Here is a 288,358-nt window from a genome sequence, read left to right as displayed (position 1 = left end):
GCGTGGTCCACCATAGGAGGGTTTTCATCAATACCTTCGAAGAGAAACTTGAAAAGGTTTCTTGGATGAGAGTCTGTTAGAATGAATAGGTCAAAAGTAAGTTTTTAAGCTTATGAATGAAAGGTATAACATTAAAAATCACCCTAACTGACCCAAATAATAATCTCAACCAGCAATCAAAGTCACTTTATAAAACATGAGTCATTAAGAGTGAATTGCTTCTGACAAGTCTTACCACAATAGTGCTTAATGATAGAAATTGCAATAGTTGTGCCTTAAGAATTGTAGTTTCATGAGTTCTACTATACATTTTTAATTCAAATGACATTTTTATTCATTGCTATTATACTACTCTACCCTAATTTAGAGGGGGGAAGATCTCCTTCAAGTGTAGGAGTACTTCCAATGTAGCCATGTGTGTAATAGAATGCTAAATATACTCACACTCAGTTTTAAAGAATAAACTTCAAGACATACCAAAGTATGAGCAACCAATTGCTTTAATTGATATGGTACCAAGATTAGTCGAATGATGAGGGAATAAGGTGTGTTGATGATTGCTTGAAACCATGCTTCAATGGGATCCACATATTTATTATTCTCCAACTTTTACAAATCTTCCACAGCTTAAGTATAACTCTCTTGGAGGCATGAAAAATATGGTGAAAGACGAAAGAAAAATCCCTCAAGTTCAGGCTCAAACATCTTCTTTTTAAATTGACAAGAATGGTTAAGGGAAATTATAGGGTTTTGAGCTTCAACAACAGTTTTAGAATAGGTTCCAATCGAATATTGCTCCTCCAATGGTATTTGAATCAAAGTTTCTTCCCAAGGTGAATGTTCTGTAGTGATAGGATATGTTTCCAAACTCACCCCTTCTGCCAGCCTCAAAGATACATCATTACACTCAGGAGGGGAATCAATGGGAAGAAAAGGTGTTTTAAATAGTTTTGCAACCTGCTCATTTGGATTAGGGTTTGGGATATGGTTTGGGTTAGGGTTTGAACTAAGATTTTTACTAGGGTTAGGTCTACGATTTGAATTAAAGTTTTGACTATGGTTAGGTCTAGGATTAAAATTAGAGTTTTGACTAAGGTTTGGGCTAGGGTTTGAATTAGGGTATGGACTAGGGTTAGAATGGGGTTTGGATAAGGATTAGGTTTAGGGTTTGGATAAGGGCTAGGGTATGGATTAGGATAAGGGATAGGATATGGTTTGGGGTAAGGGCTAGGATATGGATTAAGGTAAGGTTGCACAGGTTGTTGGGACCATGGAAGATGATAACTTGAAAGTGCATTAAGTGGAAATTGTGGTTGTTATTGTTGTTCAAGTAATTGATTTTGCATGAAATACTTACTTGGGGAAGAGGCTCCAAAAATTCCTTATGCCATGAGGATATCTAGCTCGAGGATGAGGTCTAGGGAGAGGGCCACTGCGACCATGAAGTATGGTATTCAATTGGAGGAGGACTAAAATTTTACCATGAAACTGCTGAATTATAAACATGTTGAGGAAACTGCTAAGGAGAATAAGCATTAATCCAAGTATTGAATGATGATAAGTTTCAAGTTATACATGGAAGTTGATTTGATTCCTTACTTGATTTCCTAAGTACCTTTAGTAATCCTGGCAGTGATAAGCAATGCTCTGTTGGATGAGCATCTTCACAAATTCTGCAAACTTTCAGGCTACTAAGTGGACACTTTCCAAGGAAATGTTTCTTTCTACAGTTGATGCAAAAGATCAACAATGGTTCTTCATCCTTCTTTTGTTCTTCCTGCAAAAAATCTAATTTTGAAATCAAAGAATTAATAATATTATCTTTGTGTTCAACAAAAATAATAAGTTTTTTTCTTATGAGTTCATCGTTGGATGGTTTGTGTATCTCTGAAGCAACATCAAAACTCCTCATTAGAATATTCCTTAAAATACCATTTTCATGTTCTCAACAAGCCAACTAGTATATTCTATCAGCACAAGGATAATGTATATATAGGGGGGGTTCTTATAGCACTCGAGAAATAACAAACCTTAAAATAACCAAGATATGCAGGAAATAAATAAATTCAAAGAACAAAAACTTGCAAGAGAAACTAGGTGAAAATAAAATCAAATGCAACAGGTCACCAAGGTCAATCCTCGAAGCACCTCCCTAGCAACAACGCCAAACTTTCAAGCATAATAAACAACCTAACATTTAATTGTCAATATTGGATTTCATAAACTTAGAGGCACAACACTAGAAATGCCAGAGAAGGACTTCAAGAACCTGCACTAGTTAATACAATGACACTACACCATTCTAGAAACAAGATTCACTCAAGAAAAATACTTGTTACTTATAGCCCTTTTTGGTCACAATACCATAGGTAAATTCCATGGGTGCGTAAATACCATGGATGAATAAGAGCATGGGTGGATGTCACTTACAATACCATGGGTCAATTCCATGAGTTGATAAATACCATGGGAGGATGAATACCAAGGGTCAATGCCACTTACAATACCATGGGACAATACCATGGGTGGATGAATACCATGGGGGGATGCCATTTTCCATTCAGATTATTCCTCCCTCCTTAAGAAGCAATGGTCCCCATTGCATGAATTTTCCTCCCAAGAAGCCTTTGTTGAATATGAAGAGCCATTGAAGAGAAGGGTTTTGTGTGGTTAACCCATAACCGTGATGAATGAATATCTGAGGATAAAGATACCCTGTAATTCTTGTTAGCAACTGCGATACTGACAGTGTGTGACCTAGAAAATGGATGTCGATAAAGTGTGGGTTTGTGGATGACCCATAACCATGACAAACAGATATCTGAGGATAGAGATACCCTATAATGCATGTGACCAACTATGATACTAACAATGTGCGGCCTAACAAATGGAATTCGATGAAGTGTGGGTTGTGGATGACCCATAACCATGAAAAATGAAGATCCGAGGATAGAGATACCTTGTAATGTTTGTCACCAACTGTGATACTGATAGTGTGTGGCCTAGAAAATGGACTTTAATGACAAGGATTTTGTGCGGTTGACCCATAACCGTGATGTTGACTGCTGATGAAATAGTAGGTACATACATAGCCTGGGGTGGGAGGGCACGTCTCCAAAGAACCCAAGCTAGATGCTTCTATGTTGGAACTGATGAATGTGAAGAAGGTGCCTACTAAAGCAGGGTGGGAGGACACATATTGTTATAGCTCAAAATCTCACTCTTATGGTTTGTGATGCTGCACTCATGGCCTAGGGCAACCCCTCCTTCCAGACCTGGTCCTAAAATTTAAAAAACAATGTTTTATTCCTTATACGCGACATTGCCCTGAGTTAAACGCGTGTATACGTAGGTAGGAATATACCCAACCCGCGTATATGTATTAAAAAACTTAAAAAAATATAAAACTCCGTAATTTCAGGTGGAGATCACGGGTTTTACCTGCTGATCACCTGTTAGTGCCCATGGCCCAACTATTCCCAACCAACTCCCAACTAAAAAACTACTTTGGGAGAGGTATAAAAAGACCTCAATGGGAAGGCCTAAGGGAGGAGAGAAGAGAGATAAAGGTTATTATGCTGAGATTTTTCCCCTGACCAGGTCTGAAGACCCTTGTGCCTTCTGCACTTCCCCCATTTGTATAGGAAACCCTTGTTTCCTTGTGTGTTGATGTTCATCCATTACTTGTGACATCATGGAGAAAGTCATGGAAGGAGTTTGTTAAAGGCTTGAGGCTGGACGAATCTGGAAGGAAGCTTTGCTTGGAGCCAATGAAAGGTGACTCAGGTGAAATTATTCCTTTTCTGTACTTTATTTGTCTATAATAAAAGAAACACATGTCTTGGTTCCTGATATGAATCTTGTTTATGTTTATGATATTCATGTTAGAATTCATATGTGAATGGTTGTTTATATTTCATAACTAACTACCTTTATTTATAACATGAAGATGGTTTCTTTATAAGTTTTTGTCCATATACTATTGTGTTCTTTGGAATTGGTTGTTTTGCAGGACAAAGGAGCAAGAGGAACTTGAAGAAGGGTTTGGACCCTTGAGGACCTTCTCAAACGTAGGACCTAAGGTGCATTCCCTTATCATAGAATTTGCTTATAATAGCATAATGGCTGTGTGAATGTGTGTTTCTCCGTATAGAAAACTTTTAGTCTGCTAGGGTTTCAACCCAAAAGCCCTAGGGGAACATTTCCCTCAACAGAATTGGCAACTCCACTGGGGACAACACTCTTGTTGTTCCTAGTTTGGGTGTTTTCAAGCCAATCAGGGCTCAGCTGCATATTTGCTTGCTGTTGCTGTGTGCTCTGTTTTTGAACTTTAAGTTTTGCCAGTTTCTTCAGTTTGTTTTTTTTATTTTTCTTGAAACCTTTTGTATTTTTCTTAGTTACAGAGGTGTATATACGCATGTTTCTTTAAGTGAACCCGCGTATACACAGGTTTCCTTAGTTACAGTCGCATATACACGCAATCTATACATAAGTACAGTTGCGTATATCTTGCAATTTTCAAGATTTTTAAATCTTTTTGCCTTTGAAGGTTTGTCTAGTGGTTTGATTTAGTCTGAAACAGTCACTTTCTAGTATCAGTTGTTAATTTTACAACAAGCATCTTGTTCCAAATTCTCTCTGAATTGTAAGAAGTATTGGTCTTGTTTTTGTTGTTCTAAGCGTCATTGTTTTTTGCTAAAGCACGCAAGATTTCTTGCTAGGAATATTGGCTGCCCTGATTCATCAGGGCAGGAAGATTGATCTCAATATTTGTGTTAATCTTTCTTTTTGTGACTTTTTGTTTGCTTGACAAAACCGCTTTTTGTGACCATCCACTTCTTTGTTTCATGAAAGTTGTTGATTGATGCTTTCTTGAAATTGGTCTTTTTGATTTTTTTGGTCTTTGTTGCCAAAGCTTTCATTGCTGCTTTTGATTGTTAAGAGCATCCTTAAACACATTTCTTTTTGTTGAGTTTTCATCCATTGTGTGGTGTCAACTTGCAAAAGTGTTTGTTGCCTATTCTTCAGTCACAAAGTTTCAGTCTTGTTGAGAGCATTTTTGAAAAGACTTTTTTGTTGTCGCTTTTGAAGAGAACTTTTTGAAAAAACTTAGTTTTGCTTTCTTGAACTTTGTTTTCATTTGGTTTCCTTTTAGTGAATGAAAGTGCTTTATGTTTGTCTTGAAACTTTTTTTTAGTGTGTAGACAAAATGAATGGTAACATCTCATATTCCATCTAGACATTTTAAGTGGCAAAATAAAAAGTGATAAGAAAGCAACTTTCATTTCTTGTTTTTAGAGTAGTTTTGAATCTTGCATCAGTATATATTTGTTGCATTAGGATATATTTGCATATCTTTTAGGCATCCATATATTTTTTAACTTTTGTGAGTGTGAAGTGTGAATTAACGAAAAGAAAAGGAAGATTTGTTTTATTAGAAGTTCCTCTAAACCCTGTAGAAATTTCTTTTCATTGAAAAACGAAAACAAGTGCATGTGCATGTAGTTAGGTTTTTATTAATTTCTTTTGCATCAAAAACACCACTAGTTTCACTTCCGTTATCCCGTGACTTAAATAATAGCCTATTTTAAAATCAAGCGCTAATTAAAATTCACAAAAACTGTTTTTTTAAGTTAGATACACCAACAAGTTTTAGGATTTTAGGGCCTTGGATTAGGCAGGTGGAGAGTTAACTCTCCAAGGCCATTTAAACGTCAAACGTAGGAGTCTAAATAGCGAGTGAAAATCCAATAGCATTAGGTAGACCAAGAAAGCTCCGGATCTGGGAGTTAAGCATGAGGGTCTGTGAAGACAGGGAAGAGAGATACCCCCTCTCCTACTTGTCTGAACTTACCTCACGACCGTCCCGCCTGGCTTCTGCGACGAGTTGGTATCCATAGTTGCTACTCCTAGGGATCTACACAGGTGGCTGTGGAGGGGAATCCCATGGCACCTGAGGTCGACGTTGCATCACTCTCGATAGTACTACTGGAGGGCACCCTTGCGAAGCTTGGGGGCTTGCACCGCTGCAGGCTGTTGTTAGGAGGTCAACGTAACTTCCTCTGATACCTTCGCTGATAGGACTGGGCCCTAATCATCCTAGACTATCATCGGAAGGCCCCTTAATTCAATTTCTTGTATTTTGGTGTCCAGTCCTAATCACCCGGAGCAGAAATACTTGAAAGTTGTTTGACTGGCTGTTATCTTTAGGGATTTTCTAGTGTGTGCTCTGTGCTCTTAGTTGGCCTAGCTTTCAATTTTTTGAGTCTTTAGTTAGATCTTAACAAGAAATTCAAAGTGGCTGACCGATCACCCAGACGGTCTTGAAGACTTCGTGGTCATTCACCACCAAGTTTGGAGCCTTCTCCTAGAAGGCGCAGAGGTAATACTGCTGGTGGGTTTCATCCCATGGTAGTTGACGCATCGGGGATTGATCCTCCTCTCGGGGGCATTAGCATTCAAGCAAGGCCTGACACTTCCGTAGAGCAAGAGAGGAACACTCCAGTTCTTTCTCGAGTTCTCTTTCAAGCGGAGAATAACATAGAGGTAGAAGAACTCTCAGAGTCGTTAGCAGCTCCAAATTCTCCCCTACCATCTAGTCATCCAGACGTATTACAATACGTTGGGACTCCGATGCATAGATCGTCAAGTCCAGGTTATGTTACGCGCTTACCATCGATGACCACTACTGGAAGCATGGCTTCTACTACAAGTGCTACAACTATGCACACTCCAACATCGGTATAGGGGGGAGGAATGATTTCCATCTCCTCTGCTTCTTTGTTTGGATCTTTTGCTAGCACATCTTTAGTTGGGTCTACCTCCATTCCGTCCACGAGTGGAAATTCCCAAACCAATGCTTTTGGTTCTGGATTCTTCCCATTTGGCACCCATTCACAGGGTATTCCATCAATTCCATTTAGTGCCGCCACGTCCATGATGGGCGGATCGGCTTCATTCCAGGGTTTTCCTTTCGGTAGTGGTCATATACCACATTCCAACCCAACGATAGGATCCATGCCTTTTTCTTCTATAGGACAAAGCAGCAATCCTTTCCAAGGTTGGACTAACCCTTGGTTAGTGGTGCAGGGACTAGAAATCCATTTTTCGGCCAACAAGGGAATAGGTCGTACTCCACAGTTAGTTCGTTTCAAAGTATTCCTCCCTTAGCTTCGGCTTGGAATCCGTATCAGGGGTTATCAACTCCTTATAATCCTTTAGGAGGAAACTTTGCTGGTTATGGAGGCTTTGCGGCTGGAGTTGGTCAAACTCCGAATTTTGCTGGATCAGAAGGCTTGCCTTTTGGTTCAGCTGGTTCTACTAGTTACTTCAGGCACCCTGGTGCCTTCCAAAATCCATGCCAATCTTTTCAGAACTTTGGGAGCTCCACCCAGTCTGGGTGGAATCCCCAAGGTCCTCCTAAGCTTTCGTTTCTGGCAACTTTGAACTTGCCAGATCTCACTAAGTTAACAAACGATCCAATCAAGTACAATCTGGCCTGGCCTCCGGTCCCAACCAAACTCCCTTCGGAAATACCAAAATTCGAAGGGAAGAGCGGTGAGGACCCAGGCGACCATGTAACCACATTCCATTTGTGGTGCTCATCTAACTCCCTTATCATTGACTCGATTAGGTTGAGACTGTTTCAATGCACCTTGACTGGTAATGCAGCCAAATGGTATATAGAGTTTCCAGGGTGCAGCTTTACATCTTTCGCTGACTTAGCCAATATTTTCTTAAATCATTTCCAGTTGCCTGTCCGTTATGATCTTGGAACTGAACAGGGAAAATTTTAAGAACCCCCCCTAAATTTATAAATATAATAAATGGGCGAATCTCCATGGTATATAGGAAAAATGGAAGGCGATTTTATCAATAATATAATATGTATATATAATTTTTTGTCGAATCTCTCACCAGGCATGGTGAATATTTTACTCAATTATAAAATCTTGTAAGATCTTGGCGAGTCTTTCACTAAATAATAAAACTTTGTAAAGTCCTAGTGAATCTTAGCATAGGCTACATGCTGGTTTAATTCCCCCATTTAAATAGGCTACGTTCCAGGTGAATACCATGGGTCAATACCATGTGCCATTTTGGTGAATACCATGGGTCAATACCATGTGCCATTTTTATTTTTATTAATTCTAATATTAGGGTTAATAATGGTTTTTTGCATGGTATTAATAACAATCTAGTCCATGGTATTTGTCCCATAGTATTTTGGCCATAAGTTTCACCCAAATATAACCCATTTTTTGAGTGTTCGTAAATATAAGGTGACTTATGGAGTAAATATAAAAAAATGTTTTATGTGTTTACCATACCTGTCGTTTATTTATATTTTTATTAATTTACCATACCTCTTTTACAAATATGGTATTTGGCCCATGGGATTCACTTAAATAAAACCTCTTTCTTGAGCCTTCATAAATAGAACGAGGGTTATGGACTAAATATAAAAAGAGGTTTTATTTATTTACGATACGTCTAGTTTATTTATATTTTTATTTATTTACCACACCTTTTGAGTAAGTATAAAAAGGCGTTTTATCTATTTATGATACCTCCACTTTACTTATATTTTTATTTATTTACACCCTTACATGTATATAAGGTGACTTATGGAGTAAATATAAAAAATGTTTTATTTATTTACCATGCCTCTCATTTATTTATATTTTTATTAATTTACCATACCTCTTTTATAAATATAGTATTTGGCCCATAGGATTCACTTAAATAAAACCTATTCTTGAAAATGGGCGAATGGATTCACTTCACTAAAACCTATTCTTGAAAATGGGCGAATGGAAGGTTGTAAGTCCTAATTTCAAGGGCTAAATTTACCTTCTTTACCCTCTCCCTTAAAATAAGGTGGGCTATTTGAGGTGATTTGTAAAAATGTACTATGATACAAAATATTCGCCCACTAAAAATTTAAAACCCCTTAATTTCGCCAAAGGGCGAACATTCGCCCCTAAAATTATCCTTGGAACTGAACTTCTGGCCACTTTTCGTCAGGATAAGGCAACTCACATTTCTGACCATATTCAAGAATGGAGACGGAGAAAGAGGCTCATTAAAGTCGAAATCCCTCCGGAGTACCGTCTCGAATGGTTTTTGAAATCTTTACAACCTGAGATCTCTAAGGATGTCTCCATGTCTGGAGTCTATTATGAGGAGCAAGCCATTTTTAGGGCCCAGCAATTAGAATTGATCTACTCTCAGTCTGGGATCCTATAAAAATACTTGCTAGATGCTCCTGGGTCTAAGGTTGACATAGCTAAGTCGAAGTTAGGTCCCCACGCGGATGGTATCGTTGGGTCGATAGACATGAATGCAGTGAACTTGTTGAACCAATTGCAGCAGTTGTCTTTACAAATTGCTTCTAACAACCAAGTCACATTGTCTAACCCTCCGGCTTCCCAAACCTCTTCGATTAATGTCTTCCAATCTGATAACCCCAAAGGAAATCAAAATTCCAATGGGAAAAAGAAAGGACGAGGTAAGAAAAATAATCAGGATGGGAAGGTTGATGCAAATAAATCCGACAATAATGCTGGTGGTGGTAGAAATGAGTCTAGAAAGAAAGTCAAGTTTCCATGCAAGTTGTGCAGTGGAGATCATTTAACTCATCTCTACCCCAAGATTGAAGATGCTCAGCGCTTGTTAGGGCAGCAAGGGACTTCTAGTTCTCAAGATGTGTTAACCAACCCTTTTCCCCAAGGGCAACAACTTCTTGCTCGCACGAGTTCAAACCCTGGAACCTCCATAGGGGGCAACCAGGAAGGGGAAAAATCATCAAATGTTTTCATTATGGGTTCTAACATCCATGTGGCTACTCGGTCACGTGATTACGGTGAAGCTGAAACTTCCAAGGAAAAGACTGTTCCCGGAAGTACCAACCTTCATATTGAGCGACCCCCTATCGAGACTATACCACGGATACCGAAAGTTCCGCTAAACGCGCGAATATTAATCCTAATGCTAGGGCCACCCAGAATTACTCCATTGTGGAGGATTTCGCTCAGAGTCCATGCACCATGTCCGCTTTAGAGGTTCTCCAGTCGTGTCCAGCTCAGCGAAGTGCTTTACTTTTCGTGATTGGGGCAGTTGATCCAACTAATTCTTTAGTGCTCACTTTTGACATGTTAAATGTCAAAAAGCAACTCCCTCATCATATGGCTTTCCAAATAAAGTTTATATACCAGAAAATCAATATTTTTTGTACCGTTATAGATGAAGGAGCTTCCATGTGCGTCATGTCGATGTCATGCTGGAAGGCTATTGGATCACCTTCGACTGTTCCTTCACCCACCGTCTTGACTGCATTTGATGGTCATTCTCATAAGTCGCATGGGATTATCCCAGCCTTTCCTATATGTGATGGGGGGAAGGTCATAAATATTGAAGTAGAAGTCATAGATGCTAACCTAGACTATAATCTCCTCTTAGGAAGGAACCGGGTATATGAAATGGATGCCGTTGTTTCGACTCTATTTCGTGTCATTTGCTTTCCTCATGAGGGGAAAATCGTTAAGGTTGATCAAATGGATTATTGTCCAGTCGATCCTCAAGCAAGATCTGGCTCTACTCTTCCTTTAGTAGATAACCCTCGCCCGCCTACTAAGAATTTAGGAGTGGGGATGTATTCCTCATTGATGGGTACCTTTGATCTTCCCTCTCCTTTCACTAAAATCAATGCCATTTCATCATCTGAGGAGTCTCCTCGAGAAGAGTTCTTCCGAACTCATTATTTTTCAGACCCTTGGACCTTACCTTCACCTACGACCACATTAGTTGAAGGACAAGTAAATGGAATGGCATTCCCTATATCTGCAGCTGATCTTAGATATCAGTCTATCGTCAACTCTGCAGAGGACCACTCTACTCCTTTTTCCGAAGATGAGTTAGATGGTGATGTGGCCTCGGCTTGGAGCCTTGATTCTACCTCTGCCTTGGACTGCTTAGACTCGGTTTTACCTTCTGAAGAATCAATCCTTGAAGTAATGATGGGTATAGATCGACCTTGGGAAGGCTTACACCATCGTTCATGCTTTCTTCCTCCATTGCAGGAAGTAGAATCTAGATTCTTCGAGCTCTTTACTAGTGATGTTTGTAGGGTGTCAAATTATTTGGCTCCAACACACGTTCGTGCCGAAGGTAATATGTCGGTGATTTCAAAAACGATACCTATAAACATCTCTAGGGGCCCTAACGTGATCGAGAATCTCTTCATCAGAATTGAGTGTTCCCCTGAGGAAATTCAAATTTACACTAACCTGTTCAAGGAATTTCGAGATGTATTTGCTTGGTCTTATGAAGAAATGTCGGGCATTGATCCTTCTATAGTTCAACATGAGATCAAGACGTATGAAAACGCCAAACCGGTTCATCAAAGGCGTCGGTCGGTTAATCCTAGGAAAGCAGCGGCTATCAAAGCTGAAGTTGAGAAGCTACTAAAGGCAGGTTTCATATACCCTGTTCCTCTTACTGATTGGGTTTCTAATCCAGTTCCTGTGGATAAAAAGCAAGGAACAATCCGAGTATGCATCGATTTTAGGGACCTAAACAAGGTTTGTCCAAAAGATAATTACCCCACGCCATTCATTGATCAGATTATCGATGAGTGTGCAGGTAATGAGATTTTTTCCTTCATGGATGGTTTTTCTGGTTATAATCAAATTTCTATCTGTCCTGAAGATCAACATAAGACAACCTTTATATGTCCCTGGGGTACCTTTGCATATAGAAAGATGCCTTCTGGTCTTAAAAATGCTGGAGCCACTTTTCAGCGGGCCATGTCATATGCTTTCCACGACATCAAACATGTCATTGAAGCATACTTGGACGATCTTGCTGCTCGTTCCCGAAAGAGAACTGATCACCCTAGTCATCTTCGAATGGTTTTTGAGCGATGTCGTTTTTATAAAATCCAGTTGAATCCCAACAAATGCGTTTTCGCGGTTACGTCCGGTCAGTTGTTAGGGTTCATTGTGTCAAATGAAGGGATTCGGGTTGATCCCTTCAAGGTTGAGGCAATAGTTTAGTTTCCTCCCCCGTCCTCAATTCGACAACTTCAAATTCTTCAAGGGAAGGATAATTTCTTAAGACGGTTTATAGCGAACTATGCCAAGATTACTAAAGGGTTCATGCATCTACTACGGAAAGGAGTTCCATTTGTGTGGGATGACTTTGCACAGCAGCTGTTCGATGCTTTGAAAAAGGCATTAGTCTCTGCCCCGCTTTTGAGTCCACCGGATTATGGTAGAGACTTCCTTTTATATCTCGCTGCAGCAGAATCAACCATTGGTATGGTTCTCGTTCAGGAGGATGATGCTCTCACTGAGCATGTGATTTATTATTTGAGCCAAGGCTTAATAGACTTTGCTATTCTCCGGTTGAGAAGTTGGCCTTGGCAGCTGTTCATGCTGTCCAGCGGCTCCGTCATTATATCCTGCTACGCAAAACTTTTGTCTTAGCGGCGGTCAATCCATTTCAATTTTTCCTCAGTAGGCGAGTGATTGGGGGCAAATATAACCGATGGATAGTCATTTTGCAAGAATTTGATCTTGAATTATTGTCTGCCAAGTCTAATAAATCCATGGTTTTCGCGGAGCTAATTTCTGAGCTGCCTTGTGGAGAGGATATTGTTTATGAGGAAATTTTTCCCTACGAACATTTATTCCTCATCTCTTCACTCGACCCTTGGTATGGAGATATCATCGTCTATCTCCAGACTTCGAAGTTTCCCTCTACTTTCTCCAAGGATGAATGTCGAAAATTACGTCACCTGGCTAAAAATTATGTTATCATTGGTGACACATTATACCGTCGAGGGGTTGATTCAATCCTTCAGCGTTGTTTAACCTTAGAGGAAGTAGAGTCAGTGCTCAATGACTACCATAGTGGAGCTTGTGGTGGTCATCTATCAGGGCTTGCTACAGCCCAGTGCATCTTATGTGCCGGCTATTTTTGGCCTTCACTCTTTAAAGACTATGTGAAAGCAGTCAAATGCTGTCACCCCTGTCAAATTTTTATGCGGAAGATGCGCGCGCATCCAGCTCCTCTTTTTCCTGTTGTCACCATCAGTCCCTTTACTAAGTGGGGTATTGATTTTACGACTTGTAATCTGCCTTCAGCGGCGAATCACAGGTACATTATCGTGGCCATAGACTACTTTACGAAGTGGGCCGAAGCGATGCCCACTTATGAAAATGATAGTGACATGGTAGCATTGTTCCCTTTTATTCAGGTTATCTCAAGATTCAGTATCCCGAGAGAGATTGTCACTGACCATGGCAGTCATTTCCAGAATCAACTGATGTCTGAATTGGCTCTCAAATTAGGTTTTCGGCAGGAGCATTCATCTCCTTATTATCCTGAGGATAATGGACAGGTCGAGGCAGTCAATAAAACTCTTAAGACGATCCTCCAGTGGACAATTGATAAAAATCGGTCCAATTGGCACGTTATGTTGTATTCGGCTATTTGGGCATATCGAACCTCCGTAAAGACGGCTACTAGTTTTACACCTTTTCAGTTGGTTTATGGGATGGAATCTATCTTTCTGGTTGAATGTGAAATTCCATCTCTTAAGTTAGCTGTTGAGCTCCTTCCAGAGACTTCAAGTCTCGAAGAGTGCCTACTTCACTTGGAACATCTCGATGAGCAGCGTCGAGATGCCGCCACGATGAATGAGGCTCATAAGAAAAGGGTTAAAACGCAGTATGATAAATCTGTCCGTCCTCGTGTATTTTCTGAAGGTGACCTTGTCTTGGTCTATGACCAAGATAAAGACACCTTGGGGGCAGGCAAGTTTAAGCCTATATGGTATGGTCCTTTCATTATTAAATGAGTTTTAGAAAAAGGGTCGTATGAGTTAATCGATTTTGAGGGAAACAAGCTGGCAAAGCCCCGAAACGGGCTCTACCTAAAGAGGTACTTTGCTTAGTTTTGGCCAGGCAATGGCTTCTTTGTACTTTATGTATATCTGTACATATATCGTCGAGAGTTCTTTGATATCAACACTTTTTGGTCTGCTGTGGCAGGTGTTGATGGATGACTTGGTCTATCTTGGGTTAGCCGATGGTGCTAGTCGCCACACTCGGAATCTCGTTTACACAACTTGGGTACTTTATTATCCAACTGGTCAATTGGTGGTATCAAGAGGCGTATGCATCAGTCCTTCTTCAAACAATATGGCTAAGTATACTGTCATTATTAATTTATTATCCGAGGCAATCTCTCATGGGATCGACTCGTTGGTAGTGTATCTTGATTCTCAATTGATAGTGTCACAATTAAACAACATTTATCGGGTGAGGGATCCATTTTTATATCGCCAGTATTTAAGGGTGAGGTTGTTGCAAAGATCATTTACTTATATTAATTATTTTCACATTCCAAGATCTCATAATTGTTTAGCTGATTCTATCACTAATCAAGCATTAGACTGGCACATCATTCATTCATCACAATAAAATCAAGCATCAAAAAGTCGAACTGTATATATATATATATATATATATATATATATATATATATATATATATATATATATATATATCATAAAGAGTCTCAAGTGTACACATGTTTGTCCAAAAATATACAAAATTGGGACTCAAATGCCCATAATCATGTCTGGCATATCTAATGCCCCAGCTCAGGATGAGCAGCTAAGTAGGTAACTATTGCATTGGCCACACACCGAAAAGTGTGGACCCAGTCACGTGGCATGCCAACCACATGACGTTGCATATCCTCAGGAAGGTCCCCTATGGCAGCCATTGGTACTCGGCAGCTCAGTGTCGCCAAGTGTCGTTGGACGTTTGTTATAGACCTTTTTGGGCACTACAACCCCAAGCATTAAATGTCCATAAACCAAGGGCTCCTAAGTCCCTAAAAGTGTTGTTCTAACCCCTAAAGGAATAAGGTAAACTAATTACAGCTTATCCCATAAGTTCTCCATGAAAAACTGCTCAAAATTGGTCAAAACAGGATCATTTCAGCTGCTCCATAGGCAAAGTGCGTTGCATCTCACCTAAACACACTCTTTGGGTGCGTTGCATTTCAAAAATCCCTTCTATGGGTTGCGATGGGCGAGAAGTGACAAATGGCAGTGTCATTCCGCGAGGTGGAGAGGCATGGAAACTTCCAGAAACTTCTCCTGTGACACTTGCCTCTCTGAATTCGACCAAGGATGAGTAAGAGATCATCAATCTCCAAGTGGAAGCAAGAACTATCAGAGGGAAGACACTAATCAAAACACAAGCTGACTCATCTCCCTTACAGATATCTATATATGGATCCCTCATCCCAGAGATCCGAAGGCTAGAATTTTGCATATTGTAAGGAATTGCTATTGGTTTCTTGAGACAACATCAGATTGTTGGGTGATCTAAGCTTTGTATGAGGTGAAGAGGAGCTTCCTTGCTGAGAGGATGATGCTGGGTTAGAACAAATGGTTGTAACTCCCCTTGGCTCTTTCTTGTTTATCAATAAAAGCTATTTAAGTTTTCCTCCATACTCTTGTGTCATTTATGTTTGCTGCATTTGTATGGTCAATTTACATCTGTTCCTAGATTGTTTATGATTATAGATCCATGTTCTTGTATAGTGTTATGCTACTGTGATCTTATAGGTACTCTGTGAAGCTGGGCGTGCAAGGGAACAAGTAGCGAAAGACTATCAAGAGAGAGAGGAATCAAACCAGGAGATTAGCGCAAGACAGAGGTTGGTCTTCTTTGTTCTTCTCTCATCTATACTTCATAAAGAAAAAATGAAAGTAGCTTTACTTTGTTTGTTTCTAAGGTAGCTATCACACCTTAGTGGGATAAGCAGTTCTGTGTAGACACTTTTCCCTGTAACAAAATGGCGACTCCACTGGGGACGAATTAGTTTGTTTGTTTATCTTCCTTGTTGTCTATTTTATAAACTTACAGACGAAGCCTGAAGTCGAGCTAGGTAGCTTTCGAACTGCATTTGCTATGCAAATGCAAAGTAGATAAATGCCGCTTCAGTCAATCTCTGGGATTTGTTTATAAATTAAACAACTGATTTACAAACTCTCTGATTTCCCTTTGTGATAGCTCTTAGATCCTCCTTAGATCTACCCCTGATTGTTGCATTACTGATTACCATTTGCTCGGCCAAAACCCATGAACTGAACTGCAAACTATGACCCGGAACCCAAGCAAAGTCTCGTCTCTGGCCCAGCGCAGGTACTGTTCTGAGAATCTGAAATTCAGCGCACTTCCCGAGTGTAGTAGGTGCGTTTCATTTCAAATTCTCTGTGTTACAGGTGCGCTGATCAGACTAGGCATTATGCAGTGTTGGTTTCTGTAGTTCATTCTTTCCAGTTCTATTCATGAATTTTGCTACCTGTGATTAGTATATCTCTGTTTGAAACCCCTTTTCCTTGCTGTTATTCCGCCTCCTTTGTACAAAAGAACTGTAAATGTTTTTGTGTGTTTGTTGAGTCATTTTCAGTTCTGCTTTGCAAAAAGTAACGTAATCGTACTGTCATCCTTTGATTTGAAAGCGTCGCAAGTGTCGTTTTTAGGCATAGGAAAGAGTTTGATTGCTGTAGATAGTCGATTATCCTGTTGCTACTGTATTTGGTCTGAATTTGTAATTTTCTAGTGTCGAAAACTAGTATTCATTTCCAAATCGTAAGATGTTGTGATTGCCTCCATTTTTGATTTCGAAAAGAAACTTGTTGGTAACTGTCACTTGAAAAGTAATTCGAATTTTTGCATCAACTTTCTTTTATCATTTACATACTAAGAAGGTCGAAAACAAATACATGCATGTGCATTTGCATTTAGACTGTTTGATTGGTTTGATTTAGGAAAGTGCATTTAGAGTGTGCTCTTTGCTCTTTGTGAAAGAATTCTGTCTTTCTTTCCTTAGTAGCTAGCATTTTCATTGCACAAAGAAGATAAAAGACTGTTTATCATCTTAGATTGCATTTTAGGAATTACACATCTACATCTCGTGGTGAGCCTGAAAGGCAAACTTCATAAACAAGATCAACTATAAAATAAATTCAATGAATCTAACAACGCTTTGGAACCTAACACACAACATTTAGAAGTCTATGCTAGAGACGTATTCCAACGTCGTAAAGCCTGGTAATTGTTGTTCTCACTGATGGTTGGGTGATTCCTACACTTTGAGACGATAAGTGCCAGTACAGACTTGTGCTCCCATGTACAGTCGAGTATATTTTGGGAGACCACAATAGGCTTAATCCTTTATCCATAGGAAGCCGTGTTTGCCGCCCTATCAATCGCAATGCACTGAACACAACATTCGGGAAGATTGACTGCCGTACCGTAAAAAGTATTCTGCAGTTTTGCGATTGGTTTGGTAATCCCTCTACCTAGATTTATAGAGCAGTCCCTTTCATTCCTTTTCAAACTCCTTAACGGAAAAGGTCCATCTGAGCACTTGTCACTTCAGGCTCATTAAAAATCGAAGGCGACTAGAGTCATATTTTATTTTTCCTTGACTCTTAAAAATTGAAAAAACAAGTTGTGTCAAAGCGTCTAAAATTTATTTTAAATGGAATAATCATCACCCTTTCCTACGTTGATCTTAGGTTGAGAAAATGGAACCCACCAACCAAGGAATTCCCCTTGGAGGAAATCCTAGTCCCTTCTCCTCTTGGGGAGATGTTGGTGCGCCCCATATGGCCACATTTTTGCTTCCAAGATTGACAATCGGCTTGCCTGTATGGCTCTTCTCAACCTCTGTCATTCAGAACACCGTAATTCCTGAACAATCGAGTTAGCAACTAGACGAGTCCAGAGTTACCCACCAACCTTCTACTTCCTCCAATTCTTCCTCTCGTCCTTCCTCTTCACTTGATGGGGCTGGTAAAGCCAAAAATCAAGTACATGAGAAGAAGAAGGAAAAGAAGAAGAAAGAGAAGAAGAAGAGGGAGCCAAAAGGGAAAGGGGGCAGCCAAGCATCATCTAGCAAAAATCCACACACTGCACCGACCAGGCCTAAATCACCATGTGTCATTTGCAAAGGAGACCACTATCATAGAGATTTTCCTTGCATCCCTCAGATCTTAAGGGACTGGTCTCCTCGTTTGCACAACCCGGTGTCGTCAACCTCTGATAATCATGTTGAAAAAACACCGTCAACTAGTGAAAGTGAAGCCCCAGGACAAAAAGGAAAATACAGATTTCCTTGTAAACTGTGCGAAGGCGATCATGCCGTCCACCGTTGTCCCTTCTTAGATGAGGCTAAAAGAGTTTTGGAAGATCGTCCGGTTTCACCGTTACGACTTCCTCCTGGATATAAAAAACTCTTGCCGAGTCCGTCACTAGTTGAAAAACCAGCTGACCCACCTAGATGGTCGCCTGAAGCATCTATCATTGAAGACAAACCATCTGAACCCATACTTGACGAAAGTAAAAAGGTCAAGGCGGCAGTTGACCCGATCTTGCCTTTAGAGGTTTCGTCTTCAGATGATACAATCACAGAAGATAATAAGGATGACATCGTCCAAATTCTTTTCATAAGCACAGACTTCGATGAACATGGGGGCAATTTACCCATTCCTTTACCACAGGAGGGAAGTTCGTTAGAGTCGTACCCGGCTGTCTATTCGGTTCCACCTCCAAGCAACCTAGTTATTTCCTTCGACTGGAATCAACTAGGCAAACCCCGTTTACCGACTAGTGTACCATTCCGAATTATTGCTCAAGTATATAGAATGGTTATGGCCGGTACCATCATAGATGAAGGGGCTTCTGTGAGTATCCTTTCCTCAACTGCTTAGAAAGCGCTTGGTTTGCCATCGATTTTGCCTGAGATGAGAAATCTAACAGGCTTTGACAAAGGAACCAGTCGACCATTAGGGATCCTTCCCAATGTGCCCATAACATTGAGAGGAAAAACCGTTCACATGAACGTAATGCTAGTTCAAGGACCCCTGGATTATAATCTACTCCTTGGACGAGACTATATTTATTGCATGGGAGCCATTGTCTCCTCACTCTTTAGAGTAATGTGTTTTCTGCACAAAGGAAGAGTGGTCAAGCTCGTGGACCAGCTTTCATTCCCTGGATCACGCATAGAAAATAGTCATATACCATCCCTAAATGGTCTTTTCACACAAGGAATGTCTCATCAATCCCTAGTCCGCCCACCTAATGAGCGCGAGTGATTCGGGGGACATGACTGAAACCTAGGGGGCATGCACCCTGGTCTGCTTTGGCAGGAAAACTTCGGGTATAGGGTAGGTTTCTACGAGAGATATATGACTAGCCTGTACTCCCGTCTGTTATTGGAAGAGGGAGTTATTCTGGAACAAGATTCTCTTGTCAAAGTTACGTGAGTTGAGTAGCCTCCTCCACTCACCTTTGCCTATTTCGGTAGACATCGCCGAAGAAGTGTTTTGTTTGCGTTGTGAATAGAGCAATCTTTGGGTAACCTGAAAGAGGTATACCTTTCCTGATAAAACAAACGTTTTGTTGGTTTGAACAAAAGGTGGCCTTGAAACTTTATTTTATACCTCGGGGCATGCAAACCTTTTGGCATGCAAGCGAAGAGTGACCATTTATTTTTTTAAATTTGTAGGTCCTCTAACCCTTTAAACTCGTAGGATTGGTCGTTTCCTAACTGCATAAAGAAAGGATGTGGGGAAAAACTCTAAAAATTGCCGTTTTTTAAATGGGACATTCTTATTATACGACCGGATTAATCGAGCAGTTTTAGCGCATAGTTCAAGCTCATTAAAAGATAAACATAAACCATGAACAAATGTTTCCCCCCGCGTTTAAGCTCATTAAAAAATGTTCTATTCCCTGGTAAATAACCATCGTGAATGTAATAATTCAACCTTTAAAAGCCTTGGTCGTGTTCTCACCATCACCTCCACTCTGTATTGGCCGATCATTCACCTCCATTTGATTGTTTACCCCTTTTGAGGAACAGCTGCGAAGAGTGATCTCACTAGCCATCCTTGTAACACTGCCATGATTGGAACATTCCAAACCTTACCTGGAATCAGCTGCTACCCAATTTTATCACTCGTTCCTCAAAAGACGAGTCTCCTTTAAGCTCTTTTCAACTGACTCATAAAATATGAAAAGATTGCTGAGCCATTGGCCTCTCCAGCTCATTAAAGGGACCAGAAGTGCTATCCCTCCTCTAAATTTTAATCTTTTTGGACCTGAGGGATTATTACACAAAAAGATTAAGTGCTTGTTTTGTTCGGCTCGTTAAAAGTATCGAAAATTCATCCCTTCTGTATTGTTTTATACTTTTTCGGACTTAAGGGATTAGATGACGAAAAAGGAATTTTGGAGTTTCCTTTACGTTCCTTTTCAGACTCTCTAAAATTGAAAAGGACTGAGTTATCTTTGTCGTTAAACTCGTTAAAACTTAATAGCGACAAACTTGTCTATAGACGAGAACAAGTTTCACTATCGCTAGGCTTGTTAAAACATAGCGATGGGTTTGGCCGAAGGGAAAATTTTAGAACAAGCATATGTCATCCTCCTCAAGCTTGACAAAAATAAAGAGGCACTGGTCAGCAATGACTGGGGAAAAATTGGGAAGAAAACTTGAAGAAACTTTGTTGGTAGCAAGTCGCTCTTGAACATGAAACTTTCACTCCGCATCCAAGTCGGGTTGGGTTGTTTCATTCACCGGTCACATCACCATGGTCCCATCACACCATCCACATTTGGGGTTAATGCTACCAATCCATCACGTTAGTGTCACCGATATGTTCAAGAGAAGTCATTTAGAGAATTCACCTGTGTCTCACCCACTACAATACATTTACGCTCCATTATTTCATGACCGCCACCCTGAACCTTATATCACCAGATCGTCTTCACCTCCATTAAAATCATTTGCTCCATTCTGTGTCATTGATGTGGGATTCATCAAGGCCCTCCTATGACGGATCGATTCTTGTTGACATCAGCTCATTATCCAAGAAGTCGATCTAGGAACACCCCATTCAGTACTTTGAAGCTTGCATGCCTCAATGGCAAGTTTCTCACTTTCGACGATAGGTTTACATCAATGACCTTCGACCAAAAGATTTTGTGTGGTGTTCAACGCCAAGTCCTTTATTCACACCACGTGAATTGTACTGCAGTACCTTGAGGGTCATTATCATTATCGGTGATTCCTCTCGTGCCTGTTAACAGCTTACATCATTGGCTGGTAATCCAGCGATGTCTTTCCATGTTCGACTCCAGAACATCTCTCACATGGATTGACTTGTACTTCGAGTGAAGATCGAACGAGATTGAAGACCCCGGATCTAGTTTCATCCATCCGGGCTATGATATATATTCAGGGAAATAAAGACATCAAATGTACATCATTGCTACACAGATAATCATCCAATCAAAGGGATGATGGCTCTACCAGAATCATCAGTCTACACTCAGACGATTGTCTGTCCTATGTACATGAAAATGAATTTATAAAGTTGAGCATGGGAATGCCCGCCTCAGCTAGATCATGAAAATATTATGAAGATAATGTATTGTATTGTATCCTATTACAGGTCTCCTCCTAGCTTGAAAGAACTTCGGATCCCCATAATAAAGCATTTCACCCGACATCAAAAAGATTAACGACCTCATGCTTTAGGGGGCAACTGTTATAGACATTTTTGGGCACTACAACCCCAAGCATGAAATTTCCATAAACCAAGGGCTCCTAAGTCCCTAAAAGTTTTGTTCTAACCCCTAAAGGAACAAGGTCAACTAATTACAGCTTCCCAGAAGTTCTCCATGAAAAACTGCTCAGAACTGGTCAAAATAGGGTCATTTCAGCTGCTCCATAGGCAAAGTGTGTTGCATCTCACCTAAACACACTATGTGGGTGTGTTGCATTTCAAAAAGCCCTTCTATGGGGTGCGATGGGCAAGAAGTGACAAATGGAAGTGTCATACCGCGAGGTGGAGAGGCATGGAAACTTCCAGAAACTTCTCCTGTGACACTTGCCTCTCTGAATTCGACCAAGGATGAGTAAGAGATCATCAATCTCCAAGTGGAAGAAAGAACTACCAGAGGGAAGACACTAATCAAAACACAAGCTGACTCATCTCCCTTACAGATATCTATATATGGATCCCTCATCCCGGAGATCCGGAGGCTGGAATTTTGCATATTGTAAGGAATTACTGTTGGTTTCTTGAGACAACATCAGATTGTTGGGTGATCTAAGCTTTGTATGAGGTGAAGAGGGGCTTCCTTGCTGAGAGGATGATGCTGGGTTAGAACAACTAGTTGTAACTCCCCTTGGCTCTTTCTTGTTTATCAATAAAAGCTATTTAAGTTTTCCTCCATACTCTTGTGTCATTTATGTTTGCTGCATTTGTATGGTCAATTTACATCTGATCCTAGATTGTTTATGATTATAGATCCATGTTCTTGTATAGTGCTATGCTATTGTGATCTTATAGGTACTCTGTGAAGCTGGGCATGCAAGGGAACAAGTAGCGAAAGACTATCAAGAGAGAGAGGAATCGAACTAGGAGATTAGCGCAAGACAAAGGTTGGTCTTCTTTGTTCTTCTCTCATCTATACTTCATAAAGGGAAAACAAAAGTAGCTTTACTTTGTTTGTTTCTAAGGTAGCTATCACACCTTAGTGGGATAAGCAGTTCTATGTAGACACTTTTCCCTGTAACAATGTTATGTAGAGTCCGCTCTGTATCAGCAGCCGCCTCTTCGGCTCCTCGGCCACGCCGTCCATGCCGCAGGAACCCATCTGGTCGTACCAGCCCAATGTCTGGAACATGATCATCATATCAGTCATTTGAATTTCATCAAAAATATTTTTTAAAATGCATCATTATATTTTAAAAATCCAAAAAAAATCATAAAATCAAAAATTCTTACCAATCTCGCCCCATGCTGCGTTTGGTGGTAATGCTAGATTAGGATCTCCTCGGAAATCCAGCCCAGCATAGGGGTAGTCATCTACAACGATGATCTACTGATCTCGTGGGGTGCTGATGGAAACTGCTACCCTGGGGCGGAGTGCGGGAACCTTCTCGAAAAAGAAAATACACAGGATAGTCCCATATCCAAAGTTTTTGGTCTGTCCCCTCTTGATAGAAGTGAGCTGGCTCTTCATGTTAGCCAGAAGAGGAGTACACCAGTCGAACACAGTAGTGAGACAGTCAACTGCCACGCTCATGGTTAGCTGTGATGCCTGATGTAGAGAGGATGATCTGTTCACTCGAGCTATGGTGAACAGGATTATCCTCAGTGATAAACTCGCCACATGTGTGATGGAAATCTGGCTCCCAACCTTCTTGGGATGTCTCGGGAATTATATCTGTACGTAGTCCTCTATCGTGAGACTACTTCGTGTCCTGCCTCAGGAATGTACTACCTCTCCCCTTCGGGAAAGGCCCGTGATAAAATAGATATCCTCCACTTCTACCCTGAGTGGCATCTGGTCAATCATAAAGGCTTCCTCCTCGACATCCCAATAATCAATGAGCATCTCAAGCAGGCGTGTGTTTGCTTTCATATTTGGCAGTTTAAAGAATTTAAGCAAACCACACCCCCGTAGGGCTTCCAAAGCATCAGGATCTTTCATGACTTCATTATCCACCGCTGCATGCTCCCTTTCTCGCCACGTGACCGGCATTCTAAGAAAAAAAATATTTTCAATCGTTAGTTTTTGGTTAAAAAATGTTCGCGGTGTATACGCGGGTCCCTATGCACACAGTCGCGTATAGGGCCCGCGTGTACACGGGTTTCATATTACCAACCTGCGTATACGCCGTGGTGAAATTTTTGACAAAAAATTCGACGATGAAATGTTAGTTAAAAATCTTAAAACCAGTCACAATCAATTGCAAGCTAAGTATAAGAGTTACTTGGAGGTTTTTGAAGAATTTGAATGGTTGAATCTGGCTATGGGAAGTTTTCTCCTTTTGCTCCAAATATTTTGCTCTCGAACTCAAATGGTGAAAATGGTGAGTCCAAAATCTCTTTTATAGGTTTTGAAAATGTAAAATTTTTTCAAAATTTTATTTTGTTTGGCCTCATGTGACTTTTAACTTGGGAGCTTGGAATGTCAAGAATGGTTTGATTTTCAGGACATTTTGGACATTTTTCGACAGTTTCGAGATGGTTCCATGACTGTTGACCCGTCATGGCAGGTATCATTTTCTCACTGGCATATAGGTTAGGGACACTATTTTTCCATTGCATTATGCATACTAGCCTCCATTTGCTGATACATCTGCCATAGGGTTGATCCCATCGTGTTATGGTTTGTAAGCCATCTTCACTCGCCGATTCTTTAAACCATGACACAATGGTAGAGCCATCCTTTACATGGGCATCGTAGTTAGCACCTCACTGACATTTGTTGCCCATGCTGCTCCGATTTGAGTAGGCTCGGGAGTCCTCTATAGTCCCGGCATGACTTATGCATTGAAGACTCATTCCTCTTAGCTTCTTTGCTTTGTTCTAGCCTTATACCCTAAAGGCTCCTTTGTCGAGTTGTACTACTGCATTGCATGTTGACCACTTGCACCTTTTGGCCTAGAGTCGGCTTCACTTGGACTCGTGTTTAAGCCAACTTTTGACCATGACGACTACAAAATCAACCTTGCATACCTTTGACTTCTGCAACTTGACACCCCTTGACCCATGGAAGGAACACACCTTTGAGTGTCACTGACCAGTTTTCACCTCCCTGCATTGAGCATAGGAACGTTCCATTCCCAAGAACTAGATCATCTGTTTCACCGACACTCGTTCTTTCCACTATACCATAGCATTCTTTTATTATTTTTCAAGCTTAACAGAAAAAGACAAAAAAAATAAATATTCCAAAAAACAGCAGGAACGGGACAATATTTCCATTTATTGTTGGCAGCTAGAGTCAGTCGTGTCGCCCTTGAACAAAGAACTCAAAGCAAAGTCTCCTCCATTTGGGTGGGATTTAGTTTAACTTAGGTACGCTTTAACCTTGTTATTGAGTCAGTTCTTCCCTGATTGGTTATCTCTTCCAATCATATGGAGGGTTCGTTCGTGCCTCTTGCATGATGAACTTTATAGAGTCATCATGTGCTTCCACATAGTCACATTGAGTCGTGCTTTTGTTCAAGGGAAGTTAGCCTACACCGGCCTCTCTGCGGTGTCTCTTGACTCATTTTCCAGTCGGCCATCCATGGTTGTTAGTGTCATGTCTATCATCACATCAGCTATATTGGTCCTTTACTCGTGCTGGTTTGAGAAGGTCCCCATTGACTTCTTGTTGGCGGGTCTTTTCCTTATCGATGACGACACCTTGCTCCGAGGACAGGCCTAGCGCTGCACCCTGGCCCTATTTTCATTATTGATAGATCACCTTGTGCTCAGCATCGATCAGTATCATGGGTCTTTGATTGAGTGGTTTCCCTTTTGTTCAACATCATCTTACATTATCACACATTGGGATTCATGCAGTACCATGGTTTCCATTTGACCCTATTAGTGGATACCTCGCCTCTGTGTCAGCTTCCATTATTGGTTGGTTCAGAGGGTTTCTGTCGTGCGCTAGCCACATCTTGTGTACGCCGGAAATGTACTTCGGTTGGGTTACTACATCTCTTTCATCCTATTCCTTCCACATTATTGGCCTACAGGTTACACTCAAGCTAGATTGATGAAGGATTCCTTAATGCCTTCCTTCTAGCGGATCTTTCCCTATCGACTCCGACTCATTGCTCTGGGGCAAAGATCTAGAGTCCATTTGGCAGTACCTTGGGGTTTGCAATCATTAGTGGCAGATCCTTCGCTATTGACAGTGGGAAACCATTATTGTCTCCTGATCGATAGATTCTTACAGGTGTTCAACTCTAGCTCATCTATTCACACTTGTTAGATTGTACTGGGTACCTTGACGCTCATTATCATTATCGGTGAGTGGTCTCGCATTTGTTAACGGTATACATCAATGACCAGTAATCAAACGATTTTTCACATGGTTGACTTCAGATCATTTATTCCCATGGTGTAGAAATCTGCCACGACGATCGGTGAAGACCTCAGGTTGTATCAGCATTCATTGGTTCACTTGACAGTTGCTCTTGTTGCTGCTAGTTGATACCACTCCACCTTATATGTTGCAGTCAGTCATGGCGGCATTCTATATGCTGGCACCTGAGTTTGCAGTGTAGTACCATCCTATTCCATCATGTTCATTTGGTACCTTTTGGGATCATTCTTTGATATCAGTGATCCGTTGCATCTTTCAGCATCATTGACAGTCATATATGTGATATTCAAACATGTACTTGTTCGATCATGATCAGATGATCCATTATGTATTTTCCAGTCATTTATACTTGTATACTTAATGGATCCGCTTTTACTTGATATGCAGACATGCTTTACTTTTTCTGAGCATGGGTATGCCCGCCTCAGACAATGTTTCTTTCTAATCTCCTTTTGTGGCTTGGCAAGCTGAATTCTGGTGAAGTCCTCCTCGGTTTTCGACAGATTTCCTTTCCATGTACTTGCTTAATACATTTCGGCCATCATGTACCCCTTCTAACCTCATATATTAGGGTGCATCTGTTATAGCTCCAAATCTCACTCTTATGGTTTGTGATGCTTCACTCATGGCCTAGGGAAACCCCTCCTTCCAGACCTGGTCCTAAAATTTAAAAAACAACGTTTTATCCCTTATACGTGACATTGCCCTGAGTTAAACATGTGTATACGTGGGTAGGCATATACCCAACCCATGTATATGTATTAAAACACTTAAAAAAATATAAAACTCCTTAATTTCAGGCGGAGATCACGGGTTTTACCTGGTGATCACCTGTTAGTGCCTGTGGCCCAACTGTTCCCAACCAACTCCCAACTAAAAAACTACTTTGGGAGAGGTATAAAAAGACCTCAATGGGAAGGCCTAAGGGAGGAGAGAAGAGAGAGAAAGGTTATTATGCTGAGATTTTTCCCCTGACTAGGTCTAAAGACCCTTGTGCCTTCTGCACTTCCCCAATTTGTACAGGAAACCTTTATTTCCTTGTGTGTTGATGTTCATCCATTACTTGTGACATCATGGAGAACGTCATGGAAGGAGTTTTTTAAAGGCTTGAGGCTGGACGAATCCAGAAGGAAGCTTTGCTTGGAGCCAACAAAAGGTGACTCAGGTGAAATTATTCCTTTTCTGTACTTTATTTGTCTATAATAAAAGAAACACATGCCTTGGTTCCTGATATGAATCTTCTTTATGTCTATGATATTCATGTTAGAATTCATATGTGAATGGTTGTTTATATTTCATAACTAACTACCTTTCTTTATAACATGAAGATGGTTTCTTTATAAGTTTTTGTCCATATACTGTTGTGTTTTTGGAATTGGTTGTTTTGCAGGACAAAGGAGCAAGAGCAACTTGAAGAAGGGTTTGGACCCTTGAGGATCTTCTCAAACATAGGACCTAAGGTACATTCCCTTATCATAGAATTTTCTTATAATAGCATAATGGTTGTGTGAATGTGTGTTTCTCTATATAGACAACTTTCAGTTTGCTAGGGTTTCAACCCAAAAGCCCTAGGGGAACATTTCCCTCAACACATATCCAAAGGGAACCCACTACGAATGTTGTTCTAGATTTAAAATGGGCATAACTCGATCAATATAACTCATAATATTTATTATAGCCTATTTTTGGAAAGAGAATGACCATTTTTCATCTTCCCATGGGATGAAATCCCTAACTGGAGACTCTAGAAACTCAAATTCGTGATGCAACTGTCCCGCCGTCACAAAATTTTTGAAAAAATTAACTGATTTTAAATCAACGATATTTCCCTCATCCTAACTTTGATTTGAACATTTTTTTTGAATTGGGTGGTTAATCGAGAGGAGTGCATATATACAATCATTTTTCTAAAATTCTGCACAAAAACTACAAAAAATGATAGGAGAGTTGTCATCCACGAATTGCCATCAAAAACATTTTTGCAACATAGTTGATTTTAAATCAGTGATATCTCCCTCATCCGAACTTCGATTCGGGCGATTTGTTTTTTTAGTTTGTGTATTTTTTCGCAAGGAATCCAGATCTATTATTTATTTTTATAGATTTTGCACCAAAAATTTCAAATCTGATATGTAAACTCACCACCCAAAACAAATTCCTGCAAAAAAAGAAAAAGGAAAATTCTTCCCGCTTTGCCTAAGAAAGTGCTTTATGGAGGTTGTAGCACGTGTCTGAAGTTTGTGGAATATTGATACAAAAATTTGAAACTTAAATATGCATCAAATCCTCATTCCCGTGGAATTGTAACCTGGCTCTGATACGACTAATCCAGATCTTGGGTGGAGGCCCTCAAGATCTGAAAAATTGAAATGCAAGAAGAAAAGAGGTGAACACACAATAAAAAAAACCACAAATATTTTTTTTATTAAAACAACTGATAACTGTAAAGGCTACATTGTGGTGGACAATCTCTCTTTTTACAAAATGCGACTTGTTACTTAGAGCCTTTTTTGGTCATAATACCACAGGTAAATTCCATGGGTGGGTAAATACCATGGGTGAATGAATACCATGGATGGATGTCACTTAAAATACCATGTGTAAATTCCATGAGTGGATAGATACCATGGGAGGATGAATACCAAGGGTCGATACCACTTACAATAACATGGGAAAATACCATGGGTGAATGAATACCATGAATGGATGTCACTTAAAATACCATGGGTAAATTCCATGAGTGGATAAATACCATGGGAGGATGAATACCAAGGGTCAATACCACTTACAATAACATGGGAAAATACCATGGGTGAATGAATACCATGAGTGGATGAATACCATGGGTAGATGAATACCATGGTGGGATGCCATTTTCCATTCAGATCATCTTTATGCATGGTGAAAAATATTCTATACAACGTCTGCATGGTGGTCTCCAAAGTTGATATCTATGCAAGTATTGCTTTCTTCATTTCTACCATAGTGGATCCTGCAAACTACTCTATTCTCTGCCTGGCCTCTTACAAGTCCTTCGCCATACAATCATTCTCTGCTATCAATAAATTGACCGTCAAACTTGTGGCTTCTACATAAGCTTGAGAAGCCTCAGCCATGGCAGTTGTATGTCTTCTAACATCTGAAAAAATCACCCTTTCCTATATGTGCACAGGTGATGTGTGATCATCTAGGGGATGATTTATACGTGCTTGTATAATCCTGTGCAGTGACTTGTCGAATGACAGATTGTACACATCCATATTTGTATCATCATCAAGGAGAACAACCTCCCCTTGAATGCTTGGGACCAATTATGATTCTGGAGGCAACGGACACTGTGGTGCAATCTCAGATACTCTCAGCATGATATCAGTGTGTTGGTCCTATGGCTCCTATTCCATCTCCATGTTCGTTTCCTCAATCATCTGCCTAATCTACTGAGAAAATTCTTGAACCTGCACCTGCTCACCCTCTTCCTCATCTACTATTTGCTCTGCATCTCAACCTATATAGGTGCAATTTTCAGTGTTAGTGCGCCTTGCCTTTCCTCCTGTTCATGTTTATGCTTTTATTACCTTTCTCTCCTCCTAGGCTCTTGCTTTGCTTTCAACTTCTTCTATGTCTCTCGTAACTTCCTCTCTGCATCTTCCAACCTTTGCTTATCTCTCTTCCTTTGTTCTACTCTCCTTTCACGTTGTCTCTTGTTCGGCTCTATCTCCAAAGCTACTTTCTCAACAAGAGTATCTTCTCTAAACTTGTAGCTTTCCTTAGCCTCTGCACTCTCGAAAATATTCCTCTTGCCTTTGTCTTGCACCAGTTTGCTACTCATTTCTTCTATTGTTTATGCTTCATGTGGTGTTGCTATGTGTAGTGCTGCTTTCCATTCTACAACCATGTTGATCGGTTCATTAAGTCTAGAGGAGTTGTAGCAATACCTCCAAGGATCTTCTTCTCGACAATGACATGCCCCGTGGATCCATGGGTAATACAACTTCGCACAGTGGTTCTTGCATATGTAGTGGGGATCATATGGATTGAAACTCTTGGTGCCAAACCCAAACTTCTTGAAGTGCTCAGCCTCAACATCCACATCCTTCAAGGGAAGGATCTTGTACAACCCAGTTCATAAAGGATGAGTAGGTCGTGATTCCTTCTTCCTCCCGTACAGTCCTGTTGATAACGCTGTGGAGATGTGATATGCAACCTCTTGCATGACCAACTTGTCCATGACAAACCATAGTATCTCAAGATGAGGCTTCTCCATGCCAAACATGTTGGTGAAGGTGCCACGGTGAGGCATACCAATCTGCAATGTTAAACTATGCCTGCGTCACTTCTTGGGACATACAAGGCGGATTGTGTTCGAATATCGTCCTGTACAATAGGGCGATGAAGTGGTCAGACAACCTCGCCATGACTCCTTGGTAGCTGCACTATGAGAGAAACTTGCAATAGATGTTCGCAACATCCTCTGATTGTGTCCATATCCAACCCATGCCAGGGAACTACTGTTGGGCAAAGATTGCATCAAACAGGTACACGGACAGAAAGAATCTTGCTTTCTCATCCTTAGGAAGACTCAGGGCATTAGACACATGGAATTTCAACTGAAGAGGAAACATGTTAGACCAGTTCATTGGCCTTCCTTCATTTGCCAAATGCTCCAACTTAACCACCAAACTATCCAGGAAGGTCTCCATGCTCTCTTGACCATACAAGTGGCATGCAAAGATGACTAAGAGTTGGTAAGCCTTCCTAACTGAATTTTTCTTGTGGACCTAGTTGGGTGTTGCTCTGAACTTTAATGGCTCTTTTATCCAACGCTTCATGATGTCTCTAGTTTTCACATTGCTATTGGGAGTGTATAATAATGCATCCATGTAGTTCACTGAATGCGACAAGTGATACATATTGTTATCACTCAGAATTAACCTCAAGGCTGAGAAAAGGTAATTCCGAGGTAACTACAGACCAAGCTTTAGGTCTGGCATCTAGCCCTGCCAGACCAGAGAGGGCTCTCTCTTTGCCAACAAGATGTGACTGCAATAAATGAAATTTTAGGCTAGCTGTGGAGTGTAGGGATTTGTTTGAAAGGTTTTGGGTTGAAACAACAAGAGAAAGGATGATTGGACTATGGAGTCAATACCAGTTTCTGACGACAAACTTGGGGCAAATTAAGTTCCATGTTCAACCAAATAGAAGATTGCAAATGTGAGAATAATAGAGGGGAGAAAGCCTGTTGCCCTATAGGCATCAAACAGGGGATGGATCTGTAGTACCAGCTTTAGACAAACAAGAAACACAGGATTGCTCAACAGAGCATCTAACCAAGGATGAATTCTACGAAGACAAAAACTACATCTAACAGCAAAATAATCATGAAAGGAGCATCATTACAGATAAATTCCTAACATATCTCTTAGATAATACTGTAAAAAGGCAGAAAAACATAATGTGTAAATGAATTTATGAGAAAAACATACTGGACATTTAAGCACCGTGATGAATCCTAGGTCCAAAGGGCAAAAAACTACTTTATTAAAATGATATTCAGGAAAACTTTATACAGTGCCAAGCAGACTTTCTGCTGCAAAAATCCAACCCTTACGTCTTCAAACTAATCCTATATATACTAAATTATTAATCTATTTTTATTTCCTCAACATAGGAAATAAAATATAAAATAACAAAAAAATACAATTAATAATAAAATCCTATCATAAACCAATATTAAAACTAAACAATATTCAATAAAACTCTCGTGAACTATGGCAGATAGAGTTGTTTTGAAAACCAAAATTAGTGAAGGTTTTCCAAGTGGATTAAGATTATTATATCTGCTCCTTCAGGTGTGGAACCATATTCCACAAAATCTTCCTTTGACTACCACCTTGCACCTGCTTGCATGAATTTTGGAGTTGTTTGATTGACCTGCTGTTCTTGTCCCTTCTTGCATGCCCTCTGACTGCCATTTGTACCTAGAATTATACTTAGCTATTAATTTGTGCCACAATAGCTGTAATGTCATCACTAGAAATGTCATACTCCAGCCATTCACTTTAAATTCTGCTCTTCATGTACTATGGATAAATTTATTTATGGGTTAATCACTTCAAGGATGTTGGGCATGGAATTATGAACATCTTTTTCTGGTGAAGTTTGGAAGAAAGTAGATATCGCAGGCACCCCACTTGTTTTGCACCTCGGGCAAAGCCAAGTATTTTCAATTGTACACTCTGGGTTAAATTCAACACAGATGGCATGATACTAGAGATCGCATGAGTCACATGCAATAGGAGTATCAAGAGATGAAGAGTCTTCCTCTTCTGTGGTAACTCCAACTTGTACCTTGCAGCCATCTCCATCGAAACATATGATTGCTTCTTCATCAATATAATATGACGGAAAGGAAAGTGTATTGTTCTTCCCATAGACATACCAATTTTGATCCCTCTCTGTTCCTCCAACAGCACAAGAATTGTTCTGTTTATTACTGCCACCAATCATGTCATAGATAGAGAGACAGGTAATGATCTCAAATTGAGCTTTACAAAGGGGACAAAGATTGGTAATGATTGCCCGGTTATCTATGCATGTAAAATAGAACCTTTTCATTATGATCTCTGGATATTGTCTCTGCCCACACCACTCTTGCAACTGCAATCATTGTAATTCCCATTTCTGCCCCCAAAAAAATTGTCTCCAGTGATCGCTACAGTCAAGGACCGCATGATCAATGACTTCTTCCATGCAGATCCCACATATTTCAGTTTCAGCATCAACATCATTGAGCATCGAAGTGCCTTCAGCGAGTATGTCCTCCATCACAGTGCAATGAGTATCATGCAAAATGCTTGCCCCATGAGCATGTAGAAGAACAAAGATTTTCTTTTTTTTGCAGCCATTTACCATCTCATCCTCTCCCGTCATCGATTCTCGCAAAACCCAGGAGTGCAGTACCACACCCAGGAGCGCAGTGCCACACTCAGGAGCGTAGCACCACACCTAGGGGCACAACGCCACTAACAACATACCCCACTTGTCTTGTCAAAAGCATCATCGCCAGGTAAAATCATCCGTCTATCATTATCACTAACTGGACCACCAGTGTTATGTGCTTCTGGAGTAGAGTGTTTCTCATAATGAAAATCCAAAACACACACTAGACGTGACCTTGACTGAGAAGATGAATTGAGAGCTTCAGCAGAAACTAGCGAGTCACATTGATCTGTATTTGCTGAACTGGGTACAGCAATAATATTCAAGCCCATGCTGTGATTCTCGTCCTCTGAATCTAGGCAGCTGTCAAAACACAAGGTATGGGCCACACTGAGTTTAGATTTGTGGACATTGCAGGTCCTTTTAGGCCTACTGGGGCTATCCGATGGAGCATGACCATCATTGTCATCAAATATCACCATTGCTTTATGAGACTTCTTGGGCGCAAAGATGAGTTCTTCTGGACCAGAAGCAAATGGGTCAAAAGTGCTCTACTCCAGGGTCTCGGCATCACTACGGGGCTTCTCAACAACCTTTTCATTCCACTCATTTCCCTCATCATAGCAGAAATCACCAAAATCACTCTTCCTTGTTGCATAAGAAATGCTAGTCAAGGGAGTTAGGTTCATAACCGAACTCCTCACATTCTTCCTATCAGCAAAGGGCATCACAGGTGCCTCTACCAATATGACCTTGTCCATTGAAGAGCCCACCAATGTGACCTTGTCATTAACCCTAGTCTCCTCTACAGCCATTCCCTTCTTGAAAGATGCATCAAATCCCAAACCCAGATCTATTGATCTATGTTCAGGGTTGTTGACCACTGAACTAAGTTTAGTGGGATCAGGGGTTGAGAGCACTAAAGGGTCCATAGCTAAACCTAAAACTCACCTTGGAGATCTTGGGGCTGAGCAAATTCAACCGAAAAATGCAATGAAACACCCAAAATAAAAATTCACATAATCTCTAAACCTTTTTAATCAGCACTTCAGGTCTTCAGATCATACCTCAGTCTTTCCAATTGTTGAAGCAGCAGAAATTAATATGGCAACACAGAGTTTGGGATTGCCTTTCTCACATACAGCCCACAGACATCCAATGTAGGTAGACAACCCTAACAACTGGCTTGCACTTAACCAATCACAGGTCTGTGATGAATAGTAAATGAAGCTTTTCTCCTTTTTCCTGCAACTAACTTCCGGATTTTAGCGTTTCAGCAGAAAAGGAGGAAGTTGCTGCTCATCATTGAAATTCCAGAAAAATCTGCACTTCTAACAACTTCGGCATGAATAAAATTTCCATAAGTAAGGATGATAGCAAATACTGAATGAACATCTATAAATCTTCAAGTAATTCTTCTCTAGAACCATGAGACCAACAGCTGTAAACTTTTCACTAGCAATATCCCTGTCAACAATGTACTATGCCCTCTTCACAGGATATCTCTTTCAATCAAAGTAGAGAAACGAGCTCGGAATATGTTGAGATGAAGATTAGCAGTACGGTAATAGGCCTTAAAATGCTATGTTCTCTCCTTCTCTTTCACAATCCAGCCACAAGGTCTGTTGGATGCCTATAGTAATAGGTTTCATATTTCATGATTGATTATTAAATTTCCAAATATGCTCTGCATTGTTAGCACAAAGATCACATATTTCCAGGTAATCAGAGGTGTGTGAAATTACTTCAGATATGGAGGACCTTATTTCATTTTGTGGATGATTCAACAGTCTAAACTGGATCATGCCATGTTTCAATTTTGAGTTGTAGAATAGATGAAGAAGTCTGTCCAAACAGCCTAATCTTGGCAGACAAGTAGTTCAGGTAGAGAAACAAAGGTTCCCAAAAGTCTAATCTGGGACCTTGGAGGAGATAAGGGTAGAAGTAGATAGATAAAAAAGGAAAAAGCCAAAGAAAAGAAAAGGCAATTGAGGGTTGCAAGTCTAAGTGCCCCTCCAAGAAGAAACAAAAAATGTTAGGTGAAATAGTTGGGTAGGCAGTTGTGGTTGCAGAAGGGATATGTTCACCATTACACAGTTGTCACAAGATGTTTTGCCAAGGCAATAGATATATCAGCAAACAAGGTGGTGAATTCCATGGACTCACAGCAAAGAGCATCACTAACTTCTCTTTTCCCCCTCTACTCCATCACTAACACCCCCTTTCTAAACCCCCCACCTTCACTTATACTAACTCCTAATTCTACTATTTAGCTCCCCTATTCTACCCCTACCCCTAATAATACTAACACTAAGGTGTATAAAGCCCCAAATCTTATGTATATTCCCTCCCCTAGGCATAATAGCCGAGCATTCTTCAAAAAGGGACCATAATGGCATCTGGCCACTTTGGTGAACCTATTCCACCCCTTTCCCCTTTGCTGCAAGTCAATTTACCCTCAAATCACCTCTGCATTGGTAAAACCCCTCCCAAACCCCTTTGGCCTATAAAATCCTTTGCAAACCTTACAAAAATCAAAATCCGCCTTCGGCACACTCCCAAATGCGAGCGCAGGTGATTTGAATAAAAACATTTGAAAAAACCATACAAAACCCATAAATTTTAATATTTTCCGCCCATATTATCGAACGTACACCTTCCTCCTCCGTCAGCCGTCGGATCAAGCCCATCAGATCCGACGGTCCTCATCAATATCGGAGCACATCCGATGGCCGCACGTTATGTCCCGAGAAGATGACGTTGCGCCTTGTCATGCTTCCGCCACGCGTCAAGCGCTCACCCATCTCGGAGCTCCGTCTGACACCCTCCGCGCCGTACTCAAACCGCCCCGAGAAACCGCGGCGGTTAAGGCTATAACCGTGACCGCTACGGTTTGACCACCACCGGTTCGCCGCTGACCCAGCGCCACGTCTTTCTCCACTCATACCCGCCTTTCTTATTGGTCCACCTCACTGCTGACTGGGCTGCCACCTCATCGCCCCGTTGACCAGTCGTCTGCTGCCACGTCCTCCCCGATGACGTCAGCCGACGTCACGTCACCATGACCCACCAATGACGTCATGCTGACGTCATCATAAAAAAGCGCCAAGTTGGTAAAAAACCCATATTTACCAATTTTACCCGTGTTTTTCGTCATTTTACTGTTGTGTCTGCTGAATGCTCTGCTTAACCGTTGCTGCCCGAATTTTCGCCAACCTGTGAAATTCGACCAAGGCGACCGCTCCAGTACCTGCGCCACACCTAACCACGACCTCTGCACGTCGAATTACAGGTATTTACCCTGCTCTGCCCTCCATACGACCTGCATTCTTCTCTAAGCTACTCACAGGCACAATAGGACCGTAAAACAAATTTTTCACCGCTGGAACCAAATTATACCTCCACCATTGTCCCTGTGAAGTCCCAAACTTCCCTGCAGAGTGCTAACAAACCGCAATTCAGTTGAAAACCCCTCGTCCTCCGTGTTCTCGGTCAATGCCCCTCTGAACACCTCTGAAATACTACCAGGAGCCAAAATTGAACACCAAAAAGAGCCTCTGTAACCAATTACCAGCAGTATTTCAATTTCTAGCTGGTAAATTCCCTTCTGACAGTTCAGAAAATCAAGTTTTACCACAGAGGGCAATCTGCAGTCTGTTTTGCCACTCAATTGTCCAATTGCAACTGTTTATCCTTTCACAAGCTATGGAGACTCCCATTGCTCTCAATATTAAGCCTATCAATGCCCCCCACCAAGAATTAGCATGGCAAGCCCTGGGAGACATGGATTACCAGATGTTGGACTGGTTTCCTATGGGAACTAAGTATAATATCCAAATGTTAAATGAACTGAGAGCCCAGCACATGAGTGGAGCAGATATCCTGGGAATTTGGGAATCAAATTTGCCCATATACAACCTTCCCCAAGTTAATCCCATGCCAGAGCTTATCTACAGTTGCCAAGAGCGCTATGACCCCAGCCAAAGGGCAGTCATTAGCCCCACAGGCCTAGTACTGTTTCAGATCACTCCAGAGAGTATAAATCAGATGCTGCATTTCCATACAGCCAAGAAGTTGACCCCTCTTTCCATGCAAGATTTGATAAAGAGAGGAAGCAGCCTGCCTAATGACCAGATTGTGAAGATCAACCAGCTATTTGTTGCACCTAGCTCTGAAGCAGTCAGAACCCCTCCCATTGGTTACCAATACCTGAATGAGTTGGGCAAGATGATGGTGGACTTGATTAGCTATGTCCTAGGATTCAGAGGACTAGAAGATGTAGATGAGTGCATATTGGCAATGCTGTCCATATTTGCCCCTGGTAAGCCTCCAGCTATCCACTATGATTATGCTACTTATATAGCTGAGAAGATTCATGACCAGTTCATGAACTTGAAGAGGGAGAGGCTGTTCAAATACACCTCCTACATATACCATATGTTCTTGTTCAACCAGCCAGCTACCTTCTCTGTCCCTTTGAGGCCACTCAACGCCCAAGGAACCCCAAGATCAGTTGTCTTTTGGACCCCAGTGTTCCATCGTACCTCAGTATCACCTTATACATACTGTGAGTTTATTGACTTATTTGTCCATCCAGCCCTGACAGTGCTGCAAGGTGCCCCTCCTCCTAGACTGACAGAGGAGATGAAAAGAATTCTTCATTTGAACAAGCTTTACAACATTGGCAACTGGTACTTCTACCAGAATCACACAGTCATTAGGGTGTATGGATGTGAATTAAATCCATTTAGACTGCCGAGGTACGTTCCCATGAGACTGTTTGCCTTAGAATACTTCAGGCAATTTGGGAACTCAGATTACCTACACTTTCAGAGTAAAAACAAGAAATCACAGTTGAAAGTGAGAAATCAGCTAGGTCCCTTCTTATACAACAGAAAGGAAGAAGGCTGGAAGGAGGCAGACAGGATCCTGGAAGGACTCCAATTGAAAACCAGTTTTGAGTGGATTCCATATGACCCTAACCACTCTATTTCTCTCAGGAGGATCAGGTATAAGTTAGGCAACTATGCACATGCAAGACTACCTGAAATTGAGAAATATGCAAATGCACCAGACTGGGAAGAGGGCACATTAATAGAGCAAATGACTAGTGAAGAAATATTTGAGCAAGAGACTAGAAATGTCCAAAAACAAGCTGACTTGGAAACTTGTGGATAGGTGCCTACTTCCTACAGGAGGCAAATTGGGGCAGCCACCACAACACCAGCAACACAACAGCGAACTGCCGAGCAGACAACCCAAGCAGCAAGCAAGGACAAAGGCAAACAGGTGGAACAACCACCTATATTAACAGAAGAACAGGTTGACACCTTGCTACAGCAGCAAGAAGAAATGGAAGAACGGGAGTTGGGGCAGCAACAAGATAAATCACAAACTAGTGAGCAGCAGCCATTACAGCAAAATAAAGAGACAGATTTGCCCGGATCTACAGAACAGCAGCCCCAAACAGAGTTGTCTCCAAGAACAGACATCAATGTGGACAGCTCAGTCCTCCAAACACCCCAGAAGGAGGACTTAACCAGAAAGAGAGAGAGAGAGACTCCCCAGACTTCATCCTTTATCAGAAGAGAGAAGAGACAAAGATTGAATGACTCCCAAGAGGAGGACATGGCAGTAAGGCAGGCCATGGGCATGGGCCCACCCAGTGGAGAACTCTCGGCCAGCTCATCTCAAAGAGGACCAGATATGACAATGGGAGGAGAGGTCAGCTCTTCTGGCCAGCATAGAGAGGGGCACTCAAGCATAAAGCAGCAGTTCATAGAAATCAAGAGAAGGAGTGATCCCATAAAAGTGCAACTCTATGATCACTTGTTAAAACTAGCTCCCAGCAACCAGCAGAGACTAATGTCTGCTTTTGATGTGAGTGAGGGAAAAATGATAATGAGCCATTTCATGCCCACAACTCTACATCCTCAGTCCACCTCAGACTATTTAAGAACCAACATGGAGGTTCTGGCTAAAGATATTCACCCCATGGATAAGATAGAGTTACACAAGCAAACGGGTGAAATGGTGTACGCCTCCCTGGCAGATGAGACACTGGAAAATTACAAGTTAAAGAGCAGCCTAGACAATACATCATCCCAGCTGGAATTGGAAAGAGCATCCTCACAGGCCAAGGACAACAGAATCAAATCCTTGGAGGAGGTAATCATAGAGATTGGACATGATCCCAAGGATGTCAAGGGCATCCAAGAACTGCTGAAAATAAGGGATGCTGACATGGCAGCCCTAAGAAAGAAAATCAAGCTCCCGGCCACCATCCATCCACAAACAGATGAAGTTGCCCAGCAGAGGCAAGAAAAAGATACCACAGACTTGCTGGTATCCTTATACAAGGAGCTGGTTAGGACTCAAGACCAGCTAGGGCAAACTGAAGCTGCAAAGGCAGCGCTACAAGAAGCCATAAAGCAGAAAGGGGAAGGTCAATCCTCCCAGCCTCCTCCAATAATAATAAATCTCGAGGAAACACCTCCGATCATCACTCCGCCTCCTCAGCAAACAGGAGCTACAGCATCATCCACAACCCCCACAACAACATCAGAGCAAGCTGCTACCCTAGATATGCAGAAGCTTCAAGCAGAGATCCGAGCTATGGAAGCTCAAATGAAAGAGCTGGATGAGCTCAAACAGAACTTGGCTAATGTTCATGAGAGATTTGATAAAAGCAAACAAAATGAGGCAGCCAAGGAAAGGGAGGTGAAAACCCTTAAGAGAAGGATTGCTGAGCTGGAAAAGGAGCTTGCACTGGAAAGGGTGACAGCTGACATGAAAGCAGTGTTGTGGAGCAACATTGGGAGATCCATTGCCAAACAGTGGCAATACATTGAAACCATGGATGAACAAATGGTGCTCATCACCAAAGCTAACAAAGAGATACAAAGAGCAAGGGCAAGCCTTGGGCACATGCCAGAAGCAGCTACCAGGATGATCAATATCCTGAATTACAAGACCAGCACACAATTGGCCACCATGGGAATCAACAACAGAACAGAAACAATTGCCATAGCCAAGAGAGTTGTTACTCTGAGAAACTTGATTGGAACCTTGGAAAGAAGGACACAGGACATGCAGACAGAAATTAACAGGTTCCTGGAGAAGTTTGTAACACTGCAGAACAGAGGCCTCCCCAACATTTTGAGCAGTGTGGGTAGACTGCTCACTTTGGACAACTATAATAAGAGAATTGATGCCCATGCTGTGGCAGAGATTGCAAAAGCTCCCAGCAGTTCAAAGGACACAGGGCCAGCCACGGGACAAATGATGTATGACAGAGTGGAGAACCTGTTTTTTCTCATGAATGAGATAGATCATCTGTTTGATACACCTCCCAATTTCTTTAAGTTCACAGAGGCAGATGAAACTCTAGGGGCAATTTTGGCACATCAACTGCCCACACAAGATGTCTGGAGGCATTTGACCCAGACAATTTTGACAGGCCAGAACCAATAGCGCAGAAGGAGGAAGCAGGTACATACAGTGACAATTTTGGGAATTAATACCCACAGGAAAAGGCAGAGGCTGAGCCAACTCAGCCAGACCAATGACTCACCACCAGCGGCAGTCGAAGATACAGCTGACAGGCCCGAGACACAGTGTACCAGCCTACAGCCGGGTTTTCTATGCATTAACTCCGAAAACTCAGACCGACTTAGCTATTCCTACAAAGCTAAAATATCTTCTGACAGAGCATTAAGATGCCTGTGCTGTGTATTAAATGTGTAATAAATTTTCGACATAATATCTTAGATAGTTGGTGAGAATGTAAAGACTGAGTTAACGCAGAACTCAGATATTTCTGTAGATCACCGCTAGTATATATAGACCCTTCACAGATGCTGAAGAGGTTGCTGGAATTTTCTCTTGGATAACTTCCATCTGCTGTAATATTTTCAGAGAATCAATACAAAGGAGGAATGGAACTTCCAGAAGTTTGGTGTGTTTGATATCTTGTGGTGAAGGATGCATGTTACAGGATTCCATGGGTGTTGCATAAAACTATAAGTATTCTCAAATCTCTTTGTCGTGTCTGTTTTGAGTCTTTTGTTCTCTTTACTGTTCTTATGTTTACACTTGATAGCAAGGTGAAAGGATAGTACCAGGATTTAACTATGTTTACCCTGGACTCAAACTGAGCTATTATAAATGTTTTCCTCTTATACAGTAACAGAATTGTAATTCTTAATTGCTGCAATTCAAGACTGTGTTTTTATTGTAACAGTCATTCTCAGGGATTCAACTTTGCCCCTAAGACCTCTGTTTTCTCTTCTTAAAGCTATCTGTTGGGAACATATAGATTAATAGTGAAAATTCTTAAATGCTTTCATTATTCGTGCTACCTGTTTACAGCCTTTAATCAAAAATCTGTTCTATTAAGCACCCAAATGGCCCTGTAAGTCCCATCTTTCATCTCAAAACTTCAAACGCATACAGCTACAGACTCCATTGCCCAATGGTACTCAACTTCTCAGAAAACTACTTCACTAGAACCTAAAAGGAATTTCACCAACCAAACATAAACAAAACACAGTACATAATAGCTAGCCTAAAACCCTACAACAAACAGTTACAAATCATAAAGAGAGAGCCCTCTCTGATCACTGTTAGGCTAGAAGCAGTGATCCAAAGATTGGTTAGTGGTTACCCCGGCCGTATTCCCTTGGGAGTCATAGGGAACAACCTGGGTGTTAACATAAATGGCGACTCCGCTGGGGACAACTATTCAATTACTATCTATCTTCCAAAGCTTTCATCAAGCCTGAAACTAGCCAAGACATCTTAGGACTGTTTCTCTAATACAGGGGCAGTCTTAGGGAAGAGCTAAACTAGGGAAACTTATCCTAGCCTTGAAACATATATAGTCATTCCAGAGTTCTTATTTTGCCCTTGTAAATACTAAACTTCTGTATAAAGTTCTGAAAGAACACTTAGAAGCTGGCTCCTAAAAGAAACCCAAGGCATACTAGGGCACACCCTGACCCTGATCAACCCATCATTGTTGATAACCCTAATATCATCCCAAAGAACATAAGGAAACAGCACAAGCAGGATAAACCTGCTGATTCAGATATAAGGTCAGACCAACCCATCCTCATTCCCACTCCTTGCAAAGTCCTTTTTCGTTCCACACCCAACTCCCCTAGTTCATCTTCAACCCCTCAAAGTCCTACCTTTCCATCTTCACCATCTGCACATACTCACTCAGCCAGTTCTCTACTTGTTTCCCATCCTATTAACCCCAGTACACCTGTTATCCCAGTTGTCCCATTTGTTCCTATCAACCCTATTAACCCTATAAACATGGCTAACAGATATGCACCATTGCAGATTCCAGCCAATGCGCCAGCCCTACCCCAAGATTATCAAACCAAACTCTCATTTTTTGATTCCCATGGCCCTTTGACAGCCATCCAGCATGCTAAAAAGATGCAAGACCACTTTGAGACCTATGAAATTGATGATGACAGTGTCAGGATGAGAATCTTTGTTCAAAGCTTGACTGGGGATGTCAGAACTTGGTTTAGATCCTTGAATGCAAATTCCATTGCAACCCCTGAAGTTTTATACCACGAATTTACTAACAGATGGGAGAAAAAGAGAGATCCCCACCACATACTGGGTGAATATAACACTATTAAAAGAGGTCCCCAAGAAACGGTGTTGGAATATTGTGCTAGGTTTAACAACATATACAATGCTATTCCCCAGAACTTAAGGCCCCCTCCTGATTTGGCCCTTTATAACTTCCCTGATGGTTTTGACTCGGATATGGCTTATCAGTTGAGAGAAAGAGACCCTCCAACCCTTGCAGAAGCCCAAAGAGTTGCAGTCACTGTAGAGGCCAACCTAATTGCCAAAAGAAACAGGGCAAAGCTGGAAAAGAAGGTGGGTTTCAAGGAAGAGCCCTCTGGCTTTGATCAGAAGTTGGATGCAATACTAAACAGCATGAAAAGACTAGGTGAGAGAGTGGAATCAGTAGAAAGAAAGTCATCCTGGGAAGCGCCACAAAACAATATTCCTAGAAACCCAAATTTTAGGAGAACACAAAACTCCAATGCAGGAAAAACAGGTGCTGACCAAGATATCAGACCCCCTTTTCAAGAAAATTATGCAGAGACTTCCTCAGCTAATCAGCCCAATGAAGATCCTGAGATCAATTTAATAGGGCTGGATGGTAAAAGCCATGTTTTCCTAACACAGGAAGACCATGATGAGGATGAAAACAAAACATTCCAAATACAATCAGGAGAATCTTTTGACTTCAAGCAAGGATATGATACTGCTGTATATGAAGTCCACAAGCAGTACAAACTAAGAAGTCGGACTGTGAATGCAAATCAACCAGAAAAGGTAAAGGATAAACAACAATCTAAAGAAGACTCAGTCATTGAACCTAATCACAAAACAAACTTACCTGCAAAGGAAGTAGTGGTTGAGGAGGTCACTGAACTTCTGCCTACATCACAAGAGCCCACAGCAACTTCATCCTCTCACCCAAATCCGAACATCACCCCTCAAGACATGGACATGGGGAGCAGGTTCCAAAATCAAGATGAAATCCAACCAGAAGAGTCATTGAACAAGGAAAGGACTGCTGTCCGTGACCTTAAAATTCAGATGGATAAACCCTTTGACTTAGGAGTAGAGATAGGCAAGTTAAAGGTAGCAATTCCCCTCTCAGAGTTAGCAAAGCATGACATATACAAACAACAGATCAAAAAATCCCTTCAGCTCACCAACAACAAAGATGATGTAAATGTGCTAGATGACACTCCAGAATTACTGTTTGGTCCAGAGGTAGATGGAAAAACAGTAGTCACAGGGGTCTTACCTTTTTATGTCAGTTTGCATGTTCATGATAAAATACTGCACAATGCAATGTTTGACTCAGGTGCATCTCATAACCTCATGCCAAAAGCAGTCATGGAAAGATTAAATTTGGATATAACAAGACCATACAAAGACCTGTTTTCTTTTGATTCTAGTCAAGTCAAATGCTTGGGCCTGATTAAGGATTTGTGTGTATCCTTGGTTCAATTTCCCAACAAAACCATTTTAATGGATGTTGTTGTTGCTGATATCCCACCCAAATATGGAATGCTCTTATCAAGATCATGGGGAGCCAAACTCCAAGGCTCCCTGCAATTAGACATGTCATATGCAACCATCTCTGTCTTTGGACAACCTAAAAGACTTTATAGGGAAACCCTCATGAAATACATGGTCAGCAGTGAAGAAAAACCTCAAAACTTTCCAATATATGCTGTCCATTCAGACATAGACTCCTTCATTCTATTTAATGACAGCACAAGCTCCTTGAACGATGACATTAAGACTGAAATACCCATACAAGAACAAAACATCAGTCAAATAAGTGACTCTTGCCAAGTTTCAATCAGTCCAACAGCTCCCATTCACCCTCCCCTAATTGTAAAAAATTGTCAAACAAATGATGAAACTATTCGAGGAGACAAATGGAAAAGGAAACCTCAGCTCTTGCTCACATGGCCATCCCATGAAAAGAGTTTGAGATCCCCTGACCAGCAAGATAGTCTGTGGGTCCTAGAGTTTGATGGCTCAGTCAACAAGTTAGGGGCAGGGGCTGGAGTGTGGATACATAACAAAGAGAAAGCCTGTGCACAAGGCAGGGCTTATAGATTGAACTTTAAATGCACTAACAACATGGCAGAGTATGAAGCTCTGCTACTAGGCCTCAAAATTGCAAAATCATTACAAGCGCATAGCCTCTCAATCATGGGGGACTCTGATCTAGTAATTCAACAAGTAAAAGGGGATTTTGTCACCAATGACAAAAGATTAAGGTCCTACAGGTCTGCTGTAATTGAAATACTAGAAACTTTCTCCGAGTTTGTTCTCACAAAGATTCCAAGGGGCCACAATCTCCATGCTCACAGCTTGGCAACATTTGCCAGCACCTTCAAATTCCCACTACAACCCAACAATTGTTTCACAGCAGAAGTCAAATATAGGCCTTCTATTCCAAACAATGTCAAAGAATGGCAAGTATTTGAGAATGATAGGCAAATAAACAACTTTTTAACTTTGCAACAAGAGTTTACAGGATTAAATATTGACCTTGAGACAGCAAGTCAATCTCAAATTGTTGATGGAGCAAGTCAATCACAATTACAGTTTCAACAATCTGCTCACCCAATGTCACTTAGGACAGCAAAACAATTACTCAGCCCAACCATTTTCAACAATGAAAACATTCAACAAATTAAACAAATGGACTGTGAAGAGGTGAGCAACATTGAAACTGAAATTATACAACTCAAAGACAACTTCCTCCCAGCAGGCCTTACCCCACTAGAGGACATTTTTGACTCAAATGATGTCCCCAGGAAACCAAAGATGCAGCCATTAGATGCAAGAGTTGAAGAATGTAATATTGGCACTATGGAAAAGCCTAAGATAGTCAAGCTGTCCGCCTCTTTGCCCCCCGATCAAAAGCCCAAATATGTTGATCTCTTTAAAGAATTCCAAGATGTCTTTGCCTGGGGTTATCAAGACTTGAAGTCTTATGATACCTCTGTTATACAGCACACCATTCCCCTCAAGCCTAATCAAAAACCATTCAAACAGAAATTGAGAAGAATCAATCCTGTGCTTCTTCCGTCCATTGAAAAGGAATTACAAAAAATGTTCAAAGCTGGGATCATAGCACCAATCAGGTTTTCTGACTGGATTTCAAATTTGGTCCCTACAAGAAAGAAAACTGGTGAGATTAGACTTTGTGTAGATTTAAGGAATTTGAACCTAGTATCACTCAAAGACAACTATCCCTTACCCAAAATGGACCACATCCTCCAAAGAGTAGTAGGAGCATCAAGAATATCATTGTTGGATGGCTTCTCAGGTTTCAATCAAATCCTGGTACACCCTGACGATCAAGACAAAACTGCATTTACTACCCCATGGGGAACTTTCAAGTATGTGAAAATGCCATTTGGTCTGAAAAATGCAGGAGCGACATTTCAAAGAGCAATGGACATTGCTTTTGCAAAAGAAATTCATGATTTCTTGGTCATTTACTTAGATGATCTTACACCCTTCTCAAAATCTGACCAAGAACATTTGAAACATTTAAGACAGATTTTCATAACATGCAGAAAATATGGCATTTCCTTGAACCCCAAGAAGTCTTTATTTGGTTTGGAAGAAGGGAAACTTTTAGGACACATCATTTCAAAGGATGGCATAAGAATTGATCCAGAAAGGATACAAGCGATCCTACAAATGCCTCACCCTAGGAATGTCAAAGAGTTGCAAGGATTCTTAGGAAAACTCAATTTTTTAAGAAGGTTCATCCCAAATTTAGCAGAATTGATCAGACTACTAAACAATATGCTAAAGAAAGATTCAAAGGTTAAGTGGACTGTGGAAGCAAAGCAAGCCTTTGAAAGCATAAAACTGGCTTTAACCCAAACCCCGGTACTAACTAACCCTCAGTTTGACAGAGACTTTATCATTTTCTCCTTTGCCTCCCAACATACTATCGCTGCTGTTTTATTGCAGAAAGACGATCAAGGGAATGAAAAGCCCATTGCCTTCTTCAGCAGAGCTCTTAGAGATGCTCCTTTGAAGTACCAAATAATGGAAAAACAAGCCTATGCATTAATCAAAGCTATCAAAGATTTTAGGATCTATATCCTTTACTCTCATGTTGTGGCTTATGTACCAAGTCCTATTGTCAAAGACATTCTCACCCAAGAAAACTTAGAGGGTAGAAGAGGAAAATGGATTGCAAACATACTCGAATTTGACATTGAAATAAAGCCTACAAAGTTGATAAAAGGGCAAGGTTTGGCTAAGTTAATGACAGAATCAAATTTCCAAGCCTTAGATATCAACCAACTGGACAGTGAAACAGAGCTGGCGACTCCAAAGATCAATATAGCCTTTGAACAATCTCCATGGTACTCTGATATCTGTTATGTGTTACAAAACCTGTGTGCTCCCCCAGGACTGTCCAGAACTAAGTCTAGGTTCCTAAAAATGAAAACATCTAATTTCTGTGTGTTAGATGAGAATCTGCTTTGGAAAAACCATGAAGGTATTTTGCTGCACTGTCTTCTTGAGAATGAAACTGATAAAATTATGCAAGAATTCCATGCTGGAGACTGTGGTGGACATCTGTACTGGAAATCCACTGTGGACAAGATATTAAGGGCTGGTTATTACTGGCCCACTATGTTCTCAGATATGAAGAAATTCACAACATCATGCCACAAGTGCCAACTGTTTGAAGGCAAAAGACAGCTGCTGCCACTTCCTTTGAGGCCCATTGCAACAGAGAAACCTTTTCAACAATGGGGCTTGGATTTCATTGGAGAAATTCACCCCTCATCTTCAGGACAACACAGATGGATTCTAACAGCAACAGACTACTTTACCAAGTGGATTGAAGCTGCCCCATGCAGACAAGCAAATGACTCAGTGATCATTCAATTCTTAGAGAACAATATACTGGCCAGATTTGGCTGCCCAGACAAGATAATAACAGACAATGCTGCTGCCTTCAGATCCAAGAAAATGGTAAACTTTTGCCATAAATTTCATATTACTTTGGGCCATTCTACAGCTTACTATCCTCAGGGAAATGGTCTTGCCGAATCATCAAACAAAAGCCTGATAAATATCATTAAGAAAGTGCTGGAAGAAAACAAAAAGAACTGGCATAAGAAACTAGTCAATGCTTTGTGGGCAGACAGATTAACCACCAAAAGATCAATTGGGACCAGCCCATATGAGTTAGTCTACGGATTAGAGGCCAGGTTTCCCTCATCACTAGGGGTGCCAGTTATGAAACTTCTACAAGAAAGTCAAGCAGAGCCAAATGACATGCAAAGAAGGATCAACCAGATAATCTGTTTACAGCAGACCAGAGAACAAGTCTTCAACAGAGTGCAGATACTACAAGAGAAACTGAAAAAGGCCTTTGACAGAAGAACCAAAGCAGAAGACTTCAATCTAGGAGACAAAGTTCTAAAGTGGGATGCAAGAAGAGAGGACAAAGGGAAACATGGGAAGTTTGATTCTTTATGGAAAGGACCATTTGCCATCCAAGCAGTACAAGGTAATAACACTTATTTCCTTAAAAGCTTGACTGTGACTGAACTAGATGAAGGTCCTGTCAATGGCAGGATGCTGAAGCACTATTATGATGGTTCAATATGATGAGGATTCCGAAGGTTCATTGTATATATGCAATTGTATATATTCTCTTTTGATTTACATTGTATAAAGAGGTTTTCCCAAGTGCTGCAACTAGCAGCAACAGGCAGATAATATCAGAGGTTCTCCAAAAAAAAGAAACACACCATTTTGACAGGTTACATGCATAAGATCTCAAAGATCAAGATGGACATCCAAGGAACAAGGCAATCTGACCTGCTGTTCTTGGTCTTTCAAAAGAAAAACCATCCCCATGTGGAGCCACTGTTGGATGCCTATAGTAATAGGTTTCATATTTCATGATTGATTATTAAATTTCCAAATATGCTCTGCATTGTTAGCACAAAGATCACATATTTCCAGGTAATCAGAGGTGTGTGAAATTACTTCAGATATGGAGGACCTTATTTCATTTTGTGGATGATTCAACAGTCTAAACTGGATCATGCCATGTTTCAATTTTGAGTTGTAGAATAGATGAAGAAGTCTGTCCAAACAGCCTAATCTTGGCAGACAAGTAGTTCAGGTAGAGAAACAAAGGTTCCCAAAAGTCTAATCTGGGACCTTGGAGGAGATAAGGGTAGAAGTAGATAGATAAAAAAGGAAAAAGCCAAAGAAAAGAAAAGGCAATTGAGGGTTGCAAGTCTAAGTGCCCCTCCAAGAAGAAACAAAAAATGTTAGGTGAAATAGTTGGGTAGGCAGTTGTGGTTGCAGAAGGGATATGTTCACCATTACACAGTTGTCACAAGATGTTTTGCCAAGGCAATAGATATATCAGCAAACAAGGTGGTGAATTCCATGGACTCACAGCAAAGAGCATCACTAACTTCTCTTTTCCCCCTCTACTCCATCACTAACACCCCCTTTCTAAACCCCCCACCTTCACTTATACTAACTCCTAATTCTACTATTTAGCTCCCCTATTCTACCCCTACCCCTAATAATACTAACACTAAGGTGTATAAAGCCCCAAATCTTATGTATATTCCCTCCCCTAGGCATAATAGCCGAGCATTCTTCAAAAAGGGACCATAATGGCATCTGGCCACTTTGGTGAACCTATTCCACCCCTTTCCCCTTTGCTGCAAGTCAATTTACCCTCAAATCACCTCTGCATTGGTAAAACCCCTCCCAAACCCCTTTGGCCTATAAAATCCTTTGCAAACCTTACAAAAATCAAAATCCGCCTTCGGCACACTCCCAAATGCGAGCGCAGGTGATTTGAATAAAAACATTTGAAAAAACCATACAAAACCCATAAATTTTAATATTTTCCGCCCATATTATCGAACGTACACCTTCCTCCTCCGTCAGCCGTCGGATCAAGCCCATCAGATCCGACGGTCCTCATCAATATCGGAGCACATCCGATGGCCGCACGTTATGTCCCGAGAAGATGACGTTGCGCCTTGTCATGCTTCCGCCACGCGTCAAGCGCTCACCCATCTCGGAGCTCCGTCTGACACCCTCCGCGCCGTACTCAAACCGCCCCGAGAAACCGCGGCGGTTAAGGCTATAACCGTGACCGCTACGGTTTGACCACCACCGGTTCGCCGCTGACCCAGCGCCACGTCTTTCTCCGCTCGTACCCGCCTTTCTTATTGGTCCACCTCACTGCTGACTGGGCTGCCACCTCATCGCCCCGTTGACCAGTCGTCTGCTGCCACGTCCTCCCCGATGACGTCAGCCGACGTCACGTCACCATGACCCACCAATGACGTCATGCTGACGTCATCATAAAAAAGCGCCAAGTTGGTAAAAAACCCATATTTACCAATTTTACCCGTGTTTTTCGTCATTTTACTGTTGTGTCTGCTGAATGCTCTGCTTAACCGTTGCTGCCCGAATTTTCGCCAACCTGTGAAATTCGACCAAGGCGACCGCTCCAGTACCTGCGCCACACCTAACCACGACCTCTGCACGTCGAATTACAGGTATTTACCCTGCTCTGCCCTCCATACGACCTGCATTCTTCTCTAAGCTACTCACAGGCACAATAGGACCGTAAAACAAATTTTTCACCGCTGGAACCAAATTATACCTCCACCATTGTCCCTGTGAAGTCCCAAACTTCCCTGCAGAGTGCTAACAAACCGCAATTCAGTTGAAAACCCCTCGTCCTCCGTGTTCTCGGTCAATGCCCCTCTGAACACCTCTGAAATACTACCAGGAGCCAAAATTGAACACCAAAAAGAGCCTCTGTAACCAATTACCAGCAGTATTTCAATTTCTAGCTGGTAAATTCCCTTCTGACAGTTCAGAAAATCAAGTTTTACCACAGAGGGCAATCTGCAGTCTGTTTTGCCACTCAATTGTCCAATTGCAACTGTTTATCCTTTCACAAGCTATGGAGACTCCCATTGCTCTCAATATTAAGCCTATCAATGCCCCCCACCAAGAATTAGCATGGCAAGCCCTGGGAGACATGGATTACCAGATGTTGGACTGGTTTCCTATGGGAACTAAGTATAATATCCAAATGTTAAATGAACTGAGAGCCCAGCACATGAGTGGAGCAGATATCCTGGGAATTTGGGAATCAAATTTGCCCATATACAACCTTCCCCAAGTTAATCCCATGCCAGAGCTTATCTACAGTTGCCAAGAGCGCTATGACCCCAGCCAAAGGGCAGTCATTAGCCCCACAGGCCTAGTACTGTTTCAGATCACTCCAGAGAGTATAAATCAGATGCTGCATTTCCATACAGCCAAGAAGTTGACCCCTCTTTCCATGCAAGATTTGATAAAGAGAGGAAGCAGCCTGCCTAATGACCAGATTGTGAAGATCAACCAGCTATTTGTTGCACCTAGCTCTGAAGCAGTCAGAACCCCTCCCATTGGTTACCAATACCTGAATGAGTTGGGCAAGATGATGGTGGACTTGATTAGCTATGTCCTAGGATTCAGAGGACTAGAAGATGTAGATGAGTGCATATTGGCAATGCTGTCCATATTTGCCCCTGGTAAGCCTCCAGCTATCCACTATGATTATGCTACTTATATAGCTGAGAAGATTCATGACCAGTTCATGAACTTGAAGAGGGAGAGGCTGTTCAAATACACCTCCTACATATACCATCTGTTCTTGTTCAACCAGCCAGCTACCTTCTCTGTCCCTTTGAGGCCACTCAACGCCCAAGGAACCCCAAGATCAGTTGTCTTTTGGACCCCAGTGTTCCATCGTACCTCAGTATCACCTTATACATACTGTGAGTTTATTGACTTATTTGTCCATCCAGCCCTGACAGTGCTGCAAGGTGCCCCTCCTCCTAGACTGACAGAGGAGATGAAAAGAATTCTTCATTTGAACAAGCTTTACAACATTGGCAACTGGTACTTCTACCAGAATCACACAGTCATTAGGGTGTATGGATGTGAATTAAATCCATTTAGACTGCCGAGGTACGTTCCCATGAGACTGTTTGCCTTAGAATACTTCAGGCAATTTGGGAACTCAGATTACCTACACTTTCAGAGTAAAAACAAGAAATCACAGTTGAAAGTGAGAAATCAGCTAGGTCCCTTCTTATACAACAGAAAGGAAGAAGGCTGGAAGGAGGCAGACAGGATCCTGGAAGGACTCCAATTGAAAACCAGTTTTGAGTGGATTCCATATGACCCTAACCACTCTATTTCTCTCAGGAGGATCAGGTATAAGTTAGGCAACTATGCACATGCAAGACTACCTGAAATTGAGAAATATGCAAATGCACCAGACTGGGAAGAGGGCACATTAATAGAGCAAATGACTAGTGAAGAAATATTTGAGCAAGAGACTAGAAATGTCCAAAAACAAGCTGACTTGGAAACTTGTGGACAGGTGCCTACTTCCTACAGGAGGCAAATTGGGGCAGCCACCACAACACCAGCAACACAACAGCGAACTGCCGAGCAGACAACCCAAGCAGCAAGCAAGGACAAAGGCAAACAGGTGGAACAACCACCTATATTAACAGAAGAACAGGTTGACACCTTGCTACAGCAGCAAGAAGAAATGGAAGAACGGGAGTTGGGGCAGCAACAAGATAAATCACAAACTAGTGAGCAGCAGCCATTACAGCAAAATAAAGAGACAGATTTGCCCGGATCTACAGAACAGCAGCCCCAAACAGAGTTGTCTCCAAGAACAGACATCAATGTGGACAGCTCAGTCCTCCAAACACCCCAGAAGGAGGACTTAACCAGAAAGAGAGAGAGAGAGACTCCCCAGACTTCATCCTTTATCAGAAGAGAGAAGAGACAAAGATTGAATGACTCCCAAGAGGAGGACATGGCAGTAAGGCAGGCCATGGGCATGGGCCCACCCAGTGGAGAACTCTCGGCCAGCTCATCTCAAAGAGGACCAGATATGACAATGGGAGGAGAGGTCAGCTCTTCTGGCCAGCATAGAGAGGGGCACTCAAGCATAAAGCAGCAGTTCATAGAAATCAAGAGAAGGAGTGATCCCATAAAAGTGCAACTCTATGATCACTTGTTAAAACTAGCTCCCAGCAACCAGCAGAGACTAATGTCTGCTTTTGATGTGAGTGAGGGAAAAATGATAATGAGCCATTTCATGCCCACAACTCTACATCCTCAGTCCACCTCAGACTATTTAAGAACCAACATGGAGGTTCTGGCTAAAGATATTCACCCCATGGATAAGATAGAGTTACACAAGCAAACGGGTGAAATGGTGTACGCCTCCCTGGCAGATGAGACACTGGAAAATTACAAGTTAAAGAGCAGCCTAGACAATACATCATCCCAGCTGGAATTGGAAAGAGCATCCTCACAGGCCAAGGACAACAGAATCAAATCCTTGGAGGAGGTAATCATAGAGATTGGACATGATCCCAAGGATGTCAAGGGCATCCAAGAACTGCTGAAAATAAGGGATGCTGACATGGCAGCCCTAAGAAAGAAAATCAAGCTCCCGGCCACCATCCATCCACAAACAGATGAAGTTGCCCAGCAGAGGCAAGAAAAAGATACCACAGACTTGCTGGTATCCTTATACAAGGAGCTGGTTAGGACTCAAGACCAGCTAGGGCAAACTGAAGCTGCAAAGGCAGCGCTACAAGAAGCCATAAAGCAGAAAGGGGAAGGTCAATCCTCCCAGCCTCCTCCAATAATAATAAATCTCGAGGAAACACCTCCGATCATCACTCCGCCTCCTCAGCAAACAGGAGCTACAGCATCATCCACAACCCCCACAACAACATCAGAGCAAGCTGCTACCCTAGATATGCAGAAGCTTCAAGCAGAGATCCGAGCTATGGAAGCTCAAATGAAAGAGCTGGATGAGCTCAAACAGAACTTGGCTAATGTTCATGAGAGATTTGATAAAAGCAAACAAAATGAGGCAGCCAAGGAAAGGGAGGTGAAAACCCTTAAGAGAAGGATTGCTGAGCTGGAAAAGGAGCTTGCACTGGAAAGGGTGACAGCTGACATGAAAGCAGTGTTGTGGAGCAACATTGGGAGATCCATTGCCAAACAGTGGCAATACATTGAAACCATGGATGAACAAATGGTGCTCATCACCAAAGCTAACAAAGAGATACAAAGAGCAAGGGCAAGCCTTGGGCACATGCCAGAAGCAGCTACCAGGATGATCAATATCCTGAATTACAAGACCAGCACACAATTGGCCACCATGGGAATCAACAACAGAACAGAAACAATTGCCATAGCCAAGAGAGTTGTTACTCTGAGAAACTTGATTGGAACCTTGGAAAGAAGGACACAAGACATGCAGACAGAAATCAACAGGTTCCTGGAGAAGTTTGTAACACTGCAGAACAGAGGCCTCCCCAACATTTTGAGCAGCGTGGGTAGACTGCTCACTTTGGACAACTATAACAAGAGAATTGATGCCCATGCTGTGGCAGAGATTGCAAAAGCTCCCAGCAGTTCAAAGGACACAGGGCCAGCCACGGGACAAATGATGTATGACAGAGTGGAGAACCTGTTTTTTCTCATGAATGAGATAGATCATCTGTTTGATACACCTCCCAATTTCTTTAAGTTCACAGAGGCAGATGAAACTCTAGGGGCAATTTTGGCACATCAACTGCCCACACAAGATGTCTGGAGGCATTTGACCCAGACAATTTTGACAGGCCAGAACCAATAGCGCAGAAGGAGGAAGCAGGTACATACAGTGACAATTTTGGGAATTAATACCCACAGGAAAAGGCAGAGGCTGAGCCAACTCAGCCAGACCAATGACTCACCACCAGCGGCAGTCGAAGATACAGCTGACAGGCCCGAGACACAGTGTACCAGCCTACAGCCGGGTTTTCTATGCATTAACTCCGAAAACTCAGACCGACTTAGCTATTCCTACAAAGCTAAAATATCTTCTGACAGAGCATTAAGATGCCTGTGCTGTGTATTAAATGTGTAATAAATTTTCGACATAATATCTTAGATAGTTGGTGAGAATGTAAAGACTGAGTTAACGCAGAACTCAGATATTTCTGTAGATCACCGCTAGTATATATAGACCCTTCACAGATGCTGAAGAGGTTGCTGGAATTTTCTCTTGGATAACTTCCATCTGCTGTAATATTTTCAGAGAATCAATACAAAGGAGGAATGGAACTTCCAGAAGTTTGGTGTGTTTGATATCTTGTGGTGAAGGATGCATGTTACAGGATTCCATGGGTGTTGCATAAAACTATAAGTATTCTCAAATCTCTTTGTCGTGTCTGTTTTGAGTCTTTTGTTCTCTTTACTGTTCTTATGTTTACACTTGATAGCAAGGTGAAAGGATAGTACCAGGATTTAACTATGTTTACCCTGGACTCAAACTGAGCTATTATAAATGTTTTCCTCTTATACAGTAACAGAATTGTAATTCTTAATTGCTGCAATTCAAGACTGTGTTTTTATTGTAACAGTCATTCTCAGGGATTCAACTTTGCCCCTAAGACCTCTGTTTTCTCTTCTTAAAGCTATCTGTTGGGAACATATAGATTAATAGTGAAAATTCTTAAATGCTTTCATTATTCGTGCTACCTGTTTACAGCCTTTAATCAAAAATCTGTTCTATTAAGCACCCAAATGGCCCTGTAAGTCCCATCTTTCATCTCAAAACTTCAAACGCATACAGCTACAGACTCCATTGCCCAATGGTACTCAACTTCTCAGAAAACTACTTCACTAGAACCTAAAAGGAATTTCACCAACCAAACATAAACAAAACACAGTACATAATAGCTAGCCTAAAACCCTACAACAAACAGTTACAAATCATAAAGAGAGAGCCCTCTCTGATCACTGTTAGGCTAGAAGCAGTGATCCAAAGATTGGTTAGTGGTTACCCCGGCCGTATTCCCTTGGGAGTCATAGGGAACAACCTGGGTGTTAACAAGGTCAACCACTAACATCTCCTAGCTTCGTCTGGATCATTCAATACCTAAACTATTGCATGGGAGGACTTTGAGTCAACCATTCATTCGGTCATATCTTTTGATCTAGGAGCTGGTTTTGGGAGTGTGATATACTGCTGGAAAGGTCTTTCTAAGCTGTTTCTAATGGACATGCTAATGACATGTTTTCCCCTAAAGATTATGTGAAAAATATCTAAAAAAACCAAACATAGTAAGAGCTCATGTTGATCCTTGGTGGCAGGCTGCGAAGACTGGAACTAACATCGGCCTTATTAGGGATGGCAGCTCCTTGGAGGTGTCAAGAACACTGTAGACAAAGTTCCTCATCCATTGGGCAATACGGTCAAACAATTGCAAACTTGAACAACTCATACCAATCCAAAACATACACATACTACAACCTGTACATAGACAAACACCGGAAACTGAAATGCTACCTTGGGCAGCTTATCTATACACAAAACTACCCTACTTTGTAGCAAAATCAATAAATCAAGTAATGTTGTAATGCCAGACCAACTATTCAAGCAACTGTGACAATGATGCTGCTTGGAAGTGCTTGAACTAGGACACAAATGTAAATGCTGACAGTCATCCATGTACAAAGTGAATTTAGCTATGTGAAAGGCGATCTGACTTATCATTCAAACTAAAAAAATACTCCATATATGCAACAATAGGATCAAAGAAACCAGACACTGTTTTCTGCCCTAACTCCTCAACGGAGGCCTCCAATTGCAAACTGTCAATGCAAACATCCATGGGCAGCCCTATTGTTTCTTGTTTTGAAGGAGGGAGAGTTTCCAAGAACTTTTTGGGATCTCGGAATTCATATGATTGGATTTGATCATTTAAATACTGAATCTCCTTCTCAAATTTTTCAACAACTAACTCAAAGAAACTAGTTTTAGCTTTAGGAGGAAACTTCGAAGATCTCAAACATTGAAGCATGACAATGAAAAATGATTCATCTATTTCAATATCCAATAACTGATCTCTAACTTCTTTGAAAGCTTCACAACACACAGGGTTTGCCACATACCCTATCATTGGTGATTACCATCAACATTTTGAAATCTAGATTCTGGATTCGTTGGCAGTGAAGTTGCTTTGAAACCTTCAAGCTTGGTATCTTGAGCAATGGAGTTGTCAGGTAGATGATTTTAGCCTTCATATGTGTCTGACTGCTGTCCACCATAAACAACCAGATCTGTAACTTGAACGATATTTCTCAGAGAAGATCTGTCACCTCGTCCCTGGCAATGGCACCAATATGTTATCACTCAGAATTAACCTCAAGGTTGAGAAAAGGTAATTCCGAGGTAACCACAGACCAAGCTTTAGGTTTGGCATCTAGCCTTGCCAGACCAGAGAGGGCTCTCTCTTTGCCAATAAGATGTGGTTGCAATAAATGAACTTTTAGGCTAGCTATGGAGTGAAGGGATTTGTTTGAAAGGTTTTGGGTCGAAACAACAAGAGAAAGGATGATTGGACTATGGAGTCGATGCCAGTTTCTGTCGGCAAACTTAGGGCAAATTAAGTGCCATGTTCAGCCAGATAGAAGATTGAAAATGTGAGAAGAATAGAGGGGAGAAAGCCTGCTGCCCTGCAGGCATCAAACAGGGGATGGATCTACAGTAGCAGCTTTAGATGAACAAGAAACACAAGGTTGCTCAACATAGCATCTAACCAAGAATGAATTCTGCAAATACAACCACTACATATAATAGAAAAATCATCATGAAAGGAGCATCATTACAGATGAATTCCTAACATATCTCTTAGATAATGCTGTAACAAGGCAGAAAAACATAACGTGTAAATGAATTTATGAGAAAAACATACTAGACACTTAAGCATTGTGATGAATCCTAGGTCCAAAGGGCAGAAAATTGCTTTATTAAAATGATATTCAAGAAAACTTTATACAGTGCCAAGCAGCCTCTCTGCTACCAAAATCCAACCCTTACATATTCAAACTAATCCTATATGTAATAAATTATTAATCTATTTTTATTTCCTCAACATAGGAAATAAAAAATAAAATAACAAAAAAATGCAATTAATAACAAAATCCTATCATAAAACAATATTAAAACTAAACAATATTCAACAAAAATCTCATGAACTATCGCAAATAGAGTTGTTTTGAAAACCAAAATTAGTGAAGGTTTGCCAAGTGGATTAAGATTATTATATCTGCTCCTTTAGGTGTGGAACCATATTCCACAAAATCTTCCTTTGACTGCCACCTTGCACCTGCCTGCACGCGTTTTGGAGTTGTTTGATCGACCTGCTGTTCTTGTCCCTTCTTGGATGCTCTCTGACTGCAATTCATACCCAGAAATCTACCGAACTACTAATTTGTGCCACAATAGCTGTAATGTCATCACAAGAAATGTCATACTCCAGCCATTCACTTTAAATTATGCTCTTCGTGTACTATTGATAAATTTGTTTACGGGTTAATCGCTTCAAGGCTGTTGGGCATGGAATTATGAACATATTTTTGTGGTGAAGTTTGGCAGAAAGTAGATATTGCAGGCACCCCACTTGTTTTGCACCTCGAGCAAAGCCAAGTATTTTCGATTGTACACTCCGGTTTAAATTCAACACAGGTGGCATGATACTAGAGATCACATGAGTCACATGCAACAGGAGTATCAAGAGATGAAGAGTCTTCCTCTTTTGTGGTAACTCAAGCTCATACCCTGCAGCCATCTCCATCCAAACAGATGATTGCTTCTTCATCAATATAATATGATGGAAAGGAAAGTGCATTGTTCTTCCCATAGACATACCAATTTTGATCCCTCTCTATTCCTCCAGCAGCACAAGAATCATTCTGTTTATTATTGCCACCAATCGTGTCATAGATAGGGAGACAGGTAATGATCTCAAATTAAGCTTTACAAAGGGGACAAAGATTGGTAATGATTGCTCAGTTATCTATGCATGTAAAACAGAACCTTTTCATTCTGATCTTTGGATATTGTCTCTGCCCACACCACTCTTACAACCGCAGTCATTGTAATTCCCATTTCTGCCCCCAAAAAAATTGTCTCCAATGATCGCTATAGTCAAGGACCCCACGATCAATGACTTCTTCCATGTAGATCCCACATCTTTCAGTTTCAGCATCAACATCATTGAGCATCGAAGTGCCTTCAGCGAGTATGTCCTCCATCACAATGAAACGAGTACAATACAAAATGCTTGCCCCATGAGCATGTAGAAGAACAGATACTTTTTATTTTTTTGCAGCCATTGACCATATCATCCTCTCACGTTGTTGATTCTCACCAAAACCAGGAGTGCAGCGCTACACTCAGGAGCGTAGCGCCACACCCAGGAGTGTAGTGCCACTGATAACATACCCCACTTGTCTTGTCAAAAGCATCATCGCCAGGTAAAATCATCCGTCTATCATTATCACTAACTGGACCACCAACGTTATGTGCTTTTGGAGTAGAGTGTTTCTCATAATGCAAATCCAAAACATGCACTACACGTGACCTTGACTGAGAAGACAGATTGAGAGCTTCATCGGAAACTAGTGAGTCACATTGATCTGTATTTGTTGAACTAGGTATAACAATAATACTCAAGCCCATGTTGTGATTCTCGTCCTCTAAATCTAGGCAACTATCAAGGCACAAGGTACGGGCCACACTAAGTTTAGATTTGTGGACATTTCAAGTCCTTTTAGGCCTACCAGGGCTATCCGATGGAGCATGACCATCATTGTCATCACATATCACCATTGCTTTATGAGACTTCTTGGGCGTAAAGATGAGTTCTTCTGGACCAGAAGCAAATGGGTCAAAAGTTCTTTGCTCCAGGGTCTCGACATCACTGTGGAGCTTCTCAACAACCTTTTCATTCCACTCATTTCCCTCATCATAGCAGAAATCACCAAAATCACTCTTCCTTGTTGCATAAGAAATGTTGGTCAAGGGAGTTAGACTGGTAACCAAACTCCTCACATTCTCCCTATCAGCAAAGGGCATCATAGGTGCCTCTACCAATATTACCTTGTCCATTGAAGAGCCCACCAATGTGACCTTGGCATTAACACTAGTCTCCTCTACAGCCATTCCCTTCTTGAAAGATGCATCAAATCCCAAACCTAGATCTACTGATCTATGCTTAGGGTTGTTGACCACTGAACTAAGTTTAGTGGGATTAGGGCTTGAGGGCACCAGAGGGTCCATAGCTAAACCCAAAACCCACCTTGGAGATCTTGGGGTTGAGTGAATTCAACTGAAAAATGTAATGAAACACCCAAAAACAAAATTCACATAATCTCTAAATCTTTTTAAGCAGCACTTCGGGTCTTCAGATCATACCTTAGTCTTTCCAATTGTTGAAGCAGCAGAAATTAGAATGGCAACATATAGTTCGGGATTGCCTTTCTCACATGTAGCCCACATACATACAATGTAGGTATACAGCCCTAACAACTAGCTTGTACTTAACCAATCATGGGTCTATAATGAATAGTAAATGAAGTTTTTCTCCTTTTTCTTGCAACTAACTTTCTGCTTTTAGCGTTTCAACAAAAAAGGAGGAATCTGCTACTCATCAGTGAAATTCCAAAAAAATCTGTACTACTAACAACTTCGGCACGAATAAAATTTCCATAAGTAAGGATGACAACAAATACTAAATGAACATCTATAAATCTTCAAGTAATTCCTCTCTAGAACCATGATACCAATAGCTGTAAACTTTTCACCAGCAATATCCCTGTCAAGAATGTATCGTGCCCTCTGCACAGGAGATCTCTTTCAATCAAAGCAGAGAAACGAGCTCACCATATGTTGAGATGAAGATTAGCAGCATGGTAATATGCCTTCAAATGCTATGTTTTGTCCTTCTCTATCACAATCCAGCCACAAGGCTAGCCACTGACATCTCCTAGCTTCCTCTGGATCATTCAATACCTGAACTGCTGCATGAGAAGCCTTTGAGTCAACCATTCATTCGATCATGTTTGATCTGAGAGCCGGTTTTGGGAGTGCGATATACCACTGGAAAGATCCTTTCGAGCTGTTTCTGATGGTCACACTAATGACACATTTTTGCCTAAATATCATGTGCAAAAAATCTAACAAAACCAAACATAGTAAGAGCTCATGTTGATCCCTGGTGACAGGCTGTGAAGACTAAAACTAACACATATGATGGTAGTTTTCCATCCTGAAGGTGGGAAGTTGTGCTCCATTGGTACTTCTTAGTGTCATCATCTTAGGATCGGTATGTGAGACAACCTAGTGAATGATATCCGCACACAGGAAGGTGGGGTACCTGCATGCAACCCTATACAATCTTGACTTGTGGATGTTGACATAGACTTGTCAATCTTCCATATCTTCCTTGAAAATGCCTACAAATATGTCCTTTATTTCCTGCCATGTAATCTTCATGTCCTTGTCTACGAGCAACTGCATGTCTGCATAGATGGGAAAGTTTATTGGTAGTTGTTAATCTACATATCTAGTGCTACTCTCTACAGTATCCTTTGTTCCATATCTCTTGGAAACTATGTTGTTTGTACTTCTGAGAATCTACTCAACAACTGGTGTACCTGGAGACAAAGCAGACACTCATGACAAGCAAATGTCAGCCTAAAAACACAAAGCACTTCAAGGATCGATCATGAAACAAATTGGGCAGCTGCTAGGCAATATTACGTAGTTGTGACTCTCAGAGGTGAGAGACTATTAGTTGGATCTGCGCATTGCACAGTCCTAGCTGCCAATGAGAGGTACTGATGACTGGAATTGTGTGAAGCATAGTTTAGTATGGCTTGTTGTGGACTAGAACTGCGTAATCCGCAATTAAAACTGGCCTTATGCTGGCTAGGACTATGCGTGGCACAGTCCAAGTGGGAAATACTGGGGACTGCATCTTGGAACTGCGAAAAGTATAGCTGTAGCTAGTCACTGGTAGCTTTTGCACAATTCCTAGAGCCAAGGCAAAGCCTTGAGTTCCAGGAAGGTGCATTACATGCTAGGAGAAATAAACCTGAGCCAAGGCAGCCCAGATCTGCCCAAGGGAAACTTGAAAATGAGTAGATCTGAATGCATGAGCAAAGGATGTCACAGATCAGAGTGAATGGTCATTCATGCAATCAAAGCAAGTGCAGGAACTAGTGAAACATATGAACAATGAAGCTTTTGGGGAGAGTTGTCAGAATGACGACCGTTAGTGTAAAAACATGGTCATGCATGGGACACTCAAGAAAGACAATGAAAAACTTGAAAAAACACTTCTATAAGTTAAAAAAAAACTAAAATTCCAATTTAGTTCAATAAAAAATGCAAAACAACACTCACACAGGATAAGGAAATATAAGTGACAAAAAAAGCAGCAAAGGGCTTGAAAAGCAATACTTAATCAGAAAAGTTGTGATGATAATGCCAAAGGTTCGTAGATGCTTTAGGAATGCCAAAGCTCCAAGATAGAATGTGAAAATGAGCTTCGGTGGTTTCCATTAAATAGATTTGATCAATTTAAGGTTTATGACGTGCATGCCAAAAATCTAGGAGAAAGTGAAAAGTGGCGACAATTTTGTAAAATTAGCACAAGTGTCACTCCCATTACTAAAAATAGATCCCTATTTTTTAGGGATGATTTTTTATTTTTGATTTTTGCTTTTTCGGGAAGGGATACTATGCATGCACGGAGAAATTGCACAGTTCTAAAGGGAACTAGGTAACTTGTCAGCACATGCATCGAGAATCAGCTAAGGGAATGCTTCTGCACAATTCTTAGGCCTAGGGGCTCTGGTTTCTTCTCATGCTCTATGAAATTTCCCAGCGAATGACAAGTTGTCAGCTGGGCACATTTTTGGAGTTGAAGTTGACTACTGGGCTGATCTGTGAAATTCTTGAAAGCAAGGCTCACTGCTGGGCTGCTTTGCACAATTCTTGAGAGTAAGGTTAGCTGCCCTTCAGGACTGCAAAGTTTTCTAAGACAGTGGAAGAAACCGATGCAACCAAGTCACAGGGGTTAGCTTCTGGTTAGATAACAAAGAAAGTAGGCGAACAAAAGCTACGAAGTGAAATATAAATTCAAGTGAAAGCACAAGTACTTGAGTAGTGCAAGGCCAACTACTAATATTTAAGGAGGGAGACTCCAAAACATAATGAAGGCAAACTTTTGGAGAGTGGTTATAGCCACTACAACATTGGTAACACACTGGTAGAACTCTAGCTCTCTGTATCGACCTTGTCTTTTGTAAATCGAGTCTCACTCTTTTGGAAGTATTGTTTTGTTCTTTGATTGTCATGGCTTCCTCACTAGCTTGAGTTAAAGATATAGTCCCTGCCATTCTCTTGATCGGTCAGCACACATACAAATCCAAGTCAACTGAATTGTTTCAATTAGGGATGAGGGGTTTATTGATGCATGAGTAATATAGACTGTCAGAGTTTAAGTTTCATCTCTGGTGTTGCTCCACTACCAGCAGGCATGAACAGTACCCCGATGGAGTCACTTCAAGAACACAAGAATAACTCCGCTGCTAGTGAGCCTAGATAGTACCTCGACATAGTCACTTTCTTCACGTCTCTCTGTAGGAAGTCTTTCTCTTCTTTTGCCTTTATTTTCATTTTTTTCATTTTTTTCATTTTTCAGAGAAGTGTGCATAGGAACTTATTTATTTCATGAGGTGGAAGAGGGCTCCTGACTTATTGAGATAAGAAGAGGTTGTCCCCTAGAGAAGTATGTTATATATACCTCTAAAATGATTTTTAAGGTTTTCCCCCTCACCTACTCTACTTGACTGAGCTAACAAGGGTTAACCGAATATAGAGATATTGATTAGAGTAGGTGGTACTAATCAAAAGTGCAAGCGTTGTGTTTTAATCAAGACTCGCTCTAAACAGAATGTATTTTCCATCAAGGTATCATTGTCTGAAATAATGCAATATCTTCACAAAGAGAGGGAATTGAGAGACAACCAAATTTTGATAGCTATACAAGTCCTCTTTTACTTCACCCTGCTTGTCTCAAGAGCTAAACACGGTTTCATGTGAAACTAATCCTACAGGTGCATAACAGAAATTATTATTTATAATAGTAGTTAGTATAATTAAGTTCTATCAATCAATCATTTAACTTACTATTAATTAGAAATAATGTTTAATAAACAATCAATTTTTAATTATTATAATATCTTTTTAATTAATTAATTAATTATTTTCTTTTAATAAGAACATTAATTTTTCTAATAATATCAAGCAGTGTTAATCTATTTAGTTATAACAATATTAATACTCTTAGATATTCATTATAATAATTAATAATAATAATAATAATAATAATACTTTTTCTTTTTATTAATTATTATTAATTAATTATAACAATAACTAGTACTTAATAATTATAAGATCTATTATTCAATTAATTAAACTAACTAATTAAGTATTTATAATAATAATTAGTATTAATTTATATTAATTATCATTATTATTAATTATTATTTATAATAATGATTATTATTATTAATTAATACTATTAATTTTTATTTCTTTTTTTTTCACGAAATCGGGTGCTGTATGTATTCAAAAAAAGGAGGGGAGACTAAGCTCCAGCAATACAGGAGAAGAGCTCATAGGATGAGCTTGCATATAAATTACATTGAAGGATTCTGCTGAATTGTTTCCATAATCTACTTGAAAGACTCTAACACAAGTGTAAATTCAGACAAACTGGAGTAGTAACAGACTAACTTTACGAAACATCTAATCTATGCTTATGTGACTGAGTTGTCGAGTAGTGGAGTTCTCTGGGTGGCTGTCAGCTTCTGCGACTTTTATGCCAGAGGAGCTGGTGCTTGGGGTGTTGATCTTGTCCATCATATACCTGAGAATGTCAACAGATTCCTGAATGTGCGCACAAGTGTTTTTGAGAGAGATGAATTGCTCCTGCAGAGAGGAGAGGCGATGACGGAAAAGGGTGATGTCGGCTTCATATTTTGCTGAAATGATTCTGGAAGCAGCTTCGATTTTCTCATCCAAGAGACGCTGATGAGCTCTAACTTTCTCAAGTTCTGCCTGCAGGTCACGACAATGGAGGCAGTCTTCGCTGCGGTCCATCCAAAGAACTTCAAGTCAGATTTGGCACGAATATGGATGAAGACTCCCACAGGCTATATTGACGATAGTGATAACCAATATGTTGAGCTGAGAGGCAGGGGAAAGAGCAGAAGGGGTTCTCGGGAAATTGACCTCAGAACTGAGGAAAATTCCAGGAATTGGGACATAGTCTAGAGCTGTGTGATAAGAAGCAAGTTGAGATAAGGGAGGATTGCGCTAAGGCGATCCGGAGAAGCTTGACAACCTAGGAAGGGAAATTCGGGCAGAAGGAACCTTGATCGATGGAGCAATCACAGAGTTGTAGGTCAAATAATAAATGCTAATAAAGGGATCAAGATCGGGGGAAAAGGGAGCAAGAAGAGGGGCACTTGCAGATGAGAGGGGAGCTTCCCATGATATATAGCTGACGGGGAGAGATCCAAAGCAAGCCAGATCACGTGAAGGAATCTAGGTCGATCACAAAGTCCAAAGGAAAAGTAGTATTTGAGAGAGACAACAAGGTCTGCTATAAGATATGAAGGTATAATCTGAAGATTGCAGCAGAGGGCCTCAGGATTACAGGAGATTTCACCAGAGTATGCTTTGACAGTAGCGCAGATCATATGACATAAATTGTTTAAATAATTCATGAAAATCATGGGAGGGATTGAAACAAATCTTCATTGTTACAGAACAGGTTTCCTTTGGGCTGAGAGCAAGCATGGCTGGCCCGTTTGTCTGCCTCATGATTGATGGTTCGGAGGATGTGATAGAATTGGAATTCCATATCATGATTAATCAGTATTTTGGATCTGTTGATGATTTGCTGCAAGAGAATATTAGAAGCTTTCTGCTCGCCATTCATTAAGCTGATGAAGATAGCAGAGTTATTGAAGATGAGAACTTTCTTAATTCCCTATGTCTGTAGCTGAAGAATTCCTTGGTAAAGGGCCACGGCCCCAGCTCTATTGTTGGAGAGAGTCCCCAAACCCCATTCGAAAGAAACTAATGGCTCACCAAGGGGATTGAAGGTAATGCCCCCTGCTCCCGCAGTGCCCGGATTAGATTTAGATGCACTATCAAAGAATAAGGACTGTATGTTACTTGAGCGAAGCCAGTTGTCGAAGTCGGTCTGCTTTAATTGAATTTTCCATCTAATCCTGTTAGCCTTGCCTGGATTGTTGCATGAATTCACTGTCAATGGAATACTTATCTTCTCTGCTATATTTATGTTGAAGTCTTTTTCCTCGACCCATAGGCTAGATATGTTGATTTTCCTTGTGAGCTTAGAGGCAATTGTTTCAACCGCCAAATTTTTTGCCTTAATACAGAGATGCCTGATAGAAGTCCCTTTATTTCTAAATATCATGTTGTTCCGGGCAATCCATATCCTCCAAAGAATAGAAAAAGGGAGAGCATCCCACACTCTCTTGGCAGGATTGTGTTTCATAGATTGCCAGGGGTAACTTCTTTTCCAGTTGTTTAGAGCTTCTCTAATAGATTTCTGAGAATTCTAGATTGGGGTCACGGAAGGAATGATGCCACTCCAACAAGAGACTGCGAAAGGGCATGAAATAAAAAGATGCTGAATAGAATCCTCTGAATCTTGACAATTAGGACATCTGGAAGGTCCCGCAATGCCACTTTTTTTAAGGTTCTCGGCCGTAAGAGTTTTTCCTTTAAAAAGGGTCCACATGAAAAATTTAACTTTAGGTATAGATTTTGCTTTCCATACAGTTTTCAAGTATATCCATGTTGGCACTGGGTGTTCCTTGCTGTTCAAATAATCATACCCTGCTTTTATTGTGTAGCTGGTGCCTGTAGGATCCCATCTGAAATCGTCCTTGTCATTTTCAAAGGTGGGAGCGATGTTGCGCAGACGTTTACAGAAGTTATCAAAGTTTCTTTTGAGTCGTTGAGGAATGGGAGGAAAATTCCATTGCATCCAAGCATGGGATAAAGCATCCCATTGAGAAATTTCATTTAATTTATATATCCCTTTTCTTTGGAGGAAGAGTGTTATTAAGTTCATACCTGGGAGGCTATTGATTGGCGGATTTCCCATGATTTTTTCTGTGCCGATGTTAACTTCCTTACCTCCTTTGGGCACCTTAGAGATGTTTTGCGCCATGAAGACTATGGCTTTTTTACAAAGCTTCCATATCTTTGTGCAGTTTCTGTTAGGGATCTCAGCTTCAAGAAGGTTCTGCCTTGGGAGGCTGATGTATTTTGCCTCCAGGACTCTCTTCCACCAAGCAGTTTGGTTTTCAATGAGTCTCCATATCAATTTTCCTCGAAAAGCTATATTCATGAGGCTTGGGGAACTAATGCCAAGGCCACCTTTCTCCTGGTTTTGAGTGACTTGTTTCCAAACAACCAAGTTGATATTTTTCTTCTCATTTTTCCCTCCCTGCCAAAGGAAGAATCCGAGAATACTGTCCATTTTATGGTGAAAAGAAGATGGAGCCTGAGCCAATGAAAGTTGATAGAGAGGGAGGGAGGAAAGGCCCGATTTTAATATCACTATTCATCCAGCAGGATTGAGCCAAGATGTTCCCCATATTTGTACTTTTCTTTTCATCTTGCCTAAATTTAGTTCCCAAACATCTGCCCTTATATTCCCAATATTCATCGGCATTCCTAGGTAACTGAAATAGCCCCAATTTAACTTGCAAGGGACACCAAATATAGTGGCAATGCTTTGTATCATTTGAGGTGAGGCATTCCAACCGTAAATGTAGCTTTTGAGATGGTTAATCTGGCCCCCTGAATATCTCATGAATTGATCTAATAAGGATTTGAATCTTCGAGCTATGATTGTAGTCGCCCCTCCCAACAACAGAGTGTCGTTAGCGAATTGGGAGTGGTTGATATTTTTCACTCCATATTCAAATTTAATACCAGTGATGAGGCCTACCTGCCTTTTATGGTCAAGTGCACAGCTGAGAGACTCTGCCATTAAGAGAAAAACATAAGGAGATAAGGGGTAGCCTTGTCTTAAACCCCTTGACAAACAGAAAGCATGTCCAGGTCTACCATTGATAAGAGGAGCTATCCATGGGCCAAAGATATAGGCTCTTATAATATCAAGTAAGGAATGAGAGAAACCAATTTTCTAAAGTACAACGAAAAGAAAGGAATGCCTAACCCTATCAAAGGCATTTGCCAAGTCTAGTTTCAAAATGAAACCCTTTTCATTCCTGGAGTAACTGGAATGAATGGCTTCCTGTACCAGGAGAATGGAGTCAGAGATTTGCCTGTTAGCCATGAAGCCTCCTTGGTTTTCTGAAATTAACATCGGCAGAAGGGGTTTGAGACGGGAGGCGAGGATTTTTGTGAATATTTTATAGGAGGAATTGCATAGGGATATTCGCCTAAATCAGAAGAATTTAGAAGGGCGGTTCTCCTTTGGGATGACGGCCAAGTGTGTTGAATTTGTGTAGCCTCCCATTTTGCCTTTCCTCTGTATCCATTTGTAGTATTTTATGAGATCCTTTTTTATCAACTCCCGATATTCTCTATAAAAACATATTGAGAAACCATCCGGCTCGGGTGCCTTGTTGGGCTGAAGACACCATATTGCTTCCTTAACTTCTTCCTCTTTTATCTCTTCTGTCAGCCTTTTATTTAAATCTGTTGTGATATTTGTCGGAAAATGCTGCAAGAAGTCAGCATAGGGTTCTTCCTCCCCTGTTTCAGATAGGAGCTCCTTGAAATGGTCTGAGGCAGCACTTTTAATAGCTGTTTGAGCAGTGTGTTGAATCCTTGCATTATCTATGATCGTTGTTATGTTATTTTTAATTTGCCGCACAGTAGCTTGCTTATGAAAGAAGTAGGTGTTCTTATCTTCGCTTTTCAACCAAGTCTGCCTAGATTTTAAACGCCATTTTTCTTCTTCCTCTCTTTTGATGGTGCATAACTGCCTATAAAGCTTTTCCTCTTGGATCTTTTCAACCTGATGATACGCTTGATTTTATATTGTAGAATGGAAATCTTCAATCTTGGCTTTTACCTCTCTTTTTTGTTTCTTTGGTCCATCATAATGCGTTTTGGCCCAATTTTTGAGCGCTCTGTTCACATTTTTTAGTTTTCTCTCCCATATGAATCCTGGAGATCCTTCGATGTGTTGATGCCAGGTTTGTTGTATCAAATTTTTGGCTTCTGGATAATCGCTCCAAATGTGATTATACTTAAAGAGAAGAGGCCCAAGGGGGCTGTGCGAATCAATAGTTAGAATGATGGGATAGTGATCTGAGATAGCGAAGGGCAGAATGGAGACATTGACAGCTGAATATGAGGAAAGGAAGGAGATGTTGACCAGAAACCGATCTAGTCGCTCCATAATGTTGCTACTACCCAACCTGCGATTTTTCCAGGTGTATTTTCGGTTTTTTGGTATGATGTCAATCAAATCACCATGCTGCATTATTGCTTCCAACTGATTTCTGAAAGGGTCAGGAGTAAAGCTGCCCCCACGTTTTTCATTGGCATGTAAAATCAAATTTAGATCGCCCCCTAAAATAATATTGCCACTGTCTTCTTCTGTTATGTTCTCATTGAGGGGATCCCAATAGGCTTCTTTGTCCTGATAATGGTTGGGAGCGTAGATGTTGTAGATTACAATCTGCTAGTTGGTCTTATTGTTCTTTAACACTGTCTTTAACCAATGTTGTTCTATCACTTCAACTTCTCTGTTCCATTCTTCATGATTCCAGATAGTTGTAATCCCACCTGAGGCATCTCTGGAGTCACATGTGCATCCTGTGTAACACTTTATGATGGTCAATGATCTTATCAATTTCTGACTTGCTTTGTTTTGTTTACTGCAATAAAATAATGGATGGTTTCTCTTGACTTATGAGATCCTTTAAGGCTTTGATTTTAGAGCGGTGCCCTAATCCCCTGTTGTTCCATGAGAGAATTTTGATCATTTTGAAACTGTGATTCAAGGAGTTGCTCTCCCTCCTTTATCTTTACTTGCTATTTCCTTGTCTATTGATCCTTGTATGTATGATTCTATAGGATTCTTGAGTCCTAGAGCTATGTCTTTTTTAGTGTTCTTGTCCCTATGTTGTTTGGAATATTTTCTTCCCGGCTTCTTTTGACCATCTAGAGAAGATCCATGATCTTTGGAATTGCTTCAAGTGATTCTAGGAGGGGGAGGATCTGATGGAAGGGAGGAGGAAATGACCAAGAAACGAGGAGAGGAGGGAGGCTCAGAATGGACAGGAGAGTCTTCGGGAAGGGAAAGAACCTGAAAGGGATTTGAGGAGGGGGAAGAAGGGAGGGGATTTGGCTGGTGGACAGAAGAAAGAGGGACTTGAGGGGAGGAGGGATGAGGGGGAGAGGGTGGGGCAGAAGGATTGAGTGAGGTGGGAGGGTTGGATGAGATGGGATGGTTATGAGAGGAAGGTCCAGCTTCATTAGGCAGCTTGTGGCTAGGGGCTGTTTTTTTCTTTTTAACGATTTCCCATTGTTCCTCTTGTGGATTATTATCAACATTAGAAGGCTTAGGACAAAGATTAGCAAAGTGACTGTACTCGTGACATACCTTACACTTGAAAGGGATCTGCTCATAATCGAGCTGCTGAATGTGCGACCAGTCGTCAACTTTAAGCTTAATGGCCTCACGAAGACCTTTGCCCAGGTCCACTTCAATGCAAATTCAGGCGCAAGCCTGCATATTATCTCTTGGCTCGCTCTGGTCGATGTATTTCCTGACTGCATTTCCAATGGCCCAAACCAATTTGTCTCCCCAACAATGCAATGGAAGGTGAGGGAGACGAACCCAAACAGCAACCACGTTTGGGATATCTAGCTCTGGATCAAAGTCCGGTGTCCATTTATTTAGGTACAACCCTCTAGAATCCATGAAGTAAGGTCCATTGAGAAAAATCAAATCCTTGTCTTCCTTTGTCTCAAAATGGAAGGTGAAGTAACCCTTCCCACAAAATCTGATAGAAATTTTCCCTTGTATTTTATATGACCAGTTCCTTTCCACCCACCTCTGAACTATTTTTGGTGAGGGCTAGAGGCCAGTAAACTGTCCTAGAAGTCCTTTTTTAGCAAGAGCAAGAGCAACCATTCTTGGAAAGTAGGAGGGAGAGAGACTTCCTATAATCCCTCGATTTTTTTAACAAACTTGGAGATCGAAGGAGGAGTTTGTTGAGGTGGGAGAGAGTTTATTAGAGCCAAAAAGGCATGCTATTGCGCTGTCTCCTCCGGTGGAGCCTCTGGAGGGGCCATCTGAGCTGAAGAGGACAAACTCAAGCGAGGCTGACAGGCAGGAGTTCTACAGAGGAACGCCGGTTCAGAGGGGAACAGGTGAAGGAACTCCGAAAGCCCAGCAACAAGGCTACTAGGTGAGGGCGAGTAGGGAGCCTCACGGCCGAGGGAAGGCGAGACGCGGAGGCAGCGCACATGCAAAAAATTATTACTATTAATTATTATTATTAAGTATTATAATTATTAATTATTTATATTAAGAATTATTATTTAATTATGAAGATCTATTAATCAACTAATTATTTCTTTTAGGGATAAGATTTAATAATAAATAGTTTTTAATTATTATAATATTTTTAATTAATTAATTAATTTCTTAATTATTATTAACCTATTCAAAAAAAATTATTAAAAATTACAATAAAAACTTTAAATATTGTGGATAATAATAATTAATATTTTAAATAAAAGTCCTATGTTCTTATTTTTAGCTGACCTTCATCTCATCCTTAAATCAAATCATCTCATAACTATTTATCCTTTGATTTAGCTCTTCTATTATCATCATTCAGAAATTGCCCTGATGATGGATCCATGTTGGGATTTGAAACATTGACAGAATATGGTTATTACTGTGGGTTATCCGAAACCTAACTCAAAAGAAAACAAACAAGCAAGCAAACGACAAAAGTAAAACGAAAGAGAAACAAGTAAGCAAAGAAAAACATGAAAGCAAAGAAAAGAAGAAAGGAAACACTACTCCTACTCCTAAGCTAAACAGTGCATGGGCCTACTCACATGAAGTGATATTTCCATTACAGCCATCGACACATTGGTTGGCCCATGTTGGTGAAGGCATGGTCATCAAGAAGGATATTCAGATAAACCAACATGCAAGAAAGATAAAACAACAAAAACCAACATGCTCGAAGTTTGAATGCTTCCACGTGAAAGAAAAAAGTGAAAGGACATGATAGACACTCCACGGATGTATCATGGTGTGGCAATGCACTGTGCACAGACAATAACCATGTACACTCTTTTGACCTTGACATAAGGAAAAACATGCAGAAATAATAAAACTTGTGTTTTGTAACATGACTTGCTACGTATGAATCCTCAAATGTGTGAGTGATAGGATCACGAGATCCTAGTGGAGGATGTGAGATGTGCAGACCAAGTTGATTTTCAATGTGCATAAGTGAGTAATGGGGATTCTGGGGTGTTTCAAGAGATTTATGCTCGGGAGTGGAACTAAAATCAAGAAAATGAGAACCTGACATAACCATCAACTCAGGCTGAAGTGCCTCGATAGCTTGAGGGGTTTCCACTTTGTCAGTGGGTAGATAATCAAAGACATGTGGTGTAACACCCTCCTCCCACATCCACCAAAGTTAGCATTCCAACTAGGGTAAACATTAGATGAAAGGCTAATATGATCAGAATTGACCTCCTAGGTGACCTTAAGGAAGTGGAATTAACAAAACATCACATAAAACCATCTAAAACCATCAAAAAAACCCATCAGGAGACAAGCCAACCACTCAAATAGCCTGTCCCTAGGTCCCACTATTATTCTAGACAATTTAAGGCTCAGTCCCTCTCATGCTATGGGAAAGGGAGTGACTAGAGACCTAAAGTCACTCCCATAGGCCTGCCCGCCAGCAAATGTGGTCCAAAATTGCCAGTGTTGTGCTAGTGACTCCGGGATTTGAGCCACTTTTTCAGGCCTAAAGCCTAGACCACTCCCCATAATTGAATGAAGGCTCAACATTAAGCAAAGTATAGGGAAACAATGATGCAAAAGTAAATAGTTGATCAAGGCCTTAACCATAACCCTACTAGCCATGATAGGAATTTCATAAAACATATCATCAACATGTAACCTACAGGTGTAAAGCACAAAGTTAAGTGTAGGGATCTATTACTTATCTGAGAATTGCCATGAACCATTTTTTCCTCATGTAATTTGTTGCCTTATCACTTATTAGGTCATAGATATGATATGCATTCAAATACAAGTAAAAACATGCTAAGGGCCAAACATATCTACTGCCATAAAATGAAAATATAACCAACATAATAGGAACATAATTACAATAAACATATCAGCCATCAAAATCCATATATACACCAGTACATTTACACATGAAAATAAATGGAATGAATTTCTCATTAATAAATGTAATGAACAAACCGGACATGGGACTACCACATTCCACCTAACCATGGATTGGTTGAGCCAAGTCTCTCTTCAGCCAATCACCCTCATTCCATATTTGAAGCATGAATTTGGGGCTCATAAAACACATCAAAACACCAATTAATGTGGATACTACCAGAGTTCTCTTCCTACACCGTGAGGAATTTGAGTGCTTCCTAGTCTCTTAAGAATTACCATATATCCACAGTCTGATCCAGGGAACGTTAGGCCCTACACGGAGACATACTCTCTAGGATTTACTGTGCATTCCATCTTGGAATCACTAGGCCCAACAAAGATAAAATCTACCTCTTTTCTTTACTGTATGTCTCGCCATTAATCGGAAAGGATTCCTAGGCCCACCAAGGCACACAATCTGGTTTTACTGCAACCCACAGTGTGGTTTAGAGGTTACTAGGCTAGTGTCTTTGTGAATCCTTAGTTTGGTTTAGGGACCACTACCACCACGTATTTGTCAATTCGGAGATCCACCCTAATCAGCTTCGAATCCAATCCATCCATCCCACATAAACCGCATGAGAGAACCCATCTCATCAAATCTAGCAAGAAATGGAAAGGCTAGGATAAAAATAATGTCACACGTAGAAAAACCCATGCCATGGTAGAAAAGAAACACATGCAATCCCATGCATGCCTAATCTAGCAAGGAAAATGCTGATGAAAGTTGATACCTGCAATGAAGCCTATTGTAGTTGTTTGATGCTACCTTTCCCTACTTGATCTTTTCTTCCTCTTGCCTTCTTTTCCTTTCTTGCTCAAATGCCAAAGTGCTCCAAGAAAACTCTAAGTGTCTGAGAGTATGAGAGAGAGAGAGATAATAATGAGAGAGCTCGAAATTTAAAGTGACAAAAGTATTTCCCACTGATCCTTAGAAGCCTTTTTATCCATGAGGCCTCTATTTTCTTCATTTTCCATTATTTCCTTCAATTTCCTCCTCACATGCAACCTATGACCTTTCACCTTCCTCCTCTGCTAATTTCCATTATTTTCATAAATAAATGTGCCAAAATACCATTTTGCCTCTTTAATGCCTTAGCCATTGCTTTTGCTAATTTCCTTAGCCATAAACAACCAAATGAACACCCCCTATGATGTCCTGCCCAACATTTAGCTTGGAATACATGGCCCATCATCTATGGTATTTATATATTGTACATAGAATTTTCACCAAGGCTGTTACAGAACCCTCCCCATTGGGGGAACACGATCTTCGGTGTTCAATGACACCTATAACCAATAATACAACTGAAAAAAAAACACACACTTCCCATGGAGCTTTATAACATAGCTCATTGCAATATTTACAATGAAAGACCTGCTCAAAAGAAAAACATCATGACAACATGGCAATATAACAACCATACCACATACTAGAGATTTATAACACAACTCATTACGATATTTACAATAATCACATATACACATATGCACATTTGCTAAACCAACAAATAAAAATATACGATGCCCATACCAATCAACAAGGGAATCTAGAGGCTCACATCTCCACCCTCAAAGTAGTACCAAGATTCACCTCCTTCCCAGGAAGTCTAGAATCCATTGCAAATTCAAATCTACATCCAGTGTCCAACGCTACAATCCTATGCCACTTGTCCTTTCAATGAACAATTATCGACTCATGTTCCAGGGTGCACTCTGAATGTGCATATGATTCCATTTGGAAATGCTAATGACTAAAACAAATGCATTTGTGACTTTCCCTTCTCTACTACACAGTCCCTAGGGAATTCATTCACCCCTTCCGTGCAGTCGCTCACCTTCCAAGTTCCATTGGCACCCCCATCCTGGGCAGTCCATTCCATGGCAAGGCTTCCTCACATTGGAAGATATAAAAAACAAGGCATATACCTGCTTCAAAACCATCATATTGGTCATAGCATACTCATGGCAATCAATAGACACTATTGGGTACTAGTGTACCACTACTAAATGTTCCAATTCTTTTCACTGTTGTTTCTAATTCTTGCAGTTGATTTTAACCACCCAACCGTGCATGTTCATGCATTCCTGTTCCAAGCACATAACTTCCATTAGATTCAAAATAAATTGAAATGACTTCAAATCATACCTCATTGGTAGCTCGTTAATAAGGCACACTTGCAATCTTCATTATTTCCTGTCACATCAAGTCAAACTAGCATCATGTATAAAAATATTACATCAAGTTAGCTCAAAAAATAAACATCATAGATAAAAATCATAAATCACATGTAACCATCATAAACCAGAATCATAGATCACATGTAATAATCATAGACCAGAATCATAAATCACATGCATAGTAAAACTAAAATACAATATCGATACTTATCCTTTCATCAATCCTTATCTTCTACCTTTGTCTTTATTCCGTACACACTCCGGATTGGTTGCCACACTAGACAATACCCAATGCCTTCTCCTCAACCATGTGCTCATACACATAGTGTGAATCACACCCATATAATTCGCACACGACATACAACACCATGCAATACATTCACCCACACCTGACATTCCAGACATACACCCAGTGTATGACATGTCACAATACATGTGTCTACATCCAGTGTACAACCCAATACATGCACCTACACTTGATGTACAACATAACAAAAATATGTGTTTATAGTGCAACATAATGAATGCATATGTCACGATACCATGACTACACAATGCACATACATAGTATTTCATCCTTGCAACACAACATGTATGACATGTAATCAATCCTAGACATACACCATTACCACATGTACCAAGTAGCACCTGCACAATGTGTGCACAACATCACATGTATATGGCACCACATGCACAATGTGTACACAACGCCACATGTACACTATGCCATTGTACAATGTGTACACAACACCACATGTACATAGTACCACATGCACAACATGTATGTGACACCACATGTACACAACACCACATGCAAGACATGTACATAACACCACCTACACACAACTCCACTTGTACAACATGTACACATCACCTCTTGTACAATCATGCACACCACACCATATGTACATAGCACCACATGTACAACATGCACGCAACACCACTTGTACAAAGCACATAGCATCATTTATACACAACGCTGCATATCCAACATGTACATAGCACCATCTATACCCAACACTAAATATGAAACATTCATACAACATTATCTGTACTACAACATGTACATAACATTCCATAATCAACATGTACACACACTAAATATTCACCACACCGCATGCACACAATGTCACAAGTGCAACAAGTACAAAATATATGAGATATGCACAACAATCATACCACACATCCAAAACCACATGGAATATTTACCAAGCATTCTTGCTTCTATTGTCTTATCCATGCGTGTCCTAGCATGCCATAGAATACACTGGTTTCACTTTGCTGGTGTATTCCTCTGTATAACTTGCCCATAACATAAGCATAGGCATTATACAAGAATACAATATAAACTCATATTCACATGATACTAACCTCATATGTTTGTCATGACTACTCTTCCCACTTGATTCCTCATAGACCAGGAACCTCTTCATGTCATTTTCCTGCTTAAGACATCATTCCTCCACAAGGATGATTCTTGATAATCCTGTCAAATAGTGACATGGATACATATATACATACATATGTAATCATTAGCATAAAACAACCTTGATCCTATTAGACAACAATATGCATATATGAATATAAACATAAATGTTAGCATTAATAATCACTATCCATGATGACCCTATCAAACATGACATACATACCCACCAACATGTATACATATATAATATCAGCATAATCAAGATCACAACATAATTACCATATAACATAAGGTCTAGGTTAAGAGAACTCCCTTTATTCATGCACAACATGCACGACATTGAAAACAATAGTTCTTGACATAGGCAAGGCATCTAACACCTTAGATCCACATACTGTACCTTTTCTAGTTACCTTTCTCATGTTCGTACTCCCACCATTTGTTTACCACAATGGACCGAACCAGTCCAATCGACTATCATAGTATTACCTTCTGCTACACTCACTCATACACCAAGCTTCATCTATGTCTTACATTACCCGTTGGGTACCACACAACTCTCCCTGAGCTCCATCAATGTTTCCTCTTTCCCAACCGATTCCCCAGACTCAAGACATAACAAGCAAGTCAAGAAACAAACAAGAACAAGAACAAGATCTTGAAAATCAATGACAACAATATGACTCCACAACAAAGTGGAAAGGCATTGCACCAGACATAAGGAAACAACAATCAAACTCAACAAATCACAAAATACCAACAGCACAAGACTAGCAACAAACACCAAGACTCAATCTCCATGGTTCCCAAGGAAACTCAACCAGAGCCTTCTTCAAGATTTCATGGCAACCTCTTGTTACACTAAATTTGTCACCATGACTATCTACAGTTAGTATGGCTCTATCAACTGTCATACTATCCTCCTTGGCAAGTCTCATGCCTCTGTTCCTCATGTCAAACTCCAAGAAAAAGAGAAAGTCCTTTAAAAGTCAATTAACTCTGGTTACGCAGTTTCTCTTAGCCTTACCTGCGTGTACGCACTCCAATTCATAAAACCTGCGTACTTGTACGCTCTGTATGTAAAGGGCTGGGTGCGTACTCCTGTAAAGGTCAAAAGGCGCGAGTTTCACTTCAAAAAGTTACTTGTGGTCACTTCTAGAGCATTCTAGAAGATGGTTTGACGTGGATTGGGCGCCTCCAGATGGTTCATGCATCCCTATGTAAGAGGAACTTATCCCATGAAGAGGGGAGCTATCCCATTGAAAGAGGGGCTTATCCCATTCATGGTGGACCTGATTAACTTCCTCCAAAGCACTATAAATACATGCATTGGGCCAGAGGGAGGGGAGGTTGAAAGCTGAACATTCCTAAGGGTAGATGCTGCTGAGATTAGGACTCCCTTATAAAGCTTGAGAGGAGAGATTCCCATCCTTTCTTAGCTTCATTTGGAAGTGGGTGAGCTGATCAAAGTAAAGGAAAACTCTTGCTGGACCCTGGGAGGGACCTGCACAACACCAAGGCTCAGGTTGTAATGGTTCCTTTTGTTTCCACTTAATGCAAATAAACTCATTTTTCTCAACAAGTTTTTATACATGATTTGTTTCATATACTCCTTGGTTTGTATGATGAATATGTGTTATTTTATAAGTTATTCAGGTGCTATGTAATCTTTTGGCTTGTTAGTGAATGCAGGTTTCGAAGAGAAGGAGGAGCTCATCCGGATCGGCGAGGCTGGACTACTACAAAGCGTTGGACTAAAGGTATGTTACAAACATCTGATTACTTGTATTCTAAATGCATATTTAGAGAAAGGTAGTGTTTACTTGTCTTGTTTGTCACTAGAAAGCCTTAGCTTCTAGGGAGGTCGGTTTTGTCCGCAAAATTGACTCTTTCCGCATGACAAAATGGTGACTCCACTGGGGAACTCCATTGATGTGAATGATTTTTCCTTTGTCTGAAACTTTGATCTGAGAAAAGCATTTTTCTTTCTGGTTTTTGGTTGTCTGACTGTGTATTTGGGTGGCTTAGCTTAGGGTTAAATTAGATTTTAGTTTTTCTTGGTTTTGCTAGAAGTACGCAGCCTCTGCCTTAAGCACAGTGCATACCTGTACGCACTGCAGCTTTGTGCACAGAGCGTACACGCACCTGTGCAAACAGGTTGCCTGCGTACCCCTGTCAAAAGCTAGAAAATCTCCATTTTTTCCTTTTTCTCCTATTAGATTTTGTTTATAGCTTGTTTTTGCTGCCCAGACCCACTGTTCACCTGTCAGAAGCTTTCATCTTGGCTAATTTCATTGGCATTCCTGCTTTAAGCTTTTATCAATTAGGTGTTTTGAGTCTCTTTTTTGAGAAATTCTAAATTTGATTCCTTTGGTCATTACTTGGAGGTTTGTCTCAGTCTTTTCACAATTTTTCATCTTTTTGCTTTTGTTTTTGCAAAAAAATTTCCCCCTCATTCGCCGGGGGGGGGGGGGCTAAATTGTGTATGAGTGTTAATCGCCTTTGAGTGTTTTTATTTTTTGATCTTTGGAACTCTCACCCAATTTTCTCGACTTGCACTTGATTGGTTCTTAGATTACATTAGAATCATCTTGTGTTTGAGAATTCTCTTGCATAGATCACATTTGCATAATTAGAATTCTCATTTTCAGAATATTAATGAAAAATGTGCATAGATTACATTTGCATACTTTTCAAGTGAATTGTGCATAGATTACAATTGCATAGTTTACATTCTGAAAAATCAATTGTAGGTTTAGATCAATTTTCTTTGATTTGAATTTACACAAAAATAAAAATAAAAAAACTATTTTGGAATTGATTTGCATTAGTTTTTCTTGATGAAATTAGTGCATTAGAGAATTTGTTATATTTTCTCTTAGTGATCAGTTTTTTGCATTGTTGGAAGTGAATGGAAACTCTCTCCTTACTTTAGTTAGGATTCATCGAATTGAAAGGATTACATTATCATATTCGATTGCATTCAGTTGAGTCGGGTCATAACACCATTGGTTTCATATCCATTTACCCATTTGAGTAATAACAGCCTTAATAACACAGCGCTTAAATAAAAGTCAACTAGTCATATTTTTATTTTCTAGGGCTCTGATACACCAACATAGCTTAGGCTAGTGTCTTGGAGTAGGAAGTAATTAACTCTCCAAGACAGTAAAACCAAACAAGTAGCTTATCTTGTGGTAGGATAAATCCAACTGTTTCATTTGTACTCTGGGAAAGCTCCTCTTAAAGGAGAAGCACGAGACCATGTCCGAACCAGTGAGGGGATCAATCCTCCTTCATTGGGAAAGACGCCAGATACGCACGTACTACAAACGGTAAACCTCGGTATTGTCGAGGAGCCTAGGGTCACTTGTCGGTAAACCTTGGATTATTGTCATTTAGGCTTCAAGGGGATTGAGCTTGTTACTCTGCCCTTGCGTGATATCGGGTCGTAGACTATTCCCCCAGGTATATTCGTTGTTGTTGGTAACCTTAGTGACCATTATCTTTAGGATTCTACCCAAGGTGACGGTGGAGGGAAGATCCCATTGTACCTGGAGCAGACGTCAACTAGACTCACTTGGATTTTCTGGGGGTTTCACTTCACTCGAGACGGTTAAAGTGGAGGAACTTGGTCCAGTCTATTCATTAAGCAGGTTGCTGGGGTAACTGTTCCACCCGCCATTTCTGTACTGAATTCTGCGATGTTGAATTTCATCACCAACTAGTGTTTTCGGTCCGGAAAGTTACTGTTTGTGTGTGGTTTGACTCCTAGATTTGATAGTGCATGTTAATTTGTTTGTTTTTAATTTTAGAGACCATAGGTGTGAATTGTGAATTTTAATTGTTAGGTGTGAATTGTGAATTGTTGATTTTAGTTTTAAATTGTTAATAAAATTCACTGAAGTTGAATATAATGGCAAATGTTCTGGAATTTACCAACCTAGGAACCCCTCCTAACGAGAATCCTAGTACTTTTCCTTACTTTGGAAATGTTGGTCCTCCTTATATGGCTACTTTGTCATTACCTGGATTTACAATAGGTTTACCGATATGGTTATTTTCAACTTCGTTGGCCCAAAGTACTCCAATTGTTCCACCTCAACCGAATGCTTCACCTCAATAGAGTTCACCATCTCAACATCACCAACCTTCTGTTGACCCTTTACCTTCTTCGCCTAATTTTTCTTCCTCCATTTCTTCCTCTTCGCTTGGTAAAAGCCTTGATGCTAGTAACCAGGTGTCTAAGAAGAAGAAGAAAGGGAAGAAGAAGAAGAAGAAGAAGAGCAAGATAAGAAAGAAGTCAACCAACCAACCATGGTTGTAAGTGTTAGTTGTGTTGAGGAAAACTCCAACATGCATCGTAAACCCAAATACCCTTGCAAGCTTTGTAAGGGTGACCACTTCCTTGTCAATTGTCCTGGTATTCCAAAGGTCTTGGAAGTATGGTCAGAAAAATCTCATCAACTTTCCGTTGATCCATCAACCAGTGATAGTCAGGTTCCTGGGAAAAAGGGTAAAGTTAGGTTTCCTTGTAAGTTATGCAAAGGGAGTCATCAAACTCACATTTGCCCTCACATGGATGAAGCCTCAAAATTGTTGGAAAACCTTACTGTTCCACAACAAGAATTTCCAACTGGTTACCGTAAACTTTCTCCCAACCTACCGTCAACTGACGGAGTGATTGATCTAGTTTCAAGTACAGTCGATCACACTCTTCCATTGGAGAGTGAAACTCGTGTCACTCAGGTTGATGATCCATTAGTTGATCATGTGGTTGATTTAGTTTCACATTCGGTCGATCACACTCTCCCTTTCGAGAGTGAATTTCATACCGCTGAAGTTCTTTTTGTTACATCAGATTCTTCTATGTCGGGGGGCATTTCACCTGTTTCTATAGAACCCCCTCCAAGTACTGAGGTCTTTTCCTTTGATTGGAATAGACTGACAGAACCTCGTCTTCCTTCCTCCATCCCTTTCCAAATCATTGTCAAGGCTGGTGGTAGGGACATACATCGTACTCAGGTAGATGAAGGTGCTTCTGTTAGTATTTTATCCTCAACTGTTTGGAAAGCTTTGGGTTCCCCTCAGCTTGCGCCTATTACGCAAAATCTGAAAGCTTTTAACAGAACCATTAGTGAACCTTTAGGGATCCTTCCTAAGTTTTCTATTACCTTGGAAGGTAAAACTGTCTGTATTGATCTTATGGTAGTTCGAGGTCCCTTGGATTTTAATTTACTCCTTGGGCGAGACTATGTTTATGCAATGAAAGCTGTCGTATCGACACTCTTTCGCGTGATGTCTTTCCCTCACAATGGTAGTATTGTGACTGTAGACCAGCTTTCGTTCCCTAGTCCTGTCTCAACTACCAATAATATGACACCCCTAAATGTTCCTGATTCTCAAGTGGTATCTACCTTGCCACGGGTTAATTATGTGGCAACTGGTCCCATGTTTTCAGTTACTGATGTAAGTGAGCCTCTCACTGTTTGCTCATCTTCCATTGATTTAGATCCGGTAATTGACATGGAAAACTCTATGGGATTACTTGAACACGATGTTCTCATCCCTTTTGAGTCCATTGACATGTGTTCCTTCCAGAGAACTATTCTTCCTTCTGATGAAGACCTCTTTGAAGCCATAATCAAGGTGTGTCCATTGACATGTCTTTCTTCCAGTTGGAAGCCATGATCAGTGGATATGAGGAAAGTTCCTTTTACTGTGTCGACCTCGTTAAAAAATGAATCAGTGAGTACGAGGATAGTTTTTTCCTGTATCAACCTCGTTAAAAAATGAAACAGGCTAGCATGAGGATAGTTCTTTTACTGAGTCAACCTCATTAAAAAATGAATCAGGTAGATTTTAGGATATGTAGGTAGATTGTAGAAAGTAGGGTTTTGAGGATAGTTCCTGTTACTTAGTCAACCTCGTTAAAAAATGAATCAGGTATGAGGATAGTTCTTTTCTTGTGTCAACCTCCTTAAAAATGAAACAACTCCCTTTTCAATTTAAATATTGAAAGTAAACCTTCATTCCATCCATCTGGTTGAATGCAATGAAGGCTGGGGGGCATGTACCTCACTTTGCATCATTATACTGGGGGCATGCGAACTTTTTGAGCATAGTTCCTTGTCTTGTGTCCAGCTCGTTAAAAAATGAAACAAGGGTAGGTTAAGTAGGTAGATTGTAGAGAGTAGTTATGAGCATAGTTCCTTATCTTGTGTCAAGCTCGTTTAAAAAGTGAAACAAGGGTTTTGAGGATAGTTCTTTTCCTGTGTCAACCTCACTAAAAAACGAAACAACTCCGACGAGTCTTTCCAAGATTTCGAAAGTAAAGCTTCATTCCATCCACCTCATTGAATGCAATGAAGCTTGGGGGGCATGTACCTTGTTTTGCGTCATTATGCTGGGGGCATGTGAACTTATAACAAGCATAGTTTTTCATTTCAAGCTTGTGTAAAAATGAAACTACTTTGAAGCATAGTTTTTCTCTGTTTCAAGATTTTGTAAAAATGAAACCTATCTCGAGTCAATTTCAGTTATTTTCAAGACTCGTTAAACTCATGAAAATCCCGAGAATATTTTGCTATCTTTCATTCTCGTAAAAAAAATGAAAATGCCGAGTTCTTTCCATCTTTTCCTGCTCGTAAATTAAATTGAAAGTTGGCCATATGAGTACATTTTTATCTTTTTTTTCGAACTCATTAAAACTTACAAAAAAGTGAAACCGCAGAGTCATCTTTTAAGCCCTTTTCTGACTCCTAAAACATGAAAAGATTGCCGAGCGTTTCTTTTACACTCGTTAAAACGGAATTAAAAGACGGTCCCCTTATAGCCCTTTTCTGACCGTAAAAACAGGAAAAGATTGCCGGATTTTTGTCGTTTCAAATTCGATATTGGAAATAAAACGACGTGTCCTTGATTGCTTTTTACTTTTCAGATCAAAGACACTAATCATGAAAGTACTCCTTGGTCATAAAAAACCAAGCAGTTCTCTCAAGTATTATTTTATACTTTTTCGGGCTTGGGAGACACAAATTTACGAAAAAGTTCAACCTTGGAGTCTTCTTAAGTTTTTCAGACTCTCTAAAATTGAAAAACACCGAGTTTCTCCTATACTGGACTCGTTAAAATTTCACAGTAAAGGACCTGTTCGATTACAAACAGGAACGGACCACTCCTTCTTAGGGTTCAAATCTAAACTAAGTTGGACTCATCTAAAGGATGAGGTTATAATCAAGCAAATGTTATCCTCCTCAAGCTTGTAAAAAAATAAAGAGGTACTTGCCAGAAATGGTGGCGGAAAAGAGAGAAAAATGAGCCTATTTGTTATCCTTTGTCTCAGAAGAAACCTTATCACCACTCTTAAACACGACACTTTTCATTCACCTGGGTTGGGAAATCCTTTGCCTCACAGTTGATTGAACCACATTGAAAGTCTTCAGCCAGGTATTAACTTTGGGTCAAATGTCACCAAGCCATCTGTTGTGTCGTTAGGTGTTCAAGAGGTCGCTGCAAATAAACCATTCATAAGCAAAATACCTGTCATCCATCTTGACCATCCCTGAGTCAGTCCTTACAGCTACATTTCTTCAACTTGATTTATGATTTCGTGTTGTGGGCTTGCCTATGACGGATCGCTTTCTATCGACATCAGCACATTATCTAGAAAGATGATCTAGGAATCGTCAGTACCTTGAGATCCGCATGCATCAATGGCAAATTTCGCGCCTTTGACAACAGTTTACATCATTGACTTTCGATTGAAGGATTCTGTGACATGTTCGACATCAACACATTCATTCACATCTCATGGATTGTGCTAGGTACTTTGAGAACCATTGACATCACTGGTGGTCTCTCTCAAGCTTGTTAACAGTTTACATCATTGACTGGTAATCAAGTGGTTTCTACCATGCTCGACATCGACTCATTTATTCCCATGGATAGAATCGTACTACTTCGGGACGTAGAAGTGAAGACCATGGATCTAGTTTCCACCATCCAGGCTGCGAGGAGTTTTGTATTCATTGTATAGTAGACTAACTATAAATAGATGGCTGCGTCCATACTGTGTCTACATGAGTCTATGATTATGATGTACTGCGAAATCATTCCTGTATCAGAGCAGTAGTTAGTTTGCTAGTTAAAGTTTGATCTGAGTATGGGAATGCCTACCTCAGCGATGATATGATCTCATACATGTATTTTGTGTTGAATACTTGCAGGTTCCAACCAGGCTCTCCACAAGATAATCCTTGAAATGATAAAGTACTTCACCCTTCCTAGATGATATGAAACCCTAAATCTACTACAGGCTTCGCACTTTAGGGGGCAATCTGTTACACTAAAATTTGTCACCATGACTATCTACAGTTAGTATGGCTCTATCAACTGTCATACTATCCTCCTTGGCAAGTCTCATGCCTCTGCTCCTCATGTGAAACTCCAAGAAAAAGAGAAAGTCCTTTAAAAGTAAATTAACTCTGGTTACGCAGTTTCTCTTAGCCTTACTTGCGTGTACGCACCTCCAGTTCATAAAACCTGCGTACTTGTACGCTCTGTATGTAAAGGGTTGGGTGCGTACTCCTGTAAAGTTCAAAAGGCACGAGTTTCACTTCAAAAAGTTACTTGTGGTCACTTCTAGAGCATTCTAAAAGATGGTTTGACGTGGATTGGGTGCCTCCAGATGGTTCATGCATCCCTATGTAAGAGGAACTTATCCCATGAAGAGGGGAGATATCCCATTGAAAGAGGGGCTTATCCCATTCATGGTGGACCTGATTAACTTCCTCCAAAGCACTATAAATACATGCATTGGGCCAGAGGGAGGGGAGGTTGAAAGCTGAACATTCCTAAGGGTAGATGCTGCTAAGATTAGGACTCCCTTATAAAGCTTGAGAGGAGAGATTCCCATCCTTTCTTAGCTTCATTTGGAAGTGGGTGAGCTGATCAAAGTAAAGGAAAACTCTTGTTGGACCCTGGGAGGGACTTGCACAACACCAAGGCTCAGGTTGTAATGGTTCCTTTTGTTTCCACTTAATGCAAATAAACTCATTTTTCTCAACAAGTTGTTATACATGATTTGTTTCATATACTCCTTGGTCTGTATGATGAATATGTGTTATTTTATAAGTTATTCAGGTGCTATGTAATCTTTTGGCTTGTTAGTGAATGTAGGTTTCGAAGAGAAGGAGGAACTCATCCGGATCGGCGAGGCTAGACTACTACAAAGCGTTGGACTAAAGGTATGTTACAAACATCTGATTACTTGTATTCTAAATGCATATTTAGAGAAAGGTAGTGTTTACTTGTCTTGTTTGTCACTAGAAAGCCTTAGCTTCTAGGGAGGTCGGTTTTGTCCGCAAAATTGACTCTTTCCGCATGACACCTCTCTTGCTATGTAACTCCCTGCATCATAATGCCATAAACACTTAATTGTCAGTGCATAAATAAAAATAACAATACATCAATTACCTTATTTTGTTGTGCCAAGCATGTTGCTTGCAACTAAAGACATCCACTCCATCTCTCAAGGGACTCCATTACTTTGACAGATCCACCTGTAACTAGAGACTAGCTAATGTACCTGTCAAGTACATGTTCATGAATCTATCACATATCCACATAATGTCAACAAAATCAAGGATAAGAAGACTTCATGTATGCAAAGCTCTCATTTTTTTGGGAATTAGGGCTTCCAAACATAGCTAAAGGAATTCTTGTCAAATTTCTTCCTTTTACCTTTTGCTTGCTACAATTGAGTGTTACTATGCACTGTCACATCACCCAACTATTAGTTATATAAATGCATCAAGTGTTCCCTTGTCACGCTAATACCTAACATGTTAAGACAATCATATTATCAATTTGAGATCAACCTTTACCAAGGCTAACAATCAGGTCATAATTCATAGTCAACTCATAGTCCTTAAACACAATGCTACAATTGTCACCTACTATACTCAAGTACATATCAATTGTCTCAACACATATGTGTTAGGACAATCCTCTTAAAACATGATCATTTCGGCAAGACACCTTATAAACACATACTCATTTTATGCAATTCAACAAACATTCAACCAACTTGCAAACATACAATGTTAAATAAATCAACTAGATGACATAATAGACACCAAACACTCAAACACCAAATAGACAACATAATCAAACATTGAAACCCTAAATATACGACATAAGAAAGATCGTACCTTAATGTATCTCAGGGGAGGCTATCTTGTCAGCACAATCAATCTAGTTAGAAAAATATAGCTTTACAACATGTCAACTCAAACATAAATAAGATCAAGATATCCATAACACTAACTAACTCACATGTTCACATCATAAATCATAGGAATTTATCATTCATGCATAGCAATCACACATGTATGATTAGTCTATATTAGTAACATAATAAGTTGACTCATACTTGAATGTTTTAACCCTAACCATATGCATAGGCCGATCCAATTTAGCATGAGACACATGACATCAATATCTTATTGCAATAACCCTAATCATCAAGTTACTAGCATATTGTTGGCTTGTTGGGACCTGACCTAGGTTCATAAGTGATTTAGCCAAACAAATCCCAAAACTGCTGGCCCTTTCGACAATAGTCCACGGTGCGTGGACTGAGGTCTCACCTAAGGTAGTATGGGAGGGTGTTGGAACCAGGTTTCCACACCCTAGGGATGTCTTGATGAAGTCTAGGAAGTTCTTGATCCGAACCTATGCATTTGCGCTGCTCCGCGCAGCCATCTATCCTTCACAACTGGTGCGACTGCTTCCGTGCAGCTTTGTAAAGAGCGCGAAGAGGTTCTGTCTAGATCCTTTATCCTTACTGTGCTATTATTATTATAGATCTTTACTTAATTGTGTGGACCAAATTTTCTCATTAATCATTCAACATTTATAACAAGTGCGCGCAATCATAAAACTATAAAGAGATGCATAAATATAATAGAAGCAATGACACACAATATTTCAGAATCAACTTATCTTTTATTAATTCTCTGTCCAAGTACAACCCTAACTCCGCCTTACACACTCAGCTGCACGGGTCCACGCACAAAGCTATGGACTCTACCAAGCCTTTGCACACTCAGCTGCAGAGCCTCTTCCTACTACTACAACCCAAGACTCAGACTTATAGAATCAGAGCTAATTTATCATCCAAAACTATTGCTTCCTTTACACTTAGAGCCTCGCTCTATTTATACCATCCCATGGTCCGCGGACCATGGGTAGGCTGACACACTCTACATTAAATTAGATTATCTTAGGGCAGACAACCCTAGACTCTCGCACTCTCCGCCCAAATTTCACAGGGTATTTACATTGCACTTAACCAAAATTCAGGCTTTAATCCCCAAAAACATACTATGGGGGAATCCTCTACCCAACAGGCCCCCAACACAATCATCGTGACTCGTCCCGAGTCACTCTACTAGTGTGGCAATCTTTGCACAAAGTCCATCCAACTGTGTCTGTGTTGCGCATAGGTTCGCAGCGCACTGCTCTATCGTCCACTGGATCTGATCCATTTCTGCTTCTAAATCATCTGTGTCTGACTTGATTCTCTACTTTGAAGCCAACTTCTAGTACTTGTGTTTATAGTCCCGCACCTTTGTTTGGCTTCTCGGGTCATGAAGACTATGCTTGGGTTGGTTATTCAAATAGCCAGCCCACCCATGTAGTGCTTCAGGTGACTGCCATTTACTCGTCTTGGGAAGGGTGCTCCATTAAGTTTGACTATCTGGACCGCGCCTCCATCTGTGACTTCTTTTACCACATATGGTCCTAACCAATGCATTTTGAATTTTCCAGGGAATTTTTTGAACTTGTTGTCATACAGCAACACTAAATGGTTCACCCTGAATGTGTGCAACTTGATATGGTGATCATGCCAGGCTTTCTCACGCTACTTCTATACCTACTGATGGAATCCTGCTAGAAACCGTTCTTCCTCAAGTTCTTCCAATTGTGCAAGTCTCTCTTCCAAGGCTTCACGGTCCAACATGCCTGTAATTACTGCTATCCACAAATTGGGTACAATGTATTCCATTGGCATGACTGCTTCCATGCCATAGACTAACCTGAAAGGTGTTTGACCCGTCAATTTCTTGCATGTGGTTCTGTATGCCCATAATACGGCAGGTATGCGCAAGTCCCAGTTATTTCATTGCGCGTTACATACTTTGGTCAATGCAGTTTCAAGAATCTTGTTGAATGATTCCACTATCCCACTAGCTTGAGGATGGTATGGTGTACTTTATTGATGATACACCTGGAACTCCTCGATGAGTGCACTGATAGTTTCATTCAGGAAGTGCGTTCCGCAGTCACTCATTAAAATTTTCGGGTATCTAAACCATGTCAACACATTTTCGAACAAAAATTTCACATCTGTGGTGGTCGTGCATTCTTTAACCAGCTGTGCTTCCACCCATCGAGTCAGGTACTCTATTGCGGTGATGATGTAGCACACACCCATCTTTCCCTGAGGTTTGATTGGTCCCACAAAATTGATTGCTCGTTTTTTGAATGGCTGCAACATCCTCTATGGATTGAGTGACATCTCATCCCTTCGTGATGGTTTCCCAGTCATTTGACATATGTCGCAGGCCCAACAGTATGCTTTTGAATCTTGATGTAGGGTTGGCCACCATAGCCCAGTGCGAAGAATCTTCTGCGTTATCAAGCATCTTGCATAGTTTCCTCCTACAGCCCCCCATGTGCTTCTGCGAGGATTTGTCCTTGTTCAAATTCAGGTACATATCTTCGCAATATCTCATCGTTTCCCATTTTGCAGAGGTGCCCCGCGATGATAGAAAAGTCCACCACACGCACCACCAATTCCTTCTTCTGCTGGACTGAATATTCCTTCGGCGCAGTTCTTGTGGTTCAAAAATGGATTATATCTTTGAAGTGGTCGTCTGCGATGTGCACTGCAAAGAGCTGTGCATTAGGTAGTCCTTCTTCCAAATTTGTTGGCTCCTTGCCTATCTTAATTCATGATAAGTGATTTGGTCCTGCATTTAGGCATCCTGGCTTTACAATGACCTCAAAGTCATATTCTTGAAATAGTAACAACCATCTGCATATGCGCCCCCCCAACGCAGGCTTGTTTACTAGGTATTTCAATGCGGAATGATCGGTATACATCTTGAAGTGCCTGCCAAGTAAATAGTGTCAGTATTTCTCGAGCGCATGTACCATTGCCAACCCCTCGCACTCAGTAGTAGAGTAGTTCTTTTCGAATTTGGACAACCATCGACTCATGAATGCAATCAAGTGATCACACCTTCCACGCCTTCCTGCATAAGTAAATCTCCTAGCACAATACACGATGCATCAACATGTACATGAAATTCTACGTCTCATTTTGGGAAGACCAGGATGGGAGCGGATACCATTTTCTCCTTAAGAACATCCAAACTTTTCCTACAATCATCATCCCAACAATATGTAGCATCCTTTTTCAATAGTTTTTCCATTGGTGTTGTTATTCATGCATAGCTCTTAATAAACTTTCTATAGTAACCAGTGTGCCCCAATGTAGCGCGTAGTTTTTTGACACTTCGCAGTGCTTCCAGATTGAAAATAACAACAATCTTCACAAGATGCACCATCAGACCTTGTTTGCAGACCACATGGCTGAGCAAGTTTCCAAAGGGGATGAGGAAGGTGCATTTTTTAAGATTCAGCGCAATCTAGTGTTGTTGGCAAGTATCCAACATCAAATGTAAGCTTGCTATATGGTGTTTAACTAACCCAAATACAGTCCAATCGTCCAGATAGACCTCCAAGAACTTGTGGATGTATTCCTTGAATGTGGTCACCACTACACGCGAAAATATTGCTTGTGCATTCTTCAGCCCAAAGGGCATAACAGTGTATTGAAAACAACCCCATTCAGTTGTGAAGGTTGTCTTGCTCCTATCTTCCAGCGCGATCTTGATCTGATGGTACCCTGAGAAGCCATCCGTGAATGAGTAAGCTTCCTAACTGCCAACATTCTCCAATACTTCATCTGTAAATGGTGTCGGGAATGGATCATGAACACAAGCGTCGTTAAGCTTCCTGAGGTCCACGCATATTCTAATTTCGCCCTTCTGTTTTTTCTCCTGTACTACCATGGGACTCACCCAGTCAGATTCTTCCACTGGTTCAATAATTTTGGCTGCAATCATTTTGTGTAATTCATCGTGGACCTTTTCTTTATAATTTGGATTCAACCGGTAAGGTCACTGTTTAAATGGCTTCACATCCAGTTTCAGAGTGATATTCGTCATCCCTAAGTCGCCAATGATCCCCTTTAAGTCCGTGATTTTGGTCGGGAACAAATTTTGATATTTGCAAAGTAACTCAGCGACCTTATCTACCGTAGCATCATCCCAATAGTCCCCAAGCGTCACGTACTTCGGCTCCGCGTCTGTGCCAATGTTTACGTGCTTTGTTTTTAGCGGCATAATGATGTCAGGATCCTCAATTGATGGTCCTCAAACTTCGCGACTCCCTTCAGTTTCTGGAATATTAATATTTCGGGGGTCATCATCATCCTCCTCTACTTGCATGTTATAACATTCTAGGGCACTACTTAACTAGGTTGCCCATGCTGGCTGGACTATTTTCCATTGTTCCTGTGGTATTTTGAAGATGGATTCTTTTACGCCTTGTAGTGCGTCATCAACAGTATCTGACCATCAGTCTTCAAATGTGAATGTTAACAAAAATCCCTCACGTAAGACATCCCATTCGCCCATACCATGTCAAAGTTTCATCTCAGTATACCAATTCGTGGGTATGACATCCAAGGTATGGTAAAATAAGTGTACTCATTCAGGCTGAGGTTCCTCCCCGTAGGCTTTGGTCCATTTCACAAGGTGCATGCGCGGGTCATTCCATCCATCATATTTACCTTCTATCCGTAGTTGTGGCTTCCCAAATCATAGGTGCATCATCCTTCTACATCTACACCAGTTTTCAAAGTTTCCTTGATGTGTTCCCCACCAGTGCGTAGGTGTCTCGCATAGCGCCCACTTCAATGCATCGACCTGTTGTTGTTCCAGTGCCGCGCTTTCAAAATTTCTCAAAAATTCATCCACCACTGTCAATCCATCATATGTTGACAAATCTTGGGCCTAGGTTGTTACGCAATGCAGTGATCTAATCATCATGTTGCAATTCAGCATTGTCACTTTGTTCAACTGATTGTGCAAGCTTTCGTCTTCTTCATCTGAATCCGAGGTGCAGGAACTCACTCACTCCCACGAGATCCTTCCATCTATAGTTAGATTCACCCAATCCTGATCTCGCATAGTTATCTTATCGATAAAATATAGCTCATCATCACTTCCATCATCGTGCACAAGTTCGGTGTAGTGTGCTCCTTCAGATGGATCTAGCGAAACTACTACACGTGGGGACTTTTTCTCGAATATCATCTTTTTCTTCTTCAAGTTGATGACTCCATTCATATCAGTGGCCCAGTTTATTCCTAGCAATGTAGGATAAAGATTGTTGTCATCGACATTCTCTATTACTTCAAAGTCCGTCTGTGTGCTCGCGCCTTCGATATCAACTGTTACCCCTTGCAACCTCCCCATGGGCAAAATCCTCTGTTGGTTCGCCATTCGTAATTGAATGGGGGACCACTATAACGTGGGCCTTCCTATATGTTCCCATGTATGTTTTGTTAATACATTCACGTCCGAACCCAAGTCTATGATTACCTGATCCATTTCTTATTCCCTAATCTGCGCCATCAATCTCATTTCCCTCCTGGTATGCAATTCATGCTTTCCCAGTTTTCGGACTACACGTGATTCCCCTAACCTTGCGCACCTAGTAATCAACTCCTGTATTCCCTTAACTTCCTTATTGTCACACAACAGTTTCATGCACATCTCTAAAAAGGTAGTAAGCATAGAAGGATCCATCCCTAGCTCTGGTTGATCCTTACTACCTAAAGTGGAGGCCTCCGCGAAGCTCTTCTTAGCTTCCATGAACATCTCTTTTGCGCGTTCTAAGTCAAACTCAGGTTCCTTTGTAGGAGCCTTGCGAAACCATGTATCTTCCTCAGGCTACTTCCCCTTATCCTCGCCTGTCGTTGCACCACTTCTGAGCACAATGTTCACATTTGGGTCTTCTTCGCGCAGTTCAAACCTCATCATTTGGATATCTTGAGTCAGAGGAGGCTGGGGTGCCCCTTTCTCAAGCATTTGTGCGATCAACGTGATGAGCCCAATAAATGGGTAATTATATGGGCTTATTTTGCATCCTAACATAGTTAAATCAACCATTCTTGTTGGCATTATGACACAGGTTTGGCACTATGAAATAGATGTTGTCCTTGATGGAAACTCACTCAGATGATAGATCACAGTTCAGGCTCCCAAAATGAAGGAAAAAGAGATATACGTAGGTTCCTCTTAACCAAGTCACTTATACGCGCGGGTTTGACGATAAAAAGACGTGTATACGTATGCATGCACTTTCATGCAAGGAAAAGGGTGTACATGTGGGAAAACTTTTTTTTTTTCCATGGTATTTATTCCTTGGTATTTGAACCTATGGTTTTGAACCATGGTATTTCATCCGAAGTGTTAAACCCAAGTATTGGGTCCATGGTATTGATTCTCTATGGTTTTGTACCATGGTATTGAGTAAGGCCTAAGACTATAAAAAGGGATGGAGATCATTAGGCAAAGACATTCACTCAAGCATTGAATATCTGATGAAGAGTAAGATCTAGAATACTGGTCATTGGGTAAAGGTGCATAGCTGGATCTGAATCAAGGAGGAACCTATGCGCTAGAAGAAGGATAAGTCTATTGTTGGGTCAAGATCTTAAGGTTTGAATAGTAGTATCTTTGTGTGATTTTGATCTGTTATATTTAGTGCATGACTTGATCTATAAATCTGATAATCTGGGTATAACTGATGTTTGAATAAGTGAAAAGGGTAAATTATCCTTTATAGATCTGTATGCAGGTTTGCACAGCAGTGGCGTGTATACACGCTAGTTCATTAATTCAAAATAGCATATACACAGGTTAGCCTTAATACATCAATGTATGCACACAGGTTCTGCATATTGAAGTAGCGTACGTCTCATGAAATAAGTTTTAGCTACTTCTGTTTATGGTTGCAGTGTTATGGGCTCAGGATTGGTTCTGGTTACTGTTACTGTATTCTGGTTATAGCTTTCTGAGAAGTGATTGGTTGATTCAGTATTGGTTTGTACAAAGGAGATTGGTTGATGCAGATATACTTGATGTTTGATTGATGTTATTCATGGATCCAGTCTAAAAATTTATGAAACGTTGTCCCTAGAAGAAAAGAGAAGGTTGTAGCCTTCTGTAGGTCAACACCTACGTACTAGTACCTCAGCTAGTACAAGAGCTAAGGGGGTTGTAGCTCCCTTCCAGGAGAAGCTGGAGAATGAGAGAAGGTTGTAGCATTCTGTAGGTAGTAGCCTGCATACTAGTATGATACTACACCAGTACAGAAACATTGTAAAAATAAGTTTCTAATTAAAAGAAGATAGAGACGAATTGCAGCAGTTGGTTTTCACCCACATTGGGTTTACACCTTATATCTTGTGTTCTTATGTGGGACTGTCTATTCTATTTTACTATTCATGGTTACTGTTTATATGGTTTGATGCACAGATTAATAATCAACATCTAAAGAATAATTTAATTTACAAGTCTGTTGGTTATACGGTAGTTTCCTTAACTACAGTTGCATATATACGAGGTTTTTACTAACTGAAGTAGCATATACAAATCTAATTGTGAAATGAAAAATAATTGACCTGATAATACTGATTCACCCCCCTCTCAGTATTATTTCCAACAATTCTCTTAGCTTATTGCATGTTTTTTATTATATTTATGCTTATGGAGTGAGTTGAGTTAGTTATGATGCCATGAGGTCTAATATGTGTTTAATGTAGACTTTTGTTGAATTTTGAAGACAAAGTCAAATATTCAATGGACAATTGGCAGCAATAATTCGAAGTGGAGAAAGGAGAGGATTTATAGGAGGGAATCCCCCTCATTTATTACTCCCAACTTCAAATTCCCCTTCATGCAGCTTGGAGTACAAACAACCAAATCAATGCACTAGGAGGCAGCCGAGCAAGTGGAGGATAACTTATGTTTATCTCAATATTTGGGAGACAAGCCTCCTTGATTTTAAGGAAGTTGTTGGGAGCTTCAGTTATATAAGTATAGAGGCATAAGGCCTCATTAGGGTCAAATTTTTGTTGAATTTTTGTTGTACTTTTGCTAGTGTAAAACTCTGCTCAACTTTGAGCTTACTTTTGGTGACAGTTTCATGTAATCCTATTACTATTTTGATAATAAAGATGAGATCCTTCTTGAGCTAGCACTGAGTTACCTCAGAGGGCTGAAGCTCTTGGGTTAGCGCCCAATCCAAGCAGCCAATCTCCTGTTGTTTTTATTTATATGCTTTGTTTCAGTCTATGGATTAGTTGCTGTTAGATGAATTTCTTTCTTGGTTAAGAATAGGTTGCTTTTGGTGATTTAGAAGGTTGTTTCCATTTGTGTTTTCTATAACAGGTCAAGCAGTGATAGAAAGAATATTCAAAAGGCTAGCAATAGTTCCTTAGCCTCTTTTCCTCCCTTTGGGACCATGACCTGAGGCAAAGACCCTCTTGTTGCCCTAAGAACACAAATTTTCCTTCTCCATAGGATTTCTAGTGTCTACAGTTTGTTAGAAGGTTAATGCTTTTCTTTAGATCTCTTCCACCATGCTCATTTATATCTTTGCAATAAGTCTTCTTACATGCTTTCTCTCATTGTAGCATTTTTCAACATTTACTTCCATAGCTCATAATTTAGACTAGCTTGATGCAAAATTCTATTTTTTTTTTAATGTACTCATTTCCTTGCTTGTTTGATCTCATTGGTTGACTGTCAGTTCTTTTGCAGTAGATCTCTTCTCGTAGCAGGTCAACCTATCAGCCATCACATTCTCTCTTTGATCAGTGCCTTAAAGGTCGCCCAAAGTTCACCTCGAATCTGCCTTAGTTTTTTGCATTTTTCCATAGGATTTCTTCCTCTCTCCTGATCATATTTGCCTCTCCTAGTGATCCTTGGTTGACCCTAGGCACCCTAAAACATCATCCCAACCTTCATCTACTTTTTCCACCCACTCTCACACCTTTAAAACCTTCAAAACTTCTCTTGGCATCTTCTTGTAGACCTCCTGTTTCCTCTTGTAGATTTTCCTGTAGGCTTTCTTTTGAAGGCCGAGAGTGGGAAAAGCCTCTAGAAGGCCACTTGAGACCTCCTAGGACCCATCTACACCATCCTACATCTCCTCAAACCCCAAAATCACCCTTAAACACCACCTATTCACTTCCACCTTCACACACAATAAAATACATGCATGTCAATTTCACATAAAAATACATAAAAATCCAAAAAGATGTTTTTTGCTCATTTACTTCTAAAAATAGCTTGAGTAGATGTTGTTTACTTCCTTGAGTAGGTAATGGAATTCATTTCATGGTTTTCATAGTGCTTTCTGCAAAATTAGGATTAGTTGGTTAAGTAGGGTTTGCTAGGTTTACCTCCTAGCAAACCCTAGAAGTGGGCTTGAGCTCCTAGTGATCTTGCACCAGTTGACCAAGTGATAGCCTACAGTAAGAACTAGTACTTATGCATATAGCACTGTTGCTTCCAATTTTGTTACAAACTATCAGGTTGATAGGAGTAAAGTATGCAGCCCAAGAGTTGCAGCATTATTTCTGCAATACTGGTGCTCACCACTTTTTTTGTGCCATTATAAGGGAAGCATCAGAGTATTTTGTGATTATTGCTTTCCTCTATTTTCTATCACAACACTCTGCTAAGTAGTCTATTTTAGAAAAAGTAGAATAGTTGTTTCTTTCGATTTCTACATTTCCTTGCTTTCCTTTTCAATTCTGCAAATTTCATTTCAGCAAGAGTAGATTAGTCATTTCTTTCCATTTCTACATTTCCTTGTTTTCCTTTTCAATTCTGCAAATTTCATTTCAGCAATTTCATTTCAGTTAGTCACAATTTGTTTTTTTCAACCAATTTCAGTTTTGTAGGTACAATCAGTGAAAAAAACATAAACCAACCCAAAAATATTTCCTTTTATGCCTCGTAGGAATAGAGATAATTTAGGAAATTTCTTGCCCAACACCCCCACTACATCACACAACCAGACTTCTCTCTTCTTCGGTGGCAGTGATAAAAAAGAACCTTTAGGTGAACAACCAGAGATATTTGAAGAACCTAGAGGGGAAGAAGAAGAAGAAAACATCCCTCTTGGGCCAATGGCCGAAAACAGAAATGTTAGGGGAAATGGAGACATAATAGAGGGTGCCTTTCCCATTCAAGAGACCAATGGGGACACCAAAATGAAGAATATAAGCCCTTCAGCCCTACCTCACTTCCATGGTTTGAATACAGAAGATCATGACACCTTCATGTTTGAGTTTGTTGTCATTTGTCGAACCTATGACTATGGAGAAGATGAGCAAAATTCTACTCTCAAGGATGCAGCATTGTGCTGGTTCATGGGGTTACCTGGAAATAACATCACAACTTGGGATCAGATGCAATAGGCCTTTAATGAAAAATATCGAGACTATTGTAGGTCAAAGGATACCAAAGAAGAAATCTTCCGAATGACTATGGGAAGTGATGAATCCCTGGAATATTATGAAGAGAGGTTCCAGCTCAGTTACAAAAGGGCTAGGTGCACACTTGACCCTGAATATTTGAAGTTGGTCCTGCTCAGGGGAATTCCAGAAGACCTTCTAGACACCCTCCATCTACTAGTTGGGGGAGACATCTACCAACTATCTTATGAGGACATAAAGATTGTTTTTAGAAACCATTCTAGAGCAGCTAGAAAGAAAGGTAAGGGGAGTCAACCTATCGCTAGTACCTCCTTTTCCAATTCATCCATTAAAGGTGAAATTGGAAACATGCTGGAAGACTTCAAAAGTGAGATGTTGTAGAGTCTTGCCATGCAAATGGATACCTTGCATATCAAAAGAAAACAAGAGGAAGCAGAGAGGGCTTTGGCCATCTTTTGTCCTAGATGCACCAGGGGGCATCCTAGGAACGAATGTCCATTGAACTCTATAGAGGTTTGTCCAGTCTGTGAAGAAGATCATTCTATGGATAAGTCACCTTCCTTGCTTGGACTTAAAGCTGTATACCAACGGGTCAAAGGAGCCACTGAACCACTCTATTTCATGAACCAAAGAAAACTGCATGGACCAAGACCATACCAGCAGGGGATGCAAGGGACATCTCAGGCATACTACAACCCCAACCAAGTCACTTTTGTACCTTCTTGGGGCCCTCCTACTCATCCTTCTTGGTCCACGCCTCCTCCTTGGTCCTTCCCATCTCAATATCATGCCTAACCATTCGCTCATTCATTTCAATCCTATGCTCAGCCGCAACCTCAGTGGAATGCATCTCATCAGGGGTGGAGGCTCTAGTACAACTCTCCTCCCACTTTTTTGCCTCCACCACCTTCTCAACCACAACCATTGCCTCCTGCTCCACCAAGGCAACCCCAAATGCCTCCCCAGCCAAACCCGAACCTAAACAACAAATAGGCTCAACAAGTATATTAGGGGAACCATCATGCCCAACTTATGCTATGGAGATTCAGGAGATTAACCTGCAATCTGGGAAGGTTCTCCTAGATAGCTGGCCTGCACCTACGAAGGTTGAGGAAGATAAAGAGGAAAGTGAACCTAAAGCAATTCCACCCTTCCCTGACAGACTATCCAGGACAACACAACCTACCCCAAAAGAAACTGAACTTCTAGGAGAACTGAAACAGTTATGTGTGAAGATACCACTTCTCCAAGCCATAAAAGATGTGACTATCTACAATAGGTTGATCAAAGAGAAGTGATTTAGGCATCCAGGAAGGCGCAAGAGAGATGCCCCAACCATCAATGTCATAGGACAACTGCCTGACCTGATGTTGGGGCAGGTAATATGTCCAAAATATCTAGACCCTGGAAGCCCAGTAGTTGATGTCCACATCAATGGCACCATGATCCCACATATCTTGATTGATTTGGGAGCTGCCATTAATGTGATGACAAAGGACACAATGCTCAAACTTAACCTCTATGGCTCCTTGAGGAAGACCACGACAGTACTACAGCTAGCAGACCGCCCCACCGTGACCCTTGAAGGGATTGTGGAAGATGTGATGGTCTCCATTGATTCTTGGGAGTACCCTACTGATTTGTTAGTTCTCTAGCCGAAGGCAAAGCTCACTGGTTATCCTCTCATCCTGGGAAGACCCTGGTTGGCTACTGCTGATGCCTACATCAGCTATTGAGCTGGGAACATGACCATTAAGAATAAACATATGTCCAAGCAGTTAATCCTATACCCTCCTTCCCATCCCTTGCTAGAACATGATCTACCTCTTTGGTTGGAGGAGGAGGATGAGGATGAGGTCTATTCTGCACAACTTTGTACATTACAAATTTCCATGGGGGGAAAACCGCAAGATGAGGATGATATGATTGAAAATTTGATTCAGAATCCACACCCCAGTATCTTACCGTTAGAGGACATAGTGAGAGAAACCCAAAACAACCCCTTAACTGACCTTTGTGTGACTGACCTGACCTCTCTCCGTATTAAGAATATAAAGTTCTATCTAGGAAGAACCTTGAAAATCAATCCATCGCTATCCACTTCCCAGGAGAAGGAGCTGTGCAGCTTATTGAGAAAACATTTAGATGCCTTCGCCTGGAGTTATAAGGAGATGAAGGGAGTGCACCCTTCAGTATGTACTCATCTTATATACATTAAGGAAGATTGTAAACTAGTTAGGCAGCCTCAAAGAGGATGAATCCAACACTTAAATACATTGTTAAGGAAGAATTGCAAAAATTACTTGATGCAGGGTTCATCTACCCCATCTCTGATAGTGAATGGGTCTCTCCTTTGGTGCTAGTGCCAAAGAAAAATGGCAAGTGGAGAATCTGTGTTGACTATCGGAATTGAAAAAGGCTACTAAAAAGGACCATTTTCCTTTGCCTTTCATAGATCAAGTGTTAGATGGTCTGGCGAGGAAAACGTTTTTCTCCTTCCTAGATGGGTTTAGCGGGTACAATTAGATTCAAATCAGCCTGGAAGACCAAGATAATACAACTTTCACTTGTCCTTGGGGTACCTTTGCATACCGGGTCCTTCATTTTGGTTTGTGCAATGCCCCAACCACTTTCTAGAGAGCGCTATTGAGTATATTTTCTAAACTGGTTCATGATGCAGTGGAAATATATATGGATGATTTTACTCCTTATGGTTCTGATTTTCAGGAAGCTTTATCTAACCTAGGAAAAGTTCTAGACAAGTTTATTGAGATGAACCTATCCCTCAGTTTGGAAAAATGTGAATTTTTGATGACCAAAGGGACCGTGTTAGGTAATGCAATATCTCAACAAGGACTACAGGTGGACCCCAACAAGATTGCCATCATCTAATGGGTCCCACCTCCTCAAAAGGTGAGAGATGTCAAAATTTTCCTAGGCTTAGCTGGATATTACATAAGATTCATTAAAGATTTTAGTAAGCTAGCCTCTCCTTTGTTTGTCCTTTTAGGAAAAGATGTTGAGTTCATATGGTCCGAAAACTATCAAGAAGCCCTAGATACCCTGAAGAGCAAGTTAGTAACTGCCCCAATTATCAGAGGCCCAAATTGGGCCCTACCCTTTCACATTCACACAAATGCCTTGAACAAATCAATAGGAGCAACCTTAGGAAAAAATGATGAAAAGTTGCCTTTGCCATATACTCTATAATTTTTTTTGTGTCTAAGCTAGAGTTAAACTACACAATGACCGAGAAGGAACTCCTAGCTGTTGTGCATTATTTAAACAAATTCATGCATTATATCACAGGCTATCAAACCTTCATGCACAGTGATCATGTTGCAATTAGATATTTAATGAACAAACCAGATGTAAATGCTCGTATTATTAGATGGTTACTTCTATTACAACAATTTGATCTGACCATTATTGATAAGCCTGGTAAAGAAAATGTTGTTGTTGACGTTTTGTCTAGAGTAAATTATCCTGCAGGTGAAGAAGGAATGGTTGATGACCAAATGCTAGATGAACATTTGTTTTCTATCTCAGTACTCTCTCCATGGTTTGCTGATATAGAAAACTACTTGGTTTCAGCACAGTTTCCACCACACTTGTCCTCAAAAGAGAGCAAGATAGTAAGGAAAAGCACCCCTTTCAACTGGATTGGGGCTAATCGCTTCAAACTTGGCCCAGATCAGATCTTGAGAAGGTGTGTTAGGGAGGAGGAAGTCTTTGACATTCTCTTGACCTATCATGATGGGCCTTGTGGAGGACATTTTGTAGCAAAGAGAACTGCCTTCAAAATATTGCAAGCATGCTACTATTGGCCCACTCTTCATCAAGATGTGAGGAGATACACCAACCAATGTGATTGGTGTCAAAGTATGGGGAAATCTACTCCAAAGGATGAGATGCCCATGCAACCTCAAGTGACCTTTGAGCCATTTGAGAAGTGGGGCATGGACTTTGTGGGTCCTATCGACCCTCCTTCAAAACAGAAGCAATGCATCATTGTGTGCACAAATTACTTGACAAAGTGGGTAGAAACAAAAGAAATCAAAGTAGCAATAGAGGAAAAAATAGCTGATTTTTTGAGAGAAAACATATTCTACAAGTTTGGGTATCCAAGAGAATTGGTCACAGATCAAGGCAGTTAGTTCACTCCCAATTTGATTGAAGACCTACTCACACATCATAAAATCAAGCACAGGACTTCCACCCCTTACCATCCACAAGCCAATGGGTAGGTGGAAGTCACTAATAGTGCTTTGGAAGGAATTCTGACCAAGGTAGTGAGCAGCGGCATAAAAGACTCGGCAGACAGATTAGTTGAGGCCACCTGGGCCTATAACACAACATGGAAGACCACTACAAGGTTCATACCCTATGCACTGGTCTATGGGAAGAAGGCTTTGTTGTCGATATAATTTGAATTCAAAACACTAAGGATGGCAGCTCAGCTAGACCTAGACCTCAGCCATACACTGAAGGGAAGATTACTCCAGCTTAATGGACTAGATGAACAAATATTGCAGGCCCTTCTCCACACAGAGGTAGTTCAGTTTTAGAGGAAGATATGGCATGAAAAAAATATCAAGGAGAAGCAATTCCAAGAGGGAGATTGGGCATTGCTCTATGATTCAAGGTATAAAGACTTCAAAGGCAAGCTGGGGACAAGATGGCTGGGACCCTACACTGTGGAAAAATGCAATGACAATGGTTTAGTTCTAATCAGAACCATTGATGAGGAAGCCATCCCCATGCTTGTCAATGGACATAGGTTGAAAATTTACAAGAAGCCCCTCTCCAAGTGAGAGTTCATCGAATATTTGAATAAGACAGTGATGGTAGTGGAGCATGTCTTAGCCTCCACTTCACCCACTTACTGAAGGAAAATAAAAAATAAAAAATAAGGACTCAAGTGAAAAACTCCATGAGGCGCTTGAAGTCCCATCATTGGGTTGAAAACCTTTCCTGAGGCGACCCAGTGATGTTAAAAAAAAGAAAAGAAAAAAAAGAATAAGATCCCTGGGTGAAAACCTCCCTTGGAGGTCCCCAGGGTAGGAAATTAGGGTGAAAACCTCCTTGAGGCACCCTAGTTGTTTTCAAAAAAAAAAAGAAAAAAAGAAAAAAAAAAACTGAATTTTACTGTGCATTGCAGGTTTACAGGAGGCCCATAGAGAGCAAGAGGAGATGCCACAGAGCCTTGACATTCACACCAACACCTATTTCATCTCCTCCACACTCTTTTCCATCATTTCTGACCTTTCTTGCACCCCATTGTGCTCTTTTTGTTAGAAACTGTGTGTTCTACAGGAGGTCCCGTGTATTCTATAGGAGGCTCCTGTAGGGATTACAGAGAGCCAGAAATGGTTCCAAAAAGCAGTTTGAGGGGCAGGGAAGCTTTATAAAGAACATGTAAACCCTCCTACAACTATCAACCCTCCTTTCCATCCATTCCACACCTGCATCACATCATCATCATCATTTTTTTCCCTTCCTGTCACAGAAAAAACACAAAAAACCAATTTTTAGTAAAACAAAAATAAGAGAGGGAGCAGCACCTCAAATCTCACTTGTAGCTTACTTGTTACCTCTCCATCTCCATCAGAATATTTGGCATCATCTTCGTAGTCCTCATCATAGAAATAAGCTAAATTTTCAAAGGGAGAAGTAGCTACAGGAGCTCCTGTAGGAATTTCTGTAGCAGCTGATCCCATTAAAATCAAGCTACAATAGCAAAAGAAGTGCAACCATGAGGATTGAAGGAGACATCTGAAGCTTAGATCCAGCTAGAGGATACCTTCAGAAGATAAACAGCCACACATCAGAAAGCAAAGAGCATGCAACAAGGGCAACACAGGCATGCAGCAGTAGGAGCCAAAATACCTCATAGCACATATATTCGACTCACAGGTAAGTGACTAACCCGCTCCTTTATTTGCATTTGTGTAATTGAAATATATGCATGAGCAAATGATATGGTTGAGGTTGAATGAGAAAATGTGGCCAGTTAACTTGGCCACCTTCATCTAGTTGACTGCACTCATCCGAAGATGTCACCCACACGTGTGCATAGTCAACTCAGAGAAAGATACCAAGGACAGGTAGTGGATGATATGCAAAATCCTATGCAATAATGAGAGGTGATTGGGGAAGAAACCATGATGACAAGGTAGGTAGGGGCCAACAGTCCAAATATGGCCAACATACATTTTTGCCAGCTCACCCCCATCACTAGAAATATCTAAAAGAAGTAATAAGTACTCCTCCTCAAGCACTCTCACCACCTTTTCCCTTATTCTCTCCTCGTAAAATTAGCTACAACAAACTCCTTGTCACCCCACAACCTCGAAACCATCATTTTTCATCAATCTCACCCATCTTCCTGCTCTCAGCATTGTCTACATGAGCACTTACAGGTTCTACAGGAGCACCTACAGGCAATTCTACAAGAAGGGCGATGCACTATTTTTAAGAAGAAAACACGGGTTTTTGTCTCGATTTTTGGCTTGAGGAGGTAGGTTCCATGGATACCCACCTTGATTATCAATATGTACAAGTAATGATATCATTTTAAGGAGGAATTGAGTCCATAGAAGAAGAGAAATTACATAAAAAATTTCTGCCTGTTTAAAAAAAAAACACACAGTTTTCCTCTGTTTTCCTGTTTTCTTCAAAATTATTGTTTCAATCTCTACATTTGGTGTTCAAAAGGGGTATAAGCACAATGATAGGAGAATTCATGAGGAAGGACCCACTAATTCAGCCAAGCTCCATGAACATCCCCAAGTAGTAGCCATATTCACAAGGGCAATATAGATGACCTTTTTTGAGAAATTTCGGGGGTTTGATGCAGAAATTGCTCAGGAATTTGCCCTTTCTTTAGTCCCTCACTCAAGAACCCATGCCACTCTCACTTTTAGAGGTATTTCCATGGAAACAACCCCAAAATTTATTAATAGGGTTACTACCCTTCCTCTTGGATTACTTTGGAGCAAAGATGAAAAACCAATGGACAGGCTACCAAGAAAAATTCTTCCAAAACAATGAACATCTTGTAGAAGATAAAAATGGCATTAGAAGGAAAAGCATACCCTACCCTTGGGATCAGTCTAGTTACCAAATCATCAAATATATTTCCTGTGGGGGGAGGTATAGAATAGTCTATGGCTACCATCTTAGAATCCTTCATGAGCTGAGATATGGCATGGACACTCCAACACCCCAGAAACTCAGCATCCCCTATTTCCTCCTACAATCCCTCATAGACTCTAGCATTAAGTTTAAGGCAGGGAGTCCAAATCAGCTGGCTCATCATGGGTTAATCAAACTTTTAGTGGAAGAAGCCCTCCATACCTTCACACTCCCTATAACATGGGAATTCTTCAGGAACATGACAGTAAAAGATGACATAAAGGCCCTCACCTATGATATTAGTCCTTTTGATAGTGAGGAGGAAGAGCAGCAAGGGGGAGAAGGAGAAGAAACTAAGGAACAAGAAGGGAAGAAGAAAGAAACCAAAACAGAGTAGGGAGAAACAAAACAAACAGAGACAGAGAAAAAGACAGAAGGAGGAGAGAAAGGGGCAGAAAAGACAGAAGTGTCTACTAAGACCCTAGAAAGAGAGGCAGCAACTGCTCTCATTGCCCTCAGTGCCCCAATTAAACCAAAACAAAAGAGGAAGAGGTAGACCTCAATGTATTTCAGGGCTAGGAAGAGCACAAGGATCAAAACAGGGAAACCCCAACCTTCTTCCAAAGTGCCTATTGTTATTGAAGATTCACCCTCTGACCAAGGAAAGAGATCCCCTTCCAAGGAACCTATCACTTATGAAAGGGGACTCATAGATATCCCACATGGAAAGAAAAAGTAGAACTATAGGACTCAAAAATAGTTCTACAGGAGGCACAAACTGTTCTACAGGAGACCCTGTCAAAACTATGGGAGACCGAAAAACTTGAAAAACAGGTAGAAAGACAACCACAGGGGAAGGAGGAAGTAACAGAGGCACAAGAACCTGATCCCCAGCCTAGTCTTGGCTCTTACTACAATCTTCTTGAGGGGGGGAGAATCATTCCACAAAAATTTGCAATTCCACTATTCTTTGAGTTGGAGAAAGAAAGAATAAGGACCCATAGGTGGATGCAAATAGCCAAATCCAAGGGAGTTGAGGATATTGGCCATATGGAGAACCAACTCAGAGAAATGGATAGAGAATTAAGTGTTGTCAGACATAGGGAAGCAATCACAAGAAATCACCTTGAAACATAAAATGAATTTCTAAGAAGATAGCTGCAAGACAAAGAGACCCAACTGGCATGCATGGCTAGCTGGTCCATGGAGGCATTTCAATGTAGGACACCATCAAAATCTTATGGATTGTATCTCAAGGACCAATGGATGGAATTTCAGATCAAGACTCTGGCACAAAGAGGCACAATGCCTTTCCAAGATTACAGGCAGTTTATGGACCTATGTGACTAAAGCTCATCATAAGACAAGGAAAAAATGGTAGAATTCTATCTGCATAACATGGCCCTCATAGAAATGAATGTGTGGGACCCCAATGCTAGGCTAAGGGACTTGCAACTAATGGCCATGGCCTCATGGATGATCATTAAGAGTTAAGGGCAGCAGAAATAAGGAAGTTGATGATAAAGGAGCAGAATGAGCCCTTAATTATCAGAGTTGAGCCATCAGATCCCATGGAACTCATTAGCACACATAACCTACTTGCAGATAATCCTCAAATTTCCCCTAAATATATCAATGATCAGGCTCAAGCCATTGCACATTTTGAGGATATGGAAAGGTTACTTGGGGATGACTCTGTGCAGGCTTGTATGAGGAGATGGAACACCTTACCACACAGTTTGCAGATCAGGGAGTATCACTCCATAATAAGGATGAAAGAGGCATTAAGGAGAGTGCCAATGTACAAGCACTCCATGCATAGGTTGAAGGTCAATTGGATTGGCCTCAAATTGAGTCCCCCACTGCTGCTAGGCATGCTAGAAGGAAGAAAAGAGGAAGAACAGCAATAGCAGTGGGAAGAGGTAGACAGAAAGGCAGGATTCCATGACAAAGAAGAGGAGATCACATCAGAAGCATGCAATGATAGAGAGGCCACTAGGGCCATCAAAGATGAGGAGATGGACTAAGTTGCTCAAAGGATGAGCAACACCTTCAGTAGGGGGTGATGATGAGCCCCATAAATGGGTAATTATATGGGCTCATTTTTCCTCCTAACATAGTTAAATCAACCATTCTCTTAGCTTATTGCATGTTTATTGATTATATTTATGCTTATGGAGGGAGTTGAGTTAGTTATGATACCATGAGGTCTAATATGTGTTTAATGCATATTTTTGTTGAATTTTGAAGACAAAGTCGAAAATTCAATGGACATTTGACACCAATAATTCGAAGTGGAAAAAGGAGAGGATTTATAGGAGGGAATCCCCCTCATTTATTACTCCCCAATTTGAATTCCCCTTCATGCAGCTCAGAGTACAAACAACCAAATCAAAATGCACTAGGAGGCAGTCGAGCAAGTGTAGGATAACTTATGTTTATCTCGAGTTTTTGGAGCCAAGCCTCCCTGATTTTAAGGAAGTGGTTGGGAACTTCAGTTGTATAAGTAGAGAGGCCTAGGGCCTCACTAGGGTCGAATTTTTGTTGAATTTTTGTTGTACTTTTGCTAGTGTAAAACTCTACTCAACATCGAGCTTACTTTTGGTGACTATTTCATGTAATCCTATTACTATTTTGATAATAAAGATGAGATCCTTCTTGAGCTAGCACTGAGTTACCTCAAAGGGTTGAAGCTCTTGGGTTAGGGCCCAATCTAAGTATCCAATCTCCTCTTGTTTGTATTTATATGCTTTGTTTCAGTTTATGGATTAGTTGTTGTTAGATGAATTTCTTTCTTAGTTAAGAATAGGTTTCTTTTGGTGATTTAGAAGGTTGTTTCCATTTGTGTTTTCTATAGTAGGTCAAGCAGTGATAGAAAGAAGATTCAAAAGGCTAGCAACAGTGCCTTGGCCTCTTTTCCTCCCTTTGGGACCATGCACTGAGGCAAAGACCCTCTTGCTGCCCCAAAAACACAGATTTTCATTCTCCATAGGATTTATAGTGTCTGCAATTTGTTAGAAGGTTAATGCTTTGCTTTAGGTCTCTTCCACCATGCTCATTTTTGTCTTTCCAATAATTCTTCTTCCATGCTTTCTCTCCTTGTAGCATTTTTTAGCACTTACTTCCATAGCTCATAATTTAGACTAGTTTGATGCAAAATTCTGTTTTTTTTTTATGTACTCATTTCCTTGCTTGTTTGATCTCATTTGTTGACTGTCAGTTCTTTTGTAGCAGATCTATCCACAACATGTTAGCTATCAACCATCACATTCTCTCTTTGATCCATGCCCTATAGGTCCCCCAAAGTTCAACTCGAATCTTCCTTAGTTTTCTGCATTTTCCCATAGGATTTTTTCCTCTCTCCCGATCATAGTTCCCTCTCCTAGTGATCCTTGGTGGACCTTAGGCACCCTAACACATCATCCCAACCTTAATCTACCTTTTCCACCCACTCTCACACCTTTAAAACCTTCAAAACTACTCTTGGCATCCTCTTGTAGACCTCTTGTAGACCTCCTATAGATCCCCTGTGTGCTCCTCTATATTTTCCTGTAGGCTTTCTTTTGAAGGCCGAGAGTGGTAAAAGCCTCTAGAAGGCCACCTGAGACCTCCTAGGACCCATCTACACCATCCTACATCTCCTCAAACCCCAAATTCACCCTTCAACACCACCTATTCGCTTCCACCTTCACACACAATAAAGTATATGCATGTTAATTTCACATAAAAATACATAAAAATCCAAAAAGATGTTTTTTTCTCATTTACTTCTAGAAATAGCTTGAGTAGAATTTGTTTACTTCCTTGAGTAGGTAATGGCATTCATTTCATGGTTTTCATAATGCTTTTTTCAAAAGAAGGACTAGTTGTTTAAGTAGGGTTTCCTAGGTTTACTTTACATTTCAGTGTTTTTCCTTTCTGCAATTAGAGTAGCCTCAATAGAGTAAGCTTTCTTTTCTTTCATCACATATAGAGCTTCTTATGGAATCCATAAAAGTTGGCTTGAGCTCTTAGTGATCTTGCGCTAGCTGACCAAGTGACAGCCTGCAATAAGAACTAGTACTTGTGCATACAACACCGTTGCTTCCAAGTTTGTTACGAACTACCAGATTGATAAGAGTAAAGTAGGTAGCCTAGGAGTTGTAGCATTATTGCTACAATATTGGTGATCACCACAAGATAGGACAATCTACTGCTTCATGATTGAATTGGGCACAGTATGAATATGATACTCTCATTGGGTTGGTATAATCGTGGGCGTAGTGCCCTGGTCCCCCGCAATTGTAACAAATTAACTGTTTGCAGCCCCTTCCTGGTCCCATTCCTCCTCATCCTTGACCTCGCCCCTGAAATCCAGTGCGCACCATCCCCGCAACTGTGTTGAGGCCTCACGCTTCCGTCTGCATTCTATAGGCTGGGGTCCGATCCATCATTAACTCGTAGCTGTGACAAGTACGCTCATCGTGGCCTACTGACCTGTAGAAATTACAAAACAACTGCTGGGGAGCCTGTGTATACTTCTACAATGAATGATAGTTATCTATCATGTGTTTGCCTCCTATCTGACAGATCGTGCACCATAGTGCGGGTGTCTCACTTGGCCCTACCTGTGCCTCTGGTCTCAACGGCATTGGTCCCCCACACCAAGTAGTTCGCGAATACCAAACAATGATCCTTGTCATGGCCCTAGCCTTTGCATTTTATGCACCACACTTGCTCACGCGCCTCTGGTTGCGGTGCCCTATCCTACTTCAAGCTCTACATTTCTAGGGAGAGATTCTGTAGTTGCGCGTGGCTTTGTTGAACTCCCAACCCCAGATCTTGTATCGGTGTTTCATGCAACCTCATCCCCATTTCCAACGCTTCGGCCTGGGATGAAAGCTTCTGTTGTGACAGTTCCATCCTTAGGTGTGGTGTCAAAGAAGCCATAAACCATGTATGATGTTGCACATTTGTTAGCATCATATTAGCCTTACGGATCATACTCTTTAGCTGTTGGTCTAGATCACAGGGGGTCTCGCCTAGAAGCGTCATGATCTCTTCAAACCCGATAATTGACTATGTCTCTGATTTCAGTCAGCTAATCTCTATTTAGTGCATTCTGGATCTCTGCTATTCCTGCATTTGGGTGATCATTAGAGTGCTTGATATACCATGTCAACGCATGATCTGCAGTGCGCTAACCAATGTAGACTTCTTAATGTTGTTGTCCGTGACCCCTTGCGCTTCCACACTACTCTTACCATGAACCAGAACTGGTCTGGATCCTCATTCCCTACTCCTCTGAATACAGGTAGCTTGATTGTGCTCGCCATGATGAACTGCGAGTTTGGTGGAGGTGGAGTGGATGGAGATGGGGGTGAAGGAGGTGAAGTGGGTGGTGGCATAAGTGGAGGTGGTAATTGCGGAATGCGCTGCTTTATCAAACTGACTGCACTTCTCAGAGGGACCAGCGCGAGATCTTCCTCACTTTCTCGTAAAGGTGAAATTAAGGGACTGTTTCCTACTTCCTCGCTACCTTTGTATATATTTCTGCTCCGCGTCGTTCCAAATATTAATGTATTTGCATAACCCGCTTTTCACATAATAGCATCTTAATCCAGGTATTCAAAGATTTAATGTACTTACCTCACGGTCCCTTGAGAAACCATCATTCTGCTTTGTTGTAGCTGACAGTCATGTCTATCGCAAACTCAGTGATAAATCCCCCTATTATTCGGTCGAGCCAATGGTCCACAGCTCACGTGATCTTATCTTATGATGCCTCTAGTCTACGCACTAATTATAGAGTCCACACTATCATTTGGTTGAGCTTATACCTTCCTTGGCTGTCGGATAACCTAACAATCCACTCATACAATTCAAAAGGAAAGGAAGCGAAGAAGGTCTCATGGATCTTTGTATACATGTAGCGATCCAGCCGCCTTTTCTCAAACACCTGCAGAGTTCTATTTTCCTGTGTCATGAACTCGTGAATCTTCTTGTCCAACCACTCTTCAATTTCCTTCTTTGTTGGGTTCCACTAGCATGACATCAGACATCCCTTAGGTAGATCCTAGTCCCAGTAACGGAACCATTTGTTGGCTTTTTAGGGCCTGACCCAGGTTTAGAAGTGATTTACCCAAACAAATCCTGAAACTACTGGCCCTTTCGACAATAGTTTGTGGTGTGCGGACTGAGGTCTCACCCGAGGTAGTATGGGAGGGTGCTGGAACCAGGTTTCCACACCCTAGGGATGTCTTGATGAAGTCTAGGAAGTTCTTGAATCGAACTTGCACACTTGCGCCACTCAATGCAGCTATCTGTCCTTCACAACTAGTGTGACTGGTTTCGTGCAGCTCTGTAAAGAGCGCGAAGAGGTTCTATCTAGATCCTTTATCCTTACTATGCTATTATTATTATAGATCTTTACTCAATTGTGTGGACCCAATATTCTCATTAATCATTCAACATTCATAACAAGTGTGCACAATCATAAAACTTTAAAGAGATGCATAAATATAACAGAAGCAATGACACACAATATTTCAGAATCCACTTATCTTTTATTAATTCTCTGTCCAAGTACAACCCCAACTCCGCCCTGCGCACTCCACTGCAGGGGTCCATGCATGCAGCTATAGACTCTACTAGGCCTCTACGCAGTCAGCTGTAGAGCCTCTTCCTACTTCTACAACCCAAGACTCGGACTTACAGACTCAGATCTAATTTATCATCCAAAACTATTGCTTCCTTTACACATAGAGCCTCGCTCTATTTATACAATCCCATAGTCTGCGGACCATGGGTAGGTCGCCACACTCTACATTAAATTAAATTATCTTAGGGCGGACAACCCTAGACTCTTGTGCTCCGCGCCCACATTTCACGGGGTATTTACATTGCATTTAACCAAAATTCGGGCTTCAATCCCCAAAAACATACTATTGGGGGATCCGCTGCCCAACACATATAACAAGCGTAAGATATATATGATGCTCATCAATAACATATAACCTAATCGTAAAGCTAACAGTCATATAACAACAAGTTAACCTATAACATACTCATCAATCAAGATATCATGTAACATAATCATCTAGTTATCTAACCTAACCAACAATAGCAATCCTTACAACCACATGTTACTACCATTCTTGACTATCCGACTCATTGTTGGCCCTCATTTTTTATCCATTTTTTCTTAAGAAAACACACTTAATTTCTATATTATTCATCCATTTTCCATCATATACACCCAATTTTGATATATTTATGCATATTAAGGTATATAAATTTAGTTTTGCAATTTTTAGATGCTTTTATGAAAATTGAATTTAAGTGCATTTTTGGACAAAATCAGAAATTCCCGTAATGGCTTCATCGATGTCATATTTGCAGGACACCTCGGAATGAGATGAGTACATTTCTAAAAATCTTGGGAACTAATATTGAACTATATCCTATTGGTTCGGTCAAACCAAGCTTAAACAGGCCCGGTCAAAGCTGGTCAAATATGACAAGTCATTAAGGAAATCCCTAGGAAATAGGGCAGTTTTATGATTTCATGGGATTTTCCATATTTTTAGTGATGGGATGGATAATTTCAACTTGTATAGATATGATATGGATAGACATAGCTGTTAGAGACATTTTAGATGAGTTTGTTTCATATTTTTTTATTTAAGGTAAAACATTGAAGGCTTATGTATGTAGAATTTGTATAATTTCATATTGAGACTTCTGAATAGTTTGAGTCAATTTGAGGAACCTATTATATATTCATTTTTCTGTTCAATGGTGTGGATTATTGACTGAGTTTTTAGTAGCTGATAATCTCTTCAAGTGTGCAAGACAAGGGTGGAGGTACCCCACTCCATGCTAAGTATACTTCATGGTTAATCTAGCTTGATTTTTGTAAACTAGTTTTGCTTCAGATTTGTTTATTTGATTTTATTTATGATGATTTATTATGTTTTCTGATCAATCTCGGTTTATTTATTATCTTTATATGAAGGGACAACCCAGTGTTCAGGTTAAACCCTCCTTCTATTGGATTAATGAATAGAAACTAAAATTCATCTTTCTTACTTTCAAGTGACCTTCTAAATTTTCAGTTTTCTAACAATCACATTAATGATGAAATAATTTGTAATGAAGAACAGTAAGGACCTCTTTAGTTAGGACCCTCTTCTATTATTTGTTTATTCATCTTAAGCTATTGTCCATTAGTGGTTTTTGATTACTATTCATAAAGTAGTATTATAGAAGGACACATCTGATTCTCCTAAGTTAGGAGCCACTTCTCCTACTTATTACATAATGAATTAGAAATTACTTAGTTGAATTTCATATTTGTAATATGCACTTCTAATTAGTTTATAATTGCATTTCCTTCAATTTATATAACTTATCTTCTAAAGCTAATTATAGTTGATATCCATACATTTTGGAATGCTTCTAAGTTCTACAAACCTAGATTGATAATGCAATACTTGTGTTAATTTACTCTATAAATTAGCCCAACATTTTGGTGCCGTTATTGGGGAAGCATTCATCAACATAGTCAATTAGAGGATAAAAACAAAATATAAAAAATAAAAACACAACAAAAACAACAAAAATTTAGTTTTTCTTTTAGTTATGTTTCTTTATGCCTAGAGATAGAGATCATAAAGGTAGATTCATTAAACAAAACCCCCCCAAAAATTCAACCATCAGAACTAACTACATCGGTTGCTGGTAAAACAACTCTAGAGGAATTAGAAGAGAAACAAATAACATGACAAATATTGACTTTAATTGAACGAAAAACCTTGTTAGGCTTGGAAGTAAAAAGAAAACAAAACCCAAAAGTAACATCAATTGCAGAAAAACAAAAGGAAACAAGGAAAATTGTTAAACAAATAGATCAAACCATTCTTGAACCAATAGATCAACCTATTTTTGAAAACAAACAACAACTTGAATCTCAAGTTGCTATAATGATTGAAAGTATGACAGAAGAAGGGTAAGGATCCACTATCCTCACTCCATAACAAAGGCTTCAATATGAAAAACAACAGAGGGAATGGAGAAGACAAAGAGAGGAAGAGATAAGAAGAGAAGTTGAAAGAAAAAGAGAAGAAGAAAGAAAAGCAGAGTATGATAAAAAAAGAATAAATGATAATGAACAAGAAAATACTGATGATCAAGAAGCTACTTTTGGCTTTCCAATATTACATACAAGTGAAATATTAGGAGAAGAAGTGAAAATGAAAGGCATTACACCTTGTGTATTGCCTAACTTTTATGGAATGTCAATAGAAAATCCTAACCCATTTATGTTTGAATTTGATATCTTGTGTAGAACTTATGGATGCACAGATTACACACACAAGCTTCGCCTCTTTCCTGCTACTTTGAAAGTAGCAACGTTAAAATGGTTTATGGGTTTAGGAGAACGTACAATCACTTCTTGGGGTTACATGAAGAAAATATTTCTTAGAAGGTATCAAGCTTATTGTAGGCCTAGGGACTCGAAAGAGGATGTTTTTAGAATGACACAACAAGAAGATGAAAGTTTAGAAGAGTATTTGGAAAGATTTTCTTACAATCTTAAAAAGTCTAAACAACACTTTCTCAACCTTGATACTATCCATACAGTCTTTCTTAAACGTATAAGAGATGAATATCTTGACGTTTTGAATGTAATGGGAAAAGGTGATATTTCAAACTTGCCATTTAATGAAATTGTAGAAGTATGTCAAAAATATTCTAGAGGAAGACCAAAAACTGGAAGGAGAGATATTAGTTCAAAAGCTTCAAGATCAATAGCAGGATGGGTAATAAGAGCAGAGATAGGGAGCTTGGTGGAAAACTTCAAAAATGATCTTCCAAGCACATTAGGGACACAAGTAAATGTTTCGAAAGCTAATAAAAATAAAGAAGAACAAGAGAAATGTTAACAATCTTTTGTCGCAAATGTAGGAAGAAGCATGCATTAAGAGAATGTCCTTTGGATAACATTCAGGTATGTGGCCCTGGCACATAAAAATGTCTAAAGTTGAAAGAATTTCAAATGAATCCAATGGAAGAAGTACAAGGGGAATATTGTCTTTACTATGTGGCACCAAGAAGACATTGGCAGCCAAGTATTCCTCAACAATCCCCTCAACAAAACTATCAATATCCTCCTCAAAGTTCATGGAATACCCCAATTTCATGGCAAGCTTGGCCTCCACAACAATATCAAAACCAACCTGCACAAGGTTGGAGAGGATATAGTTATGGAAACCACCCACCTCAACAAATGTATCCTCAACAATATCAACAGCGATACCAACAACAACATCAACAACCATTTCCATACCAACAGTTCCAACAGCATCCACAACCCACAACAAAATCCTGCACCATTACTAACTCAACCGTGGCAGCTTCAGCTGCCTTAGAACCAGCGTAGACCAACTCAACTACCAGCTTAGCTAGTAGCAAATCCGAGTAAAAAAATGGATAAACCTGCATACAATATGGAATAAGCAACATATTTTCCAACATACTCCATTCTTCCCATAAATGATCTCCATTTGAGGTCTGCAAAAGTATTGCATAAAAATTTTCCTTCGATCATAAAAGAACCAATTGAACAAGGGAAACAACCTAAAACATCAATGAAAATATTGTGCAGAAGGGACCTGTAATGTTATAAGAAACATGTATTATATGACAGATGCAACATACAAAAAAATACATGTCAGAAGGGACCTGAATCAGCAAGTACAAATTATAGAAGGTGTTATCGCCTGGATTGAACCTCAGGTTGAATGAAGGCAATTCCAGGGTAACCACAAACCATGCTTAGCCAAGTAGATAGCCCTACTAGGCTAGGAGAGGGCTCTCTCTGTAAGGATCCCAGCCAAGATGACTCGATCAAGAAAATGATATTAGTCTAGGTATAGTAGCACAAGGTTTGATTTGATTTTGAAGGGTTTTGTTGGATTAGGAGGAGCCAAATAGTTAGGGCAAGGAAATTAGGTTAAAATTGCAGGGTTTCGATGGGTCAAGGTAGGAACAAGGCTCAACACTCTAGGGTTTTGATGGGTGAGGTGATTCAAAGATAGGTGAGGAGATAGAAAGAGCATGTAAGCAACATGGATTCTTCCTAAATTGAAGAAAACATAGACTGTGAATATTTTCCCAAAACAGAGCATTAATTATTTTGGGTTCTACCTATCAACTTGAAAACATCCACTTAAAAGCAATGAAATGATAGATGAAGTACAAAAAACATTTTAACATATGATCAAAATAGAGAAAACTGAACTAAACATCATACCACATGGATCCCAAAGAAATAGCTACAATTTTTCATTAATCTCCTGCTAAAACTGATACAAAATGATGTCTACTCAAAGCATAAGCATCCAACTGAGTCCAACCATTTAAAATGAGAAAGAACAAGAAGATATAGACATTGATTCAACCTCCTCCCATCCTCAGGGGTAGAATCCTTAGGATGAGGAACTAATCCATCAAAAACTGAATAAGAAACTAGAATCTAAGTAACCTAACAACTTGCCTCTAAGAGGGAGGAAACTAATTCATTTGTCCTCAAGATAACTTTTGGTCTAATGAATATACCTTCAAGCAACTACTACCCATCCTATTTACATTCCTAGTTACCATTTACAGTAGTAAAAACATCATCCATGAGAGCAAACTCAAAATTACAGTCATGGCACAGTGAAGTGAACATTCATCATAAAATTGTCCTATGCGCAATGCCGAAGCTCTATGCGTAGCAATTTTTGTAGGACCATTTTGGAGCTCTTCCCGATGTCCAAATTGTGATCATGATAGCTCATTGAAAAGCTTGTCCTGTCTACTTTCTGAATATTTCTTTATTTTACCATTTGGAGTTGATTTGACCCCCTAAAAGACGGATTCTCCCAAGACTACTTTTGTGGCTCAAAAAGAGGGCAGAAAGGTCATTATTTGGGTGTTTTTTGACCTTTTGGTTGACCAATTCTACTCCAAAAGCTTAGCAAATGCACAAGGTTCATGTAATCATCATTTTGAATCCAAAAATTCTGACCATTTCCTGTTTAGATGCCCCTAGGAAAAGTGCAGTGCTAGAGCCAATTTTCTTGAGTCAAAAATTGCGAAATTCCTCAAAAAGGAAAAAATTCTCAACACCTACCCAAAATTTGTGTAGAACACCACCATCAAGTGTCTGGGTTAGCCAAGGAAGAATCAGCAAGAAAACTAAGCCTATCACCCTCCTTTTTTCCTTTGAGTGCTTTTTTTTAGCCTTGTCTTAATTTGCTTGACTCTTATGTTGCAAATCTTGTTTCGGGTCCTGTAATGGTGAGCCATGTGCCTAATGATATGATTGTCCCTATTGGCCCTTTGTAGCAACTTCTCCAAATGCAAATTGACCCTGTCAAGCCATGTTTATCTATCCTCCTCAATCTCGTTCTCAAGCCTTTGTTTTGTAGTCAAGGTGGTTGGGGTTTCTTTCACTTGCATTATTGACTTGCCTTTGTCACCTTGCCTCTTTGCTTTGAGAAGTTCCAGCTCCATGAGGACTTGTTTGTCACTTAGCTGCTTTTTCTCTTGCTCAAGGTATGAAATGACATACTTAGCTCTCACCAAGTTTTCCATTAGTGCTTGGATTTGTGCATCCTTTTCCCTTATGGTTATATTTTCATTTGTTGCCTCATCTTGAGCCTCCAAGTCAACTATCTTAATGCCATGATAAACGTGTGGCTGTTCTAGTCCATCATGTTCCATCAAATCAAATTTTGTTTCCTCTTCACCATTGAGGCTTTCCTCCATCATCTTTCTTTCCCTTTATGCACCTGTTGCACCTGTTGTACCTATTGTGTTGATGAAGAAGGCAAAGGCCCTTCCACAGTTTGTGGAGCAAGCATTTGCCTATGAGCTGATGAAGAAGGCAAGGCCCCTTCCACATCAAGTGGAGTAAAGACTTTCCTATCCACTGCAAACAACTTTCTAGCCCCTCTCTGATATGTCTTGTAGGCTTCTAGCATCTCAACAACTTTAGTCTATTTAGCCTTCTCATTTTCCTTTACTTTGGCACTGTTGGAAGGCCTTTCTGCTTCTTGGGACACCATTGGAGGAGTCTGAGGACCATTGAAGATGTCATTGGCAATAAATGTATCCCAGGAGATGTTGAGGAGGTTGAGATGATGTAGCACAATCATCTTAATCAAGAATAGTGATAGATTCTACTCATCTACAAGGGGTATGGCTTTTTCTGTACAATGTAGGCCATCTTCTCAATGTTCCCGAATAAGAAATACAGGATGTTCAACATTTTCACTCTTGTGAAGTGCATAAGAATCCTAATATGATAGGTGTACAAACTAGAAAATCTGCACTAACATGTAAAATACTTCATAATGATCCTCATCATAGGGGAATACTTGTCTTCAAGGAACCTACAAGGAAAGGTCCTCTTCTTTTCATTCCTGTACCTGGATTTGATGTATGGCTAATAGTAGTGCTCATCCAAATATTGTGTTTTATACCATTTTTCCCTAACATTTGGAATCCTTGTAGCATAAGCAATGATGGAGGATGAAACTGTAAATGTCACCTTGGAAAGAGTTATGTTGTTATCATGGGTATTGGCTACAAAAATCTTGGTCAGCTCAAGATGATGTTGAACTCTTTGTACCTGGTCACAAAACACATAACTCCCTAAATGCCTAAAACAAGAGACAGTCATATGAGAAGCTTGTAACTCTATGATGTTTGATGGTTCCTCTTTGATAATTCCGCCTCCCTTATGTGGTTTTCATTGATGCTGAGGTTCATCTTCTATGCTTTCACTGCCACTGTTTTTCTCCTCCTTGTAATCTCTATCCTATTTATCCATGTCTTTTGAATTTGAAGCTTTGAAACCCTAGAGAAGGCAATCAAGGAGTGAGCTATGGTGAATAGGGATAGGGTAAGGGGAGAGGAGTTTGTGCGATGTAGGATGAGATATATATGATGTGAGAGTGAGAAGGATGGTATTTTTTGGTAGGGACTATTTAGTAAATAGGGACTTAAGGATTTTGGTTTGGGGATTTAGGGTATAGGGGATAGGTGTAGGGATTTTGTTTTGGGGGATTTTGGGTATAGGGGATAGGTGTAGGGATTTTGTTTGAGGGAATTAGGGTATAGGGGATAGCTGTAGGAATTTTGTTTCAGGGAGTTAGTGTATGAGGGATAGGTGTAGGGATTTGTCAATAGAATGTGGGAATAAAAGATATGATAAATAGGGAGGGGTTTTTAGGAAACGTAGGGTTTGAAAATTTAAATAGAAAACAAACTTCAAAATCATGAAGTGAGTGTCAGGAGGATAGTTCAATTAGTGTACTTACTTTTTTAGAGGCTCTAGATAACAAAAGAGCAATTTAGATGGTTGATAGGGTACTTTTGGTGTTTGTTGGCCCTAAGCATAATGCCATTTACAGGTGCGCAGCGCTTTGGCTCTATGCGCAATGCCATGAAAAAATGCACTGGCAAACAATCCTTATGTGTAGCACTTTGGCTGTATGCATAGCGCTTCCACTATCTGCTCTATACGTAGCACCTCCTACTCTATGTGTAGCACCTCCTCTTTGCTCAGCCACCAATTGTCTTCAACTCTCCCTTCTCTCCTTCAAATCTCTTCTTTCTCTTTGTCAAATGAATATGATGAATTGGAAAAAGGATTTTGAAATCTTATATAGAGGGTGATTTTATTATTTTTTTAAAAAAACCCACTTATTAATGTTTTTTGGAATTTTTACTTTCCTCCAAATCTCTGTTTAATACTTTTCTCTCCTTGTCTCTTTTCAGGTGGATGATGCTTGGATTGGACTTATTTCTTTAATGGCTTTCATTACTTGCAGCAAGGATAAATGCTTGGGAAGCTTATGGGAACACTTATTACATGAAATGACTTGAATTACATCAAAAAAAATATAAATCAACTAAAATACTTTGTTTTCATCTCAAAAAATGTTTTTGTGAAAATTACATCAGTGAAATAAAATTTTTGTACAATTACCATGACTTCCTACCAATTACTCTTTATTTATTGGTCTTCCTCATACCTTTTCTGCCCTTTATTTACACTTGAAACTATACTTTTGACCTTGGAAATGAACCCTAAGACCTAATGGAAACATAAATTCCTTGACTCTAAAAATAACATAACTGAATGCAACATGGAGATGGGTCAGAAAATGTACCTCATGAGGGAAAATTTGATTTTCTGAGAAGAACTCAACCATTAGTGGACTATTTTGGCATGACTTAGTGGAATGATAAAAAATTTAGTATGAGACACCTAAAATGAAAATGCAAAGAGCAGATTTGATCCCTGATGGAAGTATGCATATACTGACACTAACAGAAGGGACCTGAACAACATCAACCTTCAAAGATCCTGAATCAATGACGGATGTGAAAACATGAAGCAGAAATAAGTCTACATTGCAATCTATCCTAGAAGAGCCATCAAAGACATTATCAACTAACATTTGACTAGAAGACATCATCAAATACTTTATGGGAGTAAAGTACAGTGAGTAAAAAAAAAAATTCTCTTGAAATTTCAATTTTTTTTAATTTTCTAGAGATTGTTAAGACTAATTTAGTACTTGATATGCATATTTTACCTACTTCTCACCACCTTCATTATACTACTCATTATATTTCTATTCCTATTCATTATATTCTTATCCATATCGATTATCCTACCCATTTAATTATCATTCCATATACCATATTTCATTTCATATTCCATATACCATATCACATTAACCCTAGGCATTTTATTAAAGCAAATGGATTAGAAATAGAGGACTCAATAGTCAAGCCCTAGATTGACCTACAAAAACACACCAAAAGTTAGTATCATAAAATTTAATTTTAAATATGACCATGTTAGGGTCATTTTAAAATTAAATTTAAAAAAAAATAATGGAAAAAGTCATTATTATGCACATATTATGAAACGATATAAGCCATAACAAATCAAAATAATGAATTTCAATGAGACGTAATCAAAACACATAATAAAAATGATACCACGAAGTGTAAAGTCACAATGACACAATAAAATGCCAATCAAACGATGCAATGAAATGCAAAAGTATGGTCATATATGGCATTATGATGTGTTTTGGTGGCATAATAATGGATATGAGATGGAGTAATGATGCATTCCAATGGGAACGAGGTCATGCAATCAAACCATAATACATTTCGATGGGCATGAAATGGAGAAATGATGTGTTTTGGTGGTATGGTGGTATGGGTATATGGTGAAATAAGTAGAGCAACAAACATGGTTTATGGTAATAAGTAAAGCCGAGAACGTGGAGGTATACACTATGGAGAAAGTACGCAAAATAAGTCAGAAGGACTAAGCCACAAGGGCATCTCAGTCAGAGGTCGACGCATGAGAAAACAGTCAAACATATTTGAAAAACACAGTGATATAACATTTCAAACAAGCTCTGTTGCACCTCTGCCATTTTCAAACCCACGAACCTCTGTAAAATCGTATTTTCTTCACCATCATAGCCATTTTCAGGATCAAGGAGGAAGTTGAAATCCATGCAAGCTATTGGCACGAATTCGAAATATCCAGTGAAGAATGAATTGACGGAGAAAAACCCAGGAAAAAAGGAAATCAAACTGAGAAAAGGAAGCATGAAATATAGTAGTGGAGGAACAAAGAGATAAGAAGAGAAAGAAGAGTTGATTGGGAGTTAAGCCAAGAGATCTAGCAGTCGTGTAGAAGAAACACATCACCTAAGTGCATAGATCTTGTCAGGAAAGAAGGTAAGAGAAAAATCCAGATTTTTCTCATAAATGCAATAGATATTTCGATGAATAAATATCGAGATTTTGATGAGAACATGAGTTAACTTCAAGTTATAAAATTATTGCCTTTTCCACTATTTAAAACATGTCAGTACCATCATTAATTTAAACTCTGCCACCGATAAATACATAGGGATTTTTGAGTAGATTTTAATAGTAGAAACGTTATAAAACACAGGGAGATAAGGCCACAACTCAGAGGAAATCTTGGCATTTGACCAAAATCAGGTAAATCAAATTAGATCTCCCATATTCAATCACAAAATCACCAAGTTTTGTCTGTTGAAATAGAGTGTTGCATAATGAAAAAGACAGTGAACTAATTGTTGTTTGATTTCAAAAACAATGAATTTAAAAACCACTTCAGTTTTTGTGTAATAAATCTGTAAAATATAGGGGAAGAGCCATATACAAAATCGAAAGACAGGAGGAACTGTGGCATAATTTAAAAAAAAAAATTACACAATAGTTACATCAAAATAGAATCTCGATTTTGGTTTTAAAAACAAGATTTCTTTTCCTATTTTTATATACACAATGGATATAATTTGTGAATGATTTGTATGGGAAGATCATTTTATTCACATCCACAGTAAGGATTGTTGAAACATAGCAGGGATTTGGATGAATTGAGAAAAAACAAAGATTGGTTTGTGAATCAAGTAGCAAGAAAAACATGATTAGGATGTTTTTTTTTATGATTTTCATCTACAAAGAATAATGTTTTAAAGAACAGTGACTCATTTTTGTAGCAAAACAGAGATTGAATAAGGTTGATTTCATTGTTTTTAAAGAGTATCAGAGAGGAGGTGTTCCCTATTACTAAAATGCATGAATGAATCAAGAAAGATTTGTATACATGCATAATTTTTATTTTCAAATCAAAATGAGAATGATGACAGTAGAGGGTTATATAAATTGGTTTTCAAAATGTATGGCTACAAGAATAAAACCAAAATTCTAGATTGAGCAGTGGGAGAAAGAAACAGTAGAGAAACTTTATCGAGCTGGACTTATAGGTTTTATTTAAAAGTTAATGGGCACAGTGAAAGCATAACCAAGGAATTTATAAACATTATGCCCAAGACCAAACAATGGTGGGAAACATAACTATTCCATTGACTTCATAATTCATCTCTCAAGCATTAGATCTTCCATTAACAAGAGAACACTATCATAAGGGTTTACACTTGAAAGAAAAAGCATGGACTTCATTTTTAGAGAACAGGAAAGGAACCTTTGTTAGAACCAAAGGCATACCTAGGGAATGGTTCAATGATCCTTGGGGAGAATTAGTTTTAATCATTAAGAAGTTTTTCACATGTGATAGAGTCCATAGTGTGGTACATCTTTGCCATGCCAGATTGCTCCAACATATCAAACAAGAAGTGAAAATTAACCTACCATATTTCTTCTTCAAGAATCTAATTAAGATGATAGAGATTGTGAAAAATGGAACTAGACCAAAAGAGGCCCAAATATATCACCAAGGACTTATAAAAATTTGTGTAGAATATCAAGTGAGAGCTAAGGGTATAGTTTGGAAATAATATTTAGTCCAAAATCATCATAAAGGATAGGTCATCGAAGAGAAGTATAAACCAATTCAAGAAACCAGGAGCATAATGAATCGACCTCTCTATCCAAGAACTAGATCCAAAAAGAAACACAATTTTGTCATTGTTGAGAAGGAGGCATCCTTCATATCCACTCTTAGGAGGCATAGGAGAAAGAGCCCAATAGAGACAAGTAGCAAAGACCCCGAAGTCAAGATTGTAGAGACACCTTCTATAGAGAAACAAGTAGATGAAATCATTGTAAGATTTGAAAAAGAAGCATTGGAAAAAGACTCATACTTTGACAATGTTGAGGCCACATCATTTGCCAAGGACACACAAGAATTAGAAAAAACGCTACAACTGAGCAAGATAAAAGAACTGACAGATCAATTAGAGATAAACATGATCTTAGAGAGGCACTTGAAGAAAGATAACACAACATATAAAAAAAATAATGCAAATTTGGTGAGGGAAAATGAAAAGCTAAATGAGGAGGTAGGAAAACTAAAAAGAAAGAATGATCTTATTTGAAAACAGGCTTTTAAGTGGCTCAAAGACAAAAACTTGTGGAAAAAAAAGTATGAGAAACAAAAGGTCAAGGCTACAATTTACAAGGAAGAACAGTAAAAGGGGATAGAATGTCTACTTGAAGTAGCACAAGAGGAAGCATCAGGATCAGGCACAAGGTTTATAGTAGAGGTCAGAAGATCCAAGAGGAGGAAGCAAGCATGAGGACATGCTTGTGCATCAGCAAGGGGGAGATGTTGGCCCTCGTTTTTTATCTAATTTTTCTTAAGAAAAAACACTTAATTTCTATATTATTCATCCATTTTCCATCATATACACTCCATTGTGATATATTTATGCATATTCAGGTATATAAATTTAGTTTTGCAATTTTTAGATGTTTTTATGAAAATTGAATTTTATGTGCATTTTTGGACAGAATTAGAAATTCCTGTAATGGCTTCATTGATGTCATATTTTCAGGACACCTAGGCATGAGATGAGTACATTTATATAAATATTGTGAACTAATATTGAACCAACTCCTATTGGTTTGGAAAAACCGATCTTAAACAGGCCTAGTCAAAGATGGTCAAACAGGACCAATCATTTAGGAAATCCTTAGGAAATAGAGCAATTTTATGATTTCATGGGATTTTCCATATTTTTAGTGATGGGATGGATGATTTCGACTTGGATAGATAGGACATGGATAGAAATAGTTGTTAGAGACATTTTAGATCAGTTTGTTTCATATTTTTCTATTTAAGCCAAAACATTGAAGCCTCATGTATGTAGAATTTGTATAATTTCATATTGAGACTTATGAATACTTTGAGTTAATTTGAGCAACCTATTCTATCTTAATTTTGTTGTTAAATGTTGTGGATGATTGAATAAGTTTGCAATAGTTGATAATCTTTTCAAGTGTGCAAGGCAACGGTGGAGGGCCCCCACTCCAAGCTAAGTACACTTCATGGTTAATCTAGCTTGATTTTCATAAACTAGTTTTTATTCAGATTTGTTTATTTGATTTAATGTATGATGATTTATTATGTTTGCTGATGAATATTTGTTTATTTATCATATATGAAGGGACAAAACAATGTTCAAGTTGAACCCTCTTTCTATTGGATTAATGAATAGAAACTAAAATTCATCTTTCTTGCTTTCAAGTGATTTTCTGAATTTTTAGTTTTCTAACAATGGCATTAATGGTGAATGAATTTGTAATAAAGGATAGAAAGGACCTCCTTATTTATGAGCCTCTTCCATTATTTTTTTATGCATCTTAAGCTATTTTCCATTAGTGGTTTTTTATTTATGTTCATAAAGTAGTATTCTAGAAGAAGGACAAATCTGGTTCTCCTAAGTTAGGAGCCACTTCTCCTACTTATTACATAATGAATTAGAAATTACTTAGTTGAATTTTATATTTGTAATATGCACTTCTAATTAGTTTATAATTGCATTTCCTTCAGTTTCCATAACTTATCTTCTAAAGCTCATTATAGTTGATATCCATACATTTTGGAATGCTTCTAAGTTCTACAAACCTGGATTCATAATGAAATATTTGTGTTAATTTACTCTATAAATTAGCCCAACACTCATGTACATATAACTATACTAATAAACTATCATCTATTATGAATGTAACCATAACATCAAATACATGTTCATAAACCTAATGTATATAACCCTAATGCATATAACAATCCTTAATCTACATACATGCATGCCTAACATACAAACCTGTATGACGACATGCTCTCACCTTGAGGTCCAATGCTGCAACTTCACTTTGATGATCTACATCTCGTACTTTCCCCCATTCAAAACATTAGTATCATAACATACCAATAGCACCATGATGGCCTAAGTTACATTCAACAAATTCACAAGGAATTTTTGACCTACTATTCATGCATAACTATAACCAAGACCATACATGCATAACAACTGCATATATACATATAACACATCAGTAAAAAACCATATACAAACCATTCTAGCTAGAGTCCAGTCATCAATGTGTGACCATATCAAGTACACAAACCATGACCTCATGCATGACAACAACCATTAATCCATTGTACACATTGCCACATGCAACCAATAGTATGCATAAACAATGCCAAATAAATTACACCTATGCATAAACACATGTAGTCGAACATAAGCGATCAAATCTTGTAATCAACCTACAAGACTGATAAATGTAATCCAAATATTCAATAATGTAACCTAACATACAAGGATGTAAGTAGGCACCATAAAATCAACATGTAAGTGACATATAATCCATATACAGTCAGTCACATACTTATGACAATGCATTTCACGAAATCAATATCAAATTCTCCATGATAACCATACTACAACCATACTCAAGAATCAAGCAATGCAACAAGTACATGAAATACATGCATAAGGAGAACATATGAAATCAACATGAAAGTATGATAAACACACAACCCAAGGATAGAGCAACCATGCTCCGATAACACTGTGTAACACCCTCTTCCCACATCCACCCAAGTTACCATGCCAACAAGGGTAAACATGGGATGAGAGGCTACTATGATCAAATTTGACATCCTAGGTGACCTTAAGGAAGTAGACTCGACAGAACATCATATATAACCATCCACAACTATCAAAAGAACCCTTAGGAGACAACTCAGCCACTGAGATAGCCTGTCCTTGGGTCCCACTACTGTTATGGAAAAATTAAGCCTCAGTAACTCTCATGCTATGGGCAAGGGAGTGACCAGAGACATAAAGTCGCTCTCATAGACTTGCCTGCCAATGACTATGGTCCAAACTTGCCAATTCTGTGACAACGACTCCTATATTTGAGCCACTTTTTAAGTCCCAGAGCCCACGCCGCTACCCAAAATGGAATGAAAGCTCAAAATTAAGTAAAACACAAGGAAACAATTATGCAAAAGTAAATAGTTGATCAAGGCCTTAACTATACCCCTACTAGCCATGATAGGCATTTCATCAAACATATCATCAACATGTAACCCACAAGTGTAAGCAAAAGATTCAAGTGTAGCGATCTCTTACTTATATGAGAATTGCCATGAACCATTGTTTCCTCATGTCATTTTCTACCTTATCACTTATTAGGTCATAGATATAATATCCATTAAAATACAAGTAAAAACATGGTGAGGACTAAACATAGTTGCTGCCATAAAATGAACATATAACCAACATAATAGGAACATAATTACAATAAACATATCAGCCATCAAAAGTCATATATACACCAACACATTTACACATGAAAATCAATGGAATGAATTTCTCATTAATCATTTCAATGAACTGATAGAAGATGGGACTACCACATTCAAGTTGACCATAGATTGGCTGAGCTAAGTCTCTCTTCAGCCAATCACCCCTGTATCATATTCCAAGAATGAATGTTGGACTTGTAGAACACATCAAAAACACCAATCAATGTGGATGCCACCAGAGTTTGGTGCCTACACCGTGAGGAATTTGAGTGCCTCCTAGTCTCTTAGGCTTTACCGTGCATCCACAGTTCGATCCAGGGATCACTATGCCCTACGCCAAGACATACTCTCCAGGATTTACCTTGCATCCCATCCTGGAATCACTAGGCCCAACAGAGAGAAAATCCACCTCTTGGTTTTACCGTATATCCCGCCATTCAAAGACAAGGATTCCTAGGCCCACCGAGGCACACAAGTTGGCTTTACCACAACCCACAATCCAATTCAGAGGTTACTAGGCCATTGGCTTCCTGCATCCTCAGTTTGGTTCAGGGACCACTACCACCATGTGTTTGTCAATTCGAAGATCCACCCCACTCAGCTTTGAATCCAGTCTGACCATCCCACATAATTTGTATGAGGGAACCCATCTTATCAAAGCTATCAGGAAATGGCAAGGCTAGGCTGGAAATACTATCACACCTAGAAACATCGATGCCATGGTAGAAAAAAAACACATGTAATTTGATGCATGCCAAAGATAGCAAGGAAAATACATATGCAAGTTGATACCTATAATGAAGACTGTTGTAGTTACTTGACCCACCTTTCCCTACTTGATCTTTGATTCCTCTTGCCTTATTTTCCTTTCTTGCTCCAATGCCAAAGTGCTCCAAGAAAAATCGAAGTGTCTAAGAGTACAATAGAGAGAGAGAGAATAATGAGAGAGATACAAAGTTAAAGTGACAAAAGTCTTTCCTACTAATCCTCATAAGCCTTTCTATCCATGAGGCCTCTATTTTCTTCATTTTCCATTATTTCCTTCAATTTCCTCCTCACATGCAACCTGTGACCTTTCACCTTCATTTTCTCCTAATTTCCATTAATTTCATAAATAAATGTGCCAAAATACTTTTTTCCTCTTAAATGCCTTAGCCATTACTTTTGCCAATTTCCTTAGCCATAAACAACCAAATGAACACCCCCTAGGATGTCCTGCCCAGCATTCAACTTGGAATAAATGTCCCATCATCCTTGTTATTTATATATTTTTACATGGAATTTCACCAGGGTTATTACAGGTGGCTTAGAAAGATCAACTGTAAGTGAATCAGAATTTTTATCGAATGAATGAGTAAAGAGATCATGAGAATCATGATTAGAAAATTCGAGATGTACATTGACATCCTCATGATGACGAATCATAAAGAGGTATTGATGAGAAACATAATTTTTCACCCTCTAAATTTCCAGAAAGAAAAGATGACAAATTGGGTGGATTCAAAAGGTATGATTGTTCCTCTTCACAATCAAATGATGGAATGACATCCTATGTGTCTTGTGAATGATCAGAAGTAGAAATGTCTGGGAATGAATTTTCACAAGACAAATAAAAAATGGCAGGATCACAGAAGATGTTAGGATAGAGCAGACGAGGTGTGGAAAAAAAGAGGTCATCCTTCACTGTAGGTTCTTCTTTATATTCCCACACATACTCATAAAAAATGACAGCACAGGTTGGTTGCTCAACACTAACTCCATCCACAAATTGATCCTCATGAACATCACATTCGGAGTCTAAAATTGATGAACAAAAGACACCAAAATTTGGAGGATCAACAGAACGAGAGGATAGAGGTTGAGAAAATGCAATCACGTGACAACCAATAGGATTGTAGTCCACATCTGCATAGATATCCATAAAAGATGGGGTGGGAGGAGGTGATAGCTTAACAGAAGGGTTCACAACTTCTCCCACCTCATCTTGTGGAGCTAGAGTTGCTTGATAAGGATCGGACAATAGGTCACTTATGGCATCAACCTTGTCTGTCCTAGATTTGGTAGCTATAACACTGAGGCATGCTAGGAGGGGTTCAAATGATTCTAAATCATGAGGATTTTCAGATATGTGAAGAAGATATTGAAACTATTCCCTGAGAAATTTCCAATCAATTTCATCTTTTGGGATTTGCAAACCAAGATTCAAAAGGCTCTCCCACAATTAAGCAATAGATTCATTAGCTGCTTTCCGTAATTGCATAATTTTGTTATTGAGTTCTTTACGGTCACAATGATAGAAAGCACGATTAAATCATCGAGCATGTCATCACAAGAATGAATGGATGTTGCGAGAAATGTGTGACACCACTGATCAACATGCCCATCAACCATGTAAGAGAATAGGCCACAGGAAATGTCGTCTGAAGGGAATTAGCTCCTGTGACAGAATCCTGCATAGGAAATGGTGGGCTCCAGTATTGCAGCAATAATGCTGCAACTCCTGGGACTCCCTTCTTTACTTTTATCAACCCAGTAGTTCGTAACAAACTTGGAAGCGATGGTGCTGTATGCACAAGTACTAGCTCTTGCCGCAGCTATCACTTGGTCAGCTGGCACAAGTCCGCTAGGAGCTTAAGCCAACTTCTATGAGCTCTTAGAAGAAGCTTTTTAATTGATGGATGAAAGCTAACTCGAAGGAAGCTAATCTATTTGTGAAAAGAGATTGAAAAACTGAAGGAAAACGCAAACCCTAGTAAACCCTAATTCTACTAGCTAGTCTTACTGATGCAAAGGAGAGAATGCAAACTACTAAAAGAGATGCCATTAATTCTATGAAGGTAAAATACACGTGTCTAGACAACCTCTATCTAAAGAAAACATCTTTTTGTATTTTTGATTAAGTCGTCAGTTTCATCATGCATATGCTTTCACTGTTCTTTGACTGTGCAGGGGCGGATCAAGGAGGAGAAATGCTTCGAAGAGGTCGGGAAGGTTCAGATAGGGTCTAAGCAGTCCCTAACACCCTTTCAAAGAGTTTCACAAAGTTTGGCTATCAAGAAACCTCATTTTTGAGCTTCTACAATAAGTCTGCAGGGGTTCTACAGGATGTTCAGGAATTTCTACAGGATGTTCAGAAATTTCTACAGGATGTCTAAAAATTGGATTTTGGAGGATGGGTGAGTGAGGGAAGATGCATGAATGGATATGGAGGTAGGATAGGGGTTTGAAGTGGCCCAGGGACTGGTGGATGGAGTGGTGAGAAGGTGTAGAAGGCTAAATTGGCTCAAACAGGCTAAAACAATGATTGCACAAAAAGGTAGGGTTACGTGGGCAAGAGGATAGATGTGAGATGAGGAACCTAGATAGGAGATGGAGTAGATGGCTCTGATGAAGCTTAGGTGGATGAAAGAGTGGTAGAGATGCTCTGCACCGTATACATTCAACTGAATCAACAAAGTCTTGCAAGTAATCAAAGTCCTAGATAATCTAATCTAACTAACAAAGTGAATGAACAACAACTTTATTTGAAAGAGAACCATGTATATCAACTATGCAATGAAACATTTCAGAGATCTGAACACATAACCAACTTCTGCAAATGAAAACAGTACACTAAGGATTGCATGGTAAAGCAAACTAGTATTTTTGTTTGGGACAACACGGTTACTTCAATTCCAACCCCTGATCCAATAAGGAAGAGGTGAAACCAAAAGTGTTTGTTGACCCTTTTTTGGAGCCTTTTTCCTGTTATTATCCTACCAATCTATTCTAAAAATCTGAAGCATTCTATTCATAAACAGTGACCTAGTTAATCCACACAACTTAATATGCCTAACAGAAATATGTTTGCAAATGAACAGAAGGAAAACAACGATGCTTAAAGGAAAGATAACAGTACATAAAGGAGGCCCTAGGCTCTCAGGTTGGGCCCAACCCTGAGAGCTACGACTCCTATAAAAAACTCAGAGTTGATATGAAATAGGACTGCTTATCATTATCATAAAATAGTCATCAGTCAAGAGTTATGCCAAAATGGCTACAAGAAAACGAGCTAAAGCTGACAGCACTGTAGTGCAAAAATATGCAATGGTTTCAAAAAGTCCCTTATGAAGGCTGAGGCCTTATCATTTATACACCACGAGGGTCCTAGCAGGCCTCCTAAATCTGGGGGACTTGGCTGTCCAACTGTTAGTAGATAGTCCCTTTTCCAAAACCTGCTTGGCTGCCTTCAAGATCCGGTTTTGGTGGCCTGTGAGCACGGAGTTTGGGGGTGAAGATCCTGAGGAAGGGCTATTTAATGTCATAGACAACCTCCCTATGAATCCTCACCTCAAGCTTGGCTGTCTTCTAGCCCATGATTGCTCGGTTTTGCTCCAACATGTGTCAAAAAAACCCGAAATAAGCACGTGTTAGCCACTTAGGAAGAGTGACCACCCTTATTCGTACAAATGACATAAACATACTAAAAAATAATGCATAAGCTATGAAAAATGGAGGATTGAACAAGGACTGAACAAGGATAATTAAGCAAAATGAGCCTAACAGGTTACCCAATTTGGGGGCTCATCATCACCCCCTTGCTGAATCGGTTGCTCATCCTCTGAGCAACTAGTCCAGCTCATCATCCTTCATGGCTTTGATCACCTCCCTCATGTCCCAAGCCTCTGCTATGATATCCTCTTCCCAGTCATGGAATCCTGCCTTCCTCTTCACTTCTTCCCATTTCCTACCTTCCTCCTCTTCCTTTACTCCTTCTAACAATCCCAGAAGTAAAGGAGGACTGAATTTCAAGCCAATCCAATTGGCCTGCAAGTTTTGCATCAACTTTTTGTAGAGAGGTACCCTTTCCAAGGCCTCCCTCATCCTAGTGGGAGAATGGTATTCCCTTATCTTCAGGCTGTGAGGCAGTGTGTTCCACCACCTTGTGTAGGCATGCATATAGTTTTCTCCCAACAGTCTCTCCATGTCTTCAAAATGGGCAATGGCTTGACCCTGTTGCTCAATGTATTCCGGCAGATCCTGAGGACTGTTGGCCAAGTGCTGGTGGGTGCTTATCACTGCTGATGGGTCATGTGGCTCTGCTCTGATCATGAGAGGCTCACTGAGCTCTCTGCCTATGATATTGCAGACTTATGTTGCCCTCTTCTCCTCATGGCTCATCCAAGAGGCCATGGCCATAAGCTGGATATCCCTATCACCGTGTTAGGATCCCATGCGTTCATGTCTGGAGGAGCAAAGTTGTGCAAGTAGAACTCTGCCAATTTGGCCCTATCCTCAGATGAACTGTTGCCACATAAAGCTGCAAACTGATGATAATTTTGGAAAGGGGTGATGCCCCTTTGAGCCAAGGTATTGATTTGAAACGGTAACCATTGGTCCTTGAGGTAAAGGGCATAGGATTTGGCAGGCTGCCTGCACTACAGAGCTTCCAGCCTCCCTTTCTTGCAGCTGCTATTTTAGAAAATGTATCTGTAGTTCTTGTTCCTGGAGCTGCCGGTTCAGTGCCTCAATTTCAGTCTGTGTCCCTTCCTTCCTTTGCTGTTCATAAGGGGTATCTGTGGCCGTTGTGGGCCCCTCCTGTTGCTTTTGTTCCCCCAAGATGTGAGGCCTGTCTTCCTGCCCCTGTCCTTGTGATTGTAGCTGTTGTTTGAGCTGCTTATTTTCTTCTTGTAGCTTGACCTGCTGGATGCTCTCCACATGTCGCACGATAGCCAATTCTCTTCTGGCCTCTTTGAGCTACTCCTCCAGAGGACCTATATCTGCTACTCCCTTGGACTTAGCGATTTTCATCCAAGTGTGGGTCCTCACCCTCTCTTCCTCTAGTGCAAGGAAGAGTGGCACTGTGAATTTCTGAGGAATGATCTTTCTGGCCTCCAAGAAGTTATAATAGGAGCCCAAGCTGGGCTGGGGGCTAGGTTCCATAATGTGCTCGACCACTTCTTCCTTATATGGTGATTTGGCTGCCTCACCCTCCATTTCTTCGGTCTCCTTCAGTCTAGCCAATGTTTCCTATAGAATAGTTTCAGCATCCTGTAGAGAGGTTTTTGTGTCCAACCTTTCCATTCTCTCCCTCTAGGTGGACGTCTTCGGGCTTCCCCACTCATAAGTGATGGATGCCTTGGAGGGGGACCTCTCCTTTGGTGTGGTAGGGGTGTCTACAATGGTAATTGGTTCTTTGGATGGAGGTTGGGGTCTGCCGGTTTTAATTCTTACACTTCTTCTTGCCTTAAAGTACAGGGGAGGCTCCCTCTTTCACTTTTCCTTCTGCTTGGGAGAGGTGCTTAGGGTGGCCAGCACAGCTATTGCCTCCCTAGCTAGAATCTCGGCCGATTTCTCCTTCTACTACCCTTTCTTCAGACTTCCTGTAGAAATGCCTGTAGTGGCTGGTTTCTGGCTTCCTGTAGAAGCAGTTTTTGGACTTCCTGTAGAAATGGCCTTCTGGCTTCCTGTAGAACCAGTTGGCACTATTTTAGCCTGCTTGGCTGAGGGTGCTTTTTCCTTTAGCTTGGCTGAGGCTGCCTTAGGGGTGCCTTCACTGGCTTGGACTTTCTCGGTCCTTTTTGCCCTGCTCTGCAGTCTTTTCTCCCTAGGTGTTTGTGTTATTTTACCACCCACTGTTTTGGCCTCGGAAGCTTGGCCTTTTTCTCATGGCTCTTTCTGTTCTTTCTTTGGTGGTTTGCCTGGGGTTTCTTGAAATTTAGCTTTATTTTCTGCCTCGGTGTGCTCCTTCTCCTCACTGCTGGAGGAAGTGAGCTCCTCAGCCAAAATTCGGATGTCATCATCCTTAGACATATTTCGAAAAATTTCCCAGGAGAGAGGGATAGTGTAAGTATGGAGTGCATCTTCCATGAGGAGCTTGATAAGCCCATGATGGGCCAGCTGGTCTGGTGTCCCCTCCCTTAGCTTTGTGGCACACTCAATCAAGGATTGCAGGAGGAAGTAGGGGATGCTCAATTTTTGTTCTGAGGGCAAATCCATTTGGTGCCTAAGTTCTGTTAGCAAACGGAAATGATAACCATATACGATGCTGAATCGCCCCTCACAAGTAATATACTTCATAATTTGGAGGCTAACTTCGCTCCAAAATGGCTGTAGGATGGTTCTTCAGACCCCATTCTTGTCCTCTGGCAAGAATAACTCCTTTTTAGCCTTTTGACCCAATTTTCTCTCCTCCTTATCCCACGGTACCCCCATCGGTAGATCAGTGACTCTACTAATGAGCTATGGGGTGAGTCTTAGGGTCAATCCTCTAAAGTTGATTGTGGCTAGTGTCTTCAATTTTGGCTTCAGGGACCTTAGGAATTCTTTTGTAATTTCATCATCATGACCTTGAAGTTTGTCACAAAATGTCATCTGGTGTGCACGGGAAAATAAGTCTACCACCTCAGGGGTTTCTCGGAGTTTCTTGGAGTCCAAGGGTTCCTTTCAGATAAACCCTCCTGGCATGGTGAAAAAGACTCTATTTTTGCTTGCGCTTTGAGAAGAAAGGGAATTCTAGGTGTGTTTCCTTCTCAGAGCGTTAAAAACGGTATCTGCAGGCCTCTTCATATCAATTCCTCTGTTTTGAAACCTGACTGCTTGTGTACAGAAGGACGACTCGGGATTTCTCTAAACAGAGTGCAGGGCTATGTTTCCAACATACACACAATCATATAACATTCACAGTTTTTCCACCGGTTAGCCTTGAAAGTGTCTCACTTCTCTACAGGAGGAATTTAACTCAGGAATTCGTGGAGAAAATCTTGGACGCAAACCACGAAGACAATTTCATGCAACGATAAGTAAACTGCTTTTGGATTTGCAGACAGACTTGCTTTTAAATTTTTCTCTACCCCAGCACGTCGAATTCACCACCTTTTGAACTATTTTGCATGGAAAAGGTATGTTTAGGCCTACCTCTCTGAGAATTTCCACCCTCGACGTGAACAGTCCAAGCTTCTTCGTAATGCCGGGCTTCCGGTAGCGCACCTTCGTTTAGAAAGCTTTCCCAGCTTCTGGAGGACGTTGCGGTGGTTCTGGACGAGTCTGAGCTGTGGAAGGGCATTGTAACAGATTGAGAAGCTCGGTCTAACAACTTGCAGAGGAGGAGGACGCGTACTCGGCTGCAAAAATAGTTGCAAGTGCGAATGGCAGCAGTTTACCGTGAGTTATTCGACCGGCCAATTTGAAATGTTGCGGAATTCATGGCACGGGGGTGAGCTGTCCAGGCTGATCCGTTGACCGACGTCACAGCCATCATTCCTCGGCGTGCCTCTGACCACCGAATCCTTCCTTCTGCATTCACCACCACCATTTCTGTCATACTGCTGATTCTCCCCGACTGGACACTTCCCACGTGTCAACTGCCCGTCTTTTTGGCATAACCAACCCCATTCGGATCCTACGAGGCCATCTGACTGGCTGCGGGTGGCCAGTTGAATAGCCACCAACCTTGTTCAATCCGCCCATTCTCATAGTCATGCAAATTTTAGAGTATAGTGCATGTAATTCGACGAATAAGGTTAGGCACTTACCTGTGTGGCCGTGGACGTTTTTTCAGGCTTTAGGACAAGGAATGATGGATTTGCTTGCTGCTACTTCGTGCACGGGTGCTGGAGCTCCTCTTCTGTTGGCTAATGCTGGTTCCAAGACCTTGAGACCTGACTCTCTGGTGGTGAATGCTACATGCACCGGCTTCGTTTGATGTGAGCTGCTGGTGTCTCCATGGTATGTGCTCCAGCCGGATCAGCTACTACAGGATTCCTGTAGGACATCCTGTAGTCGTTTCTCCTCCTGGGGTGCATGCTGAAACAAACAAAGTTGCATTCATAGATGAAGGGTCCTGAGGGTGCCTTGATAGGTAAAGTGTGTGGGCCTCTGCATGCTTTATTTTTCACTTGAAAAAAACAAATTTTTATTTGAGAAAATAGGGTTCTGGTATGATTGTGCAGGTATATTCAACTAGATGGTAGCAATGGTGGTGAAAGGAGATGAAACAAGTGGAGGATGGAAGAAAGGAGTGGTTGCATGCCTCCTCAATAGACTTCAAGCTTCAAATCCCTCTCCATAATCGATTCTGGCCTGCCCAAAGGCTCTACAGGATGTTTCCTGCAGAAATACAGAACTTCCTGTAGAAAGTCTTGTAGCTTCCTGTATAAGGTTGAACCACGACTAGATTGTGTCCGAACCCTGAAAAAAATGAGTGTTCATGGAGGGAGTGGATGTGAGGATGCCTGGTAACTTGGTAGGGACCCTTGTCCTGGTGTTGGGAGGCATCCTTTCTACATTGTGTTCCTACAACCTGCAACAATTTCCAGGGATTAAACTTGTTTTTTCCTCTCTGTTTCTTCCTTCTTTTTCTTTCTCTCTTGCTTTTTTTTTTTTTTAAAGAGATAGCAGGGGCACCTCAATGAGGTTTTCACCCCTACTATCTGCCTTGGGTGCCTTAGAGAGGTTTTCGCCCAAGGGTCTTTTTATTCAAATTCTTTTTTAGAGAGACAGCAGGGGCGCCTCAATGAGGTTTTCACCCCTACCATCTGCCTTGGGCACCTCGGAGAGGTTTTCACCCAAGGATCTTTTTTATTGTATTTTTTCCTTCTTTTTTTTTATGATGGTGCTCAGGGTGTGGCCAAAATAGAGGCAGAACCCTTCTCTATTACCAGCACTGATTTTTCCACAGTTTCGATGAACTCTTGCCTCGAAAGAGGTTTCCTGTAGATCTTTAGTCGATGCCCATTGACGAGCATGGGGATGGCTTCTTCATCAATAGTCCGGATAAGGACGGAACCATTGTCGTTACATTTCTCCACTGTATATGGTCCTAACCATCTTGTCCTTAGCTTTCCTCTTAAATCCTTGTATCTTGAGTCATACAGCAGCGCCCAATCTCCTGGCTGGAATTTCTTCTCATTAAGGTGCTGGTCATGCCATATCTTCCTCTGGAGTTGAACTACTTCTGAGTGGAGGAGGGCCTGCATTATTTGTTCATCTAACCCATTGAGCTACAATAATCTCTCACGTTGAGCATGGCTGAGATCTAGGTCCAGCTGAGCTGCCACCCTCAATGTATTGTACTCGAACTCTATGGATAGCAAAGCTTTCTTCCCATAGACCAACTCATAAGGTGTGAAACCGGTTGTGGTCTTCCAAGTGGTGTTGTAGGCCCAAGTGGCCTCAACCAGGCAATCTTCCCAATCCTTTCTGCTGCTGTTGCTCACAATCTTGGTCAAAATCCCTTCCAATGCTTGATTAGTGACTTCAACCTGCCCATTTGCTTGAGGATGATAGAGGGTGGAAGTCTTGTGCTTGATCTTGTGATGAGAGAGAAAATCTTCAATCAGGTTGGAGGTGAACTGGCTTCCTTGATCTGTGACTAACTCTCTTAGGTAGCCAAACTTGTAGAAGATATTTTCCCTCAGAAACTCAACCACCTTTTCTTCTGTTACTGCTTTGATTGCCTTTGTTTCTGCCCACTTGGTCAGATAGTCAGTGCACACAATGATGTAAGACCATTGCTTTGAAGGAGGGTTGATAGGACCCACAAAATCCATGCCCCACTTCTCAAATGGCTCAAAGGTCACTTGAGGTTGGAGAGGCATTTCATCTCTTGGAGTCGGTTTCCCCATCCTTTGACATCGGTCACACTGGTTGACATATCTTCTGACGTCCTGATGGAGAGTAGGCCAATAGTAGCCTACCTGTAGAATTTTGAAGGCAGTCCTTTTCATTGCAAAGTGGCCTCCACAAGGTCCATCGTGACAGGTTAGGAGGATGTCAAAGACTTCCTCCTCCCTAACACAACGTCTCAAGATCTGATCTGGACCAAGCTTAAACAAGTTGCTCCCAATCCATGTGAATGGGGCACTCTTCCTTACAATTTTGCTCTTCTCTTTTGAGGATAGATGCGGAGGGAACTGTGTTGAGACCAAGTAATTTGCTATATCAGCAAACCATGGAGAGAGTACTGAGATAGAAAATAGATGTTCATCTGGCATCTGGTCATCCACTATTCCTTCTTCACCTGCAGGCAAATCCAATCTAGACAAGAAGTCAGCAACAACATTTTCTTTACCTGGTTTGTCAACGATAGTCAAATCAAACTGCTGCAACAAAAGTAACCATCTAATAATACGAGCATTCACATCAGGTTTATTCATTAAATATCTAATCGCAGCATGATCAGTGTGCACAAATGTTTGATAACCGGTGATGTAGTGTCTAAACTTGTTTAGGGAATGGACTACGGCCAGGAACTCTTTCTCGGTTACGGTATAGCTCATTTCTGCCTTGGATAAGTTTTTGCTGACAAAGTATATGGCATATGGGAGTTTCTCCTCAATTTGTCCTAAGGCTACCCCTATGGCTCTGTTCGAGGCATCAGTGTGGATATGGAACGGTAGGGCCCAGTTTGGACCTCTCAGGATCGGTGCAGACACCAGCTTTTCTTTCAACTCATCTAGTGCCCCTTGATAGTTTTCAGTCCATTTAAACTCAAAATCTTTCCCTAAGAGTCCAAACAAAGGCAAGGCTAGCTTACTGAATTCTTTAATGAATCTTCGATAATATCCTGCTAAACCTAGGAAACTCCGAACATCCCTTACCTTTTGAGGAGGTGGGACCCTTTGGATGATAGCAATTTTATTAGGATCCACCTATAGTCCCTGGCGAGAAATGGTATGTCCTAGCATGGTCCCTTCAGTCATCAGGAATTCACATTTTTCAGGACTGAGGGATAGGTTCATCTCTGTTGGCATTATGGCACAGGTGTGGCGCTATGGTACAGGTGTTGTCCTTGATGGCAACTCACTTTGGTGACAAATCTTAGTTCAGGCTCTCAGGATGAAGGAAATCTTGTATATGCAGGTTCACCTTGCTGAAGATGCGTATACACGCGGGTTAGATGTTCAAAAGTCGTGTATGCATATACATGCACTTTCACGCACATAAAAGCGCGTACATGGTGGGAAACTAATTTTTTGGTCCATGGTTGTTATTCCTTGGAATTTGAACCTATGGTTTTGGACCATGGCATCTCGTCAGAAGTGTTGACCCTAGGTATTGGGCCCTTGGTATTGCTTATTATGGTTTTGGACCGTGGCATTGTGGAAGGCCTAAAACTATAAAAGAGGCAGGAGATCATGTGGCAAGAAACCATCTGGTTTATTGAATATCTGATGTTTTTCTAGATCTGGAATACTGGTGATTGGGTTATGGTGCAGATCTAGATCTGAATGAAGGAGGAACCTGAGCGCAAGAAGGATAAGGACAATTGATGGATCAAAATCTCAAGGCTTGAACATTGGTATCTCTGTATGATTTTGATCTGTTATATGTGGCACTCTCTTGATCTATCAATCTGATAATCTGGGTTAACTAATGACTGAATGTTTTAAAAGAATAAATTATCCTTTATAGATCTGTACGCAGGTTTAGTTAAGTGCAGGTGCGTATACACGCTTTTTCTGTGAAGGAAAGAATCGTATACGCAGGTTGGTTGTGGTACAGAAGCGTATACATGCAGATTGATGAATAGCGAAGTAGCGTACATATCTTGATTTATATTCTTGCTGCTTCTATTTATTGCTGCAGTGTTCTGGGTTCAGAATTGGTGTTTGATTACAGTTACTGTGTTTTGGCTACAGCGGTCAGAGAAGTGTTTATTTGATTCAGTTTTTGGTTGGTGAAAAGGAGTTTGGTTGATGCAGAAATACTTGATGTTTGATTGATGCTATCTGTGGATCCAATCTAAAAGTTAATGAAACGAGGTCCCTGAAAGCAAAGAGAAGGTTGTAGCCTTCTGCAGGTAGAAGCCTGCGTACTAGTATCTCAAGCTAGTACAAGAACTAAGGGGGTTGGAGCTACCTTCCAGGAAAGCTGGAGAACGAGAGAGAGTTGTAGCTCTCTGCAGGTTTCAACCTGAGTACTGGTAAAGATTGCACCAGTACAAAACATTGTAAAGAGAAGCTTCTAATTAAAAATATGATAGAGACGAATTGCAGCAGGGGGTTTTCACCCACATTGAGTTTCCTCCTTATATCTTGTGTTCTTATGTGTGACTGTCTTCTGCTCTGTTTCACTGTTTATGGTACTGTTTATTTACTTCTGATTCACAGATTAATAACTAACATCTGAAAGATAAATCTAATTATAAGTTTTCTCTATATACGCGGGTTTCTTTATCTGTAGTTGCGTATATACGCGGTTTTTATTAACTGAAGTAGCATATATTATCTGGAGTTGAAAAAGGAAATATTTGACTTGATAATACTGATTCACCCCCTCTCAGTATTATTTCCAACAATTGGTATCAGAGCAGGTCCTTCAGAAGAAGCTTTATCGCTTGAAGGAAGATCGTTCATCATGAGCAACTATGAGAGGGAAGCATCAATCAGGCCACCAATTTTTGATGGGACAAACTTCGTTTATTGGAAGGTAAGAGTTACTGCCTATCTTCAATCTCTTGGTACAGAAGTCTGGGATATCATAGATACAGGGTATACTTTTCCATCAGCAACTCCTACAGATCCGGCTGAGAAGAAGAAATATGAAACAAATGCAAAAGCGGTCAATACATAATTAGGATGCCTATCTCAATCAGATTTTTTCAAGGTAATGCAGTTTAAATCCGCAAAAGAGATATGGGAGAAGATTGTTCATAGCTATGAAGGAGATGATCAGTTAAAACGAGAAAAACTTCAAACCCTCAGGATTCAGTATGAAAATCTCAGGATGTATAATGATGAAAGTGTGGCTAACTATTTTCTTCATGTAGATGGGATTGTTAATTGTATGAAAAATTTGGGTGAAGAAACAAAAGAGGCTGTTGTGGTTGAAAAAGTTCTAAGATCTTTGTCCCCTTGGTTTGAATCTAAAGTTTCTGCAATAGAAGAAAAAGAGAATCTACAAAGCCTGAAAATGTCACAGCTGCACGGAATTATAACTGCTCATGAAATGAGGAAAGGAGGTCCATCAAAGAGGAGAGAAGCTGCCTTCAAGGCTTCAGGCAAAGGCGAGTACTATGAGTCAGGACACATTTTAGAAGAAGAAGAAGAATCAATTTTTATCAGAAATCTTCAACGTGGTACTGGACGGTTCCGAGGTAAGTTACCTTTCAAATGCTTTGCTTGTGGAAGATTCGGTCACTATGCTACCAAATGTCCTCACAAGGATAAGATTGACAAAAGGAAGGAACCTGTTAGATGGAACAAGAAACAGAATGCAAATAAGAAAAGCTATTACATTCATGAATATAGTGATGGACTTTCAAATAGTGATGAAGATGAATGAGGTAATGAGTATAAACGTTTAATGGCTTTTGAAGATGATGACTACATGGATGCTATAGATGTAGAAGGTTTTTATGAAGAGATGTCTAATCTCAAAATTTGCTTAGAAGAGAAAAATGTGATTATTGATTCTCTGCAATGTCAACTGGCTGAAAGGGAAAAACATCTTGAAAAATTGGAATTTGAAATTGTTGGTCTTAGAAAGGAGATTGAGAAAACAAAAGCTATTAATCTTAAATTTGTTAAAGGATCTGAAACTCTGGATGAGATTATCAATGTGCAGCATTCTCCACTAATCAAGACAGGTCTGGGATATAATGGAGAAACATCTCAAGCATCCACCTCCAAAAGTTATCTTGATGCAGCAAGGAGGAGCGAGCAAAGGCCAAATAGAAATCATCAGGTAAATCAGGGACATTTTACCTCAAGAACGAACAAAGACTATCAAGAAAATCAGGGGCAAGCTATCTTAAGGAAAAATAGAAGCTACAATCAGCCACAGGTAAAATCTTCCCAATTTGCCTCAAGAATGGATGTCAGTAGAAACTACAATCGGTTGGATGATAGATTTGATAATCGCAGGAGTTTCTTCAATGGCCAATGCTTCTCTTGTCGTAACTTTGGTCACAAAGCAGCCCAATGTGTTGCTTATAAGACAATCATGACTACAAAAGCTCAAAAACAAAGGAATATGACTGGGATCACGAAAAGGACTTATAACCACTTTTCAGCCCTTGAAAATGAAGTTGAATGTTCTATTTGTAATAACTTTGGTCATGAAGATTCTGAATGCAGGAGCAGGTTTTGGAAGACAACTCAGAAGGAACAAACCTCAAGTGCCAGAACATGGAGAATGAAGGAACCACAACCAGAAATATGTGGGATAGCCTTTTATGCAGAAGGACAAGAAAATCTATGGTATATCGACAACGGATGTTTGAAGCATATGACAGGTGATAAAGAAAAACTTGAATCATATACTGCTTTAGAAAAGGGTAAGAAAGTTTCTTTTGGAAATGATACCCCTGCAGCCATAAAAGGAAAAGGCACTGCTCATTTGAAAGAAAAGGTCAAAGCTGGAAATGTTTTGTATGTTGATGGCTTGAAGCATAATCTACTGAGTGTTAGTCAGATGTGCGATCAAGGAACCAAGGTAATATTTCGATCAAATGGATGTAGTGTTCATGATCTTGATACAGGAAAAACAGTGATCAAAGGCAGAAGAACTCCAAATAATCTATACATATTTGAAGAAGGAAAACAACAATGCTATTTGAGCAAGGATGATGAACACTGGTTATGGCACCAGAGGTTGGGGCATCTAAGCTTTTCACAAATAAGGAAAGCATGCAAATACCAGGCAGTTCGTGGTCTTCCAGATATCAAAATTCCAGACAACACCATATGCAAATCATGTCAGTTTGGTAAGCAAAACATAACTAACTTTCCTGAGAAAGAAGGATCAGCTAGCAGGCCTCTTGAGCTAGTCCATACAGATGTATGTGGTCCATTTAGGACAAGGTCACCTCGAGGAGAAGAATACCTTATATTATTCATTGACGACTTCTCCAGGTTTGTTTGGTTAGGACTTATGAAGCACAAAGACAAAGCATTAGAAAAATTCAAATCCTTCAAAGCCTTGGCTGAAAATGAATCAGATTACAAAATTAAGTGCCTCAGGTCCGACAGAGGTGGGGAGTTTACCTCAAATGAATTTTTCGATTCCTGTGAAGAACATGGAATAAGAAGGGAATTCTCTATAGCTAGGACTCCTCAGCAAAATGGAGTGGTGGAAAGGATGAACAGAACAGTCCAACAAATGGCTCATGCTATGCTTGATGAGTCTGGAACTCCCGCAACATTTTGGGGTGAAGATGCATATGCTGTGGTTGTTATTCTCAACAAAACAAATGTCGGAGTGAACAACACTCAAACTCCTCATGAGCTCTAGTATGGTGAGACTCCTTCGGTAAAGCATTTCAAAATTTTTTGGAGTAAATGCTATATTAAGAATACTAATGAGCAGCTTGGCAAACTTGAACCTAGAGTAGATGAAGGCATTCTCCTTGGTTATTCTCCCCACAGCAAAGCATATAAGTGTGACAATAAAATACTTGGAAGAATTGTTGATAGCATTGATGTAGTGGTTGATGAAAAAGGATACATCCCTAGGCAAGTAAATCATGAAAATATCGATGAGGATGAAGACTACTCTCCAAATCAGACAGATGATGAAGAACCTCAAGAGGCACTAGAGGGATAGACAAGGATAGAAGAGAAGACTCCATCCAGGTACGTTCAGAAGAATCATCCAGAATCTCAAATTTTGGGGCAAAAAGAAGCAGGTGTACAAACTAGAAGAACAATTGCAGAAGCCTCAAGCTATTTGGTATTGCTCTCCTCCACTGAACCACAAAATGTAAAAGAGGCATGTAAAGATGAATTTTAGGTCAAGGCTATGGATGAAGAACTTGAGCAAATCGAAAAGAACGACGCTTGGGAGTTGGTTCCTTGACCAAAAGATAAGAATGTCATAGGAACAAAATGGATCATCAAAAATAAGTTGAATGAAAATGGGGAAGTAATTAGAAGCAAGGCCAGACTTGTGTGTAAAGGGTATGCTCAACAAGAAGGAATAGACTTCGAAGAAACTTTTGCTCCCATTGCTAGACTTGAGGCCATCCGAATGTTCCTTGCTCTCTCAAGCTTTCAGAAGTTCAAAGTTTTTCAAATGGATGTGAAATCAGCCTTTCTGAATGGGGACTTAGAAGAAGAAGTGTACATTGAGCAACCAGATGGTTTCATCCTTGGGAATGATCCAAATCTTGTATGCAGACTAAAAAAGGCTCTATATGGTCTTAAACAAGCTCTAAGGGCTTGGTACCATCGTTTGGACAAATATCTTCATCAACAAGGTTTTTCAAAAGGATCAGCAGATAGCAATCTTTATATAAAAATTGAAAATGACAAATTGTTAATACTTGTTGTGTATGTATATGATATTATCTTTGGCAGCAATGAAGAGGCTATGAGTCAAAGCTTTTCCTTGGTGATGCAGAAAGAATTCGAAATTTCCTTGCTTGGAGAACTGACATATTTTCTTGGATTGCAAATCCAACAAAATAAAGGCGGTATCTTTTTATCTCAAACCAAGTATCTCAAGAAAATCTTGAAGAAATATGGCATGGAAGATGCAAAACCAGTATGTACCCCCATGGTTACAGGATGCAGTCTCAGTGCAAATGATGAATTAGCAGCAGTGCATCAACCAACCTATAGATCTATGATTGGAAGTCTACTTTATTTGACAGGTACCCGACAAGACATCATGCATGCAGTGGGAATAGTTGGAAGATTTCAGGAAAATCCAAAGGAAACTCATCTTCAGGCAGTCAAGAGAATCTTCAAGTACCTTCAAGGAACTCAAAACTATGACTTATGGTATCCTAGAGATACAGATCTCACACTTCATTCTTACACAAATGCAGATTGGGCCGGAAGCGTGGATGACAAGAAGAGCACAAGTGGTGGTGCATTCTTTATAGGTTCTGTTAGTGTCAGTCTTTCCAGCCTTCCTACAGTGATCAAATATGCTCTTACAAAGTGATTTTGAAGTGTCAAGGTCAAATTTTGTCATTTCAAAGAGTTTTCAAGCAAAATTTGGTCACTAAGCATTAGGTCTAGGGTTTGCTTTCACTCTGTTCAAAGTTGCCCAAATGTTAGTCTATGTCATCATTCAGCTGAGTGTATCATCATTCAGAGGGTTGTCATCGTCATGTCAGTATCTAATGAGTCATTTGACACCTTGTTCATGCTTCAGTTGCCACCCAGGCAAGGTCATTTCCCTCTCCTAGGGTTTTGAAGGCAATTTTTCTTGGATGGTCAAATCACCGGCAAAACTTGTTTCCTGATGTTCATACACCTTCCCCTATCCTTAAAGTACCTTAAAAAACACTTCCCATCCCTTAGATCCGCCAAATTCCTCATTTTTGTACAAACCCTAGTTTCTAACTACAACCTGGCAATTTTCTAGGTTGGGCCTGTGTTTTGCTCTTTTCAACACCTTCCCCTCACTCAGTCACTGAGATTCCACTTTCTCCTGCTTCCTAACATCCCTCCCTACTCCCAAAAATTTCCCCAAGAATTTAGAAGCCCCCTATCCCCTTCATTTCGCTTCATTTCGACAAAATCCCTTGTTTCACACATCGGGACAAGTTTCACTCAAAAGATGTTTCTGAGCAATCAAAGATGAATTTTTCAAAACTGAGAGAGGTTTTTGTCCACAACATGCCAAGGAAGAAAAACCTCTTTCACTTTTTACATAGGTGTCATGGTTTGAGAGAAATGTCAAAAATACCGGCGAGAACGAAGGTGCTCCAAGGACGGTTGGCCAAAGCACAAAAACGAAGGAAAACGCCCGATCCACTCCAAACTTTGGCCAAAGCCTCTTTGACTGAGCATGGTACTTGATTGGGGACTCCCAGCCCAAATTTCAAGAAATTTGGAGAAAATTTTGTCATTTGTGAATTTTTTGTGCAATTTACAGGTTTAGGCCATTGGAATGGTCTCACCCCGGGTGAGACCATTTTGGAGGACTGCTCGGAATTTTGAAAACTTGGCATTTTTGGAAAGGGCATGCAAAGAGAAAAATTACCAATACTTGGGAGAAGCCTAATTTTGAGATTTGAGCCTCCAAAAGCTCAAAATACATCAAAAAAATGACTTTCTGCCCACTTTTTGAGTTGCAGAAAGTGACCTTGGGAGAAATGGTTTTTAAGGGGGAAAAACAACTCCAAATTCAGAAATTCCACTTGGGATGGAAAGTAGACAGACCAAGCTTTCCAATGAGCCATCTTGCACCTGATTTGGATCAGTGGAACCCACTCAAAAGTAGCTGCAAAGGGGCGCGACCATTTGAACAGGGGGCGCGACCATTCGAGCCAGCTTTACCAGAATTGACCTTTTTTGTCAAAAAACACTGTTTTGACTATGATTGACCATTTTTACTTGTAGATGATGGATAAATGTAATATTTTCATGGCACTTTGATAGATTTTATCTCTCTTTACCCTTCTAGAAGCTTCCATGATGTAAAAAGTGAATAATTAATGCATGAATCAGTTAGCTAAGTAATAGAGGCAAGTTGTTGGACTGCCTATTATCTAGTGCTTGATTTAGAATTAGTTCAAACTGCCCCTAGGAAGCTGAGCTCGACCCCTAGAGGTGGGGAAAGGAGTTAGATGGTCTAGATGGTCTATATTATGCTCTCTCCTTCTCATTTTCATGGTTGGACTCTTGTGGGAGAAAGTTTTTATTGTGTATTGTACATCTATTTCTGCAATTTAAGGAAATGAAGGCCAGGGTTTTGCAGACATCATTGTGGATTCTTGTGGATTGATGTGTTGATGTTGTGTTCTCTACATGTTCTTGTAAGTTTGTTTATGTATTCCACATCTCTCTTTTGCTTCTAATTGGACAGATGAAGTGGTAAAGTTTGAATTCATGCTTTGACATGCTCAGCTTTTTAGTTTGTTCAATATTTATGTTTTCTACTGTCTAGAGAGGATTCAAAATGGTTGTTTGCCCTCTTTATCTCCTCCTCTATCATCCTTGATCATCCATCTCAGATTAAGGCATCAGCACCCACTCCTACCTTGCCCCAAAGATCCCCCTGCAAAAACTGTGCTCAATCCCCGCACCCTGAATTGCACTCCCTCCAATTGCCACCAAAAACCCCAAAAATCATTAAATCAACCCCCTTATCAATTTACTAGCCTAAAATCTTTATTCTTAATTGGTTAGCCTAATCATATTGAAAGATCTATCAAATCTGACCCGAGAGAGCCTTCTCATACCCCGTAGGGCTAGCTACGAGGTGAAATGGTTTGATGTTGCCTTGAAGGTTTACCTTCCTCAGCCTAGGGTGAAATCTCAAGCGCTAACAGGTTCCAGATTAGTATCTTGGTTCAGCAAGAAATAGAGTTCGATTGCTTTATCTACAGCTGAAGCGAAATATGTGGTTGTTGCATCTTGTTGCACTCAACTTCTTTGGATGATGCAAACCTTGCAAGATTTTCAAATCACTTGTACTCCACCTGTCTCTATCTTATGTGATAATACAAGTGAAATAAGAATTTCAAAGAATACTGTCATGAATTCAGAGACCAAGCACATACCTATCAAATATCACTTTCTTCAGGAACAAGTGCTTGAGCAAAAAGTCAAGTTGGAGTATGTTCCTTCTAAGGAACAAGTTACTGATATACTCACCAAACCACTGCCCAGGGAAACTTTTGAATATCTCAGACAGAAGCTGGGAGTAGTTGATGCTTCATCCTGCTGTTGAAGCTTGTCTATTTCAAAGAAAAATTGGTGTATGCGTGTTGGATGAGGTATATCCGCGTACATACGCCGATTTATGCAGGTGTAATCGCGTATATGGAGTTTCTAAAGGAAATCAGCAGGGACAGACTCTGGTTACAGAGAGTCTGATATGGGTCTGTCAGAGTTGATCTGGCACAAGTTCAGGGGGAGCAGATAATCTTCTAATAATGCATTGTTGGCATTACCTTAGAAGCTCTTGGTTCAAGTACTCAAGCTGTTTGGTTCAGGTGGATCAGCTGCAGAAAGGAGAACAGAAGGAGAACATGGTTGCTGCTATTGTCAGATGCTGCTGATAGTAGTTATTGGTGATTTGCATAGTCTTGATATTTCGTCTCTATGTCATGTATATCTTCTCTTTATCAAGGTCATGTAACGGCCTATTTTGGTTTCCCCACTATGCCTGGGATGATTGATGCAATGTAATTGGTTATCATATGTAAATTTCTGATGTATCCCCACTTGGTTGGGTGGATGATCCCCACTTGGTTGGGTGATGGATGTATGTATCGAGTCCTTTGGTGATAGGAAGGTCATTTATGATATGTAAGTCATGATTCTTTTTACAGAACATATTTTTGCAGATCTTGCCTACAGTCAGGGGGAGCATGTTCAGCACAACAGAGCAGAAATATCAGCATGTACTCAAGGGGAGCACAACCCTTTTCCCTTGATGACAAAGGGGGAGAATGAGGATCTTGGGTTGCCATCAAGTCCAAAGGGGGAGATTGTTGGCATTATGGCACAGGTGTGGCACTATGGTACAGGTGTTGTCCTTGATGGCAACTCACTTTGGTGACAGATCTCAGTTCAGGCTCTCAGGATGAAGGAAATCTTGTATACGCAGGTTCACCTTGCCGAAGACGCGTATACACGCGGGTTAGACGTTCAAAAGTCACGTATGCATATACATGCACTTTCATGCACATAAAAGTGCGTACATGGTGGGAAACTAATTTTTTGGTCTGTGGTTGTTAGTCCTTGGAATTTGAACCTATGGTTTTGGACCATGGCATCTCGTCAGAAGTGTTGACCCCAGGTATTGGGCCCTTGGTATTGCTTATTATGGTTTTCGACCGTGGTATTGTGGAAGGCCTAAAACTATAAAAGAGGAAGGAGATCATGTGGCAAGAAACCATCTGATTTATTGAATATCTGATATTGTTCTAGATCTGGAATATTGGTGATTGGGTTATGGTGTAGATCTAGATCTGAATGAAGGAGGAACCTGAGCGCAAGAAGGATAAGGACAATTGATGGATCAAAATCTCAAGGCTTGAACATTGGTATCTGTGTATGATTTTGATCTGTTATATGTGGCACTCTCTTGATCTATAAATCTGATAATCTGGGTTAACTAATGACTGAATGTTTTAAAAGAATAAATTATCCTTTATAGATTTGTACGCAGGTTCAGTTAAGTGCAGGTGCGTATATCCGCTTTTTCTGTGAAGGAAAGAAGCGTATATGCAGGTTGGTTGTGGTACAGAAGCGTATACACGCAGATTGATGAATAGCGAAGTAGCGTACATATCTTGATTTATATTCTTGCTACTTCTGTTTATTGCTGCAGTGTTCTGGGTTCAGAATTGGTGTTTGATTACAGTTACTGTGTTCTGGGTACAGCGGTCAGAGAAGTGTTTATTTGATTCAGTTTTTGATTGGTGAAAAGGAGTTTGGTTGATGCAGAAATTCTTGATGTTTGATTGATGCTATCTGTGGATCCAGTCTGAAAATTAATGAAACGAGGTCCCTGAAAGCAAAGAGAAGGTTGCAGCCTTCTACAGGTAGAAGCCTGCGTACTAGTATCTCAAGCTAGTACAAGAACTAAGGGGGTTGGAGCTCCCTTCCAGGAAAGCTGGAGAATGAGAGAGAGTTGTAGCTCTCTGCAGGTTGCAGCCTGCATACTGGTAAAGACTGCACCAGTACAAAACATTGTAAAGAGAAGTTTCTAATTAAAAAGAAGATAGAGACGAATTGCAGCAGGGGGTTTTCACCCACATTAGGTTTCCTCCTTATATCTTGTGTTCTTATGTGTGACTGTCTTCTGCTTTGTTTCATTGTTTATGTTACTGTTTATTTACTTCTGATTCACAGATTAATAACTGACATCTGAAAGATAAATCTAATTATAAGTCTGCTCTATATATGCGGGTTTCTTTATCTGTAGTTGCGTATATACGCGGTTTTTATTAACTGAAGTAGCGTATATTATCTGGAGTTAAAAGAGGAAATATTTGACTTGATAATACCGATTCACCCCCCTCTCAATATCATTTCTAACAATCTCAATGCACTTGATTAGAACTTTTCCCAGATTGGTTAATGCTTCTCGGAAGTTGGACCCATAAGGAGTGAAGTCATCCATGTAGATTTCTACTGAATCATGGACCAACTCAGAGAAGATGCTCAATACTGCTCTTTGGAAAGTGGCAGGAGCATTACATACCCCAAAGGGAAGGACACGATAGGTAAAGGTACCCCAAGGATAGGTGAAGGTGGTTTTATCTTGTTCTTTCGGGCTAATTTGGATCTGGTTATACCCATTGAACCCATCTAGGAAAGAGAAAAACTTCTTCCCTGCCAGTCCATCCAACACCTGATCTATGAAAGGCAAAGGGAAATGGTATTTCTTAGAGGCTTTGTTAAGTTCCCGGTAATCTACACAGATTCTTCACTTCCCGTTCTTCTTGGGCACAAGCACTAGGGGCGAGACCCACTCACTATCAGAGATAGGATAGATGAATCCTGCATCCAACAATTTTTGCAATTCTTCTTTGACAATGTCCTTAAGGGCTGGATTCATTCTCCTCTGAGGTTGCCTGACTGGTTTACAATCTTCTTTAATGTAGATGTGATGGGTACAGACTGAAGGATGGACTCCTTTCATCTCCTTATAGCTCTAGGCGAAAGCATCTAAATGTTTGTTCAGTAAGCTACACAGCTCCTTCTCCTGGGAAGGAGATAGGGAGGAGCTGATCTTCAAAGTTCTTCTGGGGCCAAACTCCACATTCTTAATTCCAGGAGAGGTTGGATCAGTCACACAGAGGTCAACTAAGGTGCTGGCTTGGGTATCCTCCACCAATTCCTCTAAGGACAGTGCACTGGGAGGTGGATTCCGAATCAAGTTCTCAAGCAAATCATCCTCGGTTTGAGGACCTCCCCTAATGGTTTCTATGGTGCACAAGGGTGCAGAGTATACCTCATCCTCATCTCCTTCTTCCAGCCAGAGCGGTAAGTCATGTTCTAGCAGGGGCTGGGCAGGAGGGTATAGGACTAGCTGCTTGGACATAAGACCATTTTTGATGGTCATGTTTCCAGCTCGGCAACTAATGTAAGCATCCACAGTAGCTAACCAAGGCCTTCCCAAAATGAGGGGGTATCCAGTAAGCTTTGCCTTTGGTTGAAGGACTAAGAAGTTTGCAGGATACTCCCAAGAGTCAACCGAGACCAAGACATCCTCCACAATCTCTTCGGGAGTCACGGTGGAGTGATCTGCCAATTGCAGGACTGTCGAAGTCTTCCTTAAGGAACCCTGAAGGTTGAGTTTAAGCATGGTGTCCCTGGTCATCACATTAATGGTGGCCCCTAAATAAATCAAGGTGTGGGGTATGATGGTGCCATTGATGAGAACATCAACTACAGGACTCCAAGGGTCCAAATACTTTGGACAGATTACTTGCCCCAACATTAGATCAGACAGTTGTCCTATGACATTGATCGTCGAGGCATCTCTCTTTCTCCTGCCTGGGTGCCTGAAACACTTCTCCTTAATCAATTTGTTGTATATCGGTACATCTTTGATGGCCTGGAGAAGGGGTATTTTCACACACAACTGTTTTAGTTCCCCCAGAAGTTCAGTCTCCTCTGGGTTTGGTTGTGTGATTACTGTTAGTCACTTAGGAGATGGTGGAATGGCTTTGGGTTCACTTTCCTATTTCTCCTCCTTGTCCTCTGGGGGAGGAGGTTGGCGATCTGGAAGGGTCTTTCGGATCACAGGTTGATCTCCTGGATCTCCACAACATAGGTAGGACATGTTGTTTCCCCAGTGTATACCTGTTGGGCCTGTCGGTTGTTGGGGTTCGGGTTCGGTTGGGTAGGCATCTGGGGTTGTCTTGGAGGAGCAGGAGGTAATGGTTGTGGTTGAGCCGGTGGTGGAGGCAGAATGGTGGGAGGAGAGTTGTATTGGGGCCTCCACCCCGGTTGAGGTGCATTCCACTGAGGCTGTGGCTGGACATGTGAGTGAAATGAATGAGCAGTGGGTTGAGAATGGTATTGAGGTGGATAAGACCACGGAGGAGGTGCAGACTAGGAAGGATGAGCAGGGGGACCCCAAGAAGGCATGTGAGCAGATTGGTTAGGGCTATAATAAGATTGGGATGTCCCTTGCATCCCCTACTGGTAAGGTCTAGGTCCATGCGGTCGCCTTTGGTTGAGGAAGTAGAGAGGTTCAGTGGGTGCCTCAGTCCCTTGGTACATGGCTTTGAATCCGGGCAAGGTTGGGCATTGGTTTGTAGGGTGGTTCTCCTCACAAATGAAACATACCTCCACTGAGTGTAATGGACACTCATTCTTAGGGTGCTTCCTCGTACATCTAGGACAGAAAATGGCCAAAGCCCTCTCAGCTTCCTCTTTCTTTTGTTGGATTTGGAACATATCAAATTGCATGGCAATGGTCTGTCTCACCTCACTTTTGAAGTCTTCCAGTTGATTAGCAAACTCATGCTTGGAGAAGGTAGTACTAGCTGAAAGTGGATTCCCCATACCTCTTTTCAGGGCTGCCCTAGAGTGGTTTCTAGACACAGTATTTATATCCTCATAAGGTAGTTGGTAAATATCTCCTCCAGCTAGCATGTGAAGGGTATCTAGAAGGTCTTCAGTGACTCCTCGGAGTAGAACCAGCTTTAGAGATTCAGGGTCAAGTGTGCACCTGACCCGTTTACAGCTATGTTGGAACCTTTCCTCATAGTCCTCTAGAGACTCATCATTTCCCATGGTCATCCAAAAGATTTCCCCCTTGGTTTCCTTTGACCTAAAGTAATCTCAGTATTGGCTGTTAAAGGCTTGCTGCATTTGAGCCCAAGTAGTGATGCTATTTCCAGGTAACCCCATGAACCAGCGTAATGCTGCATCTTTGAGGGTGGAGGGAAAAAGTTTCAACTTTTGCTCGTCTTCTGTATAGTCATAAGTTCGAAAAAGGACAACAAACTCAAACAAGAAGGTATCAGGGTCTTCAGTGGTCAATCCATGGAAATGAGGTAAGGCTGAGGGACTTATGTTCTTAATTTTCATGTCCCCGTTAGTCTCTTGGATGGGGAAGGTACCTTCTATTCTTTCATCATTGTCTCTATCATTTTTGTTGTTAGCCATAGTCTCACAAGGAATATTTTCTTGCTCTTCTTCTGTTATAGGATCTTTGTATATCTCAGGAGGTTCACCTATAGGTTCTTCTGGATCACTGCCACCAAAGAAGACTGAAGGGTGACTTAATGAAGTGGTGGGGGTGTTGGGTAAGAATTATCCAGTATTATCTCTATTCCTACGAGGCATGAAAGGACTTTTGGTTGTTTTTGCTTTTTTTCTGCTTGTACCTGCAAAACTAAAATAGATGGAATTGCAACTAACTAAAATATATCTTGCAGAAATGAAAATGCGGAATTGAAATGAAAGCAGGGAAAGACTAATCTATTTTGCTGAAATCAGATTGCAAGAAGGAAATACTAAACTACACTTGCAGAATTGAAATTCTATTCTATGCTTGCAGAATTGAAAGGTTAATCTACGAAAGTAGGAAATGTCTAGTTTACTTTTGCAGAAATGAAATTGCAGAATGGAAATGAAATAAACTACTTAGCAGAAGGCGAGAGTAGGAAAATAGAAGAAAAGCAGCAATCAAAAATACTCTGACGCTTCCCCAGAAATGGCGCCAAAAATATGGTGGGCTCGAGTATTGCAGCAATAATGCCGCAACTCCTGGGACTCCCGTCTTTACTTTTATCAACTCGATAGTTCGTAACAAACTTGGAAGCGACGGTGCTGTATGCACAAGTAAGAGCTCTTGCCACAGTTGTCACTTGGTCAGCTGGCACAAGTCTGCTAGGAGCTTAAGCCAACTTCTATGAGCTCTTAGAAGAAGCTTTTTAATTTATGGATGAAAGCTAACTCGAAGGAAGCTAATCTATTTGCGAAAAGAGATTGAAAAACTGAAGGAAAACACAAACCCTAGCAAACCCTAATTCTACCAGCTAGTCCTACTGATGCAAAGGAGAGAATGAAAACTACTGAAAGAGATGCCATTACTTCTATGAAGGTAAAATACATGTGTCTAGACTACCTCTATATGAAGAAAACATCTTTTTGTATTTTTGATTAAGTCGTCAGTTTCATCATGCATATGCTTTCACTGTTCTTTGATTGTGCAGGGGCGGATCTAGGAGGAGAAATGCTTGGAAGAGGTCGGGAAGGTTCACAGAGGGTCTTAGGAGTCCCTAACACCCTTCCAGAGAGTTTCACAAAGTTTGGCTATCAAGAAACCTCATTTGTGAGCTTCTATAAGAAGTCTACAGGGGTTCTACAGGATGTTCAGGAATTTCTATAGGATGTTCAGAAATTTCTATAGGATGTTTAAAGATTGGATTTTGGAGGATGGGTGAGTGAGGGAAGATGCATGAATAGATATGGAGGTAGGATAGGAGTCTGAAGTGGCCCAGGGACTGGTGGATGGAGTGATGAGAAGGTGTAGATGGATAAATTGGCTCAAAGAAGGCCGAAACAATGATTACACAAAAAGGTAGGGTTATGTGGGCAAGAGGACAGATGTGAGATGAGGAACCTAGCTAGGAGATGGAGCAGATGGCTCTGATGAAGCTTAGGTGGATGAAAGAGTGGTAGAGATTCTCTGCACCGTATACATTCAACTGAATCAACAAAGTCTTGCAAGTAATAAAAGTCCTACCTAATCTAATCTAACTAACAATAAAGTGAATGAACAACAGCTTTATTTGAAAGAGAACCATGTATATCAACTATGCAATGAAACATTTCAGAGATCTGAACACATAACCAACTTCTGCAAATGAAAACAGTACACTAAGGATTGCATGGTAAAGCAAACTAGTCTTTTTGTTTGGGATAGCACAGTTTCTTCAATTCCAGCCCCTGATCCAATAAGGAAGAGGTGAAACCAAAAGTGTTTGTTGACCCTTTTTTGGAGCATTTTTCCTATTATTATCCTACCAATCTATTCTAAAAATCTGAAGCATTCTATTCATAAATAGTGACCTAGTTCATCCACACAACTTAATCTGCTTAACAGAAATACGTTTGCAAATGCACAAAAGGAAAACAACGATTCTTAAAGGAAAGATAACAGTACATAAAGGAGGTCCTAGGCTCTTAGGTTGGGCCCAACCCTGAGAGCTACAATTCCTATAGAAAACTCAGAGTTGATATGAAATAGGACTGCTTATCATTATCAAAAAATAGTCATCAGTCAAGAGTTATGCCAAAATGGCTATAAGAAAATGAGCTAAAGCTGACAACACTATAGTGCAAAAATATGCAATGGTTTCAAAAATTCCCTTATGAAGGCTGAGGCCTTATCATTTATACACCACGAGGGCCCTAGCAGGCCTCCTAAATCTGGGGGAATTGGCTGTCCTACTGTTAGTAGACAGTCCCTTTTCCAAAATCTGCTTGGTTGCCTTCAAGATCCGGTTTTGGTGGCCTGTGAGCTCGAAGTTTTGGGGTGAATATCTCGAGGAAGGGCTATTTAATGTGATAGACAACCCCCCTACGAATCCTCACCTCAAGCTTGGCTGTCTTCTAGCCCATGATTGCTCTATTTTGCTCCAACATGTGTCAAAAGAACCTGAAATAAGCACGTGTTAGCCACCTAGGAAGAGTGACCACCCTTATTCGTACAAATGATATAAACATACTAAAAAATAATGCATAAGCTATGAAAAATCGAGGATTGAACAAGGACTGAACAAGGATAATTAGGCAAAATGAGCCCAATAGGTTACCCTATTTGGGGGCTCATCAGGAAACTTCATGCCTTAGCAGGACTTCTCCACCTTCACCATCATACTTAAATCTTGACAAGTAATCAATGACATCCTCTGACACTTTGAAATCATGTGCATGAGAAAAACATACCTGAGTTGAGATTTTAATGTAAGTCATGAATGATGTGCAAATATTCAAAACAAAATTTGAGGACTCAGATTGTCATCTAACCCTCCTTCTAGCATAAAAAATGTTAATAGTGTTGGACCTGCCAACATATCAGGGGATTTCCATGGTAAGAATTCCCAACTAGACCTCATACCATTCGGAGTAGGAGTCCCAGCAGTGGGTAGTATAGTACTTCCTTGACTATATCTTCGAGAGCTCCGTGAAGTCTACTCCTTCTTTTGTGGGGTATTTTACCTAGAACTTGGACTAAGTTGGGCCATGCCCAACATGGTATATGGTTCTGAAACTTCTGTCCAGCTCATCCTAAAGCATGCGCAACACTGTCTTGATTGTGGCAGGACCACCGATGTATTTTTTCATGCTCTCTGTGCTCAACTGCAATTCATCACCAGTGGCTTCATGCATCATCTACTCTATGTACCCATTGACCTCCAATATGACTTGGTTCTTCCTCATGACTTGAGTGAGGGTTTCTATGGAATGGATCATGTGTGTCCTCGTTATGACATCCAAAATCATGTACAACCATGCATAGGAAGGCTCAATGTTGGTGATGAGTGGAGGGAGTTGCTCATAGCTCTGGATCAACATTTGAATAAGTGTTTTTTCTAGCTCTACCTGCAACTTCATCTTCTTGTGCAAGTAGAGTGGGGCCCCCTTTTACCTCATTTTCGATTAATTTACATACGCAATGGCAGCGAAAATGTGTTTGAGATTTTGCAATGTCTTCACAAACTACTTCTTTATGCATGGTGACAAATCTTCTATACAACATCTGCATGGTGGTATCTAAAGTTGATATCTCCGCAAGTATTTCTTTCTTGTTTTCTGCCATAGTAGATCCTGCGGACTGCTCTGTTCTCTTCCTGGCCTCTTGCAAGTCTTTCGCCATCCGATTATTCTCTATTATCAAGAACTTGACCATCAAACTCATGGATTTTTCATAATCCTGAAAAGCCTCGACCACAACAGCTAGATTTCTTCTAACATATGATACAATCACCCTTTCCTCTATGTGTGCAAGGGATGTGTGATCATCTGGGAGCTACTTTCTACGTGCCTATACAATCTTTTTCTATGACTTGTTGAATGAGAGATTATACACATTCATCTCTGGATCATTATCAAGGAGAAAAACCTCTCCTTGCTCGCTTGGGACCGGTTGTGATTCTGGAGGTGGCAGAGACTATGGTGTGGCCTTATATACTCTCAGCATGAGATCAATGTCTTGGTCCTATGGCTCCTCTTCCATCTCCATTTCCGTTTACTCAATTGTCTGCTCAACATGCTGAGAAAATTCATGAACCTTCACCTGTGCACCCTCTTCTTCATCTACTAGCTACTCTGTGGTCTCAACCTGTATAGGCACAGTTTTCTCTATCATTGTACCTTTCATTTCCTCTTATTCCTATTTCTACTTTTATTCCCTTTCTCTCCTCCTGAGCTCTTGCTCCACTTTGAGCTTCTTCTCTGTCTTTTGCAACTTCCTCTCTACATATTCCAATCTTTTCTTATGTCTCTTCCTCCTTTCTACTCTCCTTTCGCGTTTTCACCTCCTTTCCTCTATCTCCAAAGCTACTTTCTCAACAAGAGTATCTTCTTTGAACTTGTAGCTTTTCTCAGCCTATGTGCTCTCAGAAATATTCCTCTTGCCATTATCTTATGCTAGTTTTTTACTCATTGTTATTGTCGTTGTTGCTTCCTATGGTGTCGCTTCCTGCAGTGCTACTTTCATTTCTACAATGATGCTGACTGGTTCATTAAGCCTATAGAAGCTATAGCAATACCACCAAGGATCTTCCTCTAGACAATGGCATGCCCCGTGGATCCATTGGTAATACACCTTCGCACAAGTGGTTCTTGCATATGCAGTGGGGATCATATAGATTGAAACTCTTGGTGTTGAACCCAAACTTCTTCAAATGCTCAGGCTCAACATCCACATTCTTCATGGTACAAATCTCATACAACCCAATCTGCAAAGGAAGAGTAGGCCATGGTGCCTTCTTCCTCCTTTGTAGTCCTGCTAATAACCTTATGGAGATGTGATATGCAACCTCTTGCATGAATGTTGGCTTGAGGGGCTCAGATCCAGGTTCAGGGTTAGTTGTGCTAACCAACAAAACCCTATATTACTGGCCCTTTAGGGAATGATCCACGTAGCACAGACTACAGTCACACTTGAGGTAATATTGGGGGATTCTAGAACTAGGTTTCTACATCGGGAGGGACTGTGCAATTTAGTTGTATGGTTTATTTTAGTTTAGGACACAATTTGACCTTCGTGAATCGTTAACCTTGTTGTACAGTCGTAGACCATTTTCTTATTTAACAGACTTGTGATGTGTGCCTAACTAGTATAACATGCATTATTCATCATATAAAACAATATTTGAACCTTCGCAATGAAATTGTAGAAGAAATATACAAAAATGAACCCTAATTATACAGAAATATGGAAACTATGTGAACATATAAAAATACATAGATCTGTTTGAAATTCTTCTTTATTATCTCAAATCTTCACAGATACAATCTTTCTGACCCTGCGCACATAGCTGCAGGGGCCTGCACACACAGTTGCATACTTACCAAGGTCTCCATAGACATAGCTACAAGAGCCTTCCCCTTCACACGAATATAGAAATATTTCACAATTATAAACTCAGATCATATCATAACATCATGAATTATTTAATTGATGATTTTGACTCACTAAGGCATCCCTTTATATATCTTTTACCCTTACAATACCATGGTCTACCAACCATGGGTAGAGCTCAAAATGGCCTAATTTATCCCATCCCTTTACAAAATAAGGGGCTTTGACCCGCCCTAAAGCCCCTTTGACTCCTAGAACTCTTCCCAAATTGCGTTATGCTCCCAAAAATGCATAGAATTTACATTACTTAGACAAAACTTGGACCTAGGGTACCCCTACCCGATAAGCCCCTCACACAAAGATGTGACTCATCCTCAAGCCACCCAACTAGTATGTCCTGAACCTTTTCTTTGAGGTCGTTGTATGAAAATTTCAATGGATGAAGTGTCTTTGTGAATTGCGTTGCGGCCTGCTGAACTTCCTCTACGAGATTCTCTGTCGTCGGCCTTTTGTCGCTAGACCGATTCTTCTATGATTTTGGTGCATTCTCTTCAACTTGCTCTCCATTGTCTATGAGAGATGATGGGTCTCATCTACCCAAGGTTGCATCCGTATAGATTATCTAGGCCTTTCGCCATATCTCATCAATCTTTCCTTGCAAAAGCATTCCCTCCTAAAGATGGGAAAAGCGTTGAACAGGCACTAAGGTCCATGTTGTTTCTTTCAGCTCATCGAACTATAGTTGAAGGTCACAAATTTCTGCCTCGATCTTCTGCACATGTGGGTCCTCCTACAGTGAGGCCCATATCTCCATTGTATCCTCAAAAATCTAGCCACAGTCCTTGACGACAGTGGCGATGTTTTCCATTTAGGATTTTATTGCAGTTTCACGTTGCTCTTGAACTTCAAGTGGTGTAGTAGGCTGCAGCTTCATCTAGAGTTCCGTAATATTCATATGCATATCAAATCTATCTTTTTCCACCTCTGCCTTTGATTCCTTGACCATTGCAACAAGCTTCTAAAGCTTCTCTTTTGAGGTTACCTCTGTTTGGATACATAGCTTTGAAATCTCACTACAAGCTTTAGTAATAGCCTCTTCTAGTTGCTATATGTGTGCAACTGCCTCATTGTGATCCTGTATGGCTTGATTCTTCTCATCAAACATATGTTGGTTGTTTACTTTTAATTCTTTGATGACAAACATAGCTCACTGCTACAGAATCTTTAGTTCATTAGAGAGTCCCTGATGTAACTCATGCAATGTCTGAATGGGGCGTGCCGCAAGGTTAAGACTCAGATTTTTCTTGTGCTATTCATTCTCTTGGTCTTCAGATATATCAAAATGTAGAGAGTCCCCTAGTAGTTTAATAGCCCAAATCTCATATTTTATTTCTGTAGTGGTACTAAATTTTTCCATGCTCGCTTTCCCCATGCTTGACTGAGTCACACTCGCCTAAGCAATGCTCTCCTAAACTTCCATCTTCTTGAGGCCCTATTGGATCTCTGTCAACACTACTTTGTACTAGTTTTCAATGTTTCCCCAGAAGTCCTCTGTCACAAATCAGACTGTGTCTCCTATCTCATCGATGTCCCCCTCAGTGAGGACCATTGGCTCTATGCCAGTGGATCTATCTGATTTCTGCTTCTTCCATGTGCCTCTACCACTCTACTTCTTATGTCCTTTGACTATAAACATGGAATCGAAGTCCTCCATGTCCACAAAAGGGTCTTCACCACCCTGATCACCCTCGTCGATAGCTGGTTCCTCCTGTTCAACTTCACACTCTCTTTCCTGTACAATTTTCTTCTCAAGGTCAATTGTGACCTTCTGAGGAACCATCTTTTTATCCTTTTGTACCACTGGCTTTTTGGTTTGCACACCTATAGTGGCTTGCTTTCTCTTTCTTGTGCTTTCTTGCTTTGCCTCTTCTCTAGTTGGGGTAACCCAATTAGCAGGATGTCCTCCTCAGTAACTAAGAATGGCAACTCATACCATACTTCCTCCAAGTCTTTCTTCACATGGATATATATATATGGTGAAAATTTGTTTAAAGTTGACAATGCTATGATATTCTTGGAACAAATCTAGTGATAGCCACAACTTTTGGTTAATCACTGTGTTCAGATCCATCTCAAATAAGACCCAGAACAATTTGTTCTCGGTAACCTAGGTCAGTTCCTTAGATGCCCACGATGAGGCATACTTCGTAGCCTCACACACATCAGGGTCAACAGTAAGGAACTATGACTCATACAACATTCTCCATGTTTTCAATGCAATTAAGAGTAATAACCATGCGTAGTGGAATTTCTTTCCGTCTTCTTGCGCTTATTGAAATTCATCCAAAAATTCCTGACACAAATATCCATCCCAATTAAAATGGACCCCCTTGTGGCACTGTGCAACCAAAGATGCAACTAGGGCTGACACTTCGTTTGCTCGACACTTTCTCATTATCTTACCAACCAAAATGTGCACAGTTGGATCAATAATAGAGATAATTGCATATCCACGAGATTTATTAACCAAACTAAAGTCGTTCTTCATCTGATCAACCAAATTTTTCTCCTAAGACTTCCCAAAAATGCGTCTGTGGGGTTCACTCCTTAGTAAGGCATCACAATTATCCTTCTAATTAACATATCATCAATGGGATCTTCATCCCAAGCCACAAATACCCATCATGCACTATTTCCAACAGTTGGTGCACACAAATTGTATTTATGTTACTGCACCCAAAGTGTGGAAAATGGAGCATATTCAACAACCTAACTTGTTGAATTCCTTTTGCCCACGATAGTGGTTCTACCCTTGTGATTCCAACTTCCTCATAGTAAACAAATTTGAGATACTTGATGGACTCAAATTGGGGATGTTTTATTCGATCATTCAGATCCCTATCCCCAATACACAGTTGTGGCACCCTTTCTAGCAAGTCTCCCTCAATCGATAACTCCTCTGGTAACAAGGGTGTAAAACCCTTAAATTTTATAGCATCTGGGTCTGTGGTCACTTTTGAGGTTGGCTTCCATGGCATCATATAGGCTGGAAACCTAGATATTGGTTCCACCTCATCTGTATTGATATTCTCTAATACGTCGGCCACTTCTTCCTCATCCAAATCTTGGGTTTCCATCGGTTGTTTCAGCTTATCCATTCTCTCCTTATACTATTGTTCCATGGGGATTTTCCTTGGGGATTACCTAACTAGATGCTTTTGTGGCTTATTTTACTTCTTGGATACTGCTTCTGTGACAGTAGGCTTTGTCCTCGACGATCTTGGTGCAATGGCATGCACTAGTGGCAAAACAATCATAATGGATCCTAGCCCTTATCTAAGAAACTCTTCCTTAATCTCCAAATTCCAACTAGACATGCAACAAAACGCTTGACATACACTTAGGAGAAAAATCACACTTTGAATTCTCAACAAGAAAAGTTTACGAATGTGGGGTGGGGTTCCATATTTATAACTTTTTTCAAATTCAAACTCCTCGATCTCCTTTAGATCCTCCTCATAAATGTGAATTTGGTGGAAGATTTTCCCAAATATGTTTCTTAGATGCATTCCCCCCTTTCCCTATCAAATCAATTGTAGCAACCCTAATGGTCATATTTTGGATGAGGTGCGTCAGACCGTCCCTGCAGCATAGTTACCCTTTCTTCATCGTAGCTTCCTCCATCTATGCCTTCCTCCTGAATACCGCATAGCCCTCCCTCTTTGACAAAGTCCTTCTTTGGCAGAGTACTTTATAGTCCTGTGCTTGCTTCCTACTACCTATAGCACTAAGACTTTCTTTCGTCCATATAGTCATTGCGTAGTCCCAGGGATGAGATCATCCCTGTAAATTTTCAATCTTCTACCATTTACTCGTCTAACAAATAATTCTCCATTCAACTTTGTGAGTTGAATTGCACCACCATCTAAGATATCCGCGTATGGGCCTGGCCAATGAATTCATAACTTACTAGGTAACTTCGTGAACTTACTATTTTAGAACAGAACCAAGTCTCCATTCTTAAAAGTTCTCTTCTTAATATGCCGATCATGCCATGCCTTTTTCTTGGCTTTCTGTAATTGTTGGTAAAATCTTGCAAGAAAATGATCTTCGTCCAGTGCAAGAAGTTGTTCTAACCTATCCTCCATAATATCATTGTCCTCCATATCTATAATGGCTATAATCTGAATATTGGGTACTATGTATTCCATAGGCATTATAGGTTCCTGTCCATACACCAGTCTAAACAGAGTCTATCTTGTCAATGTCTTGCAAGTAGTCATGTATGGCCATAAAACTCTTGGTATAGGCACATCCCAATCATTCCTGTTTATGTTGCATATTACCATTCCATTCGCCAGAGGATGATAAGGCATGCTCTTCTGATGATGCATCTGAAATTCCTCCATTGAGGATTTAATAGTTTTGTGCAAGAAATGTGAACCTTTGTCACTCATCAGGATCTTTGGGCACCTAAACCGAGACAATATATACTCAAGGATGAAGTGCGTAGCAATATCTGTGATGCAATCCTTTACCAATTGCACATCAACCCACCTGGTTAGATAATCTGTCGCAGTAATAATGTATCACACATGATTTTTCTTGCCTGGTGGATTGATTAGCCCAACAAAGTCAATCAACCACTTATTAAAGGCCTTTTAGGTGACTTGTGGATTCAGCAGCAACTCATCCCTTCTCGATGGTCTTCCGGCCCTTTGGCAGACGTTGCAAGCACTACAATATTCTTTGGAATCCTTGTGCACTGTGGGCCATCATATTACAACTCTTAAAATATTCTGCACTGTGGAATTTCCTACATAGTGTCCTCCTACGACACCACTATGTGCTTCTGCTAAAATACTATGTCTTTCGTGCTCAGGGACATATCTGTGCAATATTTCGGTAGGGCCCATTTTATATAAATGTTCGATAATTAGAGAAAAATTTGTAACTTGACACAAGATTTCTTTCTTCTTTTGATTTGTATAATCCTCAGGGGCTACTCCAATAGACAAAAAGTAGATGATATTAGAAAATTGATCATCAGCAAATCATACTGCAAAAAGATGCGCATCAGGCATCCTTCTTTGATACTTGTTGGTTCTTTGCTGTTCTCAATTCTAGACAAGTGATTTGGCCCAACGTTCAATCATCCTAGCATAACTATTACCTCACAATTGTAATCTTGGAACAATACTAGCCACATGCATATCTTCCCCCCTAATACAGGCTTGTTCACCAAGTACTTCAGCGTAAAATGGTCCATGAACATCTTGAAGTGCACGCCTAATAAGTAATGTTTGAATTTTTGTAGTGTGGACACCATAGCCAAGCCTTCTCGCTTTGTTGTGGAGTAATTCCTTTCCGCCTTAGATAATTTTCGACTCGTAAATGCCATGGGGTGATCAAGATCCCCTTCTCTTGGTTGTGCTAGGATAGCCCCCAAAGCTATGCACGATGCATCTACATGGACGTGAAATTCCTTCTTCCAATTTGGAAACACCAGAATCAGCACAATGACCATTTTTTCCTTTAAGATGTTGAGGCTCATCTCACATTCATCATCCCAATAAAAGGTAGCATATTTCTTTAGTAGATTTTCCATAAGCACAGTAATCTACGCACAAGCCTTTATGAACTTTCGATAATAACCAATATGCCCTAAAGTCATGTGTAGCTGCTTTACATTCCTTGGTGGATCCAAATTGATAATAATAGAAATTTTAGCAGGGTCCACCATCAACCCTTGTTTGCAAACAACATGACCCAATAATATTCCATAGAGTACACACAAAATGCATTTATTTAGGTTCAATGAAATCTAATATTTTTTGTAGGTATCTAACATCAAGCATAGACTCCAAACATGCTTCTTTAGCAGTGCAAATACTATCCAGTGATCAAAGTAAACCTCTAGAAAATTGTGGATGAATTCCTTAAACGCTGCAACGACCACCCTGGGAATATTGTAGGGGCATTATTTAGCCCAAATGACATGACTATATACTGAAATTATCCCCATTCAGTAGCCAAAGTGGTCTTACTCCTATCCTCCGGCATGATCTTGACCTGATGGTACCCTAAAAACCCATCTATGAAGGAGTAGGCCTCCTGTCCTCCAACATTCTCTAAAACCTCATTAGTGAACGATGTTGGAAATGGATCATGTACGCATGCATCATTCAACTTTCTTAAATCAACACAAATCCTTATTTATCCCTTAGTCTTTTTCTCATGAACCACCTGTTAGGGTCCTATAATTTATAGGATCTCAAGGTGATTGAGTATATCACATTTTGCAGATTTCGTATTGTTCATAGATTTCAATATTCAATTGATTTCCAAAATAAAGTAAAAAAGAAAAAAGAAAAGAGGGTATTTAAAAAAAAGGAAAAGAACGAAAGAAAAAAAAAATGAAAAGAAAAGAAAACCACAAATATTGTTCAATTCATACAGTGTAAGCATGATTGAACAAATTTCAATTTCCGTTGATAGGGTAGAAAATAAAGATCTGCCAAACAGTTTGAGCTTGGGAAATCAGTATCTAGGTAGAAATGAAATTGGTTCAACTTTCCAATCTGAACCAATAGGAGAGATAAGTGATAGAGTAGGTTAGAAATAAAAAAAGAGAAAGTGAAAAAGGGTCTGCAAGTCTAAATGCACCCTGCAAAAAGAAAAAATGTTAGATTAGAAACAAAGGGTAGGTAGATTGAAAGGATAATAAAGGCAAAAAGGACATGAAAAATTCCTTTTAATGTCTTATTCAATATTTCATGTATTTTTTCCTAATGTGAAAAAAAAGATATTAATTGAAGGTAGGGTTATAATAAAATACTCCTAAGGTTTCATATACTCCACCCCCATTCCATTTATTTTTCCAGTTCCCACCAGCCACGTGCCTGTCATATCCTTGGTTATACACCCCTCACCTTCCATCAAATCCCCGTGCTCAATGTTTGATCCGACAGCTCATCAAGGTTTTTGGTCCCCCCTCACCCTCCGAACGTTAATGCCGGGGTGGCGGGTAGGGGGTGGGGGGGTTCTGAAATTAGTGGTTTGCCTCCGCCTATGTGTCGCCCTCACATAATTTCACACCCCCCCTCCGATTCCGCTTACCACTCAAGGGGCCCTTCGAAAAGTGGTTTCCACTCTCAAACAAACCACCCATTTGTCATGACCGTTCACCACTCCCACCACTCCATGACACCACTCTGTCCCATCCACCTATCACCTCCATTCCCATGCTATACTCATTGCACATTCAATTCATTAAACTGTTAGCCAAAAAACTCACGCCACTTGATGCCACTTCAATGAGAATTTTTGAGAATTACAAATACATCATCTCTCACCAATTTACAAAGTTTTGATATGTCTTCTTTGTGTAGCAGGTGAAGTGAAAACTTACTCAGACATATACCGAGAAGTAGTTGACACAGTGAATTATCAACACAACAATAAAAAGATATAATTGTTTGCATTTAGTAGGCATTCCCCTTCTTGAATCTTGTTTTCTGCTCATTCCCTTTCTTTTTTCCCTCTTTGAGTTCCCTCTTCTTCTCATTCCTTTTCATAATTGCAGTTCACTTGCAAATCCAAAGATAGTGTTATCGAGAAATCTAGTGTCTATTCAGAGCTATTAGTCCCACTAAGACGAGTAGCTATCTTAGAAGCAAAAAGATTAAAGTCACTTATTTTTCCTTTACGAGAGAGAGATGAGAAAGAAGCAGAGAGTACCAACCTCAGTCTTCCGCTTGGATCCTTGCTTGTTTCCTTTCCCCTTTGACATAATCTCGCCACTGCTTCCTTACTTGTCCAGCTTCAAAGAGTACCTGTAGATTCACAACAACATAATATCATCAAAGCATAGAGATCTTTCATTGTAAACAATATAGGATTATATATATATTGACCATACAAATGCATACAACAAACACAGTATTCAGAGATATACAAGAATATGGAGGAAAACTCAAATAGCTCTATTAGTAAAAGTCATAGAAGAGAGTATTACAACCACTTGGTCTGACCCGGCGCCATCCTCCCAGCTTGAAAGCCCTCTTCACTTCGCACAAAGCAAGATCACCCAACAATGTCTTCAAAGAGAAACCAGTAACACCTCTTTGCAAGTTACCCAATTCCAACCCCTTGATCTCTTGGATGAGGGATCCATTTATAGATATTTGCAGGGGGTGAGTTAGCTTCTGGAATTTTGATTAGTGTCATCTCTCTAATAGTTCCTTGTTCCACATGGAGATTTTAGTTCTCTTACTCATCCCTGGGCGAACTAGAGAGGCAAGTGTCAAATGAGCAGTTTCTAGAAGATTCTCTGGGTTTCCACCTAGAAAATTGCTTGTGCCATTTTTCTGCTCTTGCTCATCACACCCTATAAAAGGGCCTTCTAGTATGCATCTCACTTTTTGCATGTGGCAGGTGAGATGCATTGCACCTTTAGCACTGGGCAGTCTGTATGGTCCTGCTTTGACCAGTTCTAAGTAGCTTTTCATGGAGAACTTCTGGGAGATGATGTAATCAGCTGACCTTGCTCCTTTAGGTTATGAAACAACACTTTTAGGGACTTAGAAGCCCTTGGTTTATGGACATATGTGATTGGGGTTGCAGTGCCCAGATATGTATATAACAGATAGTTCAGGTTTAAAATTTCCAGAAGATAGCCATGCCACCGAAGAAGAAAGAATATGAGTTGTTCAATCCAGTGGTGCACCCACCAGTGGACTTGGACCATATTAAACTTGCATATAGAGACTTCAAGGGACATGAGAAAATGTTATAATTTGATCTCTTCGACATATATTGTTGGTGGGAGGACAAATTCGTTGATGAAATGGATGATATAGGACTCTGGGATACAAATTTGCCTTTGTACATTTTTCCCAAAACCCATAGCTACCCAGAATTGATTAGAAAATGTCAGTCCTACTATAGCCCACATCAAAGAGAGGTAGTAGCCCCTACAGGAGAAATATTGTTCAACATTGACGCTAAATCCATAATGCAGATGATGCAAGCTCCTATCATCTAAGGAATCACTCATTCTTCCCATGAAATCCTCAATAAAATGTACTAGAAGTTAGACTTTGCTAAAAGAGCTAAAACCTTGGAACTTTTCATGGCTTAAGAGACCCCAATGCCTAGCAAAAATCCTCCATAGCCATCCTCTGCTTTCCCTGACAGAACTAGGCATATAGTCACTGTGATTTCATATCTGCTAGGGTATTATTCAGATCAGTGGCTTGATGAGGCCATAATAGGTTTCCTGTCCATATTGTCTTTAGATTCAAAGCCCTCTATCTTGTTTAATTTTAGTCAATTCCTAGAAGATGCCATCCATGAACAATTTATAAATTTTACTACTGAAGAAGTGTTTTAGTATTCTTCAGTACTGGTTTATATGTTTGTTTATTTTCAGGTAGACAGGTTTTAGTTTGTGATGAGCAAGATAAATGAAGAAGGTGAACCTTAGTCTGTCATCTTCTAGACAACCTTGTTGATGAAAGATCAAAGGGACTTCACATACAAAACATTCATAGAGATGTTTTTCCATCGAGCTATGAGCCTCCTAGGTGGTACATCAAAACCCAAAATCAATGAAGAAATTAAAAGAATTATGCAGCTGATTGACCAAGCTAGAACATGAGATTGGTATTTCTACCAAAATTACATAGAATTAAGTATATATGGATATAAATTGGACCCTTACAAGCTGCCAAAGTTCCTCCCCATGAGGATCTTTGCAATGAAGTGTATCAGGAAGATGATCAATGCAGATGAAGTACATTTTGTAGCAGCAAAGAAGAAATGTCAATTCAGGATTAAATCCTAGATTGGTCCTTTTATTTGCAACAACAGGGCAGCGGGTGAGGAGGCTGATGAGAAGTTGAAAGAAATGAAGTTCAACCACAACTTCACATGGTCCTATGAACCATGCGGTATCATCTCCAAGAAAATGGTGGAAAACAAATCAACACCTTATATTCACGCTCATAGGCCTAAAATAGAAAATTCATGAACTAGATAGAGTGGATGCCTGAAACCTTGCAAGAGGCTGAGGAGAAGATACTTTCTTCTTCAAGTGCACAGACTCCTAGGCAGAAAGAAAATTAGAGTATAGGGATAGACTATACAAAGGAAAGGAACAAGAAAAGGAAGCAACTAGGAAAAGACAGAGAGAAGACAAGTCACCAGGGAGTGATACTTCTATAAAGGAGTTCAAGATAAAATTTAGAAAAAGGGCAAGGATTCGTATGGAGATGGACATACGTAAATAATCACCACAACAAATAGTTATCAACCTTAGTGATTTTCCTAGTTCATCTCCAGTAGGAGGTCAATCTTTTCCTATGACTCTGATCTCAGAAAGGAAACAACTCTTCAAATTCCCACATCTACCAATGTAATAGGAGAAAAGGAGGAGACCATTTTTGATACTTTCAGAGAGATAAATATTAGAAATGAAATGTTGAAAAAGAGTACTTATGCTTAGTTTTGGAAGCAAAGTTCTACTTCCCAAGGCATACTTCTATCAACTTTCGATTCAGAGAAAGGGAAAATGCATATGGCATTCCTTGAGGCACAAACAATAGAACCTAAAACTTTAGCTGATTATAAACAGACTTCCTTTGAGTTTGATGCCAGAAATGTTCATCCTATTGATTAGCTGGAAATTCATAAGAAAATCGGTGAGATGATCTCTTCCACTATAACAAGTACCTCTATAAGTTTGTTTAAAATGCATGTGGCTTTACCAAATGCCTAGTCTTAGCAGAAGATGGAAAATATTTCATCTCAATCAAAAGAAAATAGAATTAAGTCATTGGAAGATTTAGTGGTGAAAATTGGGTATGATCCATCAAATGTTAAAGCAATAGAAGAGATTACTAAAAAGGAGGCTGATATAGCAACCTTGAGAAAACAACTCAAAATGAATGCAACACAGGATCCCTTGACTAAAGAGATAGAGGAAACAAATATTTTGAAGGCAGAAATGATGAAACTGATAATGCAGTAGCCACTCCAAACAAAACAAATGGAAACAGAGATGGACAAGATGGTACAGGAAAAGGAGAAAGCAGCATAGTTGACCACCACCACTATGGAGGTTGTCCCTCTTGCATCTATTCCCACAGCTACTCTGGAAACTACCAATATAGGGACAGGAGGCAGTGTAGAACAACCAAAAAAATCCATGGAGATCATGAACCTTCAGACAAAAGAAATCAAGAGATTGGAAACTCAATTCAACATTTTGCAGGACCAGATTAAAAGAATTGAGAGTGCACATTCAGTAGAAATGCAGAGGGCACGAACATTAATTGAAAAATTATAGAAATTTGAAAAGGAGTCTTCAATTGGTAACACTCTGGGAAGGGTAAAGGAAATAATCTGGAACAATATCATTGGGGGTATGAATGAGATTTGGCCCAACATCCAAATCATATTTAAACAAAAGGAGCTAGTTGAAAAGGCTAAAGAGGCGATTTCAATCACTAACCAAGAGCTGGGAGACATGCCAGAAACAACCAACAGAATCATCAAATTTCTAAATTCAAAGAACGGATATGAGCTAGAAGAGCTGGGAGTAGGAGACAGAATAGAAACTATCCTATAGGTGAAGAAGGTATTAACAAAAAGAAATTGACTGTACAACTTGAGGAGAAATGCCAGAATTTGGAGCTGACAGTAAAAAGATTTTTCAACAAAATTGAACCTTTGCACAAACAGGTCTCCCTTCTCTGTTTGTCATCAATGATAAATTCATGACCAGAGAAGATTATGTCCAGAGGCTAAGCGACATAGCAAAGCATGTTTTCAATCTCTCCAATATCAGAGGCAGCATGGCAGGAAAAGCAACGTTGGATGCTATCAACAATCTAATATTCATTGAACATTAATTGAAACACATTTTCACATTGAAGCCCAATTTTATATGGTACACAAAAGTAAATGAGATATACAGCAGGTTGATTAAGGTTAAAGTTCCAGATGAAGAAGAGTGGAGCGAACTATGTGATTACCAGGAAGAACAAGACAAGCAAGATTGAAGAGTCAGCAAATAAGCCGAGTCATTAAAGCCAAAAAAATTTGTTAAAGAACAACCGAATCAACCACTACAACATAATTGATTACCATCAATGACATTCAGAAAAAAAAGGGGCCAGATGTCGAAGTTTTCTCATCGTGGCGACTTCGTGGTCACACAAGTCAAATTTTAGTTTCTTTGTAATTAATAACAAATTTCCAAGTGTATATGAGAGTTGTTGTAGATTTTAGTTAAATAATTGATTCATTGGAAGTATTAGGGGTCGGACCCAAGTAATTGAAAAACTTTTCATTTGGAGAACTGTAATTTTTGGAGCTAGAGAATCAATAATAAAGGACCGTTTTCAAGATACTTGAGCTATTTTTATCTAGTGATGTTTTTCTTTATGCGCTTAAATGTTCATTGTTTCCTTCATTGTCTATCATTGAAATCTTGTTTTAAAAGAGAAATTTTAGAGTAAGATATGCTGTTGGAGCACCTTATTTCTATCTGTGTTTACTATATAAGTGTTTTCTTCTGAATTCTGTTTAAAAAATACTTAATTGCTTTTCAACCACTACTAATTTCACTATTTTGTCATCTCATTTTTATTGTGCTTTAAGATCCAGTAGATATAGTTAGCTAGCCTTGTGAATTCTCTAAAAGAATTTGATGCTACAATCCAACTTTTGACTCCATAGCCCAATGGAAAATATTTAAACAAGATATACCTAAACCAATAAAACAATTAATCAATTAATCATTCTTTTATCTATATAGCTAGCCTAAAATATTAAAACACCAGAAAGAAAAAAAAAAATATATCAAAATATATAGAGAGAGCCCTCTCTGAGCATAAGATGGTTCGATCCTAGAATCCAAAGTGGTTTGATGTATCCTTTATGATCCTTTTTCTTTCCAATCTTAAAAATCATAGAGCGATAACATAGTGGTGACATACTGTGGACTATTTAAAATTTGTCATTTCATTCGAATTCAGAGTGCCTAGTCAAAATATTTGTATGATAGGATAGTTCCTAAGATTGGTTTCCTTTCTAATCTTGTATATATTTATTTTTTCTGTGTTTTAAATCTAAACATTGGCTCCCAAAAGCATCTCTACTAGATCCCACCTAGATCCAAATCCTCCTACCATAGTGGAAAATCCTCAAAAGATCTTAAGAAAAACTCCTAGAACTGAGAGTCAGACAAGTAATAGATTTCTTCATAGAGGCAACTCTCACCCTGAAAAATTTGTTACCTTTTAGGATATCCAGTTTGATTTAGACTTTGAACAAGGCTTATTCAGGACCAAATCAGAGAATTGGAAAGATAATATTATCTTTGATCCATCAGTTTTACCAAAGAGCCTAGTGAGAGAATTTTCTTCACAAACTGAATCAGATCTTCAGCTCTTACATCATTTTGACACTCTTCAAGATTTAGTAATAGATCTCACCTTAGAAATTGATGATGCTTACCTTCAACACTCAATAAAATTAACTGCCTTAAACATAGGAACTTCTTCCATCACATCTCAATCTGCACATATTTAGTCATCAAGTCCTATTTCCTCCATAATCCCCACCCCTTCTTTTATCCTTCCACATAATGTTACTCAAATCCATTTACTCTCATCTCCACCCAGTGCTAATCCAACCTCATCCACTACTCAACTTCCTTCAAGTAGTCTTCCACCACCACCAATCACGAAAGCTAGGTATGCTCTGTTGGTGTTGCCAATACCATTGGCCAATATGCCACAAGACTATCAGTCTGAAATCACACTATTTGACGGGTTTGGTCCTTTAAAAACCGAACAAAATGTGGATAAAATGAATGATTGTTTTGACTTACAAGAGGTATATGAAGAAAGTGTTAAGCTCGGAATGTTTGCTCAAAGTTTGGGAGGAGATGTTTGAAAATGGTTTAAATCTTTGCCCGCAAATAGTACAAATGATCTCCCTGTGTTCCACCAAACCTTTCTTAATAGATGGGGAGTCAAAAAGGACCCTCCGAAGATTTTATTAGAATATGAAAATATTAGGAGGGAAGTAGGTGAAAGTGTTCAGGATTATTGTGCTAGATTCAAAAATACCTATAATGAAATTCCTGTAAACCTTAAACCACCATAGGATTTAGCCTTGATAAAATTCCCATATGTATTTAATTTATATATGTCCTACAAGCTTAGGGAAAGGAATTATCAAACATTAGAAGTGATGTAAAGAGATTCCATGAGTGTAGAGGCTAATTTACAAGCAAAAAGAGCTAAGATGAAAACTAAAAGAAGAGTGATGATAAGAGAAGAAACTTCAACTTATGCAGCAGATGCTAAGATTGATTCTTTAGTGAGGACCATGGAAAGAATGATGGAGAGAATAAGTTTGAATGAGAGAAGTGTCCCTAGGGAAAACCAACCTGTTCCCCAGAACCGAAATCCAAATCCGAGAAGAAGCACTCCACAAATCAGACAAAGAGAACAAAGAGGCACAGATCAACAAATTAGGCCCCCATTTCAAGAAAATTACGTTGATGAAGATGTAGATATGGTTGAAGAATTTGAGGAAAATCAAATTAATTTAATGGGTACAAATGAATATGGTTCTATTTTTCTTAGACAAGAAGAACAAGAACTATTTTTTTTAGCTCAAATAGAGTTGGAATATGAAGAATCTAATGACTATAAACATGGATTTGAGAATAACATCTTAGAAGTCCACAGAAAATATAATCTTAGGAGTAAGAAAAATAATAACAACTCAAACAAAAGAATGTTGATTACCCTGCCAAGAATACCGCTGAGCCTAATCTCAAGAAAACAGCTGAAAGCTCTAAGAAATGTGTAAACAGTTCAGAAAATAAGAACACATAAAATGTTACTAGGAAAACAATTGGCATTTCTATTGAGACTGCTCAAACTGATATTCCTAGCACAAGTGAACAAATAGAACCTGTCACAAAAGCAATGCATGAAAGACAAGATTTCTCAAATTTCCTTAAAATTAAAACACCATTCAGTATCGAGAACAAACTTGCTAAAATCAAATTTTTCTATTCCTCTCACTCAATTGATAAACAAAAATGTGTATAGATCTTAGGTCCTAAAGGTACTCACGTAGGAGAAAAATCACTGATATGATGAACTTGAATGATGACTAGCCTGAGCTTCTATTTGGAGTAGAAGTTGATGGAATGCCCCAGGAAGGGGTTGTTCCCCCATTTTATGTCAGCCTTCATATTCACGACAAAATTCTTCATAATTCCATGTTGGATTCAAGTGCATCACATAATCTTATGCTAAAGACTGTTATGGAAACACTTGGACTTGAAATCACTAGACCATACAAAGATTTATACTCATTTGACTCTAGCAAGGTTAGGTGTCTAGGTCTTATCAAGGACCTCTGTGTCACATTAGCCTAGATACCAGTAAAAAGTTTAGTGATGGACATAGTGGTAGTAGACATTCCACCTAAGTATGGCATGTTATTGTCACGCTCTTGGGCAGTGAAGTTACAAGGAAAACTTCAAATGGATATGACATATGCCACAATACCAGTATTTGGTCAATCAAGAAGACTGTATAGAGAAACCTTAATGAAATATATGGTGAGCAGCCAAGAAAAGCCATACAATTATCCCCTCTATTCTGTCCATACTTATCTTGATTCCTTCATTCTGTACAATGATGCGACTATAGATACATAATTCGCTCATGCAGAAAATGATTTTAATGAAAAAAATGACCCATGAATACCCATTGTGCAACAAAACCCAGAAATAGAACCTCTTTGGAATATGACTTTTGATGGTTCATGTGGTAAAACAGGTTCAGGGGGTGGAGTCTGGCTGTATAATTCAAAGAATAATCAAGGTGAAGGTCAATTTTACAAATTGAATTTTTTGTGTACAAACAATATAGAAGAATATGAGGCATTGCTATTAGGCTTGAAATCACTTAAAAATTAGGTGCTAAAATAATTTCAGTCCAGGGAGATTTTGAATTGATCATAAAAAAAATTAAAGGAAAATACTCTGCAAAGCATCCTAGATTGAGAGAGTACAGAAATGTTGTGATTGACTTCCTAAGAACATTTGAAGAGTATGACCTTGCTGTCATCCCAAGGATCTAGAATGTACTGGAATTGTTTAGCGTTTTCAACCAGCCCCTGTAAATTACCTCACCCAAACAAACAATACACAATTGAGGTAAAACATCATCCTGCAGTGCCTGATAACATGAGATACTGGCAAGTGTTCGGAAGTGATAAACAAATTGAGAGTTTTTTACAATCAAAAGATGAATTTGAGAATAGAAACATAGATTTGGAGGATGGACTAGATAGTCAAACTGATGTACATATTAGTATAGAGCAACCTGTTGTTACTAATGTAAATATTTCAGCAAATAAAACTATACATAAAACCAAAATACATAAAGACCCAGAAAAAGAGGAATTCAAAGTACTTCAACTCAAGGATAACATTTTTCCCAGAGGGCTTTCCCCTTTAGAAAAGTTGTTTGACTTTAATGATGTTTCCAAAAAGCCAAAAATGAAACCAACAGGAACAAACATTGAAGAATGCAACATAGGCATTGACAAAAGCCCTAAAATCATAAAACTGTCAAAATCATTGCCTATCATGGAAAAATGAAGGTATATAGCTCTATTTAAAGAATTCATAGATGTATTTTCTTGGAGATATGAGGATTTGAAAGCTTATGATACTAGCATTATACAACACAAAATTCCAATCAGGGAAGACCAAAAACCGTTTAAGCAAAAGCTGCGTAGGATAAATCCTATCCTAATGCCCTTGGTTGAAAAATAAATCAAGAAAATGTATGAGGCTAAAATCATAGTCCCAATTAGATATTCCAAATGGGTATCCAATATTGTGCATACAAGAAAGAAGACGGGTGAAATAAGGTTGTGCATTGAATTTAGAAATCTAAACAAGGTTTCCCTTAAGGACAACTACCCCTTACCAAAAATGGATCACATATTACAAATGGTAGTGGGTTCTAATATGATCTTCTTATTAGACGGTTTCTCAAGGTATAATCAAGTTTTATTGTATCCTGATGATCAAGATAAAATATCTTTTACTACTCCTTGGGGAACTTTCATGTATGTAAAAATGCCCTTTGGGTTAATGAATGTTGGTGCCACTTTCCAAAGAGCAATGGACATTGCTTTTGTAGATGAAATTGGACATTTTATTGTGATTTATCTCGATGACATCATAGTTTTCTCAAAGACAGATGAAGAACACCTAACACATTTGAGAAGAGTATTTGAAAAAAGCAGAAAATTTGGTATCTTGTTGAATCCCGAGAAAACATTGTTTGGGCTTGAAGAAGTAAAAACTCTAGGCCATATCATTTCCAAAGATGGAATTAGAATTGACCCCAATAGGATTGAAGGTATCCTTAAAATCAGTCATCCAAGAAACAAAAAGGAACTTCAATCTTTTATTGGAAAAAATATTTTTTTAAGAAGATTCATACCAAATCTTGTTGAACTGCTTAGAAATATAACAAACATGCTCAAGAAAGATATAAAAATTAAATGGAATGTTGAAGCCAAACAATATTTTGATCTGGTCAAACATGCATTAACAAAAGCTCCAGTTTTAATCAGCCCGGATTTCACCAAAGATTTTATTATCTTTTCTTTTTCATCTGAACATACTATAGCTGTTATACTATTACAAAATAATAGTGCATGATATGAACAACCAATAGCATTCTTTAGCAAAGCTTTGAGAGATGCTGCTTTAAAGTACAATATCATGGAAAAACAGGCATTTGCTCTGGTCAAAGAAATAAAATATTTCAAGTTTATATTTTACATTCTCATATCATTGTTTATGTGCCTAATGTGGTTGTCAAAGATATTCTAACGCAAAATGGACCCGATGGGAAGAGAGAAAAATGGATAGTTGTTATTCTGGAATATGATATAGAAATCAAGCCCACCAAGTTGATCAAAGGACAAGGATTAGCCAAGTTGATGGCTGAATAAAATTTTAATGCACTAGATATCAACATGGTATTTTCCTTAGATGATCGAGAGGAACTGGTGACTCCACCAATAGATGAGGCATTCTTAAATTCCCCCTGGTATGTAGACCTTTTCTATGTTCTATTCAATTTGAATGCTCCTCCTGGATTATCCAAAACAAAGGCTAGATTTCTAAAATTAAAAGCAGTCAAGTTTTGCATAATTGAAAATACATTATATTGGAAAGATGCTGGAAGTATCTTACTCAAATGTTTGTTAAGAGATGATGCTGATAGAGTTATGCAGGAATTCCATGAAGGTGACTATGGAGGCCATCTTTATTGGAAAACAACTGCTAATAAAATCCTTAGAGCTGGTTTCTATTGGCCTACACTTTTCCCAAACATCCATAAGATGGTAACTGCTTGCCATAAATGCCAAATCTTTGAAGGAAAGAGAAAATTATTACCCTTAATGCTGAAACCCATCTCTGTTGAAATTCCTTTCCAACAGTGGGGGTTGGATTTCATTGGTGAAATTAATCCTCCATCCTTCGCCTAACACAAATGGATCCTGACTGCTACAAACTAGTTTACCAAATGGATAGAATCCATCCCTTCTAGAGCTGCTACTGATTTTGTTATTATAAAATTCCTTGAAACCAATATCCTTTACAGATTTGGCTGTCATAGGAAACTTATCACTGACAATGTTGTAGCTTTCAAATCAAAGAAGATGGTGGATTTTTGTCACAAGTACCATATTTCTTTGGGTCATTCAACAACTTATTACCCTCAAGGTAATGGGTTGGCTGAATCCTCAAACAAAAGTTTGGTAAACATCATTAAGAAGATATTGGAGGACAATAAGAAGTCATGGCATAACAAATTGATCAACACATTATGGGCTAATAGATTGACTACAAAGAAATCAATTGGCATGTCCCCATACCAACTAGTTTATGGAATGGATATAGTTTTCCCTTCTTCCATGGGAGTGCCAGTCATGAAGATTATTCAGGAAATACAAAATGAACCAAATGATATACAAAGAAGCATAAATCAGAAAATTCAATTGCAGTAGTCCAGAGAAGAGGTATACAATAGAACTCAGGTTGTCCAGGAAAACATAAAGAAATTTTTTGACAAAAGAACCAAAGCTGATGATTTCAACCTGGGAGACCAAGTGCTAAAATGGGACTCAAGAAGAGAAGATAAAGGGAAGCATGGTAAATTTAAAAATATTTGGAAAGGTCGATATATTATTTCTGCTTTCAGAGGAAATAATGCATTTTTCTCAAAGAGTTGGATGGAACAAAGCTACCAGGAGGTCCTGTCAATGGCAGGATGCTGAAGCATTACTTCTCATAAGCACACAGATTTCCCTCATTCCATTGTAAATATCACAATATTTTATGTTTTTAATTGGATAACTCATTTGAAAAAGGTTGAAGCCTGCATAGAAGGCCCTAAGCTTGCTTTCATGAAGTTACTACAAAAAGAAATTAGGTTGAAGACAATGCAGATATGGAGAACTCAAGGCTACTGATCTTATGTTCTTGACACTTCACACTGAGAAGTGCCATCCCCAGCTGGAGCCACTGTTAGGGTCCTATAATTTATAGGATCTCAAGGTGATTGAGTATCTCACATTTTGTAGATTTAATATTGTTCATAGATTTCAATATTCAATTGATTTCCAAAAAAAAAAAGAGGGTATGTAAAAAAAGGAAGGAAAAGAACAAAAGAGAAAAAATGAAATGAAAATAAAATCCCAAATATTGTTCATTTCATACAGTCCACGCATGATTAACAAATTTCAATTTCCGTTGGTAGGTTAGAAAATAAAGATTTTCCAAATAGTTTAAGCTTGGCAAATCAGTAGCTAGGGAGAAATGAAATTGGTTCAACTGTTCAATCTGAACCAATAGGAGAGATAAGTGATAGCGTTTCGGGAATATTTAGTTTTCTTGGACAAACACCTAACCCTCTATATCTTGTAGTAGGTCTAGAAACAATAGATAAAATAAGAGAACAAAGAACCTACTTGTAGCTTTCACTTGTTCCTTATCTCCTTTGACCAATTCTGTTGCTCCTTCCCGTACTTAAATCGCTTGAGAAGTACCTGCACAACTACAGAAATAAAAACCCATCAAAGCATAATAATTTATTGCTTGTAAATAACATGGAATCGAAAACATGATATACATATGGAAGCATTGACATATAACACAAGCATTAGGGAAAAAATCTTGAAAACTTTATTGATAAGAGGAAAAATTACAACCCATGTGAGTTCGATCTAGTGTCATCCTTCCAATTCAATCCTTCATCAACCTCATGAAAAGCAAGACACTCCAACACTTTGACAATACTTGCACTCAATTCTAATCTCATAGCACCATCATCTCCTTACAACTCAATATTTTTCAGCCTGGATCTCTTAGATGAGTGATCTATTTATAGGTGAGTGAAGGAGGTTATGCCATCAATGGAGGTAATGAATGCCTTCATAAATTTAGAAATAAGTTCCATGGAAGAAGGGATAGGGATTGATGTTTCCTGATTCCCTTTCTCATCCAAAGGTGAAATCAAAGGTGCAGGTGGCATTTGAGAAACTTCTAGAGGCTTCCAAGGGATAAGGAATCTTCAAACCCTCACAGAAATTTGCTCAAATTCACTCAGCACAGGCCAAAGAGGGACCAAGTGCACTGCATAGCACCCTGTCAGTGTATGGTTTGCATTGCAACGCACCCTAATGAAGTCCTACCTGCGCTGATCTTCTTAGAGGTAGTTTTTGGATATTTTCAGTGATGGAACTTTTTGGGAAGTAAGGCATTCTCATGACTAACTTCTTTAGGTCATGTAACAACTGCACTAGGGTTTGATGGGCCCTAATAGTATCAATTTGTAATTTGGGGTTCATTTGCCCAAATGGATCTGTAACAGATAGAGTAGGTTAGAAATAAAAAAAGTGAAATTGAAAAGGGTCTGAAAGTCTAAATGCACCATGAAAAAAGAAAAAATGTTAGATTAGAAACAAAGGGTAGGTTGATTGAAAGAATTATAAAGGGGAAAAGGACATGAAAAAATCCATATGCTTCACCCCAATTCCATTTCTTTTTCCAATTCCCACCACCCATGTGCCCGTCATATCCTTGGTTATACACCCCTCACCTTCCATCAAATCCGCACACTCAATGGTTGATCTGATGGCTCATCAAGGTTTTCGGCCCCTCCTCACCCTCTGAATATTAATGCCCATGGGGGGCTCCGAAATCAGTGGTTTGCCTCTGCCTACATGTTGCCTCACATAATTTTTCACCCGCCCCCATTGATTCCGCTTATCACTGAGGGGGCTCTCTGAAAAGTGGTTTCCACTCTCAAACAAACCACCCATCTTTCATGACCGTGTTGACCTAGGTTGTCATTGATGTCAATATGGAAATATTCTAGATACTAGATGATGATATGAAGCTAAGGGGAGGTAGAGCAGATCCATGAAGAGACGGGAGCAAGACCATCAGGATAGCCAAGCTAGAGGAGCCACATTGGAGAAAATAGAGCAAATAGAGCAAATAGAGGAGCAAAAGGAGCAAATAGAGCTATCGGAGCAAGAGGAGCCATATCGAAGCAGCACTACATGTAATACATGCCCAAGAAGAACCAAGAGGAGCCATATATATATATATATATATATATATATATATATATATATATATATATATATATATATATATATATATCTATATATATATAGATATATATATATATATATATATATATATATATATATATATATATATATATATATATATATATATATATATATATATATATATATATATATATATATATATATATATATCTATATATATCTATATATATATATATTTATATATATATGGATATCATATAACTGTGATATGTGCAGACCCGATGCAACATTGAAAATTTTCTTAATGTCTTATCGCATCCATCACCATCGGCCATCGGCCATCGGGCATTGGTGACTACCAATTGTGATTTCACTGTGGACCCGATACAGTATATATGCGGGTGTAATAAGTCCTGAAGTCCACCCTTTAGCGTTTTTCGCATGTTTTTCATATATTTCCTGTGTAACTCAAAAATGTATTGCGCGGGGTTTGAAGGGTGAAGATGCATACAATAATGCTCCCAATAGTTTAGGAGGCCTAAACAATAGTTCAATAGGTTGAATCAAGCCGATTGCAATTGCGATTGGGATGTGGCATGTCCGTTACACCATAAAGTGCTATGTATGCCTGTAATTATTGTCAAAAGGAGCATTGTTATAGTTTTAACTGGGAATATGTGTTCTTTGTGGATTATTCAGTCCTCGTCGTTGAATAAACATGTCTCAGGAGTGTTGGTGAGCACGAAGAGTCAGAGGGAGCCACAACGACCAAGGAGGGAGATCAAGTGATGCAGAGGAATCTATCGAGACCAAGGAGGAAGCCAAAGAGCCAGCGAAAAGAGAAAACCGGTAGACAGAGGTGTGATGAGTAAATAAAAACAGGAAAAATAGAGAAAATTGCACTGTTGAAAGAGTTGTTAAACGTTGCTGAAATAAGCTGGAGGAAACAGAGGCAGCGTGAGGGTCCAGCATAACAAGAAAGGGCTGAAGGACCAAAAGAAAGGAGGCACTCAAAGGATGAGCATCTTTGTTGATTTTATCACCTTGTGAAAGACACAAACCTATGATGAATTAATCAGGTATAAAGTGGAATGCAAAGAATAACTCTGTTATGTAGTGAAAAAAAGTTTTTGCCTAACATTGTTTGAAGGGAGAAGTAGCCAACAGAGAAGGAGTCTTGCTGAAGCATTCACTATGACATTAGAACAGATGCTTGAACAGAAAGGTGTTCTCTATACAGAGCTTAGTGCAACTAATAGTATACTGACTAAAGCTATGTGAAGACATTATCAGAGAGTACAAAGGCTATTGGAGACTCTGTGTGGACTGTATGAAGAGTTGTAAAGACTCCTTCATCAGAAGACTCGTTGTCATTGATGCTGTAGCATGGAGACGACAATGAAGTTGTAAAAAGACAGAAATCAGTAATGAAGATTTCTATGAGCAGAACATTACCATCAAATGTGCCTTGACAATATTGGGTTGGAACCCTTGGGGCTGGTGCCTCAGAAGCAAGAAGGATTGGAGTCCTTCGGGCTGGTGCCTCAGAGTAAGAAGGATTGGAGTCCTTGGGGCTAGTGCCTCAGAAGTCAGAAGGATTGGAGTCCTTGGGTTTGATGCCTTAGAAATAGGAAGGATATGTGTCTTTGGGACTGGTGTCTCAGGAACTGGAAAGGATTGAAGTACTTGGGAGTCGGTGCTCCTAAGTCCAAGATTGTTGCCTTGACGAAATAGAGTTGGAGCTCTGGAGGTTGGAGACTCACAAAAGTCCAAGTTGGTGCTTGGAAACTGATTGCAACCATCTATATATTGTATCTATTTTACTACAAAGATTATATTAATAAAATCTTTTATTCCTTTTGTTTATCTTGTGTTCTGAATATATATGTTTTAACTGGTAAAACAATAGTCGGAAAAATAAATACTGATTCAGCCCCCCTCTCAGTATTTCCAACAATTGGTATCAGAGCCTATACCTTCATTCAAAGCCTAATAGCTTGAAGGTTGATCTTCAGAACACAAATGGCGAAGTCAAGGAAGAAAGTCTCCAATCCTCCCAAGGATGTGTCTCCCTATACTACTAAGATAGAAGACAATCAGTTTGAGGAGGCTCCAAGGCTCAATGGGAACTTTAATAAATGGGAAGCAAGAACGAGCAATTTCTTACAGACTCAAGGCATTGAAATCTAGAAATCAGTGATTGATGATAGCAGGATGGATAGAGAATCCAAGGACTACAATGAAAAAGCAATAAAGGCAATCTTGAATGGGCTACCTAATTCTATAAAGAAAAATGTAGGAAAATATTCATCAACAAAGGGTATATGGGACAAACTTCATGACCTTCACTCAAGAGCATTGACCATGACCATCAGTCATGAAGATGATGGAAATCAAGAAGGAAATCCAGAACCAATCATAGAAGCTGAAAATGAGAATGATGACATCAAGGCTAAAGCAGACCTAGAAGATGAAGAGAATGAAAAATATTTTGTAGATCTCCTCGCTCAACTTATGGTGGCCATGGAAGAGATTAACAATTTGAAAAAATAAAATAAGGAACTTAATTATATAGCACTAGCTAGTGACCAAGATCAAACAAGGGATGAAGAGCTTGCCAAGCTTAAGAAGGAATTTCATCAAAGCAAAAGAAAGCATCATGAAGAAGTCATATCCATGACAAATCAATTGGATAAAGCAAAGAAATGGGAAGATACCTTGTTAAGTAAACTTGAACAAAGGCACAAGAGATTGAAAAAAATTGAAGAAGAGATTGGTCAGTACAAGATAGAGGTCTCCTCTCTCAAATCTCAACTACAAGAAGCAAGGAAACAAGCACAAGGAGCTGAGAAGAAAATAGAAATAGATGAAGCTACTCGTATCAAGGATGAAGCTGAGAAACAACTTTCTAAGAAGAATAATGAGTGTGAAAGATTGGAAGAAGAGATTGTCTTCCTCAGAAAAAATATTGAAGGGATGAACAAAATCTTGAAGAGCTCTCAGGCCTTGGATGACATGCTCAACTATCACAGATGTCCATTTGATAAATCAGGTCTCGGGTATGTAGGTGGATCCTCAAACAAGAATGATAATTCTTCAAACAAAAATGATATGAAGAAGCCCGAAAGAAATGGTGATGCTCCCAGTTCCAACAAAGGCAAGGAGAAAAATCAAGGCTACAATAGAAGAAATCCTACTCCAAGAAGGAATGTAGATGATGTAAAAATGCAAGAGGCAATGTTTATCATCAAAGGATCTCAAGGAAGAAAGGCTTCAGAAGTACATCAAGGAAATCTCCATCTCCTAGGTACCAAAGTTCATTTTTTTGTTATTGTTATTCTTATACAAACTTTGGTCACATGGAAAAATACTATAAAGCATATCATAGAGATAGATATTATAGTCCCCAACAATCTCCAAGAAACAATTTTGCAGGAAGAAATCATGAATTCTTATTCATGAACAATGTTGAATGCTTCAAGTGTCATAAAATTGGTCATATGGCACGAAATCGTAACTTAACTTGGGCTCTTACACAAGCTAGAATCATGCAAAAGGAGAAAGTTACACAAGTATGGAGGAGGAAGCAAATACAATCAGAAAGTCCCTTGAACTTTCCAACCAACAGCATATGTCATTGGCCTAAATTTTGACAATCTAAGCATTAGATGGGAAGACTCTGCCAAAAGATATGATGCATATAGTTAGGGGGAGCCTGTGATTCTTGATCATTATTGCAAAAGCTATTAGTGAAAGGGTCTTTATGAAATCCTGTTGAAGGTATATTAACAATCATTCTTTGATAAAGATCATTTCTCTGGAGTACTCTATTGAAGAATATGATCCTGTAACCATTCTTTGGATTATTGTTAAAGATGCTTTCCACTTAATATCTAAGTAGTATTTGGAACAATAGATAAGGCATCTAATACTAAAGAAATAGAGCAAATAGTTATGGTGCTGATATTACAGATGCTAAATGTATTGACTCAAGGATTTAATGTGAGAACAGATAAATTTTGGACACTAATAAAGGCAATATTCAAACAAACAAGATACATCTGGAATGGAGCTTGAAGTAAGAGTAGCTGGCAGCGTATAACAAAACTGAAGCATTGCAAGAAGATGCAAATAAATAGAACGATTTTAAAAGATAGTCACATATTGGATATCTAAATCTGCTAGGGAAATAACTTGTTGAGATATGTACAAGAACACAATGAAAAGATGGCTCATAGAAAGGAGAATGTTGTGTAGTCAAAAATAACTTCTGCTGATACTGGCCACTTAGAAAATATAGCAACAGTGAGGCAAAACCCCTCACCATTTCATTCAAATGATATGATGTTGAATACTAGATGGAAATGACTTAAGGAGAAGTGGAGAGACACAAAGGAACTTAGATCTGAAGAAAGACAACAAGAAAGACAATCTTAGTGGAATTTTCTCTTGATTCGGACTATAAAGGTCTCTCAACTCTGCCTATGGAGACAACAATATGGATTGAAGCATAAAAGCCTAGACTTGGACACTTGGTGCATGGCTATTTGCAATCTGATTGAAAGCATTGAAGTAGAGCATATTTAAGCATTGTTGAAGCCATGATAAAGTAGTTTTGAGACATGAAGAGGGAATAATATGCTAATTGATGATAAAGAATCAATCCTTCTTTCTTGAATAAAAAAAAGAAGAGCACTATGACAAAGGAGTCACAGACACATGAAAATCTACCATTCATGAAGAACATAAGCAGTTTGATAGGGGGAGTCCTAGAGCACTCCTTTGCCATTGATGTCAAAGGAGGAGAGAAGAAGAATATTGCCATCAATAAAAAAGGGGGAGATTGTTGACCTAGGTTGTCATTGATGTTAATATGGCAATATTCTAGATACTAGATGATGATATGAATCCAAGGGGAAGCAGAGCAGATCCATGAAGAGACAGGAGCAAGGCCATCAGGATAGCCAAGCCAGAGGAGCCACATTGGAGCAAGAGGAGCCATATCGAAGGAGCACTGCATGTAATAAATGTCCAAGAAGAACCAAGAGGAGCTATAGGAGGAGCCATATCTCTCTCTCTCTCTCTCTCTCTATATATATATATATATATATATATATATATATAGATATATATATGTATATATATATATATATATGTATATATGTATATATATATATATATTCCAAAATAGAACTAGGAAGAACAAAACAAACAAATGAGCAAATGGAGGAAGAAGACAGAGCCATTGGAGCCATCAGAGAGCTTATATGCATGCATTTAACATCTATTGAGTGCTATCAGAGGCCAAAAGCCAAATACATATGCATTTACACTATCGGTGGCATAAAACACATATACATAGGCAAATACACTATCGGAGTGGAAAAGGAAGAATTCATATAAGTATGCACAGAATGCACTATCGGAGGTGCCAGCAGAGGCCAAAACATATATATAGGAAAATACACTATCGGAGGTGGAAGACTGAGCCATAGTGGAATACACTATCGGAGTAGCATATATATATGTATATTGGCCACAGGGAAATCGACGGGTTCTACCATGCCATCACCCTAAAACCCCCCAACTGCGATATATATATATATGGATATCATATAACTGTGATATGTGCAGACCTGCTGCACATTATGAAATGTTTTATCGTATATCGCATCTGCCCATTGCAATAATGCCCAAAGGGTTGTCTTCCAAAAAACGCTGATTGCGATTGCAAGACCGGACCCGATGCAACATTGAAAATTGGCTTAATGTCTTATCGCATCCATTGCCATCGGTCATTGGCATCGGCCATCAGCCATCAAGCATTGGTGACTGCCGATTGCAATTTCACCGCGGACCTGATATAGTATAGATGCAGGTGTAATAAGTCCTAAAGTCTGTCCATTTGCGTTTTTCAGCTGTTTTTCATATATTTCCTATGTAACTCAAAGATGTATTGCGCGGGGTTTGAAAGGCCAAAATGCATATAATAATGCTCCTGATAGTTCAGGAAGCCTGAACGATAATTTAGTAGGTTGAATTAAGCCGATTGCGATTGCGATTGGGATGTGGCATGTCCGTTACACTATAAAGTGTTGTGTAAGCCTGTAATTATTGTCAAAGGAGTGTTTTTATAGTTTTAATCGGGAATATGTGTTCTTTATGGATTATTAGGTCCTCGCTGTTGAATCAATGTGTCTCAGGAGTGTTGGTGAGCACGAAGAGACAGAGGGAGCCACAAAGACCAAGGAGGGAGATCAAGCGATGCAGAGGAAACTACAGAGACCTAGGAGGAAGCCAAAGAGCCAGCGAAAAGAGAAAACCAATAGACAGAGGCGTGAGGAATAAATAAAAATAGGAAAAACAGAGAACAGTGGGTTGTTGAAAGAGTTGTTAAACGTTGTTGAAATAAGTTGGACGAAACAGAGGCAGCGTGAGGGTCCAATAGAATAGGAAAGGGCTGAAGGACCAATAGGAAAGGAGGCACTCAAAGGATGAGCAACTCTACTGATTGTATCACCCTGTGAAAGACTCAAACCTATGATGAATTAATCAGGGATAAAGTGGAATGTAAAGAATAAATCTGTTATGTAGTGAAAAAAAGTTTTTGTCTAACATTGTTTGAAGGGAGAAGTAGCTAGCAGATAAGGAGTATTGCTGAAGCATTCACTATGACATTAGAACAAATGCCTGAATAGAAAGGTGTTTTTTATATAGAGCTTAGTGCAGCTAACATTAGACTGACTAAAGTTGTGTGAAGACATTATCAGAGAGCACAAAGGCTATTGGAGACTTTGTGTGGATTGTATGAAGAGTTGTAAAGACTCCTTCATGAGAAGACTGGTTGTCATTGATGCTGTAGCATGGAGACTACAGTGAAGCTATAAATAGACAAAACTCAGTAATGAAGAGTTCTATGAGCAGAACATTACTATCAAATGTGCCTTGACAAGATTGGGTCAGAATGCTTGGGGCTAGTGCCTCAGAAGCAAGAAGGATTGGAGTCCTTGGGGCTGGTGCCTCAGAAGTAAGAAGGATTGGAGTCCTTGGGGCTTGTGCCTTATAAGTAAGAATGATTGGAGTCCCTGGGGTTGATGCCTTAGAAATAGGAAGGATAGGTGTCCTTGGGACTGGTGTCTCAGGAACTGGAAAGGATTGAAGTCCATGGGAGTTGGTGCTCCTAAGTCCAAGATTGTTGCCTTGGTGAAACAAAGTTGGAGCTCTGGAGGTTGGAGCCTCACAAAAGTCCAAGTTGGTTCTTGGCAACTAATTGCAACCATTTATATATTGTATCTATTTTACTAAAAATATTATATTAATAAAATCTTTTATTCCTTTTGTTCATCTTGTGTTCTTAATATATATGTTTTAACTAGTAAAACAATAGTAAGGAAAAAGAAATACTGATTCACCCCCCCTCTTAGTATTTCCAATAGATCGTTCACCACTCCCTCCACTCCACGACACCACTTCTCCCATCCACCTATCACCTCCCTTCCCATGCTATACTCGTTGCACATTCAATTTTTTAAATTGTTAGTGAGCAGACCCATGCCACTTCAACTGGAACTCTACGAAAATTACAAATACATCATCTCTCACCCATTTACAGAGTTTTGATATGTCTTCTTTGCATAATAGGTGAAGTGAAAACTTGCTGAGACATATACAGAGAAGTAGTTGACATATTGAATTATCAACATAGTAGTAGAAAGAAAAGTCAACACAGTCAACAAAGTCAACACAACTTGTTAAAGAATAGCCAAATCATCCACTATAGCATAATTGATTACCTAGTAAAGACATTCAGAAAAAAGGGGGTCATATGTCGAAGTTATCTCATCGTGGCCACTTCCTGGTGACACTAGTCAAATTTTAGTTTCTTTGTAATTAATAACAAATTGCCAAGTGCATATGGTAGTTGTTATAGATTTTAGTTAAACACTTCATGCATTGGAAGTATTAGGGGTTGGACCCAAGTAATCGAAAAACTTTTCTTTTGGAGCACTGTAATTTTTGGAGCTGGAGCATCAATAATAAAGGACCGTTTGCAAGATACTTGAGTTATTTTTATCTGGTGATGTTTTTCTTTGTGTTTAAATGTTTTGTTGTTTCCTTCATTGCCTATCATTGAAATCTTGTTGTAAAACATGAATTTTAGAGTAAGATGTGCTGTTGGAGCACCTTATTTCTGTCTGTTTTTACTATATAAGTGTTTTCCTCTGAATTCTGGTTAAAAAATACTTAGTTGCTTTTTAACCACTACTTATTTCACTATTTTGTCATCTCATTCTTTATTGTTCTTTAAAATCCAATAGATATAGCTAGCTATCGTTGTGAATGCTCTAAAAATATTTGATGCTACAATCCATCTTTTGACTCCATATCCCAATGGAAAATATTTAAACAAGATCTACCCCAACCAATCAAAAAATTAATCAATTAATCAATATTTTTGTCTATATAGCTAGCCTAAAATATTAAAACACTGGAAAGAAAAATCAAATCTCAAAATATATAGAGTGAGCCCTCTTTGAGCCTAGGATGGCTAGATCCTAGACTACAAAATGGTTTGATGTATCCTTTATGATCCATTTACTTGCCAATATTGAAAATCATAGAGAGATAACACCACCATTGGGCTTACCCATTAAGATTCTTCCACAGGTTCAATTATTCTGGTTATGAGCATCTTCTCAAACTCTTTATTCACATTTTCCTTATATTTTGCGTTTAGCCTATATGGTCGTTGTTTTACCAGCTTTGCATTGGGTTTCCAAGTGATATTCATTATGTCTATATCACCTACAATGCTTTTCAACTCAAAAAACTTCATTGGAAGCAGATCTTGGTACTCATGCAGTAATTCGGAAACCTTGTCTATTATATCCTCATCCCAATACTCACTGATGAGCATAAAATTAGGCTCCTCCTCTAAGCCTATATTGAATTTCTTCATCTCCATAGGCTATGATATGTCATGTATCTCGACATTTGGTCCTACAACCTCGTACTATCCTTCCGATTCAAGGATTTTGATGCTACACGGATCCTCCTCGCCTTCTTCCATGGTTAAATTATAGCATTCTAGAGCATGTTGCAACTACACATTCCAGTAAGGTTGTACCCAAGTCGTAGACTCTTTCAGTGTTTGCAAAATTGTTGCTTTTGATCTCCTGCAGTGCATCATCTATACACTGAAACCCATATTTGAAACTAAAAGTTAGTAGGAGACTTTCCTTAATATCATACGAGTCAGCGGTGCTATGACGTAGCTCTATTTCCAGATACCAATTCATTGGTATTACATCCAAAGTATGATCAAATATGTGTACCTACCTGTTATAGACATTTTTGTGCCTTACAGCATTGAGCATGAAATGTCCATAATCCAAGGGATCCAAAGTCCCTAAAAGAGTTGTTCCTTCCCCTAAAGGAACAAGGTCAACCATTGACAGCTTCTCCCAGAAGTTCTCCACCAAAAACCACTCAGAAATAGTCAATTCAGGATCAATTCAGAAGCTCTTCTAGCTACCTGCGTTGCAATGCACCCAGTACACTAGCTAGGTGCGTTGCAACGCACCTAAATGCACTACCAGGGTGCGCTGAGCGGGAAATGACAAATGGCAAGCTCATTCAACGAGGTGGAAAGACCCTGGAAGATTCCAGAATCTTCTCCAATGACACTTGCCTCAATGAATTCGACTAGTGATGAGTAAGAGGCTCTCAACCTCCAAGTGGAAGCAAGAACTGACAGAGAGAAGCCACAAGTCAAAACATAAGCTGACTCATCCTCTCTGCTTACATCTATATATGGATCTCTCACCCAGAGGTTCAGGAGGCTGAGATTTTGTACTTTGCAGAGAATTGCTGTTGGTTTGAGATTGAGATTAGTGCATTGGGTGATTTATGCTTTGTTGGAGGAGAGGAAGGGATTCCTTTGCTGGGAGGTAGATGCTGGATCGGGACTCACTTGGTTGTATCTCCTCTTGGACTTTCTTATCATATCAATAAAACTATTTGAGTTTCTCCTATATGCTTGTATGTCAATGATGCTTTGTTATATTTGCATATTTAGTTTATATCTGATCCTAAACTAGTTATGAATGTAAATCCATGTCTTTTGTGTAGTTTTCCTCTCTTGTGATCTTGCAGGAACTTAGTGAAGCTGGACCAGTGAAGGAGCAAGCAGCGGGAAACGAACAAAGGAGAGAGCGATTGGATCGACAAACTAGCGGAAGACATCGGTTAGTTACATCCTTCTTCTCTATTTACATTTCATAAAGAAGAATACTCAGATAGTTTTCCTTGTTTGTTGCTAAGGCACTATCACACCTTAGAGTGGGATAGGGGCATTCCGAATTGGATACTTTTCCCAACAACAAATTGGCGACTCCGCTGGGGAAAGTATCTTGTTAGTTTATTTGTGTTTCTATTGTTGTTCATCTCATAAACTCAAGAGTGCCGAATCGAACTGCATTTGCCATTTACAGATGCAAAGTAGAGATCTGCTACTCTAGTCCATTCGTTGGGCTTGTTTGTGATCTGAACAGCTGATCCACAAGTGCTCTAATAGCCCTTTGTGATAGATCTTAGTCCTCCTTTAAATCATCCCTCTAATTGTACCTAATTGATAGCTTTTATCCGGCCAAAAACCGTAGATTAAACTGCAAACCGTGACCCAGAACCCAGAGACAATTCTCGTTTCTGCTTCAGCGCAGACTCTGTGAAGAGGTTCTGCATTTCAACGCAGGTCCCGTGAAGGCTACCTGCACTGAAGTTCAGTTTCTCTGTGCTGAGGGTGCGCTTATCAGCCTTTTCCTTGTGCAGCTGTGGTTCCCTGCTTCCTTTTGCTCAGTTTTATCTCTGTTTTTTGCAGCCTGTTATCAGTCAGTGTACCTATCTGAAACCCCTTTTCTTTGCCTCAATTCTGCCTCAGTTGTATAAAGAAACTATATTTGTTCTTTGTGTATTTGTTACATCATTTGCAGTTTCCCATTACGAAAGTAAACTAGTCATACTGTCGCCCTTAGATCTAGACCTGTCGTAAGTGTCGTTTTGATCTTAGGAGTGAGTTTGTTGCTGTTCACAGTTGATTACGCTTTTACTTTTGTCTTTTGGTTTGAATTTATGCATTTCAAGTGTCAAAACAAGTAAATCATAAAGTGTCGTAATCGTCTTTTTGATTTCGAAAAAGGAACTTGTTTGTGTTTTTTACTTGAAATCGAATTCAAATTTGTACAACAGCTTTCTTTTTAGGCATCAATATTAAGAAAGTGAAAACAAATACATGCATATGTGCATTTGCATTTTGATAGTTTGTATGTTGATTTAGGAAAAGTGCATTACAGTGTGCTCTATGCTCTTTGAGAAAAGATGGTGTCTTTCTTTTCCCCTTGTAGCTAGGATTTTCATTGTTGAAAAGATATAAAAGCTTGCTTATCATCTTTAGACTGCATTTAGGAATTGTATCATACATCTCGTGGTGATCCAAAAAGGCAAACTTCTAAGAAAGATCAACCTAAAATAAATTGAATGAACTTAACAACGCTTTGTAACTTAACGCACAACATAGAGGTCTAGGCTAGAGACGTGTTCCGGCGTCGTAAAACCTGGTCACTAGTCGCCTCACTGATGGTTGGGTGATTCCTCCTGAGAGACGATAAGTGCCAGTACGGATTGTGCTCCCACGTACCGTCGAGTATATATTGGGAGACCCCTATAGGAATAAAACCTTTATCCATAGGAAGCCGTGTCGGCCGCCCTACTGATCGCAATGCACTGAACACAGCATTCGGGAAGATTGACCGCCCGTACCTTAAAAAGTATTCTGCGGTTTTGCGAAAAGTTTGGCACACCCTCTACCTAGAACTCCAGAGCAGTCCCTTTCGTTCCTTTTCAGACTCCTTAACAGAAAAGGTCCATCTGAGCACTTGTCACTTCAGGCTCATTAAAAATCGAAGGAGACTAGAGTCATCTTTAGCTTTTTCTCGACTCTTTAAAATTGAAAAAGCAAGTTGTGTCTAAAGCATCTAAAATTCATTTAATTCGGAAACATATTTCCCCTTTTTGTATTTTGGTTGATCGAGTAATCCACAATCGTGGAAGAAAGTCAATTGAAACCCCGTCGTTCGTGGAGGCTTACGAGTCAACCGTCTTTGTCTCCGGAATCGAAAACAGTACGGACAAAGCGGACTCGTTTAACCGGTTCGAAATCTCCTATAAAAGTTAGAACAAGTGTTCCAACAACATCCGAGATTCCGGTTACTCCAAACATTTCTGGAAACCCTGCCTCTACAGAAGAAGTTCAACAGCCACAGAGGGACAGTGATACTGATCCTAGTCTGAGAGTAAGCACTTGTGTTACTGAACCAGTTCCATCAGCAACCGGTTCGGAGAGTCTTGCTCCTCAAACATCTGTCGCTGTTGATTCAACCCCTTCTTCGGCACCAGAAATATTTTACAGACCTGACGGTCTTCCCCTTCCACCTGGTTTGATTGCGATAGAGGAAATTGTAGAAGATCCGCAAGCAAGTACTCCAACACATTTTGGAGTCGGGGTCACTCTATTTCCTTCGACATCAGAAGTTAGTCTACCACCAGTGGAAGTTCATGTAGAATCGCTAGGTAATCTTTTGGATAGACTCAAAATGTCTGAACAACCGTCAACATCTAGGACTGTGTCGAATGACACAACGACAGCAGAACTCCCTGCCATCACTCCGACAATGTTTGCCGGCGTACCATCTGTCCCGACTAGCTCACAACCGCTAGAAGGAGTCCATCCAGGGACTATTTCGACAGTATGGTCTGTTCTTGTTTGTTCCTCCGGAATAATATCCAGCAACTCTTATGTTGAGACTCGACAAATTGATCCATTCGAAGGTCAATTTGGGCAATCCAGTCCCCAAGGGCAGACAATCCCCTTGAGTTCTGGATTACCACCGTATGGGGGGCAGTATGCCTTTTCATTACCCCCTCTGGGAGGATATCCATACGGGAGTTCTCAACAGTATTCAGGTTATACTGGAGTTACGACAAGTGGTTGGGTACCTATACTACCCCAACAACCAAGAGTTGTGTATTCTATGCAACAATGTGTACCTATGTCGAACATCCCGACAACACCAGCTATTGTAACAGTGTCACAAGTTCAAACGCTGCCTGTTGTATGTCAACCTCAGATTTCTCAGGTTGTAATGCAACAGCCCCTTGACCCTGTGACTCAACCACAATCGCCAACTGGTGGGACGACACAGGTCCAAACGGGTACAATTACCCCGCATCTTGGTCCAACGGTTAGTATAGCGCAACAGAGCATGGCTTCACAACCGTGGCTGGTGCAATACCAACAACCACAATTCCAACAAGTGTACCAAGGTTCTGAGCAGCAGATCTTTGCGAACAGTGGACAACCGTACATTCAAAATGGTCAAAATCAACCACTTTACGGTGGTCATGTCCACCAACCGTATCAGTCATACCAGCATCAACTACATTATGCTGGTATGCAAAGGCCAACTGCTCAGGCAATTCCATCATATCTTGGGTATGCTTCACCTAACCTGAATCAACAGTTACCATTCGTGGCAACTTTAGAGTTACCCGATTTACACCGGTTAACAAACGATCCAATTGCTTACGCCCCTTGGTGGCCAGCGATTCCTCACAAACTTCCTTCAGATATTCCTAAATTTAATGGAAATCCAGGTGAGGACCCATCGAATCACGTGATGACATTTCATCTATGGTGTTCATCAAACACCCTAAACGATGATTCGATAAGGCTTCGCCTTTTTTAGAGGACGTTAATGGGTCCAGCGGCAAAATGGTATATTGAATTGCCTAGAGCTTTGTTCGACAATTTCAGCACCTTAGCCACGACTTTCTTAACCCATTTTCAATTACCGATAAGGTATGAAACGGGAACGGAAATCTTAACCAACTTCAAACAGACAACGGCCACTCACATATCTGATCATATACATGAGTGGCGACGTCGTCGTAGGATGGTAAAAACGTACGTTCCTGATCAGCTATTAGCTGAATGGTTTATCAAGTTGTTACTTCCTGCCATAACGGAAGATGTGGCGAAGGGGGGAGTCGTAACGGAAGAGCAAGTTATCGCTCGTGCGCAATATCTAGACTTGGTCTATACTCAGTCTGGCACGCTCTATGACAAAATACCTGACGCCCCTAGACCGGAATTCTCAATTCCTCCTCCTCCTAAATCAAACAATGACTCTCACGCCGACGATGGCGTGCGTGATTGGCACGACAAATGCGAAATCGACAAAGGCTGCCTCCAAGAAAGCCCGTAAGATTTCAGATCAAAATGCAAAAGACGAAATTCTTGCTTCAGAAGTAAATTCCGTATTAGCAGATAAGGGCAAAGAAACCAAACAACCAGGAAGCAAGAAGAAGCAAAACAAAGGGAAGAAGAAGAAACAGGGTGAGTCATCTCCTGAAAAAACTTCTTCAAACCCTCCTGGAGATAGGAAACCACCCCCCTTTGGGTGTCAGATCTGTGATGAGAATCACTGGACGAAAGAATGTCCATACAAAGCTGAGCTTAAAAGATTCTTCAAGAGTTCGCAAACATCAGCTGTGTTAACTAACCCGTTTCCAAATCCAGGGACAAATCTGGTTGATAGTGGAAATGCTTCCCCGTCGCAAGTGCTAATGTTGTCGATTTCGAAGCAGCAAAATGATGCTTTGATTTCGACAAGGAACAAAGATTACGGGAATCCGCAGCTGTCGAACGACAAGGGTAAAGATCAACCAAGTAGTTCGACAACAACTTCAACAGAAGTTGTGCCACCCATCATTCCTGAATTAACAATAAAACCGCCAAAGGGAGTAGTACACAAGTCGACATTTAATCCTCGCGCCAGAGCAGCGCAACATTATAACATAGTGGAAGATTTGGCCCAATCACCATCCGCTATGTCGACTCTTGAAGTACTACAAAATTGTCCATCCCAAAGGCAGGCTTTGTTATCAGCCATTGGTGGGGTTGATCCTAAGGATTCCAATCTTGTATCCTTTGACGACAAAGGATACGATCCTCAGTTACCAGCTCAACTAGCTTTCCTTATTCAAGTGAAAGCCCTCAACAAAACTGTTCATCGAACAATTATTGATGAGGGGGCATCTACATGTATTATTTCGATGAGTTGCTGGAAAACTTTAGGATCTCCAACCTTGTCGCGATCTTCGACGACATTAAAAGCATTCGACGAAAGGACATATACCCCATATGGTATCCTAAATAACTTGAAAGTTGAACTAGGGGGAAAAACAGTAGAAATAGATGTTGAAGTCATCGATGGGAATCTTGATTACAACATCCTACTAGGAAGACCATGGATCTATGCCATGGCAGCTGTTGTGTCGACCTATTTTAGAAAGATTGCATTTCCCTTTCAAGGAGGGATTACAATCGTCGACCAACAAAACTTCCTCCCCAATGGTTCACAAGTTACAGGAAGCATTCCCATGATCCATGGAAGCCCCCATTCGCTTCAGAATATCGGAGTAGGCCTACTGAAAGATCCTATACTAATGGGAACTTTCGCTCTTCCACCTCCAATTGATTTGGCGGAAGTAGCGTCGATAGGTACCTGCAATATGATATCTTCCACGAAGATCTCAGAGGACGATATCAACATGGATCATGCAATGGTTTTGCCCCCAAGCCCAATAGAAATATTGTAGCAATCAATGTTTCTAGCATGGGAGGCGAACCCCGGTCAACGCTCATCAAGCATTTGGGTAGATAGGTCTAGAGAATATGGTACCCCTTCAGATCCTTGGTCGCGAGTGCATGGAACCGACGAAGGAATTATACAATCAATGTTGATTGAAGGGGCACCATGGAATGATTGCCACCATCGTTCCCTTCTTCGAGATTATGAAGAAGATACTCAAGATGACCTTTATCATCCTTCAGTTTTTGAATTCCTATCAAATACTGTAAACATGGTGGATTCCGAGTGAAACTTATCCAATATTGAAGAGACTATAGCCATAAATATCTCGACTAAAACAAATGTTGTAGAGAATATTTATGTCGGCAAAGGTTGTTCTCCTTCAGAACTGGAAATATATAACGCTCTTTTTCGCGAGTTCAGAGATGTCTTTGCTTGGTCATATGATGAAATGCCGGGCATTGACTCGAGTATCGTTGAACACGAAATTAAGATGTATCCAGATGTCAAACCAGTATGACAATGGCTCAGGCAGGTGCACCCCAAGAAAGCCGCTGCCATTAAGGCAGAAGTTGAAAAACTTCTCCATGCTGGTTTCATCTACCCGGTTCCTCTAACCGATTGGGTATCGAATATTGTCCCTGTTATAAAGAAACAAGGGACAATTAGAGTGTGTGTCGATTATAGGGATGTAAACCAAGCTTGTCCAAAAGACAACTACCCTACACCCTTCATCGACTAGATAATTGATGAATGCGCCGGATGTGAAATCTTTTCATTCATGGATGGATTTTTTGGGTATAATCAAATAAATATCCGCCCACAGGACCAGTCAAAGACTGCATTCATTTGTCCGTGGGGCACATTCACATATCGAAAATTACCCTTTGGTTTAAAGAACGTAGGGGCGACGTTTCAGAGGGCAATGAATTATGCCTTCCATGACATCAAGAACATCGTTCAACCATACCTCGATGATCTTCTGGCTCATTTGCGAAAGCGGACTGATCATCCGCAGCATTTAAGAGCGATATTTCTACGTTGCCGACACTACAAGATACGACTCAATCCGCACAAATGTGTATTTTGTGTCGGTTCCGGTCGTTTACTTGGCTTTGTAGTCTCCAAGGATGGGATTCGTCTCGACCCTTGCAAGGTCCAGGCAATCATCAATTTGCCTCCACCTTCAAATTTTCTTCAGATTCAGAAACTCCAAGGGAAAGCAAACTTTTTGAGGAGGTTCATTCCAAATTACACAGAACTTGCTAAAGGTTATACACGTCTTTTGAAAAAGGAGGTGCCCTTCGTTTGGGATCAGGTTGCACAAGCTTCCTTTGATGCTTTAAAGGATTCCTTAATAAAAGCATCATTAATGTACGCCCCCGATTATCAAAGAGATTTTAACCTGTATCTGGTTGAAGCAGATACAACCATCGCAATGGTTTTAGTTCAAGAAGTCGACGGAATTGAACACCCTATATATTATTTAAGTAGAAACTTAAATGATACAGAAAGCAAATATTCTTATGTTGAAAAACTAGCACTTGCAGCTGTTCAAGCGATACAAAGGTTTCGACATTATGTCCTCTTTCGGAAAACTACCATTCTGTCAGATTGCAACCCCATGACTTATATATTGTCGCGACAGTTGCTGGGGGGCAAATATTCAAAATGGATAGCGATCCTTCAAGAGTTTGATCTGGAATTTGTAAAATCCAAATCAAAGAAAGCTCTAGTTTTCGCAGAATTATTGTGCGATCTCCCATCGTCATCCAACGATGAAACATCCGAAGAATCAATCGTGGATGAGAATTTGTTTCTGATATCTACAAGCAATGAGTGGTATGGAGATATAATAATTTATCTCCAAACCCAAAAGTTTAGGCCTAACACCTCTCACTCTGAACAGAAACGTATACGATACCAAGCGAAAGACTACATGATCGTCGATGATACGTTTTACCGTCGTGGTATCGATACAGTTCTGAGAAGGTGCCTCACCCATGAGGAGGCCGAAAAAGCCCTGAATGAATGTCATTCAGGCGCGTGTGGGAGGCATCAATCTGGATATGCAACAGCGCAAAAAATCTTACGAGCAGGATACTTCTGGCCAACCATGTTCAAAGATTGCATAACTGCAGTCAGAAGTTGCCATGCTTGTCAAATTTTTGATAGCAAAACGAGAAGACCACCCGCACCTTTACAGCCAATAGTTGTTGTTGGGCCTTTCGCCAAATGGAACATTGATTTCATGACATGTAACCCCACCTCGACCGGGAGGCATGGGTATATTATAATCGTCGTTGACTATTTTACCAAATGGGCCGAGGCGATGCCTACATTAGATAACACTGGTGAAACAACTACCCTTTTCTTTTTCAATCATGTAGTCGCCAGATTCGGCGTGCCACAGGCTATAGTTACGGATCATGGATCGCATTTTCGCAATCACATGATGGTTGAATTAGCTGCCAAGCTAGGGCTATCTCACGACAGCTCTACCCCGTATTATCCGCAAGCCAACGGACAAGTTGAAGCGATCAACAAGGTCCTGAAGCGTATGTTGCAAAGGATGATCGGAGTTCACAAAAGAAGGTGGCACCTAATCCTGTACTTAGCCTTGTGGGCTTACCGAACATCGGTAAGGAATGCGACCGGGTTCACACCTTTCCAACTGGTATATGGCCTGGAAGCAGTCTTACCAGTCCAGTGCGAAATCTCGTCTCTTAAACTTGCAATCGATCTCCTCCCCGGAACTTCAGAAGAAGAGACTCGTTTCTTGGAATTAATCCAATTGGATGAAACCCGTCATGATTCTGCTTTAGCTAACGAAGCCCATAAGAAACGAGTTAAGGCGCAGTTCGACAAAAATGTCAAACCTCGTGTCTTCTCAGAAGGTGACTTGGTCTTGCTTTATGACCAAGAATCCGATAAATTGGGAGCAGGTAAATTTAATTCTTTATGGATGGGCCCCTATATTGTTAAATGAGTGTTAGCAAAAGGAGCCTACGAGTTAATGGATTATGACGGAATTCCACTGGCACAACCTCGTAATGGGTTGTACCTTAAGCGTTACTATGCTTAAATAGTAACCAATATGCTTTTGTTGTATTTTGTTTTCGCTAAAGTGGTCGTTTTGGTCGAGTAATCCACCTTTTTACATTTATTGCAGATGTCAAACCTTTTGGAGACGTGTGTGGGATATGCCGATGGAGCGAGTCGTAGTTCGCGGAACCTGTCCTCCGCAGCCTGGGCCATTTTTAATCCAAGCGACGAGTTAGTAAGTTTCAGAGGTGTATGTATTTGTCAATCAACGAATAATATCGCTGAGTATAGCGCGTTGATAGAACTGCTCTTTGATGCTATCACCCATGGTATACGCCAACTAATCGTCAGGCTAGACTCACAACTCATAATACTACAACTCAATGGTATATATTCCGTCTGCAACTCAGCCATTTATCGCATGTTCCTAAGGGTTAAGATTTTGGAAAGACAATTTGATTTAATTCAATACCAACATATTTCCAGAAACTTAAACACATTAACCGACTCATTAGCGAACTATGTGTTAGATAGACATTTGCGACATTTATAAAAAGAAACACATCATCAATGTTGTACATGTGGATCATATAACTCAACCAGAATAAAACCCCGAAAATCAAAATATATATATATAAGCTGTTTATGGTTTACATATAATGTTCTGTAACCAAGACAAAATCGGTCACATGACCCAAAAACTCAAAATGCTAGGGGGCACCCTAGTCTAGTGATGCTCATGATAGCACGTCATGGCCTGTGCGATCATGCGTAAGAGACGAGTCCATCGTCTAGGCACACCAGTAGTATGCCGCTGCAACTGTAGAGGTAACTCGTCGATCCTCACATCTGGAATACCGAGAGTAAGGCTCTCAACCTGCTCCTGCATAGCTGTGAGGGTCTCGGCCACATCAAGGTCACGAAGAATAACCCTCCCGGCAGCCTCTCCTGCTGGGGCAGCGGCTGGCACTCTCGGGCGAACTACTGGACGAACAGGACCAACATCTGCATGCACACATGAGTTTGATTAAAGTCTTGATAGAATAAAGCACAAGGACATTATGAATAAAAACAGTAAATAGTGATATGGTCGAAGTTTTTACCAATAGCGCCCCACTGCTCGCCATCCGGCAGTACCAAATCCGGATCACCCCGGAAGTCCATGCCAACATATGGATACTCGGAATAGACCATCTCCTGATGCTCAAACCACCTGAAGAAGGTATCAGAGAAAGAAATCTGAGATTGACTAGCATGCCTAGACATGTGATCAACCCATCTCTGCATGCGTGGTTCAGTAGGAGAAGGCAAGTCGAGTGCAATGTACTGTGGCTGCATCAGTGGTATCTTCTCCAAAGCGAAGGCGGTCAAAATAGAACCAAACCCAAAGTTCTTCAACCTCCCGTCTGTTACCTTGGTCAACTAACTTTTCATCTAGAGAAGTACTGCATCACACCAGTTGAATATTTTCGGTTGGAGGCACTCCAAGGCATGCTGCATATAGGATCTGTTGGCTACATGAAGAGACGCACTACCGGCCATCCTACCAATAGTATACAGGATAGACCTAAGGGACCTGTCAGCAACCTCACGGATAATGATCTTGCCGTCTTTACTCAGCTGAGATCCTTCCCTGCAATACTGGCGGACATAATCTCTCACAGAGTCACTCCCTCGGGCCGAACCTGACAAAGAAATGGGGACACCCCGCCTCGACAAGCCAGTCAAGAAGTAAATGTCTACTGCAGTCAAGGGGATAGATTTTCCCCTAATCTGGAATACTTGGTTGATAGGATCCCAAGCATCGAGCAAATACTGCAGTAGGTTGATCTGCTGTCTCATGCTAGAGATGCGGAAGAACTTCAGCAGGCCACAGTTCCGCAGCGCGTTCACCGTGACAGGATCATGTAGGGAAATCATGTCCTCTTCTTCATGTTCTCGTTCTCACCATGTAAGGGTCATTTTGCTCCAATATCTCTGAAAAACAAACATGAGAGGAGTTAGATCCTGGTTTTGATGAGAAACTGGAAAAAAATTTCATCAAAAACTGTGCAACAAAACCCTTTTCTGCACCCAGCGCACCTGCCCAGTGTTCCACCTGCGTTGAAGGTCAAACTGCCTTCATACTGCTTGACATTCAGCGCAGGTTTCGAGTGGACAAGGTGCGCTGATGGCAGAGCGACCCCATCAAACCCCAGGGGCTCAGAAAAACAAGAAATGAAGCCCAAAATGCAGAAAGGAAACCATGAAATGAAAGAGCTCAGGTTTAGCTCCTACCTGGTCCAGACGGCGCCGAGAATCGTCCACAGAATCTCTCGAAATCAGCTGATGAAAATCAAGGGGGAAGAGGCACCTCCAAAGCTCCAACAAACCAAGTTCAAATGAAATGGTAAAATGAGAGGTAAAAACACTTTTTAATTGCTTTTTACGTAGTTCAAAGCGAAATATTAGGGTTTTAATCTCATTTTCAAGCAAATGTTATTCATTTCTAACTAGTTTGATGCAGCAATTGAGGGTACAGTACTATCTTTGAAAAGGGCAAAGCTATTTATGGTAAAAATCAAAACTAGACCATGTTATCGAGCAGTTTTAGCACATAGTTCATGCTCGTTAAAAATTAAACATAAGATCGAGCAAGTGTTTCAATCCGCATTTAAGCTCGTTAAAAAATGAACTATCCTCTGGTAAATAACCACCGTGAATGTAACATTATCAGCCATTAAAGCCTTGGTCGTGTTTGCACTGTCACCTCCACTTTTCCATTGGCCGATCATTCACCTCCATTTGATTGTTTACCCATTTTGAGGAACAGCTACAAAGAGTGATTTCACTAGCCATCCTTGTGACACTGCCATGATTGGGAAATTCCAACCCTTACCTAGAATCAGGTGCTACCCGTTTTATCACTCGTTCCTCAAAAGACGAGTCTTCTTTAAGCTCTTTTCATCTGACTCGTAAAATATGAAAAGATTGCCGATTTTTGGCCTTCCAGCTCGTTAAAGCGACCGGAAGTGCTATCCCTCCTCTAGATTTTAATCTTTTTGGACCTGAGGGATTATTGCACAAAAAGATCGAGCGCTTGTTTTGTTCGGCTCGTTAAAACTATCGAAAATTCATCCCTTCTGTATTGTTTTATACTTTTTCCGACTTAAGGGATTAGATGATGAAAAAGGAACTTTGGAGTTATCTTTATGTACCTTTTCAGACTCTCTAAAAATGAAAAGGACCGAGTTATCTTTGTCGTTAGACTCGTTAAAAAACATTAATAGCGACAAACTTGTCTTTAGACAAGAACGAGTTTCACTATCTCTAGGCTCGTTAAAACATAGCGATGGGTTTGCCCGAAGGGCAAATTATAGAACAAGCATATGTTATCCTCCTCAAGCTTGACAAAAATAAAGAGGTACTGGTCAGCAATGACTGGGGAAAAATTGGGAAGAAACTCAAAGAACTTTTATTGGTAGCAAGTCGCTCTTGAACATGACACTTCCACTCTGTGCCTGAGTCGGGTTGGGTTGTTTCATTCACCTGTCACATCACCATGGTCTCGCCATACCATCCACATTTGGGGTAAATGCTACCGATCCATCACACAAGTGTCGCCGATATGTTCAAGAGAATTCATCCAGAGAAGTCAACCGTGTCCCATCCACTACCATACATTATCCTTCATCCTTTCATGACCGCCACCCCGAACCATATATCATCAGATCGTTTTCACCTCCATCAAAATCATTTGCTCCGTTCTGTGTCACTAATGTGGGATACATTGAGGCCCTCCTTTGACAGATCGCTTCTTGTCGACATCAGCTCATTATCCAAGAAGTTGATCTAGGAACACCCCCTTCAGTACTTTGAAGCTTGCATGCCTTAATGGCAAGTTTCTCACTTCCAGCGACAGGTATACATCAATGACCTTCGACCGAAAGATTTTGCGTGGTGTTCGATGCCAAGTCCTTTATTCACACGACGTGAATTGTACTGTAGTACCTTGAGGGTCATTATCATTATCGGTGATTCCTCTCGCGTTTGTTAACAATTTACATCATTGACTGGTAATCAAGCGATGTCTTTCCATGTTCAACTTCAGAACATTTCTCACATGGATCGACTTGTACTTAGAGTGAAGATGGAACAAGATTGAAGACCCCGGATCTAGTTTCATCCATCCGGGCTGCGATATGTATTCAGGAAAAATAAAGACATTGACATGTACAGCATTGCAACACCGATAATCATCCTACCAAAAGGATGATGATTTCATCAAAATCATCAGTCTACCATCAGACGATTGTCTGTTCTATGTACAGAAAAATGAATTTATAAAGCTGAGCATGGGAATGCCCGCCTCAGCTAGATCATGAAAGCAGTATGAAAAATAATGTATTGTATTGTATCTTATTACAGGTCTCCTCCTAGCATTGAAAGAACTTCGGATCCTCCTAATAAAGCATTTCACCCGATAAACGGCCTCATACTTTAGGGGGAAACTGTTATATACATTTTTGTGCCTTACAGCATTGAGCATGAAATTTCCATAATCCAAGGGATCCAAAGTCCCTAAAAGAGTTGTTCCTGCCCCTAAAGGAACAAGGTCAACCATTGACAGCTTCTCCCAGAAGTTCTCCACCAAAAACCACTCAAAAACAGTCAATTCAGGATCAATTCAGAAGCTCTTCTAGCTACCTGCGTTGCAGTGCACCCCAGTACACTAGCTAGGTGCGTTGCAATGCACCTAAATGCACTACTAGGGTGTGCTGAGCTGGAAATGACAAATGGCAAGCTCATTCAACGAGTTGGAAAGACCCTGGAAGCTTCCAGAATCTTCTCCAATGACACTTGCCTCAATGAATTCGACTAGTGATGAGTAAGAGGCTCTCAACCTCCAAGTGGAAGCAAGAACTGACAGAGAGAAGCCACAAGTCAAAACATAAGCTGACTCATCCTCTCTGCTTACATCTATATATGGATCTCTCACCCAGAGGTTCAGGAGGCTGGAATTGTGTACTTTGCAGAGAATTGCTGTTGGTTTGAGATTGAGATTAGTGCATTGGGTGATTTATGCTTTGTTGGAGGAGAGGAAGGGATTCCTTTGCTGGGAGGTAGATGCTGGATCGGGACTCACTTGGTTGTATCTCCTCTTGGACTTTCTTATCATATCAATAAAACTATTTGAGTTTCTCCTATATGCTTGTATGTCAATGATGCTTTGTTATATTTGCATATTTAGTTTATATCTGATCCTAAACTAGTTATGAATGTAAATCCATGTCTTTTGTGTAGTTTTCCCCTCTTGTGATCTTGCAGGAACTTAGTGAAGCTGGACCAGTGAAGGAGAAAGCAGCGGGAAACGAACAAAGGAGAGAGCGATTGGATCAACAAACTAGCGGAAGACATCGGTTAGTTACATCCTTCTTCTCTATTTACATTTCATAAAGAATAATACTCAGATAGTTTTCCTTGTTTGTTGCTAAGGTACTATCACACCTTAGAGTGGGATAGGGGCATTCCGAATTGGATACTTTTCCCAACAAAACTACCCTAGTTGAGGTTCTTACCCCAATGCTTTAGCCCAACGAGCCAAATTTTCTCGAGGATCTTCCCTACCATTATATTTCTCTACGAGTCTTGTGTTTTTGTAGCCAAAGCTAAGCCTCATCAATCGGCGATACTCCCTCTAATATCCTATATTATCTTTATGTGTGCCCCACCATCGTGCAGGCGTAGCCCTCAAACCTATATCCAAGGCCTCGAATCACTTTTCTTCCGGTACATCCCTTTCAAACTCATCAAGAAATAAACTAACATCACCTATCCCATCATAATATCGAAAATTAAGTACCTCGGTGGATATGCAAGGAAGAGATTTTGTCAGTCTATTACATCATAGATTAGGAACTTCATGCAACTAGTTCTGCCAACTCTAGAATTCTTCATCTGAGTTTGAATGACAAGAACTATCCTTTTCCTAGCTTATCCTTCCATCTACAGTGGGGTTGATCCAATCCTCGTCTTGCATAGTTAACTTATAGATGTGGTCAATATCTTCATGACTGTATTCTTCATATATGGGTTATGTATATCATTGTTATAGAACCATTTACCACTCTTTGTAGATTTGATTCTTTGGTTATGGCCTAGGGCAACCCTTCCTTTGCAGACTTGGTCCAAATTCTAAAAGACAATGTTTTACTTCCCATACGCTATTTTTCTCTGTATAAAAAGTGTGTACACGTGGGTTAGTCTATACTAAACCCACATATATCTTTAAAAACAATAAAAAATAAATAATCTCCTTAAATTCGGGAAGAGTTTATGGGTTTTACCTATTAATCACCTATTGTAGCCAATGGCCCCACTATTTCCCAATTGAAAAAAATAATTTGGAGAAGTATAAATAAACCTCCATGGGAAGGCCTAAGGGGAGGAGAGATGAGATATTGATACTACAGTTGATTACATCCCTGATCAAGTCTGAAGAAATCCTTGTGCTTCCTTCACTCCCAAGTTATAGGAAAACTTTGTTTCCTTCTTTGAGATGTCCTTCATCCCTTTTATGACATCCTTGTCCATATTGATGGAGGAAGATTGTTGAGGCCTGGGTAGGATGGATCCAAAGGACAGTTCCTCTTGGAGCTGGAGGAAGAATCAGGTTGTAGTTTTCCACATTTCATTTAGCTTACATCAAAATAAATGTTGTTTTGTTCCTGATATTTATTGTGTTTATGCATTAATCTATGTTAAGATTTTCTTATGAATCTTATGTTAATTCTCATTTTGTCACCTTCTTATATGATTTGACACTTATATCATGAACATGGTTTCTATTACTGTTGTTGTATATGATTTTCTTGGATAAGTTACAGGCTCTAAAGGCATTGGAAGGAGCAGAGGGTTTGGACCCCACTGGATCGACCTCGAACGTAGGACCTCTGGGTAATACCACCTCTTCCTACTTCAGTAGTTTAAGAATTTAGACTGTTTTTCTGCATGTTTCTTTATGTTGTATGCCCTTTTCTCTATTGGGGTTTTCAACCCAAGACCCTAGGGTGTTCCCACCCACAACAGAATTGTCGACTCCACTTGGGAAAACATTCTTGTTTTTCCTAGTTAGGGTTGTTTGTTCTTGATCAGGTTTTGTTTTTTTGATTTCTTGTTTTTACAGTTTCAATTACATATTGGCTTCCCAGGCATCAAGTCTGATCTTTTGGATTAGGCCTTCATTTTTTATTTTTCTTAATTGAGCTTTTTATACACGTTTTTTAGGGATATAGTAGCATATACACACTTGTTTCCTCAAATAGACTCATGTATACATGAGTTTCCTGTGTTTGAAATGTGTGTGCATGCCTCTGTGCCTTTACACAATCACATATACCTAATTTTGAATTGATTTTTCAAAATCCCTTGCCCAGTTAAGTTTTTTCCTGGTGAATTTTTCTATTTTCTAGTCATTCGTTATCAGTAGATCTCTCCTCTCTTGCAAGTTTTTCATTTCAAATCCTCTTCTTGATAAAAAACCTAGTTGACCTATGATTTCTTTTTTACTAAGGTTTCAGTTTCCGTTTTGGGTTCAAGGCTTCTATCAGAAGTTCTTGGTCGTTCTGGCTTTCCATAACAAGAAATTGATTTTAGTTTCGCTTATAACCCAACTTTCAAATTTATTTTCTTTTCTTTCCTTTTTGGTTGACCTATTTTGTCTTTCATGGTTTTTTAGTGTCTCTTTGGAAATCTTGCGAATCTTTCTCGACATTCTGTTGGTTTGCTGAAGTTTTTTATACTTCTATTCAGATCAGCTAATGCAAGTTTGTATTCCTTTCTTATTTCAAGTTTCATTTTATTGATGAGTTGCGTAACTTGTGAAGTTTTGGGACTCTTTATGCTTGTTTATTGATATTTGAAGTTTAGTAGTTTTTTTTTTTTTCCCGTAGAAAAAGTCGTAATTTATATTAGATCTTTAAGAAATTACATTCTGTAGATGCCTAAGCATATGCATAATGAGGCTAGCAGCCTCCCGGATAGTAGCAAGAAGAATACATATTAACTACAACTATGTACAAGTAGCATCGACAATAACAGTTTTTGCCTAATACAAAGAGGGAGGGAGATTATGATTTTCTCCCCTTTTTCTTCTCAACCTTTCGCCATTCTCCTTGGGTTGGAGAGGATGAAAAAAGGACTAGAGAGGAATCCTCCATAGTACGAGGCGCGTCCTTATCTGAATCAGAGTGTTCTGGAGAGTGGTGTCTTTTAGCCCCGCTAGTGTCTTCAAGAACTGGATTTTTCTTCGACAAAGAGGCGAACATTCCCTGAGCTGCCAAGGTCTCTGATTCTGGCATCATGTGAGCTTGACTAGGTGCTATGGGAGAGGCAGTCGCGGCTTCGCCCCCATTTGGATCATCTTCTTGTTCAGGTGGAGGGTTGTCTGCCTCCTCATCTTCTGTTTCTTCTTCTGGGTTCTCTGTGTGTTGCCAGCCTCTTGGTTTTTTTGTTTGTTTCTTGTTCCTTCTGTTTTCCCTTTTGGCTTGTGGACAGTTATTACGGAGATGACCTGTCTGTTGACAGCCTCGGCATCTGAAAGCCGTGTTTTCGTAATCTAGTGGTTGTTTCCACTGGGAGTTGTTATGGATCAAGATGATGCTGTCAGGAAGCCCTTGACTAAGGTCGACTTCGACACAGATTCTTGCAAAGGTATGAATGCATCTAGCAATTCTTTCGGTGTCTTGCTTGATGTATTTACCTATTGCATTCCCCATTGCTTCAAAAACTTTGGGGACCCAAAAGTGAAGCGGGAGATTATGTAGCCTGACCCAGACCAGCATTTTGGAGACCACCATAGAGGAGGGGTCAAAACCCGGAAACCAGGGGGTCGTAAAGAGCCCTGCATTGCCCCAGAACCATGGCCCCTGATGGAGGACATGGTCTTTTTCCTCAACTGAGTCGAATTTTACAATAAAAAATCCTTTGGAGCATAAAAGGATTTCACAGTTTTGTGTCCATGTGGTATAGATCCAATGCCGTAAAGCATCTGTTTTGGGCCAAAAGCCATTGAATCTACAAATTACTGCCAAAGAAGATAAATCAACATGAAAGTTGTTTACCTCCGGCCTATCGATTATCAGTACTGGATTCTGCTTACTTTGCTCCACTATATAAGGACCAGGCAGATCTTGTGGTGGTGCTGGCTTGTTGGTGGCTTCCCCTTTTCCTTTGACAGCATCCTTGAACGAACCTGTGCCCTTTGAGCTAGATCCAAAGCTTCCTCCTCTCAGCCTCATATTCAGAAAAATTGTTGAATCTCTCACTACTCCATAATGCTGCACTGTAAATTTTTCCTGTAAAATGTGTCCTGCATAGACCAAGCTCAGCAAACTTGCTGATATGCCTAAAGATTCTTGAATTTCGTCCTTTAAATTTTTTATCAGCATCCCTGTTCTTATTTGCATGCAGATTGTATTCCCTGACAGGGTTCTGATGAAAATTTGGGTCGCTTCTAGACCTGAATCCTTTATTGCTAATTTTGTTTTTTGCCTGGCTCCTTCTGCTTGTTGATTTCCCAACACAAGAAGGGGAGCAGGCTTGTCTTGATCGATTCTCCTGCATTCATTTGAAGTATCTGGAGGACCTGTATGAGACAGGGGGACCTGGATCCCTCGACTAATAGGGATCTTGGAGAGGGGAGTCCGGATCTTTAATTTTTCCGCTGCCGAGATGGTAACTGCCCAGATCTGCGCTACAGAGAGCAGAGAAACCTCAAGCCACCGGGGAGCCAGGCCCAATCTCCCACCCCATACTTGGTCTTCAACCAAGCCCTTTAAAACCAGCCATAGATCGGCAGATCGGAGCCGCGGCATTCCAAAAAGGGGCAGGGGAACAGGCGACCACCTCTTTTTTCCATAGACACAGACAGATTTAACTAATTACAACTCAAATATAACTCAATCTTATCTGCTTAATTTAAGGGATAACTCTTGCATGACTTCAGAAAGACTTCTAACTTGAATTTCTCCAACTAATTAATTTAACAAAAATTAATTAATTTTTTCCAAGTAGTTGTTAAGACTAAATTCGATTTTAATTCACAATATAATTCAAGGACAAATTAAATTGGAATATTCTTGTTACCATATTTCAACACTCCCTCTCAACAAGAAAGGGATTATCTACCACCCCGATCCTGTCTCTATGGAACTCAAATTTACACTTTGACAATGCCTTTGTCAAAATGTCAGCATCTTGCTCCTCTGTCGAAGTATACTGCAACAACATGATCCTCCTCGCTACACAGTCTCTGAGATGATGATATTGGATGTCAATGTGCTTCGACCTATCATGAAATACTAGATTCTCCAAGAGTTTGATACAACTCTGATTATCATAATAGATCACAATTGGATCCATCCTCTGATCAAGCAAACCACCTAGGATTTTCCGCAACCAGATGGCCTCACATGCTGCCTAACTTGCAACCATGTATTCTGCATCTGCCGAGCTGAGTGCAACCGACCTCTGTTTCCTGCTATACCAAGAAATTGCTGCTAACCCAAGGTTGAAAATCCCTCCTGATGTGCTCTTCCAATCTGATGGACTCCCTGCCCAATCTGTATCAGTGAAGCCCTATAGCTTCACTACCTCTGTCTGTTTGTGCCATAATCCATACTGAGATGTGCCTTTGAGATATCTCAATACATGCTTTTCCGCCTTCCAAAACATCTTGGTAGGTTGAACCATCGCGTGACTCAGCTGGTTCACTGCATAGCACAAATTTGGTCATGTGTCCATTAAGTACATCAGTGAACCCACAAGCTTCCTGTACATAGTAGCCTCTACCACTTCTCTTGAACTAGCAACCTCCTTCCTCCAGTTACCTGCTAGAGGAGTCTGCATGGGCTTGCACTTCTCCATGTGGAATCTCATGAGTATCTTGTTGGCATACTTGCCCTGAGACACAAACAACTCCCCATCCTTCTGCCACACTTCCATGCCAAGCAAGTAATGCATAAGACCCATGTCTTCATCTCGAATTCTCTTGCAAGGTCCTCCTTGCAAGACACGATCAACAGATCATCACCAGTCAATATGAGATCATCAACATAAAGTATGATGATCGACATCTTACCTTTCACCATGATGTGGTATAATTTCACATCCACTTCACTCTTTGTGAAACCCAACCAGTGAAGTAGTTGTCTATCCTAGTGTACCAAGCACGAGGTGCTTGCTTCAGCCCATACAACACTCTCTTGAGTCAGCACACATGTGACTCATGATCGAAGGCCTCAAAACCTTCTGGCTGCTATATGTACACCTCTTCCTCAATCTGGCCATTAAGGAATGTAGTCTTCACATCCATCTGATGGATCTTCCAACCCATCTGTGCTGATAGTGCCAACATAGATATGATAGATGAGTACCTTGCGATAGGAGCAAAAGTCTCATCATAGTCAATCCGCTCGACCTGTGAAAAGCCACAGGAAACAAATCTTGCCTTATGCTTCTCCACACTACCATCAACAACTTGCTTTACCTTGTAAAGCCAACAGGAACTCACAACTGACTTGTCCTCCGGTCTTGGAACCACGTCCCAAACACTGTTACGAACTATGGAGTTATACTCCTCCACCATAGCATCAACCCAAATTGGCTGTTGCATTACTTCCTCAAAGGAAGATTGCTCAGTCTCAACACATTCCCCAGCAAGGCCATGTATCCAGTGTACCTCTGACATGACCTCCTTTGTATGCGCTAAGAAGATGGTGCTCCCACATTCTCTCTCACATCCTCCAACAATCTGTCAGCTTCTCTTGTGCGATTTCGTCCATCTCTAGAAGAATATGCTTGTGTGGATGTCTCCACTCCTAGAACCTCTACATGCGGCTACTCTGCATCAGTGTGAGGCTCCTCCTTCTTAGTAACAAAGAGTTCCTCCATAGCTTGTAGTTGTAGCTCCCTCTCAAGGGAAACTCGCATGGCCTTCTTCCCATAAAACTTGAGATCTCTCTGAACCACTGTCCTCCGACTAGTAGGCAAGTACACCTGATAGTTGTGAGGTGTATCAGTGTACCCCACAAATATCCCTAACTTGGTTGTTGGCTCAAGCTTATTTTGTGCATCCTTTGTCACATGGCAACATACTAATGAGACAAAGATCCTGAAGTGACCCACATCTAGTCTCTTACCGAAGAAAGCTTCCTCTGGTGTCTTCATCCCAAGTATGCGATGCAGGCTTCTATTCTGCAAATAGACCACTGTATTGCATGCCTCAACTTGGAAGTGAAGTGGTAGGCCTTGGTCATGCAACATTGCCCATGTTTCCCCTACAATAGTTCTGTTCTTCCTCTCGACCACCCTATTCTTCTACGAGTTATGAGGTGCTGTCAACTCTCATTTAATTGCTTCTGCTGCACAGAATTCCTTAAGCTCTTGAGAAACATGTTATCCACTGTTGTCGCTTCTCAAGGCCTTGAACTTCTTCCCTGACTCTTTCTCGACCAAAGCTTTGAACTCAAAAAACTTTGTGAAAGTTTGGTCCTTTCTCTACGTGAAATAAATCCAAAATTTATAAGAATAGTCATAAATGAAAATCACATAATACCTTTGCTTCACTGTGGATACCGTCGAGAATGGTCCACACAAATCAGTATGAACTCGCTCTAAGATAGCCTCTACTCGACTATCTCGATCATGAAAGGAAGACTTGGTGTACTTTCCCAAGGTACAACCTTTGCATGTGTCAACTTGCTCAAGTTTACCTTTGGGAATTCTTGTAGATATCTATTGCATTATCTTCAAAGCCCCATGATGCAGATGACCCAACTGCCTATGCCACAACTAGCCAATGTCTTGGCTTTGCACCAATTCTTCTTTCGTACTCAATGCTGCACAATCATCTACCTCTAGTTTATAGAGATTCTTCACTCGAATCCTTATCCTCTTTGTCTGACCCATGGCTATGTGTCTTAGTAATGCCTTTCCTTTAGTGAAGACAACATTGTAGCCTTTGTCCTCCAACATCGTGACTGATACCAAGTTCTTCTTCAATCTAGACACATACATCACATCTATCAAGGTGAGAGGAGCTCCATGCTCCCTCTCAAAAGGAACCGTGCCCACTCCTGAAACACTACACCTTCCATCGTCACCCATCTCTATGTGCATCTTGACGTCTTTCTCCTCCAAGGCACTGAATAAATTTTTATCACCAGTCATGCGGAATGAGGCTCCACTGTCAAGATACTAGACACAACCCATCATCAATGACACCATGCATGCGATGAGGGTAAAGTCCATTTCAAATTGAAAGGCTAATGCCTCACCTTCCTATCCTTTCGAGGATTCCTTCCTGGACTTCCTCAATGGGCAATTAGTCGCATAATGTCCCATCTTGTGACAATTAAAGCATCTTACTTTAGACATGTCACTCTTCTTCCCTCCATGAGAAGAATTCGATTTGAAATGGGAAGCCTTCCCCTTCCCTTTCCTTGCCTTACTTGCTAAGGCCAGATTTTCTTCATCATCATTCTTAGATGAAGAAACATCTCATGTGCTCCTCCTAATCTCCTCCTGCATAAGATCTGACCACAGTTGTTCCCAATCCAGTAGTTTCTCCCTTCCATTCACAGAGTCTTGGTAGCTATTCCAACTCTTTGGAAGGCCAAGGAGAGCGAGTCTCACCATATCATCATCGGCAGTAGTTATTCCCACATTTCCAAGCTCATATCTATAGGTGGTGAGCTTGTTCAGATATGTGGAAATAGTATCACCCTTCTCCATCTTGATTCTTCGAAGCTTATCCTTCAGCGCCAATTTCCTCTGGTTGCTACTGTTCTGGTAGAGGTCCTTCAATGTCTTCCACATTGAAAATGGAGTATCCTTCCCTTGGAGACTCGAGACAATATGGTCTCGAACTCTATCAAGGATGATCCGTCTCGTCTTTGCCACACACTTCTTCCACTCAGCCAACTCTTGTGCATTAGTTGAAGCTGGCTCTAGGATTACTTGATCAATGAATTCCTTCAAGCCATTGTCTTCTAATACAACCTCCATTCTATCTTTCCATGCTATGTAATTTGAGCTACCTTCTAAGGCATACTCGAGTCTCAAGCCATAGAACACCATTGGCCAACCTTGAAGTATGATATGAATTCTATTTTCACCTGCAACCCCGAACTTCAAACTTCGAATTCTCTTCTCAGTATAATGTTCACAGCTTCGATACCATGTAGAAACTTTGTGATAGGTTAACCTGATAATGCAATATAAATCAAAGTAGAATACTATAACCTACTTCTACTATCAATTTGCAGAAGCTAAAAGATCAAGCTGAACATTATAACCAGAAGAAGAAGAATCAATGGCACAATACACATGAACATACTTTGGGGAAAGTCTCAGATAAAAACCCCACACTATTGTATTATTATACATTGTGGAAATGCATAGGAATTATACAAAGCCTTAGCTCTCAAATCTAGCCAGCTCTCAGTACAATCCTCATAAATGCTCATAGGAAATCTTGGCTTCTCTCCAACCTTCCTCTCTGCCCTCCAAGTTCCTATTTCCTTGTGTTGTTCCTTGTGGATGATTAGCCTATTACCAAGTGGAATAACAAGCCTTCAAAACTGCGCAATCCTCAAGGATTAATCCTTGACTGGATGCATGAGTTTTATCCATGAGAAAACACATGCAACTAATAGTACATTGTCCTTGAACATTAATCTCAACTGGGTCTTTCTCAGAATAGACATGCATGAGTTTCTAATGAGGGAATCTTCAGTTAACTGGAGTAGCACTAGTTGAGTGCATTAATGCATCAACTAACTGTTAACTCACTATTAGTTCCTCAAATAGTTTGGAACTAATTTAATTGGACTTAACTCAATAAACTAAGTTAACTAATTACAAATCAATTATAACTCAATCTTATCTCCTTAATTTAAGGGATAACTCTTTCATGACTTCAGAAAGACTTCTAATTTGAATTTCTCCAACTAATTAATTTAGAATAAATAAATTAATTATTTCCAAGTAGATGTTAAGACTAAATTCAATTTTAATTCACAATTTAATTCAAGGACAAATTAAATTGGAATATTCTTGTTGCCATATTTCAACAAAGACAAAGGAAGAGAGATACCCCCTCTCCGACTTATTGGATCCCACTCCAAGACTCTTCCACCAAACTTTTGATATGGACTGGTGCCCATAATTTCTATTCCTAGGGATCACATAGGTAGCTATGGAGGGGAATCTTGTGGCACCTGAGGTAGACATTGCATCACATTCATTAGTACTTCTGGAGGGTGTTAACACTCAGGTTGTCCCTAAAGCTCCTTAAAGGGGTACGGCCGAGGTAACCACAAACCAATTTTTGGACTGCAGGTCGTAGCCTACCTGCAGTCAAAGAGGGCTCTCTCTTTATAATTTAGATTTGTTTTGGGTTGATTTTAGGCTAGTTATGATTTTCTTGTGTTTTGTTTTGATTTTGGTGGGATGGAGGATTCTTTCAAACAGAGTTGGGATGCATAGTGTGAGAAGTTCAAGCCATTGGGCATGGAGTCCTGGATTAGGCTTGTTGTTGCGTTGTCTTGCTCACAAGAGGAATACAGAGCAGGATAGCTACACATAAAACAATATCGAGCTGGAATAAAGATGGAACGAAGGTCAGTGAATGAAAGGCAACTAAGTAGCTCTCATTATGCTAACAGAGGGAAGGTGAATGAATATTTATATAGGAGCAATCAAGGATTCCTAAACAACATTCATATATGAAGGAACTAGTGTAAATATGAGCAAATCAGTATTCATATTTAGGACTAATTCAGAGGAAAACATAGATAAATCACAGAAATTGAGAACAGAATACAACTAAGTGAGCTCTGAACTATTCTTTCTTTCTGCTATTTAGATAGTGAAACAATGATGGCATAAACACATATAAACTGTAAACAGAGATAAGAAACACTTATTGGGCTATGTACAAGCGTTAGGATTCCATAGTCACTCTTCAGACATCAAAACACAACAGTTAGTTCATCTCCCAAACATTCCAGCGATCTTTGATTATAGAGACTCTCAGAAAATACAATGCAAGTCTAGAGGAAGTTATCGACCAACCAACCCTTTAAACCATGCTCAGGGTGGTTTATATAGGCAAAATATATACAATATACAGATCTCAAACGGATCTGATGAAATAACTGCTTCTAACCTAATCTATACTGAAATATATGCACAAAATATCTATCTAAGCTGCACTGGAGGCAACAGCATTCAACATGAGTAAATATGGTGTCCTTTGAGCTCTGCATTGGCCCTTTTAGGCATAAGTGTGCTTTAAATTCATTCATATGCGCTTGCAAGTGGTTGTGCTGCCTTAAGTGGCCAAAACTGTGAGTTGGTGAGCCTTTATGCCTCAGAGCTGCTTTATTGACTTTGTTGGGAGGCTCTTTAATGATTTCCTGCTTTGGGTTCAAAGTTTGCATTGAACACCTTCACTGATACACTTTGCCGCATCCTGATACACTTTGGCACTAACTCTAGGCCTTTTCTCACCGCTGATACTCTTTAAACTGTCCCATCACCCCCTTTCTGCCTTTTAATGCAAAATTAACTGCTGCAAAGGTTCCCGTGGCCTTTGGAATGCTATCGGCGCTCTGGCCGATCAAAACTAGCCTTAAAATTTTTGAAAAATGGTGCAAACAGGAGGAAAAAGTGTTGCCAACTGTGCCGAGGCCGAGACTGGCCCCCTGGAGCAAAACCGGGCTTGGAGCGATCCTAAATGGCTTAAGGATGTATGATTTCCCTTATTGGTTGTGGCGGGCGGGAGCGCTGCACACAAACCTTAAACAATGGCCATTTTATCATAATATGAAAATGCTCTCAAAACACTGCGAAATTGTGAAAATTTAGCGTTTTTTTGATGGATGACGTCATTGGTGGGGTCAGGTACGGCGGGATAACGTGTCAACCGTTCATTGGGTCGACGTGGACGAGCGACGTGGTGGACAGGTTGGGAAAATGGCGGAATGGAAGTTGATGTAACGCTGATGTGGCAATGGCGTGATGGTGATGCAAGGATGACATACGGCGGAAAGGGACTGGCTGTAAGCGGTTTTATCGGACCGCTTTTGGTACGGGCCTGGTTTGTGTCGGAAGTCGCCCGATACAACGAGAAATTGACACGCGCCATAGGCCCTAGGTCATCCTCTAACACTTTTCGGGCGCTAAAGGACGGTGATCAGGGGTGGTCCGAAATCGCTGAGGACCGTCGGATGGGAGGGCCCGGATCCGACGGATGACGGGACGCGGACATGGCAGAGTGACACAGCGGGGCCCGTCTAATAAACAATTGTTATTTTTGGAAAATTACGCCCAGACAAAACTTTGGATAAATGAAGTTGTGGGTTTTCTGAGGTTTTCGGGGATAAATGGTAAACGATATATCCATTTATAAGGTGTGCTTAGGGTTATTAAATCAACCGAGTGTTGATTCAATTCCCAAAAATAAAGTATGAACAGATATTCCATGGGACTCCGACTTTCTCACACTTCCAAACTTTGGGATATATGGCTAGATTGCCCAAGGGGGAAAATATATATATTTCTGGGATTTTTTGCAAAATAATGCTATAATAATAGGGAATGGGAGAACTTAGGGAGCTATATGGTAAGTTTAGAAGTTAATATGAATTTTGAGATGTGGGAGAGAAATAGAGAGCTAAGTTTAAGGAGTAAACTTAGATTTAGAAGTAGATGAGGGTGAGGAATGATTTTACACAAGAAATGTGGCTTCTTTTCAGAGAAGAAGGTCACAATTTGTCATGAATTTTTCAAAGGAGAAATGCAAGGAGGACTATTTAGGGAGATCCTAAAGTCCTCAAGGGGATGTTAGAAAGAGAATCTCTGGGGAAAACAGGGGAAGTTAGACATGCTTTCATATTTTATCATCAAACTGCTGCATGGATACCTCTGCCAGTGCTAATATGTGCCTTCTTGATCAAGGCCAAAACTGAATAGAATCAGGCTTCTGCAACTTCTGGCTACCTACCCAGCTTAGTACCTAGCATTTTTTGTTACTTCAGGGAGGGTGCACTTAGACTTGCAAACCCTCAATTGCTCTTTTTCTTTTTCTTTTCTTTTCCTTTTGAGTTTCTATCTACAACTACCCTTATCACTTCCAAGGCCCCAGATTAAGCAGTTGGGAACCTTTATTCTCTACCTAATCTACTAATCTGCCAAGATTAGACAGTTTGGACAGATGTTTATTCTCTATATTCTAAAACAGGAAATTGAAATCTAGGGAGACCAAGATTAAGCTGTTTGGACCTCCCTTAGCTGAAAACTCATCAAAAATGGAACACAGCAGTGGCATTTAGACTAGCACACTCTCATAGATACTTCTCTGGCCATCTGTAGCAAATATGGAGCATTGCAGCAAGCAAAGTATGACATATTTGGCATGTAAAAATGTCGATCATGAAAGATGATTAACCTGCTGTAGTAGGAAGCTAATAGTGGCTCCACTTGGGGATGGCTTTTCCTTGTGACAAGCCAAGAACAGCAAGTCAGAATGCCTTGATCCTCTGTAGTTGTTGTTATTTTGAAAGTTTCTTCTGTGCTAACTGCTGAATGACTAGAACTTTAAATTCTGAATGCAGCACTCCTTCTTAACTGAAACACTGTGAAAAATAAAGCATCACCTGCTTTCTTCTGTGTGCTTGATATTGCATAAAATTTTTCTTGAGAACTGCCTTGTGAAATAAACACAAAAAGGGAATAAAAATGGAGCTCTTCTTTTCTTGTCTTTGAAAGGGTGTTGAAGTAAACTGAAAATCCTCCTTTCTTTTTGATATTGTTGACTTGAAGACTACAAGCTGCAAACAGCTTCTCTTTAACATAAATCACTGTGATATGACAGTGCTGCTCTTGCTATTTTGCTGAGATTACTGCAGAGACAGAGATTAAAAATAGAGGACTTGCATTGGTTGTGTCTTCACAAACTTTGTTGCTGCTCCTCTAACCATCGGACTGTTTATACAAAATAAAAACAAAAGTGCTGATATATACAAATATCAATGTACAAAGAGATATTTACAAAGCTGCGTTATGTTCAACAAAAGGGATCATGATAATGCTTCAGCATACGACCATTTACAGGGCCTTCTTCAGCAGTGCTGCCCTCTACAGATTTGAGTAAATATGTGTTATTTCCCTGAACAGCAGAAATAACAAATGGCCCTCTCCAAAGGAAATCAAATTTTGCATGTTTTCCCTTGTCTTCTCTTCGTGAGTCCCACCTTAGAACTTTGTTGCCAACACATAAATTCTCAGCCTTAGTCCTCTTATCAAACATCCTTTTGAGCTTCTCTTACATAATTAGAGCTCTATCATATACTTTCTCTCTTGTCTGCTGCAAATGAATTGTTTGGTTTATCCTCCTTTGTATATCATTTGGCTCAGCTTGAATCTCTTGCAGCGGCTTGATAATAGGAATGCCCAGTGATGAAGGAAATCTGGCCTCCATGCCATATACTAGCTCATAAGGTCTCATCCCAATGGATTTCTTGGTTGACAATCTATCTGCCCATAGGGCATTTGTGAGCTTTCTATTCTAGTTCTTCTTGTTTTCTTCTAAGATCTTCTTGATAATACTGATCAGGCTCTTGTTAGATGACTCGGCTAAGCCATTACCTTGAGGGTAATAGGCTGTGGAATGGCCTAAAGTGATATGGAATTTATGGAAAAAATTGATCATCTTTTTGGATTTGAAAGCAGCAGCATTGTCAGTGATGATCTTCTCAGGGCAGCCAAATCTAGAAAGGATATTGCACTCAAGGAATTGGATAATGGTGGTGTCATTGGCTTGCCTACATGGGATGGCCTCAATCCACTTGGTGAAATAGTCGGTGGCTATTAAAATCCACTTATGCTGGCCTGAGGAAGAGGGATGGATTTCTCCAATGAAGTCAAGACCCCATTGTTGAAAAGGCTTCTCGGTTGAGATGGGCTTAAGAGGCAAGGGCAATAGCTTTCTTTTTCCCTCAAAGATTTGGCATTTGTGACATGAGATAGCAAACTTCTTTACATCTGCAAACAAAGAGGGCCAATAGAAACCAGGCCTTAAAATTTTGTCAGCAGTAGACTTCCAATATAGATGTCCTCCACAGTCCCCTGCATGGAATTCTTTCATGACATTATTAGTTTCATTCATGGTCAAACAATTAAGCAATATGCCTTCATGATTCTTCCAAAATAAAGCACCATATAAGACACAAAATTTCAAAGCCTTCATTCTTAAAAATCTCTTCTTGGTCCTGGACAATCCTGGGGGAGCACACAGGTTTAACAATACAAAGCAAATATCAGCATACCATGGGGATTGCAAAAAGGTGTCACTGATCTGTGGAGTCACCAGCTCCTGTTCATTGTCCAGTTGGTTGATGTCTAAGGCTTGAAAGTTTGTTTCGGACATCAGTTTGGCTAAACCTTGCCCCTTTATTAGCTTGGTTGGTTTTATTTCTATGTCATACTCAAGAATGTTAGCAATCCACTTGCCTCTTTTGCCTTCTAATCCTTCTTGGGTTAATATGTCTTTTACAATAGCATTTGGGACATAGGCAATCACGTGTGAATATAAAATGTAAATTCTGAAGTCTTTGATTGCTTTAACAAGGGCATAGGCCTGCTTCTCCATGATTTGGTACTTCAGGGGTGCATTTCTTAAGGCTCGGCTGAAAAAAGCAATTGGCGTTTCATTTCCTTGGTCATCCTTTTGCAATAGGACAGCAGCTATGGTATTATCAGATGCAAATGAAAATATGATAAAGTCCCTATCAAATTGAGGACTTGTGAGGACTGGGGCTTGAGTTAAGGCAATTTTGATACTCTCAAATGCTTGCTTGGTTTCAAGATACCATTTTACCTTGGCATCCTTCTTTAACATGTTGCTCAACAGTCTTATCAGCTCGGCTAGATTTGGGATAAATCTCCTTAGGAAATTGATCTTTCCTAGGAATGCTTGCAACTCTTTTATGTTTCTTGGATATGGGATTTGGAGAATGGCTTGGATCCTTTGCGGATCAATTCTAATCCCGTCTTTTGAAATGATATGTCCAAGTAATTTGCCTTCTTCAAGGCCAAATAAAGACTTCTTGGGGTTCAAGGAAATTCCATATTTCCTACATGTTAGGAACACTTGTCTCAAATGTCTTAGGTGCTCTTGATCAGATTTGGAGAAAGGGGTAAGATCATCAAGATAGACAACCAAGAAATCATGGATTTCCTTGGCAAATGCAATGTCCATGGCCCTTTGAAAGGTGGCACCTGTGTTCTTTAGGCTGAAAGGCATTTTCACATATTTAAATGTTCCCCACGATGTTGTAAAGGCTGTCTTATCCTGGTCATCAGGGTGAACCAGTATTTGATTAAAACCTGAAAAGCCATCTAGCAAAGAGATTCTAGATGACCCCAATACTCTTTGTAGGATGTGGTCCATTTTGGGCAATGGGTAGTGGTCTTTAAGGGAGACTTGGTTAAAGTTTCTCAGATCTACAGAAAGCCTAATCTCACCTGTTTTCTTTCTTTTGGGAACAAGATTGGATACCCATTCAGAAAATCTAATGGGTGCTATGATACCTGCTTCAAACATTCCTTTCACTTCTTTCTCAATTAAAGGGAGAAGCACAGGATTGATTCACCTCAGTTTCTGTTTAAAGGGCTTTTGATTTGGCTTTAAGGGAATGGTATGTTGAATAATTGAGGTGTCATAGGACTTCAAGTCCTCATAACTCCAAGCAAATACATCTTGGAATTCTTTGTACAAATCAACATATTTGGGCTTTTGATCGGGCGACAAATATTGAGATAGTTTGATCATTTTGTGCTTCTCTGCTGTCCCAATGTTGTATTCTTCTATGGCAGTGTTTATAGGCTGCATTTTTGGCTTTTTGGTCACATCATTTGCATCAAACATGTCTTCTAGTGGAGTGAGGCCAACCGGGAGAAAATTGTCCTTTAGATCAATGATTTCAGCCTCTGTTTTGGCTATTTCCTCCAAATGCATCTATTTCAGCTCTTCTATGTTTTCTTCATCAAAGATGGTTGGCTGTAGCAATTTTCTAGCTGTTTCAGCTGTTACAGTTTGCTGGATTTGGTTTATTACTTGCAGCGAATCATCCATGGCATCCATATCAATGTTTAGGCCTGAAAACTCATGCTGTAAGGTAAGAAAATTGTTGATTTGAGCATCATCCTCAAACACTTGCCAATCTTTAACATTGTTAGAGACAGCAGGCCTGTGCTTTATCTCAGTAGTAAAGTGGTGATTGGACTCAAAAGGAAGCTTGCAAGTGCTAGCAAAAGTAGCTAGGCTGTGAGCATGCATTTTATTGCTTCTAGAAATCTTAGCAAGTTTGGATTTAGTGAAGGTATCAAGTATTGTAGTGGCAGTAGTCCTATAAGCTCTTAGCCTTCTATCATTGGTAACGAAGTTGCCCTTCATTTGTTGTATGATTAAATCAGAGTCACCTAGAATGGACACCTTTGCAGCTGCTAGAGCTTTGAGCAGTTTAAGGCCTAAAAGGAGAGCTTCATACTCTACCACGTTGTTGGTACATCTGAAGTTAAGTCTGTAAGCATGACCCTCTACATGACTATTATGTGTATTGTGAATCCATATTCCTGCCCCTACTCCTAGCTTATTAACAGAACCATCAAACTCTAAATACCATGTGATTTCTTGCTTGTGGTTGACATTAAGAGTTTCAATCATTTTAGGATTGGGCAGACCTAGGTTTTGTGCTTCATGTGGTTCTTCTTGTATGCTGGTTGTGCTAACTGTTTTGACAGTTTCCTGGGTATGAGCAACCGATTCTTGATTGATGCATGTTTCTTGTTCTAAAGTCAAAGGCCTCTGATTAGTTGGAGGACTTGTTTCATCATTAAACAAAATAAAAGAATCCATATAAGAATGGATTGAATAGATAGGGAAATTTTGGGGCTTTTCCTCACTACTTACCACATACTTCATCAGTGTTTCTCTATACAGTCTCTTTGGTTGCCCAAAGACTGAAATAGTGGCATAGGAGAGGTCTAATTGGAGAGATCCTTGGAGTTTTTCCCCCCAAGATCTTGATAACAACATGCCATACTTTGGTGGAATATCAGCAACCACCACATCCATGAGGATTGTCTTGTTTGGGTATTGAACTAAGGAGACACACAAGTCTTTGATGAGGCCTAAACATTTGACTTGACTTGAGTCAAAGGAGAATAGATCTTTGTAGGGTCTTGTTACATCAAGGTTTAGCTTCTCCATTACAGCTTTGGGCATAAGGTTGTGTGAGGCACCTGAGTCAAACATTGCATTATGTAAAACTTTATCATGTATGTGCAGACTGACATAAAAGGGTAGAACAGCTCCATGTGCTGATTTGCCATCAACTTCTAGACCAAAAAGCAACTCAGGTGTATCATCTAAAACATTTACATCATCCTTATTCTCTGGCATTTGCAGTGATCTTTGGATTTGTTGCCTATACACATCATGCCTTGCAAGTTCAAATAATGGGATGGAAATCTTAAGTTTGCTTATTTCTGCTTCTAAGTTGAATGGTTTCTCCAATGGAGTCTTTGTGTTGGCAATAGCAGATTTCCCCTTTTCAAGTGTATTTTCTGCGTTTTCCTCTTGATTATTAGTGTTATGGTGAGTGATACCTTGCGGTATTTCTATTTTGGGAAGGCTTTTAGGAGTGCTATTTACATTTTCCTTTGAGGACGAAGGTAGCATAGGCTGATCATTAGAGGGCTGCATGTCTGGTGTGTCTATTATATCCTCTATTTTGACTTCTTTCGAATCTGGGATTGTTTGTTTGGTCAGTTCTGTGGAAGCAGCTCTGTCCTTAATCTTATTGAGTTGCTTTGTTTCCTTCTGTTTGGTGGGCTCGGTTACATCAATTGTTCTAGTTCTCAGTTTATATTGTTTGTGCACTTCATAAACAGCTGAATCATAACCTTGTTTGAAGTCAAAAGACTCACCTGACTGGGTCTGAAATTGATTAAAGTCATGCTCATCTTGGTCTTGTTGAGTTAGGAAAATTTGTTGCTCACCCTTCAAATCCACCAAGTTCATGTGAGTGTCCTCTATGGCATCACTAGATGTGGATGCTTCTGTATAATTTTCTTGGAAAGGAGGCCTTATATCACGGTCTGGGCTAGACCTACCAGCGTTTGGATTTTGATTTTTCCTGAAATTCGGGTTCCTGACAGTGTTAGCTTGCTGCCCGTCCCATGATGATTTCCTCTCAACACTCTCTACTCTGTCTCCCAGCCTGTGCATGCCATTGATAATAGCATCTAGCTTTTGATCTAAGGCTGAGGGCTCTTCCTTGAAGGTGGTTCTTCTCTCAGTTCTAGCTCTGTTTCTTTTGGCAATCAAATTTGCCTCCACAGTGACAGCCACGTTTTGCATGTCTGCAACGCTGTTAGGGGCTCTTTCTTTTAACTGGTAGGCCATATCTGGGTCGAATCCATCAGGGAATTTATATAAGGCAAGGTCAGGTGGGGGCCTTAAGTTTTGTGGGATAGCATTATAAACGCTATTGAACCTTGCACAATAGTCCAAGACTGTTTCTTGTGGACCTCTTTTGATTGTATCATATTCAGCTAGTATGTGCAAGGGGTCTTTCTTTTTCTCCCATCTGTTGATAAATGACTGGTATAAGGCTTCTGGGTCTGCTATGGAATTAGCTGGGAGTGCTCTAAACCGAGTCCTAACATCGCCTGTCAAACTTTGGACAAAAATATTCATTCTCACACCATCATCGTCAATCTCATAGCTTTCAAAGTAATCCTGCATTTTCTTTGTATGCTGAAGGGCTGTGCAGGCACTTGTGCCATCAAAATATGTGATTTTAGTTTGGTAATCCTGAGGCATAGCCCCAGGATTTGCAGGCAATTGTAAGGGTGCATATCTATTAGCCATATTAACAGGTATAAGAGGAACAGCAGGGATAAACGGAACAGCTAGAACAACTGGGACAATAGGAGTAGTAGTGGTAGTATGTGTAGTGAATGGAGGTGTGGAAGGAGTGCTTTGAGAGGTGGATGAAGAACAAGGGGAACTAGGAGTTGAACGAAATAAAACTTTGACAGGGGTTGGGCCACAGCGTGGGTGAACTGCTTCAGGACTATTATCAGCAAAATCCTCTCTTCGCTCTAGCTTCCTGAGGTTCCTTGGGATTATATTGGGATTTTCAAAAGCTGCTGGGGGATTTGGGTCTGGATTTGACCTTGTATAACGTGAATTATTTTTGTGAGCCAACTTCTAGCTTGTTTTTTGGGGATTTTTCTAAGAATATAAGGGTTAGAAAGAAACTTTTGAAGGTCTGGTTCCTTCCCAATGGAGCTTTCCAACTTGATTTGTGAAAATATCTGAGGATGTTCCCCAGTGGAGTCGCCATTATGTTAACACTTAGGTTGTCCCTAAAGCTCCTTAAAGGGATACGGCCGAGGTAACCACAAACCAATCTTTGGACTGCAGGTCCTAGCCTACCTGCAGTCAGAGAGGGCTCTCTCTTTATAATTTAGCTTTGTTTTGGGTTGATTTTAGGCTAGTTATGATTTTCTTGGGTTTTGTTTTGATTTTGGTGGGATGGAGGATTCTTTCAAACAGAGTTGGGATGCATAGTGTGAGAAGTTAAAACCATGGGCATGGAGTCGTGGATTAGGCTTGCTGTTGCGTTGTCTTGGTCACAAGAGGAATACAGAGCAGGATAGCTACACATAAAACAATATCGAGCTGGAATAAAGATGGAATGAAGATCAGCAAATGAAAGGCAACTAAGTAGCTCTCATTATGCTAACAGAGGGAAGGTGAATGGATATTTATATAGGAGCAATCAAGGATTCCTAAACAACATTCATATATGAAGGAACTAGTGTAAATATGAGCAAATCAGTATTCATATTTAGGACAAATTCAGAGGAAAACATAGATAAATCACAGAAATTGAGAACAAAATACAACTAAGTGAGCTCTGAACTATTCTTTCTTTCTGCTATTTAGATAGTGAAAAAATGATGGCATAAACACATATAAACTGTAAACAGAGATAAGAAACACTTATTGGGCTATGTACAAGCGTTAGGATTCCATAGTCACTCTTCAGACATCAAAACACAACAGTCAGTTCATCTCCCAAACATTCCAACGATCTTTGATTATAGAGACTCTCAGAAAATACAATGCAAGTCTAGAGGAAGTTATCGACCAACCAACCCTTTAAACAATGCTCAGGGTGGTTTATATAGGAAAAATATCTACAATATGGGGTTCTTCAGAATTTTTTTCCTGATGCTCCTAGGTCCAACATTGATTTAGCTAAGCCAAAGCTTGGTCCCGATGCTGACAGGCTAGTCAAATCGATTGATACTAACACGGCTAACTTGCTAAATCAATTGCAGCAGTTGTCTTTACAAACTGCTTCTTCTATGCAGGCGTCGCCATCAGTTCCTATGCCTTCTCAACCCTCATCTATAAATTTCATTCAAAATTCTAACCCCAAAGGAAACCAACAATCCTATGGGAAGAAGAAAGGATGTGGTAATAAAAATAATTAGGATGGGAAGGTTAATGCAAACAAACCCGACAATGATGCTGGAGGGGGTTAAAAAAGAGTCTAAGAATAAAGTAAAGTTTCCATGCAAGTTATGATAATGGTGATCATTTTACTCATATTTGCCCTAAGATTCAAGATTCTCAGTGCTTGTTAGTTTAGCAGGGGTCCTTTACCTCCTAGGCTATGCTAACTAATGCTTTCCCAAGGGCAGTGGTTTCTTATTGGTGCGAATTCTAGTACGGTACCTCCGCTAGGGGTAACCAAGAAGGCAAAAATACATCAAATGTTTACATGATGAGTTCACATATTGATGTTGCTAGACAGTCATGTGATTATGGTGACTCAGAATCATCCAAGGCTATGTCTACTCCCGATGTTTCATAGCCACTCCATATTGAGAAGCCCGTAGTTGAGTCTATAACTAGGATGCCGAAAGGCTTCGTAAAAGGATCAACCAGTAACCCTAATGCTAAGGAAACCTAGAACTACTCTATTGTAGAAGATCTGGCTCAGATTCCTTATGCTATGTCAATGTTAGAGGTACTCCAGTCATGCCCAACACAAAGTAGTGCATTGCTCACTGCGATCGAAACAGTCGATCCAAAAAAATCTTTTGTGCTTACATTCGATATGTCAAACATCAAGAAGAGACTCCCACATCATATGGATTTTCAATCAAGTCTACATATCAAAAGACCAATATTTTTCGAACAGTAGTTGATGAGGGAGCTTCCACATGTGTAATGTCCATATCAAGTTGGAAGGCTATTGGATCGCCTCAGGCTGTTACATCACATACTCTATTAACAAAATTTGATGGTCATTCTCATAGACTACATGGGATTATTCTAGACTTTCCCATCTATGTTGGTGGTAAGGTTGTAAATATTGAAGTAGAGATATTTGATGCAAATATGGATTACAATATCATCTTGGTAGAAATTGGATTTACGAGATGGATTCTATTGTATCGTCGTTATTTCACATCCTTTGTTTTCCTCATGAAGGGAGAATTGTAAAGGTTGATTAGATGGATTATTCTCTAGGTAAGTCCCGTGCATCTTTTGAATCTATTGTTCCGTTATGGAACAATCCTGAGAAGCCTATAGAGAATTTAGGAGTTGGAATGTACTCTTCCTTAATGGGTACCTTTGATTTTCCTACTCCTATAGCTAGAATTAATGTTATTTCATCCTCCAAGGCACCTTCTCAAAGAGAGTTCTTTAGAACTCATTATTTTTTGGATATTTGGCCCTTACCCTTGTCTACCACCACATTAGACAAGGGGAAGGTAGGTGGAATGGAATTTCCCATGTATGCAATTGAAATTGCTTACCAGTCTATTGTTAACACTGCAAACTCCGATCCTACCCCTTTTTCACCAGAGGAGGTGGATGGGGATGTGGCTCCAGCCTGGACTCTAGATTCGTCTTCTGCTATGGATTTCTTAGATACTATTTTTCCATCTAAAGAATATATCCTAGAAGCAATGATGGGTGTTGAAAGATTGTGGAATGATTTTCATCATTAGTCATATTTCCTCCCTCATTTGCAAGAAGTAGAATCAAGTTTGTCCAATTCTTCATCTACAAGTCATTTTCACGCAGTTTTAAATCCTTTGGCTCCAACCCAATTTTCTACTGAATGTAACATGTCTGTCATTTCACAAAATGTTCCAGTGAACATCTCTAGGAATCCAAATGTTATTGAAAATGTCTTCATTAGAGCTAATTGTTCCCCTGAAGAAATTCAAACTTATACCAATCTATTTAAAGACTTTCGAGATGTGCTCACTTGGTCTTATGAGGAAATTCCCGGGATAGATCCATCTATAGTCCAGCATGAGATCAAGACATATGAAAATGCAAAACCTATTCATCAAAAACTTCGACCGGTAAACCATAGAAAAGCAGCAGCTATCAAAGCTGAGGTTGAAAATTTGCTCAAGGAAGGTTTCATATACCCCATTCATTTAACTGAGTGAGTCTCTAATCCTATCCTCATAAACAAAAAGCAAGGAACAATCCATGTATGCATTGACTTTAGGGACCTAGAGAAGGCTTGTCCTAAGGATAATTACCCCATAGCCTTTATTGATTAGATTATTGATGAATGTGCAGGCAATGAAATTTTCTCGTTTATGGATGGATTTTCTGGTTATAATCAAATTAATATCCATCCAAAAGGTCAACATAAGACAACTTTTATTTTCCCCTGGGGTATATTTGCATAAAAAAAGATTCCTTTTGGCCTTAAAAATGCTGGAGCTACTTTTCAGTGCACCATGTCATATGTTTTTCATGATATCAAGCATATTATGGACGCTTATTTGGATTATTTAGCTCCTCATTCTCGAAAGAGAATAGATCATCCTAAATGTCTTCGATTTAACTTTGAATGATGTCATTTTTATAAAATCCAGTTGAATCTGAATAAGTGTGTTTTTGTTGCTACATCCGGTTAGTTGTTGGGATTCATCGTGTCGACTGAAGGGATTCGGGTATATCCCTTCAAGGTTGAGGCAATACTACAGTTGCCTCCCCCGTCTTCTATACGTCAACTTCAGAGTCTCCAAGGAAAAGCCAATTTCTTAAGGAGATTTATAGCTAATTATGTCGATACAACAAAAGGATTTATGAGATTTCTTAAGAAAGGGGTCCCATACATATGTCCCTAAACATAATTTTGTTGAAGATAGGCAAAGCCTCTCTATTTGAATATGCTTAACTGCATTTACAAAATGTAATTTCCTTTTAATAGAAATTACAATTTTTCCTATGGGAAAAAAAGAAAAGAAAGGGGTCCCATTTCTATGGGATGATTTTGTGCAACGCTCCTTTAATGATTTGAAAAAAGCATTAACCTCTGCTCCTTTGTTGAGTCCACCTGATTATAGTAGAGACTTCCTTTTATATCTTGCTGCAGTAGAATCAACTATTGGTATGGTTTTGATTTAGGAGGATGATTCTCTTTATGAGCATGTAATCTATTATCTAAGTCAAGGCTTAATAGGTCTTGAACTGCGCTATTCTCCCATTGAGAAATTCACTTTGGCAGTTGTTCATGTTGTCCAGTGACTTAGAAATTATATTCTGCTTCAAAAAACTTTTGTCTTAGAAACCATCAATCCATTTTATTTTTTTCTCAGCAGGTGAGTGATTGGGGGAAATACAATATATGGATTGTCATTTTACAAGAATTCAATATCGAACTCATGTTGGCTAAGTCTAAGAAATCCTTAGTATTTACAGAATTTATCTCAGAGTTTCCTTGTGAGGAAGAAATAGTTTATGAGGAATATTTTCCTGATGAACATCATTTTCTTATTTCCTCACAATATCCTTGGTATGGAGATATTATTATATATCTCCAAACTTCAAAGTTTCCGCTCACTTTTTCAAAGGATGAACGTAGAAAATTACGTCACCTTGCTAAAAGATATATTATTATAGGTGACACTTTATATCATCGCGAGGTTGATTCAATCCTTAGACATTGTTTAAACTTAGAAGAAGCTGATTCTGCGGTTAATGATTTCCACAGTGGAGCTTGTGGTGGTCATATATCTAGGCTTGCAAAAGCCCAATTTTTTTTGTGTGCAAGCTACTTTTTTCATTCGATCTTCAAATATTGTATTGAACCAGTCAAGAGATGCCATCCTTGTCAGGTTTATAGTCGGAAAATGTGCGCACATCTAGCTCCACTTTTCCCTATGATCACCATCGGTCCTTTCACAAATTGGGGTATTGATTTTACTACTTGAAATTCACCTTCGACAGGAAATCACAAGTATATCATTCTAGCCGTAGACTACTTCACTAAGTGGGCTGAAGATATGCCTATTTTCAAGAAGTATGGTGAAACAACAACCCTGTTTCTCTTCAATCAAGTTATTTCCCTGTTCGGTATTCCTAAAGAGATTGTTACTGACCATGGTAGTCATTTCCAAAATCAAATGATTTCTAAATTGGATCTTAAGTTGGGTTTCCGGCAGGAGAATTCATCTTCGTATTATCCTTAGGCTAATGGGTAGGTTGAAGTCATGAATAAATCCTTGAAAATAATCTTGCGAAGGAAGATTAACAAAGCTTGATCCAATTGGCATATTATGTTTGTCTGGCACTTTGGGCATCCGGAATCTTAGTGAACACTGCCACAAGTTTTACTCCTTTTCAACTAGTTTATGGGTTAGAATCCATTTTTCCCATGGAAATGGAAATTCCTTCCCTTAAACTAGCTATTGAACTTATTCCCGATACTTCTAGTCTCAAAGAATGCCTCGTTAATTTGGAACATCTCAATGAGCAGCATTGAGATGCATCTGTAATCAACGAAGCTCATAAAAAATGAGTAAAAACTCAATATGATAAAGCTGTCTGTCCTAGAGTTTTCTCTGAAGGTGACCTTATCCTAGTCTATGACCAAGACAAAGATGCCTTTGGGGCAGGAAAGTTTAAATCTATGTGGTACGGTCACCTATCCCATTATAATATGAAAAATTACATACCTCAGTGGATATGCAGCAAAGATATTTTGTTAGTCTATTATGTCGCATATTATAAAATTTGTGCAACAGGTTTTGCCAGTTCTACAATTATTCATGTGAGTCTAAATGACATGAACTATCCTTTTCCCAGCTTATCCTTCCATCTATGGTGGGTTTGATCCAATCCCCGACTTGTACAATTAACTTATAGATGTGGTCAATATGTTCATGATCATATTCTTCGTAAACGGGTTATGTATATCATGCTCCTTTAGAGGGATCTAAAGGAACAATGACCCTGATACTGTTTTTTTCAAACACCATACTCCTTATATTAAAATTGATTATTGCAACCATATCGAAAGCCCACTCAATTCCATTTAATGATGGATATGGATTTCTCTCATCCACATTCTCAATAAATTCAAAGTCTGCTACTATGCTTGCTCCCTCAATATCCACAACAACTCCATGCAATCGACCCATCGGGATGATCTTCTATTGATTGGTCATGCGTAGCTGAATCGGTGACCATTGCAACTTGGGTTTCCTCATTCACTCCCAAGTCTGCTTTGGCAATACATTTGCATCAGATCCCAAGCCAAGGATTACCTGATCCATTTCAAATTCACCGATCTGTGCAGTTAATCACATATGTCGGCCAGTTCTTTTGTTGTTTCTATTTACCTTGTTTATGACACATTGTTCAGGTTGTGGCTTTTCTTTACCAGCACGGTTATCAATTAGCTCTTGAAATCCTTCTACTTCCTTCTGATTTCTGAGAAACTTCATACATGTCTGTAGAAATGATTTCAGAATAGTTGGATCAGAATTCTCCGTCATGGTAGCGACTTCAAACTTATTATTTCATGGCACTAATTGCATCTGTGTCCTTGATGTCGAAGCTCTCGGGTCCATGAAACTCCTTTTTGCTTCCATGAAGGTTTCTTTTTACCTCTACATATTGAACCTAATTCTCTTCTCTCCTTCCTTCCTAACCCATGCATATGCCACATTATTTTTACTGTCTGCCTTATCTTCTCCTGTATCCTCACCACTTCATGTCACTATATTAACGCTTGGATCAACCTCACACAGTTTGGATCTCATCATTTGTAAATTCTACAAGTTGCTAATTCTTATTTTCCTGCAACTTAGCCATTAAAATAGGGAAATCCTCTATCACATGGTCAAATTGTCGACAATACTAATAGGAAGAGTGAGTGGGGTTCTAAAAATCCCACAAAAAATGTCCAGCTTCGCCATAGTTATAGCATATGATCTCACCCCAACGTCATCTAGCACACCCTCCTCAACCACGTCCTCAACCTTGAAATCCCCTGTGGGTTGTAGGTGAACCATTATCTTCTTTCTTGTTGCCTTCAACTTTCATCCTATATGCAAAAGTTCGATCCATAATGAAATCATAGCCGCAACAATCCTTCTCTTCATGTCCTATTGATAAAAAAAAGTTACAAAATAATTTCTTTGTTGACTACACATATTTCTCTAACAAATAATAGTGATCAATCAAGTGTTGGCCTGCAACTCGGAAAATACTACACGAGACACTCGTTCCGGTACGTGGTCAAAAACTATGCTGTAAATCCAAAGGATTGGGAGATTCGACAACCACATAATCGTGATAAACATGGCACTGGTTGTTATAGTGTCCTTCCACTTTACACTTTGTACACCAAACTTCTAAGTGCATCTCGGATCATGCTTCCTTTCCTTTCTTCAAATATTATAATTCCATATGCAAGTTTTCTAATTGGGACTGTATATGATGAACACCTATGTGAGTATCTTGTACCAACGAAACTTCTAACTTTGTCACAATTTCCAATGCTTCCGCTTGTGTCTCGATCCTTTGCTGCAATAATGGCAATCTGAGATGTGGAAATAACACAACTATATACCACTCTTTGTATTGTTTGTTGGAGATTTGGAAGTTGACTTGTCCCAACAAGCATTTTAACCTTTGATCTACATCCCAGGGAGTCTCATTGACTGCTTTCTTAATTTCTTTTATTTCTGTAATGCATTGTGACTACGACCTGGGCTTCTTGAACTCTACTTTCAATGCATTCTTTATCGCATCTAGTGAAGCAACTGGGTTTGTCATACTGTACTTAATATACCATGACAACACTCTGTCCTACAACACTATGACAATTTACACTTTATTCATATCATTGTCATTGATCTATTGTTATTTCGACACAAATTCTGCAATAAACCAAAATTGATCAGGATCCTCTGATTCCTAACCCTTAAATATAGGCACCTTCACTACATTAACCATGTTAAATGGTGGAGGTGGAGGTGTAGATGTAGGCGTATGAGGTGGAGGTGAAGGTGGAGGTGGAGGTGTAGGTGTAGGCGTATGAGGTGGAGGTGAAGGTGGATGGGGAATCTCAGAAGTGCCTTGATTATCTGATTGCAATGCACCTTTAGGTGTGCTAGGGTCACTCCTTTCTTCTTCACTTTATGACCCACTTAATAATGCACTGTATTCACTCTCAATGAATTTATCACGGTCTATTCTAAACCATTTTTTGCTTTGTGTAGATCCATTCTGGCTTATTTTAAACATCAATTCATATGCAGTACACCCTTTTCACATAGCAACATATTAATCTAGAGCTTTAAATAATTCAAATACTTACCTCATGGACCTTTGAAAAATCGGCACTCAGTTTCACTATAGGATATAGATGTGTCAATCGTGAATTCAGTAATAAAGACTCCAATAATACTATCGATACAATATTTAATATCCCTTGTGACCTTATTTTTAGTCTCCTTAAGTCGCTTAATCAACTCTAGAGTCCACACAATAGGATCGTTGTGTTTCCAAAAAGGTTTGTTCTTGACTATTTTTAAAAGCCACACATGCATCTCGTTTAATGAATGATGTGAAAAAGGTCTCATGCTCTTCTATATAGATATACCTCTATAACCACCTTTTTGTCGACTAGAATGGATTTCTATTTTCCTATGCTGCAAATTCATGCAATTTTAGATCTACCCAATATTGGATCTCTATTTTAGTCGGCCACCACATCTCACATCCCTAAGATATATCCTGGTCCTGATAATGGAACCATTTGTTGGCTTGGGGGGCTTAGACCCAGGTTTAGAGTTAGTTGTGCTAACCAAGAACACCCTATATTACCTTCCCTTTCAACAATGATCTGCGTAGTGCACACTGTAGTCTCACTAGAGTCAATATTAGGGGATGCTAGAACCAGGTTTCTGCATCCAGAGGGACTATACAGTGTGGCTGTATGGTTTCTTTCAATTTAGGGATTAATCTGACCTTCGCGATACATTAACCTTATTGTATAGTCGGAGAGCATTTTTTATTTAATAGACTTGCGATTTGCACCTAACAAGTATAACATGCATTATTCATCATATAAAACAACATTGAACCTTTGCAATGAAATTGCAGAAGAAATATACAAATTCGAACCCTAATTATATAGAAATAAGGAAACTATGCGTACATATAAAAATACACAGATCTATTCCAAATTCTTCTTTATTATCTAAAATCTTCACAGACACAATCTTTCTGACCCTGCGCACGCAGTTGAATTGGTCTACGCGCACAACTACAGAGTTACCAAGGTCTATTGGCACATAGTTGTAGGAGCCTTCCCCTTTGCCTGGACACAAAAATATTTCACAATTACAGATTCAGATCATATCATAACATCATGGATTAATCAATTTATGCTTTTGACTCACTAAGACATCCCTTTATATATCTTTGACCCTTACAATACCATGGTCCACAAACCATCAGCGGAGCCCAAAATAGCCGAATTTGTCCCATCCCTTTACAAAATAAGGGGCTTTGACGCACCCTAAAGCCCCTTTGACTCCTAGGTTCCCCTGGGTTAGTACTGGGGCAAAAGCCCAAGTTTTGATGTAAAAATATGTAAAGTCTCCGCAAATTTTGGATGCAGAGCGTGAAGTTAGTTAAGAGTTAAAAAGGGTTTTTACCCTCATTCATGTAAACTTGAGTTAGTTTTTGAAGATCTACCCATGGTTCGCAGACCATGGGATTGTATAAATAGGTGTGTCTTAGAGAGTCGAAGGCAGATAGATAGAGATAAAAGTATTTGTTCTATGGGTACAACGAAAAGAGTCTAGAGGGCTAGCGCAAGAAAGTAAGAGGAAAGGCTCTACAACTGAGTGTGCAGTGGCCTAGAGTAGTGCCCGTAGCTAACTGCGCGAACCCCTACAACTGAGTGTGAAGGGAAGTATTGAGTCTGTAAACCTATATTGAATATCAATAAAGAAGATTGTTGCAGAAATTCTTGTGTTTTATCTCATTACTTATGTTATGTATGATTGCAATATATGCTGTGATAAAATGATGTCTTTATAAAATAATGATGCATTGATGCATGAAGTTACTTAATCCATCTTATTATCTAAATGCAATTAATGTTAGGTGATTACGTGAAGATCATAACACGTTTTGTTAAACTTATCAAACACTTAGGTAGATTTGAGTAAGTACTAACTTAAGGATAATCTGTGGTGTGCATAAGTAGCTAATTTGCCTATTTAGGGTCCGCATAAACCAGTCATAAAACTTCACGAAGGTCTCGAGGTCGATTGAGGGAAGATACAACGCTAAGCCTTATGGGCTTAGATATTTTCATGAAGGCATATCTAGGTCACAAAAAGACATCACATTGATCTCTTGATGCAAAAACTTGGTTCCAGCATCCCCCCATACTACTTCGGGTGAGACTTCAGTCCACGCTACGTGGATTGATGTCGAAAGGGCCAATAGTGTAGGGATTTGTTTGGCACAACTAACTCCAAACCTGGGTCAGGACCCACTAAGCCAACAAATGGTTCCATTTCCGGGACTACGATCTACATAAAGAGATGTGTGATTTCGCATCACTGGAATCCGACCAAGAAGTAAATTGAGAAGTGGTTGGATAGAAAGATCCACGAATTTGCGGTGTAGGAAAACAGGAATCCACGCCTAACAAAAGAACAATGGTTGGACAAATATCTGTACACAGAAATACACTAAATTTTCTTTTGTACCTTCCTGATTGAACTATACGAGTGGATAGCTAAATTGGGAGACAACCAAGGAAGGCGGAGGCTTGATGGTCCAATAGTGTGGAATCTGAAGCTATTGCGGAGGGTGTAAGCCTTTAAAGATAAGATCGTGCACGTTGTTGACCATTGGCTCGATTGAGTTATAGGAGAATTTTTTACAGAATTCGTGGTTGATACCTTGTTACAAGGAAAAGTGTCTATATAGAACTGCTCTATCCCACTAAGGTGTGACAACTGCCTTAGAAACAAACAGAGTAAAGCTACTTTCGCTTTTTCTTTATAAATTATAGATAGGGAGGAACAGAAAGACCAACCTCTGTCTTACGCTAATCTCCTGATCTGATTCCTCTCTTCCTTGATAGTCTTTCGCTACTTGTTCCCTTGCACGCCCAGCTTCACAAAGTACCTGTAAGATCACAGTAGCATAGCACTATACAAAGACATGTATCTATAATCATAAACAATCTAGGATCAGATGTAAATTGACCATACAAATGTAGCAAACATGAATGACACAAAAGTATGGAGGAAAACTTGAATATCTTTTATTAATAAACAAGAAATAGCCAAGAGGAGTTACAACCACTTGTTCTGACCCAACATCAACCTCCTAGCAAGGAAGCCCCTCTTCACCTCATACAAATCTTAGATCACCCAAAAATCTGATGTTTGTCTCAAGAAACCAAAAGCAATTCCTTACAATATGAAAAATTCCAGCCTCTGGATCTCTTGGATGAGAGATCCATATATAGATATCTGTAATGGAGATGAGTCAGCTCATGATTTGATTAGTGTCTTCCCTCTGATAGTTCTTGCTTCCACTTGGAGATTGATGATCTCTTACTCATCCTTGGTCGAATTCAGTGAGGCAAGTGTCACAGGAGAAGTTTCTGGAAGCTTCCATTGCCTCTCCACCTCGCGGAATGACACTGCCATTTGTCATTTCTCGCCCATTGCACCCAATAGAAGGGCTTTTTGAAATGAAACACACCGACACAGTGTATTTAGGTGAGATGCAACGCACTTGGCCAGTGGAGCAGCTGAAATGATCCTGTTTTGACCAATTTGGAGCAGGTTTTTATGGAGAACTTCTGGGAGAAGCTGTAATCTGTTGACCTTATTCCTTTAGGGGTTAGAACAACACTTTTAGGGACTTCGGAGCCCTTGGTTTATGGACATTTCATGCTTGGGGTTGTAGTGCCCAAAAATATCTATAACAGTTGCCCCCTAAAGCATGAGGTCGTTAATCTTTTGATGTCAGGTGAAATGATTTATTATGAGGATCCGAAGTTCTTTCAAGCTGGGAGGAGACCTGTAATAAGATACAATACAATACATTATCTTCATAATATTTTCATGATCTAGCTGAGGCGGGCATTCCCATGCTCAGCTTTATAAATTCATTTTCATGTACATAGGACAGACAATCGTCTGAGTGAAGACTGATGATTCTGATAGAGCCATCATCCCTTTGATTGGATGATTATCTGTGCAACCATGATGTACATTTGATGTTTTTATTTTTCCTGAATGTATATCGCAGCCTGAATGGATGAAACTAGATCCGGGGTCTTCAATCTCGTTTGATCTTCACTCGAAGTACAAGCCTATCCATGTGAGAAATGTTTTGAAGTCGAACATGGAAAGACATCGCTTGATTATCAGCCAATGATGTAAGCTGTTAACAAGCGCAAGAGGAATCACCGATAATGATAATGACCCTCAAGTTACTGCAGCACAATTCACGTGGTGTGAATAAAGGACTTGGCGTCGAACACCACGCAAAATCTCTCGGTCGAAGGTCATTGATGTAAACCTGTCGCTGGAAGTGAGAAACTTGCCATTGAGGCATGCAAGTTTCAAAGTACTGAATGGGGTGTTCCTAGATCAACTTCTTGGATAATGAGCTGATGTTGACAAGAAGTGATCGAGGGCCTTAATGAATTCCACATCAATGACACGGAACGGAGCAAATGATTTTAATGGAGGTGAAAACGATCTGGTGATATAAAGTTTAGGGTGGCTGTCATGAAAGAATGGAGTATAAATGTATTGTAGTGGGTGAGACACAGGTGAATTCTCTGAATGACTTCACTTGAACATATCGGCGACACTGACATGATGGATTGGTAGCATTACCCCAAATTTCGATGGTGTGATGGGACCATGGTGATGTGACCGGTGAATGCTGATCAGTACCTCTTTATTTTTATCAAGCTTGAGGAGGATAACATATGCTTGTTCTATAATTTTCCCTTCAGGCAAACCCATCGCTATGTTTTAACGAGCCTAGCGACAGTGAAACTCGTTCTCGTCTATAGACAAGTTTTTCGCTATTAAAATTTTAACGAGTTTAACGACAAAGATAACTCGGTCCTTTTCAATTTTAGAGAGTCTGAAAAGGAACGTAAAGGAAACTCCAAAATTCCTTTTTCGTCATCTAATCCCTTAAGTCTGAAAAGGTATAAAACAATACAGAAGGGATGAATTTTCGATACTTTTAACGAGCTGAACAAAACAAGCGCTCGATATTTTTGTGTAATAATCTCTCAGGTCCAAAAAGATTAAAATTTAGAGGAGAGATAGCACTTCCGGTCCCTTTAACAAGCTGGAGAGGCCAATGGCTCAGCAATCTTTTCATATTTTACGAGTCAGTTGAAAAGAGCTTAAAGGAGACTCGTCTTTTGAGGAACGAGTGATAAAATGGGTAGCAACTGATTCCAGGTAAGGTTTGGAATTTTCCAATCACGACAGTGTTACAAGGATGGCTAGTGAGATCACTCTTCGCAGTTGTTCCTCAAAATGGGTAAACAATCAAATGGAGGTGAATGATCGGCCAATGCAAAAGTGGAGGTGATGGTGCAAACACGACCAAGGATTTAATGGCTGAAGTACTACATTCACGATGGTTATTTACCGGGGGAATAGTTCATTTTTTAATGAGCTTAAATGCGGGGGGAAACATTTGCTCATGTCTTATGTTTATTTTTTAACGAGCTTGAAATATATGCTAAAACTGCTCGATTAATCCAGTCGTGTGATAAGAATGTCTCATATAAAAACGGCAACTTTTAGAGTTTTTCCCCACATCCTTTCTTTATGCAAGTTAGGAAATGACCAATCCAAAAAAAAGATAAATGATCGCTCTTTGCTTGCACTCCAAAAGGTTTGCATGCCCCCAGGTATAAAACAGAGTTTCAAGGTTACCCCTTCTTTCTTCCGTTAAAACATTTGTTTTACCGAGAGAGGCCTACCTCTTACAGGTTACCAAAGATTGTTCTATTTACGGCATAAACAAAACACCTCTTCGGCGATGTCTACCGAGATAAACAAAGGTGAGTGGCGATGCCCGCCAACTCACATAACTTTGACAAGAGGATCTTATTCCAGTCCAACTCCCTCTTCCAATCACGGATGGGAGTATGGAGGTCATATACTCTCACAGAAACCTACCCTATACCCGAAGTTTTCCTGCCGAAGTAGACCAGGGTGCATGCCCCCTGGGTTTCAGTCATGTCCCTCGAATCACTCGCGCTCATCAGGCGGGCAGACTGGAGATTGAGACATTTCTTCCGTGAAAAGACCATTTAGGGATGGTATATGACTATTTGCTATGCGTGATCCGGGGAATGAAAGATGGTCCACGAGCTTTACCACTCTTCCTTCATGCGGAAAACACATTACTGTAAAGAGTGAGGAAACAATCGCTCCCATGCAATAAATATAGTCTCGTCCAAGGAGTAGATTATAATCCAGGGGTCCTTGAACTACCATTACGTTCATGTGAATGGTTTTTCCTCTCAATGTTATGGGCACATTGGGAAGGATCCTTAATGGTCGACTAGTTCCTTTATCAAAGCCTGTTAGATTTCTCATCTCAGGCAAAAGCAATGGCGAACCAAGTGCTTTCCAAGCAGTTGAGGAAAGGATACTCACAGAATCCCCTTCATCTATGATGGTACCAGCCATAACCATTCTATATATTTGAACAATGATTCGGAATGGTATACTAGCTGGTAAATGGGGTCTGCCTAGTTGATTCTAGTCGAAGGAGACAACTAGGTTGCTTGGAGGTGGGACCGAATAGACGGCCGAGTACGACTCTGACGAACTTCCTTCTTGCAGTAAAGGAACGGGTAAATTGCCCCCATGTTCGTTGGAGTCTGTGCTTATGAAAAGAATTTGGACGGTGTCATCAAATTTCCCTTATAGATGTATAGAAAAGAATTGCATATAAGGTTGTAGCTTAACACATAAATGTGCACATGTGAAAAGAAGAAGAAACCATATAAAAGGCACAAAAGAGAACACCAAGGCTTGATAACAGAGTTCGTCCAATTTAGACTATGTCTCCGAGCCTAGCTCAATAATGGGGAGGCCTTTCTTATTAAATGGCATGAACAAACAAAATTAAATTTATCAATCTATCCATAAAGAGGCTTATACCTCCAATCTGCCTGATGGATATGAAATGAATGCCTGAGATGGACTGGTATGAAGCACCAAAGCTTCTCATAGCTGTAGAAGGGGTTGGAATCATGGAACTATTCAAAACAAATCAATAGACACTCTCGGCCTCTATGAAATAGCGTGTTGCAACTATAAGATGCCTCCTCCGTGTTCTTCCATTGATCCTCTTTTATAAGGGATTCTCGGACAAAATCCCATTTAAAATGGGGCATGCCTAGTTAATAAGAGAGGTTGGTAGAGTGGAAGGATCGACGAGTGCAACCGTTCCTAAAAATGGCCTTTTATCGTTGCATTGATAAAGCTTCAAAACCTCAAAAACACTGTAAATCTGCCCAAAAACCATATACCCGGACTTCAAAAACCATTAAATCGGGCTTATTTTTCCTATCAGGTCCATGCTAAGGTCACAAATCGGTGTATCAGGGTGTTCCTGTTCTGGTCCTTGGGAAAGACCAACTGTCGATTATTGATCGCCGATATCGACCTCGACCGATCGTATCGGCATCCCGCACATATATCGCCCCAGGTGTTTGTTGAGGGTTTTGTTGATCCGACTAATTGCTAATCATGCTATCTACTCGCCAATATCCTTATATATATATATATATATATATATATATATATATATATATATATATATATATATATGTGTGTGTGTGTGTGTGTGTGTGACCTCCGATTGCGATTTGGCCTTAAGGTTTAAGACTCCTTTTTCAAAGGAAATTCTTCATTTTCTTAAGGATTGGAGAGCCCTTCTTTTTGCAATAACTTTATCATCGGGACTTGGATTGAAGTACCATTTGCACCATTGGAATCAGAAAGACAAGATCTTCATTCTGGTCCTGAGTTGACTTCATTATGATCACTTTGATTTCTAATTTTTTCCATGCCAGTGTATCTAAAGATCCACTTGGATCAGTAATCCACATAGATTATCCACTTCCCATTCTTCTTAGGAACTAACACAAGAGGTGAGACCCACTCACTATCTGAAATGGGGTATATGAACCCTGCATCTAGTAGTTTTTGTAGTTCTTCTTTCACAATGCCCCTAAGAGTTGGGTTCATCCTCCTATGGGATTTTCATAGAGGATTTCATCCTTCCTTGATGTAAATATGGTGAGTAAAAACCGAGGGATGCACACATTTCATTTCCTTATAGTCCCAAGCAAAATCATACAGGTGTTTCCTTAGCACTTTGCACAAATTTTCTTCCTATTTGGATGAGAGAGAAGCATTGATATTTAAGGTTATGGATGGGCCAAACTCTACAATATTGACATGGTATGGACTTGAGTCAAGATTTCATAAGTAAACCCAAGGATTAATCCCATATTCTTTCATCAAATCATAAATTGGTATGGGAGTGGGAGGTTGATTCTGAAGGATATAGTTAATGTGATCATCTTCATCAAGTTTCCCCCCTCCTATAATAATGTCTAGAGTGCAGATTGGGTGTGGGGTGGTTTCATATAATTCATCCTATTCCTCCTCGTCTAATCACAAGGGTAATCCATGCTCAATAGAAGGCTAAGAAGGAGGATACAATACCAACTATTTAGACAAATGTACATTCTTAATGGTCATGTTCCCAACCCTACAACTAATGTAAGCATCAACGATGGATAACCACGACCTTCCTAGGATGAGAGGATAGCCATTAAACTTGGTTTTGAGATGTAGAACCAGGAAATAAATAGGATACTCCCAAGAGTCAATGGAGACCATAAAATCTTCAACAACTCCCTCAGGATCTGCTATGGATCTATCTGCAAGTCGTAACACTATGCTGGTATTTCTAAAACCCCCTTAGAGGTTTAGCTTTAGCATGGTATCCTTAGTCGTTGCATTGATTGCAGCCCCAAGATCAATCAGAGTGTTAGGGACTATAAGGCCATCAATATGCATGTCTACTACAAGGCTTCTAGGGTCTAGATATCTCGGGAAGATCGCCCTCCTAAGCATGAAATCAGATAATTTCCCAACAACATTTATGGTGGGGGTGTCTCTTTTTCTTCTCCCAGTATTTTTGAAATATTTCTACTTGATGAGCTTATTATAGATTAGAACATCTTTAATAGCCTAAATAAGGGGTATCTTAACACACAAGTTAATCAATTCTCCCATAATTTCAACCTTTTCTGGGGTGTGCTGGCTAGGGTGGATCAACCTTTAAGGGAAATGAGGTGGATTGACCTGAGGAAAACTCTCTTCCTTCTCTTCTTGAAGCCCTTCAGGTGGAAAAGGTGGGTGGTTATCTGGAAGCACTCTCCTAGATCGAAGGTTGATCTCTTGCATTTCCACAACATAAGTAGGATAAGATGTCTCTCCACTCTAGACCTAGTGTGATTTCTTGTTGTTCATGTTCATATTGGGTTGAGCAGGCATTGGAGGTTGCTTTGGGGGAGTAGGATGAGAGAGATGTGGTTGAGTTTGAGGTGAAGGTAATAAAGCTAGAGTTTGGTTAACTTGAGGCCTCCACCTTTGTGATGGGTTGCACTATTGAGAAGATTGGGGTGGATGCAACTGAAAAGGATGGTTGATAGGTTGAGGAGGATATGGAGGAGCATATGATCAAGAAGGAGGTGTGGACCCGGATGGATGAGTGGAAGAGTACCAAGGTTGTAAGGGTGTATTATGATTTGGATCATAATAAGAGTAGTGTGCACCTTGCATTCCTTGTTGATATGGCCAAGGTCCTTGATGTCTTCTTTGATTGATGAAACAAATTTTATCTGACCCCCCTTCTGCGAATATTTTGTATCATAGTACATTTTTACAAATCACCTCAAATAGCCCATCTTATATTAAGGGAGAGGGTAAAAAAGTTAAATTTAGCCCTTGAAATTAGGACTTACAAACTTCCATTTGCCCATTTTCAAGAATAGGTTTTATTTAAGTGAATCCATTCGCCCATTTTCAAGAATAGGTTTTATTTAAGTGAATCCTATGGGCCAAATACCATATTTATAAAAGAGGTATGGTAAATTAATAAAAATATAAACAAATGAGAGGTATGGTAAATAAATAAAACATTTTTTATATTTACTCCATAATTCACCTTATATACATGTAAGGGTGTAAAAAAACAAAAATATAAGTAAAGTGGAGGTATGGTAAATAAATAAAACGTCTTTTTATACTTACTCAAAAGGTATGGTAAATAAATAAAAATATAAATAAACTAGACGTATCGTAAATAAATAAAACCTCTTTTTATATTTAGTCCATAACCCTCGTTCTATTTATGAAGGCTCAAGAAAGAGGTTTTATTTAAGTGAATCCTATGGGCCAAATACCATATTTGTAAAAGAGGTATGGTAAATTAATAAAAATATAAATAAACGAGAGGTATGGTAAACAAATAAAACATTTTTTTTATATTTACTCCATAAGTCACCTTATATTTACGAACACTCAAAAAATGGGTTATATTTAGGTGAAACCTATGGCCAAAATACTATGGGACAAATACCATGGACTAGATTGTTATTAATACCATGCAAAAAACCATTATTAACCCTAATATTAGAATTAATAAAAATAAAAATGGCACATGGTATTGACCCATGGTATTCACCAAAATGGCACATGGTATTGACCCATGGTATTCACCTGGAATGTAGCCTATTTAAATGGGGGAATTAAACCAGCATGTAGCCAATGCTAAGCATGTAGCCGATGCTAAGATTCACTAGGACTTTACAAAGTTTTATTATTTAGTGAAAGACTCACCAAGATCTTATAAGATTTTATAATTGAGTAAAATATTCGCCATGCCTGGTGAGAGATTCGCCAAAAAATTATACATACATATTATATTATTGATAAAATCGCCTTCCATTTTTCCTATATACCATGGAGATTCGCCCATTTATTATATTTATAAATTTAGGGGGGATTCTTAAAATTTTCCCTGGTCATCCTTGTTCTCTTCTATGACTGTATCATCTGAAGATGGAACCTCTGAAGGCAAGACCGGGTCAACTGCCGCCTCGACCTTTTGACTTTTGTCTGGTATGGGTTCAGATGGTTTGTCTTCAATGATAGATGCTTTAGCTGACCACTTGAGCGAGCCAGCCGGATTTTCAACTAGTGACAGACTCGGCAAGAGTTTTTTATATCCAGGAGGAAGTCATAATGGTGAAACCGGACGATCGTCCAAAACTCTTTTAGCCTCATCTAAGAAGGGACAACGGTGGACGGCATGATCGCCTTCGCACAGTTTACAAGGAAATCTATATTTTCCTTTTTTGTCCTGGGGCTTCACTTTCACTAGTTGACGGTGTGTTTTCAGCATGATCATCAGAGGTTGACGACACTGGGTTGTGCAAATGAGGAGACCAGTCCCTTAAGATCCGAGGGATACAAAGACAATCTCTATGATAGTGGTCTCCTTTGCAAATGACACATGGTGATTTAGGCCTGGATGGTGTAGTGTGTGGATTTTCGCTAGACAACACTCATTTGCCCCCATTCGCTTTTGGCTCCTTCTTCTTCTTCTCTTTCTTCTTCTTTTCTTTATTCTTCTCAGGTACTTGACTTTTGGCTTTACCCGCCCCATCAAGCGAAGAGGAAGGAGGAGAGGAAGAATTAGAGGAAGTAGAAGGTTGGTGGGTAACTCTGGACTCGTCTAGTTGCTGATTTGATTGTTCAGGAATTGTGGTGTTATGAACGACAGAGGTTAAGAAGAGCCATACAGGCAAGCTGATTGTCAATCCTGGAAGCGACAATGTGGCCATATGGGGTGCACCAACATCTCCCCAAGAGGAGAAGGGACTAGGATTTCCTCCAAGGGGAATTCCTTGGTTGGTGGATTCCATTTTCTTAACCCAAGATCAATGTAGGAAAGGGGTAATGAATATTCTGTTTAAAATAAATTTTAGACGCTTTGACACAACCTGTTTTTTCAAATTTTAAGAGTCGAGAAAAAACAAAAGATGACTCTAGTCTCCTTCGATTTTTAATGAGCCTGAAGTGACAAGTGCTCAGATGGACCTTTTTTGTTAAAGAGTATAAAAAGGAACGAAAGGGACTGCTCTGAAAATCTAGGTAGAGGGATTACCAAACCAATCACAAAACTACAGAATACTTTTTACGGTACAGCAGTCAATCTTCCTGAATGCTGTGTTCAGTGCATTGCGATCGATAAGGCGGCAGACACGACTTCCTATGGATAAAGGATTAAGCCTATTGGGGTCTCCCAAAATATACTCGACGGTACGTGGGAGCACAAGTCCGTACTGGCACTTATCATCTCAAAGTGGAGGAATCACCCAACCATCAGTGAGAACAACAGTTACCAGGCTTTACGACGCTGGAATACGTCTCTAGCCTAGACTTCTAAATGATGTACATTAAGTTCCAAAGTGTTGTTAGATTCATTGAATTTATTTTATAGTTGATCTTGTTTATGAAGTTTTCCTTTCAGGTTCACTGCGAGATGTAGATGTAATTCCTAAAATTCAATCTAAGATGATAAACAATCTTTTTATCTTCTTTGTGCAATGAAAATCCTAGCTACTAAGGAAAGAAAGACAGAATCTTTTCACAAAGAGAAAAGATCACACTCTAAATGCACTTTCCTAAATCAAACCAATCAGACTGTCTATATGCAAATGCACATGCATGTATTTGTTTTCGACTTTCTTAGTATATGAATGATAAGAAGAAAGTTGATGCACAAATCTGAATTTCTTTTCAAGCGACAAATATCAACAAGTTTCTTTTCGAAATAAAAAATGGAGACGATCACAACACCTTACGATTTTGAAATGAATACTTGTTCTTTTCACTAGAAAATTACAAATTCAGACCAAAAACAATAGTAACAGGATAATCGACCGTCAACAGCAATAAAACTCTTTCCCATGATTGAAATCGACACTTGTGATAGTTTCAAATCAAAGGACGACAGTACGATTACGCTACTTTTGCAATGGAGAAATTAAAATGACTCAACAAACACACAAAAAAATTTACAGTTCTTTTGTACAAAGGAGGCGGAATAACAGCAAGGAAAAGGGGTTTCAAACAGACATATACTGATCACAGGCAGCAAAATTCAGGAATAGAACTGGAAAGAATGAATCACAGAAACCAAAACTGCACAAAGCCTAGTCTGATCAACGCACCTGCAACATAGAGAATTTGAAATGCAGTGCATCTTCTCCACTCGAAAAGTGCGCTGAAGTTTAGATTCTCTGAACAGTACCTGCGCTGGGCCAAAAACAAGACTCTGTTTGGGTTCCGAGTCACAGTTTGCAGTTCAGTTCATGGGTTTTGGCCGAGCAAAAGGTAATCAGTAATGCAACAATCAGGGGTAGATCTAAGGAGGATCTAAGAGCTATCACAATGGCAATCAGAGAGTTTGTGAATCAGTTGTCTAAATCATAAATAGATCCGGTAGATGGACTGAAGTAGCAGTTATCTACTTTGCATTTGCTATGGAAAATGCAGTTCGAATGCTACCTGTAAGTTTATGAAATAGACAACAAAGAATGATAAACAAACAAACTAATTTCTCCCCAACAGAGTCACCATTTTGTTACAGGGAAAAGTGTCTATATAGAACTGCTCTATCCCACTAAGGTGTGACAGCTGCCTTAGAAACAGAGTAAAGCTACTTTCGTTTTTCCTTTATAAATTATAGATAGAGAGGAACAGAAAGACCAACGTCTGTCTTACACTAATCTCCTGATTTGATTCCTCTCTTCCTTAATAGTCTTTCGCTACTTGTTCCCTTGCACGCCCAGCTTCACAAAGTACATGTAAGATCACAGTAGCATAGCACTATACAAAGACATGGATCTATAATCATAAACAATCTAGGATCAGATGTAAATTGACCATACAAATGTAGCAAACATGAATGACACAAAAGTATGGAGGAAAACTTGAATAGCTTTTATTGATAAACAAGAAATAGCCAAGAGGAGTTACAACCAGTTGTTCTGACCCAGCATCAACCTCCTAGCAAGGAAGCCCCTCTTCACCTCATACAAAGCTTAGATCACCCAAAAATCTGATGTTTGTCTCAAGAAACCAAAAGCAATTCCTTACAATATGAAAAATTCCAGCCTCTGGATCTCTTGGATGAGAGATCCATATATAGATATCTGTAATGGAGATGAGTCAGCTCATGATTTGATTACTGTCTTCCCTATGATAGTTCTTGCTTTCACTTGGAGATTGATGATCTCTTACACATCCTTGGTCGAATTTAGTGAGGCAAGTGTCACAGGAGAAGTTTCTGGAAGCTTCCATTGCCTCTCCACCTCGCAAAATGACACTGCCATTTGTCATTTCTCACCCATCGCACCCCATAGAAGGGATTTTTGAAATGAAACACACCGACACAGTGTATTTAGGTGAGATGCAACGCACTTGGCCAGTGGAGCAGCTGACATGATCCTGTTTTGACCAATTTGGAGCAGTTTTTTATGGAGAACTTCTGGGAGAAGCTGTAATCTATTGACCTTATTCCTTTAGGGGTTAGAACAACACTTTTAGGGACTTTGGAGCCCTTGGTTTATGGACATTTCATGCTTGGGGTTGTAGTGCCCAAAAATGTCTATAACAGTTGCCCCCTAAAGCATGAGGTCGTTAATCTTTTGATGTCGAGTGAAATGATTTATTATGAGGATCCGAAGTTCTTTCAAGCTGGGAGGAGACCTGTAATAAGATACAATACAATACATTATCTTCATAATATTTTCATGATCTAGCTGAGGCGGGCATTCCCATGCTCAGCTTTATAAATTCATTTTCATGTACATAGGACAGACAATCGTCTGAGTGAAGACTGATGATTCTGATAGAGCCATCATCCCTTTGATTGGATGATTATCTGTGCAACCATGATGTACATGTGAGTATCTTGTACCAACGAAACTTCTAACTTTGTCACAATTTCCAATGCTTCCGCCTGTGTCTCGATCCTTTGCTGCAATAATGGTAATCTGAGATGTGGAAATAACACAATTATATACCACTCTTTGTATTGTTCGTTGGAGATTTGGAAGTTGACTTGTCCCAACAAGCATTTTAACCTTTGATCTACATCCCAGGGAGTCTCATTGACTGCTTTCTTAATTTCTTTTATTTCTGTAATGCATTGTGACTACGACCTGGGCTTCTTGAACTCTGCTTTCAATGCATTCTTTATCGCATCTAGTGAAGCAACTGGGTTTGTCATACTGTACTTAATATACCATGACAACACTCTGTCCTACAACACTATGACAATTTACACTTTATTCATATCATTGTCATTGATCTATTGTTATTTCGACAGAAATTCTGCAATAAACCAAAATTGATCAGGATCCTCTGATTCCTAACCCTTAAATATAGGCACCTTCACTACATTAACCATGTTAAATGGTGGAGGTGGAGGTGTAGATGTAGGCGTATGAGGTGGAGGTGGAGGTGTAGGTGTAGGCGTATGAGGTGGAGGTGAAGGTGGATGGGGAATCTCAGAAGTGCCTTGATTATCTGATTGCAATGCACCTTTAGGTGTGCTAGGGTCACTCCTTTCTTCTTCACTTTATGACCCACTTAATAATGCACTGTATTCACTCTCAATGAATTTATCACGGTCTATTCTAAACCATTTTTTGCTTTGTGTAGATCCATTCTGGCTTATTTTAAACATCAATTCATATGCAGTACACCCTTTTCACATAGCAACATATTAATCTAGAGCTTTAAATAATTCAAATACTTACCTCATGGACCTTTGAAAAATCGGCACTCAGTTTCACTATAGGATACAGATGTGTCAATCGTGAATTCAGTAATAAAGACTCCAATAATACTATCGATACAATATTTAATATCCCTTGTGACCTTACTTTTAGTCTCCTTAAGTCGCTTAATCAACTCTAGAGTCCACACAGTAGGATCGTTGTGTTTCCAAAAAGGTTTGTTCGTGACTATTTTTAAAAGCCACACATGCATCTCGTTTAATGAATGATGTGAAAAAGGTCTCATGCTCTTCTATATAGATATACCTCTATAACCACCTTTTTGTCGACTAGAATGGATTTCTATTTTCCTATGCTACAAATTCATGCAATTTCAGATCTACCCAATATTGGATCTCTATTTTAGTCGGCCACCACATCTCACATCCCTAAGATATATCCTGGTCCTGATAATGGAACCATTTGTTGGCTTGGGGGGCTTAGACCCAGGTTTAGAGTTAGTTGTGCTAACCAAGAAAACCCTATATTACCTTCCCTTTCAACAATGATCTGCGTAGTGCACACTGTAGTCTCACTAGAGTCAATATTAGGGGATGCTAGAACCAGGTTTCTGCATCCAGAGGGACTATACAGTGTGGTTGTATGGTTTCTTTCAATTTAGGGATTAATCTGACCTTCGCGATACGTTAACCTTATTGTATAGTCGGAGAGCATTTCTTATTTAATAGACTTGCGATTTGCACCTAACTAGTATAACATGCATTATTCATCATATAAAACAACATTGAACCTTTGCAATGAAATTGCAGAAGAAATATACAAAATCGAACCCTAATTATATAGAAATATGGAAGCTATGCGTACATATAAAAATACACAGATCTATTCCAAATTCTTCTTTATTATCTAAAATCTTCACAGACACAATCTTTCTGACTCTACGCACGCAGTTGAATTGGTCTACGCGCACAACTGTAGAGTTACCAAGGTCTATTGGCACATAGTTGTAGGAGCCTTCCCCTTTGCCTGGACACAAAAATATTTCACAATTACAGATTCAGATCATATCATAACATCATGGATTAATCAATTTATGCTTTTGACTCACTAAGACATCCCTTTATATATCTTTGACCCTTACAATACCATGGTCCACAAACCATCAGCGGAGCCCAAAATAGCCGAATTTGTCCCATCCCTTTACAAAATAAGGGGCTTTGATGCACCCTAAAGCCCCTTTGACTCCTAGGGTCCCCTGGGTTAGTACTGGGGCAAAAGCCCAAGTTTTGATGTAAAAATATGTAAAGACTCCGCAAATTTGGGATGCATAGCGTGAAGTTAGTTAAGAGTTAAAAAGGGTTTTTACCCTCATTCATGTAAACTTGAGTTAGTTTTTGAAGATCTACCCATGGTTCGCAGACCATGGGATTGTATAAATAGGTGTGTCTTAGAGAGTCGAAGGCAGATAGATAGAGATAAAAGTATTTGTTCTATGGGTACAACGAAAAGAGTCTAGAGGGCTAGCGCAAGAAAGTAAGAGGAAAGGCTCTACAACTGAGTGTGCAGTGGCCTAGAGTAGTGCCCGTAGCTAACTGCGCGAACCCCTACAACTGAGTGTGAAGGGAAGTATTGAGTCTGTAAACCTATATTGAATATCAATAAAGAAGATTGTTGCAGAAATTCTTGTGTTTTATCTCTTTACTTATGTTATGGATGATTGCAATATATGCTGTGATAAAATGATGTCTTTATAAAATAATGATGCATTGATGCATGAATTTACTTAATCCATCTTATTATCTAAATGCAATTAATGTTAGGTGATTACATGAAGATCATAACACGTTTTGTTAAACTTATCAAACACTTAGGTAGATTTGAGTAAGTACTAACTTAAGGATAATCTGTGGTGTGCATAAGTAGCTAATTTGCCTATTTAGGGTCCGCATAAACCAGTCATAAAACTTCACGAAGGTCTCGAGGTTGATTGAGGGAAGATACAACGCTAAGCCTTACGGGCTTAGATATTTTCATGAAGGCATATCTAGGTCACAAAAAGACATCACATTGATCTCTTGATGCAAAAACTTGGTTCCAGCATCCCCCCATACTACTTCGGGTGAGACTTCAGTCCACGCTACGTGGATTGATGTCGAAAGGGCCAATAGTGTAGGGATTTGTTTGGCACAACTAACTCCAAACCTGGGTCAGGACCCACTAAGCCAACAAATGGTTCCATTTCCGGGACTACAATCTACATAAAGAGATGTGTGATGTCGCATCACTGGAATCCGACCAAGAAGTAAATTGAGAAGTGGTTGGATAGAAAGATCCACGAATTTGCGGTGTAGGAAAACAGGAATCCACGCCTAACAAAAGAACAATGGTTGGACAAATATCTGTACACAGAAATACACTAAATTTTCTTTTGTACCTTCCTGATTGAACTATACGAGTGGATAGCTAAATTGGGAGACGACCAAGGAAGGCGGAGGCTTGATGGTCCAATAGTGTGGAATCTGAAGCTATTGCGGAGGTTGTAAGCCTTTAAAGATAAGATCGTGCACGTTGTTGACCATTGGCTCGATTGAGTTATAGGAGAATTTTTTACAGAATTCGTGGTTGATACCTTGTTACAAGGAAAAGTGTCTATATAGAACTGCTCTATCCCACTAAGGTGTGACAACTGCCTTAGAAACAAACAGAGTAAAGCTACTTTCGCTTTTCCTTTATAAATTATAGATAGGGAGGAACAGAAAGACCAACCTCTGTCTTACGCTAATCTCCTGATTTGATTCCTCTCTTCCTTGATAGTCTTTCGCTACTTGTTCCCTTGCACGCCCAGCTTCACAAAGTACCTGTAAGATCACAGTAGCATAGCACTATACAAAGACATGGATCTATAATCATAAACAATCTAGGATCAGATGTAAATTGACCATACAAATGTAGCAAACATGAATGACACAAAACTATGGAGGAAAACTTGAATAGCTTTTATTGATAAACAAGAAATAGCCAAGAGGAGTTACAACCACTTGTTTTGACCCAACATCAACCTCCTAGCAAGGAAGCCCCTCTTCACCTCATACAAAGCTTAGATCACCCAAAAATCTGATGTTTGTCTCAAGAAACCAAAAGCAATTCCTTACAATATGAAAAATTCCAGCCTCTGGATCTCTTGGATGAGAGATCCATATATAGATATCTGTAATGGAGATGAGTCAGCTCATGATTTGATTAGTGTCTTCCCTCTGATAGTTCTTTCTTCCACTTGGAGATTGATGATCTCTTACTCATCCTTGGTCGAATTCAGTGAGGCAAGTGTCACAGGAGAAGTTTCTGGAAGCTTCCATTGCCTCTCCACCTCGCGGAATGACACTGCCATTTGTCATTTCTCGCCCATCGCACCCGATAGAAGGGCTTTTTGAAATGAAACACACCGACACAGTGTATTTAGGTGAGATGCAACGCACTTGGCCAGTGGAGCAGCTGAAATGATCCTGTTTTGACCAATTTGGAGCAGTTTTTTATGGAAAACTTCTGGGAGAAGCTGTAATCTGTTGACCTTATTCCTTTAGGGGTTAGAACAACACTTTTAGGGACTTCGGAGCCCTTGGTTTATGGAAATTTCATGCTTGGGGTTGTAGTGCCCAAAAATGTCTATAACAATTGCCCCCTAAAGCATGAGGTCGTTAATCTTTTGATGTCGGGTGAAATGCTTTATTATGAGGATCCGAAGTTCTTTCAAGCTGGGAGGAGACCTGTAATAAGATACAATACAATACATTATCTTCATAATATTTTCATGATCTAGCTGAGGCGGGCATTCCCATGATCAGCTTTATAAATTCATTTTCATGTACATAGGATAGACAATCGTCTGAGTGAAGACTGATGATTCTGATAGAGCCATCATCCCTTTGATTGGATGATTATCTGTGCAGCCATGATGTACATTTGATGTTTTTATTTTTCCTGAATGTATATCGCAGCCCGGATGGATGAAACTAGATCCGGGGTCTTCAATCTCGTTCGATCTTCACTCGAAGTACAAGCCTATCCATGTGAGAAATGTTCTGAAGTTGAACATGGAAAGACATCGCTTGATTATCAGCCAATGATGTAAGCTGTTAACAAGCGCAAGAGGAATCACCGATAATGATAATGACCCTCAAGTTACTGCAGCACAATTCACGTGGTGTGAATAAAGGACTTCGCGTCGAACACCACGCAAAATCTCTCGGTCGAAGGTCATTGATGTAAACCTGTCGCCGGAAGTGAGAAACTTGCCATTGAGGCATGCAAGTTTCAAAGTACTGAATGGGGTGTTCCTAGATCAACTTCTTGGATAATGAGCTGATGTTGACAAGAAGTGATCCGTCATAGGAGGGCCTTAATGAATTCCACATCAATGACACGGAACGGAGCAAATGATTTTAATGGAGGTGAAAACGATCTGGTGATATAAAGTTCAGGGTGGCTGTCATGAAAGAATGGAGTATAAATGTATTGTAGTGGGTGAGACATAGGTGAATTCTCTGAATGACTTCACTTGAACATATCGGCGACACTGACATGATGGATTGGTAGCATTACCCCAAATGTGGATGGTGTGATGGGACCATGGTGATGTGATCGGTGAATGAAACAACCCAACCCGACTTGGATGCGGAGTGAAAGTGTCATGTTCAAGAGCGACTTGCTACCAACAGAGTTTCTTCAAGTTTTCTTCCCAATTTTCCCCAGTCATTGCTGACCAGTACCTCTTTATTTTTATCAAGCTTGAGGAGGATAACATATGCTTGTTCTATAATTTTCCCTTCAGGCAAACCCATCGCTATGTTTTAACGAGCCTAGCGACAGTGAAACTCGTTCTCGTCCATAGACAAGTTTTTCGCTATTAAAATTTTAACGAGTTTAACGACAAAGATAACTCGGTCCTTTTCAAATTTAGAGAGTCTGAAAAGGAACGTAAAGGAAACTCCAAAATTCCTTTTTCGTCATCTAATCCCTTAAGTCCGAAAAAGTATAAAACAATACAGAAGGGATGAATTTTCGATACTTTTAACAAGTTGAACAAAACAAGCGTTCGATCTTTTTCTGTAATAATCTCTCAGGTCAAAAAAGATTAAAATTTAGAGGAGAGATAGCACTTCCGGTCCCTTTAACGAGCTAGAGAGGCCAATGGCTCGGCAATCTTTTCATATTTTACGAGTCAGTTGAAAAAAGCTTAAAGGAGACTCGTCTTTTGAGGAACGAGTGATAAAATGGGTAGCAACTGATTCCAGGTAAGGTTTGGAATTTTCCAATCACGACAGTGTTACAAGGATGGCTAGTGAGATCACTCTTCGCAGTTGTTCCTCAAAATGGGTAAACAATCAAATGGAGGTGAATGATTGGCCAATGCAAAAGTGGAGGTGATGGTGCAAACATGACCAAGGCTTTAATGGCTGAAGTACTACATTCACGATGGTTATTTACCGGGGGAATAGTTCATTTTTTAATGAGCTTAAATGTGGGGGGAAACATTTGTTCATGTCTTATGTTTATTTTTTAACGAGCTTGAAATATGTGCTAAAACTGCTTGATTAATCCAGTCGTGTGATAAGAATGTCTCATATAAAAACGACAACTTTTAGAGTTTTTCCCCACATCCTTTCTTTATGCAAGTTAGGAAATGACCAATCCAAAAAAAAGATAAATGATCGCTCTTTGCTTGCACTCCAAAAGGTTTGCATGCCCCCAGGTATAAAACAGAGCTTCAAGGTTACCCCTTCTTTCTTCCGTTAAAACATTTGTTTTACTGAGAGAGGCCTACCTCTTACAGGTTACCAAATATTGTTCTATTTACGGCGTAAACAAAACAGATCTTCAGCGATGTCTACCGAGATAAACAAAGGTGAGCGGCGATGCCCGCCAACTCACATAACTTTGACAAGAGGATCTTATTCCAGTCCAACTCCCTCTTCCAATCACGGATGGGAGTACGGAGGTCATATACTCTCACGGAAACCTACCCTATACCCAAAGTTTTCCTGCCGAAGTAGACCAGGGTGCATGCCCCCTAGGTTTCAGTCATGTCCCCCGAATCACTCGTGCTCATCAGGCAGGCAGACTGGTGATTGAGACATTTCTTCCGTGAAAAGACCATTTAGGGATGGTATATGACTATTTGCTATGCGTGATCCGGGGAATGAAAGCTGGTCCACTAGCTTTACCACTCTTCCTTCGTGCGGAAAACACATTACTCTAAAGAGTGAGGAGACAATTGCTCCCATGCAATAAATACATTCTCGTCCAAGGAGTAGATTATAATCCAGGGGTCCTTGAACTACCATTACGTTCATGTGAATGGTTTTTCCTCTCAATGTTATGGGCACATTGGGAAGGATCCTTAATGGTCGACTAGTTCCTTTATCAAAGCCTGTTAGATTTCTCATCTCAGGCAAAAGCGATGGCGAACCAAGCGCTTTCCAAGCAGTTGAAGAAAGGATACTCACAGAAGCCCCTTCATTTATGATGGTACCAGCCATAACCATTCTATATATTTGAACAATGATTCGGAATGGTATACTAGCTGGTAAATGGGGTCTGCCTAGTTGATTCCAGTCGAAGGAGACAACTAGGTTGCTTGGAGGTGGGACCCAATAGATGGCCGGGTACGACTCTGACGAACTTCCTTCCTGCGGTAAAGGAATGGGTAAATTGCCCCCATGTTCATTGGAGTCTGTGCTTATGAAAAGAATTTGGACGATGTCATCCTTGTTCTCTTCGATGACTGTATCATCTGAAGATGGAACCTCTGAAGGCAAGACTGGGTCAACTGCCACCTCGACCTTTTGACTTTTGTCTGGTATGGGTTCAGATGGTTTGTCTTCAATGATAGATGCTTCAGCTGACCACTTGAGCAAGCCAACCGGATTTTCAACTAGTGACAGACTCGGCAAGAGTTTTTTATATCCAGGAGGAAGTCATAATGGTGAAACCAGACGATCGTCCAAAACTCTTTTAGCCTCATCTAAGAAGGGACAATGGTGGACAGCATGATCGCCTTCGCACAGTTTACAAGGAAATCTATATTTTCCTTTTTGTCCTTGGGCTTCACTTTCACTAGTTGACGGTGTGTTTTCAGCATGATCATCAGAGGTTGACGACACCGGGTTGTGCAAACGAGGAGACCAGTCCCTTAATATCCGAGGGATACAAAGACAATCTATATGATAGTGGTCTCCTTTGCAAATGACACATGGTGATTTAGGCCTGGACGGTGCAGTGTGTGGATTTTCGCTAGACAACACTCACTTGCCCCCATTTGCTTTTGGCTCCTTCTTCTTCTTCTCTTTCTTCTTCTTTTCTTTATTCTTCTCAGGTACTTGACTTTTGGCTTTACCAGCCCCATCAAGCGAAGAGGAAGGAGGAGAGGAAGAATTAGAGGAAGTAGAAGGTTGGTGGGTAACTCTGTACTCGTCTAGTTGCTGATTTGATTATTCAGGAATTGTGGTGTTCTGAATGACAGAGGTTGAGAAGAGCCATACAGGCAAGCCGATTGTCAGTCCTGGTGTCACACGGAATTGGTCAAGGGTGCGGACACAGCTGACCTTCCTAGAAGTCTAAGACATTCTAATGACAAACAAGACAAAATGGAGTGATCTTTCTCTAAATACACCTTTTACAACATGAAAACTACAAGTGTTTAGGCTTACCTTATTCCAAAACGCTGTTGTTGTAGTTTGTCCTTGCCAATCCGGATGAGCTCCTCCTTCAAGTCAATTCCTGCAACCACAAACAATCAAAAAATTACCAAGCACTTGCATTTCATATAATAAAACATATATTCAACATGTAGACCAAGGAACACATGAAATAACTCATTAACACAAGCTATTGAGAAAAATAAACCAGTTTGTATTAATAACGAAACAAAGAAACTCTTACAACCTGGCCTTGGTGTTGTGCAAGTTCCTCCCAGGGTCCATCAAGGGTTTTCCTCTACTTTGACAAAGCTCACCCACTTCCAAGTAGAATCAAGCAAAGACAATCTCTCCTCACAAAGGTTCTAAATGGAAGACCTAAATCCTGCAGCATTTACCCAAAGAAAATGTATAGCTCCAACCTCCTCTCCTTCTGGCTCAATGCCTTTATTTATAGTGCTGTAAAGAGGTTATTCAGGTCCACTATCAATGGGATCATCCCCCTCTTTGGGTGGGATAGCTCCCTTATTGATGGGATAAGTTCCCCCTTAATAGAGATACATGAACCAACTGGAGGCGCATCCATTTCATCAAACCGACCTCTAGAATGTTCTAGAAGTAACCACAAGTAACTTTTTCAAGATAAAACTCGCGCATTTTGCCTTTTACAGAGGGACGCACCTGTCCCTTAACATACAGAGCGTCCATGGACGCAGATTTTGTGAACATGGTCAGCGTCCCCGCAGGTAAGGCTAGAGAGAACCTGCGACCCCAGAGATAAACATAGTTTTTACAAGACTTTCTCTCTTCTTTGAGTTTGAGATGGATAACAGAGGCATAAGACTTGCCTAAGAGGGTAGCATGACTGTTGATTTTAGCCATACTAACTGTAAGTAGTCAAGGTGACATTTTTTAGTGTAACAGATTGCCCCCTAAAGTGCGAAGCCTGGAATAGAATAGGGTTTTGTAATTCTAGGAAGGGTGAAACGCTTTATCATTTCAAGGATTGCCTTGTGGATGGCCTGGTTGGAACCTGCAATTTTCAACACAAAATACATGGATAAGATTATATCATCACTGAGGTAGGCATTCCCATACTCAGATTCAAAACTTTAACTAATGGACTAACTATGCTGATACAGGAATGATCTTGCAGTACATCATTTTAATAGACTTTTGTAGACACAGTATGGACGCAGCCATCTATTTATGATTAGTCTACATAGATAATGAATACAAAACTCCTCGCAGCCTGGATGGTAGAAACTAGATCCAGGGTCTTCACTTCTACTTCCCGAATTGGTACGATTCTAGCCATGTGATTAAATGATTCGATGTCGAACATGGTAGAAACCACTTGATTACCAGTCAATGATGTAAACTGTTAACAAGCGTGAGAGAAACCACCAGTAATGTCAATGGTTCTCAAAGTACCAAGCACAACCCGTGAAATGTGAATAGATGTTTTGATGTCGAACACTTCACGGAATCCTCTGATCGAAAGTCAATGATGTAAACTGACGTCAAAGGCGAGAAACCTGCCATTGATGCATGCAGACTTCAAGGTACTGTCGATTCCTAAGTCATCTTTCTAGATAATGTGTCGATGTCGATAGAAAGCGACCCGTTGCAGGCAAGCCTGCAACACGAAATCATTGTTCAAGTTGAAGAAATGTTGCTGTAAGGACTGACTCAGGGATGGTCAAATGGATGACAAGTATTTTGCAGATGAAAGTTTTTGCTTGCAGACCTCTTGAACACATAACGACACGACAGATGGCTTGGTGACGAATAACTCAAAGTTAATCCCCGAAACCCGGTTAAAGACTTTCAAAGTGATTTGGTCAACTGTGAGGTAAAAGATTTCCCAACCCAGGTGAATGAAAAATTTCGTGTTCAAGAGTGGTAATAAAGTTTCTTCTGAGACTAAAGGTGACAAACAGGTTCATTCTTCTCTCTTTTCCCCCACCATTTCTGGCAAGTACCTCTTTATTTTTAACAAGCTTGAGGAGGATAACATATGCTTGATTATAAGCTCATCCTTCGGACGAGTCCAACCTAGTTTAAATTCGAACCCTAGGAAGGAGTGGTTCGTTCTTGTTTGTAATTGAACAGGTCCTCTACTGTAAAAGTTTAACGAGCCCAGTATAGGAGAAACTTGGCGTTTTTCAATTTTAGAGAGTCTGGAAAAACTAAAGGAGACTCCACGTTGAACTTTTTCGTATATTTGTGTCCCTCAAGCCCGAAAAAGTATAAAATAATACCTGGGGGAACCGCTTGATCTTGCGACCAAGGAGTACTTTCATAATAGTGTCGTTAACCTGAAAAGTAAAAAGTGATCAAGGACACGTCGTTTTATTTCCTTATCGAGTTCGAAACGACAAAAACCCGGCAATCTTTTCCTGATTTTGCGGTCAGAAAAGAGCTAAAAGGGGACCGTCTTTTAATTCCGTTTTAACGAGTGAAAAAGAAACACTCGGCGATCTTTTCATGTTTTAGGAGTCAGAAAAGGGCTTAAAAGATGACTCTGATATTTTTGTTTGTGAAAAATTACAATTTCCCTCGAAATCCCTTTGTCCATGTCATTTTTACCGTTTCACTGTTGAGGTTGAAAAAGGAGCTTTTGACAAGAAACTTCCCGTGGTTGCTGCGGAAAATCTGACCGTCGGAATCGAACGCCGTCTCATCCAGGTATCTTACACATCCTACTCTGCATTTCTATCCGTTTAGAATCAATTTTTAGGTTTTAGTTTCATTTTTTGGGGGGGTTTTGGTTTTGGAATGCGCCTCTCGGCGGACGCAGGTGCCCTTCGGGTGACCTGCGTCCCCCGACTTTTTCTCATACGGGAAAACGGTCGGAAGACGTAGTCCGCCTTCAGGCCAGATGCGTCCGGGCGCCCTGTGCTACAAAGCCGGGGTGCGTCCTCCGAGAAACGCGCATTTCAAAACCCCAACTCTCTCAAAAAACCACCAAAAATTCCCAAATCAATTTCTAATTGCTATTTTTGATATGCAGGGCATTAATCATGTTAGACTGGAGAGAAAGAGAGCATGAAGAGGAAGATGAAGCTGCAATAAATCATCAACCTTCCCTGGATGCCCTAAGAGCATGCGGATTATACAAATATTGGACCATACCGGGCATGAGGGGCCAGGTAAGATTCTTAGAATGGCTGGTTGAGCGATGGAACGTACAAGAACAATGCTTTTACATAGGAGGGCACCAGCTCGAGATAGAGCCCTCGGATGTATACTTTCTCACTGGCTTGCCAAACAGAGGTGAGCAACTCAGTCTTGCGGGGACTAGGCCGGGTGGCCAATCCCTTGATAGTCTCCGCGAGGATTGGTGCACACGTGGGGCTCACCATTCAAAAGGCATAGAGATAAAACACATCACTCTACCGGAACTCAAAGTCATAGCGTTCACGGTTACCAGAATTTGCGGCGCGGCCGCTTTACACATTGCTTCCGGATCCCAAATGCGGATGGCAATTGACTGTTACCAAGGCACCATTTTCAACTGGTGTGAAGCTGTGTCGGCTCATATGAAGAGCCAACTGACCAAGGCAAAGAACGGACGACTAAAGACTTTTGGATATGGGCCTATAGTCGTGAGCTTTGCCTTGGAGAGAATTCCAATGCTGATCCCTCAGCAACTCACTGTTGATATCTTGGGTCCTCAGCAGCCAAAGCTGATACGATGGGTTGCGGTGATGGCCCGGCATCCTGACGAGGGTGCGACCGTAGTTCGATTCTCAGATAGTTATTTTGACTGGTTAGAGGGCTAGCTTTTGTGATACAGGACTTTCCGTATGCCGAAATGGATTTCAGAGGTGATCCGGACATGGTTCTTCCACAGGGAGAACAATGGGACGACAGAGGTACTTTTTATTTTCACAAGTTTTCTAGGTTATGTATTTTTTGTATTTTTTATATATATCGTCTCAAAACTAACAGTAAACTTTTTCAAAATGCAGATGTTGGTCCACAGCGTCCAGCCAACCTCCGGCCTTATGATAGACTACATCCAGCTGCACCGGTACCGGCCCCACAGGATGCGACAGCAGAAGTACTAGCTGAGTTGGAGCATGATCTAGAGCGTCTCACAGCAGATATACCTGAGACTACTATGGACGACATTCCTATCAGGCTTCAGCGCTTCGTAGTCGCGGTCCCTGGACCGTTTAGGAGATTTTTGCGTAAGGTAGCCCGCGCAGTGGTGTCGTACAGAGAGCACCACCAGTGATTGACTAGTCACTTTTGTAGTCACATGTGACATTTTTGACTTTTTGTACTATCATTTTGCCGATCATAAGGTGTTTTAAACCTATGATCGAAGACGATGTATATATTTTTTGACACACTTCTATCTATATATATCACTATTACCGGCTTATCTTGTTTAACATATGTGATGAAATGTTTTTAAATTTACTTGCATGATTATCGTAAATGTCTGTCCAACATTCGAGAAGCAATTGCATCCGCTAATGTATTCAAAGACCTTGGAATATGTTGATATTCAATGTAATCAAATTCACGTTCCAAGAGACGCACTCTCAAAAACAACCTTAATAACACAGGATTTCTAATGGCATAAACTCTATTAAGCTGTAATACAACAAGTTCAGAATCTAACCTCACTATCAAACGTCGAATTCCAAATGAAATAGATTCGGATAATAATTCAACCACTGCGCTGTATTCTGCAATGTTATTCGTTGTTTGACCGAGGCTTACCCCATGCATAGAAACTAACTCGTCAGAGGGCGAATAGATAACCCAAGCTGCGGAAGAGATATTCCGTGTATTACGACAAGCACCATCAGCAAATCCAATGTATGTTTGGAGAGGCGTCGACATCTACAATATCAAGAGTAAAACCAAGATAAGCCAGAATAATGACGAAAAACCACACTCGCTAAGCTAAGCACACTGACTAAACTAACACACTTGCTAGCTAGAAAGGAAATCTAACCTATCTAAAAATTTCTCCATACCCATCATTTTAAGCATAATACCTCTTTAGGTAAAGTCCATTTCTGGGTTTACCCAAAGAGTCCCCATCAAAATCAACTAACTCATAAGCCCCTTTTGCTAGCTTTCGCTTTACAATGTAGGGCCCATGCCACATGGGAACGAATTTTCCGGCACCTAGCTTATCGTTAGCTTGATCATATAATAGTACTAGGTCTCCTTCCGAAAAACTTCGAGGGGTTACATTTTTATCGTACTGAGCTTTCATTCGTTTCGCGTGAGTCTCGATAGCTAAAGTAGCGTCACGTCGAGTCTCATCTAATTTAGCCAAGTATAATAACCGTTTCTCCTCTTCGGAAGTAGCTGGAAGTAATTCGACAGCCATTTGAAGTGATGGGATTTTGCATTCAATAGGTAACACAGCTTCTAAGCCATAAACTAGCTGGAAAGGGGTGAAACCTGTTGAATTTTTCACTGAAGTTCGATATGCCCATAGCGCCGAAAATAACATGTTATGCCAATTCGTTCGATGGATACCAATGATCCGTCGAATCATGATGACTAGAACTTTGTTGATTGACTCAACCAAACCGTTGGCTTGCGGATAATAAGGAGTAGAGCTATCGTGGCGCAAACCAAGCTGGCTTGTAAGCTCAGTCATCATGACGTTTCGAAAATGGCTCCCATGGTCAGTAATGATTGCTTGTGGGACACCAAACCTAGTTATGATATGATTGAATATGAAAACTGCAGTTGTCTTGCCGCTTGCGTCGAATGTAGGCATCGCCTCGGCCCATTTTGTAAAATAATCAACCGCGAGGATGATATACGCATGCCCCCCGGCCGAGTGAGGGTTACAAGTAATAAAGTCAATGCCCCATTTGGCGAATGGACCAGCGGCAATTATAGGGTGGAGAGGAGCAGGTGGAGCGCGCATCTTTCGATCAAACACTTGACAGTTGTGGCATGTTCTGACAGCAAGGATACAATCTTTAAACATAGACGGCCAGAAATAGCCAGCGCGCAACACCTTCTGAGCTGTGGCATACCCAGACATATGACCGCCACATGCTCCAGAGTGACAATCATTCAAAACTCTCTCAGCCTCTTCGTGAGTTAAACAACGTCGAAAAACTAAGTCTGCCCCCCAGCGATAAAGTGTATCTCCAATAATTCTGTATTGCTGGGATCGAAACCGAATTTTTCGACGGTCTTCCTTGGAAGCTTCAGGCCGAAAGGTTTGGGTTTGGAGATAGATGATTATATCCCCATACCACGGATCTAAAGTGCTAATAAGAAACAAAGATTCGTCCACAATGGACTCCTCTGCCACAGTCTCTGTGTCAGCACTCGGGAAATCACACATCAATTCCGCAAAAACTAAAGATTTCTTAGACTTGGACTTCTCGAACTCCAAGTCGAACTCTTGCAGGATAACAATCCATTTAGAGTACTTGCCCCCTAGCAGTTGTTTTGTCAAAATATAAATCATAGGGTTGCAATCCGAAATAACTGTAGTCTTGCGGAGAAGAATGTAGTGACGAAAACGCTGGACAGCTTGAACGGCTGCCAGGGCCAATTTCTCCACATGCGAATATTTTAACTCAGTGGGATTTAAGGTTCTACTAAGATAATATATCACATGCTCTGCTTTGAATTCATCTTCTTGAACTAACACCATTCCAATGGTGGAATGCGAAGCTGCGAGGTATAAGAAGTAGTCCTGGTTGTAGTTGGGAGGATGCAATAACGGTGCATGGGTCAACGCGTGTTTCAGTGCATCAAAAGATTGTTGGGCAATCTCGTCCCAAAAGAATTGTGCGTTCTATTTCAACAACCGTGTAAAACCTTTAGTGACCTCGGCGTAGTTTGGGATGAATCGGCGTAAAAAGTTCGCTTTCCCTTGCAAACTTTGGAGTTGGCGCAAACTCGAAGGAGGAGGCAATTTGATGATAGCCTCGACTTTCGAGGGATCGACGCGAATGCCGGCTTTTGAAACAGAGTCGCCAATTTGTCACACGGAATTGGTCAAGGGTGCGGACACAGCTGACCTTCCTAGAAGTCTAAGACATTCTAATGACAAACAAGACAAAATGGAGTGATCTTTCTCATTAATGGATTCCCCAGCGGAGTCGCCAATTTGTCACACGGAATTGGTCAAGGGTGCGGACACAGCTGACCTTCCTAGAAGTCTAAGACATTCTAATGACAAACAAGACAAAATGGAGTGATCTTTCTCTAAATACACCTTTTACAACATGAAAACTACAAGTGTTTAGGCTTACCTTATTCCAAAACGCTGTTGTTGTAGTTTGTCCTTGCCAATCCGGATGAGCTCCTCCTTCAAGTCAATTCCTGCAACCACAAACAATCAAACAATTACCAAGCACTTGCATTTCATATAATAAAACATATATTCAACATGTAGACCAAGGAACACATGAAATAACTCATTAACACAAGCTATTGAGAAAAATAAACCAGTTTGTATTAATAACGAAACAAAGAAACTCTTACAACCTGGCCTTGGTGTTGTGCAAGTTCCTCCCAGGGTCCATCAAGGGTTTTCCTCTACTTTGACAAAGCTCACCCACTTCCAAGTAGAATCAAGCAAAGACAATCTCTCCTCACAAAGGTTCTAAATGGAAGACCTAAATCCTGCAGCATTTACCCAAAGAAAATGTATAGCTCCAACCTCCTCTCCTTCTGGCTCAATGCCTTTATTTATAGTGCTGTAAAGAGGTTATTCAGGTCCACTATCAATGGGATCATCCCCCTCTTTGGGTGGGATAGCTCCCTTATTGATGGGATAAGTTCCCCCTTAATAGAGATACATGAACCAACTGGAGGCGCATCCATTTCATCAAACCGACCTCTAGAATGTTCTAGAAGTAACCACAAGTAACTTTTTCAAGATAAAACTCGCGCATTTTGCCTTTTACAGAGGGACGCACCTGTCCCTTAACATACAGAGCGTCCATGGACGCAGATTTTGTGAACATGGTCAGCGTCCCCGCAGGTAAGGCTAGAGAGAACCTGCGACCCCAGAGATAAACATAGTTTTTACAAGACTTTCTCTCTTCTTTGAGTTTGAGATGGATAACAGAGGCATAAGACTTGCCTAAGAGGGTAGCATGACTGTTGATTTTAGCCATACTAACTGTAAGTAGTCAAGGTGACATTTTTTAGTGTAACACCTGGAAGTGACAATGTGGCCATATGGGGTGCACCAACATCTCCCCAAGAGGAGAAGGGACTAGGATTTCCTCCAAGGGGAATTCCTTGGTTGGTGGATTCCATTTTCTTAACCCAAGATCAATGTAGGAAAGGGGTAATGAATATTCCATTTAAAATAAATTTTAGACGCTTTGACACAACCTGTTTTTTCAAATTTTAAGAGTCGAGAAAAAACAAAATATGACTTTAGTCTCCTTCGATTTTTAATGAGCCTGAAGTGACAAGTGCTCAGATGGACCTTTTCTGTTAAAGAGTCTGAAAAGGAACGAAAGGGACTGCTCTGAAAATCTAGGTAGAGGGATTACCAAACCAATCACAAAACTACAGAATACTTTTTACGGTACAGCAGTCAATCTTCCCGAATGCTGTGTTTAGTGCATTGCGATCGATAAGGCAGCAGACACGACTTCCTATGGATAAAGGATTAAGCCTATTGTGGTCTCCCAAAATATACTCGACGGTACGTGGGAGCACAAGTCCGTACTGGCACTTATCGTCTCAAAGTGGAGGAATCACCCAACCATCAGTGAGAACAACAGTTACCAGGCTTTACGACGCCGGAATACGTCTCTAGCCTAGACTTCTAAATGTTGTACATTAAGTTCCAAAGCGTTGTTAGATTCATTGAATTTATTTTATAGTTGATCTTGTATATGAAGTTTTCCTTTCAGGTTCACCACAAGATGTAGATGTAATTCCTAAAATGCAATCTAAGATGATAAACAATCTTTTTATCTTCTTTGTGCAATGAAAATCCTAGCTACTAAGGAAAGAAAGACAGAATCTTTTCACAAAGAGAAAAGAGCACACTCTAAATGCACTTTCCTAAATCAAACCAATCAGACTGTCTATATGCAAATGCACATGCATGTACTTGTTTTTGACTTTCTTAGTATATGAATGATAAGAAGAAAGTTGATGCACAAATTTGAATTTCTTTTCAAGCGACAAATATCAACAAGTTTCTTTTCGAAATAAAAAATGGAGACGATCACAACACCTTACGATTTTGAAATGAATACTTGTTCTTCACACTAGAAAATTACAAATTCAGACCAAAAACAATAGTAACAGGATAATCGACCGTCAACAACAATAAAACTCTTTCCCATGATTGAAATCGACACTTGTGACAGTTTCAAATCAAAGGACGACAGTACGATTACGCTACTTTTGCAATGGAGAAATTAAAGTGACTCAACAAATACACATAAACATTTACAGTTCTTTTGTACAAAGGAGGTGGAATAACAGCAAGGCAAAGGGGTTTCAAACAGACATATACTGATCACAGGCAGCAAAATTTAGGAATAGAACTGGAAAGAATGAATCACAGAAACCAAAACTGCACAAAGCCTAGTCTGATCAATGCACCTGCAACATAGAGAATTTGAAATGCAGCGCACCTTCTCCAATCGGGAAGTGCGCTGAAGTTTAGATTCTCTGAACAGTACCTGCGTTGGGCCAAAAACGAGACTCTGTTTGGGTTCCGGGTCACAGTTTGCAGTTCAGTTCATGGGTTTTGGCCGAGCAAAAGGTAATCAGTAATGCAACAATCAGGGGTAGATCTAAGGAGGATCTAAGAGCTATCACAATGGAAATCAGAGAGTTTGTGAATCAGTTGTCTAAATCATAAATAGATCCGATAGATGGACTGAAGTAGAAGTTATCTACTTTGCATTTGCTATGGCAAATGCAGTTCGAATGCTACCTGTAAGTTTATGAAGTAGACAACAAAGAATGATAAACAAACAAACTAATTTCTCCCCAGTGGAGTCACCATTTTGTTACAGGGAAAAGTGTCTATATAGAACTGCTCTATCCCACTAAGGTGTGACAGCTGCCTTAGAAACAGAGTAAAGCTACTTTCGTTTTTCCTTTATAAATTATAGATAGAGAGGAACAGAAAGACCAACCTCTGTCTTACGCTAATCTCCTAATTTGATTCGTCTCTTCCTTAATAGTCTTTCGCTACTTGTTCCCTTGCACGCCCAGCTTCACAAAGTACCTGTAAGATCACAATATCATAGCACTATACAAAGACATGGATCTATAATCATAAACAATCTAGGATCATATGTAAATTGACCATACAAATGTAGCAAACATGAATGACACAAAAGTATGGAGGAAAACTTGAATAGCTTTTATTGATAAACGAGAAATAGCCAAGAGGAGTTACAACCAGTTGTTCTGACCCAACATCAACCTCCTAGCAAGGAAGCCCCTCTTCACCTCATACAAAGCTTAGATCACCCAACAATCTGATGTTTGTCTCAAGAAACCAAAAGCAATTCCTTACAATATGAAAAATTCCATCCTCTGGATCTCTGGGATGAGAGATCCATATATAGATATCTATAATGGAGATGAGTCAGTTCATGATTTGATTAGTGTCTTTCCTATGATAGTTCTTGCTTCCACTTGGAGATTGATGATCTCTTACTCATCCTTGGTCGAATTCAGTGAGGCAAGTGTCACAGGAGAAATTTCTGGAAGCTTCCATTGCCTCTCCACCTCGCGGAATGACACTGTCATTTGTCATTTCTCATCCATCGCACCCCATAGAAGGGCTTTTTGAATTGAAACACACCCACACAGTGTATTTAGGTGAGATGCAACGCACTTGGCCAGTGGAGCAGCTGAAATGATCCTGTTTTGACCAATTTGGAGTAGTTTTTTATGGAGAACTTCTGGGAGAAGCTGTAATCTGTTGACCTTGTTCCTTTAGGGGTTAGAACAACACTTTTAGGGACTTAGGAGCGCTTGGTTTATGGACATTTCATGCTTGGGGTTGTAGTGCCCAAAAATGTCTATAACAGTTGCCCCCGAAAGCATGAGGTTGTTAATCTTTTGATGTCGGGTGAAATGCTTTATTATGAGGATCCGAAGTTCTTTCAAGCTGGGAGGAGACCTGTAATAAGATACAATACAATACATTATCTTCATAATATTTTCATGATCTAGCTAAGGCGGGCATTCCCATGCTCAGCTTTATAAATTCATTTTCATGTACATAGGACAGACAATCGTCTGAGTGAAGACTGATGATTCTGATAGAGCCATCATCCCTTTGATTGGATGATTATCTATGTAGCCATGATGTACATTTGATGTTTTTATTTTTCCTGAATGTATATCGCAACCTAGATGGATGAAACTAGATCCGGGGTCTTCAATCTCATTCGATCTTCACTCCAAGTACAAGCCTATCCATGTGAGAAATGTTCTGAAGTCGAACATGGAAAGACATCGCTTGATTATCAGCCAATGATGTAAGCTGTTAACAAGCGCAAGAGGAATCGCCGATAATGATAATGACCCTCAAGTTACTGCAGCACAATTCACGTGGTGTGAATAAAGGACTTGGCGTCGAACACCACGCAAAATCTCTCGGTCGAAGGTCATTGATATAAACCTGTTGCCGGAAGTGAGAAACTTGCCATTGAGGCATGCAAGTTTCAAAGTACTGAATGGGGTGTTCCTAGATCAACTTCTTGGATAATGAGCTGATGTTGACAAGAAGTGATCCGTCATAGGAGGGCCTTAATGAATTCCACATCAATGACACGGAACGAAGCAACTGATTTTAATGGAGGTGAAAACGATCTGGTGATATAAATTTTAGGGTGGCTGTCATGAAAGAATGGAGTATAAATGTATTGTAGTGGGTGAGACACAGGTGAATTCTCTGAATGACTTCACTTGAACATATCGGCGACACTGACATGATGGATTGGTAGCATTACCCCAAATGTGGATGGTGTGATGGGACCATGGTGATGTGACCGGTGAATGAAACAACCCAACCCGACTTGGATGCGGAGTGAAAGTGTCATGTTCAAGAGCGACTTGCTACCAACAAAGTTTCTTCATGTTTTCTTCCCAATTTTCCCCAGTCATTGCTGACCAGTACCTCTTTATTTTTATCAAGCTTGAGGAGGATAACATATGCTTCTTCTATAATTTTCCCTTCAGGCAAACCCATCGCTATGTTTTAACGAGCCTAGCGACAGTGAAACTTGTTCTAGTCTATAGACAAGTTTTTTGCTATTAAAATTTTAACGAGTTTAACGACAAAGATAACTCGGTCCTTTTCAATTTTAGAGAGTCTGAAAAGGAACGTAAAGGAAACTCCAAAATTCCTTTTTCGTCATCTAATCCCTTAAGTCCGAAAAAGTATAAAACAATACAGAAGGGATGAATTTTCGATACTTTTAACGAGCTGAACAAAACAAGTGCTCGATCTTTTTGTGTAATAATCTCTCAGGTCCAAAAAGATTAAAATTTAGAGGAGAGATAGCACTTCCGGTCCCTTTAACGAGCTGGAGAGGCCAATGGCTTGGCAATCTTTTCATATTTTACAAGTCAGTTGAAAAGAGCTTAAAGGAGACTCGTCTTTTGAGGAACGAGTGATAAAATGGGTAGCAACTGATTCTAGGTAAGGTTTGGAATTTTCCAATCACGATAGTGTTACAAGGATGGCTAGTGAGATCACTCTTCGCAGTTGTTCCTCAAAATGGGTAAACAATCAAATGGAGGTGAATGATCGGCCAATGCAAAAGTGGAGGTGATGGTGCAAACATGACCAAGGCTTTAATGGTTGAAGTACTACATTCACGATGGTTATTTACCGGGGAAATAGTTCATTTTTTAATGAGCTTAAATGTGGGGGGAAACATTTGCTCATGTCTTATGTTTATTTTTTAACGAGCTTGACATATGTGCTAAAACTGCTCGATTAATCCGGTCGTGTGATAAGAATGTCTCATATAAAAATGGCAACTTTTAGAGTTTTTCCCCACATCCTTTCTTTATGCAAGTTAGGAAATGACCAATCCAAAAAAAAGATAAATGATCGCTCTTTTCTTGCACTCCAAAAGGTTTGCATGCTCCCAGGTATAAAACAGAGTTTCAAGGTTACCCTTTCTTTCTTCCATTAAAACATTTGTTTTACCGAGAGAGGCCTACCTCTTACAGGTTACCGAAGATTGTTCTGTTTACGGCGTAAACAAAACACCTCTTCAGCGATGTCTACCGAGATAAACAAAGGTGAGCGGTGATGCCCGCCAACTCACATAACTTTGACAAGAGGATCTTATTCCAGTCCAACTCCCTCTTCCAATCACGGATGGGAGTACGAAGGTCATATACTCTCACGGAAACCTACCCTATACCCGAAGTTTTCCTGCCGAAGTAGACCAGGGTGCATGCCCCCTGGGTTTCAGTCATGTCCCCCGAATCACTCGCGTTCATTAGGCGGGCAGACTGGAGATTGAGACATTTCTTCCGTGAAAAGACCATTTAGGGATGGTATATGACTATTTTCTATGCGTGATCCGGGGAATGAAAGCTGGTCCACGAGCTTTACCACTCTTCCTTCGTGCGGAAAACACATTACTCTAAAGAGTGAGGAGAGAATCGCTCCCATGCAATAAATATAGTCTCGTCCAAGGAGTAGATTATAATCCAGGGGTCCTTGAACTACCATTACGTTCATGTGAGTGGTTTTTCCTCTCAATGTTATGGGCACATGGGAAGGATCCTTAATGGTCGACTGGTTCCTTTATCAAAGCCTGTTAGATTTCTCATCTCAGGCAAAAGCGATGGCGAACCAAGCGCTTTCCAAGAAGTTGAGGAAAGGATACTCACAGAAGCCCCTTCATCTATGATGGTACCAGCCATAACCATTCTATATATTTGAACAATGATTCAGAATAGTATACTAGCTGGTAAATGGGGTCTGCCTAGTTGATTCCAGTCGAAGGAGACAACTAGGTTGCTTGGAGGTGGGACCGAATAGACGACCGGGTATGACTCTGACGAACTTCCTTCTTGCGGTAAAGGAACGGGTAAATTGCCCCCATGTTCGTTGGAGTCTGTGCTTATGAAAAGAATTTGGACGGTGTCATCCTTGTTCTCTTAGATGACTGTATCATCTAAAGATGGAACCTCTGAAGGCAAGACCGGGTCAACTGCCGCCTCGACCTTTTGACTTTTGTTTGGTATGGGTTCAGATGGTTTGTCTTCAATGATAGATGCTTCAGCTGACCACTTGAGCGAGCTAGCCGGATTTTCAACTAGTGACAGACTCGGCAAGAGTTTTTTATATCCAAGAGGAAGTCATAATGGTGAAACCGGACGATCGTCCAAAACTCTTTTAGCCTCATCTAAGAAGGGACAACGGTGGACGGCATGATCGCCTTCGTACAGTTTACAAGGAAATCTATATTTTCCTTTTTGTCCTGGGGCTTCACTTTCACTAGTTGACGGTGTGTTTTCAACATGATCATCAGAGGTTGACGACACTGGGTTGTGCAAACGAGGAGACCAGTCCCTTAAGATCTGAGGGATACAAAGACAATCTCTATGATAGTGGTCTCCTTTGCAAATGACACATGGTGATTTAGGCCTGGACGGTGCAGTGTGTGGATTTTCACTAGACAACACTTATTTGCCCCCATTCGCTTTTGGCTCCTTCTTCTTCTTCTCTTTATTCTTCTCAGGTACTTGACTTTTGGCTTTACCAGCCCCATCAAGCAAAGAGGAAGGAGGAGAGGAAGAATTAGAGGAAGTAGAAGGTTGGTGGGTAACTCTGGACTCGTTTAGTTGTTGATTTGATTGTTCAGGAATTGTGGTGTTCTGAACGACAGAGGTTGAGAAGAGCTATACAGGCAAGCCGATTGTCAGTCCTGGAAGCGACAATGTGGCCATATGGGGTGCACCAACATCTCCCCAAGAGGAGAAGGGACTAGGATTTCCTCCAAGGGGAATTCCTTGGTTGGTGGATTCCATTTTCTTAACCCAAGATCAATGTAGGAAAGGGGTAATGAATATTCCATTTAAAATAAATTTTAGACGCTTTGACACAACCTGTTTTTTCAAATTTTAAGAGTCGAGAAAAAACAAAAGATGACTCTAGTCTCCTTCGATTTTTAATGAGCCTGAAGTGACAAGTGCTCAGATGGACCGTTTCTGTTAAAGAGTCTAAAAAGGAATGAAAGGGACTGCTCTGAAAATCTAGGTAGAGGGATTACCAAACCAATCACAAAACTGCAGAATACTTTTTACGGTACAGCAGTCAATCTTCCCGAATGCTGTGTTCAGTGCATTGCGATCGATAAGGCAGCAGACACGACTTCCTATGGATAAAGGATTAAGCCTATTGGGGTCTCCCAAAATATACTCGACGGTACGTGGGAGCACAAGTCCGTACTGGCACTTATCGTCTCAAAGTGGAGGAATCACCCAACCATCAGTGAGAACAACAGTTACCAGGCTTTACGACGCCGGAATACGTCTCTAGCCTAGACTTCTAAATGTTGTACATTAAGTTCCTAAGCGTTGTTAGATTCATTGAATTTATTTTATAGTTGATCTTGTTTATGAAGTTTTCCTTTCAGGTTCACTGCGAGATGTAGATGTAATTCCTAAAATGCAATCTAAGATGATAAACAATCTTTTTATCTTCTTTGTGCAATGAAAATCCTAGCTACTAAGGAAAGAAAGACAGAATCTTTTCACAAAGAGAAAAGAGCACACTCTAATTGCACTTTCCTAAATCAAACCAATCAGACTGTCTATATGCAAATGCACATGCATGTATTTGTTTTCGACTTTCTTAGTATATGAATGATAAGAAGAAAGTTGATGCACAAATCTAAATTTCTTTTCAAGCGACAAATATCAACAAGTTTCTTTTCGAAATAAAAAATGGAGACGATCACAACACCTTACGATTTTGAAATGAATACTTGTTCTTCACACTAGAAAATTACAAATTCAGACCAAAAAAAATAGTAACAGGATAATCGACTGTCAACAGCAATAAAACTCTTTCCCATGATTGAAATCGACACTTGTGACAGTTTCAAATCAAAGGACGACAGTACGATTACGCTACTTTTGCAATGGAGAAATTAAAATGACTCAACAAACACACAAAAACATTTACAGTTCTTTTGTACAAAGGAGGCGGAATAACAGCAAGGAAAAGGGGTTTCAAACAGACATATACTGATCACAGGCAGCAAAATTCAGGAATAGAACTGGAAAGAATGAATCACATAAACCAAAACTGCACAAAGCCTAGTCTGATCAACGCACCTGCAACATAGAGAATTTGAAATGCAACGCACCTTCTCCACTCAGGAAGTGCACTGAAGTTTAGATTCTCTGAACAGTACCTGCGCTGGGCCAAAAACGAGACTCTGTTTGGGTTCCGGGTCACAGTTTGCAGTTCAGTTCATGGGTTTTGGCCGAGCAAAAGGTAATCAGTAATGCAACAATTAGGGGTAGATCTAAGGAGGATCTAAGAGCTATCACAATGGCAATCAGAGAGTTTTTGAATCAGTTGTCTAAATCATAAATAGATCCGGTAGATGGACTGAAGTAGCAGTTATCTACTTTGCATTTGCTATGGCAAATGCAGTTCAAATGCTACCTGTAAGTTTATGAAATAGACAACAAAGAATGATAAACAAACAAACTAATTTCTCCCCAGCGGAGTCACCATTTTGTTACAGGGAAAAGTGTCTATATAGAACTACTCTATCCCACTAAGGTGTGACAGCTTCCTTAGAAATAGAGTAAAGCTACTTTCGTTTTTCCTTTACAAATTATAGATAGAGAGGAACAAAAAGACCAACCTCTGTCTTACGCTAATCTCTTGATTTGATTCCTCTCTTCCTTAATAGTCTTTCGCTACTTGTTCCCTTGCACGCCCAGCTTCACAAAGTACCTGTAAGATCACAGTAGCATAGCACTATACAAAGACATGGATCTATAATCATAAATAATCTAGGATCAGATGTAAATTGACCATACAAATGTAGCAAACATGAATGACACAAAAGTATGGAGGAAAACTTGAATAGCTTTTATTGATAAACAAGAAATAGCCAAGAGGAGTTACAACCAGTTGTTCTGACCCAGCATCAACCTCCTAGCAAGGAAGCCCCTCTTCACCTCATACAAAGCTTAGATCACCCAACAATCTGATGTTTGTCTCAAGAAACCAAAAGCAATTCCTTACAATATGAAAAATTCCAGCCTCTGGATCTCTGGGATGAGAGATCCATATATAGATATCTGTAATGGAGATGAGTCAGCTCATGATTTGATTAGTGGCTTCCCTCTGATAGTTCTTGCTTCCACTTGGAGATTGATGATCTCTTACTCATCCTTGGTCGAATTCAGTGAGGCAAGTGTCACAGGAGAAGTTTCTGGAAGCTTCCATTGCCTCTCCACCTCGCGGAATGACACTGCCATTTGTCATTTCTCGTCCATCGCACCCCATAGAAGGGATTTTTGAAATTAAACACACCCACACAGTGTATTTAGGTGAGATGCAATGCACTTGGCTAGTGGAGCAGCTGAAATGATCCTGTTTTGACCAATTTGGAGCAGTTTTTTATGGAGAACTTCTGGGAGAAGCTGTAATCTGTTGACCTTGTTCCTTTAGGGGTTAGAACAACACTTTTAGGGACTTAGGAGCCCTTGGTTTATGGACATTTCATGCTTGGGGTTGTAGTGCCCAAAAATGTCTATAACACACCTTAGTCAGTTACATTGAAGCAGAGTGATGCTTCTTCAAGGGCATGCGGGGTAAATATTTGAGGTACTTGAATACCTGGATTAAGATTCTCTTGTGTGAAGAACAGGTTATGCCATTACCTTCATGTTTGGATCTATGCGAAGTGGACAGACCTTTAGAAACCAAGAAAAAGCAGGTCCTGAATATAGGTTGTTGATTAGACCTCCTTCAAGTGATGACGAAGGAGTGGTGCAGGCCTCGCCGCGAAGTGTTGTCCAGTTGATAAGGTAGGTTTTCTGCAGATACATCATCCATCCACACCACCTCCACCTTCACCTCCACAACCTACACCTTCACCCACTCCGAAAACACCACCACTGCTCGACATGTCAAATACCATGAAGTTGCCTGTTTTCAAGGGCATAGGAAGTGAGGATCCATATCATTTTTGGTTTGTTGTGAAGGCTGTGTGGACAACACAACATATTACAGATGATAACATAAAGAAGGTGCAGTTGGTTATCGCTCTGTAGGATTTCGCACTAACATGGTACATTAAGTACTGCATTGATAATCTGTTGGCATCATTAGGAGATACTCAGACCACTTTGAACAAAGAATTTGGTAAGCCTAAGTCTGACTTGCAATTGGTAATTGGATATAAGGAAATCATGATGAGGCCTGATGAAACTCCCTAGGAACTATATTAAAGATTGAAGTGTGGCATCTGTGAAGATAATATGCATCTCACAGATAGTCAACAACATGAATGGTTTAAAGCCTCACTCCTACCCCACCTAAGGATTGCTTTATCGCAACAAAAGATAGGAACTCAGGCGAAAGCTCTGGAAATCGTGATGAGATTGCATGAAACATCTATTCAGGATGTTTCTTTGCGAGTCCAACAAATTCACTCACAATTGTAGAACCTTTGTTTGGAATTGTAGAGCTTGAAAAAAGAAAAGGAGGCCAGGATAGAGGTGCACGAAAAAGTCTGGTGCCTCGAGTGTAAGAGCTAGGGGTATGATAAGGATCATTGCCCTATCTTCATGAACTATATTACAGGGTGGGGGCGATGCCCCTAAGGTAGGAAGCTCTAGCACAACCAAGTATGGGGCCCATGCTATGGTGCACTATTTGTCAGGTGGCTCGAAAACATGTAACGGATAACTGTCATTTGCTGCAAAAATTTGTGCAGATGCCACAAATTTTTTTTTGCTATTTCTGCAAATTGGTGGGCCATGATGAGTGCCACTATCATAGCTATGAACTAATGATTGAGAGGATGCATACGTATCGAATGCAAGAAGTGACTCAGCCTCAGGATCAAGGTGATTGGGGAGCACGCGAAGGATATCAGGGGTGCAGACGAGGCTGAGGAGGCGGAGGACCTGGTAGAGGTCGAGGATAGGTCATTTGCTATAGTTATGGAACACCAGGTCATTATGCTCGAGATTGTGCAAGTCAAACATGCCCGTCATGTCAATACTGCACTAAATTTGACCACACAATAGAAGAATGTCATGAGTTGATAGCCAAGATGGAGGAAAAGAAGGTGCAGCCTCAGCATCCTACCCAGAACTTACAAATGATGAGGGTGGAGCCCCGCGAGGAATATCCAAATGTGAATATTGTGTTGTGAAGCAGAATAACAACTAGTGATGATAAAGGAAAACAACCTAAAGAAAGTGGGTGGGTCTGCAAGGCCCAAGAAAATGAGGTTGGGTTTGATCTGGAGCGCACGAAGGAAACATTTATGGAGGCAAAGAAAAGCTTTGTTGAGGTCTCTACCTCAGGAAGTCATGACAAATTTCCAGCAATCAGCGCACCTACGAAGGTTGACCCCTTTGTGCTTATGACCTTCTTTTAGACTTGTACAAAACTACTGTGTGATAGAAAGGCTGTGAAAGGGCTACAAGAATTTATAAATAAGTGTGCTGGGAAGGAAAATGCTCCTGAAAGACACCAATTAGTTAGAAAGATTGAAAAACATAAGACAAGGACAGGGCATGAGATGAGGATTACCATGCAAATAGGAGACTACAAGAAAAATTTACAGAATGAGATCTTCCTAGCAGGTCATTAGGGTGACAGGTACATGGAGCTTATGCACAACTTATAACAGGGTAGAGGTGATAAGGATGTGGACTATCATCTCACATCATATGGTTTGGTTGGATTTAGGAACAAGATATATGTACTAGACAAAAGTGAGTTCAAGAATTGTATCTTGAGGGAATTTTATGCTAAGCCATATTCAAGTCACCCAAGATATCATAAGACATTGACAACGATGAAGAAGTTATAATATTTTCCAAATTTGAAGAAGAAAATGGTAGATTTTGTGGCTAGATACTTGGATTGTCAATAGATAAAGGAAATATGTAAGAATCCAGGTAGATTACTACAGCTGATTCCAATTCAAAAGTGGAAATGGGAGGTCATTTCCATGGATTTCATTACAATTTTTCTGAGGATTTCTAGACATCATGATTCCATTATTGTTGTGGTTGACAGGTTGAAAAAGGTAGTGCACTTCATTCCAGTGAAGCCTACTTATTCAACTAATGATGTAGAATAGGCCTTCATTAGAGATGTAGTGAGGTTGCATGGTGTTTCGAAGATGATTCTGTCAGATAGGGATCACAAGTTCACTTCTAGATTATGGAAACAATTATTTCTCGATTTGGGTATAGAGTTGGCCTTCAGTACAAACTATAATTCACATAAATATGGATAGGCAAAGAGGTTCAACAAGATCTTGGAGAATATGTTGAGGATGTTAACACCCAGGTTGTTCCCTTTGACTCCCAAGGGAATACGGCCGGGGTAACCACTAACCAATCTTTGGATTACAGCTTCTAGCCAAACTGTAATCAGAGAGGGCTCTCTCTTTAAGGTTTGTCTCTGTTTTGTGAAGATTTTAGGCTAGTTATGAGTTCAGGGTTTTGGTTTTATGTTTTGGTTGAGAGATGTCTCTTTGTAGCTAAGGTGGAAGTCTTCAGGCAGTATTAGTTCATTGGGCAATGGAGTCTGTGGCTATAGGTTGTCTGAAATATTGAGTTGAGTTGCTGAAACTGCAGGGCCATTTAAATACATCATGAAACAAAATTGAAATTGTGATTATGAAGTGTGTTTAACCAGTGAAAAGCAATTAAGAATTTTCCACTAAGCTGGGGTGTAAGAAAGAGATATATTGCACAGGAGCAGACTTGAATTCCTGAAACAACAATCACTGTGAAAGATATAGTTTGGAGGTGCAGCAATTAAGAATTACACCTTATGACTATAACTGAAGAAAAACATTTATAACAGCATAGATTGAGCTCAGGGTATTCTGTGAATAAATCCTGGAACTATTCTTTTTCTTTGCCATTAACTATGAAACACAGAAACATGAATGAGCTATGAAAAGATAACAAAAACACATAACGAAGGGTTTTTAAGGAGAAACTTATTGTGCCATGAAGTATGCAGGAATCCTGTAATATTCAGCAAAACACCACAATGCCTCAGATAACGCAGAGCTTTGGAAATTCCATCAGCTTTTGTATTAATACTCTGGAAATTTACAACATAAGACACTCTAGACGAGAAATCCACAACAACAACCCTGCAAGCTTATGCGAGGGGGAATATATACAATCGGTTACACAAAATATCTGAACCGCTGAGTCACTTGAGAAATAAATACGTTTACCAACTTTACAGAATAGCAGATAAGGAAGTTATTACTGCTATAAATACAAAATGAATGCTCTTTAATTCTGTCAGAAGTATTTTTGACCTTTGGAGGCCACTGAGTCGGCTGAACGTTCTGTTATAAATGCTGAATGATGTGTCTTTATGTCCTTTTCATCCTGTAGATTTCTCGGCCCTGTCATCTGTAACTGTCAGCGCTGCCTTGGTGACCGAGATAGGTTTGCTGAGTTGGCTCAGCTCATCCTTCTCCAATATATTGAATACATCAACTTTTTCCTGTTCATGATAACTTATTTTTATGATGAAAAAATTTGCTGAATGGCTCTTGTCTATAATATCATCTGTATCATCTTGGTCCACCATTCCTGTGTGGGCAGTTGATGTCTTAAGATTGCATCTAGGGTCTCATCTGCCTCTGTATATTTGTAGAAGTTTGGAGGCACTTCAAACAAATGTTTGATCTCATTCATAATGAAAAATAAGTTCTCTACCCTGTTATAGAGACTTTGCCCAGATGCTGGCCCTGTTTCTTCTGAAGTACTTGGCCTTTCAGTGATCTGATTTGTAGCAAATGTGTTGACCTTCTTAGCATAGTTTTCATGTGAAAGTAGCCTCCCTGCGCTGTTCAGTAAGCCAGGAAGACCTCTGCCTTGTAGTGCTGCAAACTTGTCCATGAACTTATTTACCTCTGTCTGCATGTCCTGGCTTCTTCTTTCCAGTGTTTGTACCAGGCTTCTTAATGTAAGGACCCTCTTTATCAGCAAGATGGTTTCAGTCCTGTTGGGAATTCCCATTGCTGCCAGCTGAGGACTTGTTCAGTTATTGAGCACATTAATCATTCTATTGGCAACCTCAGGCATATTGCCTAGAGATGCCCTTGCTCTCTGGATTTCCTTGTGTGCTTTTCCTATGAGCTCCATTTGCTCATGAATAGTCTCAATGTATTGCCATTGATCAGTGATTGATTGGCCAATGTTGGCCCATAAAACTGTTTTGAGCTCAGCTATCACTTTGTCAAGGGTGAGCTCTTTCTCCAGCTCCTTTATCTTCTCCTTAAGGGCTTTTATTTCCCTTCCTTTTTCTGCTACATTTTGCTTTGATTTGTCATATTTTTCATTGAGCTTAGCCAAATTCTCCCTGGCTTCATTTAACTCTGCCATTTGGGCTTCTAAGGCTTGGATTTCACTCTTCAGCTTCTGCATGTCCAGGCTTGGAGCCTGCTCTGTTGTTGGTGCTGGTGCTGATGTAGATGGTGCTGTCTGTGCTGTCTGTTCAGTAGGAGGAGGAGTAGTCTGAGGAGTTTCCTCAAGGTTGATTATTTGTGGAGGGGGCTGTGATGTTTGGCCTGCTTCCCTCTGTTGTAGGGCTGCCTGCAGTGCTGCCTCTGATTCTCCCAATTTCTCCTGTGTCTGGATCAGTTGTTTGTATAACGATACCAGCATAGCAGCTGCATCTTGGTCATGCCTTAGCTGGGCAACCTCTTCTGTTTGAGCATGAAGAGTTGCTGGGATTTTAACCATTTTTCTTAATGCTGCCATGTCTGCATCCCTTAGTTTCAACAGCGCTTGTACAGCCTTGATGTCCTTAGGATCATGCCCAAGTTCTATGATGATATCCTCTAAAGCTTTGATTCGGTTGTCCTTCGCCTGGGAGGAAGCTTTCTCCAACTCAAGTTGGGCAGCTATGTTATTTAGGCTATTTTCCAGCCTATAATTTACCAATGTTTTATCTGCCAGGGTGGCATATACCATCTCACCCGTTTGCTTATGCAATTCAATTTGATCCATTGGGTGGATGTCTTTTGCAAGGACCTCAAGATTGGTCCTTAAGTAGTCTGCAGCTGACTGTGGCTGCAACATGGTTGGCATAAAGTGGCTCATGATCATTTTGCCCTCTTGTACATCATATGCAGACATTAGTCTCTGTTGGTTAGTGGGAGCCATCTTTAACAAATGATTGTAGAGCTGCACCTTGAGGGGCTCATTCCTCTTCTTAATCTCAATAAACTGTTGTTTGATCCCTGTTTCAGCTCCCATTTGGTGGCTTGAGGAGCTGACTTCTCCTCCAATTGTCCTCTCTTGTTCCTGCTGGAAGGAACTTGCGGATGCTTCCATGCTTGGTGGGCCTATGCCCAAAGATTGCCCTATAGGCATTTCTTCCTCGGAGAGGGGATTCATTCTGTGCCTTTTCTCTCCTTGATTTGTGGATGTTGTGAGGGGAGTCTCTCTGTCCCTCTTCCGATTTCTGTCCTCATTTTGTGGAGTTTGGAGGACCGAGGCCTCCACTGTAGTCTCCTGCCTAGGAGGCAGAGTGTCCTGTGCTTGCTGCCCTATGGATATTGGAGCTTCAGATGTTTGCTCTTGCTGCCCTGGTTGCTCTTGTTCTTGCTGTTTTTTCTGTTGTACCTCTTGTTGTTGTACTTCCTGCTGCTGTTTTGTAGGAGCTAGCTGTTCTGGCTCCATCTGTTTCTCTTTGCCTTTGCTAGAAGTTTGATGAGTAGTTCTGACTGCTTGTTGATGTGCTGTGGAAGATGAGGCAGCTGCTCCTAGTTGCCTTTGATATGAAGAGGAAACCTAGTAAACTGTCGGCAATGGCTACAAGTGCAGGTGGGATGGAAGCGCCGGCAGTCTCTGGGTCGATTTCTGCAGGTTGGCAATGAATGAACGTAATTTGCATGCAGAGCAGAATAGTTCTTGTTTTTGCAAAAAGTGAGAAAAACCGCGTTTTTCGACAAAAATATGGACTTTTGGGATTTTGGCGCTTTTTTTGGATGACGTCAGCATGACGTCATCAGGTGGGGTCAGGGTCGGATGACGTCAGCATGACGTCATCGAGTGACGTGGCGGCCTGTGAGTGGTCCACGGGGATGATGAGGTGGCAGACAGGTCGGAGCAGTGGCAGACAGGGGCGCTGACGCGGCGCTGATGTAGCAATGACGTGGGCCTGACGGGTTCACATAAAACCAAAAATGGTAAGTGGATTTTCTCGGACCACCCTTGATACGGAAGTTGTTTTGTCAGAGGGCGACCCGAGAAATTGTGGGGGCGACGCATGGCAGAGGCCTGACGTCACCCTCTGACAGTTTCTCGGGTGCTATCTTACAGACGTCGGGCCCGACCCGATATGCATGTGGGCCGTCGGATGAAAAGAGCCAGATCCGACGGTCGACGGATCGCTAAGGCGCCAGGACGATACAGAAGGGGGCCGGGAATAAAATAATATTTGTCTTTGAAATGTGTGTACGGCAGGACTTAGGACTTCGGCGGATAATATGGGTTTTCCAATGTATTTTTATGAAAATGTGTATTGGCGCCAAACTTTGGATAAAGCCGAAAAGTGGGTTTTTGATGTGTTTTTACAAGTAAAGCGGGTTAGGGGTGGAAATGGGGTTCTTTACAAGGTTCTTTTGCAAATGAGGGGTAAATGGTCTAAATGATTTCTGAAGGGAAAAGAGGGGTAATGCTTAGGCTGTTAAACTGACCAGAGGTCAATTTAATCCCTGACTTGGACATATAGCTATAATGCCAAGGGGGGGGAATATTTATAGAATGCTTGGGGTTTATACACCATAGTGTTTATAATAGTAAGGGAAAAGGGGAACATAGGGATTTAGATAATAAGAAGTTAGGGGTTAATATGAGTGGAAAAGGTGAATGAGGAGTGATAACACTAAGTTTATATGAAAACAACTTAGCTTAGGAAGTAGATCAAAATGAAAAGAATTTTACACAAGAAATGTGGCTTTTAAAGAAACAGGAACCAACATAAGACCTTGAACTCTTTCATGAACACAACTAGTGATGGGATCGTTAGTAATGAATGCGAATGGGGGGAAATAGGAAGTTAGACATGCTCCTTTGTTTTGCTGCAAAATGATGGAGAAGTGGACCTTCTCTATCCATTGATGTTCCTTTATAATAGGTTACCAAACACTCAATTTGAAGGAAATGACATTTCTGCAACCCCATCTGCCTACCCATCTACTTGCCTAGCCTTTTTTTGTTTCTTCATAGAGGGTGCACTTGGACTTGCAAACCCTTTATGTGCCTTTTCTTTTCCTGATTTTCTATCTAGAACTACCCTTATTGCTTCCAAGGTCCCAGATTAAGCAGTTGGGAACCTTAATTCTCTACCTAACTATTGGTCTGCCAAGATTAAACAATTTGGACAGACTTCTTTCTTTATTCTACAATAGAAAATTGAAACATGGCATGATCCAGATTAGGCTATTGGACCATCCATCCAAAATTGAGTGAACATCAAGCTATGTACACATATTGTCTTCCCTTGGAAATATGGGATCTTTGCATCACCAAAGCAGAGCATATTTGGAACTTTCTTTGCCAATCATGAAATATGAAACCTATTGGTATAGGTAGCTAACAGAGGATGTATGTGATGCATCAACAGTGGATGTGGGAAGAGTATATTCCACTATTTGAGTTTTCATAGAACAATGGGTATTAGAAGTCAGCGAGAATGAGTCTGTTTGAGGCACTCTATGGGAAAAGTTTTAATACTCCCATTAGTTGGAGTGATCCAGTTAACAGGGTGTTAATAGGACTGAACATGTTGGCAGATATGGAATAGGAAATGAAGCAATCAAGAAGAATCTAAAAGCAGTTCAAGATAGAGAGAAAAGTTATGTAGATTAGAACAAGATGTTTAAGGAGTTTGTAGTTGGGGAATAGGTGTACTTGCAAATCATGCCCAAGAATATCTCTTTGAGGATTAGAACATGTGCCAATATGACACCTCAGTTTTTTGGACCTTATAATATTCTTGAAAGGATTTGACTAATAGCCTATCGACTTGCACTGCCTTCGACAATGAAATTCCATGAGGTTTTTAATGTGTCATTTCTTAAGAAGCATGTTAAATATGTTGATCATGTGATTGAATGGTCTGTATTGTAGGTGCATGTAGATGAAGAATTCCAACTAGAACCTTAGTGTATATTTTAGAAAAATATTCTCACGCTTCGACACCAAGCAATCGAGAATTTTAAAGTGAAATGGAAGAAATTTGGGCATGATGAAGCTACATGGGAGATGGTGGATCAGATGTGGTCTATGTATCCTTCTCTATTCACTGATTGAGTGAATGTTTTTAGTATATGTACGTAGTCATATGGATGTAAATACCACCATGAGATGTGTTATAAATATCCAATAATCAGTACAGGTGTCATGTTGTTATGGTTGTTATTTTGTTATGTGTCATGTTGGTTTTCTTCTCAATAGGTTTCTCATTGTAAATACTGCATCAGGCTAAGTCATAAAGCTCCATGGGTAGTATGTTTTTCTTTCAAAAATCTTGTTGGTTTTAGGTTTCGTTGAACACTGAGGACTGTATTCCCCCAAGGGGGAGTCTTTTGTAACAACCTTGGTAAAAAATCCATGTAATAAAGTTAATAAAGGAAAAATAATAACCAAGGTCATGGGACACGTATTCCGAGCTAAATATTGGGAGAAAACATAGTGATTGGGATCACTTGTGATTAATTAATGGCTATTGAAATTGGCAAAGGAAATGACCAAGGATTTGGAATGGAATGAGACATTTAATGACATTTTATTTACGAAAATAATGGAAAATAGGAGAAAATGGAGGTGAAAGGTCACAAGTTTCATGTGAGGAGGGAAACTAAGGAAAAATGATGAAAAATGAAGAAAATAGAGGCCTTATTAATTAAAAGGCTTCTGAGGATCAATTTGTAGATTTTTGTCAACTTTAGCTTGGAGATCTCTCTTCTATTCTCTCTCTCATACTATTGGACAGTTCGAGTTTTCTTGGAGCACTATTGGAGTAGTGTGACATACTTTCGGTTTGGAGAAAGAAGGAAAAGGAAGTGCAAGAAAACACAGGAGGATATCGGGATAAACAACTACATATTATTTTTCTTTGTTGGGCAATAGATACCCCCATAGCATGTTTTTGGGGCTTGAAGCCCGAATTTTGGTCAAATGTAATGTAAAGACATCGCAAAATGCAGACGCGAAGTAAATGGTCAAGTCAAAGGGTTGTTTTCCCTTGAAAATATAAATTAATATATTGTAAGGTCGGCCTACCCATGGTCCATGGACCATGGGATTGTATGAATAGAGCGTGACTCTAAGATGTGAGAGACATGTTCTTTTGGATGATGAATTAGCTCTGAGTCTGTAAGTTCGAGTATTGGGTTGTAGTAGTAGGAAGAGGCTCGGCAGTTGAGTGTGAAAATGCTTGGTAGAGTCTACAGCTGTGTACGCGGACCCCTGCAGTTGAGTGCACAGGGTGAAGTTGGGATTGACTTGAACAAAGAATTAATAAAAGATAAGTTGATTCTGAAATATTGTGTGTCTATGTTCTATTATATTTATGCATCTCTTTACAATTTTATGATTGCACGCACTTGTTATGAATGTTGAATGATTAATGAGAATATTGGGCCCACACACTTAAGTTAAGATCTATAATAAAAACACAGTAAGGCTAAAGGATCTAGACAACACCTCTTCACGCTCTTTACAAAGCTGTGCAGAAGAAGTCACACAAGTTGCGAAGGACAGACCACTATTCGGAGCAGCGCAAGCACGTAGGTTCAGTTCGTGAACTTCCTAGACTTCATCAAGACATCCCTAGGGTGTGAAAACCAGGTTCCAGCACCTTCCCATACTACCTCGGGTGAGACCTCAGTTTACGCACCGTGGAATTTTGGGCAGCGGATCCCCCCATAGTATTTTTTTGGGGCTTGAAGCCCTAATTTTGGTCAAAGTGCAATGTAAAGACCCCATGAAATGCTGGTGCGAAGCGCAAGAGTCTAGTGTTGTCCGCCCTAAAATAATGAAATTTAATGTATGGTATGTCGGCCTACCCATGGTCCGTGGACCATGGGATTGTATAAATAGAGCAAGGCTCTAAGTGTAAAGTCAGTATGAGTTTGGAGAAAAAATATGATCTTTTGGATGTTGAATTAGCTCTGAGTCTATAAGTCCGAGTCTTGGGTTGTACTAGTAGGAAGAGGCTTTGTAACTAAGTGTGCAAAGGCCTGGTAGAGTCCATAGCTATGTGTGCAGACCCCTGTAGTTGAATGTGTAGGGCGGAGTTGGGATTGTACTTGGATAGATAATTAATAAAACATATGTCGATTTTGAAATATTGTGCATCTGCTAGTAGATCTGTATTTCTATGTTCTAGTTATCCTTTATGCATTTATATTATTTTCAAGTACGCGTGCTAATCTGAAATTTGAACCATTAATGAGAATATTTGGCCCATACAATTAAGTTAAGATCTATAATAGTAGCACAATAAGGATAAATGATCTAGACAACACCTCTTCACTCTCTTTACAGAGCTGCGCAGAAGCAGTTGCACGAGTTGCGAAGGACAGATGGTTGCGCGGAGCAATGCAAGCACGCAGGCTCAGTTCACGAACTTTCTAGACTTCATCAAGACATCCCTAGGTTGTAGAAACCTGGTTCCAACACTCTCCCATACTACCTCGGGTGAGACCTTAGTCTGTGCACCATAGAATATTTCCAAAAGGGCCGGTAGTTTCGGGATTTGTTTGGCTAAATCACTTATGAACCTGGGTCAGGCCCTAACAAGCCAACAAATGGTTCCATTGCTAGGACCAGGATCTGCCTAAGGGATGTTTAATATCATGCCACTGGAACCCAACAAAGAAGGAAATTGAAGAGTGGTTGGACAAGAAGCTTCATGAGTTCGTGACACAGGAAAAAGGAACTCCGCAGGTATCTAAGAAAAGGTGGTTGTATCGCTACGTGTATATGGAAATCCACGAGATCTTCTTTGTGTCCTTTCCTTCTAAACTGTATGAGTGGATCACGAGGTTAGCCAACAGCCAGGGAAGGAGTAAGCTCGACCAACCGATAGTGTGGACTCCGGAATTAGTGCGCAGACGAGAGGCATCACAAGATAAGATCGTGTGAGTTGTGGACCATTGGATCGATTGGATAATAGGGGGATTTATCATTGAGTTTGCGATAGACACGACCATGAGCTACAGTGAAGCAAAACGATGTTTTCTCAAGGGACCGTGAGGTAATTACATTAAGTTTTTAAATACCTGGATTAAGATGTTGTTATGTGAAAACCGGGTTATGTGAATACATTAATGTTTGGAACGACACGGAGTGGAAAGATCTACAAAGGTAGCGGGGATGTAGGAAACAATCCCTTAATTTCACCTTCACGAGAGTGCAGTCAATTTGATAAGGCAGCGCATTCTGTAGTTACCACCCCCACTTATGCCACCACCTGCTTCACCACCCTCACCTCCATCTCCACCCACTCCACCTCCACCAAGCCCACAGTTCAGCATGGCAAGTGCGATCAAGCTACTCATATTCAGAGGAGTAGGGAATGAGGATCCAAACCAGTTTTGGTTCATCATAAGAGCAGTATGGGAAGCACAAGGGGTCACAGATGACAACATTAAGAAGGCTACATTGGTGAGTGCACTGCAGGATCACGCGTTGACATGGTATATCAAGCACTCTAATGATCACCAAAATGCAGGAATAGCGGAGATCTAGAATGCGCTGAATAGAGAATTTAGCTAGTCGAAATCAGAGACATAGTCAATCATCATGTTTAAAAAGATCGCGATGCTTTTAGGAGAGACCCCCAAGGATCTGTATCAGTGGCTGAAGAGTATGATCCGTGAAGCTAATATGATGCTCAAGGATGCGTAGTATCGTGCATGGTTTGTGGCATCTCTAACACTGCACCTGAGGATGGCGCTGTCACAACAGAAACTTTCTACCCAGGCCGAAGCGTTGGAAATGGTGATGAGGTTGCATGAGACACCAATACAAGATCTGGGGATGGGAGTTCAACAAATCCATGCGCAACTACAAAATCTCTGCCTAGAAATGCAGATCTTGAAGCAGGATAGGGCACCGCATCTGGAGGCATGCGAGGAAGTGTTGTGCATAAAATGCAAAGGCCAGGGCCATGACTAGGATCACTATCCAGTATTCGCGACTACTTGGCAGGAGGGGGACCGGAGACTAGAGGCTCAGGTAGGGCCAAGTGCGACACCTGCGTTATGGTGCATGTTTTGTCAGATAGGAGGAAATCACACGACAAATAATTTTCATTTGTTGCAAAAGTATACACAGACTCCCCAACAACTGTTTTGTAATTTCTGCAGGTTGGTAGGCCACGACAAGCATACTTGTCGCAGCTATGAGTTAATGATGGATCGAACCCCAGCCTATCGGATGTAGACAGAAATGCGAGCCCCCACCACTAGCGTGTGCAAGATTTTAGGGGCAAGGTTGAGGACGAGGAGGAATGGGGATAGGAAGGGGCCGCGGATAGTTAATTTGTTACAATTTTGGAGGACCAGGGTATTACACCTGTGATTGTACCAACCCAACAGGAGTATCCTATTCATACTGTGCTTAGTTTTATCATGGATGGTAGATTGTCCTACATTGATCGCACATATGCACGAGAAAGGGGTACTCCAGCCTCCTCCGACTCAAAATATCCAACTGATGAGATCTGAACCATGTGAAGAAGACCCAAATGTGAACATAGTGTTCAGAAGTGGTGTGATCACAGGGGAGGATAAGGGGAAGTAGCCCAAGGAAGATACATGGGCTCACAAGGCTCCTACAAAGGAACCTGAGTTTGACTTGGGATACGCAAAGGAGATGTTCATGGAAGCTAAGAGGAGCTTCACGGAGGCCTCCATTTCAGGTAGTAAGGATCAACCAGAGCCAGCGATGGATCCTTCTATGCTTACTACCTTTTTGGAGATGTGCATGAAACTGTTGCATGACAATAAGGAAGTTAAAGGACTGCAGGAGTTGATTACTAGGTGCACAGGGTCAGGGGAACCACGCGTAGTCTAGAAACTGAGAAAACATGCATTACGCACTGGGAGGGAAATGAGGCTGACAGAATAGAGTGGAAACTATGAAATGGATCAGGTGATCCTAGACCTGGGTTCGGACACAAATGTGTTACCCAAGCAGGCATGGGAATGCATGGGCAAGCCCATGTTACAATGGTCCCCAATTCAATTACGAATGGCAAACCAATAGAATATTTTTCCAATGGGGAGGTTGCAAGGGGCAACAGTTGATATCGAAGGTACGAGCACGGAGACGAACTTTGAAGTAATAGAGATTGTTGATGACAACAATCCTTATCTCGCGTTGCTAGGAATAGACTGGGCCACTGATATGAATGGAGTCATCAACCTAAAGAAGTGGAAGATGATATTCAATAAAAAGTACCTACGTGTAGTAGTTCCGTTAGATCCAGCCGAAGGTGCACGACGATGAAAGCAACGATGAACTGGACTGTATTTACTAGATAACCGTGCAAGATTAGGATTAGGTGAATCTGACTGCAAATGGAAGGATCTTGTAGGACCGCGCAAGTTCCTGCACCTCGAATTCAGATGAAGAAGATGAATGCTGGCACAATCGATTGAACAAAGTGACAAAGCTGAATTGCATCATGATGATTAGATCACTATGTTGCGTAACAACCCAGGCCCGAGATCTGCCAACATATGATGGATTGACAGCGGTGGATGAATTCTTGAGCAAGTTTGAAAGCACAATACTGGAAAAACAATGGTTCAATGCATTGAAGTGGGCATTGCACGTGACACCTGCGTGCTGGTGGGGAACACATCAAGGAAATTTTGAAAACTGGTGCGGATGTAGAAGGATGATGTGCCTACGATTTGGGAATTGGAACTATGGATAGAAGATAAATACGATGGACGAGATGACCGCGCACACACCTCGTGAAATGGACCAAGGCCTATGGGGAAGAGCCTCAACCTGAATGGGTACACTTATTCTACCATACCCTGGATGTCATAGCCATGAATTGGTATTCTGAGATAGAACTCCGACATGGTACAGGCAAATGGGATGTCTTGCGTGAGGGATTTTTGTTAACATTCACATTTGAAGACTGATGGTCGGATACTATTGACGACGCACTGCAAGCTGTAAAAGTCACCATCTTCAAAATACCATAGGAACCAGGGCAAGTAGTTCAACTAGCATGGGAAACCCAGTTAAGAAATGCCCTAGAATGTTATAACGTGCAAGTAGAGGAGGATGATGACGACCCCTTAAATATTAATATTCCAGAAACAGAAGGGTGTCGTGAAGTCTGAGGACCATCAAATGAGGATCTTGACATCACTACACCACTAAAAACAAAGCAGGTAAACATTGGCACAGACATAGAGTCGAAGTATGTGATGCTTGGGGACTATTGGGACGATGCTATAGTAGATAAGGTCACTGAGTTACTCCATAAATATCAAGATTCATTCCTAACCAAAATCACAG

At 40.2% G+C, this 288,358-nt stretch overlaps 2 pseudogenes; both read right to left on the bottom strand.

Annotated features, from left to right (window-relative positions):
* Positions 1–32,270: 32,270 nt before the first annotated feature.
* LOC149232483 (uncharacterized) lies at positions 32,271–33,874 on the bottom strand (annotated as a pseudogene).
* Positions 33,875–56,700: 22,826 nt separating this feature from the next.
* LOC149232482 (uncharacterized) lies at positions 56,701–59,751 on the bottom strand (annotated as a pseudogene).
* Positions 59,752–288,358: the final 228,607 nt, after the last annotated feature.

This window comes from Pinus tabuliformis, chromosome J, assembly GCF_031772625.1.
Source record: "Pinus tabuliformis cultivar Carrire ecotype Pingquan chromosome J, CPIR1, whole genome shotgun sequence".
Lineage (NCBI taxonomy): Eukaryota > Viridiplantae > Streptophyta > Pinopsida > Pinales > Pinaceae > Pinus > Pinus tabuliformis.
Note: the sequence above shows the minus strand (reverse complement) of the source record. Positions and strands in the feature narration are given on the sequence as shown.